At 45.1% G+C, this 264,149-nt stretch overlaps 5 protein-coding genes and 1 pseudogene across 11 annotated transcripts; 2 read left to right on the top strand and 4 right to left on the bottom strand.

Moving 5' to 3' along the window:
* Positions 1 to 28,063: 28,063 nt before the first annotated feature.
* Positions 28,064 to 49,027, top strand: DRG1 (developmentally regulated GTP binding protein 1; the record flags this gene model as incomplete). Its single annotated transcript, XM_084253863.1, has 9 exons — positions 28,064 to 28,105; positions 28,969 to 29,092; positions 29,878 to 30,053; positions 35,637 to 35,706; positions 38,873 to 39,042; positions 41,401 to 41,531; positions 43,922 to 44,089; positions 44,768 to 44,890; positions 48,785 to 49,027. The coding sequence occupies 9 exons, from the start codon at positions 28,064 to 28,066 to the stop codon at positions 48,882 to 48,884; spliced, it is 1,104 nt and encodes a 367-aa protein (XP_084109989.1). The 3' UTR covers positions 48,885 to 49,027.
* A 4,644-nt stretch (positions 49,028 to 53,671) lies between these two features.
* EIF4ENIF1 (eukaryotic translation initiation factor 4E nuclear import factor 1) lies at positions 53,672 to 95,663 on the bottom strand (the record flags this gene model as incomplete). 2 transcript variants are annotated; one of them, XM_084253615.1, is made up of 18 exons in its annotated part: positions 53,672 to 53,913; positions 54,490 to 54,654; positions 54,945 to 55,289; positions 56,694 to 56,826; positions 58,363 to 58,447; positions 61,736 to 61,875; positions 62,191 to 62,270; positions 63,186 to 63,366; positions 63,811 to 63,882; positions 67,177 to 67,409; positions 68,126 to 68,305; positions 68,504 to 68,639; positions 73,523 to 73,698; positions 79,220 to 79,421; positions 79,687 to 79,973; positions 82,514 to 82,641; positions 84,800 to 84,873; positions 95,568 to 95,663. In XM_084253615.1, 18 exons carry the CDS (start codon positions 95,661 to 95,663, stop codon positions 53,672 to 53,674), a joined length of 2,955 nt encoding a protein of 984 aa, XP_084109741.1. The 2 variants fall into 2 exon arrangements, with proteins under 2 accessions (XP_084109741.1, XP_084109742.1); XM_084253616.1 differs by lacking the exons at positions 79,220 to 79,421; positions 79,687 to 79,973 and having other exon boundaries at positions 61,736 to 61,878; positions 67,213 to 67,409.
* Positions 95,664 to 105,294: 9,631 nt separating this feature from the next.
* On the top strand, positions 105,295 to 167,975 carry SFI1 (SFI1 centrin binding protein; the record flags this gene model as incomplete). Its single annotated transcript, XM_084253212.1, has 31 exons — positions 105,295 to 105,392; positions 109,590 to 109,751; positions 111,467 to 111,538; positions 123,384 to 123,494; positions 124,577 to 124,671; positions 126,548 to 126,665; positions 128,946 to 129,048; positions 140,339 to 140,495; positions 142,476 to 142,637; positions 144,722 to 144,792; positions 145,815 to 145,907; positions 147,773 to 147,870; positions 149,564 to 149,630; positions 153,939 to 154,069; positions 155,750 to 155,831; positions 156,123 to 156,301; positions 157,045 to 157,164; positions 157,578 to 157,679; positions 158,078 to 158,173; positions 159,222 to 159,324; positions 160,422 to 160,518; positions 162,686 to 162,846; positions 163,238 to 163,312; positions 163,856 to 163,930; positions 164,065 to 164,241; positions 164,325 to 164,584; positions 165,300 to 165,404; positions 165,491 to 165,704; positions 166,820 to 167,148; positions 167,585 to 167,696; positions 167,774 to 167,975. 31 exons carry the CDS (start codon positions 105,295 to 105,297, stop codon positions 167,876 to 167,878), a joined length of 3,930 nt encoding a protein of 1,309 aa, XP_084109338.1. The 3' UTR covers positions 167,879 to 167,975.
* Positions 106,346 to 106,988, bottom strand: LOC311184358 (proteasome subunit beta type-3-like; annotated as a pseudogene). The gene has a single exon. The product of its transcript is annotated as a proteasome subunit beta type-3-like (transcript).
* Positions 167,976 to 168,872: 897 nt separating the features above from the next.
* Positions 168,873 to 200,729, bottom strand: PISD (phosphatidylserine decarboxylase; the record flags this gene model as incomplete). Of its 5 annotated transcripts, none has more annotated exons than XM_084254447.1 (8): positions 168,873 to 169,097; positions 169,590 to 169,750; positions 169,996 to 170,133; positions 170,294 to 170,456; positions 170,617 to 170,853; positions 190,205 to 190,380; positions 193,729 to 193,808; positions 200,665 to 200,729. In XM_084254447.1, 8 exons carry the CDS (start codon positions 200,727 to 200,729, stop codon positions 168,873 to 168,875), a joined length of 1,245 nt encoding a protein of 414 aa, XP_084110573.1. The 5 variants fall into 5 exon arrangements, with proteins under 5 accessions (XP_084110573.1, XP_084110574.1, XP_084110575.1 ...); XM_084254448.1 differs by having other exon boundaries at positions 170,318 to 170,456; XM_084254449.1 differs by lacking the exons at positions 190,205 to 190,380; positions 193,729 to 193,808; positions 200,665 to 200,729 and adding exons at positions 172,165 to 172,330; positions 173,793 to 173,842.
* Positions 200,730 to 213,716: 12,987 nt separating this feature from the next.
* Positions 213,717 to 262,885, bottom strand: PRR14L (proline rich 14 like; the record flags this gene model as incomplete). The annotated part of the gene is given in 13 exon segments (XM_084253211.1): positions 213,717 to 213,743; positions 213,854 to 213,928; positions 213,930 to 213,989; positions 213,991 to 214,064; positions 214,148 to 214,275; positions 217,065 to 217,136; positions 237,100 to 237,206; positions 237,782 to 237,953; positions 238,767 to 238,835; positions 243,474 to 245,877; positions 247,795 to 248,553; positions 253,759 to 253,831; positions 262,412 to 262,885. Coding segments are annotated over 13 exon segments (4,494 nt in total).
* Positions 262,886 to 264,149: the final 1,264 nt, after the last annotated feature.

The raw sequence follows: 264,149 nt of genomic DNA, 5'->3' as shown, positions 1-264,149 counted from the left end.
GAAAGATGGCAGCGGCTGCACTTCCTCTTGCACTTTCACCCCTGGGGGGAGGAGAAGGAGGGGGCGATACCAACAACACCCCCCCTCTCGCTTGCAGGAAAAAAAAAAAAAAAAGCAACGGCCGGCTCGGCGTGGGGGGCCCCCGGCGCCCCCGGCCTCGCACGTGCGCCCCGGAGCCCCGGCCTGCGCCGCCGCGCGCGGCAAACTTTCCACTTTCTTTGTGCCGAGCGCCCCCCCCTCACCCCGCCGAGGATGCACGTCCCCCCGTCCCTATTTATACAGCCCCCCCGGCCGCGCCGCTCCCCCCGCTTCCTGCCCCCCCTCCCCATTCCCCGGCTCCGCCAATGCTCGCGCGGGCTGAGCCCCCGGCCGGCCCCCGCCTCCCCACCCCGCCCGCGGGGCCGGGGGCTGCAGCCTCGGCCCCCCCGGCCGATGCAAACGACGCGCCCGGCCAGCGAACCAGCGCCGCCGCCCCTCCCCGGCCGCCGGGAGCCGCGGGGAGCGGACGGGGCGGGGGGGCGGGGAGCGCGCCGCGGGGGGCTCCTGCGGGCCCCCCGGCCCCGGCCTGCGATGCGCACCCGTGAGCCGAGCGCGCAGCGGGGACCCTGCGGAGCCCCCTTCGGCGCGCGGAATCCCCACGAGTCGCCGGCGCCCGCCCCCCCCCGCCCCCAGCCCCGAAGCGGGCCCGGGGTCCGGCTCGGCGCAGGCCGAACCCCCGGGGCGGCTCGTGCCCTCCGCGCCGCGGCCCTCGGGCGGCCTCCCCCGCGGACCGCGGCTCGCCGGGCTTTGTGCCTCGGGCCGCGGGAAGTCGCCAGCTCGGCTCGGGAAGGCGGCGGCGGAGGAGCGAGCGCGAGGGACGGGAGCAGGGGGCCCCCGCGCACCCCGGCAGCCCCTCCGACGGGAAGGGGGACGGCGAGGGGGGAGGGGGCGCGCCCCTCGGCCGCCTGTGGCCGGGAGCATCGCCGCCCCGCGAGCCGCCCCGCGCCCAGGCCGTGGGCCCCGCCGGCGGGCCCGGCCGCTTTGTCCCCGGGCCGGGGGATGCTGCGGAGCGCGGCTCGGACCCCGGGGCTCGCCCGCCCGGGCAGCGCCGGCGGCCGCCGAGGGGCCGCCGGGCTCGGAGCCCCAGGCTGCAGGCGCCGCGTGCGCGGGCGGGAAGTTCCCACAGTTGCAAAGAGGGAGCGAAGTGTGCGTGCCAAACTTTGCACGGCTCCAAACTGAGCGCTTCCATGAGGAGAAGCGCCGTGCGGGGAGGGGCGTGTGGGTGCGGGCGCAAATGCGCGGCCCTGCGCCCCCGCCGCGCCCGCCCGCCCGCAGCCTCCCAGCCCGCCCGCCGGAGGGTGTCGGGGGCATCCGGGCGCGGCGCGGCGGGAGGATCCGAGTTCAAATTGGAGACCTCCCTCTGGTCGTGTGTTCTGGTTCCAGTCACTTGGTCTCTCCGAGCCTGCTCTACGCAGAGTCAGTTTTAGAATCTGTGCGACGGGACAGCAACACCTGTCTCATGAGGTGGTGAGGCTTCCAAGGTCATGTCTGCACAGCGCCTAATTCTGCACCGGGCCCCTGCTCTGAGGAAATGAGAACATAGATTAGCCCCATTTTGCACACCTCCCCCTTAGGGCATATTAGGTGCCATTCTCCCGTTGGAGATTGAATAAATAAATTAATTAAAAGATCCGTAAGGGGTTTTTTTTTGTTTTTGTTTTTTTTAAGAGTTATTTATGTATATAAGAGTTGGGGGACAGGCCAGAGATGCGGGGGTTGGGGGTGAGAGGATTCACCAGAGACAGAGCAGGGAACAGAACAGGCAGATCTACTGAAATACACTGCTGAGGGGAGCAGCGGGCTGGTGAGACAGGAAAGGTCTGCTGCGCCGTGTGGGTTGCTCCCTGGCAGCCGGGGATCAAACTTGTTCTGCCAAGGCTGCGGGTTGTTTCATAGTGCAGTGCTTAACCCCTTGGGCCACCAGGGATCTGTGCCCAGATCCTTAAGATTTAAGGAAAGTTTCCTGAACTCAAGAGGCAGGCAATCTGTGTTCTAAGCCCAGACTGACCAGTTCTTCCACCACCGGGTAATGCCTTAACCTCTCAGAGCTGGGAGATTCTAGCAACTGGCAATTTTTGTGCTCCAGCTTGCTGCTAGGAATATCCAGCCACAGAGAGAGAGAGAGGGGTCTGACTATTGTGCCTGTGGTATACACACATCCTCTCTCCAAGATAGGTACAGCCACTCCGTTCTACCGTTGAAGGTAAACTGAGGGATCTGGTGACTCGCCAGAGGCCACATGTACATTGGTTAAGCCAGGATCACAGCTGTTTAACCTGCGTGCTCCCCCTCCTGACAGTGGCTTTGGAAGACCTTCAGCGGCTCCACAATAATTAGGAATGGCCCCACGTGCAGTACTTAGAAGACAGTGCTGCGACTAGCTTCATGGCAGAGGGTGAAGGAGGTGGGTTAACAGAATGCTTTCAGAACCCTCATCCTCGGTGGTGCTCGGAGGAAATGAGAACATGGATTAGCCCCATTTTGCAAATAGGGTGCTTAAAGCTCTGGGAGTTTGAATATAAAGCCCAGGATCCCACCCTGGGGAATTGGCCAGAGACAGGTGCAGATCCCAGTTCTGACTAGGTTTGGGACCTTCCTCCTCCATGTCACCTTAGCAGTGCAGTTCTGTGCCCATTAAGCCGTCATGCCCCACTCACCCCCTTTCTCCAGCTCCCAGCAAGCACCATCTGGATTCTGTCTCTATGGATTTACCTGTTCTAGATACTTTGTTTAAATGGATTCATACAATATTTGAGCTTTTGAGAGTGGTTTCTTTCTCTTAGCATAATGTTTTCAAGGTTCATGTTGTAGCATGCACCAATGCATCGTTCCTTTCTATAGCTGAATTCTTTTGTATGGATGCACCACCTTTTCTTCATTCACTGATGACCTGTTGACTTTGTGAAAAATACTGCTGTAAGCATTCATGTATAAGTATTTGAGTACCTGTTTTTAATTCTCTTAGGTATATACCTCCAGTGGGTCCTGTGATAATTCTATGTTTGACTTCTTGAGGAACCAACAGACTTTTCCACAGAGACTGCACCATTTTATATTACTATCACACTTGTATTTTTATAAGTAATTTTAGAGCTGTCAAATCTCCCATTTATTTTTTTTAAAGATTTATTTATGCATACAAGAACTGGGGTACAGGCCAGAGGTGCGGGCTGTGAGAGGATTCACTAGAGACAGAGTGGGGAACAGAACAGGAGGATTGACTGAAATACACTGCTGAGGGGAGCAGCGGGTGAGTCAGGAGAGGTCTGCTGTGCCATGTGGATCACCTCCCTGGCCGGGATTAAATTTGTGCCGCAGTGGCTGCAGACAGCTTCAGAGGCTGCATCTTAACCCCCTGTGCCACCAGGGAGGCCCCTCAGACCTCCCATTTATAAAAAAAAATTTATTTATGCATCACAGAACTGGGGTATAGGCCAGAGGTGCAGTGGGGGGGGGAATGAGAGGATTCACCAGAGAGAGTGGGGAGCAGAAGAGGCTAATTGAAATACACTGCTGAGGGGAGCAGCGGGCAAGACAGGAGAGGTCTGCTGCACCGTGTGGTTTAGCTCCCTGGCCGGGGATTGAACTCTTGTTGCAGTGGCTGCAGATAGCTACATAGTGCTGAGACTTAACCCCTTGCGCAGAGGCCCCAAAACCTTCCATTTTATGAATGTCATGCTGAGGCCCAGAGATGTTAAGTAACTTTTCCAAAGTGACACAGCAGGGTCCAGACTAGAACCAAACTTAATTCTTACGTCCCTGAACTTCCCCCGCATTAAGAGCGTCCTACCCTCCTTCAAAGACCCCAGACTTCCTGTCTGAGTATTCATTGACTTGACAAACTTGTCCAGAAAACAAACTAACTAACATATTTATGAAGTTCCTTTCCCCTCTACATCTATTGAAGAACCCCAGTTCCCAATTTCGGGCAACACCTTAAAAAGATGCAGAGTTCACAATCCCTGTGTCTGCCTCCTGCTGCTGGTCTGGAGGGCCCTCTTCTGTTGCCATGGAAACCCTGCACCTCCATTTTGGCAGAACACCAGCTGGATGGCAAACTGAGAGCATCCTCATCTCCAAGACTAAATGGAGCTGTCAAGGTTGTTTGCTCACTAGAGCAGTATTTATTGAGCACCTACTAAGCACCAGGTTTTGGGCATTGGTTTGGTTTTAGGTGCTAAGGCTACAGCAGTGAATAAGGTAAACCATGGACCGAACCCTTCTTAAGCCCACAGTTCAGGGGAGGAGAAGGGCAATAAATAAGAAAGTGAAAAAGACTTGTGGCTTCTCTACACAGTTTTTCAAATTCTTCCAGCCCTGGGGATCCCATTCCCCCTGGGGCATCCTTTCTGTGAGCCCAGATCCAAGAGATAACTCCTCAAAGCTCTCACAGTGTTTTCCTTTTTTTTTTTTTTTTAAGATTTTTTTTTTTTAATTTATGCATACAAGAGCTGGGTACAGGCCAGAGGTGCGGGGGTTGGGGGGTACAGGGCATCATAATCACAGCCAGCTTGTGTTGAGTACTAACTGCAGCCACGGGACCTTCTCACCCCTATGAGGTAGCTACTCTGGTGTTCTTATTTTCAGGTGGGGAAACAGGAATCGCCTGTGAGGGAGGACAAAGGGACAGCCCAAAGTGCATGCAGCAAGGCTAAGTGGCATCCAGGCCCCAGTCTGCCAGGGCCCCAACAGGAGGAGGTGCTAAAGGGAAGCGTGTTCCTGCAGGACAGTAAGAAACTAGGCCTTCGCCTTTACCTGGCTTGCTCAGAAGTGGTAAGAAGCCAGTCCACCTTCTCTGATTTTCTTGAATCCTGGGCTGTTTAGCTCCCCAATAACATTACTGCAATACGATTATTCATAGAGCAATCACGGCACCTCGCCAGGAGCAGAGCTCAGGGTTTGAAGCAGGCAGACACGAGTTCAGGTTCTAACTCTGCCCCTTGCCGCAGTACAGTTCTGAGTGGACTGTGCCAGAAGTTCATTTAGTCTTCGCAGCCTTCCTCTGCGGGTAGGATCATTGCTCCTGCCTTTTTACAGGTGAGTAACTAGGAAGAGAGATGGCTGGTCCCAGGCTCACAAGTAGAGGGGTAGGGTTTATGGAGCACAGGCTACCCTGAGACCAACAGGCACTGAACTCTGAACCTCTCTTCTTTCTTGACAATTGGGCGTCCTTTGTGACTGAGAAAAACTGGACCTGTTCCGGAGGTCCAGCTCTTTGAGCTTCATCAAGGATCCCACAAGAGACACAGGCTCAGAGGTGGCTTGCTGCCTCCTGCCACCCATCCTGGTTATCTTGGCCCTCTGTGCTGTGGTCTTCAGGGCCTGACAGGGTCCCCATAAGCCCTGGTTTATCTTCAGCCATATTTCCTGCCTTTGTGTCTCCATCTGCACCTTAATTCCCCTTCAGTGACTCAGGGAAAAAAAGTAAGGGGGAATTCCCAATGTGCAGTTCTTGTATATTTTCTATTCTCAAATCTGTGAGGGTCTTCTTTTTTTGTTCCTGATTCACTTATGGAGAATTAAAGTGCCGCTGGTGGCATGGGGGCCGGGGACATGGCGGATGATGAACCACGGTGCATGCACGCGGGGGCAGGCGGGAGGCAAGTGGCTGAAGAAAATACATATGACAGAGCTACTAATTTTAATATAGAACAGTTTTTAAAGATCAACTTAAAAATAAACACTCCAGGGGCCTCCCTGGTGGCAGAAGGGGTTAAGTCTCAACACTATGAAGCTATTGGCAGCCACTGCAGCACCAGTTCCATCCCCAGCCAGGGAGCTACCCACATGGCGCAGCAGACTCTCCTGACTCACACGCTGCTCCCCTCAGCAGAGTATTTCAGTCAATCTGCCTGTTTTGCTCCCCACTCTGTTTCTGGTGAATCCTTTCACCACCACCACCCCCACACCTCTGGCCTACACCCCAACTCTTGTATGCATAAATAAATAACAAATCTTTTTAAAAAAAGTCTAGAAATACATGTTTTTTAAAAATTACCTACAAAAGACGCTCTTCTTTCATTTTCTCCCCTTCCGTTCTTCAACACTGCCCATATAAAAGACATTACTGCACCTTCTCAAAGCCTCACTTAGCGGTCCAGGCAGTACTCCCTTTTACATCCACCTAGATGTACCAGCGCCCCAATTCTCCAGTTCCCATTCTGGGTTCACCATTCCTGACTTTCCTGTTAACTCATAGAGGAAAGGCTTGGGATTGAGGGGTAAACTCATGGCAAGGAAAGGTCTGCTGCGCCATGTGGGTAGCTCCCTGTCTGAGGATGGAACTCAGGCCACAGTGGCTGCTGACAGCTTCATAGTGCTTCGGCTTAACCCTTTGGCCACTGGGAAGCCCCATAAACACTTTTTTTTAGTACTTTAAAGGATAAAATGAGTGAAGGACACTAGCAGGCAATTGACAAAGGAGAAAATAAAAATGGTCTGTAAAAGCCAATGCTAGTTCCTCCATACTAATTGGTCTCTTTTTAAATGCAGCTTCCTTATAGGAGGCTGCCCCAAGGTAGCTAAACCCTGTTAGGCTTCCAAGAGTGCCCTAAGCTTCCCACCACACCTCTGACCCACTACTCCTCAAGGCACTCAAGGTAATAATTACCTCTTCTATTTTCTCCCTTCCCTCTAGACAGAGTCTCACAGCGCCTCCGGTAGCGGGACTGGGGTGGGGGCGGGGCCGGGGGAGCTCCTCCTTTGTCCCAGTGCACTGCCCTCAAATATTTTTTCAGTGAGTACATGAAAAAGATCATCCGCTGTGGCTGGGGAGGGCCTGAAGAACCCGGTGTTCCCGTCCCCTGCTGCTGGGAAGGTAAATTGTTGCAACTTTCTGGAAAGTGCTTTGGCAATGTTTTAAGAACCTAAGAAATACTTACCCTTTGACCCATAAATTTCGTAGGAATCTGATGAAATAAACACAGCTATGCTCCAAGATGTACGTTCAAGAATGTTCTCTGAAGCACTCCTTCTAATAATGAAAACCGGAAACCATTTAAGTGTCCAACGAGAGCGTGAGTCAGGGTGTGGGCGGGGGCGGGGATGGGGTGCAGGGGGTCGCCAGCGTGAACAAGGATGGTGCTTGGCGTTGAGTTAAACGTTTCGCTGCAGATTTAGGGGTGATGGGTGAGTCGATGGGCCACTCCTTTGGGGCACTTCGTGTCAGCGCCACCAGACTCTGAAAAGGCAAAGTGGTCCCTGGGTCACTCCTGTTCCCCAGCCCTCGCAGAGGGACCTTTGATGCGGCCTGGGGACGCAACGAGTTATTTCATGTTTGTTGAGTCCAGCTGACGGCAACTTAAAATACCCCTCATGTAAAATTTGCCTGTTAAAGGCTTAAGTACCACCCTCTTTTTTTTTTTTAAAGATTTATTATATTTATTTATGCATACAAGAGCTGGGGTGTAGACCAGAGGTGGGAGGTGGGTGAAAGGATTCACCAGAGACAGAGTGGGGAGCAGAACAAGTGCATTGACTGAAATACTTTGCTGAGGGGAGCAGCAGGTGAGACAGGAGAGGTCTGCTGCACCGTGTGGGTAGCTCCCTGGCCTGGGATGGAACTTGTGCTGCAGTGGCTGGGGATAGCTTGATAGTTCTGAGACTTAACCCCTGCAACACCAGGGAGACCCTCCACTGAAGTCTTGAACCCTTTAAATTCATTTGTGAGAGTTGGAATCAATTTCCTCCAAACTCCTTTCATGTTGATATTTTGACCACCTTCATGAATCATGAATGTTCTTAATGGCATTTAGAATGGTAAGTCCTTTTCAGAAGGCTTTCAATTGACTTCGTCCAGCTCCATCAGAGGAATCACTATCCATGACAGATATAGACTTAGGAAATGTATTTCTTAAATAGTAAGACCTGAAAGTCAAACTGACTTCTTGATCCGTGTACTGCAGAATGGATGCAGACATGAAAACAACATTTTTTTTAAAGATTTATTTATTTATGCATACAAGAGCTGGGGTGTAGGTTAGAGGTGCAGGAGGTGAGAGGATACACCAGATAGAATAGAGAGCAGAACAGGCGGATCTACTAAAATACAATGCTGATGGGAGCAGCGGGCAAGACAGCAGAGGTCTGCTGCCCTATGTGGGTTAGCTCCCTGGTGGGGATCAAACTCCTGCTGCAGTGGCAAGTGATAGCTTGATAGCTCTGAGACTTTAACCCCTGTGCCAGCAGGGAGGCCTCAGGTTAGCTTCCTTCTTAACTGCCCCAGGATTTCTGGACCTGGTAAATGAGCATTGATTGGCTTTAACTTGAGGTCACCAGCTGCATTAGCCCCTAACGAGGGGTCAGCCTTTGAAGCTTTGAAGTCAGCATTGATTCTTTTTTCTAACTATGAAAGTCCTAGATGGATCGTCTTCCAACAGAAGAATGTTTTGTTTTGTTTTTTTTAAATCAATGTCATGCATTCTATTTATTTATTTATTTTTTTTATAGAGGCATATTTTATTTATTTATTTGTTTGTTTGTTCGTTTTTTTGTTTATACATGCACTGGGTACAGTCAGAAGCGCGGGAGGGTGAGAGAATTCACCAGAGCCAGAGCGGGGAGCAGAGCAGGCAGAAGGACCGAAGTACACTGCTGAGGGGAGCAGCGGGCGGCAGGAGAGGTCTGCGCGCCATGTGGGACCCTCCTCCGGTAGCCGGGGATCGAACCGGCACCTCAGAGGCCGCGGGCAGCTTCGCAACCCAGCGCTCAACCGCTGCGCCACCGGGGAGGCCCCAGAAGAATGTTTTGTCCATATTGAAAATCTGTCGTTTAATGTAGCTTAGGTCTTCTTGCTACTTGGCTGCAGCTTCTACATCAGGACTTGCTTTATGTTGCACTTTTGTTACAGAGGCTTCATTCCTTAAACCTCTCAAAAAGCTTCTGCTAGTTTAGAATTTTTCTTCTGCAGTCTTCTCACCTCTCAGCCTTCACAGAACTGAGGAGAGGTTGGGTCTTTCTCTGGACTGGGTTTTGGCTTAAGGAAATGTTGTAGCTGGTTTGATCTATTATCCAGACTACTAAAACTCTGCTCAGCAATAAGGTGATTTCGCTTTCTTATCCATATGCACTGGAATAGCAGTTTTCATTTCTTCCAAGAATTTTTCCTTTGTATTTATAACTTACCTGTTTGGCTCAAGAGTCCTAGCTTTCTGTCTGGGTTTTCAACATGATTTCTTCACTCAGCTTAATCATTTCTAGCTTTTGAACACTTAGAAGTCATTGTAGGGCTATTAATTGGCAGGATTTCAACATTGTTGTGTTTCATGGAGGCCTAAGGAGAGGGAGAGAGACCGGGAAGGACCTGTTGGTGGAGTGGACAGAACATGCATAACATTTAAGGGTGGGCATGTTTTGTGGCTCCCTAAAACAATTACAGTAGTCACATTATTATTGTTATTTGTCACCATGATGGATGTAATAATAATAATGAAAAAGTTAGAAAGATTGTGAGAATTACCAAAACATGATTCAGAGATCCAAAGTGAGTATGTTGCCGGGAAAATGCCTAGGATTTATTCAATGCAGGCTTGTCACAAACCTTCATTTTTTTTTTTTTAAGGATGCATTTATGTGTAGAAGAACTGGGGTGCAGGTCAGAGGTGTGGGGGGTAAGAAGATTCACCAGAGACTAAGTAGGGAGCAGAACAGGCAGGTTGACTGAAATACACTGCTAAGGGAAGCAACAGATGAGAGAGGAGAGGTCTGCTGTGCCATGTGGGGTAGCTCCCTGGCCTGGGATCGAACCCAGGCTGTGGCGGTGATAGCTCTGAGACTAACCCTTGTGCCACCAGAGAGGCCCACAAACCTTTATTTTGTGAAAAAAAAAAAATGTACTATCTGTGAAATGCAATAAAGCAAAGTGCAATAAAATGAGGTATACCTATACCATGTTTTGCTTATCCATTTATCCACTGATGGACATGTGGATCCTCCCACATTTTAACTGTCATGAATAATGCTGCTATAAGCATGGGCGTACAGATAATTCTTTTTTTTTTCTATTTCAATGTATAGTTAAAAAAATATTAATGAGAGGCCTCCCTGGTGGCGCAGGGGGTTAAGTACCACACTATGAAGCAGTCCGTAGCCTCTGCAGCATGAGTTCAATCTCCAGCCGGCCAGGGAGAAACCCACATGGTGCAGCAGACCTCTCCTGTCTTGCCCGCTGCTCCCCTCAGCAGTGTACTTAGGTCAGTCTGCCTGTTCTGCTCCCCACTCTGTCTCTGGTGGATCCTCTCACCCCCCTATCCCCGCATCTCTGGCCTGTACCCCAGCTCTTGTATGCATAAATAAATAAATCTTTAAAAAAATACTAACGAACATATGTAATTTTATCCTGCTTCTTAACCATAACATTAGATCACAAATACATTGTGTGTTAATGCTGGCCTTGGCAGTTGGTGTGTTTGTGGGGTAGTCTCACTTTTTACATTAAACACTTCTAGAGCGTTTTACTTTATGTTAATAATGAAAAGGGATTACTTTCATACTTTAAAAAGCAATAAAGAATCCAGAATATCACAAGTCCTTCTCAAGTCACTGCATAAACATTCAAAGTAAAATAAGTAAATATATTTACTGGCTGCAGAACTTTCCTACTGGGTGGATACTTGTACCTTGACTTTTTAACTAGTTTTCTATGTTGGGTGTTTAGGTTGTATTCTTTTACTTTGCTGTTAGAGTCTGTGCTGAGATCAACATCTTTCATATCAAAGCAGAAAGTTGAAAATGATCATCTGCTTTTATTTGCACTGGAAGTAGAGGGCGGAAGACAATTTATCGGGCGTGTGGTGTTTTTACAAGATTTTTTCTACTGTTCTGGGAGACAAATAGGTTTGGGGAGGGGGCTTAAAACAACAGAAATGTGTTCAGAAATCCAATGTTTAGATTTTCAGAAGGAAATAATATAAATTATCAGAGCTTTGCTAAATGAGCGTCCAGTTCATTCAGGCTCAGGAGTTTGGGGTGTCACTGCAGATTGACTTATGGTCATTCACCTTAATCCTGGGCTGACATGAGGGGTCGGTGGAGATATAGACAGAAATTGGCAATCCATGGTCCACATTTACAAACACTGCTGAGCACCTTTGTGATCCTTCTATTACAGGGCAGGGAGAGGAGCCCCCCAGGCTCCCCAAACCTACCTGTTCAAAACAGGTTCTGCCATCTACGACCAAAAGGCAAGAGCAGTTTCTTCACGTGTCTCTTGGCTCCATGTGCCTCCTCCAGGTCTCCTGGCTCCATCCTGCTTCCTTCCTTCCTCAGTCTCCTCTGCAGCCTCCTCTCTCCCTGCTCAGCTCCACCCTCCTTTTGGGTGGGGCAGGAAACCTGGAACCTCCCCCTTTCCTGGGGACCACCCTGTTATACTTCTACAGTGATTCCCCAGCTCCGATCTGTGCAGATGGGACTGCAAGATTCACGTGGAGAATTGGGGGTCAAGGTGATGGAGTGCATCCATGTGCTGAGGACTTGAGGTTCCACCTGATTCTGAAAATCCAATTCTAGAAACTGAGGTACAGAAGGTACCATTGGCTTCTTATCAGGCAAAGAGGTCTGAACCTATTTTCAGCTGTGAGATTTGGGGGAAATTTACTCCCCAGAGTCTAAGGGGTTCTTATAGAGGTTGGTGATAGTATTACTACACACACGTGTTATAAATGCTTCATCAAAACTTTTGTTGTTGCTTGCAATTCAGTATGAAATACAGTGATGAGGGAATCCCAAGGACTGGAATGCACTTAGGGATGACAGAACCTAGCCTGGGGGATCAGGGCAGGATGCTTCCAGGAAGCCACAGCCAAATTCTGAATGATAAGGAAGAAAGGCCCCAGGGGATTTCTTTTCTGTCAGCTGAACCTCTCTGAGTGAGAAATGTATTATATTCCAATGCCAGGTGATTCCCAAGGCTGGTTTAGGTGAGAAGAGCCAGGCAAAGGGGAGAATGGTCATGGTGTGTCATGTGAGATTATGGAAGGGAGATTCAATTCTGTGTGGGACCCCTAGCATTCAGTAACCTCTGACCTTCATGTCAGGGAGGAAGGTTCCTCTTTTTCTGGTCTGTGGCTTGTGCTCCCAAAGAAACACAGGACTGGAAATTGGACCTTGGAAACCAGCTGAAGTTTCCAATCTTTGTGATCTTAGGTAAGTCCCTTCCTCTGCAGGATTTAGTTCCCTTACCTATAAAACAAGGGGATGACCTAGATCAAGGGTCTCAAGTTCGTGTGCCTCCAGGGCTCGGGGTAACCCGGGCTGAGTGGAAACTCCAGGGCGGAGGGAGGTACCACACCAATGGGGCAGCCAGAGTTCAGCCACGGTGGAAATGTGGGCCTAGTATTGTCAAGTTTTCCCATTTTTTAGAAGAATTTAGAAATCTTGGAACTAGTCCATATTTTTCCACAAATATTTTTCCATTTGCAGGCCAAATGAAACAAGTGGTTGAAGTGGAGTATATAATCCTAATTCCAAGTTTATCATTCCTGGAATGGTTCTTTGTAGCAGAATCCTCAGACTCAACAGTTTGCCATTTTATGTGCCCAGAATTGTTCCTGGGTAGGTCTTTTTCTACCAGTGGACTGTTATAAGTGACCTTGGGCAGTGGGGTCAAATGCTTTGAACCTGCAGGCTGTGTCTGTACTGCAGAAGAATTCTGAGATGGAGCCTGGACCTTGGCACAAGACCAAAGTAGCCGCCAAGAACATAGAGAGTTTTCTTTGACGTTCTTATACATCTCTGCACAGTTTTCCGCTCTGGGTTGATTTAACTGACCCCCAGACTCATGGTGACTGATAATTTGTGGTTAATCAGAACTTGAATTTGCAGGAAGTAAAGCTGAATCAAGCCGATTCATCTATTTTACAAACCTAGTGTGGAAAACCATTAGCCCCAGATTGATGTCATATGTCATCCAGGAGGGCCCAGATTCCTGTCAAAGGGACTGGTTATTGAGCCTCCCTGGTGGTGCAGGCGGTTGAGTGCAGCGCTGTAAAGCTGTCTGCAGTCCCTGCAGTGCCGGTTCAATCCCCGCCGGCAGTGGAGCAACCCACAGGGCGCGGCAGACCTCTCCAGTCTCACCCGCTGCTCCGCTCAGCAGTGTGTTTCAGTCAGTCTGCCTGTTCTGTTCCACACTCTGTCTCTGGTGAATCTTCTCACCCTCCCACACATCTGGCCTGTACCCCGGTTCTTGTATAAATAAATAAATCTTAAAAAAAAAAAGTATATAGCTTCCTTAAAAAAAAAAAAAAGTGGAAAGGATGTGGGAAAATAGTCACAAACTGTTGAGCCAAAAGAATAGAAATCCTACTTCATCTAAAACAGTAGGACCCCAATTTTGTCAGAAAAAAAGTAGACATGGAAAAGAGATTTGTGGATATACAACAAAATCTGTCCACCGGCATTTATTGGGGTGAGGGGAACAGAATTACAGGTGAATTCTTTTTCTACTTCCCTTTTCATGTTAGTCTATCTTTTTTGGAATTTTCTATACAATTTTGTGTTTACTGCATAGTCCTTATAAAATAATAGCTCTTTACATTGTTGAATCTCATATTCTCTTAGACTGCCAAATAATTCTGGGTGAGCAGGAAAGTAAAGGATATTATTCCCATTTTAGATTTTAGAGGTGGATCTAGAATTTACCCAAAGTCTGAAGCTAAGGTATGGAGCCAAAGCTGATCCTCCCGAGCCCCTTTTTGGCTTCTATGGAGGAACCCCTCTCCGCAGTTCTTTGTCCGCCTCTCCTGGCTGTGTGCACGGGGCATCTAAAGATGTGCAAGAGACAGAGAGACCAGTTGAAAACAAACACATAAAGCAACATCTTGAATGGGTGGGGGAGCTTGGTCCACTGATGACTTCCACGTACATATATGCAAAACTCCACACATATGTCATCAATACACACATGTTGTTCCAGTCAAAGAACTTTTGGAAGCAGGGCCTTCTTGGTGGCACAGTGGTTGAGTGCTGGGTTGCGAGGGTCCCACATGGCGCGCAGACCTCTCCTGCCGCCTGCTGCTCCCCTCAGCAGTGTACTACATCAGTCTGACTGTTCTGTTCCCCACTCTGGCTCTGGTGAATTCTGTCACCCTCCCGCACTTCTGACTGTATCCACTGCTTGTATGAATAAATAAATAAATCTTAAAAAAAAAAAACTTTTGGAAGCAAACAGACCTAGTCAAATTAGCTTAAGTGAACAGAACATGAATTTATTGGAGGGACACTGTCACATCTCACCCAAAAGTTATGGGGCATCCAGAATCTGGAAAATCTAGAATTCTTTTGGCTGCAGGGCCTCCCCTGGTGGTGCAGGTGGTTGAGCACAGCGCTGTAAAACTGTCCGCAGCCTCTGTAGCGCTGGTTCCATTCCTGCCATCCAGCGAGGGTCCCACATGGCACAGCAGACCTCTCCTGTCGCACCCGCTGCTCCCCTCAGCAGTGTATTTCGTCAGTCTGCTTATTCTGTTCCCCACTCTGTCTCTGGTGAATCCTCTCACCTTCCCACGAATCTGGTCTGTACCCTGGTTCTGTATAAATAAATAAATAAATCTTTTAAAAAAAAAAGAATTCTTTTGGTTGCAGATAACAAAGTGAGATCAAGCTCTGTAAATAAATAAGGCCTTTATATCAAAGATACAGGGTGTGTCCTGAAACCAAACAGGAATACCAGTGGTCCCAGGAGGAGAACACTTGGGGGATCAAGTCCAGTGTGCTTTTCTCAGGCTACAAACCTGCTTCTCTTCTTCTTTGGTCTGGATGGGGAACAGAATAGATCTGCTCCCCAGCTTCCCAGTGTCACTTGCGTATTTCCTACTATACAGACTTTGACTCTCACCAATACCTGGGGGAAGAACTAACTGGCCACACACTTATTAGTTACCACTTGAATTCAGTCAGCTGTAGTCAAAGTAAAATCTCATGGTACAAACACAGCTGCCAGGATGCAGCCCTTGTTTCTTCTTTCCCCTGAACATCCTCGCCTTCTAAGATTAACTTTTCTGTCTTTCCGGAAGATGGCTACAGTATAGATCCCAAACTTTGCTATGTTTCTCATTCTAGCTACTCCAGAAACTGACCAGACCTGTTGAGACCCAATGCTGAATCTCTTGCAGAGAGAATGGGATGAGCCAGCTCAGATCCCTTAGCCACCCTTGTGCCCTCTCCTGTGGCCAGAAGGACGAGAGGGGTCCTATCCTACCAAATGGCTGCCATGGCCCACACCCAGGGAGAGGGCAGTTCTCAGAAAATATGGATTGGGAGGAACTGGGTGGATGCCTCCCAAGATGAGGACTCTTTGAACGAAATGACGTCATGCTTGCTTAAGGGCTGCTAAGCTTGAAGCGTCTTCATAAATGAGGGGCTAGCTTTATTGTGTTCCATTAAAGCCCCAGAAAAACTGGGTATCTTTTCTATTTAAGGACAGTGAGATTAGAAACCTTGGTGCACACTGGCTAACTCAATTTGGCCAGCCTATTGAGAACCTACCTTGAGGTGAACATTGTGCCAGGCCCTGATGTGCAGATGATCAGATAACATCGATGCTCAGTAGATCCTGCCCACCCCCCCATCCCTAATATTGTATTTATATCACTCAAGCTCATTTAGAAATCTGTTATCTGCAAAACAGCCTGCTTTGGAATTTCCATCTGACTGCATTAGGAGGCACTAAATTGCATGAATTCATCTGAGAGTTGAGATCACAGGAACTAATAATGTACTTGATCGCCTTACTCGGAATCATCATGTTTTAAACCGAAAATATTATGAAGGCCATTGACAGTGGTGAAATTAATATCCGGTTGGGATTTCCCAAGCAGCAGCAGAGGCCTGTCATTACAGAGTGGAATCTGGGCCAGACACCCTAGTGATGTTTTCCTGCGTCTGCCTTGGCTTGTTTTGTTATTAATAGCTTTGCTAAAGACACAAGGGGACGCACTCAGTGCGGGAGGCTGACCTATGGGGTACACGTTCCCTTTCTTCCATTTACCTGTCGAGTCACTGGGAATGGCTCCTCTGTGAGCCTCAGTTATCGCTTTCCTAGAAATGGTCACAGAACCACCCACGAGCTGCCATTACTTCTGGAAAGATCCTGTTTCTCTTATGATCTTTAAAAGACTTTTTTTTTTAAAGATTTATTTTATGTATACAAGAGCTGGGGTACAGTCCAGATACGCGGGAGGGTGAGAGGATTCACCAGAGACAGAGCGGGGAACAGAGCAGGCAGACTGACGAAATACACTGCTGAGGGGAGCAGAGGGTGAGACAGGAGAGGTCTGTTCGCCATGTGGGTTGCTCTGAGGCCAGCGGGGATTGAACCGGCGCTGCAGAGGCTGTGGACAGCCCCACAGTGCTGCGCTCAACCGCCTGTGCCACCAGAGAGGCCCCTAAAACACATTTTTAAGACTCATAGTAGATTGGGCAAAGCCAAAAAAAAAGAAAACAGAAAGTAAAAGTTGGGCATCAGCTTTAACCATGTCCAGCACATGTTGTTGCTTTTACAATGTGTTAAAGCTCAACAAACCACTCTGCCCACCAGTCACAATTTTTTTCCCTCTACTTTTATCTCCTGCAGCCTCACTCAGAAGCAGAGAGCCTAGGATTTCTCTCTTGCTTGCCTCCAGGGCCAATTATATGATTTGGAGGACCCCTTGTCCAAAAGATGGAGGAGGGGAGCATGCTGTTGAAAGTAGTAACAAACCCCTTTTTTCTGCAGTCTCTCTTTTGACTTGTCAGAGTGTTTTTTTATTTGCTAATTTCAACCTAAGGAAAGAGAAAATAAAGTTTTGCGTTGTTGGCATGAATTTTACCATTTGTGTTTATGTTGTGCAATGCCAGTTTTAAATGCAAAAAATGTGAGAGTTTAAAATTCATCTGTGGAATCACCTCATTTACATTTTGTATCTTATATATGGGTTTTAGCACAGCAGTGGAAATGCACAGAACAAACAACTGTTTTTATTTCACTTCATGAGACATTCACATTGTCCCAACACTCCCTTCTCAGCTTACTGATGAGTAAGAAAAAACCCAGAAAGGAAAAGGAACTATATGTTGCCTATCTCACCCTTTCCCTCTGTCATTTACAGCATCTGTTGCTGACTAATGCAAAGAAGGCACATGAATAAGAAAGGCTATGGTAGGAACTCTGGGTCATTCATGTTTCTTAGAACATTATTGCCTTCTTTCTGTGTTCAAACAAGTTCTGATTTAAAGGGAAGGCTTGGTTTCTCCTGGCTGCGGATACCCCATTTACTCAGCCTGAGAGTAATTGTACTTTGTACTTGATTTGAGCAAGTGCTCCTGGGGCATGCAGAGTGCTTTGAACTTTCTCACTATATAAATAAATATGGGGACTCCCTGGTGGTGCAAAGGGTTAAGTCTCAGCTCTATCAAGCTATCTGCAGCCACTGCAGCATGAGTTCAATCCCTGGTCAGGGAGTTCACCCACCTGGCGTAGCAGACCTCTCCTTTTCCCCCACTGCTCTGCTCAGCAATGTATTTCAGTAGATCCGCCTGTTCTGCTCCCCACTCTGTCTTTGGTGAATCCTCTCTCTACCCCCCTGCACCTCTGGCCTGCACCCAAGCTTTTATATGCATAAATAAATAAAATAAATCTTTAAAAATAAAGAAATAGGTAAATAAATAAATAAAAGCACACACATAGAATGTTCGTTTGCTCTGCTCCACTGCTCCATGGGGCTTCACTTACCAAATATCAGTTCAAAGATAAAATTATAAAGAAACTCAAGGTGGTGACAGCAGAGCATAATCTCCAAGTGCAAGGGCCTTCTGAGTGGGGAGCCCTGTGGGACTGGTTGGCTGCGTACCCATAACGCCAGCTCAACAAAGGAGTCCATACAGGATGGGCAGCAGCCAGGGGCAGAGAACTTTCCATGAGGACTTAGAAATTGTGTTCTGGCTGGTACTTGTATTTCTGTTTTTAATATATTTTTAATTTAATTTAATATATTTTTTACATCATTTTTCATCTGTGCACAATGCATGCATTTTCCTCTTGGTTATAGTCCCCATACAATTCCCACCCCCCTTGTTTTGATCCTAGTCCCTTCTCCCCGCCTCTGGTGAGAGGATTCACCAGAGACACAGTGAGGAATCGAACAGGCAGATTGACTGAAATACACTGCTGAGGGGAGCAGCAGGTGAGTTGGGAGAGGTCTGCTGCACCATGTGGTCAGCTCCCTGGCCAGGGATGGAATTTGTGCTGCATTGGCTGCGAATAGCTTCATATGTTGCATCTTAACCCCCTTGCACCACCAGGGAGGCCCTTTCTTTTCTTTTTTTTTTTTCAATATTTATTTATGCATACAAGAACTGGGGCAGAGGCCAGGGGTGTGGGGGGGTGAGAGGATTCACCAGAGACAGAGCAGGGAACAGAACAGGCAGATTGACTAAAATATACTCCTGAGGGGAGCAGTGAGCAAGACAGGAGAGGTCTGCTCTGTGCTTACTTATTTTAACAGGTGAAGCAAATCCATCTCTTCCCTGTCTCTATTGCCACTGCCTGGAGGTGATCAGGGTTTGGAAGCCTAGTGTGTATACCTCTGCCTTTCTCCACACTCATCCACATGTCTATGGATAAAAATAACTGCAAGTGTAAATATGTACATATATGATATTTGAAAGTAGACTTTCATTTTCAGGGCCATTTTAGATTGATGGAAAATTTGAGTCACTAGGATACAGAGCTCCCACATAACCCCACACTCAGTTTCCTTGATCATTAACAAGGGATGAATAATACACATACATTATTCTTAATGAACATTCATATTTTGTTTAAGGTTGCCTTAGTTTTTACCTAGTGTCCGAATTCCATTCAGGGTACCATATTACATTTAATTGCCATTTTCTTTTTTTTTTTTTTTAAGATTTATTTATACGAGCACTGGGTGCAGTCAGAAGTGCGGGAGGGCGAGAGAACTTACCAGAACCAGAGCAGGGAGCAGAACAGGCAGACCGATGAAGTACACTGTTGAGGGGAGCAGCGGGTGCAGCAAGAGAGGTTTGCCTGTCATGTGGGACCCTCACCGGTGGCTGGGGACCGAACCAGCACTGCAGAGGCTGCGGGCAGCCTCGCAGCCGAGTGCTCAACCGCTGCGCCACTGGGGAGGGCCTTAATTGCCATTTTCTCTTTAATTGCCATTTTCTTAATTGCCTTGGGTTTCTCTTGGTTGTGATAAGTTTCTCCAATGTGACATGTTTTTTAAAACCTTAGCAGTTGTGGAGAGTATATACACATCAAATGTTTTGTAGAATATCCCTTAATTGGAGTATGTCTAATGTTTTTCTCATGATTAGACTGGGAGTGTGAGTTTGGTGGAGGAAAATCACAGGTGCAAAGTGTCATTTTCATCGCATTCTATCAAGGGTGCATAACTTCCACATGCATTATCACTGTTGACATTGACCTTGATCACCAGGCTAAGATAGTATTTGTCAGGGTTCTTACTGTCAAGTTACTCCCCTGCCCAACATACGCACTGTATTTTTTAAAAGGAAGTCACTAGAGCCACACCTAAATAGTAGGGACGTATGTCCCCTTCCTTGTGGACACAGTATCTATATAATAATCATTTGAAGTTCTGGACTGGGATTTGTGCCTTCTCCATTTACTTATTTATTTTTCAATCATTTACATCAGTTTGGACTCCTGAATATTTATTATTTATACTTTGGTTTATAATCCAATATATCTTTATTTACATAAAGATATATTTTTTATTTATATAAAAAAAGTTTGTTGCTCAAACTTTTCCAACTTTGGCCATTGGGAGATCACATATATCTGCAGGATTTTATGTGAGATTTTTTTGTTTGTGTTTTTTGCAAAATTTAGGTTAGCTGTACACATTATAAATTTATTTTCACTGAAAAAATAAACTATCATTTATATCCCTTTCTAGTAAAAAAAAAAGATATCTACCTATTCTTTTTAATAGTTATGTAATATTCCATATTATCCATATACATAATGGAGTCTACTATTCCTCTACTGATAAACATTGGGTTGCTTCAAGCTTATTTTGTTTTATTTGTAACTACAAGGAGTACTGCCATAAATACTCCTGAACTTATATAGGAATTATAGGATAGATTCCCCAAAGGGGGGAAGGGAATGTATATAGGGTCCAAGGGCATGTATATTTTACATTTTTAGTAAATATTATCATCTTATTTTCCAAAAGGGTTGTAACAATTTACTTCTCTATTACCAAGGAATGAGAGTGCTCTTTTTCCACATACTTATTAGCATTGCATGTCATTATTCTATTTTTATCAGTATGATAGGGACAAAATGCTATGTCATTGTTTCTTTAATTGGAATTTTCCTAGTCAGTAATGCTGTAAGCAGTTCTTCATATGTTTATTGACAGTTTGGGCTTCCTTTTCTTAAAATTGCCTGTTCATATACTTTGCCCACCTCTTTGTTGGATTGTTTATCTTTGTGGAGACTTTTTGTACAGTAGTAATTGTAAACCTTTATCTTTCATATAGTTCTAAGTATTTTTTACTAATTGGCCATTTATTTTGTACTTTATTTTTGGTGTCTCCTAAAGTCCCAAAATACATGTTTTTTTTTTTTTCTGAAGTTAAATTTGCCAGTCATTTCCTTTAAGACACTGGGTTTGCCTTATTTTGGAAGTCTTCTCTGTATTCCTAAAAGTTCTTGTAATACTTTTTTTGTAGTCATTGAAAAAATTATCATTGTACCATTTCAGGTAAAATATAAGACTCTTAAAATATGATTCCATTTACACCCCCAGTATTGACCTTTGTGCTACTATATTTCATGTGTATATACAAACCTCACAATACAGTATCACTGCTTTTGCTTTAAATAGTTGTCTTTTAAGAAAATTATAGGAAAGTTTTATTGAGCTATAATCAACATATAACATTGTATTTTTTTAATACAATTTTTTTTTATAGAGGCATGCTTTATTTATTTATTTATTTATTTTTTGTTTGTTTTTTGTTTTTTGTTTATACATGCACTGGGTACAGTCAGAAGTGCGGGAGGGTGAGAGGATTCACCAGAGCCAGAGCGGGGAGCAGAGCAGGCAGAAGGACCGAAGTACACTGCTGAGGGGAGCAGCGGGCGGCTGGAGAGGTCTGCGCGCCATGTGGGACCCTCCTCCTGTGGCCGGGGAGCAGCCGGGGATCGAACTGGCGCCGCAGAGGCCACGGGCAGCTTCGCAACCCAGCGCTCAACCACTGCGCCACCGGGGAGGCCCATAACATTGTATTTAAAAGTTAATTTAGAAAACATTTATCTATGAATATATCATTTCTTCATTACTTATTGCAGATCTGAATTCCATCTGGTATTATTGTCCTTCAGCCTGGACAATTTCTTTTAGCCTTTCTTGTGGCTGGCAATGAACGCTCTCAACTTTAATCTAGCTTTATGTCTTTATTTCCCCCCTATATTGAAGGACATTTTTAAAGGATAGAATTCTGGATTGACACTTTTTCTATTTCAGTACTTTAAAGCTCTGTTCTGGGAACTCCCTGCAGGGGTTAAGTCTCAGAGCTATCAAGCTATAGCCAGCCAGGGAGCTGACCCACAGCAGAACTCTCTCCTCTCTTGCCCGCTGCTCCCCTCAGCAGTGTATTTCAGTAGATCTGCCTGTTTTGCTCCCCTCTGTCTCTAGTGTATCCTCTCACCCCCTGCACCTCTGGCCTACACCCCAGTTCTTGTATGCATAAATAAATAAAATAAATTTTTAAAAGAAAAAATAAAGATCTCCTCTGGTGTCTTCTGGCATCTGTTTCGGATGAGAAATGAGTTGTCATTGTGTTGTTTTCTTTGTATTTTTTCCTCCTGCATGCAAACGTGTCTTTTCTCTTCTGGCTGCTGTTTAGATTTTCTCTGAGCTTTTCAGCGCTCTGAATATTATGGCCCTAAGTTTGGTTAGTTGGTTTGTATTTATCCCACTTGAGGTTTGCTGAGTTTCTTTGGTCCTTAAATCTTCACAATGGGGTTTTTCTATCCCATTATCTCTTCTCTTTCTGGGCTCCTATTACAGGTATGTTAATTTTATGGTGTCCCATGTGGCTCTAAGACTCTATTCATTTTCCTAATTTTTTTTTTGTTTTTCAATTTAGATCATTTCTATTGGTCCTTCAAGTTTATTTTAGCTTTACGCTGCACTTGTTAACTCCATATGGTGAATTTTTCATTTCAGATATTATACTTACCTGTTCTAAAAATCCTATTAAAAAAAATCCTATTTTTAACAGTTTCCATTTCTCTGCTGAGATATTCCCTCATTTTCAGGTTTTCATTTTCATTCTTTTTTTCCTTTAAGTCCTTGAACATATTTATGATAGTTGTGTTAAGTCCTTTTCTGTTAATTCCAACATCTAGGTCTCATTGAAGTCTTTTTCTATTGACTTTTTCCTCTAGATTGTGTGTCTCTTCTATACCTAGCATATTTAACAGTTTCTTATTGTATGGTAGACCTGAATGATACATGGCAGGAAGTCTGGGTTTTTTGCATTGTTTTCAACGATTTTGAGTTCTGTTCTGGTCATTCAATTACTAGTGGAGTTTCTCCTATCAGTTTGGTTTAAGTTTTGTTTGGGAGAGTCTATTTTGGTTTTGTCTTTGGCCCTAAAGCATATCCCTACTGTAGGACTTAGTCCCTACTCCTAAAACATGGCTTTTTAGGGATCTCAACTGAAAGCCCAAAAATTTCACTGTGTCCACTCTGGTTGGGCCTGAACTCCAATCTGTTCTAACATTGAGCAAACTGTGATGTCTCTTCAGCTCTTAGCTTAAAGGAGTTGTTCTCTGCTAAGCCTCACAGAATCTCACTTTGTACTCAGCCCTCAGCCAGCCTCTTTGGTCAGACTGAAGAAGAATTCCCATGTAGAGGGCTGCCTTAACCCCTTATGCCACCAGGGAGGCCCTGCTTTTCAGTTCTTCCATGGTCACCTTCCCATTGCTAATATCATATATTTCCTTTTATATATTTATATATTCATTATGTTTATTAATATGCCACAATTAAGTAATGACTAAGTATTTTAAAAAAAGATTTATTTATGCATACAAGAGCTGGGGTACAGGCCAGAGGTGTGGGGGGGCGAGAGAATTCACCAGAGACAGAGTGGGGAACAGAACAGGCAGACTGACTGAAATACACTGCTGAGGGGAGCAGCGGGCAAGACAGGAGAGGTCTGTTCTGCCATGTGGGTAGCTCCCTGGCCCGCTGGGGATCCAGAACTCATGCTGCAGAGGCTGCGGATATCTTCACAGTGCTGTGCTTAACCCCTTGTGCCACCAGTGAGCCCCTCCAGAGACTTTTGATCTGTTTAAACCTAGGCTTAAAAATGTGCTAACATGAGCAGTGTACTTCTGTAAATCTGCCTGTTTTGCACTCCACTCTGTCTCTGGTGAATCCTCCCACGCCCTGCACCTCTAGCCTACACCCCAGTTCTTCTATGCAAAAAATAAAAATTGAAAAAAGGTGCTAATATGAAATTTTGATATATCATATTCCTGTTATTTCTCTTTCCATCAACCATAGTTAAGGAATCATGTAACTTTTCCCACTATTGCTAAAAATATATTTTAAACTGGTCCTTAGCTATGACTCTACTCCTTCTCCGAAGCAGACTATATTTAGATAAAACAAATCTAGGAGGGTCTCCCTGGTTGGCGCAAGGGGTTAAGCACTGCACTATGAAGCAATATACAGCCTCTGCAGCACGAGTTCGATTCCCGGCCAGCCAGGGAGAAACCCACATGGCGCAGCAGGCCTCTCCTTTCGTGCCCGCTGCTCCCCTCAGCAGTGTATTTCAGTCAGCCTGCCTGTTCTGTTCCCCTCTCTGTCTCTGGTGAATTCTCTCACCCCCACACCTCTGGCCTGTACCCCAGTTCTTGTAAGCATAAATAAATAAATCTTTAAAAAAAATCTTTCAAATACCTTAAAATAATTTGTTAATTTTTATTAAATGATTCGTGTAGCAGTCAACTTTCCATTTAGCAAGTAGACTCTGCCCAATATTTTTCTACCTCCTTATTTTTATTTCCGTTTGTTAAATAAATATGTTTTAAGACCTTACTATAGCTGCCTGGGTGTTATGTTTGAGCTATATATTTTTTAATGGTTTTTAAAAAAGATTTATTTATTTATGCATATAAAAACTGGGTGTAAAGGCAGAACTGGACCACAGTGCAGGTTTTCTGATCCCATGCAGACCAGGTAAAGGAGGAGTCAGAGTCCTCAGTAGTTTTGCAGGTTTTTTATTTGGGGTTCACCAGGCATATAGCAGGCAGGGGTGCTGGCTGGGGGGCTGGGAGGCTGGCAAGTCTTCACTCTATCTGGGCTCTCTAGCGTTCGTTCTGCTGCTTCTCGGCTTCTCTTTTGGCTTCTGCTTCGGTTTCTACTTCTACTGCTGCTGCTGCTACTGCTGCTACTGGCGTCCCCCCCTTGACGCCGCCCTTAAAAGCACAGTCTTAGCTCAGCTGAATCCCATCTACCTATGCCCACACCCTATTCCAGGTGCCCGCCATCAGGCATGCATTCAGGACCGCAAGGATCCATCATCTATCCTGATGGCGGGAGGGCAGAAAAGCCTGATATTTTCTTTACCCTACACTGGGGTACAGGCCAGAGGTGGGGAGGTGAGAGGATTCACCAGAGACAGAGTGAGGAGCAGAACAGGCTGATTGACTGAAATACACTGCTGAGGGGAGCAGTGGGCGAGATAGGAGAGGTCTGCTGGGCCATGTGGGACACCTCCCTGGCTGGGGATGGAACTTGTGCTGCAGTAGCTGGAGATAGCTTCACAATGCTGACAGTTAACCCCTTGTGCCACCAGAGAGGCCCTGAGCTATATATTACTCCTCCTTCATGGGCTCACAGGTTATTGGACTGTCAGACAAGTAAACTAGCAGTGGTTGTACCCTGACAGGGCAAGCACCTATGATTGGGGAAGCCAGAGGCAGGGCCCTTGCCCAGCTTTGAGTACCAAGGAAGTCTTCTTAGAGATGACGGTAAGGATGAGGAAGAATTAGCCAGTTAGTGTGGTGGAAGGAAAGGGTGGGAAAATAATACGCCGAGCAGAAAAAAGCAAGTTCTAGAGAATGCCTGGGCAGTTGAAGAAAAGCAATTATTTCAGAATGGTTGGGGTGTGCTGGCAAGAGATGACGTGTGTAGGGTAAGGTAAAAAAGTATCAGGCTTTTCTGCCCTCCTGCCATTAGGATTGATGATGGAACCCTGTGGTCCTGAATGCATGCCTGATGGCAGGCACCTGGAGTAGGGTGTGGGCATACCTAAGTAAGTACACCTGGGCTGAGAGACTGGGTTTATAAGAGCAGCATCGCGTGGATGCCAGCAGAGTGAAAAGAGCGAGAGGGAACAGAAGAGCGAAAGAAAGACCAGAAGAGAATCACGAGGAGAATAAGGCCATGAGAGAACGCCAGAGAGCCCAGTGAGAGTGAAGACTTGCCACGGCTGCAGGCCTCCTAGCCACCTCCTCTCCCCCCCCCCCGCCCCCCGCACCCATGCCTGCTGTGTACCTGGTAAAATCCCAATAAAATCCTGAAAAGCCACTGAGGGCTCCAGAACTCTCCTCCTTCACCTGTCTGCTCAGGTCATGGAACCAGCCTCTACAAAGTGTTTCCTGTTTCATTTAAAAATTTTAAAGAGGGCTTCCCCTGGTGATGCAGGCAGTTGAGTGCCAGGCTGTGAAGCTGTCTGCAGCCTCTGCAGCGGGGGTTCAATTTTGGCCGCCCGGCAAGGGTACCACATGGCACAGCAGACCTCTCCTGTTTCTCCTGCTGCTCCCCTCGTCAGTGTATTTCGTCAGTCTGCCTGTTCTGGTCCCCGCTCTGTCTCTGGTGAATCCTTACTCCCGCACATCTGCCCTGTACCCCCGTTCTTGTATAAATAAATAAATAAATCTCTAAAAAAATAATTTTTTATAATTATTTTAATTTACTGCAAAGACACTAGTGACTTAGCCACATTCCAAAACAGGTTAGTACTGTTGTGGTTAATACTGAGCAGACCTGGATGAGCAGGTCTAAGAACCTGCTAGTTCTTAGCAGCTGAGCTCAAGGGCCTGGACCATGGGCTCCCAACCTAGATACCGCTTAAACACAGGAACAGTGTCTGCTCTCTATACTCTGGTCCCAGTCTTGGTACAGAGCCAGGCAGCAATCATATCTCAGTATATTCCTTGAATTTATTGGATGGCCATATTACCCTTTGACACACTATTGGCCGCTTGGGACTCCAAAAGTAGATCCTGGGATGTCTTGAGCAATGAAGTGGTTAAGTTAACTGCAGGTCTTCTCTGATGGATTTGTTAAGGAGAACCTACTTACAGATGCCCTTGATATTGTCTGTCAATTAATTCTGTAAGTACTTGAAGTTAGGAAAGGCCTGCTGATTTGATTTTATCTGTCTGTCAAGACTGATCTTTGATCATATTCCATTCCAGCTGGACTTCCTCTCCTCTTCTTCCCTCCATTACTGTCCTTGCAGGATCTAATTACCTCATCACCCCTTAATTTATTTATGAAAAGGCTGAGGTTAAAGAAAAGAAGAAAGAAACTCTGGGGCCCTTTGGGAACCTTCTGTAAAAGTTTTCCTTTCCTCATTCCCTCTATTATGCCTGATAAACCTCCTTTTCTGTCTCTGGCAGTTGGAATGTTCTTACTTACAAATTTAAATAAACTCCCCTTCCAGGACTGAGTGGAGGCCAGCGGCTTGGGTTAAATCAGGCCTGCAGAATCCCGATGGATCAATCAATCTATCAACAAGAATTCACTGATCCCACAGGAAGCAGCTTTCAAAACCAGGACACAGCTCCTGGACGTTCTGGCTTCCTCTTCACAAGACACTTGGGGAAGAGCAGTCTTTTGAAATTTTTAATTTTATTATTGCACAGATAATACACGACTATATTCGTGTCGTAAAACAAATTGGGAGGACACAGAAATACATGGAGTAACAAGTGAAAAGGGCCTTCTCTCCCTCTGCTTGCATCCCATGCCACTAAGAGCTTGCTATTGTATCCTTTTATTCAGCACTTTAAACAATGCACTTTCATACATGTACACCTAAATAAACACCTAGTTTTTAAAGTAAAGAAGGTCACAACACAGACGTATTAAAAAACACACACACAAAAAAATCAGCATGTCCTGGACATCCAACCAATCAGACGACAGACCCGTTTTAATGACTGTAATACTCTTTCACAGCATAGAGGTATCATTATTTATCCATTTCCCTACTGATGGGCGTTAACATAGTTTCGAATTCTTCAGTATTACAAGCTGTGTTGCAAGTACCGGTTCTCCGGGAAATATCCATTTAATCATGCATTTACCATGCACTCTGCCGGGGGGTGGGGGGTGGGGGGTGTAAACAAAACCACCTAAAACTAGTTTTATCCGAGTGATGGAAAGGGGCATTTTCTTTTTCCAGAGGGAGAAACAGGGTGAAGGTCGGTCTTGACACCAATCTCGGAGGCCGAGGGTGTTGACCCAGCTGAGAAAAGGGAGCCCCTGATCTGTGGAGGCTGACGAGGAAGAGGGGTGGGGGCGTGAGTGCGCTTTTCCCCCACGCCGGGGCTGCGAGGACGCCGGGCCTGCGGGCTGTGGCGCCGAGCGGCTCCTCGCACACCACGCGCGGGACGCAGAGCCGGACGCGGGGCGCAGGTCGGGTGGGGCGGGGCGGGGCCGAGCGGCGCGCGACCCTCGGCGCGCTCGAGGAGGTACAGACTGGGGCGGCCTCTCTGGCCCCCGCTCCCGCGGGCTCTATGACCCCGCGCTGGCTCGCGGGACGGGGCGTGGCTGGCTGAGGGGGAGGAGACGGGCTGCGCGCCGTGCGTCTGGTCTGGAGCCGCACGCGGAACGCTCTCGCGAGAAGAAGGAAGTCCCGCGCCTGCGCGCTGCAGTAGCGTCGGCTGACCGCGGCGGGTCCGCTGGCGACTCTGTGACGCGAGGCAGCGTGTTGGCCACTGAACCCTCCGGGACTCGCCACCATGAGCAGCACCTTAGCCAAGATCGCGGAGATCGAAGCCGAGGTAATGGACCCGGCTGGCGCTTCATTCTGTCGGCGCGTTCCTTCTTCGAGTGCTCACTCCTGACAGAACTCTCTTCAGCCGCGTCAGGACCCGGCCGCGTTCCTGAGTCTCCTCAGCCGGGCTCTGGCGTTCCCTGACTCCCCTGCCGAGCCCGCGTGTCCTGACTCCCCACAGGCTGGTCGGGTCTTCCCCAGACCGTCCCCTGCCCACGTTCCATGCCCCTACTCCTTGGTCAGGCTCCCCTTCCAGGGTTCGGCTCTTGTCCGAACATTGTTTCTCTCAGTCTTTCCTGCCTTTCCTCCCCGCGAGCGACAGTGAATCTTGGCTCCCTGCTCCAGCCCAGACCTGCTCACGTACGCGCGCCTCGCACTCGCCCCCGCTCCTTGCCCCTCTAGAGTCTCTTATCTTGATGACCCCCCCTTTCCCAGAGTATTGCTCCCGGGAATAGGATCTGGAAGTAGATGAGTGGTAGCTGTTCATTCCGCCTGCATTATTGTGATTCTTATCTGAAGCGCTCACAGCTCCTTAAAGTCGGGAAAGTGGTGAACCTGTATCTGATGGGGCACACCAGTTAGAAGCCGTGGAAAAGAAATCAGCAGATGTTTTAGTCAAATCTGTGGACGTTAATTGTAATGACCTTGGTCCTGTCTTTTCTCTTTGGGTCTCAGTTGTTTGCTCTGAAGGGAATGGGCTGCATGGTAGAGAGACTGGAGTTTTTACTCTCTTTAAGTGACAAGAATAGATATACTGATATTAATAGAACCTAGGAAAAACATCCTTTCTGAACTGGGAAAGCATTTATTCTGCATATTTTGTTCTGTAGGAGCTGCTTCTGATTTATGAACGTGTTTTCTCCCTTGCAGATGGCTCGCACGCAAAAGAACAAGGCCACAGCGCACCACCTAGGGCTGCTTAAGGCTCGCCTTGCTAAGCTTCGCAGAGAACTCATTACTCCAAAAGGTGGTGGTGGTGGTGGGCCAGGAGAAGGTTTGTGATGTTTTTCTTCAACTTTGTGTTTGCATGTGTGTGTATGAGAGAGAGTTCTATCAAAATAATATGGGCTTATGGTTAAAAATAATTTTAAAATTTCTATCAAAGTAAATTTGTATTTTCTAAACCTAAATTCCTGAAATGTTTCCAGAATTCCTCCTGGTTTCGAAGGCAAATGAATATTGTCTAAGTGAATTATACTTTTATTAATATGTATCCTGTTCTGGTCCAGAATGGAGTTCCATAGTCAACAACATAAAAATAGAAGTAATTGAATTATGCAAAGGGAAAACAAAGGTAGTAGGAATAAGTTGAAGCCAAGAGAGATAATGTTAGGGCTGAAAGTAATATAGGATCTGTAGCATTTCCTAGAGAAGGAGCACAAATTTGACTTTCAACTTGTGTGTAGCCATTGGGGGAATAAAAACAACCAGCAAACCCAGTCAATCACATAATTCCCAGGGTTTATAAGATAAGAAAGAAACCCATTTTTTTTTTAGATCAATTATATAATATTTGGCCCTTAAATACTATGGGTATTAGAAAGGCATATAACAGTTTAAATGGCAGAAAAGTTTTATATCAAACATCACATTAAATGTTGTGAATTGCTGTGGGAGAATTTTGTGTGCTTGAGTTATATCCTCTCTAGAGGTAAACTGTAAAATGTTGAAGAAATAAGGTCTGCAGGGATAGGCAGCCAGAATGTGAAAGGAATCACATGAGTTTCAAGTTACCTCCTAGAGATAACTTTTCTACTCCTTTTGATATTTATGTTTTAGGTTTTGATGTGGCCAAGACAGGTGATGCTCGAATTGGGTTTGTGGGTTTTCCATCTGTTGGGAAGTCAACGCTGCTCAGCAACCTGGCGGGGGTATATTCTGAGGTGGCAGCCTATGAGTTCACTACTCTGACCACTGTACCTGGTGTCATCAGATATAAAGGTGCCAAGATCCAGGTGAGTTCTGAAGCCAAGGAAGAGAAGAAATCCGTTCTTGAATGCATTTGAAAAACACTTATTGAGGGTTCTCTGTATACTAGGGCTGATCTTTAATTTACTAGAACCTTATTGTTAGCAGGGGAGGTAAACAGTATGTAAAAACTTTTAATATGGTAGGATAGTGACTGTGGTCAGGGAAGGAAGGTCTGCTATGACAAAGAAAGATTCATGTTGAAAGTAATAGTGGGGCTAGATCTTGAAGTTCAAGTAGTTTCACCAGCCAGAGAAGGTAAAGGGCAATTTCAGTCAGTTGTAATGGTGAATAGCTTGCTGAGGTGTGAACTTCAGTGTGGGACAGAGAATATTAAAAATTGAAGCTGGAAAGGTAAACTGGAGCTGCATTATGAGGTCCTGTGTGTCTGCTAAGGAAGTTGAATTTTATCTTGTATATAATTAGGAACCATTAGAAAGCATTTAATAAAGAAATAACCTGATCAGACCCTTTTTAGAAGATAATTCTTGTCTGTGAGATCTGAAGAGGCGATATCTTGAGAAGTTCTTAGATTTTTAAAAAAAAATTTTAAAGATTTATTTATTTATGCATACAAGAACTGGGGTACAGACCAGAGGTGCGGGAGGGTGAGAGGATTCACCAGAGACAGTGGGAGCGGAACAGGCAGACTGACTGAAAACACTGCTGAGGGGAGCGGTGGGCGAGACAGGAGAGGTTTGCTGTGCCATGTGGGTATCTCCCTGACCAGCCAGGGATTGAACTTATGCTGCAGAGGCTGCGGATAGCTTCACAGTGCTGTGCTTAACCCCTTGTACCACCAGGGAGGCCCCTTAAGAGAGATTTAGAACTGGATAGGAAAGAAAGTATATGTGAAGTAGAATATATTCTTGTTGGGTGTGGTAGCAATTATTTCATGACACTTTTCCTTGTCCTGATAATTTTTTAAAAAAGGTGTATTTATTTATGCATACAAGAGCTGGGGTACAGGCCAGAGGCGTGGTGGGTGAGAGGACTCACCAGAGACACAGATTGACTGAAATACACTACTGAGGGGAGCAGTGGGCGAATCAGGAGAGGACTGCTGTGCCATGTGGGGTGCTCCCTTGCCAGCTGGGGATCGAACTCAGGCTGCAGAGGCTGTGGACTGCTTCATAGGTTGCGCCACCAGGGAGGCCCTGTCCTGGTAGTTTTTTTTTTTTTTTTAAGATTTATTTTTTGTTTATACAATAGCTGGGGTACAGACTAAAGGTGCGGGAGGGTAAGAGGATTCACTAGAGAGAGAGTGGGGAGCAGAACAGGCAGACAGACCGAAAGCACTGCTGAGGGGAGAACCGGGCGAGACAGGTGAGGTCTGCCGTGCCATGTGGGAATCTCCCTGGCCAGCCAGGAATCTAACCTGTGCTGCAGAGGCTACAGACAGCTTTACAACGCTGTGCTCAACCCACTGTGCCACCGGGGAGGCCCTGTCCTGTAATTTTTTATGATGTCCAGACCAAAAGGAATATCTAATGGTTGTGTTTATTTAGATAATTGGGTCCAAACAACTTAACCTTTTATGTCCTTACAGCTGTAGTTATATACTAATGGGAAATGTGTGTGCATTGTTGAGTATCATATAACTTCTCAAATATAGGAATCAGATTGGATACTGCCACATTTGTTTTCTATTCCACATTGGTTTTTTTGTGTGGTGCTTACCTTTGAAACCATAGTAACTGGGCCTCCCTGGTGGTGCAGGTGGTTGAGTGCAGTGATGTGAGGCTGTCTGCAGCCTCTGCAGCGCAGGTTTGATCTCAGCTGGCAGGGGAGATACCCGCATTGCATGGCGGACCTCTCCTGCCTTCCCCGCTGGTCCCCTCAGCAGTGTATTTCAGTCCGTCTGCCTGTTCTGTTCCTCACTCTGTCTCTGGTGAATCCTCTCACCCTCCCACACATCTGGCCTGTACACGGCTGTTTTATGAATGAATAAATCTTTTAAAAAAAAATAGTAACTGCTGAAAAATCCAGCTTCCTGAAGATTCAGATCTTACATAATTGAAGACAGTATAGTAGGATCTGATGTTGAAATTGTCAGCTACCTGTAGTTGGTACTTTCTTCAGTACCTAACATATCAAGAATTGCTGTGTGTTTTTCTCTTGAAAAATAATACTCCTTGGCATCCCTAAGTTCTCTATCGTGTCCCAGAGTGCCTTGGTGTAGACATTTTTCTGTCTTAACTGGGCTATCCAGTGAGTTGTGAGGTACATTTATGTTTATTTATTATAGAATCTGAAGTAGGAAAGGGCTCAGGGGTTAAAGTCTCAGTGCTGTCAAGCTGTCACCAGCCACTGCGGCATGAGAGCAATTACTGGCCAGGGAGCTAACCCACATGGCACAGCAGACCTCTCTTGTCTCTCCTTGTGCTCCCCTTAGCAGTGTATTTCAGTAGATCTGCCTGTTCTGCTCCCTACTCTGTCTCTGGTGAATCCTCTCACCCCTAACACCTCTGCCCTATACCCCAGCTCTTGTATGCATAAATAAATAAAATAAACCTTTAAAAAAAAATGAAAAGCTAAATTTTAGCTGTTTTTTGCTTTTGGGGTTTCCTCAACATATTTTCTGCCCTTGTTGTTTTTGTTCAGTGTAATACTGTCAGATAGTTGTTTTTTTTTTTTGACATTATAGTCATATTCCAGATTTAGGAGTTTTAGATTAGCCATATGGATTTTCCTTTTAAGTTCTTGATCACAACAGTTATATAAAACATATAATAAGGGGCCTCCCTGGTGGAGCAAGGGGTTAAGCACTGCACTATGAAGCAATCCACAGCCTCTGCAGCACGAGTTCGATCCCCGGCTGGCCAGGGAGAAACTCACATGGCGAGGCAGACCTCTCCTGTCTCACCTGCTGCTCCCCTCAGCAGTGTATTTCAGTCAATCTGCCTGTTCTGTTCCCCACTCTGTCTCTGGTGGGTCCTCTCCCCACATCTCTGGCCTGTACCCTAGCTCTTGTATGCATAAATTAATAAATCTTTTAAAAAAACCCAACCATATAATAAATGTCTTTTGCTGAAGAAAAACCTTTTTAAAGCAGAAGGGGATTTACTAAGTGTTTTAAGTAGATTACAGAATCTAATTTCTAGAGACAACTGATGAACTTTTTTTTTCCCCCCAATATCTTAACTGATCTTGTTTGAATTATGATTCACTATAATAAGCTGTACATGAAATGTGTAATTTTATTACCTACACATTGGTAAAAACATCACCACAATCAAGAGTTCATTCCATCCTGTCCCTTTTTTTTTTTAAAGATTTATTTATTGAAAGATTTATTTATTTATTTATTTATACAAGAACTGGGATACAGGCCAGATGCGCAGGAGGGTGAGAGGATTCACCAGAGACAGCGGGGAACAGAACAGGCAGACTGATGACATACACTGCTGAGGGGAGAAGCAGGCACAACAGGAGAGGTCTGCTGCACCATTGTGGGACCCTCACCAGCTGGTTGGCCAGGATTGAACCAGTGCTGCAGAGGCTGCTGACAACTTCACAGCACTGCGCTCAACTGCCTGCGCCACCAGGGGAGACCCTAAAGATTTATTTAGGGCCTCCCTGGTGGTGCAAGGGGTTAAGTTAAGATGCAGCACTATGAAGCTACCCGCAGCCACTGGAGCACAAGTTCGAGTTTGATCCCCGGCTAGGGAGGTGACCCACATGGCGTAGCAGACCTCTTCTGACTCGCCTGCTGCTCCCCTCAGCAGTGTATTTCAGTCAGTCTGCCTGTTCCCCAGTTTGTCTCTGGTGAATCTGGTGTCTCTCACCCACTGCACCTCTGGCCTGTACCCCTGTTTTTATATGCATAAATAAATCTTGAAAAGATATTTATTTATGCATACAAGAACTGGGATGTAGGCCAGAGCAGTGGGGTAGGACTCAGTTTGGGAGGTGGTTGAGAGGATTCACCAGAGACAGAGTGGGGAGCAGAGCAGGCAGCTCCACTGAGATACACTGCTGAAGGGACAGCAGACGAGACAGGAGAGGTCTGCTGCTCTGTGTGGGTCAGCTTCCTGGCTGGCCCGGAGATGGAACTGGTGCTACAGTGGCTGGCGATAGCTTGATAGCGCTCTGTCTTTAACCCCTGTGTCATCAGGGAACACGCTTCTGTCCCTTCTTGCTCCTGCCCCTTTCATTTTTTCTCCAAGTAGTCATTTGTCTACTTTTGCCACTATAGTTTATATGTTAAGGGTTTTATGTCAGTAAGACTGTGTACAGGTATAAATGTACTTGTTGGGAGAGGGTGACTTCCCTGAGCCTAATTATTTTAGGTTCTGCTGCCCCTTATATTAAAATCTTACATAACCTTAGGATAATTATGAGGGATAGATTAAAATTTGGTGTGATATTTAGTAAACTACAGATCTTATTTGAATTTTTATCAGTTTTCCCACTAGTATCCTTTTTCTTTTCCAAAATTTTTTCTGTAATCATCCATGTTGTATTTAGTTATTTCTCCTTTTTCTTCTGGCATTTGTACTGGTTTCACAGTCTGTCTTTCATGACCTTGATACTATTAAAGAGTATTGACCAGTTATTCTGCAGAATGTTCCTCAACTTGAGTTTGTCTGATGGTTTCTTCATGATTAGATTGTATTTTTGCTAGAGAAATGTTGGGTCCTTAATGTATCCTGTCATGAGATTCATGGTGTTGATATGTCTTATTGGTGACACTGACCTCTCCTAGTTGTTTAAGGTACTGACCTCAGGGTTTCTCTATTGGAAAGCTGTCTTTCTTTCTGTAATTTAATACTTTGGGAGAAATACTTTGAGAAGATGTAAATCCTGTTTCTCAAACTTGTCCACTCATTTTAGCATCCATCTGGGGATTTTATGAAAAGATTATTACTATGCTTCTTGCTTAACGATGATCCTTTTTCTCTTTTACCTTAATTGGAATTCTATATGAAATAGCTGTTTTCTCTGCCATTTGTTCATTTAGTTGATAATTTATATTAGTGTGGGCTCATGAATATTCGTCTTACTTTATGGGTTATAATCCAATACTACCGTATTTTTAATATTCATTGTTCCAGCTTTTTTTTTTTTAATATTTATGTATAAAAGAACTGGGGTACAGGCTAGAGGTGTGGGAGGTGGGGTGAGAGAATTCACCAGAGACAGAGTGGAGAACAGAACAGGCGGATTGACTGAAATGGGCTGCTGAGGACAGCAGCAGGTGAGACAGGAGAGGTCTGCTGCGCCGTGTGGGTTAGCTCCCTGCCTGGGATCGAACTCATGCGCAGTGGCTGGCGATAGCTTGATAACTCTAAGACTTTAACCCCTGTGCCACCAGGGAGGCCCGTGTTAGGCATTTTAAACTAGGCAAAGTATATTAAAAGTCTGTGGCTGATGTTTATTAGATGCTTAATAAAATTAGTATTCATACACAAGGAAGTTTGGATTTAATCACCTAAATTTTGAATAACTGAGAAATAAATCATTGTATTTGATTATCATCCTATTTAATATTTAATCATTTTATTCTGTTCAGATTTATAACTCATTTTCCCCTTTCTCTCATTCTACCTGTCTTTAATCTTATATAGCTTCTGGATCTCCCAGGTATCATTGAGGGTGCCAAGGATGGTAAAGGTAGAGGTCGTCAAGTCATTGCAGGTGAGTAGTCTAGGGTTAATATCCTGGGATATCAACCCTTTACTGGATAGAGGAACTGTTCCCTTAGACTGGGTGTGTTGAACTTGGAGATGATATCACAGTGAAGGAAATATTCTGACTTCTCATCAGAATAAAATGTCAGAACTTGAAGGAACTTCAAAGAGTAAGGAGAAACACTAAAGACAAGTGAAATGTTTTGGTTGCACTGTTTGTGGCAGCTTCAGAAGTAGAACCTAGGTTTCCTGACTTCTGCCCATGCCTTTCCTTCTTTCCTCCTGTTTCAGGTAAATTGTTATAAAACATTAATCACAATTTGCATCAGTTACCCCCCCTCTCTTTACCTCTACTGTCATTCCCCATTAGCACTTATTGTTGACTCTGATTTCTGCTATTTCATATTTTAAAATATTATGCTCATATTGCTATTTCCTGATTAAATATAGATATTGTCTATCGGTTTCCTATTATAGTAGAGAATTAGCTCTCTATTACTTTTTGCTTTCCCATTTAATTTTTAGTTAACTCATCAGTCATGGTTTACATTATTATGTAACAACTGTAATTTTTGTTTAATGCTGAGATAAGTAGTATGTTATGACTTGGTTTCTTTTCTCTTGAACTATGTTTTTTAAATTGGGTTTTCATGGAGTTAATAATTGGTTCTTGTTTTGGTTACTTTTCTGTGTTTGCTAATATTTTTCAAATGTTTGAATAGAACATGTCTATCAAAAATATTTTTCCAGATACTAAGATATAGTTCCAAATACAATTTTTTTTTTTTTAAAGATTTATTTAGGGCCTCCCCTGGTGGCGCAGCGGTCGAGCACTGGGCTGCGAAGCTGCCACAGCCTCTGCAGCGCCGGTTCACTCCCTGGCCACCAGTGAGGGTCCCATATGGCGCGTCAGACCTCTCCTGCCGCGTCTGCTGTTCCCCTCAGCAATGTATTTCGTCAGTCTGCCTGTTCTGTTCCCTGCTCTGGCTCTGGTGAATTCTCTCACCCTCCCACGCTTCTGACTGTTCCCAGTGCTTGTATAAATAAATAAATCTTTAAAAAAAGTAAAAATAAAGATTTATTTATTTATGCATATAAGAGCTGGGGTACAGGACAGAGGTGTAGGGGGCTTAGAGGATTCACCAGAGACAGAGTGGGGAACAGAACAGGCAGATTGACTGAAGTACACTGCTGTGGGGAGCAGCTGGTGAGTCAGGAGAGATCTGCTGTGTCATGTGAGTTGTTCCCTGGCTGGCCGGGTGATTGAACTCATGCTGCAGAGGCTGCGGACAGCTTCATAGGTTGCGTCTTAACCCCTTGCACCATCAGTGAGGCCCCAAATACTTCTTTTTTAAATGTCATTCTCTGCTGCCAACTGTGCCACTACCTCCTGGTACCCATAGTCTTTGTACTTCAATTTGCATTGACTGCTTTCTACTTTTTTTCTTTTTTATTGAGGGGGGTGGGGAGGGATGGAGGAGAGAAAGGGGCCCCCTAGAGCATGGACTGCAGCAGAATGTGCCAGTGAGGTCCCACCTCCTGTTGGCCCTCTGGTCACATTGTGGCTCTGAGCTTCAGACAGACTCTCTTTTCTTCCCTTACCTCCTCTATGTGCTGAGAGAAGTGGTTGCTTTCTAGACCAGCATCGTTCAGTAATGGAAATGTGTGTTGGACTATAATATTAACTAGGTGTTAAGTCTCAGCGCTGTCACCAATACAGTATTTCCTAGGTAGGTATGGCTAGTGATCATTTTAGATAGGTCTGGTCTTGTTGAGGAACTGTATTTTCAATTTTATTTGATTTTCTTAAATTCATGTATTTATTTACATTTTTTAAAAAGATTTATTTATTTATGCATACAAGAGCTGGGGTGCAGGCCAGAGATACGGAGTGGGGCGGGTAGAGGATTCACCAGAGACAGAGTAGGGAGCAGAACAGGCAGATGTACTGACATACACTGCTGAAGGGAGCAGCGAGAGAGACAAGAGAGGTCTGCGCTATGTGGGTAGCTTCCTGGGCAGCCAGGGATCGAACTCTTGCTGCAGGGGCTGCAGATAGCTTCACAGTGCTGTGCCCTTGCTCCACCGGGGAGGCCCTGTTTACAATTTTTTTTTTAAAGATTTATTTATTTATACAAGAACCAGTATTTACACAAGAACTGGTATTTATATACCAGGCCAACTTCTGTGCATAAATAAATCTTTACAAAAAAGTCTAATTTAAAATAATGAGAGGGCCTCCCCTGGTGCTGCAGCGGGTTGAGCGTAGCGCTGTGAAGCTGTTCACAGCCTCTGCAGCATGAGTTCGATTCCCGCCTGGCCAGGGAGATGCCCACATGGCGCGACAGACCTCTCCTGTCTTGCCCGCTGCTCCCCTCAGCAGTGTATTTTGTCAGTCTGCCTGTTCTGCTCCCCGCTCTGTCTCTGGTGAATCCTCTCACCCTCCCATGCCTCTGGCCTACACCCCACTTCTTGTATAAAAATAAATAAATATTTTTAAATAAATAAATAAAGCTTGAAAAAAAATAAATAAAAATCCAGGCACAAAAGTCTACATTTTGTATGGTTTCATTTGTATGAAATTCTAAAAATGTAAACTAACCTGTCATGACAGAAAGCAGATCAGTGATTGGAAATGAGAGAGGGGAAGGTTGATGGTAAAGGACTACAAGGGAACTGTTGGAGGTGATGGGAATGTTCTGTGTGTTATTGCTGTGGTGGTTACATAGATATATATATAGTTGTCATTAAACCATATGCTTAACATAGGCACAATCAACTTTTCATAAATTACAAAGTTGATTCTACTGCTAACCAGGCAGTCATATTTTAGAGTCCTTCCTGTTTTAAATTTTTCTAAATAGTTTCTAGAGTTTGGGGTGTGCCTGGTTTATATCTTCATTATATCTTCATTTTTCTACTGATGTATCTAGAAGTTGACCTGTTATCTAGATACACTTGGAGAAAACAAGGCATAAGTTGCAGATTGACTTCTGGCATAAATATTTGATAACCTTAACAATTCATGTGTATGTATTTGCAAAAAATCCTTTTAAGTATAGGAATGGCACCTTCACCTTACGCCCATCTTTCTGCTATTCAAGTATTTGGGTTCATTAAATCTTTAATGAACTTTGCTTGGGTATAAGTTATTTTTTTTTCCACTTCTTCAGTGGCCCGAACGTGTAACTTGATCCTGATTGTTTTGGATGTCTTGAAACCCTTGGGACATAAGAAGATAATTGAAAATGAGCTGGAAGGCTTTGGTATTCGCTTAAACAGCAAACCCCCTAACATTGGCTTTAAGAAGAAGGATAAGGGAGGCATTAATCTCACTGCCACTGTAAGTAAAGAAGAAGATATATGAGGCAGGTTGCTGAATGGTCTGGGTTGGGGACTGGATTAAGGAATAGCAATAATGAAATTTAGAAGTTCCCTGACTTTTCCCAGCACTGTTTGACCTAACACAATGATCATGTAATGACTGATAGAATCACAGGCATTAGAGTCTGACTTACTATCTTTGTAACTCTGTTTCCTCTTTGGGGGAGTGGGTGGTACTAATCTTATGCTTGGGTTTTTTTGTATCAATAGATTTTGTATCAATAGATGACTGCCAAAGTAGTATGTTTTCTGTCAACGCAGACTTATAGAGCACCTACCATGGGCCAAATATTATTTTATGTTCTTGGTGGAAGAGAAAAGACTGAGGAAGAGACACAAAAATCCCTGCCCTTGTATACTAATAAGAGAAAGTAATAAGCAACATTAATAGTAAAATATAGCACATTAAATGATGTTAAGTCTAAATATGAAAGTAAACCAAGGAAAGAAGATGGTGGAGAGAGTTTGTGGGAGGTTTCAGTTTTAAATAGATTGATTAGAGATGTCTTTGTTGAGGTGACATGAGGGAGTGAACCAACGGGATATCTTGGGAAAGAGTGATTCATGTAGAAGAAACATACAAGTTCTAATAAACAAGTAGGAGAGTTGTTATAAGAGATGAAGTCATAACATAGGGTCATATATGCTGTTATTTTGCAGGAGATGGGTAAATGTTGATAAGGTTCCAGTCCATGGAGTAAACATGATTTGATTTAGGTTTTAATGTAATCAACCTTGGCTGTTGAGAATAGACTGAAATGGATTAAGAGCAGACACAGAGGAACTATTTTAGTGGTTGCTGCAATTATCTAGTCAAGAAATGATGGCTTCTGAGACCAGGGTTGTGGTTGTAGCAGTGGAGGAGATGAGAGAGAAGTGGTTGATTGTGAAAGATTTTGAAAGTAGACAGTTGGAATTAACAGCTGGGTTGGACGTGGGTTGTGAAAGATGACTGGGAGTTTTTGGGGTAGAATATATTTGGTGAGGAGGGGACGATCAGAATGTTTAGTTTGAGATGCCAATTTAGACACCCAAGTAGACATCTAAGTAGGCATGCAAGAAATGATTTGAACTGGAGGTACAAATTTGGTGGTTATCAACTTTAAAGCCAAGAGCTTAGTGGGGAGCACTAAGAAGTGAGTATTATAATAGAAAAGAGGTTGAAGGATTGAGCCTTGTGACCCGCTAATGACTAGAGGTTGGGAGATGGGAAAAGTCAGGCTGAGAAGGAAAACCAGAAGAGTTTGGAATCTTGGAAGTCAAGATAAGTGTTAAGATTGGAGTGTTCAGTTTTGTCACATATTGCTTCTAAGTCATGTAATTGAAAACTGAGAATTTCCTACAATTTGCATTCTAGAGGTCCAGATGAATGGACTGGCGTGAGTTTAAATTATGTTGTATAAAAGAGCCTTCTCATTATATTTGGATTTGAGCATTCATCATTCTTTGTTTAGTAGTTTGCTAAGGCTGCCATGATAAAGTTCCATAGATTGGTTGGGTGGTTTAAACAATAGAAATTCATTTTCTTTTTTTTTTTTTTTTTAAAGATTTATTTATTTATTTATTTATGCAAGCACTGGGTACAGTCAGAAGCGCGGGAGGGTGAGAGAATTCACCAGGGCCAGAGCGGGGAGCAGAGCAGGCAGAAGGACCGAAGTACACTGCTGAGGGGAGCAGCGGGCGGCAAGAGAGGTCTGCGCGCCATGTGGGACCCTCCTCCGGTGGCCTGGGAGCAGCCGGGGATCGAACCGGTGCTGCAGAGGCTGCGGGCAGCTTCGCAACCCAGCGCTCAACCGCTGCACCACCGGGGAGGCCCGAAATTCATTTTCTTTTAATTTTGGAGGCGAGGTACCTGAAATAAAGATGTGCACAGGGTTCATTTCTCCTGACCTCTCATCTTGCTTTGTAGATGGTTGTCTTCTCCCCATGTCTTCACATTGTCTTCTCTGTGTGTATCCCAATTAAATACCTTTTCTTGTAAGGTGACATTATATTAGGGCACACCCTTCTGACCTCATATATACTTAATTACCCCTTTTAAGACCCTGTCTTCAAACATATTTGCATTCTCAGATACTGTAGTTAAGACTTCAACACATCAATTGGGTGGGGATGAGGCTCACACACAATTTAGTCCAGAAATACCTTCCACTGAGTTTTGAAAGAGTTTTAGTTCTTAAGTATTTCCTACTAAAGTTTCTCAAACAGGAATACAGACTTCAGAAATGAGCTTGCACCTTAGCTAGGATTATCCAGGTACATAAATATTCTCGGGAGATTTGTTTTGTTCTCTTACCAATCACTGTCTTCTATTCAGTGCCCTCAAAGTGAGCTGGATGCTGAAACTGTGAAGAGCATTCTGGCTGAATACAAAATTCATAATGCCGATGTGACTCTGCGTAGCGATGCCACAGCGGATGATCTCATTGACGTGGTGGAAGGAAATAGGTACTGACAAAGGAGTCTGATGCCTGAGTTTAAATTTGAAGCTTTTTGTGAAAACAATATTGGATCATGGCAATTGTGCTGCTATCTCATATATTGATAACTTTTTTTTTAAAGATTTATTTATTTATGCATACAAGAATGGGGGTACAGGCCAGAGGTGTGGGGGTGGTAGTGAAAGGATTCACCAGAGACTCAATGGGGAACAGAGCAGGCAGATTGACTGAAATACACTGCTGAGGGGAGCAGCAGGCGAGTCAGGAGAGGTCTGCTGCACCATGTGGATAGCTCCCTGCCTGGGGATCGAATTCATGCTGCAGTGGCTGCGGATTGCTTTATAGTTTGTGTCCTAACCCCTTGCGCCACCAGGGAGGCCCATATATTGATAATTGTTGGCCCTGGTTTCCTTAGCTACAAAATGAAGGGCTGGTCTTGATTTCTAATTTCCTTCTTTGCTCTGAAGTTTGATTATGATAGTCAGCTTCACATTTCACTTACTTGTGAACTGGACTGTCTTCTAAACTCTATATCATACAGTGGTTGAAAATAATAGGTTCTCAATCTGCTCTCCTAGAATTAATCCACTTGTGAAATTCTGTAGCTGTCCTACAGAACTCAGAGCAGGTGGAGCTCAGTCTGTTTTCTCCAGCCTAAAGATACATAGCGGAAACCCTGTTCCATGAGCTTTTTCTTTTCTTTTTTAATATTTATTTATGCATCCAAGTGCTGGGGTACAGGCCAGAGATGCAGGAGGGTGAGAGGATTCACCAGAGACAGAGTGGGAAACAGAACAGGCAGGCTGACTGAAATACACTGCTGAAGGGAGCAGCGGGAGAGATAGGAGAGGTCTGCTTTGCCATGTGGGTTGCTCCCTGGCCGGCTGGGGATTGAACTTTTGCTGCAGAGGCTGCAGATTGCTTCATAGTGCGGTGCTTAACCCTTTGCGCCACCAGGGAGGCCCCTCCATGAGCTTTTACTATTATTGATATTTGAGATTGAGGGGCCTCCCCAGTGGCCAGTGTGTTGAGCGCTGTGCTGTGAAATTGTCCCGGCTGGCCAGGGAGAAACCCACATGGCGCGGCAGACCTCTCCTGTCTCTCCCACTGCTCGCTTCAGCAGTGTTTTTGGTCTGTCTGCCTGTTCTGTTGCCCGCTTTGTCTGTAGTGAATTCTTTCACCCTCCCGTGCCTCTGGCCTGTATCCCAGTTTTTATATAAATAAAATAAATCTTAAAAAAAAAACAAACTTGAGATTGAATAACAATTGAAATCATTGTTAAAATTATTCCTGGCATTTGGATATAATATTTTCTAATTGCTTTCCAGTTGATTTGTTCCTATTTGATGGATGAATTTATTTGATCCTCATTTGAAAACTAAAGCCAATGCTTTGAGTTACGCATTTTATAAGTGAGGACATTGAAGCCTGAGAAGTTGTGACTTATCTAATTATTAGTAATCTTTTTTTTTTTTTTTTTTTTAAAGATTTATCTATTGGGACCTCCCTGGTGGCTCAGCGGGTTGAGCGCAGTGCTGCAAAGCTGTCCGCAGTCTCTGCAGCGCCGGTTCAATTCCCGGCCAGCCAGGGTGAGTCCCAGATGGTGAGGCAGACCTTTCCTGTCGCACCCACTACTCCCCTCAGCAGTACTTTCGGTCTGTCTGCCTGTTTGCTCCCCGCTCTGTCTCTGGTGAATCCTCACACCCTCCCGTGACTCTGGCCTGTACCCCAGCTCTTGTATAAATAAAATAAATCTTAAAAAAAAAAAAGATTTACCTATTTATGCATACAAGAGCTGGGGTACATGCCAGAGGTGTGGGGGGCAAGAGGATTCACCAGAGATAGAGTGGGGAACAGAACAGCAGAAGTATACTGCTGAGGGGAGTAGCGGGCGAGTCAGTAGAGATCTGCTGCGCCATGTGGGTAGCTCCCTGGCCGGCGGGGATTGAACTCGTGCTGCAGAGGCTGCAGACAGCTTCATAGGTTGCGTCTTAACCCCTTGTGCCACCAGGGAGGCCCAATTATTAGTAATCTTAGCTACCATATTGTTTGGAGATTAGACTTGTGACATTGCTAGACTTTTAAATTTTTTTTATTTTTTAAAATTATCATGGAATTTGATATTAGAATTATACTTGCATTTTTACATTTCTTAAAATAACTTTACCTGTCTAACTGGGACTAGGAGCCTGACTTTTGATGTTTTTTAACCCATAGTTCACTTCTTTTTGGATGTTTACCATATTTTGTTAGGAGTGTTGTGTGTGTGTGACTGAGCTGCTGTAATCCCTTTTGAGAGTCTGTTTTGGCGTCCTGGGTGGGGCATGTTGATTATCAGACTAATAGTCTTATCATCAAAACCCAGACTAATGTCCTATTTTTCTCCTACTTATATAGAGTTTATATACCCTGTATCTATGTGTTAAATAAGATTGATCAGATCTCCATTGAAGAACTAGATATCATCTATAAGGTGCCTCACTGTGTACCCATCTCTGCCCATCACCGCTGGAATTTTGATGACCTTTTGGAAAAGATATGGGACTATCTGAAATTAGTGAGGATGTAAGTCTTTTTTTTTTCCCAGCAAGGGAAAAATTTAATGATTTATAATTAACCATCAAATTAAATTGTCTTGTGAAATTATTTTATATCAAGTATTTGCTTAGTTATGGACATCTGTTCCAGACAATAGGTTATTTTGTCATACATCCTGACTTTTTATTTTCATATATATTTTACGTCATTCTTCATTTTTGTACAGTGTGTGCTCTCGCTTCTCAGGTGTAGTCTTGGTAAAATTCCCACCACCAGTTCACCCGTGCACCATCACCATAGTCCCTTGTGCTCTTCCCTCCCCTGCTTTGATCCCTCTCCCTCCCCTGCAGAATGTCTCTGATAAATAGTTGCCTGTTAATTTTATTTTTATTTATTATAATTTTTTTTCCCCTGATTCCATGTTTTTGTTCTTGAGGATGTAAGTCTTAATGGATAAAGTACTGTTGCATAGGAATGAAACTGGACTGTCCTAAGTGACACCATTTGGAGCATTTTAATATAATTCTTTTTTTTTTTTGAGATATAAATTAATTAATTCTTATCCACTAGGCCATATTAAAGGTACTTTCTTCCTCAAATTGAAGATTATCCTTGTCTGGTCTTCTAAAAAGTATTCAGGTTTGATTTGCATTTAACACGAGAAGTATTCCAAGAAGTAATCAACCTCTGGTCCTTCTGTTCTAGTTACACCAAACCCAAAGGCCAGTTGCCAGATTACACATCCCCAGTGGTGTTGCCTTATTCCAGGACCACTGTGGAGGATTTCTGCATGAAGATTCACAAAAACCTTATCAAAGAATTCAAATAGTAAGTATCATGGTTAGTGGTGTCTCCTTTTCCAGTTGAGCCATCCTTAGGATAGCATTAAAAAAATTGGCCATCAGAGAAGCTGCTGAAATTTTTGCTTTATTAAAACTCTGTAGTGTCTTCTTAAAACCATACCTGGAGCAGGAAGAGTTCTAGGAACCTCTTCAGAGTTGGGAGAACTGATAGTACAAAGGGCTATGACTTTCTCTCATTAATTCATCTTTTTTCAAACACAAATACTAATTTTTCCTGCCAGCATTATACTGGCCTCCATTGGATCCTGAGTCTCCCTATAAACCATGGATAAATGCCCCTTTTGTACTTTTTCACATTTGATACTGGCTGAAAACAATTTTTTTTATCATTTTATTTTGAATTTTATTTTAGACTTAAAAAAAGTTGCAAATAGGGCCTTTCTGGTGGCGCAGGTAGCGCTGTGAAGCTGTCCTCAGCTTCTGTAGAACTGGTTCGATCCCAGTCAGCCGCGGAGATACCCACATGGCATGGCAGACCTCTCCTGTCTTACCCGCTGCTCCCTCAGCACTGTATTTCAGTCAGTGTGCCTGTTCTGTTCCCTGCTCTGTCTCTGGTGAATCCTCTCACCCATGCCTCTGACCTGTACTCTAATTTTTGTATGCATAGATAAATAAATCTTAAAAAAAGAAAAAAGAAGGGCCTCTCCGGTGGCGCAGCAGTTGAGCGCTGGGTTGCGAAGCTGCCCGCAACCTCTGCAGCGCCAGTTCGATCCCTGGCCGCCGGGCAAGGGTCCCACATGGCGTGCAGACCTCTCTTGCCGCCTGTGTACCCAGTGCTTGTATAAATAAATAAATTAAAAAAAAAAAAAAGAAGAAAGAGTGACATTTTAAAAATATTTGTTTTTTGGTTGTAAGAATACTAAGTCAAATCCTTTGTTAAATTTCATATTTCTGGGCCTCCCTGGTGGCGCAAGGGGTTAAGCACCACACTGAGGCAATCTGCAACCTCTGCAGAACGAGTTTGATCCCCGGCCGGCCAGGGAGAAACCCACATGGTGAGGCAGACCTCTCCTGTCTTGCCTGCTGCTCCCCTCAGCAGTGTATTTCAGTCAGTCTGCCTGTTCTGGTCCCTGCTCTGTCTGGTGAATCCTCTCACCACCATCACCCCCTTCCCCCCGCATCTCTGGCCTGTACCCCAGCTCTTGTATGCATAAATAAATAAATATTTAAAAAAAAAATTCACATTTCTTTTATCTAAAGTATATTTCACATGTGGGTGCTAATTTCCACTACCTTCAAACCATTATATGTGCCATTATATGAATCAGAATCTAGGGAAAAATTAGGCATTATCCTTTTTCAAACTTTGTAGATTTATATATAATTCCTGCATTGCATGTGGCAGAATATAGTTCAAAAAGCCTCTAGAACTGTAAGTTAACAAAGGCAGTAAAGAAAAGTATTTTGGAGAAGAGACTTATCAAAGGAAGTGGAATTTTATTTGGTCACTTTTCCTTATTATTAATGTATTTTTATTTTTTGTACAAATGGCATTTTAACCTTTTTTTTTTAAAGTTTTGTTTATGCATACAAGAACTGGGGTACAGGCTAGGGTTGTGGGCGGTGAGAGGATTCACCAGAGACAAAGTGGGGAACAGAACAGTCAGACTGACTGAAATACACTGCTGAGGGGAGGAGCGGGCGAGGCAGGAGAGGTCTGCTGCACCATCTGGGTAGCTCCCTGGCCAGCCGGGGATTGAACTTGCGCTGAAGAGCCTGCGGTAGGTTCACAATGCTGTGCTTAACCCCTTGTGCCACCAGGGAGGCCCATTTTAACCATTTTTTAAAAAAAGATTGATTTTTTATTTATTCATGCATACAAGAGCTGGGGTGTAGGCCAGAGTTGGGTTGGGGGCGTTGTGTGTGAGAGGATTCACCAGAGACAGCAGGGAACAGAATAGGCAGATCTACAGAAATACCCTGCTGAGGGGAACAATGGGTGAGACAGGACAGGTCTGCTGCGCCATGTTGTTTAGCTTCCTGGCTGTGGATCAAACTTGTGCTGGAGTAGCTGTGGATTGCGCCACTAGGGAGGCCCCATAAGACTTTTTTTTTAATAGCTGAGTTATGTTCCATTGTGTTTATATACCACATCTTCTTTACTCACTCATCTGTCGGGCACTTAAGTTGTTTCCAAACCTTGGCCATTATGAACAATGCTACAGTTAATCTGTTCCTGTTATTTCATTTATATTTTAAAAACTGAAATCTTGTTCAGTGATTTCTTTTCGGAATATAAGTTTTTAAGGACTTTATTTTTGTAAAGATGATTTATGCATAAAAGAACTGGGATACAGGCCAGAGGTGTGGGGAGTGAGAGTATTCACCAGAGACAGAGTGGGGAGCAGAATAGGTGGATTGACTGAAGTACACTGCTGAGGGGAGCAGCGGGCGAGACAGGAGAGGTCTGCGCCATGTGGGTAGCTCCCTGGCCAGAGATCAAACACATGCTGCAGTGGCTGCAGATAGCTTCAGAGGTTGCATCTTAACCCCTTGCGCCACCAGGGAGGCCCTTAAAGACATTTTGCTTCAAAAGCAATCTAATAACATCATGGACATCCTTTTTTTTTTTTGTTCCACCCTTTGGTTTGTAGCTCATAGCCTCTTTGAGTTAGTTCCCAGTGTCTTGTTCAGCAGTCTCCATCTTTTTTTTTTTTTAAGATTTATTTATGTTTACAAGAGCTGGGGTACAGACCAGTGATGTGGGGCATGAGAGGATTCACCAGAGACAGAGTGGGGAACAGAAAAGGCAGACTGAAACACACTGCTGAGGGGAGCAGCGGGTGAGACAGGAGAGGTCTGCTTAGCCATGTGGGTTGCTCCCTGGCTGGCCAGGGATCAAACTCGTGCTGCAGAGGCTGTGGATTGGTAGATAGTGCAGTGCTTAACCCCTTTCACCACCAGGGAGGACCTCCATCACTAGTTCTTAAGAAAAATATGATCTTAAACATCAGGAGAACATAACCAATTGCAGTTTCTTGATAGGGAGGCAGAATTTTCCTAGCATGGTTGAGGGGAGGAAAACCCTACTTTTCTTCTCAGTACCCACTGATGAGTATTGGTACTTCTTTGCAACTTTTTTTTTTTTTAAAGATTTATTTATTTATGCATACAAGAGCTGGGGTACAGGCTAGCGGTGTGGAGGGTGAGAGGATTCACCAGAGACAGAGTGGGGAACAGAACAGGCAGATTGATCGAAGTACACTGCTGAGGGGAACAGTGTGCGAGACAGGAGAGATCTGTGGCACCATGTGGGTTGCTCCCTGGCCGTGGATCTAACTCATGCTGCAGTGGCTGCAGATAGCTTCATAGATGGTGTCTTAACCCCTTGCACCACCAGGGAGGCCCTGCAACTTTTTTTTTAAGATTCATTTTTTTAATTATGCATACAAGAGCTGGGGTGTAGGCAAGAGGTGCGGGAAGGCAGGCTAATTAGAGGGTTCACCAGTGACAGAGTGGGGAGCAGAGCGGGTGGATTGACTGAAATACACTGCGGAGGGGAGCAGCGGGCGAGACAGGAGAGGTCTGCTGCACCTTGTGGGTCAGTTCCCTGGCCGGGGATTGAACTCATGTTGCAGTGGCTGCAGATAGCTTCATAGTGCTGAGACTTAACCCTTGCACCTCTAAGGAGGCCTCTTTGCAACTTTGTATATAAAGGCTCCCTTATAACACACTGCTGGGGAAACTAAAGTCTTTGTATTTTCGAGGGTTGTTTTTGACTGTTGTTTTTGACTGGGGAGAGGGGACCTTGGCTATTGCAGGCCAGTGGCTATTAGTGAGCAAAAAGGTGGCACCCAAGTAGATAGGGGAGACACTGGTAATTCTTTACACTGACTGTTCTTTTTTCCTTTCCATACAGCGCTCTGGTCTGGGGTCTCTCTGTGAAACACAATCCTCAAAAAGTGGGTAAAGACCATACATTGGAAGATGAGGATGTCATTCAGATTGTGAAGAAGTGAAACCTTCCTCTTTTCCCATTTTCCAGCCAGCCACAGCAGCTTTCCCCAAAACCACATACCCTTCCCCAAACCTCTTCTGGCTTTGGCAGTCACTGGATCAGGATTCAGAGGAGGGAGATGGAGGCATCCAAACTGAATCTTCACTTGTCTTACATTGGTGTCACCTTGTATATTGAACTGCATAAAGGACCTGGTAGGCAAGCCGGCTGTATGCAGTTCATGTGTCATTGTCAGAATTTGTTTTGGAATGGGTTGAATGAGCATGGGTATGTACAGTGAGGCAGCTCCAGAAGGGTACCCTGGGAACCTGGTCTTGAGTATGAAATGGATAAAAATGTGACATACAACCTCTTATTTGAAGTTTAGTTTTGAGAAACCCTTCCAACTGGATTTGAGCTTTGATCCTTTCAAGTGACTTTTTCCAGATGATACTGGAGAGATGAAGGACTTGATGTAAGTTAACATTATTCCCTGCAAGGCTCGTCCTTTTGGTAGATGGTGTTGTGTGGCAGTTGAGTAAAGAACTGGCCAGGTACATTGGAGTTTGAATTGCAAGTCCATCTCTAATTAGCAGTGGAAACCTTGCACAGATAACCTCTGTAAACCTGTTTCTCATGTAACATGGAGATAGTAGCACTTCCCTTTTTGAGTGGTAATTGTTAGTATTAGGAGATGGTGCTTATAAAATGCTTACCATAGTATCTAACATGTTCAGTAAATGTCGGCTCCAGTTGTCACTGGTTCCTTTCCTTTTCGGGGCTCCCTCCTGCCTTAGTCAGAGCATAGCTATATATTATCAATGTTGGACTGAATGTTTAGCTGAACTATACTGTCAGCTTGGGCCCACTAAATGTCTCCTTTCCCATAGCCCAGCCTTTCTGCTTGAACTCCATGGCAGTCCTGGTCTCAATCACATAACCTGAGCGAAGGCATGGAGGGAGGAGCATTGAAAGGGAGGCAACCAGTGTGATCAGAGCAGGTTTGTGTGTACACTTTGTGTGTGTATGGAGGTGGGAGGCTAGGTTAGGAGGGGAGGGATCAGGATTGAGAGGGTATGAAGGGTATAATTGTACTGGGAATAAGGAAATTTAAAGGGACTACTCTGATAATTGGAAATCATTTGGCAGAAATCTTCATGGGCTAGTGAGAATGTGGTTAGTGGGAGGGTGTGGGTATATAGGTACGGAGGAGAAATCTAAACTTGGTAACTGACTGATGCTCTTTGGAGGAAAAGAAGCCAAAGATTATTTCAGTATGGAGTACAGGGACTATAGAGAAGGGTAGTCTCTCAGAAAATCAGGAAGGGATATAGATTTGCAGGAAGAAAGTTTGATTTTTTTAAAAGATTTATTTATTTATATGTATACAAGATGTGCGGGGTCGGGGGGTGGTGAGAGGATTCACGAGAGACAGCGGGGAACCGAACAGGCAGACTGAAATACACTGCTGAGGGGAGGAGCGGGCGAGACAAGAAAAGTCTGTTCCGCCATGTGGGTAGATCCCTGGCCTGCTGGGAATTGAACTCATGCTGAAGAGGCTGTGGATAGCTTCACAGTGCTGTGCTTAACCCCTTGTGCCACCAGGGAGGCTCGAGAGTTTGATTTTATATGAAGTAGAGCTTCCAGTACCTTGAGAGAGATGGGGCTGTCAAATTATCCACATACTCAGCCAGTACTTGTTATTCCAGTACTGTTTCCAGTGCTCTATTTCTACTACTGCTACCTTAGTGGCAGCAGTTTCCCATTGTAGTTTGGACTTAGCCCTTCCCCAGACCCAGAAGGTAGGACCCTAAGGCCTAGTATCCTAGTCCCTTTTCTGGATATAGACTAGTATCACTCCAGCATTCTAGATCATTCCATGATCTAGAACTTACCTCTAATTCAGAGAAACTGAGTGAGCTGTGGGATTTCCAGCAAGTTTTTTTTTTTTAACAACCAAAGCAATTTGAGTTTGGAGAGCTCCCTGTGCCCACAGTACTTTAATTGAGCAAGAATTTAGCACTGATAGGATTCTTGGAGAGAAAGTTTCTGAAGTCCAATCATACAAGGCCTGAGGATGTGCTTTGAGAAGGCCTTTTTGCCATATTTTAGCTCCCTCCCTCCACCAGTGGCCCCCTAGTGCTTGAAGAGAGCATTGCCCTGCCTTTCCTTTTTCTTTTGTCCCTAGACTTGGGGGTCCTAGGGCAGGGGTAGTTTTGTGTTAGGAGGGGCATTCCAGAAGATTGTCTTTTTTCTCTTTATGAACTGTGATGGTTTGCAGTGTGGTTTACATTGCCTGTGCTACTAGAGATTTCATGTTTTTCCTGATTTTTTTAAAAGCACATCTTAGCACTCACTATCTTCTATTAGAATACTTCTGGCTTATATGTAACAGCAAGCACTAACCAGTTGAAATGGAAGGAAACTTGGTCTCTCATGTAAATTGTCCGGCTCTCAGATGGGCAAGTGGCAGCTGTTACCTCATTGAAGATCCAAATTCTTTCCATCAAGCTTCTCTGTCCACTGTAGTTTATTGGCTTTGCTGGGCAGCTGCCTCAGCAGTCAAGGAGTATCTGTTAGTCTCAGGCTTGACATTAGCATCCAGGGGATAAAAAAGGGCTCTTACCATTTTAGGAAGCCATCTCCTAGAAGCTGCCCAACCAATTTGTCCTTGCGTTTTCTGGCCTAAATTGGGTCTCATGCCCTTTCTTGAATTGTTGGTAAAGGGAATGGAATTACTAAATCAGAAGTAATTCCTGGATTGTTTCTTTCATTAACAAAGAAGGGCCAGTGGAGCTGACTTCCCTCCTTGTTAATGTATCCTGACTTAGAAGATACTCAATAGCTATCTCCTAAAAGAAGGAGGTCTCACTTTACTTTACATTCTTCCCTCCACTTTTCATTATTGCATTGGATTTCCCAAGCACTAGTTGCTCAGCTGCTTCCTTTGGGAGGCACTTTTCTTTCCTCCTACATGACCCTCCTTAAATTGGTTTCTCTGTGATCCTCTGCAGCTTTGAGGATGCTTTCCACACTCTTAGCTTAACCTTTATTCTGCACATACTTTGAATCTTGATTGCTTCTAAATTTGTCTCATATTGGCCCAAAGTTGCTCCATGTAAACCATTGCTTATTAGCCATCACTTTCTCTCTGCCCTCACACTGTATCAGGCTCTTAGATCCCAAAAGACTGCATTAGCCTCCTCTTTTGCCTCTACTAACTCTAGTACACCGAAATAGTTGTTAAAACCTTTGTCTAGCTTCTGCTGTGTTTTAGCAGTGTTCCCTATTTTCTTCTGGCTGTTTCACCAATCCCTGGCTAATGGTTTTGCCCTTTGCTAGGTGCCTACATTTGTTCATTTGTCATACCAGGTTCTAGCCCAAAAAGGATACCCTTATTGGCAGCCCCAATCAATCTTCCCCACCCTAAACCTATTAATATTGGTTCAAACAGAGGGGAATGAAGTGAGAGGACAAAGAAAAGGGGGAATTGGGTGTAAACATCTGTTCTGCTATTGCTACTTAAGACTGCTTTTCCAGTCTTTACCTGTGGAAACAGCATTTGCAAGAATCCTAAACAGTTTATTTCTGGAGCTGAGAAATCACATTGAGAATGAGTAGTACTGGGGCAAGGGAGTGCTAATGAGTACTGGGAAGGGACAAATCTCTTCCTTAATTCAGAAAGCCATGTTTTGCTGAGAGGCATTCTGCCTTGTTTCTGGAAGTATAGGGCAGGTTGGGCAGCTCTCAAGTTTATTAGGCAACACCTCTAACAACTCACACTGTTTTTTACCCTTGCGAAAGTCCAACCACCTTGCCCTTCACCTGTAAATCACAATGGCCTCATATTTGATCCTCCAGCATGAAGTCACAGTGGCTTAGGTGACCTTGAATGAATAAGTATTAAAAACTCAAAAATTAATTTGGTGTGCATGAGAAATAAGTAGTCCACCCCAGATCAGTGAGAGGATTCACCAGAGATAGCAGGGAACAGAACAGGCAGACTGACGAAATACACTGCTGAGGGGAGCAGTGGACGAGACAGGAGAGGTCTGCTCGCCATGTGGGCATCTCTGCGGCCGGCGGGGATTCGGCCGGTGGGGATTGAACCAGCATTGCAGAGGCTCCGGACAGCTTCACAGCGCTGCGCTCAACTGTCTGCGCCACCAGGGAGGCCCAGTTCTGTCAGTTTTATAGAAAACTTAAAATTTCATTTCCCTAAAGAAAACTACAGAGCCTCATGGCTTCACTGGTTGGAGACAAAAGGGGCACAGGAAGAAATAAGCACAACAGTGCCATTTGCTTCACTTACGCAGCAACTGCAACTTTAATCAACCAAGAAAGTCCCAAATATACAAGTGAAAAAAATTCAAACTTCACAGAGGCTTAACTACTAACAGCTACTTTTATGTACAGCTGTATAAGTTCAAAAAAGCTATCCTATATGTATATACAAAAGTTGTTTATACACAGGTCTGTACATAAGGGTTAGGTGCCACCTCTTGGTGAAGACACCAACACTTCATTCACATATTTTACAAAAAAAAAAAAAAAACCCACACAGATATACAACAGACAATCCAGGATTGACAACACCGTGCATGTTGTCAACCCTCTTCAGACCACGAGGGCTCCATTCAATTGGTTACGATCTTTCCAGCTTCCTTCATAATGCGGACTGCGCCAGGTGCCTGAACCCTTGCAGAGTGCTCCAAAGCAAAAGCCCCAAATTATCCCACAATGAGGAAGCAGAGTCCTGGCCAGGGTGCCGCCATAAGTCCAGGATTAGGTGAGCCCACCAGTCCTGCTTCACTGTCGGTATTCCAATTCATCTACACTGATGACTTTGGCAGGCATGGAGGGCAGGGGCTGCTGTAGCACATCTGAGCCAAACCATTTGGCTAGGCCCACCGGGGAGCTGCTCCTCTGATTGGGGCGATGCTCCAGCTGCGAGTGCATGTGGGGCAGGCCTGACCTGCTGGGTACATTTTGAGGGGTTGTCTGAATGCTGACAGCTGCTGCCTGGGAACCAGAGCCTGGAGGATGAAGAACTGTGGGATAAGGAAGGATTATTCATAACATGAAAATAGGTCTATATCATGTCCTGCTTCATTCAGATTATATCTCATAAAACCCCAAAGCCCTTTATTAAGGGCTTCATTAGGAAACACTTTTGCAAAATGCTAACAGTGCCAGAAGACATACCTTGGAAAGATGAGCTATCTAGAAGCTATTCACACTGAGAACCCACCCTAAATGATGTGATTACTACCTCAGAAGGCAAGCAGTCACATCATAGGAGCGCTAATATTAACTGGTGAGAAGGTATCTACTCTGGGCAGTCCCTGTGTTGAACCTTTGTTGGAAGGATTCTCAGCCTCTTCTCCAAACAAGGACAAAGAAAGCCAGAGCACACTTGGTTCTCCTCCTATCTTTGCAGGGACAGGAATCCCACAGAGGCTGGTTCACCTCATCCTAGTTTCTGGTTAATTTTTCGTAGCAAGACTGTGATAAGGGAATAAAGAATGAACTGTCACTGTCAGTTCCTCCCTTCCACTCAAACTGGTCCAAAAGCTTTAAGCCAATTCAGCCCATCTGTAGCTCACCTAGCCCGTTCCTACACCTACCTGAGCGCTGTAATTGCTGTTGCATCATTGCCAGATGCAGAGGTGTCCCAGGACGAGGGTTTAGGAGAGGATGATTAGTGGCAGGTAAAGGGTAAAAGGGTTGACCCAGGATTGGACCAGATAGACCCTGTAAGTGAGTCAGATCCATCCCAGGAGGAAGCATACCTGAGGAGCACAAAGAAAAACTGATGAGATGTAATCTTAAATTTACTGGAAATTTTCCAGTTTTGACTAGTTTTATTGATATGAAGCTTTTTAAGAATGAAAAATGCTCAAGCTTAGGTTGCTAATTTGTTAATGGACTAAGGGATAGGTTGGATTAGACCCAATGCCCATCAGTTAGATAGAAAAATCTAATAACCTCTTTTTAGGGATGGAAGCCTCCCACAGTATTGTATTTCATCAGTGCTAGCAATTGTTGTCCTGCCAGGACCCACGCCAGGTCAGAAACTCACCAGCTTGGAGTAAATTCGGAAGATGCTGTGGATGGACTCCCTGGGCCAGCATCCTTTGGACCAACCCTGGGTGAAGCTGGTGAGCATGCCGAACAATTGGGACATGGGGAACGAGGGGAACTTGGTGGACAGGGCGGAGAAAGGGTGTTCCTGGAACTGGGGACACCAAGGTGGGTGTTTTTCTCCCAGTTGCTTTAGGTCGGTAATCTTGTTCTTTGGTGTAACGGCTGGTCTGGGACAGTGGGGTAGAACATGAAGAGCGCTGCAATGTTGACAATTTGGGATTTGTAGTTGGAGAAGAGTCTCGATCAGCACTGTGCACAGAGTTGGGTGACAGGAGACTCTCTGTAAAGATCCAAACGAATATTTTGGTTTTGGTAAACTAACTTCTCGCAGACATTCTGTCCTCCCAATGATCCATCCAGTAAACTAACTTTCTTTTTTAAAAGATTTTACTTATGCATATAAGAGTTGGGGTGTATGCCAGAGATGTGAGTGGGTGAGAGGATTCACCAGAGACAGAGTGGGGAGAAGAACAGGCGGATTGACTGAAATACACTGCTGAGGGGAGCAGGAGGGGAGACAGGTCTGCTGTGCCATGTGGGTCAGCTCCCTGACTGGGGATCAAACTTGTGCTGCACTGGCTGCGGATACCTTTATAGTGCTGAGACTTAACCCCTTGTGCCACCAGGGAGGCCCAAATCTCATTTCTTAAAAAGTTCACAATCCTTATTTGATCCCCTCAACAAATTTGGAAGACTGCACTGTAAGGACCAATGTTTGCCTTATGATTAGGACCAATTAAGGTCACAGGGATTATTAGGGGCAGAGCTGGAACTAGTCCCCAAGTTTTCCAGTCTTCAAATACTTTGCTGGAACAAATTATTTTTGCTACACTATAAATCCAAAGGGACTGAAGTTATAAATTACAACCTAAAATACCTGTATCTTTATTCTTCTAATCCTTCCAACCTAGGATTAACTATAGGCAGGGGAGCCAACTCTGACTGGTGGTCCAACTCAGTTGGGCACCTTGCTTCTGTCCATTTGGCTATGGCCTAGATCTGTGTGGGAGCTAGTCCTGTTTTAGACACTTGGGATAAACATGCTTTTTAACTTAAGGGGAAAATCTAGTGTAAAATTATGTAAATCGATTACAACAGAAAATTTAAACATCTATTTAAGTCTGGTGAAGGAATCTAAACTGCCTTTCTAGTAGCACAACTAGATTTTCTCAGTTTTTTCCAGAAGCTTTCTCATAGGCAAAAAGCTCCCACCAATACTCTAGACCTATGTAAACCCTAGTTTTTAGAATCTGTCATGTCCTTCACAATTCCAACTGTGCAGCTCCTAAAAGCCTGTCATGTGCCCCTTAACTCACTGTACAGACTTTGCTGGACATTTAACCTCCACAGACTGGAAACCTTTCAGTAGTAAAACTAGTTGATTAATTTGTCAAATAAGTATACTAATAAATTCAACTCTGAAGCCCAAATAAGGATCTTAATCTAAATAAAGATGATTAATCCTGATAGCACTTATATCACTATTGGATTGGTTAGAATTTCAAGGGGTTAAGTGACAGAGCTGGTCCAACCCTTCTCACTGGTCAAACAGAACTGTGATCCAGAGCAGCCACAGTTCTTGCCAGGGCTTTGCAGAGAATCAGGTTAGTATGGTTACTATTCAGGTCCATGTTCTCTATCACATACTTTCTTGAGTAATACACCCTCAACATCTCTGTAGTACCTTCACTGGTCTTCTGAGTGTCCTCTTTATTTTCACCAACAGCTGCTTTTCCAGGTGCTGGCTCTTCCTTGCTTTTCTCTTTGCTTTCATACATTTTACGAATCACTGAGGTAGGGGTAAAAGAAGGTGAAAGCTGCAGAGAAAAACAATTAGCATTAGCACATTCCCTGAATGCCTTTCCTTAATCAGGTCAAGATTAACTGGCTAAACTACTCCACATGTTCCAGAGTCCCCCCTGCTACATGGTAGCAGGGGCCAATTCCAGAATTCTGGTCTCTAGCTGCTGAAGGAAAAGAAACAGAATGGATCAAACAGGTGGTTGTACCAAGTATATTATACCTTATTCACAACTCAACCTAGACTTAGCTCTAGTAAAGGCAGTTAGAACATAGTTTGAACCTACCTTTGGGGTCACGAGGACCTGCCTATGCAGTCTCTATTTTAGCCTAACCCTAGGCTGGGGAGAGGGAAAGAACAGCCAAAAGAATACCCTGGAATAACAGTCCTTCCATCTCGTAAAAGACATTTTATTATTATTTTTAAAAATTTATTTATGCATACAAGAGCTGGGGTACAGGCCAGAGATGCAGGGTTGAGAGGATCTGTTAGGGGGAAAAGGATCACAGACAGAGTGGGGAACAGAACAGTCAGACTGACTGAAATACACTGCTGAGGGGAGCAGCAGGCGAGACAGGAGAGGTCTGCCTTGCCATGTGGGTAGCTCCCTGGCCGGCCAGGGATCGAACTCGTGCTGCAGAGGTTGTGGATTGCTTAAGAGCGCGGTGCTTTGCTCCACCAGGGAGGCCCTCGTAAAGGACATTTTAGAAACAACCACAGAACCTAAATCACTCCATATTTCTAATGTTTTCCTTCTTAATTTGGTTACCAGAAGATGTATAATTATTTGATAGTCTCTTCAGCCACTAGGACTCACATATGTGGTCATTTGTTCCCATCTCTTCACTATTTCTACTTTCATGATTTTACATAATACTTGTGACTATGCTCATAAAACTCCAAATCCCTAATGGCGGGAGAAGCGTGAATTATGAAAAGAAAAGCTTCTAGACCCTGTGCCTTCAAGGTGCTTAGTACAAAGACCCACTTGGAATCCTGAAGTACACAAGAACAGTTTTTCCCCTCGTCTGTCAGCCCTGATTAATGACAAAGGTCTATGGGGGAATGAAATTTTAAAAAAATACACTGGTTGGTACGTGGGTCAAGTTGTAAAATTATACTTGACACCATAAATAAGCAAACTTTTCTGACCCAGCCTCATTCATAATACTAAGACCTGAATCTGAATTTGTGAACATCCCAACATGTTTTACTGGACTACATGAACTGACCTAGCCATCCCACCCACCTCACCTCCTGTCTTTTTACCCTTGTCCTCTTCAGCTTCCTTTTCCAACTGTTGTTTGACTATACTACACATTGCTTTGTGCACTCTGGCCCATACCCACCAATTTCCTGAACACACTTTCCCCAATGTAAGGGCTTCACTAGAAGCCTGAGTTAGATTGTGTCTTGAAAGGGGAAGGTATAAAAGACTAAAGCAATTATTTTTGTGGAAAATACTCATGAACATTTTGGGATTCAAGTGGAACAACACAGGCACTAACAAGGAGAAACCTAGGAGTCATTCATAAAGGCAAAGGCCACTGACCATGCTTGTGATGGGTGCTGCAGGGGCAGGGGATGAGGAATTCCCTCGGTGCACGGGTGCTGGTGACTTGGTCACTCGCTGTTGCCTGTGAATAGAACGAAGTATCAGTGTGAACGCTAAGATGCTCAAACCCCAAGTCCTAAAACCACAATCACTCAAACAGCTGAGGAATTTAACATCCTGTTTCTCTTATCCAATTCATTTAATAAGTGTTTAGCATATGCAAAACTACATGCTAAATTCTGAGGGAAGACAAAAGCTTAATAAAATATAGTCCTGGGATTTGTAAGAACTTTCATCTACTTGGAAAGATACTAACCAAGGGCAAACCAAGTCATGTAGACGTTAGGTATCAATAGATACAAGTAACAGCCAAGAAGCAGAAGCAATGATAGGATGTTCATGCTGAAGGGATTTTGGGAAAACTCTGGGAAGGAGATGGTTAAATTGGATGTGAGCAATGAGAAACTACAAAATGGAGAAAAATTCAGGTAGAAGGAACAGGTACAGGGACTTGGGAAGGCTGTGGGAATGTAGAGTTATACAGGACTGGTGTGTATATTTTGTGTCAGTGAGGTAAGCTAGGGAGGGCTTTCATTCTGTGGGCCAGGCTGTGCTCCAAAGGACAGAGAGCAACACTTATTAGCACAGTTCTGGGCATAGGGCTGATGTTCTGTGAGACACAGGGTCATATTAAATAGAGAGCTGAAAGTTTCAGCTATTTTAAGACCCGGTTACATGCAGCATTCCCAATCAATCCTTATGAATATAGAAGGTTGATCCCAGGCCTTCCAAGTTAGTAAGAACAGATTTCCTTTCCCCACAGACATTCCACTAATTCTTCTGTTACAGGAGAAAACAGTAAAGTGGTTGATGAAGATGTAGACAAGCTAAGAAATATGAGTTAGCCATCTAAGGAACGTGTCACTGCATTTCAGTCACATCAGACCTTGTACCACATAGCCCAAAAAGTGCTAAATAGTCAGTGATTCTGAAATTTTTATTTCAGAATAATAAGCAGCTGGGAATCCTAAACCCATGACTTCTTTCCAGTCTGTACGAGGTAAGCCCTAATGCTGCCACACTGAGACTCTGAATATGACAATGTTGGGAGAGTCAGAATACGAGTGTTTAAAAGGTAAATCTCAAATCTGCTGGTTCTGCATAACAAACTTCTTTGGGTAAACACATGTGAGCACTTACTATGTGCTAGATACGGTTTTATTATTTTTTAAAAGATTTATTTATTTATGCATACAACAACTGGGGTGTAGACCAGAGGTGGGGGAAGAGTGAGAGGATTCACCAGAGAGGGAGTGGGGAGCAGAACAGGCAGACTGACGGAGATACACTGCTAAGGGGAGCAGCGGGCGAGACAGGAGAGGTCTGCTGTGCCACGTGGGTTGCTCCCTGGCCGGCTGAGGATCAAACTTGTGCTGCAGAGGCTGCGCAGATTGCTTCATAGTGCGGTGTTTAACCCTTTGCGCCACCAGGGAGGCCCCCATATATGGTTTTAGATGCTGGGATATGGTAGTAAACAAAATAGACAAAATAATCTCTGCCTTCACTATATTCTTGTGGTTGCTGGATAGAGGGGTTACAGGTCGACAAAAGAAGAGTATTCTAGAAGATGGTAAGTACAATAAAAAAATAAAGCAAAGAAAGGAAAGGCATGCCTACCAAGGGACACAGCTATGTGCAGGATGTTCAGAGAGAGCCTGAGAGGCTGACATCTGATCTAAAACATGAAGGTTCCACTGATACTGATTTAGGTCTACTTGCTAGTTTTGAGTAAGTCACATTTTAAAAACCTGTGTCTGTATCTATAAAATGCAGCTATTTACTCTTATCTACCTCACCAGGTTGTTCTGGACAGTGAAAGTGATTTTAAAGTCAACAAATCATATTGGTAAATACTAATGAATACATTTTGTTTTAGAGTGAAATCCAGTGAAAGGGGCTCAGCAGATCACTTCTGAGCTCTATTTACACTGAGAGCTAATATAGATGGGATGCACTTAAAGTCACTTATGATTCTCAATGTCTTCTGAAAATGTCAACATACAAACCCAGCTGAAACAAGACACTGAGGCACTGATAAGGCAATTTTAAGAATCACATCAAAACATAAAAATTTCTTATTACCAAATACTGTCAGGACTAAACTGTAATGTTCAGAAATACATATATTGGTAATGAAACTCAAAAAAATGAAGGCAGTGTTTATTTTTAAAGACCAGACACTGGTGACTGTGGGGAGGAAAGGTGATACTGGGACAGGGCACAAAGCTGCTGGGTAGTTAACAAGAGAGTTTGCCTTATAAGAAGCTATATAGCTGCTTAGTGCACTTTTCTGGAAGGTTTTATTTTACAATAATTTTGCCACTTCCCACTTGTGGTTAGTTTCCTTTGACTACTTGTTACCACTAGTGAAAAGAACAGGAGGAGAGAGAAGTAAGTACTCAATTGTTAAGCTCAGACCAACAAACCCTTGATCAACAAAGGGATAGTTTGATAACTTAAGGAATCTGGGGGAGGAAGATAGGTGTTTTGTTTTTCATCATCTCATAAACAAGGAACTATGCTAGAGGCTACTTTTGTAAAAATGAATCCTTTAGATCAATAAAATAATTTAGGATGAAAAGTATGTGCCTGAAGTAGAATCCAATTGTGTTTCCGCTTCTAGTAACATTTAGAGATGGAATTCTCTATACTGTACAACATTATCAGTATGTGGCTAATTTGCTCATCTGAGGAAAATTAAGATTTATTTATTTATACAAGAACTGGGGTACAGGTCAGAGGTGCGGGGGGGTGAGAAAATTCACCAGAGAGAGCGGGGAACAGAACAGGCAGACGGGGTTGCTGAGGGGAGCAGTGGGCGAGACAGGAGAGGTCTGCCATGCCATGTGGGTTTCTCCCTGGCCAGCCGAGAATCGAACCTGTGCTGCAGAGGCTGTGGACAGCCTCACAGCGTAGCGCTCAACCCATCCCATTGCGCCACCGGGGGGTGGCCCCTCATCTGAGGAAAATTAATTAGCAAATCTCCACAGGAGTAGGACTGGTGGGCCTCCCCAGTGGCGCAGCGGTTGAGCGCTGGGTTGCGAAGCTGCCCGCAGCCTCTGCAGCACCGGTTCCATCCCCAGCTGCTCCCAGGCCACCGGAGGAGGGTCCCACATGGCGCGCAGACCTCTCCTGCCGCCCGCTGCTCCCCTCAGCAGTGTACTTTGGTCCTTCTGCCTGCTCTGCTCCCTGCTCTGGCTCTGGTGAATTCTCTCACCCTCCCGCGCTTCTGACTGTACCCAGTGCTTGTATAAATAAATAAAAATAAATCTTAAAAAAAAAAAAAAAAAGAGTAGGACTGGTAACATACCGGTTTCTGAATCCATCTCGGGTTCTGTCCATTTGTGGTTTGCTAAAACCAGGCTGGTAGAAGTTTGCTGCTGGCACTGCAAGATCATGTGGTAGGGCCAGCCCCTCCAAAGCTGCCTGTTGCAATTCTAGCTGGCTCATCTGCTGAACCGAAGTGGCAGGAGAGGATCAGCAGAAAAAAGAGGACAGTCAATGCACTTTCTCCTCACGTATCACCTTGCTATATCTTATGTTTAAGTAACAGCCAAGTGAAATTTCATACTACAAACTTTTAATTGTGCTGCTATAAACTTACCAGGATTTTAACTAAGTATGACTTTAACTATTCAGCACTGAGCTTGAATTATAGTTCAGAACCACTTCCAAGCATAATAACAATTCAATTCTCCATCCCACAAAAAAATAGTAAGAGGAAATCAAGCAACAGATTGAGTTTGAGGAAGAGTTTAGCCCGACCTGGGTTGTGACAGGGCTCATGGGCTTGCGCATGCCTTGGAATGGATCTCCAAGAAGTTGCTGTGGTCCTGGCGTGAAACCTGTTGGGAAAGTTACAATAACAATGAGTGTAAAGAGAGAAATCATCCATTAGAGAGGCGTTATCACTAATGCATGCTCCTCCTAGCAGGACACCATCTCTTAAAGGAGCACTGACTCCTGTACTGACAGTGGGCTATATGGACCTCAAGCAGAGGACTTGATTGCCCAGCATGCTGGTATATATATATCCATCTTCTCCACCAAGTTTTCGGCTTGTCCCTTTAGGCTGAGACCTCTATTTGTGAGAGAAAAGCTTTTCTAGGCCATGATTTAGCCTATTATCACCAAGTCCAATGGTACCAACGCAGAGGCCAGTGCTCTGAGGTTTCTTGAGGTTCTTTCCATTCTAACTAACTGTGGAAGGAAAATTATAGAAACTTCCTTTTAAAGCATGACAGGCAGGGCCCAGACTGGCCAGAAGCATAAGGTGGTCCAGGGTGGCAGGAACAAAAAATTCTGTAAAATACATGGGTTGGACAGGTTTCTGAAAGAGCTTCTGTTCTTGTTCTAATTAGACACAAGACCTCACAGTTGACTGTGTACCAACTTTATGAGAAATAGAGCACCCCTACTCTCCTATCAAGGAAAAAGGAAGTCAAATTAACTTTTTTGGATTGAAGTCCCAACATAAAGAGGACTAAAAGAGCTGGAACCAATTTAGATCAATTTCAAGAGAAAGAAAAAACAAACCCAAACCTATAATGTGAACTTACTAATCTAAAAGGGCAGTATGAATAATAAACTATCTTCTACATTTGTATTCCCCTCCCCAAGTATAATAAATAATAAACCCGCATTCAAATAATAAATCCTTTGAAACTCTTCAAGGATCCAAAAGAAGGACTTTGTCCCTAGATCCATAAAACAAGTATAACATGTTGGGGAGGGAGCCATCTATGCACAATCATATTTACCAATTGGTGATGGTATTCTAGGACGAAGGTAGTCTGCTGAGGCTGCTCGTGTCTGAAACACCTGTGACAAGGGAGGAGAGGGTGCTCTTTGGGCCAGTAAAGATGTAGACTCCAAGCTCCCCATAAGGCCACTCAGAAGATTGGAAGAAGCAGGTCTCTGAACTGGTGGACCCAGAAGTTCCTAAAGGGAGAAAGCCAAATCTATGTGAACAAATTTAGTTTTTCCTCTTAGCCAGAGACTATGGACTAAATTTTGAAAGCCAATGATGAATCTCCCTGATGCTCTAATGAGGGACTTGGCACAGGTACATGCAACACATTTCTCAAAATAATCAGTTAAAAGCATTTGCTTTAAGTTAGTGCTCCAAATACAAGTTATGTACTTTCAATTTTCATAGAAATTGTAAACCTGCAAATTGGACATCAAGGACTGACTTTGTCATCTTATTTTAGCCAACTCCCTGCCCCACATTGAGATTAACAGCAATAGAAGCATGTCAGCAGTGATTTCATATCCTCAATTGCCAAGGCAACATGAATCATTCTCTAATGCCTAAAGCTGGACCACAACACCAAAAAACCACTCAGAAGGACTCTGAGGCCCCAGTATGAGACTGAGAAGTACCTGCAGAATGTTCTTAGGGACAGGCTGGCCTGGAATCTCAGCAGGGGACATCAAATGGCTTTCAAGGTTTCGCTAAAAACATCAAAAGAAAATTAGTTTTAACCTTCTTCCACACTTAACTTACAGAGTTTGGGATCACAAGAAAGCATTAAAAATTCCATGGAGTTGACAAAACAGCAGAATGATGTCCAAATAACAAAACTAGCTTAGATCCACTTGTCTCACTGTCATCACACAGGTCCCAAAGATCTGGGACTGGAAAGAATCTTCTAGACTCTCTCAGAGTCTCTCAGGTCTTTTCCTTCCTGTGGTAACCCTAATCCATTTCACTGTTTCTATCACTGTGACCAAAAAGAAGGAAAAAAACAAAATGGTGGAATAGGGGAGCACACACTTAGCAGGAAGCCACACGTAGGAAATGCTGGTAATTTATAGATTGTAATTTTTTTAAAAAGATTTATTTTATTCATACAAAAATTGGGGTGCGGGCCAGATGTGCGGGAGGGTGAGAGGATTCATCAGAGACAGAGCGGGGAACAGAACAGCAGATTGACTGAAATGCACTGCTGAGGGGAGCAGTGTGCGAGACAGGAGAGGTCTGCTCGCTATGTGGGTTGCTCCAAGGCCGGTGGGAATTGAACCGGCACTGCAGAGGCTGCGGACAGCTTCACAGCGCTGTGCTCAACCACCTGCGCCACCAGGGAGGCCCTATAGATTGTAATTTTTGAGGCAATCCTCATTACCCATTACCTTTATCAAGATTTACAGATAATAGATGGCACTTAAAATCTTATTAGAGACTTGCAATTTTGGCCAGAATGGTTATAATTCAGGAAATTTAAACTTCATTATTATAAAACATGTTGTTCCAAAATTGGTCTCACATACAGGGCAAAATTCAAACGCTCCACTTTTTGTTCTTTTAATGTAGCAGCAGTTATATTTTGCATCCAACCTGCATTATTTCCTGCACTTCAAGACATTCTTGTGCCCATTTAGCTCTGCCTCAAGTGCTTCTCTGGTAGTTTGCCTTCTAGCTGGAGCTGCCAAGATCACGGCAGTGTCTTCAGGCAGGCCTGACGACAATCCAAAGATATCCAAGTGTTTCACTGTTGATTTTAGAATTGATCATCTGATTGGTGATTTAAATCAGCGATCTCTTCAAGAATCATTTAATTTCATCTAACAAAAACAACTTTATATTATATGACTTACTGTATTTGGAGGATAGAATCTACCATTCAATTTGCATGAGTTTAGATTGAACTAACATGTCCTACTTGGGGGACGAAGGAATACCACTGACTCTATAAACAGATGGAGGCACATCAAAAACAGTATGCATAACATACATAGGTGTAGTAACAACACATACATCAAAGTAGTATTTCAGGATGACACCTGGTGTGTTTGTCATACGTCTTTCCTTATTGCTATCTTTTCTAGGTTAGATTGAGTTTGTTACTTTTTGCCTAACAACTTGAATTATATCATTCACCCTTTTACACAGGTTTTTGAGGCTCTTTCTCATGGCTGAAACTAGATATATTTCAGAACAAAACCCCAACATCAAGCCAGTTACCTTCACAATGCAGGTAGACAACTATGTTAATATCAAACTCTAGAACCATATCTGAAACAAATGTTGAGCATCTTGTAAACTATTGAATTCCACCTTTCCCTCCATTTTTTTAAAGATTTATTTATGCATACAAGAACTGGGGTACAGGCCGGGGGGGGGGGTAGTGAGAGGATTCACCAGAGACAGAGTGGGGAACAGAACAGCCGGATTGACTGAAATACACTGCTGAGGGGAGCAGCAGGCGAGACAGGAGAGGTCTGCTACCATGTGGGTTAGCTCCCTGACCGGGGATTGAACTCATGCGGATAGCTTCATAATGCTGACGCTTAACCCCTTGCGCCACCAGGGAGGCCCCTCCCTCCATTTCTTTACTCAACTTACACTAAAAGAAGTTACTTACAAAATTTGATCCATACCACTATAATCAGCACCCTGTCAGCAAGCCCCAAAAATAACAAGAAAGGCGAACATAGTAACTTGCAATCTTTTAACCTGATAACTCAGTTAAAAGACACTTTCCCTTGTAACTGGCATGATGTGGTCAGATACCTAAAAATAAGTAGATATCCCTTTTCAGAGAGAGAGTCACTTCTAGTAGTGAGGCCAGGAAAAATGGCACCTATGTTATCTCTATCATTAACTGGTGGTCAGATAAGTAATATCAAAAATCAGTTGCTTTTCCTTGGTACAAGGCATAGTGAATCAAACATGTGCTACCTTGGCTAACTTGTAGTATCCAGATGAGGTGTCAGGAGAAAACAAGACAAAACTGAGTTTGGTAAATTTGCTATAACTTAGCGATTAAGTGTAAGTTTATTATTCAGATTTACCCTGCTTTCCCTATTCACACCATCAATGAATAGCAATATTGACACAGGCCATAGCTAAGACCTAACCTCTAATCATTAAGACAAAGTATGTCCTACTTAACTGCATTTACTGACGTATAGTCACCTTCTAACTCAATATCGTTCTTAAAGGTGTTTTACAAGTTTGGAGTCATAGCTTTTCCATTAGTAAATTAACACTATGCAACTGTCTTGAAAACTCCATCTTAAATACTTTACAAATGACTTGCATAACTGTGAGTTGCCTAATCAAGAAAGCAGGTAATCCTAAGTATCCTGTAGTAATTAGAAGATACAAGAGGAAAGAAATTTTAACATAAAAAAAGGTAAGTTATTTTAAGTATCTGAACAACCCTTCTCTGCAACCCATGCAATAGTATTTGTTTTTACCTTTTTTTAGTAGTGACTTAAAGTTATATCTGAATCTTTCAATCTTTATATCGTCACCCACAATGCATAAAACTAACCAACAAGCCTGCTTTTTCCTTTTTTTTTTCCCCCAAGATTTATTTATTTATTTATACAAGCACTGGGTATAGTCAGAAGCACGGGAGGGTGAGAGGATTCACCAGAGACAGAGCGGGGAGCAGAACAGGCAGACCGATGAAGCACACTGCTGAGGGGAGCAGCGGGCGCGGCAGGAGAGGTCTGTCGCGCCATGTGGGACCCTCGCTGGCGGCCGGGGATTGAACTGGCGCTGCAGAGGCTGCAGGCAGCTTCTCAGCCCAGCGCTCAACCGCTGTACCACCGGGGAGGCCCAAACCTGCTTTTGCTAGTAACAAATAGCATAAGCAATAACTAAAGAACTTAAAAGCATCAATTAACTACAAATGACTACTAAAGAATTTTGAGCTTACTCAGAATATCGTTTAAAAAATCCATTATTATGGTGGGAAGTAGAGTAGAAAGAAGCCAGGGCTTTAGCCAAATACTTACGCTGACTTTGGGCTGAGAAGGTAAAGTTCCACTTGCTTTCATGGTGCTCACAAGCTTGTTGAACGCAGTCATATCTCCATCTTTTTTGAGCTGTCGATTGTTGGTAACAGCACTCAGGGTCTCCTCTAAGTGTTCTGCCATGAAGGGAGTTGAATTCTTCACTTGCTGGTCCACCTTCAAGCCCTTGAGTCCTGCTTCTACCTCTTCCACTGAAAGCACAACTCCAGAATGTGCTGAAAGTTTGAGAACATACAGATTAAGTCAAACAAAGAACACTTGGTAGGAATTCTTTGACAATCATCATGGTTAAGGTGAAAATATTTCACAGTTGAAATGAGGTTGTCAGAAAATACTGACACCCAAAATAGACAAACTGAACACTTAAAATCATAGCTGCTCAGGGGAACAAGGCCTTAATTGCATACTTAATAAGACAAACTAGGGATCTAGGGAATCACAATTGTGGTATACTAGTTTTAACACTTGACAAGATGCTATCGCACATCCTGCTGGAGGACTTCAAATGGGTCTTCTGGAGACTTGTTACCTGGGACAGGAATCTCAGATAGCCCAGTATCAGCAAAATTGCTACATGTACTGTACTTTGGTTATTCTATCACTAAGGTTTCATGGAGAGGGCTTAGTACCCTAAGACAGAGCATGGCAGACTGGGTCAAAGGTGTGAGGAGATGCCAAGTTAGTCATCATGACTACCACACTCATTGGAGTGCTATAATCAGACTGGAGGAGAATGTGGAGAAAAAATTTTTAATGGGGCCCATGATCCACAGAATATCAGTTATCAGGAAGGTGGTATTGTTTGACTAAAAGATTTTTTGAATGACATTAAGCATATCCCACCACCTGCTTGACTTGTGATGAAATAGCAGTATATTGGGGCCAATTGCCTTAAGCATCCAAACTTAAGGAGAACCTTACAAACACTCACAGCTCTCTTTAAGTTTTTCTTTATTTGCAGAAAGGCTGGAAAGAAGAGGTTTTAAATCCACTTTGGCTTTCTGTAGCATTTCTAAAATATCCACTTTATTTTCAGCATGGTCTTCCAATGGTATAGGAGCAAAATAATTCCCCGAGTTCTGTCCAGGAGAAAGGATGGCTTGCTCCAGACCTAATATTGTAAGAAAATATATTCATAACTAACTGGTCCTAATAAAGCATAGCAACATATCTTCAACAGTATTAAAAGGACAGAAATGAAGACTTTTCAGTATCCACAGATTCTCTGGTAGATCCCTGACTAATGAAGACAGAATGAACCATGTCAGAGCAAGTTCAAGTCTATGTTGAAGGCCAGAAGCCATTTTACCTGCAAGTCTCTCCAGTTCTTCATGTGGTGTTGACCCAAGACTGCTGGATCGGCTTCCTGAACGGCTTGGGTTAGAGAACCACCTACTGAATCGACTGGCAGAGACTGACCCTTCTCCCAAAACATCTTCTATCATCTAGAGGGAAAGACAAAAGTAGCTAATAGTTTCTTGTTAAAAAAGACATGACAGGGCCTCCCCTGGTGGAACAGCGGTTGAGTGCTGGGCTGCGAAGCTGCCTGCAACCTCTGCAGCGCCGGTTTGAACCCTGGCCACCAGTGAGGGTCCCACATGGTGTGCAGACCTCCCCTGCCGCGCCCGCTGCTCCCCTCAGCAGTGTATTTCGTCCGTCTGCCTGTTCTGCTCCCCGCTCTGGTTCTGGTGAATTCTCTCACCCTCCTGCGCTTCTGACTGTACCCAGTGCTTATATAAATAAATAAATCTTTAAAAAAAAAAAAAGACAATGATAGTAAAGGTTCCAATATTAAGAATGTGTCACTTTGAAACTTCCCTTGATGCTGGTGACCTGAAAGTAAACACCCTCAGAACTTAGGATTTTGAACATGTTTGTTTTTTCTTCCCTTCCTGGGTCATTTCTGTGCAACCTCAACTTGGGAACTTGGGTATAATCAACCATGTACTTTCTAAGCATATAAAGAAAAACCTGATGGCACAGAGTGTTTTGGTTTCCTTTGCTTATTAGAAAACCCATGAGTTACTGAATAGTCTCAGGATAATTTCAAAATCAAAATCAGCACCAAAGGAGTGGGAACAAAAAAAAAAACAACAAAATCAACACCAGAGTAAAGCATATCATTGCCAAGCTGATGGGTGGCCCTCAACTGAATATCAGGAATGAAGAGCTGATAAAACTCTTCCTTCAAACTGCTCCAAACTAATGAATATCATGAAATTCAGCGATGACAATTTCTACAGCCAAAAGCTAAAAAGTAGAGCTCATATAAACCATAATTCCAGGCCAAAGTTACAAAGTGTTAGAATGTGGAAGATTAGCTTTTAACTGATTTCTAACATCTCTTTGAACTTAATGAAGACTTTTCATGTTTTGTTTTGAAACATATGGGGGTATAATTAAATGATGCACTAAGATCAGAAATAATTTCTTTACTGTTTTGTAAGAGTAATTTCTATTACTAATCCTCAAAAACTAGATTTAATCTCTTTTTAAAAAATGAGTTTTTGGGCCTCCCCAGTGGCACAGGTGGTTGAGCGCCACACTGTGAATCTGTCCACAGCCTCTGCAGTGCAGGTTTGATCACGGCCAGTTGGTGAGGATCCCACGTGGCACAGCAGACCTCTCCTGTCTTACCTGCTACTCCCCTCAGTAGTGTGTTTCACTCAGTCTGCCTGTTCTGTTCCCCACTCCGTCTTTGGTGAATCCTCTCACCCTCCCGCATGTCTGGCTGTATCCTGGTTCTTGTATGTATGAATAAATAAATCTTAAAAAAAAATGAATTTTCAATTCTATGCTTTCATGAATCCTATAAATGGTCTTTGTGCTGTGTTCTCATGAAAAGATAAAGCAAATGTCAATTCAAAAATGAGGCACATCCTTGAAAATAAGGCATATACTTCTATACCAACGATAAACAAAAACTTGGGTTTTTCTGGATGATAAAGTTAGTGACTTTGTTTTATCTGAAGTCTAGAACTGACAGTTTCTAAAATTAAGCAGTGGGAGATTAAATATATACTCTTACTCTTACCTGGAAGAATTTTCTAATATACCCAAACCATGTGAAAAAATACTTCTTTTGAACTCTAGAACAGATTTAAATTCAAGACCCTAATTTGGCTTGTAGTACATTTTGCTGGTGGTACATTTATTTTCTGGACCACAGAAAATTGACACAGTTTCAACCATATTCCACTCATAGATTCTCACACCTTATAATGCTGACTAATTTTGCAATGATCCAAGTAAGAAGAGAAACATTGAGTGATTTCACTGTGAAAAAATGAGAAATGTACCCAAAATGTAATTACCTCAGTCACGGACAGGAATTATTTAAAAAGTAACTAGGGGCCTCCCTGGTGTTGTAGGGGTTAAAGACAGCGCTATCAAGCTGTGGCCAACAACTGCAGTTCAATTCCCCAGCCAGCCAGGAAGCAACCTACATGGTGTAGCAGACCTCTCCTATCTTGCCCATTGCTCCCCTCAGCAGTGTACTCTGGTCAATCTGCCTGTTCTGTTCCCCATTCTGTCTCTGGTGAATCCTCTCACTCCCCGGATCTCTGGCCTGTACCTCAGTTCTTGCATGCATAAATAAATAAATCTTAAAAAATAAAATAAAAAGTAACTAAATGCAATGCTACAGTGATTAAAAATATTGAAAGAGTTTGAAATGTTATAGATAGCAAAAATGTCTGCATTTTAATTATTATTTTTCCTCTTATTGTATAGGAAAAAGGCCAGAAGATACACATGAAAAAGGAAATGAATACAAAATATCAGGACTTTTTCCAGAGGGAACAGTAAGTGCTGAAAAAGTCATTTCCATTTTTTGATCCATTACCAACTTTTGTTTCTGTTATAGAAGCTAAGTTTTACTATAACCAAAACCAAAAAGTAAAAACAAAGTTACTTTTAAACACATTTACTGGAAATGCCAATTTCAAGAAACTAAAAACATTGTATTTATTTTTTTTAAAGATTTATTTATTTATGCAAACAAGAGCTGGAATGTAGGCCAGAGGTGTGGGCTGGGGCGTGCGGAGGATTCACCAAAGACAGAGTGGGGCGCAGAACAGGAGAACTGACTGAAAGACACTGCTAAGGGGAGCAGTCTGCGAGGCAGGAGAGGTCTGCTGCACCATGTGGGTTGCTCCCTGGCTGCCAACAGCTTCATACTGCTGAGACTTAACCCCTTGCACCACCAGGGAGGCCCTAAAAACATTTTAAACTTGAATCTTACGAGTTTATCTAGTCAGTCATTTTTACCAACGAGCAAGCTGGATGCTCTAGCAGCAGTGGCTTGCTCCTGTATTTTGGTACAGAAGTTGAGATCTGAACCCGTAGCTCTGACTTCTTGTTCAAGACATCCTCTGTACTTCCTTGTCAGTCATCAGCTGCTAGAGAAGAGGATGCCATGAACTGTGTTCTGGTATATATCAGTTGCTCTTTCGAGACTAGATTTTCAGTAGCATTTGTAGCATAAGCTACATGGACTGTTTGGTCTTTTAAACAAAGGTTGTTTAGACAAATCATACTAAGATTCAAATTACTCAGATTATCAAACAGATATTGTGAAATATTTTTGCTGTATTATAGCTATTAAGTTTTATTCATAAATGCTTTTTTATTTTAGTTTCCACATTTATGGAAACTTTGTATTTGTTTTGCTCAGTTTTACTGATTTTTGCAAATTTTCTTATGAATGCATATAAGGTTATTATAATGTTCCTCTTCATCACTCTATATAGTTTAGGATTACATTTTGATTTCCGTTTTTTCCCCCAACATATTTCAGCACCTGTTCTGTGTCAGGCACTGTAATAAGAGTTGCATCATATATACAAATTTATTTCTAATTATTTAACTGAAATTTGTACATAGGATACAAAATTTCAGTTTGTATAAATTTTTGGCAATTTCTAATATGTTGCAATGTCAGTAAATACAACTTACAAATATAGGTATAATCTGGTTTATACCTATTAGTAACTAACATTTGTGGCATGTTAATTATGTGCCAGGTATAATTTCAAGCACTGTATGTAACATTTACAATTTGCTATTCCAATTTTACATATGTCTTTCTTGTTTTTCCACAGTATTATATTAGAGTCCATCCAGTTGGTTATATAGCACAATTGAACACTGGCATTTACTGACCCCAGCTTTGCTTTTGAGTGTGTGTATTATGAAATATAGCTTAAAGAGCAGCGCATGTCAATGGAGAGACTTCCTAACCTAGTACTTATCGCTTACTAGTAGCCAAGTTTTGGGTGAGGAAGAGAGCCAAAGGATAAGTTGGTGATGAGTTCTTATTCCTCTTTTTTGTGCTTTTTTTTTTTCTTTAAGATTTATTTATTTATACAAGCACTGGGTATAGTCAGAAGTGCGGGAGGGTGAGAGCATTCACCAGAGTGGGGAACAGAACAGGCAGAAGGACCAGAAATACACTGCTGAGGGGCGTAGCGGGCGGCAAGAGAGGTCTGCGCGTCATGTGGGACCCTTGCCTGGCGGCCGGGGATCGAACTGGCGCTGCAGAGGCTGCGGGCAGCTTCGCAGCCCAGAGCTCAACTGCTGCGCCACCAGGGGAGGCCTTCTTTTGTGCTTTAAAGGAAGTATAGTTGTGGGGAATTAAAGAACAAAGACTTAATTGTAACTACATAAGTTAGAATTCAGTGCTTGTAAAAATAAATAAATCTTTAAAAAAAAATACTCGCTTCTGTGTGCATCAGACACAGATCTTTCCTCCAAAAATTTGACAAGCCTACACTAATTAAATGGCCAAGACTATAGGAGCAAGTAGTAAGTGAAGATTTGGGGATGTCTTATTGTTTCTACTTTAAATGTCCAGAAAGACAACTTTAAGGTTTCACTGCAACACTGGGAGTCCTTCAAGGCCCTTTTTAGTAAAGGTTTTTGGAACTATCACATCACAGCGGTACCACCTTACCCAAGGAATGTACATCAGCCTTACCCAAGGAATGTACATCAGCATGATACCAATCACCAGTTATAAAAATGCACTTCCACAGTAAATCTTTACAACTCTTAACTACTTGAAAGTAAACCAGACAATGTTCTTAAATATCTGAAGAATTCTTAGATCAATGCTGCCAGCCTGGAAAGAGTTCGAGACGCAGTCATTTCTATTAAACTGCAAAACAAGGCCAACACAAATTTAAATAATACTTAAAAATAAGAACCAAAAGACCCCAAGACAGCTAGCAAATAATACTTTCAATAGAGCTATCTTAAAAATTGAGGTCAAACTGAACCATAAAGTTAACTGCTCCATTCATATTGGCATGTGTGCTGCTGTACTCACCGAAGCCAAGCATGGCACCTTATCAAGGTTAAAGAACTCATTAAAGTCAAATTCTCCTGGGGACTGTTCAGCCAAGATAGCATCTCTTGGCACTTCCTGATCAGCAGCTGGCTCCTGGGCAAGGAGGACCTCCACCTCATCTTCTTCCGCCACTCCTCCATTGCACTCAACTATGCCTGAAAACAAACCCAGGACAAAACAGTATGATCACGTGAACTGCTCCATACTTATTCCATGGCCTCAGCCATCAACCCATGTGTACCACAGCCATAAATGACTTTAAAAGCAGACTTCTTGTGCTAGTGTAGCACTCACAATAGCAACAGTCCTCAGAGGAAGACAAGCCAGAACGCCAACATGATGGGGAAATAATTATGGTTCCCCTCCACCCATTCTTCAAATTTTCTACAGTATAGTGGATTCTTTTCCAATGGGCATTTTTATTTTTTTTAATTTATTTTTATTTTTTAATTTTTTTTTAGATTTATTTATTTATATAAGCACTGGGTACAGTCAGAAGCGCGGGAGGGTGAGAGAATTCACCAGAGCCAGAGCGGGGAGCAGAGCAGGCAGAAGGACCGAAGTACACTGCTGAGGGGAGCAGCGGGCGGCAGGAGAGGTCTGCGCGCCATGTGGGACCCTCCTCCGGTGGCCGGGGAGCAGCCGGGGATTGAACCGGTGCTGCAGAGGCTGCGGGCGACTTCGCAACCCAGCGCTCAACCGCTGCGCCACCGGGGAGGCCCGGCATTTTTATTTTTAAAGATAGTTTTTGCAAGCCTCTTACTGCTTAAAAATGGAACCAATTAATTGTGTCTGCCTTTGTCCATGTACCCACACCACCAGTTTAAGTCAAGGATCAGCAACCTAAGGTATTTATGTGAAACATGGCTTTAAGGAAGTTTTTAGCTAATCTTTCAAGGTAAAGTTTAAATGTCTTTTCCTCTGCCTTCACATTTTTCCCTACTTAGCAAAATTACTGTCTTTTCTATAATGCTCGTGTTATCTGTCAGAGTACTTATCATACTATTATAGTAACTCTGGTGAGAATGAGTTCTCCAAGGGTAGGTAATTTGCTTTCTCTTATTGTACAGTGCCTGGTACATTAAAACGCAATCATGTTCTGTGGTTTTTATGATGGGAATACAAGGTCTAAATGAAGCTACCAAACACTGACATTTAAGGAATCTAGAATGTCTTTGTTTTGGCTACAGTATAGGCAAAAAGCAAAATCCCTAGGATTAAAAAACAAAAACACAACTTTTTTTTTCCTTTTAAATAAATGCACTGAGAGATACTAGGCATTCAACTTCTTAAAGAATACAATTCCAAAGTTCTACCCTGCAAAATTCACCTATTTGAGTAGCCTGCAGCTGAAGATCACAGCAGACACAAAATCTTTCCAGCGGGAAAAAAATAAAAGCATCCACCTTATCAAAGGTTCCAACAGTTACCTCAGTGTTTTAATTAATCAGTCAGAATATTCTAAACCAAGAGAAATTAAACGCTATCAACTGCTTTCATCTAACACTTCAAGAAGATAGCAAAGCAGGGAACCACAATAGCTGAAAGCTAAGAGTGGTGTGCTTACCAAAGGTCTTAACATAGCAAGTGGCAGAAAACTCAAACCCTTGTAGCTGATGCTCTTCCATACCATGGCTGTGTATACAGGCACTGTTCCTCTACAGGTGCACCAACCACCTAAGAACCTGAGCATTCTGAGGGCCTGAGGCAACTAGTGTGATGGACATTTGTAAGCTTCAGAATCCTTAAAGGCTAATATTTAAACTACACTGAGCACCTTAGTGGAGGTATTATCTTCACTTTACAAAGAAACTGAGCCTTAGAAAAAGAAGCCAACTTAACAGCCTAACTAATGCCAAATTTGTGTCCTTTTTCTACTACAGTACTTTTATCCCTGACACACTTTACCTACCAGAAGAATCTGCCTGCCCACTTCAGGAATGGCATGGAACATAAATTTTGCTGCAGTTTTGTGACTCAAATTAAGGATGAGAGCCTGAAGAGATTCTAACTGGCTCATACATCTAAAAAATAAATTTTTAATATTTACCCTGTCACATTTTTTTTTTTAAAGAGAGCATTATTTGTTTTGTTTTGTAGGTTTATTTTTATTTATTTATACAAGAACTGTGGTACAGGCCAGAGGCGTGGAAGGGTGAGAGGATTCACCAGAGAGAGTGGGGAACAGAACAGGTAGACTGACGAAATACACTGCTGAGGGGTGCAGCAGGCGAGACAAGAGAGGTCTGCTGCGCCATATTGGAATCTCGCCGGCCGGCCGGGATCAAACCCGCACTGCAGAGGCTGCTGACAGCTTCACAGTGTGGCACTCAACCGCCTGCGCCACCAGGGACCTGTCACTTTTGTGTTGAGATGGGGACCTCTCTTAACAGATGAATGGCTTTTACAAGCAGCAAGAGTGACCAGAATGCAATTTTATACTAGCTTTAAGCATTCTGGAAAGCAGAATGGGACTGACAAGTGAAAAGGGTTATGAGTGGGTTTATTATGCCAGACTTAAAAGTCAGGGACCCAAGAAAGACAACTAAGCTAGGTTTTTTTTGTTTTTTGTTTTTTTTAAATCATATTTCAGAATGAGCACATACTTTCATTAGAGAATACAAACTAATTTTTTTTTTTTAAATAAATTGAGGTTGTTAACAATTTCCCCCTGGTTAAAATTCCCCTGGTATTTTTTTCCTGGCTGTATGTCTAATACATTCAAATTGTTTAATTCACCACATATGTACCTCTCCTAGCACTGAGCCCTGTATAGAATGGGTATAGCTCAAAACATCTTTAAAGTCATGCATGCAAGGGCCATGGCTTATCGCACTCATTGTATTCCTAGCACCGCTGTGTCCCTGAAGATAGCTGCTATGTAAGTTCAGTGGAAAGCTAGAATATTAGACACAAAAAAATGGACTAAAGGGCGCTCATCGTCGCTCCCCCTCCTTTCATTCTTGCAGCCAAGATGAAACCACAGAACACCTGTTTATCTTAAAAACAGCAGTGAGTACAGGCTAGGGACTATTTGCAATTAACTAATGAGGTAAATGAGTCAGGACCTCCATTCTACTTGAGGTTCTGCCATGAAACCTGTGTTACAGGGTCTCAAGTTGTTCGTCTTTCCAGGTCTGTCTCTCTTTTGTTATCTGTAAGGTGAGGAGGTGCCACCAGCAAATACCTCGCTCCTTTGGCTTCCCTTGTTTATAAACAAATGGATGAAATTCAAATTTCATCTCAGTTAAAACAAACACATAGGGAAAGAGGCCATGAATTTAATCTGGAGGCATCTTTGAGCTTGCCAACTAGCCCGTGAGCAAACCTTACCCTCCCCAAGTTGAAAAAAATGTAAGGACAAAAGTTATCATTGAAATTAAATGGTGGCAGGGGCCTCCCCGGTGGCGCAGCGGTTGAGCGCTGGGTTGCGAAGCTGCCCGCAGCCTCTGCGGCGCCGGTTCGATTCCCGGCTGCTCCCTGGCCACCATAGGAGGGTCCCACATGGCGCGCAGACCTCTCCTGCCGCCCGCTGCTCCCCTCAGCAGTGTGCTTCGGTCCTTCTGCCTGCTCTGCTCCCCGCTCTGGCTCTGGTGAATTCTCTCACCCTCCCGCGCTTCTGACTGTACCCAGTGCATGTATAAACGAAACAAACGAACAAATAAATAAAAACATGCCTCTATAAAAAAAAAAAGAAAAAAAAAAAATTAAAAAAAAAAAAAAAATATCATGTAAAAAGAAATTAAATGGTGGCAGCCGTCCAAGAATACAGTGGGCATTTGATTCCTTTGACTCTTGTGATAGATGAATGTGTGGAGATGGCCACTGGTGGGCAACACATCAATACTAGAATACGAAGAAATAGTCTCATCATGTTAGAAACCGCGGGACAGCTACCAACAGTGGCTGTGTTTACTAGAGAAAACAATTGCCTCCACATAACCCCTTCTCCACAGCAACTTTTTCACTATAATGTAAAAAAAATGGATCATATACATTTTCTTATTGAAATTTTTTGTTAAATAAACTTTTGTAGTAGTCAAAAAACCCAACAAAACCCAAGACATGCTTTTCTCACCAGAAGCCTGACCTTTATCATTAGGTGAAAAGACCGTACTTGCTGGTGCTGCTTTAGCTTAGTCATGAATGAGACAAGGGCACAGCTCACAGACAATTTAATAGCAGTCTCCCAACTACTCCTTAATTTCCTCTATCACCATAGTGAAGAATGTGTAAGAGTACAAAGATAATGGTAATGTCTACCGTATTTTCAAGAATGCGCCAAAAAAGACAAGTAATGTGATTTTTCTTTTCCATCTAAATAAGCTTGTTTCTGCTCATACACTGTAGCCTTGTAATTTTAAGGTGGCACAGATTAAATACAAGTATTAAGATTACTTTCCCATTTTGTTGTGCAATATCTGCCAAAAGATTTTTTTCAACTAAACCTAAAGGCCAGAAGGAACTAGGATTTACTGAATAAGGGTCCATGAAAGGTGGAGCTCTCATGTGTACATTTGATATTCCATGTTAAATGGACTGTCTTCAAATTAAAATGAAACGGGCCCACCTATTAAGAGTTTAATTAGAGGGCCTCCTTGGTGGTGCAAGGGGTTAAGATGCAACCTATGAAGCTGTCCGCAGCCACTGCAGCACGAGTTCGATCCCCGACCAGGGAGATACCCACATGGCATAGCAAACCTCTCCTGCCTCACCCACTGCTCCCCTCTGCAGTGTATTTCAATCGATCCACCTGTTTTGTTCCCCACTGTCTCTGGTGAATCCTCTCACCCCTTGTACCTCTGGCTTGTACCCCAGTTCTTGTATGCATAAATAAATAAATATTTTTAAAAAAAAAGTAGGAAAAAACAAAAAGTTTAATCAGAAACTATCCTTCTAAGCAACAGCCCCAACACACAAATCCAGGCTAGCCCACATGGGGTCTTCACTAGGGCCTGCAGTGCTTCTTTCAAGACCATCAGTTTAGGGCTGCCCATCTCAGGGCCAGGCCATTGTCCTAATTAATGGGTCCCCACTCTCCACCAGGCACCTCTTACAAATTAGCGCTGGCCTTTCTGTTTAGCAAGGGAGATTTTATCACAGCTGAGAAAAGCTTGGGAGAAGCCAACTCACAAACAACTGCCAGAGGAAGATCCAATACCACGGTGAAGAAAGTGGGCTCTGAAGTTCAAAAGCATCCTGTCAACTCTCAACTTTACTACTTACTTCCTCAGTGTCCACAGAGAAGTCACTTAAGTCCCATGCGTGCCATTTGCTAATCTACAAGAGACATAAAAATACCTACCTCACAGGGTCATTAGGAGAAGGAAGTAGGATTATTGAGGTACCGCTGTGCCTAGTATGTAAATATTCAATAAAAGACCTCTCCTTATCTCTATCACATTCTTCTCTCTAGGGAACCCTTTTATGTACATAATGCTCTTACAGGGTAATGTGAGATTTTTCTGTTTAGCACTGCAGGCAGACAAGTTAAGAAGACAGTATAATCTGCACCTGCTGAATTCACACTTAGGAAGCAGTTTCAAAATCTGGCTGCAAAAGTAAAAACCTGCCATTTCCTAAACAGTGGTTTCCATTTCTAAATGTACAAATAAGACAATGATAAGCAGATCTCATTTAAGAACAGTAAATTTCCCTCCCAAAGTTTTCACTGACCTTCCTTCACAGAAGCTGTCCGTCGCCTTGTTCTCTTTCTCCCCTTATGATCTTCTTCCAGTATCTTATCATCAAAGCCAGTTAGCTCAATGGTTTCAGACTGACTTGTGGGTCCAGCTGAGAACCATTCTGGTTCTTCTTCTGTATAGGAATCATTTCTTCTACGTTCACCAAAGACACGCTTACTATCCCCAAACTCCCTCTGGAAAAGTACATAGTAAGATTAAAAGAGTCCAGTTATGGCATTTCTACCTCTATTAAGGTCTGGACAAATTAAATAATGCTCAGTAGTGAACTGTAGATACTAAGTTAGACTTGAACTTCCATCCAGCCCCCAACCATCTCTATGCTTCTATATCTGATTTAAAATAAGAGGGGGTTGTTTATTCCAATCTCAGAATTAAACTGGTACAAAGTGAATGATGAGTTCTAAACACATGAGGCAACAAAGGATCTAGAAGACAAACCCTGAAACGCTTGTCCTTATAGTCCCTCTCTCGGTCTCTGTCCCTCAAGTCCCGTAGATCCTTATCACTAAGCCGATGATCCTTCTCAAAGGTCCGAGCAGAGATTATCCTTCCACTGCCAATCCTCCTTCCACCAAGCAGGCGAAGTCCATCACTGTCTTTCTCCAAAGGGCTTCCTGAGCGCCGGGAGCTAACAGCAGCTGTTACGTGGCAGCCCCCTCCAAAGCTTCGTCTCTGTGGGCTGAGAACAACATCTAAGTCATCTTCTTTCACACGCTCTCGTGGATCTGGAAAGATGCCAAAAAGAGAAAAATTAAACCAACAAGGGCATTTTCCCTTTCTTATGTCCATGACTGGTGGTAGTGGAAGTATTGGAAAGAGTCATCACTAAAACAGATAGAATTAACACGTATATTAAATATTTAAATAAGACAGAGCCTTTTACTTTTTCTCTTTGGAACACTAAATGTACTTTATAATAAATTATTTTCCAGGATTAGTCTCCGCAATCCCTTTATTTTGACTAAGTCGTTATCTATGTAATTATTAGCAAATGTTTTGTCAACTAAGAACTATAGTAGGTGTCAGCATTTGAAAAAAAATAACTACTTAAAAAGTTAAAGTGTCTCTTCAACAAATGGTATTGAACAATTGGATATCCACATGAAAAAAACAACCCCCACAAACCTGAATCCATGCCTAGTACATTATACAAAAATTAATTCAAAATAAATTACAGCTGTAAAATGTAACAAAGCCTAAAACCATAATACTTCTAGAAGAAAAATTTAGGAGAAAATCTTTATGACATTGGGTTAAGCAAGTTTTCATATGCACAAAACCAAGAGCATAATCCATTTGAAGAAAAATGATAAATTGGGCTTTACAATCAATTTAAAACTTCTGCTCTTTGAAAGATATTGTTCAGAGAATACAAAAACAAGCTTTAGATGGGGAGAAAGTACATTAAAGCATATATTTGATAAAGAATCTGTATCTAGTATATAACTTTAAAACTTAACACAAACAATCCAATTAAAAACAAAAGGACAAATGGTTTGAACAGACACTTCACCAAAGAAGATTTATGGATGGCAAATAAGCACATGAAACGATACTCAACATCATTAGTCATTAGGAAAATGCAAATTAAACCATAATGTGTATGATACCACTACACACCTATTAGAATGGCTAAAATAAAAAAAAAAAAAACTGACCATTCCAAGTGCTGGCGAGGATATGGAGCAAGTAGAATTCTCACACACTGCTGGTGGAAATGTAAAATGGTGTAACCACTTTGGAAAACAGGTTGGCAATTTCTCAAAATGTTAAACATATACCTACTATAGGACCTAGTAATTGTAATCAGGTACTTACCAAAGAGAAAAGAAAGCATATTTTCATATAGAGACTTGTACATTAAAGTTCATAGCAGTTTTAATTAATAGTAAAAAACTGGAAACAACCCAAATGTTCATCAATAGATAAATGGATAAACTGGCAAATTCATACAATGGATTATTACTAGGCAATAAAAAGGAATAAACTATAATAACCCAAAATATGGATGAAACTTAAAATAACTATTTTGAAAGAAAGAATCTACCTAAAGAGGACATCTATATAATTCCATTTATATAAAATTCTGGGAAATGTAAACTAATCTATAGTGACAGAAAGCAAATCAGTGCTTGCCTAGAATAAAGCGTGAGGAGGATTTTAAGGGAGGGACTCATAGGGGTTAACTAGAGAACTGGGGAGGACAGAAGTACTTATTACTTTGATTGTGGTAATGGTGTCAAAAGCATGTAAAAATGTCAAAACATCAAATGAAACACTTTATCTGCAGTCTATTCAATGTCAATTGTAGCTCAATGATTTTTTAAAAAATAAACATGCCATCAGAAAAAAAAAATTCTTCATAAAGAGACCAGAAAATGAAAGAAAAGTCCAAGTGAGAAAATCCTCCTAGAATCACCTCACCAGAAAGAGTTCCTACAACAAGACACAATAGTTTTCTTTGACTTGATAATCACAGCTACAATGCAGTGGAACACTGTAATACTCCTAACATATGGTTGTACCTAAGTTTACTCAACTTATTTCTCTGTTGGACATTTAGGCTGTTTCTAAATTTTCATTGTTTTAATCAAGTCTCTGTGCACATCTTTAATGATTCTGTTAGAATGAACTGTTCAAGGGACACTACTAAATATGCTGACCGAACGATGACCTTTCTTCACAGTCTAACTAGAATTACTCCTATCTTCTTTGTTCAGTTCCAAGTTTGTTTTATGATGGGTCTTCCTCTCAAAAGGAGATTCTCTTGCAACAAGTTCCTTGACTGGCTTTTTATATTACTAGGTCTTCATTTTGCTCTTAAGATATGTATCTTTTCTAGTTTAAGAGGGTAAAGATGTGAAAGATCAAACTTTATTCCTGTTTCAAATCTATATAAATCCTATCGTAACTCATGATGAAGAATTAGTAAATTGATTTGTTTATCCCAGAGGACTAGTCTCACAAATCAGACTAAGCATATTCAGATTTCCAGCACAGGTTAACCACATCTAACCCTGTCATCCATATCCGTGAAACATATCACTATTTGATATTTAAAAACATGTAGCCTAATATAATCTACTTGCCACTGGAAGGTTATGATTTTACTCTGCTAATCAGGAAAATCCAATTTTTAAATCAGCTTCCTGATAATGACATTTTCCCCAATACATAAAATTCTCAGAGCTAAAAATGAAGCAGTAACATAAGTGTGTCGTCTCCAGTATCGCTGCTTCCACTCCTGAGTAACTTGTGTGCTCACCTACAATCTTGCGCACCAAGGAAGGGCGGTCTGTATCCAACTCTTTCTTCAGACTTTCCACTGGTGAGCTCCGCCCCGAGGCTGGGTAGAGAGAAGCATGCCACTTCTCAGGGTCCCAGACACCATCACTGTAGGTTAATTAATACCAACAGTTAGCATTTGCACTCATGAAATAAATACATAGTCTAATTTCTAAACCTCTTCAGGTAAGTAAGTTATGAAAACACCTTTCCAATATAAAACTGTATGGCTGCCATCAGAATGGTTATATCTTTTAAGATGACAGCAAAATATTCAGTAATATTTTGTTGTTCACATAACACCAACAGTCACTTGAAAACCAGTGGTCTGTGCATCAATGAAACATTCAGACCACAAATCTCAGGACACAAATGGATTACAATAACTATGCCTGTTCCACACAAAGAAGAGGCCTCATAAATATTGATTACTCAGTTTACTTCAGATTAGTACAAAGGAAGAAAAGTCAAAAACCAAAAAAACCCTTAATCCTCTCACCAGAAGTAGGTCCTGGAATCCTTACTATTTTTCCAAAATTTCTATAGTCTCAGTTTTTCCCCAAGCAGAATAGCTCTTAAGAGCCTAAAATGTGTCAACTGAGTTTTATTTTGTTACTCTCTCTCCAACGATTGAGTGGCAAATGGTACATTGTGCACAGCAGAAGTTTTGGAGTCCAGTGATTTATGACCAAATTCTCACTATTTTTCCACCTCTGGACATCCTGGACGAGGTACTAAACTATACCCTTTAGTATTCTGCAAAAAGAATTTCCCCAACCCCTGATCAGAAAAGGTCACACTAGCACTATATTCTGTAATTATCCTTCTGAGCCTATTTTTGATGGTAATGATAAATTCTCACACGTATTTGACTGCTTCTTTCCACAGACTAATCCTCCACGAAGAGAGTATTTGATAGCATCTGACACATGCTACCACATATCCTATACAACTAGGAAATTAAACAGAATAAATGCATTTTTTGTTAAACTTGTGGGCAAGTATTAACCATCTATCTTGATATTTAAGAAGTGACCTTAAAATCTTAAGTTCAGGGGCCTCCCCAGTGGTGCAGCGGTTGAGCGCTGGGTTGCGAAGCTGCCCGCGGACTCTGTGGCGCTGGTTCGATCCCTGGCTGCTCCCCGGCCACCGGAGGAGGGTCCCGCATGGCGCGTGGACCTCTCCTGCCGCCTGCTGCTCCCCTCAGCAGTGTACCTCAGTCCTTCTGCCTGCTCTGCTCCCCGCTCTGGCTCTGGTGAGTTCTCTCACCCTCCCGCGCTTCTGACTGTACCCAGTGCTTGTATAAATAAATAAAAATAAATCTTTAAAAAAAAAAAATCTTAAGTTCAACACTGGGTCACTGTAAGAGAATTTTAAAATCATTTTAAGCTATAATCTTCTCAAACCAAAGTCTTTTACCTCTTATGAAAGAGCCCAAGATGCAAAAAGGATAGTCTGAATGGTTCTTTCATTTGGGGTGAGGAGCAAAGATAAAAGGGTCAAAGCCTATCAATCAGTCTACTGGGTCCAGGTCCTTGAAGAAGGACCCTCAAAACAAAGTTTAAAAAACCAATGGTAGGGGCCTCCCTTGTGGTGCAGGCGGTTGAGCACAGTGCTGTGAAGCTGTCCACAGCCTCTGCAGTGCCGATTCGATCCCTGCTGGCCTCGGAGCAACCCACATGGCCCAGCAGACCTCTCCTGATTTGCCCGCTGCTCCCCTCAACAGTGTATTTCGTCAATCTGCCTGTTCTGTTCCCTGCTCTGTCTCTGGTGAATCCTCTCACCCTCCCGTACATCTGGACTGTACCCCGGCTCTTGTATAAATAAATAAATACATCTTTAAAAAAAAAAAAAAAAAAACACCAATGGTAGACAAGAACCTGGTGAGGATTCTTGGGTTCAAGTCTTAACTCTTCTTTCTGATTATGTACCATAACCAAGTTGTTTTCTAGTTTTAGTTTCATCAGTTAATTGAAAGGTTTAGCTGAGTTGGTGTAGCTGTCCTTAATCCCTTGCAGCTCAAATCTCTGAGTTGAAGGTTTAAAGCTAATTAATAATGAAACTGAGAGACAATGAAGTGAGATGCTATTTAGTGATGTCTATAGCTTGTATGCAACATATTTATGCAGAAGCCTAATATCATTACCCCTCAAATCTTCCTACTCATAATTTCACCAAAAATTTCCAGAACAATACAAGTCTTATTTTACCAGGTGTGGTATAACCGTTGATTAAAAATACCCCTTATTCATCCTCTCCCCAATACCTGTCGTATTTTTCAGAAAGGCATGAAGGCCTCTGCTTGGAATGAGGGCGTTCTTTTATATCCAAAAGTTCCTCCTGGAAAGATAAATCAAATGGTAATTTTTGAATAGCATTTCTCAAGCCACACTCTTTCAATTTCTTTTTTGTTCTCAGTAGTTGAGTGTCTACCTTAAGCATTTCACACAGTTCTTATTTATAACTTTACTTATTCCAGAAAGAATTGGAATCAGATCAAAGCTTTTTACAAGAAGCTCAAATAGAATTAGCAAATAACTTAATAATAATCTGTTTCTTGCTTAAATGCACTTTCATAAACCACTGTCCAATAACAGTTATATTCCACAGTACTGAATGCTCATTTAGGCATGGACACTTACATAAAATCTCTAGCCCATATTACTACTCTTAAATGCTTTAGATGCCAATTAATAAGAGGATAGTTTTGTGTTTTTTTAATGGATAGTAAAACTACAAGAAAAAAGGTACTAAAAACACATACCATTTACCTTGAATTACCTGTAGTTAACATTTCCTTCATTAGGTTTAGTATTTGGGCTTTATATGTAACTTTCTATTTTCTAAATCATTTAAAAGTAAATTGTGGAACTCATGGTCTTTTACAACCCTAAATATTTCAGTGCTTGTTTTCTTAGAATAAGGGCATTCTTTTACAGCCTCTTACCTGGTCCCCTGAGATAATGAAATGATTTGAGTGACTATTTCCCCATTTTCCTAAGGATGGTACTTGACCAGTTATCACTTTTGATGTACAGAAATGAACCAATGAAATACAACAGATGCCTTAGGCCACACTACCTTACTTCTGCACAACCTGGTTAAGAAGGGCTATCAGATCTTTGGCTGTTTATTTAAGTAACATTAATTTATAACATATAGGTTTCAGATGTACAGTCTTATAAGTCAACATCTGTATATGCTGCATTAAGCTTGCCACCAAATCTAATTTTACATCACCATCATCACCATACAACCCCTTTAATCTATCTCCCCGTCACCCCTTCACTTCTGGCAATCACTGTTTTGTTCTTATGGACTCAGAATTTGTTTTTCCTTCATTTGTTTTCTTTGTCTACCGCATGAGTGAAATGATATGGTATTTGTTCCTCTCTTTCTGACTTATTTCACTTAGCATAGACCTATTTCACTTAGTGTAACATCCTATAGATCCATCCATGTTACTGCAAATGTCAGGATTTCATATTTTACAGCTGAGTAGTAGTCTACTGTGTATATATTCCACATCCTGGCATACATCTCTTTAAATTAGTTTTCATGTTCTTTGGATAAATACCCAGAAGTAGCATCGCTGGATCATATGGCATATGTATTCTTAGTTTTTTGAGGAATCTACGTATTGTTTTCTGTAACAGCTATACCAATTTACATCTTTACCAAGAGTATACAAGGGTTTCCTTTTCTTGTCAATACCTATTGTCTTTTTCATAACAGCCAATGTCAAATGTGTGAAGGAATAGCTCATTATTTTAATTTGCATTTCCACAATATAAGAAATGCTGAACATATTTTCATTTGTCTGTTGTTTATCTGTATGTCTTCTTTGGAGAAGTGTCTGTTGAGCTCCTATGAAGGCTGATTTATACAAGCAGTTATCAAGAACATCTACCTAATCCATCCCTGCAGAACCCAGTTTTGTCAACTGACCCAGTCATGTCCTTCATGTTACTTTTTGTAGCCTTCAACACAGGATCCAGTCTAGAATCAGATAGTGATTGCCATGTCTCCTTGGTCTCTAATATGGAAATTTCCACCACTTTTATCTTTCTTTTGACACTGACATTCCTAAAGAATAAAACCTTTTTCTTTTTTTCTTTTTTTTTAAAGAGAACATTATCCATTTTGGGTTTGTTGGCTGTTTCCTCACGATTGAGACCATGCATCCCTGGAACAGAATACTAACTTAAGAGATATTGTGTCTTTCTCAAATCCTCACCTCTGGATACCCATGATGTACATCTGACCCTTATTAGTGGTGTTAACTCTCACCACTTGGTCAAGGTGTTCTCCAGTTTCTCTACTGTTTAATTACTACTTTCCCATTTTAAATTAGCATGTCATCTGTGGGGAGAGACTTTAAAACTATCCAAATATTCTGCTCTTCCTAAAAATTTCCTCCTAAATTTATTACTGTTAATGATTCCTGCCAAAATCAATCTTGATTTTTAGATTCTAGATATCTCTCCATATTTACCAATCAGTACTTGGCATTCTGCTGTAAACATAAACCCTCCAGACCATAAACAAGAATAAATTACTGGTAGATGCTACAACACGAACCTTGAAAACCCTGTTAAGTGAAAAGCCAGGCACACAAGGCCACATATTATGATCTTTATATTTAGGGTTCAGATAGGTAAATCCATAGACACAGAAGGCAGGACAACAGTTACTGGGGTTGTGGGAAGGGAATAATGGGGAGTCACTGCAAAAAGGTCCAGGGTTTCTTTTTGGGATGGTGAAAATAATCTAGAATTTGATAAAAGCTGGGTGAACAACTTGGTGAATTTTCTAAACACTACTAAATAGTACACTTTAGAAGGGTGAACTTCAAAATTATTTTAAAAAATTTAGAAAGTAAATTAAAAGAATTAGTTACCAAAGGCTAATGTTTTGCTTAATAACTCTTCTTACAGTGTTCTTGCTCTAATTTATAGAAGGATGATTGCCAACTACCCTCAGATACGAAAGAGCCACTCAGGTTGGTACAAAGGCTTTAACTTTACCTTCCATATTATTCCAGCTTTCTTTGTTGATTTTATGTGCTTAGTATATTCTGGGTGTGAATAAATGCTCAAGAGATTGCAGAAACTTGACAGGCCTAAAACAGTACAAGTTAGAGCAGTGAACAGTTTCACTAACCAAGGTAGCAGCACCATTGTTTCAGGGTACACTTCTGACCAAGTGCAATGTCTAAAACACAGCCTACCTGTCTATAGAAGATGAAGAGATATTTTTGTCTTTAATAATCTGAGAACAGGGCAACCAAAAACAAAACAATTCCTGGATTGCAAAAGCTGCTGGAAATAACTTTAAACATCTAGGTAAAACTAATACATATTGTGGCTGACAGCAGGCTCCTTAAACCAATTTTAAGACCTGAAGGACTACAAGATTTTCTGAAGCCATACAAAATTATGCATTTGAGTGTTTTGTTCATACCTTCAAAAGATCTCTAGGACCTTAAAGAGGTTAAGAAGTAGTGTTTTAAACTGATAATGTTTCTCAAAATGTGGCCCAACATTCCACCTGGAGTTAAGGGAAAATGAGAAAGATCCTCATAGGGTTTAGAGAGCTAAATCTGTTACCTCCCAATATCCTCAAATGGGTAAGATTATGTAGAAGTCTGAGAGGACCCCTTCACTTAAAGTGTAGGGAAGAGAGACTGAGCTAAGTCAATACAAACTTTGCTCTTTTCACAGTTGTCCACAGAACACTTTCTGTGTACCAGAATGTTTTCCAGTGTCCAGTGTAGACAGATGACTCTTGTCTATGTCTTAAAGGTTCTCCGGTCTCTCAAGAGACGTGTTCTTGAACTTGTCACCTCATCAAGAGTCCTTAATGGTAGTTATTCCTGGAAAGGAACCCCTTTGAGGTATTTTCAAAGAAAACCTTCAGTTCCTTTGGCTAAAAAAAAAAAAAAACAAGAAAAACTTGCAAAGTGTTCACCCTGAACTGGAGTGAAAAGTCAATTCTGAGAACTTACTTTTCACACAGGTTACTAAAACCTGATCAAGCAAGAACAAGCTGCTAATTGCCTCAGACTCACACACCCAAGTAAGTATAAACACATTTTCTTAATTTTAGGACTAAGCCCTTTTTTTTTTTGACATTCACTCAGCAAATATTTATTCAGCATCTAGTATGTGCCTCCTTTAGCAGCCTATCTTAATGAAATTTTGTTAAGCCTCCCAAAACAATCTATTTTAGAACCACTAATATGGACACTCGCTTTTAGTAAACAAATTTAAATTAGAAAGTAAATGAATCTAGTATAAGTTTTAAACAACAGGGGTAAAATCCTCATCATCTCTGTTAGCAGAAATCCATGCAGAAGCAGGCAGGCCAGGGATCCAACTTGTGCTGCAGTGGCTGGTGATAGCTTGATAGCTCTATCTTTAACCCTTTTGCCACCAGGGAAGCCCCGGGTTGGGTCTGCCTTTGACAGTCTCTTCTAGTCACCACCCTCCATATGCCTACTAGCACTGAGCTTGGCCCACTAGGCTCTCATATAGTTGCTGAATCGACCTGATATTTCATCTCTGTAACAACTTTTGTGAAAGAGCAGAAAGGTTCTACTAAGTCACAATGAAATAATGGCATCCATAGATGGTAGCCAGGGCAACAATGAACTGGCTACAGGGACATGAGGGGTGCATGGTATACATTCTACCATTTCCCCCCACCATTCATGAGTTTGTTGCTAAAGGGGCACATTTAGAACAGTTTTTACAAGTCAGGATTTAAAGTGTATCCTGCAGAGTTGGTAAGACTTAGCACCTTGATTGACCCAAGCTTCTGACAGTGGCTGATTTGATGCAAAGACCTCCTTCTATTAATTTATTTGAAACTAAGAAAATGGTAATTGGAAAAGGCAGAAAAGCATGTTTTTCTGTTGATCTGACCAGTGCAATAAACTTTGTCTTTTTAATGTATTTATACAACTGATAAAACAATGTAAAACAGTAATTACGCAGGTAGGTAAATACTCAAAGGAAAACAAGAAAATCATTTTTAGGGTGACTGCATTATATCTTCAAAAGACTTTCTGATTTCATATTCATCTTGCTCTAAAGTTGGTATCTAAAGGAGTTATTTTGAGTACCTTCCCCTACCCTTATTATATCATAGGCAGTTTTAGCATTATCACTTTTCCGTAAGTACTTGACATGCATTTTTCTCCACAAAAATCCTATGAGTTTGGGGCCTCCCTGGTGGTGCAAGGGGTTAAGTCTCAGCACTGTGAAGCTATCCACAGCCACTGCAGCATGAGTTCTATCCCTGGCTAGGGAGCTGACCCACATGGCACAGCAGACCTCTCCTGTCTCACCCGCTGCTCCCTTCACAGTGTATTTCAGTAGATTCACCTCTTCTGCTCTCTACTCTGTCTCTGGTGAATCCTTTTACCACCACCCCCTCCCTGCACCTCTGGCCTACATCCCAGCTCTCGTATGCATAATAAAATAAATCTTAAAAAAAAAATCTTATGAGTTTGATTCTATTCTACCCACATTTTATAGAGGAGAAGAATGAGAGCCAGAGAAGCTAAGTATATGGCCCAAGGTCACAAAGATTAAAAAGCCAGACACTAGGGCTCTTAGCCTCTCTTCTCCAATGCTTCTCTTGAGCGGACAAGGGAAGGTACATAACCTCTTCCCAGAAGCTCTGTCAATGTGTTGGGTCTGTCCCTGGTCAATGGGATCACTGGGGAACCCTGAGCCAAACTGTCACTCCCTTAGGCAGGATTCCCCTAAGGATTCCCTCCCCTTGTTACACCATCACCTGAATCAAAGGCCTGCCTACAGATTTCTATGTTAAAGAATCCAGTAATGAAAAGATTGGCTCCTTATCTGGCTAGAAGCTGCCACCATAAGTGAGTAGGAGAGGGGCAATAGTCTTAAACCCCAATGTTTCAAGATGATTTACAACTGAAATAAGTAGTCAAAAGAGACTATCTATGGTATTACCAACCAGCTCTAAGAACATCCAGGGAGCTGGGTTTTCTGGATATTAGTGGAACCATTGAGATTGTATAATAATTTTTCATACCATAATTCTGCCTTCCCAAATATAAAGAGGCATCCCTACCTTTACACTAGCTTAAGAATTTTATATTTAAGTGTTACTGAAATGCCACCTACTCAGGTCAGTTTATACTTAAAAAGGGGCTTCCCTGGTGGTGCAAGGGGTTAAGATGCAACCTATGAAGCAATCTGCAGACACTGCAGCACGAGTTCAATCCCCAGCCAGGGAGGTGACCCACATGGCGCAGCAGACTCCTGACTTGCCCGCTGCTCCCCTGAGCAGGGTACTTCAGTCAGTCTGCCTGTTCTGTTCCCTGCTCTGTCTCTGGTGAATCCTCTCACCCCCCCACATCTCTGGCCTGCGCCCCAGCTCTTGTATAAATAAATAAAATAAATCTTTAAAAAGATACCAGGGCCTCCCAGGTGGCCCAGCAGGTAAAGCGCAGCACTGTGAAGCTGTCCGCAGCCTCCGCAGTGCGGGTTCAATTCCTGGCTGGCCGGGGAGATACCCACATGGAGTGGAAGACCTCTCCTGCCGCTCCCCTCAGCAGTGCTTTTGGTCTGTCTGCTTGTTCTGTTCTGTGCTCTATCTCTGGCGAATTCTCTCACCCTCCCATGCCTCTAGCCTGTACCATAACTATTGTATTAAAAAAAAAAAGAGATATCAAATGAAGGCTTCCCTGGTGGCACAGGCGGTTGAGCACAGCGCTGTGAAGCTGTCCACAGCCTCTGCAGTGCCGGTTCGACCCCTGCCGGTCCTGGAGCAACCCACATGGCGAGTAGAACTCTCCAGTCTTGCCCGCTGCTCCCCTCAGCAGTGTATTTCTTCAGTCTGCCTGTTCTGTTGCCCGTTCTGTCTCTGGTGAATCCTCTCACCCTCCCGCGCATCTGGCCTGTACCCCAGTTCGTGTATAAAAATAAATATATCTTTAAATATATATATATAAATCTTTAAAAAAAAAGATATCAAACGAGATCTTTTTATAATAAAAATGAGTCTTCTGATTACTGACTTCAACCTAAAATTTAAGTCAGTTACTTTATTCCAAGAGGCTTGACTTCAAGTCTCTTAACTGATTTTTCTTCCTGGGGGGTAGAAGGTTACTCAAATCAGTCACTTCAGTTGCTTGTCTATTTCCTTTATGGTTTCAAAACAAACAAAAACTTAAACAGGCTGTACCACTGTGACCAAATGGCCCATCAAATCACAAATTAAGGTGACTACCTTTAAAAATCACTGACGACACTGATTAAAATGCTGCCAATTCATAACTAGTGAAGTTAATGAAAATTACTTATGAAATTAAACTCAGATAATTCAACATCTACTTTTTAGGTTGTAGATTTAACATGCATGATTAATATTGGTCAGCATCGGCTGAATGTTCTGAGTGTCCTCTGCTTTTAGTTTTAGTTTATGTCTAAGGAGCAAAAGAGCAGCAGCATAAAATATGTATACTCCGTGACTTAAAAAGACCAGGTTGCTCACCTGAAGAAAAAACATGGAATAGTGGGACAATCCAAAGCATTTACCAAGGACCTCTGATGAAGGTAAGAAGAAGTGGAATGGTTCTAAAGGTTTTCCTGTAATAAGCATCACTGCCTCTCTCGTTTCCTAAGCCACTGGTTATCAAACTGAATCAGTCACAATTCCCTGAACATCTTTTTTTTCCTTAAAAAAAGATTTATTTTATTTATGCATACAAGAACTGGGAGGCCAGGGGTGCCAGGGTAGGGGTGGGGGGAGGGGGCAAGAGGATTCACCAGAGAGAGTGGAGAACAAAACAGGCGGATTGACTGAAATACACTGCTGAGGGGAGCAGCAGGCTACACAGGAGAGGTCTGCACTCCATGTGGACTAGCTTCCTGGCCAAGGATCAAACTCATTTTGTAGTGGCTGCCAATAACTTCATAGTGCTGAGACTTCACCCCCTGTGCCAGAGAGGCCTCCTAAATGTCTTTAAATGCTAATGTCTGGGTCTTAGCCAGAGTTCCTGATTAAATGCCTGAGATGGGATTTTTGTATTTCTAAAGGCTAATTTGGAGACCACACTTTGAGAACCACTGTTTAAACCACTTTTTAATCTATGACTTTATAGTGAGACCTTACTCAATTAACTCCAAAGATCCTTCAACATAAACCACTCCTTTCATAAAAGCACATTTAAATACGACCAAGGGCCTCCCTGGTGGCGCAGCGTTTAAGAGCTGGGCTGCCAAGCTGCCTGCAGCCTCTGCAGTGCCGGTTCGATCCCCGGCCACCGTCGAGGGTCCCACATGGCGTGTGCGGACCTCTCCTGCCTCGCTCGCTGCTCCCCTCAGCAGTGTATTTCATTGGTCTGCCTATTCTGTTCCCCGCTCTGGCTCTGGTGAGTTTTCTCACCCTCCCGTGCTTCTGACTGTACCTAGTGCTTGTATAAATAAATCAATCTTAAAAAAAAAAAAACTACCACCAAACCGTAACTTTTGACCTTAGGAATCTGGCCTAGCAAAATGGATCTGACGGGTTTTATAAATTAAGGGAGCAAGACCCTCAGGACAACAGGTGCATAAAATAAACCCACTTATAGCCATCCCAATTAGTTACCATTGAGGTTCTGGGATTGAACGTGCCCAGTATGACTTCACCTTGAGTTCCCTGATGCTAATGGAAGCACATGGGACACCATCTGAACACTGTGTAACTATGGATTTGAGTTGCTTGACAACATCAATACCATATATCAAGTTCTCCAAGGAAGACTAAAGCTTTAGGATGGTCAGTGGACCAGCAAGGGTACTAACTGGGAGCTGAAAACCTGAATTTTTAAGCACACCCCAACCTATCAATCAGAATTCACAATTTACCAAGATTCATAGGTGATTCCCAGATACATCAATGTTTGAGAAGCAAGCTGGACTAAAAGATGTCCTAACACATGGGGAGACCCTGGTGTATTACCCAGCGCTTAGCCAAACATCTGGACCTTTGTGGGGGGGGGAAACCTCCAATTCTGAACACACTATTAATGTAATCTCATAAAATAACTGAATGCTAAACTAGAAAGGGTCAAAGATCAAGAAGTCCTCTCATTTGGCCAGTGTGGTTTATTTTGACCTTGTAGTGCATGTCCTACATTTACAAAAGTTTTCACAAGATACAGCATCTATAAAGATGACTGAGAAATGTTTTCTTCTACTACTTCTAAACTTTCTAGCTCATGAACTTGAAGTAGCATAAACTTTTATTCCAATAGTTTGATCTCACTATGCAGCTAAGGAGTAAAATGGCTGAATAGTATTTGAGACATGAAACGGGCCATTTATTATAATGCTCAAAAGGAGGAAGGCTTAGTTTGCCTCAGGTCCACATAAAGTCACTAAAGTATATAAAGAAATACATATGGAAGCACTACTCTAACACTGCCTAAACACAATACTAAAACTGCTATTAACTAAATCCTCTTGAGTAAAAAATAAATCTGTTTCCAACTAAATTTGGTAGATAAGACCATTACCTCTAAGGTCCATTGTCATTAACTTAAAAATTTTTATTAACCATTTTTATAAGGCACATTTAAGTATGGTAGAATTCTAAAGCTGAACTGTCAAAAAGAGCAATACTGAGCTTCTTAATCTTTACTGTAAGTTTTGTCCTAAGGGGGATCAATAATACCTTTCTAAAAGACTTTAGCATAAAGATGAATACATCTGAAGATAAAATACATTGCACATCAGTGAGTGAAAGTGACTCAAAAGCCTCTGCCTGGACTCTAAAAATAGACTACCAGTCAAAACTTTTATTCAAAAAATACTGGCTTATAAAAGTAGTTCAAATTAGTTTCCTTTCAATTTGATAAGCTTTTCTCATTCAGAATTCACCTGTTAACACTTTAGGTAATGAATTTAAGTCGTAAAACACTACTCAAGCACTTTCAGGTTTGAGAGGGCCTACATTTGAATGAAGACCACATTTGAATGAAGTAAAATGGTTTTTATCAACTCACATTCTCTTATGTCAAAACAATGTATAAGACGGTGATTAACCAAGACTCCTGTTATACCTGGAAACATCTCCCCTCCTTCAATTTTTTTTAATGCTAAAAATAAGCATTACATTTGATACATTATAAGTAGGCAAGAATAGAGGCACCAGGAAACAAACAAACAAAAAAAAGACTGGCTTTAAAATATTAACCAATCAGTATCCTGGAAAGCCAGGGACAGTAACCACATGAGGGTCCTTGATTGGATCCATATGCAGGAGTATAGACACCGGCCCAATGAGAATATAATCCTTCCCTGTCAACAGTTCCAAGCACCTTTAGATATTCCAGCCCAACACATTTCAGGGACTCAAATTCACAGCTCAGATTCTTGTCAACCTCTTCAAAAACATCTAGTAGCCAACAGGATCCTGAAGTGACAGCTTCAATAAATATACCATGGTGCAGCTGAATTGGACCTACTCCTCCCCAGGGAAAAAAGAGATCTAGTTGAGAAGTTTAAAATTCATAGGTTTTTAGCTCAGGAAAATATGACTGAAATCTTGTTTTTGTGAGTCCATATCCAATTTGTAATAGAAAGTTAAAAAAAAAAAATTAAAATCTGGTTACTATATCCACACCCACGAACTTTCCTTGGGGAGTTCATCTCTCAAGGAAATGTCAATGTATAGGAGGCATTCCAGGGCTGGAATTCTTACTCTACAGCATGTAAGTCAATAACCTATCAATTACAGAATTGGACAGAACTTGTGTTGGTACAAAATTCACAAACTCCTTTGGTATCTGAACCTAACCCTTTACCTGAAAGCTACTTCTGGTTTAAACTCTGGCTGTTTACTGAGAGAAAAAAGTTTAAAGCACTACTTCAGTAAATCTCGTTTAGTACTTAGTCCTTATAGTAAGAACGAGATTACCATTTTAGATAACACTAATGAAATGCCTACACAATGTTACTAACCTCCCTACCTATAAAGAAACACTATTTCATAGTAACAAGGCCTACTTTTGTATAGCGATGGGGGGATTTGGAGGCCAGTTGCTTCTTCAGGTCAAGGAAAGCATCTCCATTTTCTGTTTCACCCACACTTCTCTTATCCATGGCTCCGTGGTCTACAGTTCTTTGCACCTGGAAGATAGATCAGCACAAAACTGTCACCGGTAAGAGTATATTTTTCAGAAGTCTTGATCAAGAAACTGAAATTTTTCTCTTAAAATGACTAGCTTTGAAAACCAAACCCTCACCCAACAACTATGCTATATAAACCAGAACCCACTTTGAAGTAAAACCACTGGCATTAGGCTTTCCCTTCTAGTAAAGGAAGTATTCTAGGCATCAACAGGGTAAGGAAAAAGTAGAAAGTGCCCAAATCAGGGTACAATCTTCAAGCAGTTTTAATACAAAAAGAAACTAAGATAAGTGGCTTCCACCCTTGGGGGCTGATCAGGCAGTCGCGGGGAAGTTTCTCGCCGTGGGGGCAGGCAGGAGCCTGGTTTGGGGCTGGGGATCCGGGAAGTCGAGCTGTGTGTGGTAAAGTGCCTGTCACTTGCCAATGGACGGCGCCAGCTGCCCCTTGTTATCCGGGGGCCGGGGGCTGCGGACAGGGTCGGCGCGCCCCTCGCCCGGCCGGCCGCACCTGTGGCCATGTCAGGAGCGCCCGTGGCAAGGGAGGGGCGAGCGCCGGCTTCAGCTCGGAAACTCGCCTTCCCGGGGCCGCGACCCCAACCCCCGGCCTCTCGCGCAGGCCCCGGCCCAGCGGCCTCCTTCGAAAGAAGGGCGGGGACGGTACTCACGGAGGGAGGCGGGCCGGAGGGAGCGGGGAGGCCGAATCCCCCGGCCCGGGCGCTCTGAGCTGGAGCCGGCGCAGGCCCGCCGCCGTCCGCCCCGGCCCGGCGGCTCGGGCCCCGCCAGCCCGCCCGCCCGCCCGCTGCCCGCCGGCCGCCCCGCTGGCCTCCCGCCCCTGCCCGCCCCCCGCGCGCGCCCCGGCGCTCGCGCTCACGCACGCGACCCCGGGGGCAGCGCGCCCGCGCCCCTTCCCTCCCCGCGGGCCCCGGCGCGCGGCGCCCCGGACCTCGCCGCGCCCGCCGCCGAGCCCTTACTGGGTGCCTCCGCCGCCCGGCGGCCCTTCGCCTCGGCCGCCGCCGCCCTCCCCGCGCCCGCGCCGGTCCGAGCGCTGCTCCGCGCGGCCTTCGCTCTCGCCCCCCCCACCCGCCCGGGCTGTCTCTCCTCAGCCGCCGTAACCGCGGCCCGGCCCTCGCCCCTCCTCCCCGACCCCCTCCCCCTTAATAACTCCCTCCGCGCACCCGGGCCCCGGCGCCGCCCTCGCCGCTGCGCGCCCGGATGTGAGGTGCCCGCGGCGGTGCCGGGCGGGAAAGCGCAGCCCCGCGGCGCGCTGCCCGGGGGTCGGCCCCCGCGCGAGCCCGCAGGCGGGGAGGCGGGAGCGGACACGAGGCGGCGGGGGCGCCGGGGGGGCCGCGGCGGGGCCAGCGGAAGCCCCGGCCTGTGCGCGCAGGCGGTCGGCGCGGGCAGCCCGGGGAGGACGCCGCGTTCCCACGCGCGCTGCAGGGGCGGGGCGGGGCGGGGCGGGGCGGGTCCGGCCGGCGGCGCTGGCGGCGCTGGGAGCCGGACCCCCGCCCGACGGCTCCTCTGGGGAGGCGGTGGTGCCCGGGCTGGGGGGCTGGGGGGCTGGGGTCCGCCGTGGGTTGTGCCCCGGGAGCGCGTTCCGCTCGGGCGGAGAACCCTGGGGCTTCGGCAGTGGGATTGAGTCAGGCGCGCCTGGCGGTGTAGACGCACACCTCCGCTCCTTTTCACTAGTAGGAGGATCGTGGACAAAGCTGACTTCTTTAGGGTTTGTTCTTTTTCTTTCGAAAATGGGCCCTCTCTAAGGTGGTTAGAAATCAGCGAGGGTACGCGTCGCTGTGTTAGTGGGCACCTGGCCATGGTTGCTTTTGATTGAGCTGAGGGCGACGAACGAATTCACTGAAATGGCATAACCTTCCCTGGCCTGTACGGGAAGGGGAAGTGCGAGTTTGGTTGAGTGAAATGAGATGGCGAACGTCTCCGTCTAGCCTCGTACTTGGGCCCGAGGCTGTGGCCAGCAGGGGCACAGACATACAAATTTCATTTCCCGATTCTGAGTAAGGAGAGAAACACATGCTGGTGAGGGGAGCTCAGTGTGAGTCTGGTCTGCAGGATCATCACGATCCCCAGTTTCTGCCCCGTAGGACCGCCTAGGGTTGATGTGAAATGATACATGGGCGTGGAGTGAGAGATGGAAGTTTTTTTTTCTCTGCAGGGCAGCAAAACCGACATTTCTTTAAATGGGCCTACTTTCTTGGGGCTTCACTCTTCGCTTGTGAAATTAGACTAGCAGTGATAGTTCCCTTTCTCTGTTAGCAACTGAGAAAACTGAAAAAAAAAAAAATTTTTTTTTTTTTTGTCTGTAATGTTAACTAAAATGTGTTCCTTACAAACTATCTTCTCTGCAGGCAAGAAGCAAAATTAGGCTATCTTTATGGTTCTTTTTCACTTTTGTAAAATTGGATTGGTAACCCATTCACAGCTGTTGTCAAAATTAAATAGTATAAGGTGGGTGAAAGCCTTATACAATCTCCATAAATCAGCTATTTTTTTTTAAAGATTTATTTATTTATATAAGAACGGTGTACAGGCCAGATTCGCGGGAGGGTGAGAGGATTCACCAGAGACAGAGTGGGGAGCAGAACAGGCAGACTGACTGAAATACCCTGCTGAGGGGAGCAGCGGGCGGGACAGGAGAGGTCTGCAGAGCCATGTGGGACCCTCACCGGCTGGCAGGGATCAGAGGCTGTGGACAGGTTCACAGCGGGGTGCTCAACCGCCTGGGCCACCAGGGGAGCAGGGGAGGCCCAAATCAACTATTTTTCTTAAGCTTATACAAAGTTGCTTTGTAGGTAATCAAACAATGGTGGGTTGTTGTTTTTTTTTTTTTCTTTTTCTCTTTTTAAAAACCCAGCTCCTTGTGAATCTAGGTTCCATGTAATGCTGGGGAAAGTGACCCAATCCCCTTGTCACAAGAGTAGTGGAGAAGGCCCATTCTTTAAAACTTTTAAGTCTTGGCTCTGTCCCTTAATGTGTAATGTGAGCCAGTATTTTAACCTTTCTGGGCCTATTTACTGTGAAAAAGGGATAGTGTCTAATTTTCAGGCTTGTAGAGGGAATTAGAGATACTATTCCCTTCTAGTTATCTGTTGGTATGTAACAAAACACCCCAAAATTCAGTGGCCTAACCCAGCATTCAGTTTGCACCCAAATCTGCAGTTTGGCCTTGTTTCAGCTGGTCTCTGCTCCATTCAACATCAGCTGGGGCTGCTAGAAGGCTGGAGACTAGGATCATCTAAAGACTCTTAGATGTTTGGTGGTTGATCTGGCTGTTTGCTGGGGCCTCTGAAGTTTGAGCTGGAATACTTACACATGACCTTTCTGTGGCCTGAGCTTCCTCATAGTATGGTCACTTGATTCCCAAGGCTGATGTTCAGGGAGAACTGAAGACCAGACAGTTACAGAACTGTCTTTTCTAATCTAGTCTTGAAGATGCTCAGTGTCATGTCTACCATGTGCCACATTCTGTTCCTTAAACAGAAATCACTAGTGCTCCCTATATTCAAGGGGAGGGAGCTGACACTCCACCTTTATGGGGAAGGAATGTAAAAGAATTTGTGGGCATGTTTTTAAATTACCATAAGGGGCCTCCCTGATGGTACAAGGGCTTAAGTCTCAACACTCTGAAGCTATGGGCAGCCACTGCAGTCCCCAGCCAGGGAGCTAATCCACATGGCGCAGCAGATCTCCCCTGTCTTGCCCACTGCTTCCCTCAGCAATGTATTCCAGTAGATCCACCTGTTCTGCTCCCCACTCTGGTGAATCCTCTCACCACCAACACTGCCCCCCGCACCTCTGGCCTACACCCCAGCTCTTATATGCATAAATAAATAAAATAAATCTTAAAATAAAAATACCATAAGCTATGTGTGAAATCTGCTGCATGCATTGTAGCTACCATGATGGAGGCCTGGTCTGGGGCTAAATTCCTGGGTCCTATCCTAATTAGGACCTTTGTGGCACTCAGCTCTTCTTTAATGTCTTGTAGAACCTTGGTCTCAACTCACATCTTAACCTCCCAAAGTCTCAATTTGATCTTGTAAAAGAAGAAAATTATTACCTGGGACTAAAGATTATTAAGGGAGAACATCTATAACTTTTCACCTGTGTGATGCAAACACTAGATAGATACTTGCAAGTTGTTGTTTCATTGTAGCTTTTGAATGTTATTTTTCCTTGGCAGGAATATTTGTAATTATACATGCCTGTTTTTGCAGTTAATGCATTTTCAAACAGCAGTATTGGAAAACCTTTAAAGTAAAAGACACTATTTATACTAGTTCCTTATTAAATATTTGGAATCTCCTGTATTGGTTCAAATTGTGGGTTCAAATTTTGGCATAAGGGTACTCAAAAGTTCACTCATTTGGGGAAATTAACAGTGCAAGAACAGGAGAGAAGCAAATGAAAATATTGGAAACCTAGAAATTATGAGCAATCTGTTTATCATATTCTAACCTCCCCCCTCTTCCACCTCAGGACTAATTATTTTCATTATCACTCAAATGGAAAATACCTTTCATAGTTTCTTAAATTAGTAAAGTTGATGGTGGTAAGTATGCATGACAGGAAGAAAGCACCAGCACATTATCTAGAAAATATGTTTATTGACTTTCCCTGCATTTGTCATAATGTATATACATATAATTATATAAAAGTGCTTATAAGGAAGACTAAGTAAATATTAACTAAAAGTGTTAACTAGGACTTTTTAATTCCCAAATTATTTTTTTAAAAGATTTATTTATTTATACATGCAAGAACTGGGGTACAGGCCAGAGGTGTGGGGGGTGAGAGGATTCACCAGAGACAAAGTGGGGAGCTGAACAGGCAGATTGACTGAAATATACTGCTGAGGGGAGCAGCAGGTGAGGCAGGAGAGGTCTGCTGTGGCATGTGGGTAGCTCCCTGGCCTCGTGGAATCGAACTCACTCTGCAGTGGCTGTGGTTAGCTTCACAGTGCTGTGCTTAACCCCTTGCGTCACCAGGGAGGCCCCCAAATTATTTTAAAACCACTTGGCCACATAGTTTCAGATAAGAGTCCTTAAAACATTGAGTCCCTTGTCCTACTAAAGTGAAACTTCAATACCCTTTTTACAAAAATTAACTTGTAGAACACAAATGCCAGTTACCTATGATTCTAATCCCGACATCCAAGTATTTATTTTTCCTCATTTATTAACATTTGTCAGGCATTTAAATACGTAATGCTAGTTTGCTCTGTCCACCACAAATCTCTGATTCAAATGGTGTTTTACAAAGCACAGGAGAGAAACATAGGACTGTCCCACCCATTCTCCCCATCCCTATTTTTAAAAGATTTTCAGGATGGATGCACATTAAAGAAAAAAATATATATACACCATATATAGTGTATATATATATATATACATATATACACTAACAGTGCCGTAAATTACATTTTTAAAGGAAGGGTTGTAAGATTGAAATGATAAAATAATCTAAATTAGCGGCTGCAGGATGACGCCCCCACCCTGTCGCTGAGGGCTGGCTCGCCCTTCCCGGGCCCTTTGAAGAACCAAGAGCCAGCGAGGCTCACGCGGGAGCGTGGTTGGGGAGAACTGTGCCGAGCCCCCGACGGGAACCTTCTGCCTCGTGTTTTCTCCACGAAACCTAACTTGGGAATCGCTTGGAAACTGCTCTCACTCTTCTACGAGAAGCAGCAGAAAGCTGAGCTCAGAGAAGCCAGCGGGCCAAGGCGCTGAGCTGAGCCTCTGTGGGGCGGTGAGACCGGGCGTCCGCCAGGCACCTCGAATCAACTATAATGGCTTGGTGGGTGCTTCCAGGCAGGGGGCGGCGAGGGGCGGGGCAGGGGGCGTGTCACGGGCCAGACTGCGGCTGCGCGAACTCCGGGGTCCCCGGCGGCGTCCCACACGCACGCCGCGTCGCCGTGGAAACGGAGGCGGGGCGGGCGCTGGGCCCGCGTCTTCAGGCGCGGGAAGCCGGACGCCCGGGCCCCGGGGAGGCGGGTCCGAGTGTGCGGCTCCCGCCGGGGCTGCGCGGAGGCGCGAGGCCGGAGGGCTGGCGTCCGCAGGTTCGAGGCCCCGTCGGTCGTCTCAGCGGCCAAGTGGTTCGGCGTCCGGGGCCGGGAGCCCGTCGCGAGCTCGAGCCCCTCGGAGCGGGCGGGGTGAGCGTCCAGCCGGCGCCTCGGCTGCCTCTGGGAGCGCGGGTGGCGCTGCCCGCCCGCGGGGCCGGGGAAGCGGCGCGCCGGCCGGCGGGGGGAGCCGGCCCTCCTCGCCCGGCGCGGCGCCGCGTGACCCCTCGGCCGGGCCGGGCCGGGGGCGCCGCGTCCCGGGGGCGGCTGGTAGGCCGGGACGCTGCGGGGCGCGAGACGGGGAGAGGGTCACTGGCGAGCCGGGTCGAGTCCACCCCAGCAGCGGACGGGGCGAGGGGTTAGCGTTTGCAGAGCGGACCCGAGGGGCCTCCGCTGCCCGGTTCAGTGCTGTTGGGACAGACGCGGGGAACCCTGCCCCCCGCCGTGGGGGCCTGGTGCTCGGTTTTCATTTCATGGGCGACTCTTCCTATTTCTCGGTAATTTCTGTGTAGATGTAACTGTTGAAAGGATGGAGTTAGGAACCTGAGCGCCAGCACTAGCTCTGCCACTTAACTCGTGACGCTTCTCTGTGAGCTGAAAGTGGCTGCCACCTGTTGGGGTGGTTGTAATTGGAAAGCAGATAATTAATGGAAAGCGCTTTGTATTGCAGGTGGCACAGGTTAACTATTCCATAAAGGTTATTTTGGAGCTAATGTGTAAACTAAAGATTGTGTGTTACCCACCTGAGTGGCAAAAAAAGTATGACGCCTGGAGGTGTCAAGGAAGGCTTCCTAGAAGTAGTTGAAACTTATTCTGGGGCTTGAGATAGAAATTTAGGTATTTTTTTGCTTTACTTTAGTAGGATCATTCATTTCTCGTTGTCAAAAGTTGCAGAATACTGTAGAAACTTTGGGACGCTTCCATTTATATTTTTCCGGTTGACATACATGGTTTTAAAAATTAGTATTAAAAGTTTTTTTTTTTTAACAATTTATGCGTACAAGAACTGGGGTATATATAGGCCAGAGGTGCGTGTGTGTGTGTGTGTGTGTGTGTGTGAGAGAGAGAGAGAGAGAGAGAGAGAGAGAGAGAGGATTCACTAAAGACAAATTGGGGAGCAAAACAGGCGATTGACAGAAATACATGCTGCAGTGGCTGCTGATAGCTTCGTTGAGCTGAGACTTAACTCCTTTGGCCACCAGGGAGGTGCTCTTTTCACTTTCTTGATGGTTTCCTTTGAAGCACAAATGTTTTTAATTTTGACAATATCCAATTTTCCTTGTCAAGAAAAGGATACCTTAAGCTGCTTTTCCTTGCATATTAGAAAGTGGTTGATCTATACTGATATTTGATCTCTCTTCATCTTTGAGGATTATCATCCTTTAGTGTTGACAAACTTCCTTTTTATTTCATCATACTTTCTTCCTCTTTCATGCTCTCATACCTTTTTTCCTGGATTTCTATTTATATGGTCCCCGGATGAGCTTCTGATTTTATTTTTTAATTTCTTTTTGTCATCCCTTCTCCCCCTTGGACAGTTCTTCAATGTTTTGGCTCTCCTATTTGTTTCATGTTTTTCCTTTGTTTTATTTTGTAAAAGATTTATTTATGCATGCAAGAACTGGGGTATAGGTCAGAGGTGGGGGGGGGTGAGAGGAGCCAGCAGAGACAGAGTGGGGAGCAGAACTGATGGATCTACCAAAATACACTGAGGGGAGCAGCAGGTGAGAGAGGAGAGGTCTGCTGTGCCATGTGGATTAGCTCCCTGGCCACGGATTGAACTCATGTTGCAGTGGCTGGCAATAGCTTGACAGCACTGTGTCTAACCCTTTGCACCACCAGGGAGGCCCCTTTATTTTCTTTTAAATAGTATCCTCATTTTACTCCCTGAGTATAGAATATGTTCTCTTTCTGAGGATATTAACTATAGTATTTCTTTTGTTTTTAAGATTTATTTATTTATGCACACCAGAACTGGGGTGTAGGCCAGAGGTGCTGGGGGTGGGGGCGTGAGAGGATTCACCAGAGACAGAGTGGGGAATGGAACAGGCAGATTGACTGAAATACATTGCTGAGGGGAGCAGGGGGTGAGTCAGGAGAGGTCTGCTGCACTATGTGGGTAGCTCCCTGGCTGGTGATCGAACCCATGCTGCAATGGCTGCGGATAGCTTCATAGATTGCGCCTTAACCCCTTGCGCCAAGGGAGGCCCTATAGTATTTCTTTTTTTGTTATTGTTGGCTTTGTTTTTCTTCTAGTGTCCTATTTTCTTTGTTTCCTGCAGAATTTTTTAAAGATTTTTTTTATCCATTTATACAAGAGCTGTGATAAAGGCCAGATGCGCAGGAGGGTGAGAGGATTCACCACAGAGCGGGGAGCAGAACAGGCAGATGGACAGAAAGCACTGCTGAGGGGAGCAGCAGGCGAGACAGGAGAGGTTGCCACGCCCTATAGGAATCTCCCTGGTCGGCTGGGAATCAAACCAGCGCTGCAGGGGCTGTGGACAGCCTCACAGCGCTGCACTCAACCCATTGTGCAACCAGGGATGCCCTGTTTCTTGCAGAATTTAAAAAAAGATTTTATTATGAAAAGTTTCAAACACATAGAACATATGCTCATCACCCAGTTTCCAAGAATACTGGCTCATTGACTTTCTTGTTTCATCTATACTTATGCCCACTCTGTCCCCACTGGATTCTTTTACTTTTAATTTTTGTATTGAAGTAATTTTGATCTTATAGAAAAGTTGTGAGAAGGATAGGGAACCCCCGTATACTTTATCCGCATTGACAATTTTTTTTAAAAGATTTACTTTTATTTATACAAGAACTAGGGTACAGGCCAGAGGCATGGGAGGGTCAGAACATTCACCAGAGACACAGTGGGGATCAGAACAGGCTGATGGACCGAAGACACTGCTGAGGGTAGCAGCAGGCAAGGCAGGAGAGGTCTGCTGCTCCATGTGAGTATCTCCCTGGCAGGCCAAGACTCGAACTGGCACTGCAGAGCCTGCAGACAGTTTCACAGCGCTGCACTCAATTGCCTGTGCCAACGGGGAGGCACAAGTCTTAAGAAAAAATAGCTTTTAAGGGCATCCCCGGTGGTGCAGCGGGTTGAGCGCCACACTGTGAAGCTGTCCACAGGCTCTTCAGCGCAGGTTCAATTCCCGGCTGGCCAGGGAGAAACCCACATGGCGAGGCAGACCTCTTCTGTCTCGCCCGCTGCTCCCCTCAGCAGTGTCTTTGGTCTGTCTGCCTGTTCTGCTCCCCACTCTGTCTCTGGTGAATTCTCTCACCCTCCCGCACCTCTGAACTGTAGCCTAGTCATAGTATAAATAAATCTTTAAAAAAGAAAAAATAGCTTTTAAAAAGAATATTTTAGAGACCTCCCTTGTTCATCTGGTGTTTCATTAATATGGAGGCAGGAAAGTAGGAACTGGCATGTAACTTCAGAAATGTGACTCATAAGAGGCTCCCGATAATTTACTTTTATTCTCCTTTTTCTTAGAGTTAGAAAGGGAAGATAAAAGACTTTGATTCATGAAGAATCTGAACACTAAGAAGTATATGTCAAGCCACTGGCAGAATTTTTACCAAAAAGGGACTAAGCAGACCATGGAGAAGAAGGCTGCCTCCAAGTAAGTGATGATGAAACTTTGCCCAAAACAAACAAAAAACAAAACCAACTGAAATTGTGGTCCACATAAAAGCCTGCAAATATTTTGTGTGTGAAATATAATAATAAAAAGTTTTCCTAAATGAGTGTGGGAAAGTTCCTACGGGCTGACTTTGGGTAAGAATTTTTTGTTGTCAGTATTTTGAGTTTCTCATCCAGAATGAGTATAATATACATTTCATACTTTACAATCCAAAACTGTTTTGAGTGTGTAGACATACCCTTTGTTAAAATTCTGATTTTGAGGACCTCCCTGGTGGTGCAGGCGGTTGAGCGCAGCGCTGTGAAGCTGTCCACAGCCTCTGCAGTGCCGGTTCAATCGCTGCCAGCCGCAGAGCAACCCACATGGTGCGGCAGACTTCTCAGTCATGTCCACTGCTCTGCTCAGCAGTGTATTTTGTCTCTCTGCCTGTTCTATTCCTGGCTCTGTCTCTGGTGAATCCTCTCACCCTCCCGCACATCTGGCCTGTACCTCAGATCTTGTATGCACAAAGAAATAAATCTTAAAGATTTATTGTCCTCTCTCATAAGAGGATTCACCAGAGACAGAGTGCGGAACAGAACAGGCAGACTGACTGAAGTACTGAGAGGTCTGTTGCGCCATGTGGGTAGCTCCCTGGCCAGCTGGGGATTGAATTCATGCTGCAGAGGCTGTGGATTGCTTTATAGTGCAGTGCTTAACCCCTTGCACCACCAGGGACGCCCCTGATATTGATTGTTTTAATGGTTCATTTTTCTAACATTAATTTTCCCTTTCTGTAATTAATTCTCCATGTTATCCTTTTTCAGTGTCACTAATGTTAAGAGTTTTATGTATGTACTCATTTTCAACTGATGTATAATTTTTTTTTTGAAAGAAAAACTTTAAAAACTAAAAAAAGTATTTAAAAAACAGCAGTTTCAGGAAACAGAGGGTTAGTCTGTTCGGGTCTTCAGTGTCCTGGTGGTGATTCTGTCCTTCTCAGTCATGTGGACGATACTTCCCATGCCTGCACTGCCTTTCGGTCCACCGCAATCAGCATAGCTTGAGAGATGGTTTCAAACAGGTGTTCTGGATCCATGTTGGGCTCCCAGAGAGAGTTACATGTCCCGGACATTTGCTAGCGCAGGTGTCATTAACTACAGTCATCAGTCACCAAGGGGCAGTTGATGAGTTCTAGGGAGCAAATGGAGGGCCGAAAGGTCTTTGGTTCCAATCCAGTAATGACTGGCTCAGTGTAGTAAGGGGCCAAACCCTTTCTCATACAAGAGGTTGACCACCATGCTCATGGGGGTGTGAGCCTAAACTGCCAACTTACCTTCAATTGATACAAATTTAGCCAGAACTTGGATTACTGGGCAATGGTCTGGACATTGGTGGCGAACTCGGCCAGGTTAGGAAAGATATTCTGAAAATCTGTGGTCACTCTCTGAGCCTGGATCCAAAGTGCCTGTCAGCAGCTGTGGCCACACAGTTTTTTCCCTTCATGGCCAGGATGGCCCCTCCACTATATGTACATGTATATATAAAACAGACATGATTGCATTGTGGTGGGACCTCCAGTTTGCCGCAAACCATGCAAAACAGCTCCTGCCCTCACTGCACAACCACGCTCTAATTTTCTTTCCTTAAAATATCCTTGTCAATGGGCCTCCCCGGTGGCACAGCAGTTGAGCGCTGGATTGCAAAGCAGCCCGTAGCCTCTGCAACGCAGGTTCAATCCCCAGCTGCTCCCCAGCCACTGGAGGAGGGTCCCACATGGCGTGCAGACCTCTCCTGCCGCCTGCTGCTCCCCTCAGCAGTGTACTACAGTCCTTCTGCCTGCTCTGCTCCCCGCTCTGGCTCTGGTGAATTCTCTCACCCTCCCGTGCTTCTGACTGTACCCAGTGCTTGTATAAATAAATAAAAATAAATCTTAAAAAAAAAAAAAAAGGAAAAAAAATCCTTGTCAAGTTATGTGATAAGATTGTGGATGGCCTCATAAAAACCACCTTGGTTTATATAGATTTGAGATGGGGAGTGTTCCCTTTTTTTTTAATTTTCTGCAATACTTGATGTGGGATTGGCATACATTTTCTCTTAAATTTTGGTGGAATTTGACAATACCATCTAGGCCTAGAATTTTCTTACTGCAAAGTTTATTACTTTTCAGTTTGTTTTTTTTTTAAAGGTTTATTTATTTATTTATACAAGCACTGGATACAGTCAGAAGCGCGGGAGGGTGAGAGAATTCACCATAGCCAGAGCGGGGAGCAGAACAGGCAGACTGACAAAGTACGCTGCTGAGGGGAGCAGCAGGAGTGGCAGGAGAGGTCTGTCGTGCCATATGGGACCCTCACCAGTGGCCAGGGATCGAACTGGTGCTGAGCAGGCTGCGGGCAGCTTCGCAGCCCAGCGCTCAACTGCTGCGCCACCAGGGAGGCCCACTTTTCAGTTTTGTAAATGGTTATTGGACTATTCATATTTTATTTTTTATTTTATTTTATTTTATTTTTTTTAATTTTTTTTTATATATAGAGGCATGTTTTATTTATTTATTTGTTTGTTTGTTTTGTTTATACAAGCACTGGGAACAGTCAAGCGCAGGAGGGTGAGAGAATTCACCAGAGCCAGAGCAGGGAGCAGAGCAGGCAGAAGGACCGAAGTACACTGCTGAGGGGAGCAGCGGGCGGCAGGAGAGGTCTGCGCGCCATGTGGGACCCTCCTTCGGTGGCCGGGGAGCAGCCGGGGATCGAACCGGCGCTGCAGAGGCAGAGCCGCGGGCAGCTTCGCAACCCAGCGCTCAACCGCTGCGCCACTGGGGAGGCCCTATTTTATTTTATTTTATTTTAAAGATTTATTTATTCATACAAGCACTGGGTACAGTCAGAAGCACGGGAGGGAGAGAGAATTCACCAGAGCCACAGCGGGGAGCAGAGCAGGCAGAAGGACCGAAGTACACTGCTGAGGGGAGCAGCGGGCGGCAGGAGAGGTCTGCGCGCCATGCGGGACCCTCCTTCTGTGGCCGGGGAGCAGCTGGGGATCGAACCAGCGCTGCAGAGGCTGTGGGCAGCTTCACAACCCAGCGCTCAACTGCTACGCCACCGGGGAGGCCCTGGACTATTCATATTTTATATTCTTGTGTCAGTGTCTTCATTTTATTTACTTTTTTTTTAATCAAGTTATTTATAATGTCATCTTGGGATTTTATCATCATGTGTCCTCCCTTTTCTCAGTGTTGCTTTACTTGGCCTTTTGTCTTGATCACTGTCACTGACTATTCCGTAATTTTATTTATTTATTTTTAAAGATTTATTTATGCATACAAGAGCTGGGGTACAGGCCAGAGGTACAGGGGTGAGAGGATTCACCCGACACAGAGTGGGGAACAGAACAGGCAGATTGACTCCCCTCCTGCTGAGGGGAGTAGTGGGCGAGTCAGAAGCGGTCATTGCACCATGTGGGTTGCTCCCTGGCCGACTGGGGGATTGAACTCGTGCTGCAGAGTCTGTGGTCAGCTTCATAGGTTGCATCTTAACCCCTTGTGCCACCAGGGAGGCCCTTCCATAATTTTATTGGTATTTTTAAAGAACACCTTGATCTTTCTATTATGTTTTTTTCCATTTGTGCAGAAAAGAATTAACATAGCTACTGTTCACATGCCATACAGTTCACCCATTAGTGGGTTTTATCATATTCAGAGTTTTTTTTTTATTGTGGCAAAATATGCATAACATAAAATTAACATTTTAATTACTTTTAAGTTTACAGTCTTGTGCATTAAGTACATTCACAGTATTGTGTTGCCATCATCACTTTCTATGTCCAAAACTTTTTTATCATCTAAACAGAAACCCTGTACCCATTAAATAGTAACTCCTCGAAGTCCCATGGAAACCAACATTCTACTGTTTGTCTCTAAGAATCTGAATTGTGATGATCCCCTTACTATGACCTATTGAAAGAGTGTTAGGGCTAATGTCTCCAATATAATCTCCAACTCTAGTTCCTGCTGACCCCAAAGTACCCATGTCCAGTGAGTGGCAGGTATTTTTGTCAGAGATTGGTTTGCTTATTGTCCCTGAGGCATAGTTGTCTAACTCAGTGAGCTTATCTAATTTTGCTTGATGTTAAAAGGTATTTATATCACACACAGAAGTAATTTGATTCTCTCCTTCCCCCTTTCTCCTCAAATTTTAGGTCTTTTAGAGATGGTGCAGTTAAGAAACCTTATCCTCCAAAAATACTGTCCAACAAGAAGTCTTCTGCGTTCTCTAGGACCCCTAGTACCCGTCAGCCAGTGCAGCATCGTGCCCCACATGCTTGGACCCGAAGGGGCCGGTTAAGAGAGTTGCGTATCAGGTGAGCTTGTGAGTAGTTAACTGCTGTAGGTGACTTTCCCATTGTTCTCCCTTTCTGGTTAAGATGAGGGAAGATTCTTATTCTCTTCCCTCAATTAGTTGGAGATACTGATGGCTGCTCATCAGAGCAGAATGTTCAGATAAAAAAGGAAATGCAGATGAAATCTCTTATTGAGTTTTTACATTCATGGTCTCCACAATGTGTAAACTATAAAGGGTCTTCCACAAGCAGTCTAAACACGCTCCAAGTACAGCTTCATTTCCAGCTACTCTTGATTAGGTCTATCAAAGGCATCTATTCACTCAGCAAAAATTTATTAAGTGCCTGCTCTGCCTGGTGTTATGCTAGATACTGAGCACCCATGGTGAATAAAATCTCCCTGATCCATGGTTTCATGAAAGTAAAATCAGGTAGGCTTGACAGATTAAACAAGCCACAAGAGTGTTGTAAGTGCTGTGAAAGCAGAATGATTTGATACCTATGTGGCATGAAGAGCCACACATGTAGCCAGCCATAACTTCCTGGAGAGGAATTACAGTTTAAGCTGAGTTCTGAAGGATGATGTAAGAATATGCCACATAAAGGACAAGCTGTCCATTTGGAAGAGCAATCCAAAGTGAGTTCAATGTTTAACTGGCCAAAGACGTGTCAATTCTTTGTGTGTACCAGGCACTGTACTAAGTACTGCATACTCTAAGAAATGGTCCCTGCCCTGGGGGCTAACAGTGCAGAGGGAACAACAGGTATCTTGTGAGCTGATTACTGTGATATGGTATCATAATGTTACACTAACGGCTTGAACAGGGTGCTCAGAGTACAAAGCTACTCTCTTTCGGTTGGGGAAGATCCAGAAAGACTTCACATAAGAGCAGTCATTAAAGATGAGGCATTTTAGGCAGGAAGAATAGCATGAACAAAAACCTTATCATGTACTTCCTTTTCTTCCACTTAAGTCTTCATCAACAAAAGACTTTTTTTTTTTTAAGGATTTAGTTTATATATTTATGCATACAAGAACTGGGGTGTAGGCCAGAGATGTGGGGGGTGGTGAGAATATTCACCAGAGGGCCTCCCAGGTGGCACAGTGGTTGAGCGCTGGGTTGCGAAGCTGCCCGCGGCCTCTGACAATCTTCCTCCTGAAGCCAAAGTCAATTCTCCTGAAACTTCTCCCAAACTGAGTCAAGCCTCTTTTTAAGCTGCCTTTCTTGGTTTCCATCCTGAACCTGAGTCAAGCCTGTGCTTATATCCCCCTTCAGGTCACCCACCTTTCAAAACTGATTGGTCCATTTTCTAAACTAGCTGTTTGCAAGAATTGCTTGGTGTGAACACAAACTTGAACCTAATTGGTGCCAGTGAGAATTTGGATACTTTCAAAAGCACCTAAGGATTCAAAACCAAAACCCTAGTAGTGCCCGGCACTGTCTCGTGCTGGAGCTGGGCAAGTAAGCTCTGCTGTATCTGAATGGTGTTGGCCAGGTTCAGACCTGACCTGAGTGTCTCCAAAACTGCTGTGGTTTTTTTTTTTCCTCCTTTTTTCCTAAAACCCAAACACGGATGCACCAGGGTCTGCCAGCTGTCAAACTCGGCTACCATGGCATAGTCCAGAGTAATGCCACTCAGCTGGATGCCGTGGGCCTTCAGAGCACCAAGAGCCAGGAGGACTGCTCTTACAAAGTGAAGTTGTAAAATGCACATATCCTCTTTCCTTCTTTCAGATGTGTGGCCAGAAAATTCTTATATTTGTGGATTCGAATGACTTTTGGAAGAGTATTTCCTTCTAAAGCCAGGTAGTATTCACTCAGAATATCAAATGTCTGCTGAACTTAGAGGTTTTTGTTTTTAGTAAGTCCTTACATAACCTTTATTTGGACATGTGTTACGATCCTCTCCTCTCCCTCTCCGGGAAGACATATAATGTAGTGGTAATTGAACACTTACTAGTTTGATTAAATGAGTACATGAAGGAATCATAAGTAAACCAAGACAAGTGAGCCCTTTGGGGGGAAAATAGCATTTGCTCAGGAGAAGTAAATGAATCCTTTCAGAAAACTGTCAAAACTGACAAATTAGGGCCTCCCCGGTGGCGCAGCGGTTGAGCGTTGGGTTGCGAAGCTGCCCGCGACCTCTGCGGCACTGGTTCGATCCCTGGCTTCTCCCCTGCCACCGGAGGAGGGTCCCACATGGCGCGCAGACCTCTCCTGCCGCCCGCTGCTCCCCTCAGCAGTGTACCTCGGTCCTTCTGCCTGCTCTGCTCCCTGCTCTGGCTCTGGTGAATTCTCTCACCCTCCCGCGCTTCTGACTGTACCCAGTGCATGTATAAACAAAACAAACAAATAAATAAATAAAAACATGCATCTATTAAAAAAAAAACAAAAAAAAACTTAGTTTAAAAAAAAAAAACTGACAAATTAACTTGATCTAGCACAGAACTTGGGGAAAAGTTGACACTGACAAGAGGAGAGAGATTTTAGTGAAGAGCAAGTCCCTCTGCATGATTTCACTTTCCAGAGGTCACTGCCCACTGTGGATTTTGGGGGGAATTGCTGTAGCTGTGTTGCTGCAGAGGGTGAACTGCAAGGAGGAGTCACGGGGCAGGAGATAGTGAGCGTGGAGTGGAGAGAAGGGGCCAGTGTAGGGTATGTTGCATAAGGAGATGGGGCCATTGAGGATGTAAGCATTTTTTAAAAACTGAAATATCATGGCTTCGCTACTCCCTTTAGTTTATCCCCTACTAAAACCTTTCCAGTGTTCATTTTCCTGACTGTGACTTTCCTAACCTGGTATATTGCTCAGGGTATCTTGATCAGGCAGACTGAAACACACTGCTGAGGGGAGCAGCGGGCGAGACAGGAGAGGTCTGCTGCTCCATGTGGGTAGCTACCTGGCTGGCCTGGGATCGAACTTCTGCTGCAGAGACTGCGGGTAGCTTCACAGTGCTGTGCTTTAATCCCTTGTGCCACCAGCGAGGCCCTGTTTTCTGGGTTTTCACCGGCAAGGTTCCCAGTGTGGCTACAGCTTGGCCTGGATGCAGGCACTTGGCATAGTTCACCTCTGCTTTTTCTTCTGGAGTTCCACCCTAGTCTTCCTTACCTCCTCAGTAGTTCTTCAGTGCCTTCAAATATATGTGTTTGTGTAATTTTTTTTTTTTTTTGGTCCTGCTTTTCTCATTTTTCAGAGGGAGAATTGATCTGAACTGCCTAGTTTCCCATTATCAGAAGTGTCTTATTTTTTCCTTTTATTCAGTTGAGTATTTTATTTACATCACACCCCGTTAGTATAGAAGTTATATACTCCTTTATTTTTTTACTCACTGCCATAAAGACCATATCTTTATTATTTATAAATGCCTTTACCTTCTCAGAGTCTAATGTTAGTTGGTCCTTTACCCTCTTCCCAAACAAGACAAGGTCCTGAGAACACTGTCTCTCTCAAGACACTTTTATGCTCTTATTGTTATGTGTGCTCATAATGTAATTTTAATTCCATTTAGTTTCTTTTTATAAAGGTTATTTTTTTTTTTTTTTAAGATTTATTTATTTATACAAGCATTCGGGTACAAGCCAGAGGCTCGGGGGCGGGGGTGGGGGGAGGGTGAGAATTCACCAGAGACAAAGCAGGGAGCAGAACAGGCAGAAGGACTGAAATACACTGCTGAGGGGAGCAGCGGGTGAGACAAGAGAGGTCTGCTGCGCCATGTGGGGATCTCCATGGCTGGCTGGGAATCGAACCGGCACTGCAGAGGCTGTGGACAGCTTCACAGCACTGCGCTTAACCTGCTGCGCCACCAGGGAGGCCCCTTAATTCCGTTTGTATTTAAATTCTACAAAACACTATTATTCTTCTCCAATCTCAGCCAGTGTTCACTAAGATTTATTCTTGTGTTTACCCCTTTTTGCTGCTCTTTTTCTTCTTCTGTATCTCCAGGTTTCCATCTGTGATTTTCTTCTATCAGAACATCTCTGAGTATTTCCTTTAGGGTGGGTCTGCTTGTGATGAACTCTCCAATATTATCTGCTTAAAATAATTTTATTTCACTTTCATTTTTGAAGAATATTTCACAGAGGAGTCTAGGTTGCAAGTTTTTGTCTCCAGCACTTTGAAGAGACTTCATTGTCTTAAGACTTCCACTTGTAAACTGTTAGTTTAAATGTTGCTCTTTTGAAGATTTATTCTCTGTCCTAGTTTTCAGGAGTTTCAATAGGATATGCCTAGCTATGGATTTAGTTTCTTAAAGTCATTTAGTTCATTTTGAATTAGTGGGTTAAGGGGGTTTGTGTTTTTGTTTTTCTGTGTTGTGAGCACATCTTTCTGGCAAATTTTCTTCATGTATAGGCATGTTATTCTGCTCCTTTACTTTTCTCATATAATAACTTTGGTTAGGATTTGACCTCATTTTTTTGTGAAGCTAATTTTTCTGAACTTTTTAGAGTGAGACCCCATTCAGTTAAGCTTTCCTCATTTCACATAGCTCCCTTTTCTGTCATTTCTGTACACTATTAAAAAATATGGTAGTTTACTCTATGGGTTGTCCTGGTTCTGTTCCCCTACCACACTTGGTCTGGTCCTCTCTTTTCCTTGATTTTGTTGTCCCTCTCTTGCTTAATTTTCATTCCACTCCCAATAGTTTCTTATTAATATGAAGCCAGTCCTGGAAGGGAGCCTGGCTGTTAAGGTTTGAGACTACAGGGGCTGGACAGCTTCAGCAGTATCCATTTTTCTTATGTTAGCCCTGGTGTTGGAGGGAACAAACTGACAGTTTCAGCCCTTGGTCTCAAGTTGGGCCTCGGTACTTTCCAGTGACTAGTTACTGACTGTTTGGGCTTCTCCCATTCTCAAGTTCCTCATATGCCTCCCTTGTTATTCCCTTCCCCTTCTATGCAAATATTAATATCACATAGGTCTTTTGACTCTGGGTGTGACTGGGTTGTCCTCCCTTGCATTTTGGATTCTTGGACTACCTCATCACCTGGTTTTGTTTTATTGATAGATATGTTTTCCATTTTGCTACATTGCTCTATGTATTTTATGGAGATTCAGAAATTGAAAAACTATGTTGTTGCCTCCATTCTCTTCCCTAAGCCCTTTTAGTATGTAATTTTATTTAACTTGTATTTGACCATATTTAATGGGGAACCTCTTTTTAAGCTTTATTTATTTATTAAAGATTTATTTATTCATACAAGCACTGGGTACAGACAGAAGCGCAGGAGGGTGAGCGAATTCACCAGAGATAGAGCAGAGAGCAGAACAGGCAGAAGGACCTAAGTACACTGCTGAGGGGAGCAGCGGGCAGTAGGAGAGGTCTGTCATGCCATGTGGGATCCTCACCCGGTGGCCTGGGATCGAACCAGCGCTGCAGAGGCTGTGGGCAGCTTCGCAACCCAGCACTCAACTGCTGCGCCACCGGGAAGGCCCAAGATTTATTTTTTTATACAAAAACTGGGGTACAGGCCAGATGTGTGGGAGGGTGAGAGGATTCACCAGAGACAGAGCGGGGAACAGAACAGGCAGACTGAAATACACTGCTGAGGGGAGCAGTGGGCGAGAGTGGAGAGGTCTGCCACGCCATGTGGGTTGCTCTGCCACCTGGCGGGGATCAGACTGGCACTGCAGAGGCTGTGGACAGCTTCACAGCACTGAGCTCAACCTCCTGCGCAGGCCCAGAAACCTCTTTTTAAATAATACCTATTGATATTCTGAGTATTTGAGAAATGCTGAATGTGTTAGTTAGAAATGCATTTGAGGGCCTCCCAGGTGGCGCAGCGGTTGAGCGCTGGGTTGCGAAGCTGCCCGCGGCTGCAGCGCCGGTTCGATCCCCGGCTGCTCCCCGGCCACCAGAGGAGGATCCCACATGGCGCACAGACCTCTCCTGCCGCCCGCTGCTCCCCTCAGCAGTGTACTTCGGTCCTTCTGCCTGCTCTGCTCCCCGCTCTGGCTCTGGTGAATTCTCTCACCCTCCCGCGCTTCTGACTGTACCCAGTGCATGTATAAACAAAACAAACAAACAAAATAAATAAATAAATGAAAAACATGCCTCTAAAAAAAAAAAAAAAAAAAAATAGAAATGCATTTGACTCTAAGTAAGTGAAAGCCTGACAGTGGGATTTACTTTTTCTCAGAGCATTCTAGAGGTTGGTATTGGTTCAGCTCTTCAGTGATGCCATCAGAGACTTGAACTTTTATATTTTATACTTCACCATACTTAGCATATTCCCCTTTGTCCTCAGAGATGACACTGCATAGTTGTCAACTGTTCAAGGGCCTCCCCGGTGGCGCAGCAGTTGAGCGCTGGGTTGAGAAGCTGCCTGCGGCCTTTCCAGCGCTGGTTCGATCCCCAGCTGCTCCCCGGCCACAGGAGGAGGGTCCCACATGGCGCGCAGAACTCTCCTGCTGCCCTCTGCTCCCCTCAGCAGTGTACTTCAGTCCTTCTGCCTGCTCTGCTCCCCGCTCTGGCTCTGGTGAATTCTCTCACCCTCCCGTGTTTCTGACTGCACCCAGTGCTTGTATCAAATAGATAAACAAATCTTTAAAAAAAAACTGTTTAAGCTTTTCATAGTAAGGAGGAAGGAAGGGTGGTGTCAACTCAGTTTTTCCCTACCAAGAAAGTAAAACTTTTATTTATTTATTTATTTTAATTTTTTTTTTTTTATATAGAAGCATGTTTTCTTTCTTTATTTGTTTGTTTTTGTTTATACATGCACTGGGTACAGTCAGAAGCGCGGGAGGGTGAGAGAATTCACCAGAGCCAGAGCGGAGAGCAGAGCAGGCAGAAGGACCGAAGTACACTGCTGAGGGGAGCAGCGGGCGGCAGGAGAGGTCTGCGTGCCATGTGGGACCCTCCTCTGGTGGCCGGGGAGCAGCCGGGGATCGAACCGGCGCCGCAGAGGCCGCGGGCAGCCCCGCAACCCAGCGCTCAACCGCTGCGCCACTGGGGAGGCCCAATATTTTTTTTTTTATTATTTGTTTTAATAGAGGCTTTTTTTTTTTAAATTTATTTGTTTGTTTGTTTTTGTTTATACATGTACTGGGTACAGTCAGAAGCGCGGGAGGGTGAGAGAATTCACCAGAGCCAGAGCGGAGAGTGGAACAGGCAGAAGGACCGAAGCACACTGCTGAGGGGAGCAGCGGGCGGCAGGAGAGGTCTGCGCGTGGGACCCTCCTCAGGTGGCCTGGGACCCTCCTCAGGTGGCCGGGGAGCAGCCGGGGATCGAACCGGCGCCGCAGAGGTCGCCGGCAGCTTCGCAACCCAGTGCTCAACCGCTGCACCACCGGGGAGGCCCAGAAAGTAAAACTTTTAAAGGGTCCCCTAGCTTTATTCAGCTTCTGCCTCATTGGCCAGAGCTATGTTACTTGTCAACTTTAGCAAAGGAGGAGCTTAGGAAAGGAGTCTTTTTGGCCTTTATATTCTATATCAGCTGGTGAGGAAGGAGGGGCTAGCCAGTGACCAATGTCGTCTAAATTACTTTAACACATGCACATTATACTCTTTCTACTTTCTTTGCTCTTGTGTGGTAGCAGGGTACAGAGGAAAGTATATCTAGGAAACTTAGGGCACCTGAATTTGGTTTTAACCCAGATCCTAGCTAATTTTTTTTTAAGTTATTTAATAGTTATTTAGATTTTTTTTAAAGATTTATTTATTTATTATTTATACAAGCACTGGATACAGTCAGAAGCACCGGAGGGTGAGAGAATTCACCAGAGCCAGAGCGGGGAGCAGAGCAGGCAGAAGGACTGTAGTACACTGCTGAGGGGAGCAGCGGGCGGCAGGAGAGGTCTGCGCGCCATGTGGGACCCTCCTCCAGTGGCCGGGGAGCAGCCAGGGATTGAACCGGCGCTGCAGAGGCTGCGGGCAGCTTCGCAACCCAGCGCTCAACTGCTGCGCCACTGGGGAGGCTCGATCCTAGCTAATTGTTTGAACTAGGGTTCAATTATGGCTGTGGGCCTGTTTCTGAATTATAAAATATTCTTACTGTCAGTGAGAGTATTTGTTCTCTAAGCATCCATCAGAATTAGAATTCTGGTATTTTGTTTCCATTGACTCAGGAATTTGTGAAGGAGTAGTTGTTTTCAGTTTGCATTTTTTTTTTTTTTTTTACAAGTGGTTTATTTGTTACTTTGGGTAAGGATGAACTTTTTTTGTGGGGGGGTCTAGTTCCATACTGAATTATTTATTTCACTTTTTAGGAACGTTAGAGGGGAGTGATAGCTTACTAGAAACAACAAAATAATGCCTTTATGTGCTTGGAGGATATTTTAACTTTTATAAATGGAAGTTGTTTTATCATTAATAAAGTGACAAAAATGACTGTTGAATTGGTTGAGCAAAAATAATACAATATGTGTGTGAATATAATGCAATCTAAAATGTGAGGTAGTTGCCTAGCTTTCTGAAAAGAAGAAATGAAAAATTTTTTTGGGCAAACTTTGGAAATAAGTAAACAGTCATGTCCTTTGACAGTTTGACATTAATATTTTTTCCTTATTCTTACCTAAGGGCCTTGCTTCCTATTTTCTTGGGAAAATAGAAGAGACCTCCACAAGCTCCCTTCTCTCTCCACCACTATTGGCATACAACCTGCTTTCCCTAATGTTAGGTGAGGAGCTGATCCTGCTCTTATCTGTGGCAAAATCCTTGACTTTTGCACTGTATTTCCCACATGCCTACTGAAGGGCACCACTCTGTGCTTTATTTCTCTTTCATGCATCAGTTTCTCCCTGTTTGCTCAAACATTTGTACCAGCATTTAATGCTATTATTATTTTTCCCATGCTAAAAAAAAAAATCTTTCTGACCTAACTTCCTGCTGCAGCTAGCACTCTCTTGTTGTTCCCCTTTATGTCAAATCTCATAACCATACACCATGTCTCCAGTACCTCTTTTTGTGGTCTTCCTTAAATCCATCCCATAAGGCTTTAGATTCCAACAAAACTATTTTTGTTGAGGCCACTAAATTTGCTAAAATCAGTGGTGACTTGTTAAACTTTCTTAATCTACATTAGTCAGCATCATTCCCTTCCTCAAGAATCCCTTTATTCTCTCAGCTTCCAGGTTACTATCTGTTTATGGTGTTCCTTCTACTTCTTTGAGTGCCCCTTCTAACTCTTTTGTTGGTTCCTCCTCATCTAAAGACCCCATACCCATTTCTTGCACTGCCTCTTTATCTACCTCACAGCCATTGCCAATCTTCAAATTTCAAGGTGATTCCCAAAGGTATTCACCCAGGCCAGCCCTCGCCTTAGACTCTAGTCTGCTGTGTATGTGACAGCTACATCATGTGTTTAATAGACAACACACCTTAACACTCAAAATAGAAGTCTGGAGTTCCCCCCACAAACCTCCCAGCTCACTCTTCCAGCTTTCAGTTAAAGGAAACTCCCACCCATTCAGGTACAGGAGTCAGAGACCGGGGAGTCATTCTTGCTTCCTTTTGTTTTCTCACATCCCAATTTAAAAGCCAATGTCAAAATTACATTGTTTCAACCTTTAAAATACATTCAGGGCCTCCCTAGTGGCCCAAGGGGTTAAGGCACAACCTATGAAGCAGTCTGCGGCCACTGCAGCACAAGTTCGATCCCCCGGCTGGCCAGGGAGCAGCCCACATAGCGCAGCAGACCTCTCCTGACTCGCCCGCTGCTCCCCTCAGCAGTGTATTTCAGTCAGTCTGCCTGTTCTGTTCCCCACTCTGTCTCTGGTGAATCCTCTCACCATCTGCACCTCTGGCCTGCGCCCCAGTTCTTGTACACATAAATAAATATTTTTAAAAAAATAAAATAAGGGCCTCCCTGGTGGCGCAGGTGGTTGAGCTCAGCGCTGTGAAGTTGTCCACAGCCTCTGCAGTGCCGGTTCAATCCCTGCCAGCCGCGGAGCAACCCTCATGGCATGGCAGACCTCTCCTGTCTGGCCCGCTGCTCCCCTCAGCGGTGTATTTTGGTCATTCTCCCTGTTCTGTTCCCCGCTCTGTCTCTGGTGAATCCTCTCACCCTCCCACACATCTGGCCTGCACCCCAGTTCTTGTATGAATAAAATAAAAATAAATCTTTAAAAAATAAAATAAAATACATTCAGACTCCAACCTTTTTTCACCTCCTCCAGTTGCTACACTCCTGTTGTCAGACATCATCATGTCTCCCCTGAGTCACTCCTGTAACCTCCTCACTGGCCTCCTGCTTCCGAACTTGCCCCTACTTAGTCTTTTCTCAACAACGATCTGAGTAAATTAAGTCACATCATTTTACTCAGCCTTCTCATCCTGTTTAAAGGAAAAGCCCTGCTTTCACCCTGCTGAGTCCTGTGGCCTGCAAAACCAATCAGCTTCTTGTTTTGCCTATCTGTACATTTTTTTTTTTTAACTTTCACGCTCATGATTGTAATTTTCAATAGCTTTGTTTTGTTTTCTATTCTTTTTTTTTTTGGATTTATTTTTATACAAGAGCTGGGGTACAGGCCAGAGGAATGGGAGGGTGAGAGGATTCACCAGAGACAGAGAGGGGAGCAGAACAGGCAGACAACCGAAATACACTGCTGAGGGGAGCAGCAGGCACAACAGGTGAGGTCTGCCGCGCCATGTGGGAATCTCCCTGGCAGGCGGAGAATCGAACCCATGCTGCAGAGGCTGAGCGCTGTGCTCAACCACCTGCGCCACTGGGGAAGCCTTGTTCTCTATTCTTTTTGTTGTTTAATAGCATCTATAAAATTTTGAAGTAATGTAGTGATTTTTTTTAAAGATTTTTGTCCGATCATACTGTCTTTTGGACTCCTTTGTGTGTGTGTGCTTTTGTTCACTGTCTCAAGGGATAAGAAATCCTTTCATTGTCTGTTCCTATTGCAGAGTTATGCACTAAAACTGATTTTATAAGTTTTCATATGCATGCATAGGGACTTGTATATTGAGGGCTTCATTTTAGGCTTTTGAGGCAGAGACCAGACAATTTCACTGGGACCAACAGCTGCCATTGTCTGAACGCCTTGTCCTGTAAGTTGATCAATTTTCCCCAGAGGAGAGGAATACCTCTCATTCTTTCTAGGATAGGGTGGGTTGGGGGCGAGGGCAGGGTTATATGTCTAATTACAAGCAGAGGGGAGGGAATGTGGGTCTCATTGTTCAGTATGTAGATTCTTGGTCTAGGACCCCCTCTAGAACTTCCCTGGTATTCTAGAACCTCATGAGCCTCTGGTTCATCCTCTCCAGAGATAAATCTGAGTCTTTGCTTCGGTGAATACAGTGTCTGCTACCTTGCTGTTTCTTGTAAACCTGTATTTTCATCTCCAGGGCTCCCCCATCCTGATGCTTCTCATTCCTGTGCCTTTCTGGAACACTCCATCTGGTGCCCCCAGTTGGTTGGTTCTTCAGTCCCCCATCACAGGACACTTACTTCTCAGTTGCTACTCCCTTGCCTGCTTTCCAGCATCTAAATTTGTTGACATCTCTTGTCCATCATCTTTGTTCCTTTTCTCTTGTCTTTGTGGGTATATACCTTTTGAAATGTGTTTATTATTTTAAGTGGGATTTGTGAAAGGAAAGCTAGATGGATGTGTTCATTCTAAAGTGCAAGATGGAAGTGGTTCTTTTTCATTAACTTTTTTAAAGACTTATTTACTTATGCATACAAGAACGGGTACAGGCCAGAGGAGTGGGGGGTGAGAGAAGTCACTAGAGACAGAGTGGAGAACAGAACAGGCAGATTGACTGAAATACACTGCTGAGAGGAGCAATGGGCGAGTCAGGAGAGGTCTGCTGCACCATGTGGGTACCGCCCTCGCCGGGGATCAAACTCTTGCTGCAATGGCTGCAGACAGCTTCATAGATTACGTCTTAACCCCTTGCGCCATCAGGGAGGCCCTTCATTAACTTTTTTTTTTTTTTAAAGATTTATTTATACAAGCATTGGATACCGTCAGAAGTTGCGGGAGGGTGAGAGAATTCACCAGAGCTAGAGCAGGGAGCAGAGCAGGCAGAAGGACCGAAGCAACGGGCGGCAGGAGAGGTCCGCTCGCCATGCGGGACCCTCCTCCAGTGGCCGGGGAGTAGCCGGGGATCGAACCGGCACTGCAGAGGCCGCGGGCAGCTTTTCAACCCAGCGCTCAACTGCTGCGCCACCAGGGAGGCCCCTTCATTAACATTTTTTAAAATTATGAACAAAACTGTCAATTTTTTTTCACATTACAGAAATGTGTAATGTAGGAAACACTAGTCTCCTATATTCCCTCCCTGAGAGAGCCCTTGGTGTTGGTTGGTTCTCTGGTGATCTTTTTGTACTTTCACTTTGTATAATATAATCATTTGTATATGTATATACATATGCATATGCACGTCTATATATGCAAATATGTATGTATGTGCTTACATTTTGTATGTGTTTATAAATAATATATAGATAAGTGCTTGGGTATATTAATTCCAACATATAGGTTCTGGAAGTGAGGTAACTGTTTTTCACTTAACTTTTTGGAGCATCTCTATACCTCATTTTCCTTAGCTCTGCTTCATGCATAAAAAACAACTACATAGCATTAGTTGAATTTAACCTTCCCTCTTTTGATGGGCTTTTTTTGGTGTTTCATCTTTTTTTAAAAAAAAATTATGAAACGTGAGAAAACCTTTCCTATGTATATTTTTGAAGACCAGGTTTTTTTTTTTTTTCCTTTTTTTTTTTTAAATGTACAGCCTTCAGGTAAGGGAAGGGGCGGCCCCGAGACTGAAGACCAGGTTTTAAACACTGAATGGGTACAGAATAGGGATGCATTAGTAACCTGCAGAACCATGAAAAGAAATTCAAAGAGACTGATAGGACCAGCGTCTTGAGTTATCAGTCACCTTGATGGGGTCTTGTTAACGTAGACTGTCACTGCTCTTCTATTTTCTTGTTGCCTTCCCCCCCTTTTAATTTGCTCTTGTTTTCTTTTACTGTTGTTACAGTCTTCACAGCCCGATTTCAGTTAAACTAATGTGCTTTGTTTCTGTTAAGTACTAGGAATTCCATTAGGGGGTTGCTTATTTTATAATTTTCAACTTCCTATGTATGTAAGTGAAAGTGTAGCTGTTACTTTTTACTAATCACAAATAAGTTTTAGGGCCTCACTGGTGGCGCAAGGGGTTAAGATGCAACCTAGAAAGCTCTCTGCAGCCACTGCAGCACAAGTTCAAGCCCCAGCCAGGGAGCTACCCACATGGCACAGCAGACTCGCCTGCTGCTCCCCTCAGCAGTGTATTTCAGTCAATCTGCCTGTTCTGTTCCCCACTCTGTCTCTGGTGACTTCTCTCACGCTCCCCCCACCTCTGGCCTGTACCCCAGTTCTTGTATGCATAAATAAATAAATCTTAAAAAAAAATAAGTTTTAGTCTGGTGAATGAAAAAACTTGGAAATGATTATTCTCAACTTATGGTATGTGAAAAGTAAGATTTTTATTTTATTTTAACATCTTTAATTGGTAATATCTGTAGTATAACATTTTTGAACATCATTTCTAGTTTACCTGTTTCTAAGATTTTTGACCTAAAAAACTCTTATTTGATGTTACCAAACAATGGACCATGCTTTTCTATGAGAAAGCAATGCAGTATGAAACTATCATTTGGTAACAGCAGTGCTAATATCATCATGTACCTCTGATTATTTTCATTGCCCTAGGTTTTACTATGAACAGAGAATGCTACGGAAAGTTTTTGAAGAATGGAAGGAAGAGTGGTGGGTTTCCCATCAGGAATGGAAGCTCTGCGTTAGAGCTGACTGTCATTACAGGTCAACTTGCATGTTGTATTTTTTTAATTTTACAGATCACTATTATCAAATAACTACTTGTTGGCAAGTTTCAAGTTAATTTACATTGATTGGGGGAGAAAGTATATGCCCAGCATGTGTATGTTTCTATAAATGTATAGGTATATGTAAAGAAAGTAGAAGTGAAAGGAAAGAAAACTTAATCCTTGACATTAGAATTTGTAGGGACAAGTAGAGGGAAAATTGGGTATTATATCAATATGCATTTTTAGACTATTTTTAAAAAGATAGACACTTTGCGTCTTTAAAATGGATTCGTCTCTCAGTCATCTTAGTTTCCCTTTTTTTTTTTTATTTTTTAAGATTTGTTTATTTATACAAGCACTGGGTGCAGTCAGAAGCGCGGGAGGGTGAGAAAATTCGCCAGAGCCAGAGCAGGGAACAGTACAGGCAGACTGACGAAATACACTGCTGAGGGGAGCAGTGGGCATGTCAGGAGAGGTCTGTGGTGCCATGTGGGACCCTCGCCGGGGGCCGGGAATCGAACCAGTGCTGCAGAGGCTGTGGGCAGCTTCGCAGCCCAACCCTCAACCACTGCACCACCACAGGATGCCCCATTTTAGGTTCTTTAGGTAGGTTTTCTGATTTTATGGATATTCAGATAAAATACATATTGAATAGTTCTAATAAGCTGATAGTGTGAAATCAAGTCATAGGAGTGGGTAGTGAAAATATGGAGGGACTTGGGGTCTTAGTGTGTATAGTGTGTGTATCAAGAAGGAATAGACAAAGGAAGAGATATTACTGTGTTTTAGTGCAAAGGAGCAGTGTGCGGCATTATATATTGTGGATGATTAAGATATGACTGTCATTCCAGAAGTTATTCTTGGAGAAGTCAAGCTTTTTTTCCTCTGTAATGCCAAAAGATGTGGAGGAGATAGGTTTCACCATGATTGTCAGAGAGAAAATTTTAACTTAGGATGTAGATATGACTTTTTTGTGTCAGAACATGTTAGTTTTGCCTCCGTATAGAGCAAACTGGGTGTGTAGGATTAGAAGTTGTTCTGTTTTAAAGAAATGCCATTTGTTTTTTGGCTTCTCAGATATTACTTGTACAACCTGATGTTTCAAGCCTGGAAGTCTTATGTGCATGAGCAGCACAAGATGAGAAACAAGTACTTGAGAGCTGAGAATCATGGTGAGAAAAAGAAGTACATGTCTAAAGAAATTGCCCATATTAACTTTATTTCTTTATTAAGGCTTATTTATTTTTAAAAAACTTTTTTTTTAAAGATTTACTTATTTTTATACAAGAACCGGGGTACAGGCCAGATGTGCGGGAGGGTAAGAGGATTCACCATAGACAATAGGGAACAGAACAGGTAGACTGACCGAAATACACTGCTGAGGGGAGCAGCAGGTGAGACAGGAGAGGTCTGCTGCGCCATGTGCTTTGCTCCATGGCTGGCGGCGATTCAACTGGCACTGCAGAGGCTGCGGACAGCTTCACAGCGCTGGACTCAACCGCCTGCGCCACCAGGGAGGCCCTTTTCTGGTCCTTTTTATTCTATTTCACAAACAAATACAAACACATATAGGTAGTATCCTTTTCTTTTGCTTATTCTAGAGTTTTCCCTCAGTGTCTATGGGGGCTCTTGATACCAGGATCCCTCCACAGATACCAAAACTGTCATGCTTATGTCACATTTATAAAATGGCATAGTTTTTGCATATAACTTACGCACATTCCTCCTGTATATTTTAAATCATCTCTAGATTACTTACACTAGCCAGTACAATGTAAATGTTATGAAACAGTTGTTATGCTGTATTGTTTAGGAAATAATAACAAGGGGAAAATGTCTGCCCCATAAATACACAATTATCATAGATCTGATCACAAAGTGTGTATCTTTGATTTGTGTTTGATTGAATCTGCAGTGGCAGAGCCCACCAGTAGGAGGTGCCAACTGTACTTTACAATCTGTTTTAAGTTGCAAATTTTATAACATTTCTTCTGTAACTTTATATTATGGAAATTAAATTTTTAAAAAATTCTACAGCATTAAAGGAATCATGATCCTTCATGTATTCCTCACCTAGCTTCAGCAATTACCAATCACACCAGTCTTGTTATAGCTGCATCTCCCAACTTCCCTGCCTCCTGCATTATTTACATTATTTCATCTGTAAATATTGCAGAATACATCTCTAAAAAATTAAGAACTTTTAAAATAAAGAAATTCTGAACCATGCAGTACAGTGATTATCCTTTAAATGATTTGCAAATGTCCTCACTTTTGTAATCATTCTTCACATATTCTTTTTTTTTTTTTTAAAGATTTATTTATTTATTTATACATGCACTGGGTACAGTCAGAAGGGCAGGAGGGTGAGAGAATTCACCAGAGCCAGAGCGGGGAGCAGAGCAGGCAGAAGGACTGAAGTACACTGCTGAGGGGAGCAGCGGGGCGGCAGGAGAGTTCTGCGTGCCATGTGGGACCCTCCTCCGGTGGCCGGGGGGGAGCAGCCGGGGATCGAACCAGCGCCGCAGAGGCCGCGGGCAGCTTCGCAACCCAGCGCTCAACCGCTGTGCCACCAGGGAGGCCCTCTTCACATATTCTTGCATCCTTTTTTTTTTTTAAAGATTATTTATTTATGCAAGCACTGGGTATAGTCAGAAGCGCCGGAGGGTGAGAGAATTCACCAGAGCCAGAGTGAGGAACAGAACAGGCAGACTGACAAAATACACTGCTGAGAGGAGCAGCAGGTGCAGCAGGAGAGGTCTGTCACACCATGTGGGTCCCTCTCCAGGGGCCGGGGATCGAACCAGCACTGCAGAGGCTGCTGGCAGCTTCGCAGCCCAGCACTCAACCATTGTGCCACCAGGGGATGCCCTGCATCCTTATTTTTGCATAGCTTCACAATGTTTCCAGCAGGGGCCACTTGAAGGCTGGAGGAAGTTAGATATTCTAAGGAGGGATGAGTACAGAGAAGCTTTGAGCTTTTGTCACAACCCAGAGTAATACATCTCCCCCCCCACCCCATTTTGAAAATCTCTTTGGTGCATCTAGATGTAAAGCAAAAGATGCGGCGGGCCTGGAAGTCTTGGTTGATATACGTGGTTTTTCGTAGGACCAAACGTCAGATGCAGACCACTGCCCTGGGGTTTAGGCAGCGGAGTATTATATGGTGAGTGTGCTCAATGGTTCTACACATCATCATTTTACCTCAGCTTTGCTTGATACTGCTGGAAAGCAGCAAAATAATTCACCTTAAAACAATGTTTCAAACATAAATACTTAGTTACAACTTGTTCAACTATAAGATCTGGTTTTCACATTGTCATAATTAATGAACATACTTACTGTGTACTAAACCCTATGTTAAATTTGTGTGTGTGGTAATTTAATGTAAGTGTCTTATGTAGTCCTTACCACAAATTATGAAATAAGTACTGTTGTAGAGATTAAGAAAGACAGTAAGTCTCAGAAAATTTGAGCAGCTTGCCTAAGCTCATGTAAGTTGTAAAGGTAAAATCAAAGCTCAAGTGCCCATCTTTCTCATACCAAAGCCCGCACTATGAACTGCTGCCTGCACTGCATCTCATCAGCATTGTCCACACTTTGGAGGGTCATGAAAGCCAGAGTTTCCATATAATGGGGCTCGTTCCACTGTACATTGTGCATTGTGTCTGACAGTCCGCTAGTGGTTTTTTTTTAAGTTTTTTTTTTAAAATTTTAATTTTTTTTAAAGATTTATTTATTTATGCACACAAGAACTGGGGAACAGGCCAGAGGTGCGGGAGGATGAGAAGATTCACCAGAGACAGAGTGGGGAACAGAACAGGCAGATTGACTGAAATACACTGCTGGAGGGAGCAGCGAGCGAGTCAGGAGAGATCTGCTGCGCCATGTGGGTAGGTCCCTGGCCAGGTGATCGAACTCGTGCTGCAGTGGCTGCGGATAGCATCATAGGTTGCGTCTTAACCCCTTGCGCCACCAGGGAGGCCCTGGGGGTAGCTCTTATCAGAAATGCAGTATCTGTGAAACACAGTGGAATGAAGTATGCTTGTCATATCTGTGTTTAGTACAGTATGCAGAACATCAGTAGACATGAAGTTGTTTAAAATAAAAACTTTCTTGGGTTATTTAAAATTTATTCAGCAAATATTTTTAAATGCTTAATAAGTATGCAGTTTTAGAGTCTATGGGAAATATTTATTCAGTGTATAGTTATTTTAAAAAATTTTTTTGCATGTTTTTATTTATTTGTTTGTTTGTTTTGTTTATACATGCACTGGGTACAGTCAGAAGCGCGGGAGGGTGAGAGAATTCACCAGAGCCAGAGCGGGGAGCAGAGCAGGCAGAAGGACCGAAGTACACTGCTGAGGGGAGCAGCGGGCGGCAGGAGAGGTCTGCGCGCCATGTGGGACCCTCCCCCGGTGGCCGGGGAGCAGCCAGGGATCGAACCGGCGCTGCAGAGGCCGCGGGCAGCTTCGCAACCCAGCGCTCAACCGCTGCGCCACCAGGGAGGCCCAGTGTATAGTTGCTGGTACTATTTGGGGAACTCATAATTCCTTAAGTGCTTAAAAGGATAAGTAATAATGCTAGATATTTTGAAATAAATGATGCCATTAGTACGATCAAGGTTAGGAGGAAAGAGAGATTATAAATACAGTGACCAGGCAATGTGAATGTTTCCATAAAGTGGAGGCTGCAAACTCTCCTTTGCTCATTACTGTTTTCCTTCAGAAAATTAGAAAATAAGAGAAAGAAACAAAGCCTGGAATAAAAACATGGACAGGAGGGGGCCTCCCTGGTGGTGCAAGGAGTTAAGACACAGCACTATGAAGCTATCCACAGCCACTGCAGCACAAGTTTGATCCCTGGCCAGGGAGCAACACACATGGTGCAGCAGACCTCTCCTGTCTTGCCCATTGCTCCCCTCAGCAATGTATTTCAGTCAATCCGCCAGTTCTGTTCCCTACTCTGTCTCTGGTGACTCCTCTCACCCCCGATACCTCTGGCCTGTACCCCAGTTCTAGTATGCAGAAATAAATCTTAAAAAAAAAAAAAGAAAACATGGACAGCAAAGTAAGAAGGAAAGGGAACCTTCAAATTCTAAACCTAATAGTTACTGTTTTTGCACAGTTTTGTGAAATCTCCTGATTTTTCAGTGTTGGCAATAATTTGTAAGAAAACAAACAGCGACTACAGACAGAAGCATGTCTGTAGTGTCTAAGACTGGGTCTGGCCTTAGGAGCCACCAGTTTCCAACCTTTAACTGGCAGCTGTAGGACTCTTTCTCAGTTGGTTTCTTTGGCAGTGACTCCAGCAGATACCAATCTAGAGTTGATATCATGAGGGAGAGGGATGAGAACTGAATGCCGGAGGCCCAGCCCTCACTGCCCTTTTCTTTTCTGGGTGGCTTTTATCTGACTAGTTTCATCTTCAATTTGTTCTTTAACAGGGTGTGTTGGACAGCGTGGAAGCGGGGATTGGAACAGGTCTGCATGGGCCATGCTCTCCATGCCTTGGCTGTGAAGCACAGGGCCCTGAGCCTCCAGCTGCAGGTCAGTCCAGCAGCCCCAATTTTGATTTCCTCTGTACATGTTGTCTAGCCCCACACCCACAAAAGGTGGGATCAGATTCCCAAGCAGAAGACTAGTCATCATGCTGCTGCCTCTTGTTGGGCCCTTCCTGTAGCTCAGGAACCTAAATGGGGTGGAGGACAGACCCTGCCTAAAAGGCTAGGCTCTTCAACAGACAGAGACTGCTTTTAGGAATATGCTAGATGTGACAACCAGTGGCTTTTAGAGAACTTCTGCTAATGTGGAACTGGAAAGGGACTTAGGAATTAGTTTATTTTTTTTTAAAGATTTATTTATTTATTTATTTATTTATTTATTTATTTATTTATTTATTTATTTATTTATACAAGCACTGGGTACAGTCAGAAGCACGGGAGGTTGAGAGAATTCACCAGAGCAGGGAACAGAACAGGCAGACTGACAAAATACACTGCTGAGGGGAGCAACGGGCGCGGCAGGAGAGGTCTGTCGCGCCATGTGGGACCCTAACCAGTGGCTGGGAATCAAACCAGTGCTGCAGAGGCTGCGGGCAGCTTCGCAGCCGAGCACTCAACCGCTGCGCCACCAGGGGAGGCCCAGGAATTAGTTTCACATGCCTAAAGGAATAGTATATATTCTTACCTCCTCATTACTATTTACCTACAGCATATTGGGAAATAAAAAGAGCAGAAAAGAAACGGACTGAAAAGAAAACCTGACTTTTTTTTCATATAGCTTTGCTTGTCTTAGAGGTTTTTTTTGGGGAAGCCACTAGTTTTTGGTGAGTTTTAAGACCTAATAACCTCTGTACCAAAACTGTGCTATGGTAAAACTTTCTGATGTCCTTTGATAGACTCTCTGAATTTCTGTCACATTTTTGTTTTTGCTGTGTACTTGTAGGACTGTGTTCGTGAATAAAATGTTCAGTTATAGTGAATAAAACAGGGAAGAGAGAAAAAGAAGAGCCTGTTAAAAAGTATAGGAGTAATATCTTTCTTTGTAATCTAACAACATTTCGCATTGGCCACATAAGTATAAGCAATATGTGCAGATGACATGCAAACTGCATATTTAATCATATACATCAGGGGTCAACAAACTGGCCCCCAGGTCAAATTAGGCCTACTACCTCTTGTTACACGTATTCATTCAGGTATTGTCTAAGTCTGCTTTCTGGTTGCTAGGGCGGGGTTGAGGAGTTGCAGTAGAAACTACATGGCCTGCAAAGCCTAAAATATTCATCTGACCCTTTAAGGAAAAAATTTACTGACCTTTAAACTCAGAAGGTCTTCTCAGACAAAAGCAAGGAATTGAGACATACAGTTCTTGCCAGTAATAATAACCGTAATGAGAATAACAGTGGCGGCGGCAACAATAGCATTTACTGTGGTCTTCCTTGTGCAAGGTGCTGGATGAGGGGCTTGGCATAAATTATCTGAATTAATTTTCATAGTTCTTTTTTTTTAATTCCATATTTTTGCAGAAAATAGGGTGTGTCAGAGCCAGAATTTAAACCCATTCTGAAAACTGCAGAACTGTTCTTTTTTTCAAGATTTATTTAATTATGCATGCAAGAACGAGGGTCCAGGCCAGAGGTACGGGGTGGGGCGGGGTTGAGATGATTCACCAGAGACAGAGTGGGGAACAGAACAGGCGGATTGACTGAAATACACTGCTGAGGGGAGCAGCGGGTGAGTCAGGAGAGGTCTGCTGCACCATGTGGGTTGCTCCCTGACCGGGGATTGAACTCGTGCTGCAGTGGCTACAGTTAGCTTCATAGGTTGTGTCTTAACCCCTGCGCCACCAGGGAGGCCCTGAAGAGCCGTTCTTTTAATCAGCATCCTACATTGTCCTGAGTTAGACCTAACTCAGTGGAGAGATAGAAAAAATGCCATAAACACAGAAACATGATACTGATTTTCTCTCGCCCTTGGGCTTACAACTGTGAATGTTCTTGCTGCACACAGCCAGTTTGAAGCAGTCTAGCGATGCTGCTGTTGTGTGCAACACTTTCAGAATTGCCCTTTTACTGTTGTCTTCAAAGCTTGCAGCTTGCAATAGCAGATTTAATTAAGCACTTTTAAGGGTAGCAATTTTTCAGTTTGACATTGAATTTCACTTATAAAATTAGTCAAAAGTCATGAATAAAATCCAATGAAAAATATGAGTAACCAAGATAATAATGATATGGGCCAAAGCTAAGATATGGACTCTTAGACCTGAATTTTGGGTGCAAATTATCAGTAATAATGCCATGTGTCTGATAAGTACCATGTGGTTTACTGAGAACTTACAGGTAATCCCCACAACATCTCTGAACTGGGCAGGATTCCATCATGAGACATGTGAAATTCTTAAAAATAAAATTTATGCACCTCAAACAGAGAAACATTAAATACTAAGCATTTATAAAAACATCAACAGGTAGCCAAGTACCCACCACCTTCATTTAAAAGGTGTTAGCATTTTCCATACTTGGCCCAGAATTTATATATAATGGACCCTTTCTCCCTTCTCACTTTCCCCTCTGAGATAACCCTATCCTGGGACTGAAATCATTATTCTCTTGTATTCTTTTTTACTTATAAAACAAATCTGTGTGCATATAGATTCATAATAAATATTTAGGCTTTGTGTAGTTAAGAAATACATGAGACCTCCCTGGTGGTGCAAGGGGTTAAGCACCACATTGTGAAGTAATCCGCAGCCTCTGCAGCACGAGTTTGATCCCCGGCAGGCCAGGAAGCAACCCACATGGTGCAGCAGACCTCTCCTGACTCACCCGCTGCTCCCCTCAGCAGTGTATTTCAGTCAGCCTGCCTGTTCTGTTCCCCACTCTGTCTCTGGTGAATCCTCTCACCCCCTCCATCACTGGCCTGTACCCCAGTTCTTGTGTGCATAAATAAATAAAATTTTTATAAAAAATGGATGGATGGTTGGCAGCTTGCTCTTTTTAATGCAACAGATTTTTTTTTAGAGATATATTTTATTTATTTATGCATACAAGAGCCAGAGGGTAGGCCAGAGGTGCTGGGGAGGGGGTGAGAGGATTCACTAGAGACAGCGGATTCACCAGAGACAGAGGATAGGCAGATCTACTGAAACACACTGCTGAGAGGAGCAGTGGGTCTGCTGTGCCATATGGTTTATCTCGCCATTTGGGTTAGCAGGGGTTGAACTCATACTGCAGTGACTGTGGTGTATAGCTTCATAGTGCTGACACTTAACCCCTTGTGCCACCAGGGAGGCGCCTGTTGCTTTAATTTATATTTCCCTTACTCCCAATAGACCCAGCATCTTTTCATGAATTTTGCCTCTTGAGTTTCTGTTTTTGAGCTGGTTTACATCACTCACCCCTTTTTCCCTCCCTGTGGTGTTGCTTGTTTTTATCTTACTGATTTCTACACATTGTTTTAAATTCCACTTACTAATCTATTGACTTATGTTAATTGCAGGTATTTCCAGTTTGCTGCTTGTCTTTTTGAGTTTCTTTTTAATAATGCTTGTTTTTCATACTTCAATATGACCTAATTTATTGTTTTTTCTTATGGTTTGGTCTTTAATACATCTTGGATTCAATTTTATAAATTGTGTAAAATGGATCTTAGTTTGTCACTTTTTTAAAAAAGATTATTTATGCATACAAGAGCTGGGGTACAGGCCAGAGGTGTGGGGGGGAGGGGGGTAAGTGAGAGGATTCACCAGATAAAGAGTGAGGAACAGACTAGGCAGACTGACTGAAATACACTGCTGAGGGGAGCAGCTGGCAAGCCAGGAGAGGTCTGCTGCGCCATCTGGTTAGCTTCCTGGCTGGGATCGAACTTGTGCTGCGGTGGCTGTGGATAGCTTCTTAAGTTGCGTCTTAACCCCTTGCGCCACCAGGAAGGCCCCTTAGTTTGTCACTTTTCCATATGGATAATTAATTGCCCAGCACTATTTACTAATTAGTTTATTCTTTGTCTTTTTCACACTGATTATCAATCCTACCTCCATTACAAAACAAGGTCCCCTTTACTCATGTGTCTGTTTTAGGCTCTCTGTTCCAATGGTGTATTTGTCTATTTCTGAGCCAGTACCACATTGTTTTAATTATGATTTTATGATGCAGATAAGAAAGAGTATAGGTTCTCTAGGCAGAATGCCTAGGTAGAAATTCTGCCTCTCTCTCCTAGTGTTGTTGTGCCTTTGAATTAGCTATTTAACCTGCCCATACCTTAAATTTCTTACCTGTAAGTAGATAATAGTACCTGCATAATAGGATTGTTGAAGACTAAGTGTGATGAAACAGGGAACATGCCTAGAGCAGCACTGAAGTATGGGGATGATCAGCAAGTGCTTGCTGTGTAGTTTAGGCCTACTCTTACTATATAGCTTTTGAGTCTGCATATAGAAAAGGATCGCCTGTATTTTTGCTCTTTTTATTTCTTAAGATTTATTTATTTTATTTTAAAGATTTATTTACTTATACAAGAACCAGAGTACAGGCCAGATGCGCGGGAGGGTGAGAGGATTCACCAGAGACAGAGTGGGGAACAGAACAGGCAGACTGACGAAATACACTGCTGAGGGGAGTAGCGGGTGAGACAGGAGAAGTTTGCTGCGCCATGTGGGTTTCTCCCCCGCCGGCTGGGATCGAACCTGTGCTGCAGAGGCTGCAGACAGCTTCACAGCGCTGTGCTCAACCCACTGTGCCACCAGGGAGGCACTATTTTTGCTCTTTTTAAAAGTCGTTTTAGGAAGTCTTTTTTCACTTACTATTTCTAGAAATAATTTGTCATGCTCCATAACAACGCCTACTAGGATTCCTATTATAATGCAATGACTACATTAGATTGAAGGAAACTATCATGTATGTAAAGTTGAATCATGCCATCCATGAACTTGATATATCTAGAGATGATGATTGTGAGAGGGAAAGTAGAAAGAATTGGGTAGTGAGGTAAGAAGGAGGCATATTTTAGGGCATTACAGACTGTGCCCTATAAAGGCTTTGGCTCTTATTCCAGGGGGAGGTGGGAAGCTACTGGTTTTGAGTGGAGGAGTGATAAGATCACACCTACTTCTTAACAGGATCCCTCTGGTTCATTGTGTGCTGCCTTTGGGTAAGAAGGGAAGAGAGATGAGTGTGTGGGAGAGGGGGAGGAAGGGAACAATGTGGGAACAAAGTACTTCTGTGAACTACCACTGTTACATTGTTGTAACTTTGGAACCACCTAAATATTTTATGTAATTAGAAAACAAAAGTAAATTATAAATCAGAGACATATTGCAGGACAGGAGGAGGAGGGAGAGGGATCAGAGAGGGAGGGAGGGATGAGCACAGGGGACTGAGGTGATGGTTTGCACGGGTGCATTGGTGAAGGAAAAACTATGGGGACTACACCTGAGGGGGTGGGGGAAGCAAATATTGTTTAAAAATGAAAAATGATGTAAAAAATTAAAAAATAAAATTTTTTTTAAAAATCCAACTGTACAGTTTAAAATGGTGAATTTTATGGTATGTGAATTATGTTTTTAAAATCTGTCAAGTTTATATACAAAAACTTCTAAAAATAAAAATTTTAAAATAAAAAAAATTTAAAAAATAAATAAAATATAAAGCAGATATAACTTTTCTGCCAAAAATTAAAAAAAAGTAAATCAAAAAAAAAGGAGAAAAGGCAATCCCTACAATTTTATTTATTTTTTATTTTATATATTTTTTACATTATGTTTCATTTTTGCACAATGTATGCATTTTCGTCATGGTTAGAGTGCCCATACAATTCCCACCCCCTCTTGTTTTCATCCTACTCCTTCCCCCTGTATTTTGTCTCTGGTTTATAGTTGCTTGTTGATTTAGATTTTTACTTTATTATAATTAGTCTTTTTCCTGGTCCCTTAGTTAGGTTTTCTAAATTCCTGCTATGAGTGAGACCATCCGGTATTTTTCTTTTTCTTTCTGGCTTATTTTGCTGAGCATGATTCCTTCCAGCTCCATCCATGTTGCTGCAAATGGCATAAGTTTATCTTTTTTGATTGCTGAGTAATATTCCATTGTGTATTTGTACCACATCTTCTTGATCCAGTCATCTATTTTTGGGCATTTAGGTTGTTTCCATAGCTTAGCTATTGTAAATAGTGCTGCTATAAACATAGGGGTGCAGGTGTCCTTTTGAATTAATTTTTCTGTGTCCTTTGGGTAAATACCCAGGAGTGGGATTGCTGGATCATATGGCAGCTTTAACAGGTTGAGGAATCTCCACATAGCTTTCCATAGAGGTTGGACCAGTTTGCACTCCCACCAGCAGTGCAGGAGAGTTCCTATTTCTCCACATCCTCACCTACATTCGTTGTTGCTAGTTTTTTTAATATGTGCCATTCTTGGGCCTCCCCTGGTGGCACAGGTGGTTGAGCACAGTGCTGTGAAGCTCTCTGCAGCCTCTGCAGCACCAGTTCGATCCCGGCCAGCCGGTGAGGGTCCCACATGGCGTGGCAGACCTCTCCTGTCTCGCCCGCTGCTCCCCTCAGCAGTGTATTTCCATCAGTCTGCCTGTTCTGTTCCCCACTCTGTCTCTGGTGAATCCTCTCACCCTCCTGCACATCTGGCCTGTACCCTGGTTCTTGTATAAATAAATAAATAAATAAATAAATAAATAAATAAATAAATAAATCTTTTTAAAAAATGTGCCATTCTCACTGGTGTAAGATGGTACCTCATTGTAGTTTTGACTTGCGCATCCCTGATTACAAGTGATGTTGAACATTTTTTCATATGCCTGTTGTCCATTTGCATTTCCTCTTTGGAGAAGTTTCTTTTTAGCTCTTCTGTCCATTTTTTGACTGGATTATTTACTTTGTTTTTGTTGAGTCTCATCAATTCCTTGTAGATTTTTGTGATCAGTCCTTTATCATTAGTGTTGTATGCAAAAATTTTCTCCCAATTGGCAGGGTGTCTCTTTGTTTTGGTTACTGTCTCTTTTGCTGTACAGAAGCTCTTTAATTTGATGTAGTCCTAGCTGTTTATCTTTGCCTTCGCTATCACTGCTTTGGGTGATATGTCTTTAAAGATGTTCTTAAGGTGTATGTTGTGTAGTGTTTCACCTATATTTCCTTCTATATATTTTATGGTTAGAGGTCTTATGTCTGGTTCTTTAATCCATTTTGAGTTGGTTTTTGTGCATGGTGTGAGGTAGTAGTGAAGCTTCATTCTTTTGCATGTAGCAACCCAGTTTTCCCAACACCATTTATTGAACAAACTTTCTTTGCTCCATTGCATATTCTTACTTTGTCAAAGATTAGTTGACTGTAAATCTGTGGGTTTATTTCTGAATTTTCTATTTGGCTCCATTGGTCCATATGTCTGTTTTGTTCCAATGCCATGCAGTTTTGCCATGCAGTTATTATGGCTTTGTAGTATAGTTTGAAGTCTGGGAGTGTAATACCTCCACTCCCTTTTTTTTTTTTTTTTTTTTTTTTTCAGGAGAGCTTTGACTATTCTGGGTTTTTGGTGGCTCCATATGAATTTCATCAATATTTGTTCTATTTCTTTGAAGAATGTCATTGAAATTTTTATTGGAATAGCATTGAATCTGTAAATTGCTTTTGATAGGGTGACCATTTTGATAATGTTCTTCCAATCCATACGCTGGGGATGTCTTTCCATTTCTTTGTGTCATCTTTTATTTCTTTTAATGGTGTTTTATTTTATAGTTTCTTTGTATAGGTCCTTTACTTCTTTTGTTAGGTTTATTCCCAAGTATTTGATTTTTTTTTTGTTTCAATAATAAAAGGGATGGTTTTCTTGATTATTCTTCAGATTTGTTGTTTGTGTATAGGAGGGCTACTGATTTTTGTATGTTGATTTTGTATCCTTCCACCTTTACTAAACTGATTGTTTAATTTGATTAGTTTTTCTGTGGAGTTTTTGGGGTTCTCTATATATATTATATCATCTGCAAATAGTGATAGTTTAACTTCTTCCTTCCCTGTTTAATCTCTACAATTTTAAAACACTCTGAAACAAATATATCGAGTACTTAGCAATGACTATACAGACAATAATTCAATTAACTTTATTTTTTTTAAAGATTTATTTATTTATGTATACAAGAGCTGGGGTACAGGCCAGAAATGTGGGGGGAGAGGGGATCCACTGGAGACAGAGCAGGTGAACAGAACAGGCAGGCACACTGAAATACACTGCTGAGGGGAGCAGTGGGTGAGACAGAGGGATCTGCCTCGCCATGTGGGTTGCTTCCTGGCTGGCCAGGGATTGAACTTGTGATGCAGAGGCTGTGGATTGCCCCATAGTGCGGTGCTTAACCCCTTGGGCCACCAGGGAGGCCCAATTCAATTAACTTTAAAAGACAACATTTTGACTGTTTGTCCCTTAGGATGTAACCTAAGGACACAAAGAACTGATAAGAAATCTAAAACTGTACTCAGTAGTCTTATTGTCAATAGTAGGTTTGGAATTGTTGAAGCTCTTACAGCTACATTGTAAGAAAAAGCAAATAACTATGTGTCATTAGGAATCACAAATTTCAGTGTAAAGGAAAAGATTGCAAGTACAGAATGAAGTAAATAAAAGCCCTGTAAATCTAAATTTGGAAATGTATATTTCATTATAGATTTTTCTTAACCTTAAAAATGTCTTTCTAACTCTTATTTGCTGAAAAGTCTTAGAAAGCAGTGCCAATAAGATAATACTGGGGAAGTTAACTGTGGTGTCTACTGTTTCCCACTGAAAGGAACTGAGACTTTTTGGAGAAATCACTGATTTCAGGTCTAGAATGGGAACTAATACATCATCAACCTAAGCTATAGTGTACTGGAAAGTGAAGAAATTAAGAAAGGGTTGTATCAGAAGAACTTGAGAACCAATGACTGATAAGCTTAAAATAGAATAGTTTGAACATCAAAAAATAAAATGACTGAAGTGGATTGAAAGCATATCAAATACATAAAATTTCATAGATTCATAATGACAAAGAAAAGGAACTCGTTGGTCATGTTATCAGGTAGAGCATTCAGTGCTTTAAAAGTGAAAGCAGGGCCTCCCCGGTGGTGCAGGGGTTGAGCGCTGGGTTGCGAAGCTGCCCGCAGCCTCTGCAGCGCAGGTTTGATCCTCCGGCTGCTCCCCGGCCACGGGAGGAGGGTCCCACATGGCGCGCAGACCTCTCCTGCCGCCCGCTGCTCCCCTCAGCAGTGTACTTCGGTCCTTCTGCCTGCTCTGCTCCCCGCTCTGGCTCTGGTGAATTCTCTCACCCTCCCGCGCTTCTGACTGTACCCAGTGCTTGTATAAATAAATAAAAATAAATCTCTTTAAAAAAAATTTAAAGAATAAATAAATAAAAGTGAAAGCAGGGGCCTCCCCGGTGGCACAGCGGGTTGAGCGCCATGCTCTGAAGCTGTCTGCAGCCTCTGAAGTGCAGGTTCAATTCCCGGCCAGCCAGGGAGAAACCCACATGGCACGGCAGACCTCCCCTGCCTCACCCTCTGCTCCCCTCAGCAGTGTCCTTGGTCCATCTGCCTGTTCTACCCTCCACTCTGTCTCTGGTGAATTCTCTCACCCTCCCACGCCTCTGACTGACTGTACCTTAGTTCTCGTATAAATAAATAGATCTTTAAATAAATAAATAAAAGTAAAAGTAAAAATCAAGCAATTATCCTGCCTTTCCTGTATAAACCACATCTCTCTAAAACCAGAGGGTTAATGAATAGGCTTATTTATAGAATTGTAGTTAATAAATGCAGAAAGACTGCTAGAATCTGAAAAGCAGTCAGTAGGTAAGAAGATGATGGGGAAATACACAGGAGGGATTGGTCTGACAGCCTATGAAGCCACAGAACAATCTTAGCTTTGCTAGACTGTGGCAGCCAGCCTTGATGTGCCTCATGGGCACTGCTAGGGGTGTGTTCTTGCCTAAAAATTTGAACATGACTCCGCCAAGCCTAACATGGATCTGTCAGTTCACAAGAAGTACACGGATCAGAGGACTGAATTAAAGACTCCTTGAGGAGACAGTCACTCAATGTTTGAACAGATTGGTGCTATGAAAGGGGGAGAGATGGGAGGGAGATTATCATATGAAAAGGAGAGATTTTAATGCTGTAACAACCAAAAAAGGATCACTGTGGCTGCTGAGTTAAGAACAGACCATGGAAAATCAAAAGAGGGTGAATAGTGAAGAAGCTATTAGAAAATTCCAGGTGAGACATTTGGATAAGATAAATAGTAAGGTGGATATATTTTGAAGGTATTGTCAACAGGATTTTCAAGTGGATAGATAAGAAGTGAAATTTCAGAAAAAAAATTCAAGAAAACTCCCAGGTTTTTGGTCTTATGTGACTGGAACAGTGGAACTACCATTTACTAAAGTGGGGAAGATGGAGGGGGAAAGTTTTGTGGGGGAAGACAGGATCTCCATTCTGAGCTCCACATCTTCTTCCTGATAGACATTTTGTGACATCTCCATGAAGAAATGTGAAGGGGCAGTTTGATATAGGTATAGAGTCCAGGCCAGAAGTACAGATTTACAGGGCTCAAAATGCAGATGCTATTAAAGCCAGGAGACTGGGTGAAATCACAGAGGACTGAGTGTAGCTAGAGAGGAAGTTCCCGGACTGAGCCTTGCCAGGTGAAGAGGTTGGTTTCAGCCACTTGAACAAGGGAAGACCTGAGGTATCCTGGAAGCAGGGGAAGAAAGGAGTCATTGGCTATGTCAGATGCTTCTGGCAGGGTGAGGATTGAGATTTGACCTTTGAGTTGGGCAATGTGGATACTATTGATGTTCTTGATAACAGTAGTTTCAGTAAACCTGATGGGGAGAGGGTTCAAGGAAACTTGTCTGGGAGAAGAGAAATTATTAAAAAATAGCCCTTTTGAAGAGTTTAGAAATCAAAGGAAAGAATCAAGTGTTAGCTGGGTGGCCAAATGTGGTCTTAAGAGGTATGTTGTTTGATTGGTTTTGAAATCACTGATTTATTCCTTTCAGGAAATATTTTTGTGACCCCTCCCCCCAACTTTTTATTTTTGACAAAACCCAATCACAGAAAAAACAGTGGATACTGTATACTCTTCACTAGTTTAACCCCTTATTAACATCTTGTCACATTGGCCTTCTCTGTGTCTGTAACTATATCCCTTTACACTTTAAAATTAGATATGAAGTTTACCCTAACCACTTCAACTTAGGTCTCCTGAAAATAAGAATGTTCTCCTATGTAACACAATATCATATCCGAGAAATCTAATGTTTCCCCCACCGCCATCCTGCCTTTGCTCTCTTGTCATTTCCCTATTTTTCAGGCTTGGTCACAGTGGCAGGAGCAGCTCTTGCATGTCTGGCGGGAGAGACGGAAGATGGTTTGTGCAGCGAGACATCATCAGCACTGGCAAAAGTGGAGATTCCTGAAGGCTTGGCTTCAATACCTACAGGTCCGCAGAGTGAAGAGACAGCAGCATGGTGAGCAGGAGTCCTGGGCTCTAGAGACAGAGGGCCTAGCACAATTTCTACACTCTTACTGCCAGTGGTGCTAATTTTTTCAGGAGAGAGATAATACTATGCCAGAAATTTTGTAAAAGGGACATTAAGGAGGGTACTACCTCATCCTTGATTCATTTATAGTTATTTCCTTCTGACTTACAAGAACTAGGGATAGGCCAGAAGTGCGGGGGAGGTGAGAGGATTCACCTGACACATAGTGGGGAGCAGAACAGGTCGAATGACTGAAACACACTGCTGAGGGGAGCAGCGGGTGATTCAGAAGAGGTCTACTGCGCTGTGTGGGTAGCTCCCTGGCTGCAGTAATTGCGGATAGCTTCACAGTGCTGATACTTAACCCCTTGCACCATCATGGAGACCCTGTACATACAATTTTCTATCTCGTTTTTTCCATACAACTAATGAACACTTTTCTGTGTCTTTTGTATTCATCAAAAATTTTTTTAATTTAAAAATTTTATAGGATGGCTTGCCTTAATCTGTTTAGCCATTCTTCTGTTGATAGATATTTGGATTGTTACTGTTTGTCCCCAGTTATGCAAATGTGTGTGATTTATGATGTCGACTTTCTGAACATTATTCTTATGATTTGGTTTCCCACTTGGAGTTCAGAAGTAATAATACATGGGTTATGACCTTTGGTACTTTTTGTGCTGGGTTTGCTGCACCTACGTAGATGTGCTTGATGCAGCCTTAGGCTCTCTGGCTTTCATCTAGGCCTCCCTGCAGAAATCTCCTAGAATTCTCAAACACTCTCTTGGGAGAATTTGAATGTGTCCATTTGAGGCTAGTAATGGGGACGAACTGTCCCCTTGCCCAAGTCTGGAAGGTGAAAGCATTAAGCTGTTCAGCATGAGATGCAAATTAATTTGCCTCCAGTTACAGTATTTGAATTCCAGACCCAGTTCCCTTTGACTCCCTGATCTAAACTCCTCAGGCCATTAGCTAATTAGTGTTAAAAGGAGGTGAAGCTGGAACCAGAATCAGCCTGGCTGAAAGCTCAAAAAGTCTTTGCCAGCATGTTGACCTAGCATATCCTTAATTTAGTCCCTCCCTAAAGTCCTATCTAGGAGACATCAGAAAAGAGACAATAGTGAGAAATGACCTTGAGAGTATGCCAGTGGGCCTTATTCTTCCAGACACACCCTTCCTGCGCTTTAGTCATTAACCAGGAGCCTTAACCCTTTGATGTAACTGATTTTATAGCCTCTTCCTAAGAATTAGACCTTTTCTGTTTCCTTAGAAAGGGGATATAGCTAAGGATTTTCCAATAACTCTCCAGTATTTAAAAAACTTATTGTATGGGCCTCCCTGGTGACACAGGGATTTAAGTCTCAGTGCTATCAAGCTGTCACCAGCCACTGCAGCACAGTTCAATCCCTGGCTGCAGACATCTTCATAGATTGTGTCTTAACCCATTGCACTACCAGGGAGGCCCTAAAAAATAAATCTTAAAAAAAGAAAAAATAAACTCACTGTAGGGTTTTTTGTATGTATTTCTTTCCTTTTTTTTTTTTTTTTTTTTTGATTTATTTATTTATACAAGTACTGGGGTATAGGCCAGAGGCGCGGGAGGGTGAGAGAATTCACCAGAGACAGCGGGGAGCAGAATAGGCAGAAGGACCAAAGTACACTGCTGAGGGAAGCAGCGGCCATGACAGGAGAGGTCTGCCTTGCCATGTGGGACTCCCCCCGGCTGGCCAGGAATCGAACTGGCACTGTGGAGGCTGCAGACAGCTCCACAGCACTGCACTCAACCCACTGTGCCACCAGGGAGGCCCTATTGTAGGGTTCTTTGTGAGAGTGGCCTTGAATCCCTGCTGTCTGCCATCAGTGGGATTCAGCTTGTCATAAATGTGCTTGTAGCTCATCGCCCCCATCAGCCTTGTGGCAGTGGGGGGGGGGTGGGGGCAACACTAAAGTTTATGTTCTCTGTTGCAGAGATGGCTGAGCAATTCCACCATGTCACTGTGCTGCAGACGTATTTCTGTGATTGGCAGTGGGCTTGGGAGCAGAGGAAACGCTTACATGCCCACCAAGCACTGGTGGGAGAACTGGCCAGGAGGATGGCGCTGAGGCGGGCCTTCACTCACTGGAAACACTGTATCCTTTTCATCCACCATCCCTGTTCATGGTCTCAGCCAAGACAGCTGGCACTGAGCAGCTGGTAAAACAAGAGTCACATAAAACAAGAGTCATGAAACATGGGAATGAGTGCTTGTACAATTTGGGACAGTTGATTTCTGTTGACTTATTAAAAAAAATTGTTTAATTGGGACTATTCATACAAAAGAGTATGTATAACATACATTTATGATTTAAAATATAACAGTGATATCTGTGTACTCACCACCCAACAAAGTTAGAACATTACTAACATTACATCCTATCTGTTCCTCCCTGATTATGTTCCCCTCCCCCACCTCAGGGGTGATTCCACTGTCATGAATTTGATGTTCTCATTCATTGCTTTTTTCTACCCACTAGGTAATGGAAATAATCACAACTATCTGTTTCTTGGCAGCTCTATCATTATGATAAAGCTTTCACTTACTGAGTTCTCACTGTATGTAGATACTCTGTATTATCATCTCAGTCCTCATAGCAATCCTGTGGAGCAGGTGTTTCTATATCCAATTTTACAGATGAGGAAACAGATTCAGGAGGGCTGAGTGGTTTTCAAAGTCACATCAAGTCATTGGTAGAGCCAGGAGTTTGTAAATCTAGGCCTTTGACCCTGGTCACATGTGGGGTGTCCCCGACCACAGTATGTGCCTGAGTGTCCTAGACTGTCCTGGATGCTCAGCCACGCTGACAGTCTAGACTGTCCTGGATGCTCAGTTTGTTCATTTAATTCTTGCTTAGTTAGTGTTAAAACTGCCTAAGTTCTGGGATATGAACGTACTTGAAGACCAATAGAGAGTTCATTGTCTAGTGGGGATAATAAGCAAGAAAATTGGTCTTTATAATATGATGTGATAAGTGTTATAACAGTTTGTGTCAAGTCCTGCAAAGAGCTACTGTGAAGATTCAGCTGAGGAGGTCATGTATGAGCTGAATTTAAACCTTAGAAGAGGACCTCCCCAGTGGCACAGCAGGTTGAGCGCAGTGCTGTGAAGCTGTCCACAGCCTCTGAAGCATGGGTTCGATTCCAGGCCAGCCAGAGAGAAACCCACATGGCGCGGCAGACCTCTCCTATTGCGCCTGCTGCTCCCCTTAGCAGTGTGATTTGGTCTGTCCCCCTGTTCTGCTCCCTGCTCTGTCTCTGGTGAGTCCTCTCACCCCCCTGCATCTCTAGCCTGTACCCCAGTTCTTGTATAAAAATAAATAAATCTTAAAAAAAAATCTTAGAAGACAAGCTTATCCAGTAGAGGGCTTGGGAGGGCATGTCAGGTGAGAGGAGTGACATTGATGAGAAAAGCATCTGAAGATGGGGCAGGGGTCAGAAGTGAGTTGTGGTGGTGTAGAGCAGCTGTAGGCAGAGCAAGTTGGAGACCCGCTTGTGCAGCCCAGTATGAAGTGGTCAGGAGTTTGGGCTTTATCCTTATGGCACTGGGGAGCCTCTAGGTTTTTCAGAAGAGAAGTGATTCAGCAGATTCGTACTTTAGAAAGGATAATTCTAGAGTATAGTACCGAAGCTTGCACAGGGAGACCAGTTATGTGGTAGAGTTGGGACTGGCAGGAGACTTAGCACTACATGTGAGGGACAAGGCAGATGAAGGTTGCAGGGCATTGGGGGTGGAGCCAGGTCCGGGAGATTTAGGAGGAAAACAGATGGACTGGCAACAGTAGATGGAGGGAGTTGATGGGGAAAAGGTTTGAAAATAACTCCAAGGTTTTTATCTCAAATATCTGACTGGATTGTAATGTGGAAAAAGAAGGAGAGGGACCATCTTCTGCTTTTTAAGATGTAGTTTTGAAATGTTTCCTGAAATTGGTGGCAACTTATCTCAAATATTTTGCCTCTCATCAAATGGGCATCAAAGAGGAGAAAGGCCAGGCCAGCTGTTGGATAAAACAACATGGCTTCTCTTTGCCCTCTCTTCTCTGGAGGAGTCAGAAGTGGACATCAGCCCACTTGGCATCTCTGTTACCCCCTATAGCCAGGCCACTGCACGTGGGTCACTAGGATGGCACTTTGTGGGAAGGGAACCTTGACAAGATGAGAGTCCTTAACTCCCTAGCAGATGTGCTGCTGTGTGCAGAAGCAGCTGCCCAGTGGAAGGTGGCAGAAGAACACCACAGGCACAGCTTGCTGGTAAGCTTGTCAGCCTTTCTCGGGCATCTGCTCTTGAGGGGACTCAGAACCCCATGTCAGGTTCTTTGAGTGCCTGCAGTTGTGTGGTTGGCTTCAGTCAGGAGACCCTCTTTCATTTAGGGTGTCCCTATTTTCATTTTAATCAGAGATGGCACTCGTGTGAGGTCAGAGGGCTTTGGAGCTTAAAGGAATCTTTGAGGTGATCTAGTCCTGGGATTTTCTACATGGAGGGCCCTGTTTTTATGGTTGTAGTCTAGTCTGTGAAATTGATCAAAGTAGAACTGCTGAGATCGAAGAAAGGTGTACAAGTTGGCACTGTTCTACTGGCCGTTCTCGCTGACCCGCAGCATACAAGGTGCTCTTCAGACACCTCAGGAGCCTATGGAGGTGCACAGAGCATAAAACCCTGTGTTTTATGTAATTTTGTTCTCTATAATTTTGTCTCAGAAAGTTGAAACCAGGGTGTGGGGGAATGGACTTTGCTTAGGACACCTGTGAGGCATTATTGATAATGCTGCAGCCGGGCCTGCTGTCCTACATGACCCCCTCACTCACCAAGGGTTCCTTCTACTCTGCTCTTGCAAAATTGCATTTATAATCATATAAGTATACATGTCGACCCAGGTTATAACACACGCACACACAAAACAACACAACAGGCAGAACGATGTCTCTTTTATGAGAGGCAAAGTTGATGTTTTTAAACCTCTCTTGATAGTGTTCTCACCTGGGTCGTGGGGATCTCCTGGTGAGAAGTGAGGGTGTGTTTGTTCCCTTGCAGTGTCAGTGGAGAGGCGGGAGTTCAGCTCTGTCTCTTACGTGTCTACTGTGTGGGCTGGCTTGTGTCAGCCTCCCAGTGGAATCTCAAAGCAGACAAATGCTTTCAAGGACTTGGGAACAGCTGCAAGCAGCTGTGACTGAGCTTCTTGCTCTCTGATTCAGACTCTGCTTTCCTTTGTCTTCTCTTATTTTTCCATACGCTACTGATTTGTAACTCTCTGTATGCTTTCTTCTTTTCACAGCACTTTTGCTTTAGAGCATTAAAAGACAATATGACCCGTGCCCATCTTCAGCGAATAAGAAGGAATCTCGCTCACCAGCAGCATGATGCCTTGGTGAGGGCCCTCTATTCAAGGGGCCTCTTCTGATAACCATTCTCGTTCTTTTTTTTTTTTTTGTTCTCGTTCTTTAACTTTGTGCTCATAGATTTCTTCAAACCCTTAGACTCTGAAACTTTAATGCCCATTTTCTTTAAAAATAATGATCGATAGAGAACTCTTGTTTTTACCTTGCTTAATCCCATTTTGTATCTGTTTGCGAAGAACATTGAATCAGAGGTCAGGGACTGTGGATTCCACCCTGACCTAGGGAATGTACTTTAAGCCTTGAATTATAGGAGGCCTTGGTTGTGTTTGCACTTTAAGTCTGTTTTTTTTAGTGGCTTATTTACCTAAGTGCAACAAATGCCCTGTCTCTGCTTCTAGATTGTGTTTCAGGCTACAGAAGGATGTTTTGGGTTGTGTTAAGTGTTCAGATGTACAAAAAAATAGAGTAGTATGATAAACATCTATATATTCACCACCTAGATTCAGCAGTTGTTGATATTTGCTATATTTTTTTAGTTTTTTTTGGATGAATCATTTTAAAGTAAATTAGACATCACAACACATTGCACCTAAATATTTCAATATGCTTCACCCCAAAATAAGTTTCTCACATAACCATAATATCCTTATCATCCCTGACAAAGTGAGCAGTAACTCCTTAATATTATCCAGTACCCAGTCCTTACTCAAATTTCCTCAGTTTCCCCCCCCAATTTTTTAAAAAAAATATTTATTTATTTATATAAGCACTGGGCACAGTCAGAAGCACGGGAGGATGAGAGAGTTCACCAGAGCCAGAGCGGGGAGCAGAGCAGGCAGACTGACGAAATACGCTGCTGAGGGAAGCAGTGGGCACAGCAGGAGAGATCTGTGCGCCATGTGGGACCCTCGCCGGCAGCCGGGGATCGAACTGGTGCTGCAGAGGCTGTGGGCAGCTTCGCAGCCCAGCGCTTAACCACTGCGCCACCATGGGAGGTCCCCAAAATATCTTTTTAAACCAGAATTCCGTTAAGGTTTATTCATTGCATTTGGTTGTGTCTTTAAGGCTATTAATCAACAATAGTCTTCTCTTTTTTATTTTTTAGTTATAATAAAATACATGTAACATAAAACTCATCCTCTTAACCTATTTTAAGTGTGCAGTTCAGTGACATTAAGTACATTTACATTATTGGGCAACCATCGCCACTGTCCACCTCCAACACTTTTTCATAATGCAAAACAGAAACTATGTCCCATTCAGTTCCTCATTCTCCTTCCCCAGCCCCTGGAAACCACCTTTCTACTTTCTTTCTCTACGCATTTGACCATTAGTTGCCTCAAATGTATAGTACTTGCCTTTTTGTCTCTGGTTTATTTCACTAAGTATAAGTACACTTTTTTTTTTTAATAACTGACTTTTGTAAAGAAGAGGCCATTTATTTTGTACTGTGACCCATATTCTAGATTTATCTGTTTCCTTTCATGTAACTTAATTTTCCTTTAATCTGTGTAACCCCTATAGATCGAAGACTATTAGATTGAAGTTAAACTTTTTTTGGCACAAATACTGAACAGGCGATGAGGTGAACACATGAGATAAGATCAGTTTCGATTTCTAAATATTAAAATAGCTTTTTAAAATGGCATTGTCTTCCATGGTAGCCAAGTTAGGAATAGTTTCTTCATTTTGATTTCCATAAACTGGATTGGATCTATCTATTTGCTTGGCCATGATTATTTTGCAAACCTGAGTCGGACATGCCTACTTAAAATAATTCCTGCTTTGGAGTTGCTTAGTTTTTTGGAGCAAGGATTTGCTAACTTACAAGGTAAGAAAGATTGTTTTTCCTTTTGTCTCAATACATTTCCATTTCCTTCCTGTTCTGCTTCAGTTGCTGCGTAGGTTCTGGAACCTCTGGCAGTCTCGGATTGAGCAGAGGGAGGATAAAGAGCAGTTCCCCTTACTGCATGCTGCCTGGAACCACTACAGGTGGGGACTCTGGCCTTATCCTTCGACTCTCTAGGAACACATGTTGGCTGACTCACTGTTCTCCAGGCGTGATGACTTACCCTCCATGTGTGATTACAGCAGATTCAGAAAGGTCCTGCTGTGAACCAGTGGGTCCTGCGCTTGCATTTGTCTTTTGAATGAACAAGTGGGAGATAGAATGAGGATGTTTGTACTGGTCCATGGCTGCCATGGTTTGAGGTGTGTGCCTGCTAGCTCACCCCTCAGTCCTTCATACTTGAGTGGCATTCATGTCTTAGAGTTCATGATGGTGTTAAAGAGGAGGGTCAGGCCAGGGGACATATGTGGGCTGGTTGATGGGTCTTGAAGGGTACAGAGTGTGTCAGTTTTTAAGACTTAATTATTTAGTTAAATAAAAGCCCCACATGTCCATGAGGAAAACTGACAATGTATAGGAAGGAAAATACAAAGTAAAAGTAAAACATCCTGGGGCCTCCCCGGTGGTGCAGCTGTTGAGCACTGGGTTGCAAAGCTGCCAGCAGCCTCTGCAGCGCCGGTTCGATCCCTGACTGCCGGGTGAGGGTCCCATATGGTGCGCAGACCTCTCCTGCTGCCCGCTGCTCCCCTCAGCAGTGTACTTCGGTCCTTCTGCCTGTTCTGCGCCCTGCTCTGGCTCTGGTGAATTCTCTCACCCTCCCATGCTTCCGACTGTACCCAGTGTTTGTATAAATAAATAAATAAATAAATCCTTTTTTTTTTAAAGATTTATTTATTTATACAAGCACTGGGTACAGTCAGAAGCGTGGGAGGGTGAGAGAATTCACCAGAGCCAGAGCGGGGAGCAGAGCAGGCAGAAGGACCGAAGTACACTGCCTGGGGGAGCAGCGGGCGGCAGGAGAGGTCTGCGTGCCATGTGGCACCCTCCTGTGGTGGCTGGGGAGCAGCCGGGGATCGAACCAGCGCTGCAGAGGCTGCGGGCAGCTTCACAACCCAGCGCTTAACCGCTGCGCCACCGGGGAGGCCCTAAATAAATAAATCTTTAAAAAAAAAACCCAAAACATCCTGAATACCTTCCTGTCACCCCTTAGTCATACTCTTTACAGGTAAACACTACTTTTTTTGCTACCAGAAATGTTCAGTTGACCTTCTCCTTTTTCAGCAGTATAGTCAACTTGATTTGCATAGTTTCAGGTCTCTGATTTTGGAGCATATTTTAATGGATCTGTGAGAATCCCAGTATTTCACTGACTCAATTTGGAGTTATCACAGTATATCATTATTCTAAGTGCTGGTTTATGAAGCTGAAGTGGTTCTCACTCTCAAAAATCACTGTGTACAGACAGCATATCACAGACCCAGGTGGGCCTAAACAAACCCCAGAGTTTGGCCATAAAACAAAAAAAAATTGAGGCTATTTGGTGGATTTCATAAATATTTACTCAGTTCCAGAGACATCACGCTTGGCAGTCTTACTAATTTTACAAGAACATTGTCAAAATTTGGGGGCAAGCCTCAGTCCAAAAATAGGGCTTCACAGATTTCATAATAGGTATCAGGCTTTTATTTCCCTCTCTCCTAAAATGAAACTAGTGAACCGCTAGGGTGCCTTTAATACTCGAGATGTAACTGCACTCAGATTTACCTGCTTTAAAAACAAAAGGAAGTTCAAAAAACCTGAATAGGTAGGATCTTTATGGCCTGTGTTTTATTTCAGAATAACATTGCTACGCAAGTGTATCAAATTGTGGTTGCAGTGCACACAGAAGAGGCGATACAAACAGGTATGGAAGACTTCATACAGATAGCTCTGCTGCTTACATTTTTGGGTCCATTTGCTTTGGAAAGATTCTTGGAAAAGGCCTATGCCAAGAGGTCTTGGTGTTCTGATACAGAGAGAGAGCTGTACCAAACTCAACGGTATTTCCCCTAGTACCCTCTGGTGATTTCAGAAAGTTTGCATAACTCCCATTCCTTTATCTGCTGAAAAATGCTGCTTTTCTCGCCCTTTCTATCCATATTTTGACTCATCCCTTTCTTATATATTTCTTCACCTTCCTGTCACCCAGTGGGACCTTGAGGAGCAATTGGGAGAGGTACAGAGTGTAAGCGCTGTATCCCAGTGCTGAGCAGTATGACACGCAGGTACCCATGGTGGGTGGGAGGAGGTAGGAGTGGACTTCAGGCTGACAGATTAGTGAAGGCACATTGTAATGAAATGTGGGATTCAATTGAAATGTGAATCCCACATTCAAATGAAAGAGGGATTCAATTCCATTTCACAAAGATTACTGAGTAACTACTATACCTCACACGCTGCACTCAGTACTGAGGATACAGCTGTGATACATATTCTTACCTGTCATATCGCACTGGCGGGGGCAGGGGGCAGATGAGTGTGACCTTGAAGGCCTGCTGTAATGACTGGGAGCAGCTGTCTGGAATACAGCTGTTTGGAGTGCTGAACTGGGGAGAATTCTGAGGCTGCTTCCAAACTCAGGGAAATATGTGTCCCACTGATGATGTCTGCATGGGCATCATGGCCAAAAGTGTTGTGACCACTTTGGCCATCGCTGGCAGTGAAATGGAGGAAGACACAAACCAAACTCCTTCCAGTTATTTTCATGCTGTCGTCCCCACCCGAACTTACATCTGCTACCAGAGTCTAACATGTGAATCTAAAATTATAGTTGCTTCCTTATAGTTTGGGAGTAGAATCCAGATTTTCTAGTGAGGGATGAAACTCCTTTGACGGTTGGTAGCCTGTCTACTTCTCTCCTTTTCTTGTTACCTCTCTCTCTGCCTTCACTCTGACCAGTGAAACTGCGGGTCCTTCCCTGCATCCACTGTGCTCTCCTGCCTCTCTGTGTACCTGCAGTCCTGTATTCCTTGCTACCTTTCAGCTCAGGTATTACCTCTTCCCCCCTGCCCTGCCCCAAGCCCCCATGTAGCTTTATCAGCATGTTCATCACACAGTTATATACTGGCCTCTCCCCCTGGCAGGCTGTGAACTTCTTGAGGGTACAAGCTGTCTCCTTGTCAACCCAACACAGTGTTGGCATAGTGGGGTAGCTTCTGACTAATATTTGGACAAATGAATGAACAAACGAGTAAGCAGATTAACAAACTGCCATCAGTTGCTTCACAGTTGTCCCCAAGGATCACCTCATTTAGGGTCTAGGTGTTACTAGCTGAGACCTGGCTTGTTTCTGTGTCACCCTTGCTCTCCACACCTAAACAGTGCTTCAGAGTTGCTGCACTGTTGTCCTTTTGGATTATGTGACTGTTTTGAAAGGACATTGCTACTTGGTCTCCTAAACTCATTTAAAGCCAACTCAACAAAATGTAGAGAGACCTGCTAGAAAAAGAATGTGAGTGTCAAGGTTGAAAGATTGTATTTATTCAAGGTAAAAAAGCAGTAGTGAATCTCTTTTAGTCCCTTTCTGGAAAGAATGCTCCTTGACATGAGAAAGCCCAGCACTGGTAGAAGGTCAAGGGTCAGTTTTCTTATCTTTCACTCTACCCCACATGGCTTGCTGTTAAAGGCATCACAGAAGGTTTGGAAAATCATATGAACCCTACTTGGGTATTGGTTTTAAGAAATCTTTAGCTAACAATCTGAGTATCATCTCTTGGTGTTGCTATCTAACAAATACATCAGTTCTGGTTTTAGGTAGAGAAAAAAAAAATATTGTGTGTTTTTTTTCCTTTTTAAAAAAGTAATATATAAAGAATGGCAAAATGTTTATTAATTGCTGAAAATGGATTAGGTAAGTTCATGAAGATTCAATATACTATTGGCTTCTGCATTGAAAATGCCCATAATAAAAAGTAGAGAAAAGCAGTGTATAGACAGTATCAAAAACTTGGAAAGTAAAGAAAGACATAAAGAAGAAAAAACCCCATAACCCATAATCTTGCCCTTAAGATGACATTTGGTGGGTAGACCCAGTATCTTTTATCCTTCACGTGGGTAATAATGTGTGTACCCCTATATTCACATACCCACACACACATGCACGCATACTGCTCTAGTTATCTATTGCTAAGTAAGAAAACACCCCAAATTCAGTGGCATAACATAGTAACCACCTATTTATGCTTAAGAATTATGTTGTGAGGGCCTCCCTGGTGGCGCAAGAGGTTAAGATGCAGCACTGTGAAGCTATCTGCAGCCACTCCAGTATGAATTTGATCCCCGGCCAGGGAGGTGACCAACATAGTGCAGCAGACCTCTCCTGTCTTGCCCGCTGCTTCCCTCAGCAGTGTAATTCAGTCAGTCTGCCTGTTCTGTTCCCCGCTCTGTCTCACCTCCCGCACCTCTGGCCTACACCCCAGTTCTTATATGCATAAATAAATAAAACTAAATCTTTAAAAAAAAAAAAGGATTCTCTTGGTTAAAAACTGACAGGATATTGCAAGGATGACTGGCCTCTGCTCCGTGTTTACTGGGGCCTCCTTGGAAGATTCTAAAAGCAGGGGGTGAGAATTATCTATAGAGTTTCTTCATTCACATGTCTGATTCCTGGACTGCAATGGCTATAAGACTGGGCTCAACTGTAACTGTTACCCAGAATGTCACCTTCCCTGTACTCTGTTGGTCAAAGCAGTCATTGTTCCACCCAGATTCCAGGGGAGAGGACATAAAAGTGAGAGGACTTCAGGGTAAAAAGATCAAAGAAGCTGCTATCATGTTTTAAAAACCACCACATGTTCACATTGCTTTCCCTTTCCCTCCCCCCAGTTTTAGATTGTAGAAACAAAAACTCTTTTTTTTGTTTTTTGAAACAAAAATTCCTTTTTTGAAAGATTTATTTATATATGCATACAAGAGCTGGGGTACAGGCCAGAGATGTGGGGATGGTGAGAGGATTCTCCATAGACAGAGTGGGGAACAGAACAGGCAGATTAACTGAAATATACTGCTGAGAGGAGCAGCGGGCGAGACAGGAGAGGTCTGCTGTGCCATGTGGGTAGCTCCCTAGCCGGCTGGGGATTGAACTCGTACTGCAGAGGCTGTGAATTGCTTCATAGTGTGGTTCTTAACCCCCGCGCCACCAGGGAGGCCCTGAAACAAAAATTCTTTATGTCAGTTGTCTTCCTACTGATAAATCAGTAAGAGTAGCTTTATATAATTAGATAAAATTTTAAAGAATATATATGACAAATACTATAAAGAAAATCAAAGACATAGGGTGGGAACAATATTTATATAGCACATGACAGAAGACTAATAAATTTCTTTTTTAAAAAAAAATTTATACAAGAACTGTGGTATAGGCCAGAAGTGCAGGAGGGTGAGAGAATTCACCTGAGACAGAGCCGGGAGCAGAACAGGCAGATGGACCGAAAACACTGCTGAGGGGAGCAGCGGGTGAGACAGGAGAGGTCTGCTGCACCATGTGGGCATCTCCCTGGCCGGCCAGGTATCAAACCCACGCTGCAGAGTCTGCGGACATTTTCACAGCACTGCACTCAACCTGCTGGGCCACTTGGGAGGCCCAAGACTAATAAATTTCTTAAGGTTCATAAAGCCCATAAACATTATTGAATTAAATGCTGACAGGCAGTAAAACAGGCAATGGGTGTGAACACCTAGACCACAGGAAAATATATACATGCATACTGCAAATATATGAAGAGGTGCTTGGCCCACCTTTAATTAAATTTTTCCCCATCATTTTGGCAAAGATGATAAATAAAAATATATTTTCCTGTTTTGTATAGGAAGCAACCCTCCTTCAAGAGTATGATCCTGACAGGTCATTTTTAAAAAAATGTACAAGTAGGGCCTTCCTGGTGGCACAAGGGGTTAAGCATAGCACTATGAAACTATCCGCAGCCTCTGCAGTACAAGTTTGATCCCCAGCCGGCCAGGGAGCTACCCACATGGTGTAGCAGACCTCTCCTGTCTTGCCCGCTGCTCCCCTCAGCAGTATATTTCAGTCAGTCTGCCTGTTTTGTTCCCCACTCTGTCTCTGGTGAATCCTCTAACCCCCCCACACCTCTGGCCTGTATCCCAGTTCTTGTATGCATAAATAAATCTTTTAAAAAATAAATATGTACAAATAATGGTCCTTTTTTCACTTTAGCTGTTGCAGGCCAGAGCGGATTGTCATTTCCAGCAGAGAACCCTGCCTGTAGCCTTCCAGGCATGGAGAACACTCTGGCAGTGGAACCAGCAGGAAAATGTTCTCAATGCAAGAGCAGCACGCTTTCACAGGTACACATGCTACTCTGCCTGCATTGGGGCAGGCATCGTGAGTCTGTTACCCACAATGCCATTTGCTTTGCTTATTAGCCTCCCAGCCCCCTAGGCCATAATTCTTCCTAGTTTTGAGGTTCCTAACCAGGTCTTTCCACTCTGACTAGGCTGAAACTCCATTTCTCAGCTCTTCCAACTTCTGTTAATTCCATTCAGCTCGTAACCCTACAGTGGCCATTCTGGTAGGCCTTACAGAGTCTGCCTGTATATCCTCATTTGGAGGATCTAGGGAACCTCACCTAGAATTCTGGAAATTGCCTCTGTAGCAAGGTTTCCATGAGAATGCCATGAGTGTGAGGAGGGCCTCCCTCAGCGAAGGGCATTCAGTAACCATGGTAGCACTGAGGTTTAGACAGGTGGGACAACAGGGTGAGGTCTCTACCCACCCAGGCCTAGAAAGGTTATGGGGGTCCATGCGGGCCTACCCCTGCTGTCTTGAGCTGCAGTCTGTGTCTCCCCAGCTCAGTGCAACTGTCATGCTTTGCTTGGATTCCCTTCCCTGTCCGCACTGTACAGGAAGTACCCAGACAGAAAGCCTGGGCAGCAAGGGACTCACCTTGCATGTTTACCATTTCTCAAGGATCAGTCTGCACTGCTTGTTGTCCAGTGTCTGAAAACAATAGCCTCATATACTTTGTCCCATTTTGTAATGCATGGCGGGAGGGCAAACCCAGGACCAGTTGCTATGTCTTGGCTGTAAGTGGTGGTCTTTGTACTGAGTGATATACTACGAGTCTGATATGTTAAATGCCAGGGAAGCCCTCTCCTCCTACCCCCTGGCTTTGGTTCCCATGGCTTTGCCAAAGTGCAGCCCCGGTTGTCCCAGAGAAGCTTTTGTAGGCTTTGATGTAGACGTAGACATAACGAGTCGGTGAGAAAGTCATGGTTCCCAAACCTGTCCCCTGTGCAGCTCCCCTGGAACGCTTGCTTAAATACTGTCTCCTAGGCCCCCTCAGACCTGCCCATCAGCCTTGGGGGCCTAGCATCTGCTTTTTTCACTTCGCCTTGGGATTTATGTAGAAGCGACCTGGTGGATTTATGTGGAAGTATGGACTGGAAAGGTGGTGCCTAATGATCATTGGGCACTGCTAGTAATTCAGTGTGGAGCCACCAATAAATAACCAGAGTCAAAATGGAAGTCTTTTTGTCACAGAGTCCCTGGCTAACATCAGAAATAAGTTAAAAAGTATTGGGTCCTTTTAGGATTTTGGCCTTTGTTTTCTGCTTTCCCTTCCTTCGCCTTTCTTCCCACCTAAACTTATTTGCATCTTCTGCAGTAGTCCGTTTTGAACTTCTTGTCTTTTTGGAGTTGTTTTATTTTTTTTAATTATTTTTTTAAGATTTATTTATTTATACAAGCAGAAGCGCGGGAGGGTGAGAGAATTCACCAGAGCCAGAGCGGGGAGCAGAGCAGGCAGAAGGACCAAAGTACACTGCTGAGGGGAGCAGCGGGCGGCAGGAGAGGTCTGCGCGCCATGTGGGACCCTCCTCCGGTGGCTGGGGAGCAGCCGGGGATCCAAGCGGCGCTGCAGAGGCTGCGGGCAGCTTCGCAACCCAGCGCTCAATCGCTGCGCCACCGGGGAGGCCCTGGAGTTGTTTTATTTTAAGTAGTTTGCTATTAGTCATTTGTGTTTTTAGGGAAATGTTAGAAAAGCAAGTATTTGCTATTTGGTGGCAGAAGATGTTTCAATGTCGAGAAAACCGCTTGGCAGAGAGACTGGTAAGTGGCTCTCCCTGAGGAGGTGCCCAGGGTGGGCAGTGCTGTTTCAAACCTTTGTACTCGGGAAGGGCTCACAAGACCCACACTGATGGGCACCCCAGCTGTGGGACTTAGGAGGCAGGAGCAGGGCCTAGGACACCTGTTGGTTTTGTTTGTGTTGAGTTTATAATTTCTCAACCAAAGCAGCTTCTGAATGTCCATTTCTGTTGCCTTGGTCATTATTTGTGCCCCTGGCTTCTGTACCCCTTCCTCCTTGAGACATTCCGTTCTCTCCCGCCTACCCCGCCATAGGCTATCCTTCATGCAGAACGGCAGCTTCTACGCAGGTCCTGGTCCACGTGGCACCAGCAGGCGACAGTACATCGCCAGGAGAGGCTACGGCAAGCAGTGGCCTGTGCCCACCACCGCCGCAGGCGGCTCAGGGGGGCTTTCTGTGTCTGGAGGGAGAGTGCCCGAGGGCTCAGGACAGAGTGAGTGGCTGGTTATGCCTGAGGAATTCTTCCCATCTCATGCCGCTTTACCAAGTAGAGTAGCTGCACTGTTAGCAGTGAATGCCTGTCCAGAGGGTCATCTTAGCTTAGGCCCTAGTTTTAAGTTTCAGAAATTCAACCTGAGACAGTCTAAGCAAAATAGGGCTGTGGCGACAGGATGTTGGGGTGTCTAGGGACCATACTAGCTACTTGGAGCTGAGGTCCCATTGATGGGTTGCATCCCACTTGCTGTGGGGGCCCATTTGCAGTGAGCATGGCTAGGGAATAGAGGGATAGATCTGTTTTCGGGTAGTTGACCTCCTAGCACCAGCAGTGTGGCCCAGAGGGCAGGTTGTGGCAGTCCGCCACATCACCTAGATAATGGGGACAGGAGCTACGGCCGCATGTCCACAGCGGACACTGTCCTGCTTTGGTGCCTTTTTGTGTCCACTTTGTGCACCGATCATCTCCCCACCTCTCAGACTTTAGCACAACTAACCTCCTCCCCGGCCACCTGCACACTAATGGGCTTCGGTGGTGCCTGAAGCCCCATGAAGTTGCCTACAAACATTTGACTACATGCACTTTTATGGAAGGAAAGCCCAAATCAGTTCTTCAGAGAGCCCCCACCCCCCATGTTTAAGAAACGCTAGGCGAGGGCCAGGGGCTGTGGGCTGGTGCCCACGGGAGAGGGCCCTCACTAGGTCTGGACTGCAGCGCTGAGCTCTGACCGTCTCCCACAGGAAGGTGGGCAGCGTGTTGGCCGCGGAGTTCCACTCGGCACGGCTCCTGCGGTGGACCTGGAACAAGTGGAGGGAGGTGAGGCTCTGGCAAGGCACCCCCTGCTGCGGCCAGGTGGAGCTGTGTGTCAGTGTGACTCAGAGCGGACATATGGCTCCTCCACGGTCCCTCGGAAACCACCTGCCTCCGAGGCCAGGCAGCGGATGAAGAAGTGCCAGCCCTGTGGTAACCCTGGCCCAGGAGTCCTTGTTCTTCTAGGTGCCTGTGTCCTTATCGGTGCTTACTGATCTGAAATTCCTGGTCTAACCGTTTACAGGCATCTAATTCGGGGTACAAAAAAGAAAAAGGGCTTAAGTAACAATGCCTGAGCATTTGCCCTAAATCAGGCCCTTGCTTCACCTGATCCTCCCAAACCCCCTAAGAGGCCCATGTTTATACATGAGGAAGCTGGGCTCCCCGGTTAAGTTCCTTCCCTGAGCTCCCCCAGACAGTAAATGGAAGAAAAGCTGAGCCTGCCTCCTGCTTGGCCCCTCAGCCCACTGTGGCTAGCCCTGTGGGGTGCTGAGTGGCAGAAGCTGATGCGAGCCGACCTGCATCACCAGCACACCTTGCTGCACAGGGTGCTGCAGACCTGGGGGTAGGAGCTGCTGCTATGTCCAGATCCCCTTGCCTCTGGGGAGAGGGATTTCCCTTCCTTGTTCTTCCTGCTCCACCCCAAACAGCCATTCAGCAAGACTCCAACAGAGCAGATGCCCCCAGCAGTGGGCTTTATAGTCTCCAGTGTAAAAACCCCGTGTTCTCTGGGGTGCCAGCCTTATGACCAGTGGTCCTTGGCACGGGAGTCCAGTTGTTTGAGTTGGCAGGGGCATCCCACTAAGGGTGTTGTCTGAGCATTCTCCTGGCCTCGGGACTAGGGGCTTTCGGTCTTTCCCCACCCTCTGAGGTGCGTGTTCTGGACATCAGAGCTCCTGTGGAGAATGCACCTGTGAGGTCTGCCTGCACACAGGGAGCGGTGTGGGCCTGCGTGACCTCCAGTTTGCCTCGTCTCCTGCAGAGTTTCCAGAGCAGAGTGCAGGGCATGCTACGAGAAGTGGCAGCAAGGGAGAGCCGGCACAGGAGGGGGCTGCTGAGGTGAGTGTCCCCAGTGTCTCCCAGGCCCGGCCTGAGGAATGGGGAGGACGCTAGGGCCGGGTGGAGGATGGGACTCCGTCCTCCCGCCACTCAGATCATGGTTTTGACGTCTCCACAGCAAGCACTTCATTCCCTGGTTCTCCTCTTATGCCTTGAGCCCCTGCTGTGTGCAGAGCCAGGCGTGTAGGGAGCAGCTGTCGCCTGGTGCCTGAAAGAGCTCTGCTTGCCTTGCTCCCTGAGGCTCCCCCCACCCCTTTACAGTGCGAGATTCAGCTCCTTAAAGCATCATTTGTTCTCCCTTCCTGCACTGGAGGCCATGACTCCCTTTGCTTCCAGTCCCTGTCAGCCCCCTCCCTAATGTGGCTGCCGGCCTTTCACTGACTCTCCAGAATCCTCTCTCACCCCCCAGGCCCCATCTGCATCTCTTCTACCCTGGAAGGTCACGTATGCTGCCTCGACCCCAGCTCCCACCCAAGCCCATCCTCCACCTTCCGCTAAGCCAAGCTCTAAAGCCACTCCTCCCCAGCAGTCCTCCCTCCTGCCACTCTTCCTTGCGCTTTATTTGTTCAGCACACACTATTCCAAGCTGTCTGTGGACAGTGGGCCTTGTGGACTTTAAACACTTCTGTCCCTACATCAGGGTCCCATGAAGAACTTACCTAACTCCTCAGTCTGTGTGGAATAAGACAGAGTCCCTGAAGCACTAAACAGCAAGCCTCCAGTTCCTCTCTTCGTACGCCTCTTACCGTGCTTGAATCACCGTCCTCATGATCATCAGTCTGGTTATGGGTCTGTGCTCCCTGTAGCACGTACAGACGCGAGGGTAGTAAGGGCCCAGTGTCGTCTTGTTCTCTGTGGTGACCCTAATGCTCCCCAGTGCCTGGTGCACAGCAAGCGCTCAGCAGCAGGAGGATGGCTGTCAGTCTGACGTGCTCAACCAAGGGTGTCCTCGACTCTGGTGGGCTGAGGAACTAGGAGTGACTCCTAGAAACCTCGAACTGCACTCCACACCTGCGTCACCCCCGCTCCTGGGCCTGTGTCCCTGCAGGAAGGCTTTGCATCGCTGGAGAGAGAACACCGTCACTCGTATAGATGAAGCGAAGAAAACCTCTCAAGCAAGAGCTCACTACAGCAGGACCTTATGCTCCAAGGTGAGGCATTGGGAGGCTAGCTGGCCACCAACGAGGGCTGGGGACCAGGTTCCTATGAGGGAGCAGCGCCAGAGATTGCACTGAACAAGGAACCTAGAGAAGGGACCGACTGCCCTCCAGCACATGCAGCCATGTGAACATTTGGGTTTTATATCTGTTTGTCTTATTCTCAATTATGAACCAATATCATTTAAAGTAAAAACCCAGCACCCTGTGAGTGAACTAATTCTTGTCAGATCAGTATTTTCTATACATGTGGAGTTTTCTGCTGGGGTGAGTCTCTGTGCTTCTGTCTCCTCACCTGTAGAAGAGAGAGCTTGCTCCTGCTCATCAGCCTTGCAGGCTTTATGGCCACTGAAACTTGCTGGAAAGCATAGAGCATCCGGGAACGTGAGGTCATTGATCATTTTTAGTGGGAAGTGCAGAAAAAATGCCACTTGCTGGCCTCATGATCAGGATGTAGCTATGAGGAGAAAAGTTGTTACAGGAAAGAGGAGATTCAAAGAAATGAAAGGACAGCAGTAGTCCCTGAACTCAGGGATGTTTCAGGAGAAAGTTTTCAGGAGCCCTGAAGGCCAGGGGGTATAGGACGGGCTGGTCCTCACGACTCTGAAGCCTCCCTCCTACAAGCAGTGATTACACACAGCCAAGGCCCTGTCTGACCTCAGGAGCGCTCCCAGGCCAGCTTGTGCATCCTGGCCCTAGGAGCAGAGTCTGCTCTTTGCTTTGCTTCAGGGCTTGGGAAGGGAGAGGACTTTGTGACGGCCGGGGAGCAGGCGCCAGGTGTGAAGTGTTCTGTTACTGTGACTTCCGTGTCTCCCGTGTGAAAGCATGCACAGTGTGTGTTTCATTTAGCAAACAACAAGTGTGACAACGTGACTTCTGGTGTGGTATAAAGTAACTTGGGGCTTCCTCTGAGAGCACTGGGGGCTCTGGCCACTCGTGTATGGTCTGCATGGATGACAGGCGCTTCCTAGGTGTGTGAGCCTGTGCGTACACCACTCGGCTTCAGTCTGTGAGGACAGGCCAGTGAAGGTGGCTCCTCAGGAAGGCAGCACATGCTGTAACCATCTCTCTGTTCTTTGTGTGACCTACAGGTCCTTGTCCAGTGGCGGGAGACTGTGTCAGTGCAGATATACTACAGACAGCGGGAGGATTGTGCCATCAGGGAGGCCGGGAAGGTGCTGGAGAGGGGTAAGCAGGGCCCCTGGATGCAAGTCAGGTTGAGGGGGTTGGTGAAGGACTACCTCGGCGCTCCATTCACTCCCCCGTAGCATTTGTCTCCTTGTGTATATTAGTTTTTGTTGCCGCAATAGCAAAGCACCATGGAAGCTTAAAACAACAAGGAAGCTTAACAGAAAATTATTCTCTTATAGTCCTGAAGGCCAGTGTCTTCAGGAAACTCAATTCTGAGTTTCCAGGACAGACATGTATTTGGGGCCAGTACCTCATAGCATTCTGTTCCGAAATGATCGCCAAATAGTTTGTTAAAATGAAAGGTCACGGCTTGAGATCTACAGAGACGTAAAGAAATGAAGCTGGACCTGGGGAGTTCGAGGTGGTTGGTGGTTACGATGGGAAAGCCCTTCCACTGGCCGCTCCTTGTCAGTCGGCCCTGTGTTGCCGGGGGCTTGCTTCCCTGCCTTCTTGGGCTTTTTTGTGTTTCGGGCCCAGACACTTGCTCCATCAGCCCCACTACCTGCTGCGGACGACGGCCCAGACAGGAGCCTCTGCTCTGTGCAAGACACGGGGCAGGGGCCTGCAGTGGGGGGTGTGACCCTTGGGGGGGACAACTTGTGGTCAGAGTGAATGAAAATACAAATGGAATGGAAACTGTTAGAATGGGGCCTTAGAGAAAGTGGATCAAGTTGATAAATTGACTTAGCAGTTTTCTCCAGAGCAAAACCTAATCACCTTTGGGTTGGATCTGACTATAGTGTTTACGTTGATGAGCGCAGATCCCTGTTGTCCTCTGATAGAACCCCTGGGTCTGCTCCACCATTAACCAGCTTGCCTGTGTCCTCTGGCCACCCTCACCCGAAAAACCCATGTTGGATTTCCAGTTCACTCCCAAGACAGAAGCCAAGGGGTTTAGCCCATCCTGCGGCCTCTGTTTGGACAGGGACGTGGCACCCAGTGGTGAGAGGCCTTGCCTGTTCAGGTCAGCTGCCCAGCCCTGGCTCAGGTAACACAGTGGGACGTTGGAGGTGACAGGTTTAGGTGCAACCTGAAGCTACTTACCTTTGAAGGACTGTGAGGCAGGCAGTTTCCTGAGAAGGGGGTTGTGGCATGTGGCAGGCCCAGGTTCACCATGTTCACAGCAGATGGTACAGATGACTTGGGAAACCAATTGACAAGGTACCATGTCCTCAGCTCATAGTGGATCCCCGTGGAGCCAGTGCTTGGCTTAACGAAGGCCTCTGAGTCTCAGGCACACTCCGGCAAGGGGCGAGGGGAAGAACTCAGGGCACGGCAGCACCTGACGGAGCGCTTAGGAAGCGTGGGGCCATGCGCTGCTCACGACCTCGGCAAGTCCCCTCTCTGCCTCAGGTTCTTCATCCGCGAGAGGCCAAGTAGTACCTGCCTCTTGGAGTCATCCCCAGTGAGGCTGATATTTGGTTGTCAGAAAAGTCATGATGGGTTTTTCTGTTTTTTCAAGCAAAAACGCATCATGACTTTCCGACAACCCAGGATATGCCCACTTCCAAGCAGTGTGGGCACCGGCAGGCAGCCTCCAGGCCAAGACCCTGACCCTGGAGGCCCTGGAGGGGCCTCATCTTGGCATCAGTGGTCTGGCGTCGACAGTTTTCTGTTTTCTAAAAGGAATTTACCACAAGGCCTAAGGAAAATGCTAAAAGTTTAAAAATCAGCAGAAGAAAGTCCTTGCTCCCTGGAGAGGGTCTGGCGGCAAACAGAATGCACAATATGGCCCCTGCTGCAGGGCCGGGCTGAGAACGAGGCCCAGCAGCCACTGTGCCTTCCCCCCTGGAACTCTCTGCGCCTCGGCTTCCTACTTGATAAACTGGTGCCGCCGCTCACTCCTTCGGACGGAGGGTCTGCCCCGTGCATCCTGTGGCGGCTCCGCGGGCCCTCGCACTCCTGGCTTGCACAGCCAGTGGCTCCAGTGGGCCTTTGGAGGCCCAGTAGATGGCAGACCCAGTTCTGTCCCAGGTGCTCGCAGTTGCTGCAGGCGTCTGGGGCTGTCCTCACAGTGTGCACCCATCCACAAGTGGTGTTCCCCAAGAGTATGGGCTGACACCCCAAGGGTATTCCCTTACCACCTTCTCGATGCTCTAAACTTCCTTCCCCAGTGCATAGTCATTCATATTGATCCTACAAAACAGACTCTGATCGGCCACAGGCTGTCTCAGGACCTGTTTTCAGCGCTGGCAGGCCCAGAGCCAGAGGGCAGCCCAGCAGCGGGAGCAGCTGGAGAGGGCATCGCAGCATCACCGCCGGACACTGCTGCTGGTGGCCATGGCCAGGTGGAAGGCCTACTGCCTGGGCTGCGTCAGGAAGAAGGTGAGGCAGGTGGCAACTCCCCAAGTTGCTCTGTGTGGCAGGACTGGCTGTCCAGGTCGCAAGACTACCTCCTGGGAGCCAGGATGGATGCTGGGTGATTTGGGGTCCTGTGGACACAAGGCCGCAGGAGCCTTTCTGGGTGTTTTCTGCAGGCACCAGGGTGGGGGGAAGCAAGCTAACCTCAGGATGGAGTCTACCTCAGGTAGAAGGTGGCTCAGCAGGGACCCCTGGTCACTGAATCTTGGCTTATCAGAGCTGGGGAGCCTGTGCAGTCCTCTGGACCCCCTACCCGGTGCAGAGGCCCTTGGCCTCTTCCACTGAGGCTGCCCCAGGTGGTCTGGGCAGGGGCACCTGATTGCATTGTCGGCTCCCTGTGTGTTTCTCTCCCCAGCTCCTGCAGAGGCTGGGCACCCAGCTCCGGGCCCAGACACTCAGCCGGTCCTGCTTCTGTCAGTGGAAGCAACAGGTGGGAGCCTCCGAACACCGCTCTGTCCCTGCCCCCTACTCCCCTTGCCTCTTGAGCCCCAACCTTCAGTTCAGTATTGGTCCTATCACCCAAGACCGGGGCTTCCATCCCTTAGGCCCCTTCCCAAGTCATTTCCTGTTTTCTCCCACTGCCATCTGAGCGTGTCTCCGCATGGCATGGTCATAAACCATCGGAGTAACTCCCCCGGATGGACATGAAATGTATTTTAAGTCCTTGCTGAGGCCCGGATACAGCTCCGGTGAGACTGCGTGGTGCTCAGCACACGCGTGCAGACCGTCCTCCTGTCCAGGCTAATGCAGAGCAGCCCCCGCTCCCTCCCGGAGCAGCACGCTGCCCTGCTCTTGGCCTTGTTCTCGCCAAGGGTCATTCCTTACTCCACCACCTCGGTGCCAGGCAGGGCCGGGCCTTTCCTGCCGGAGGGAGGGAAGCTCCAACTCGGAAGGGATCTCCGAGTGGACGGGCCCCGGAGTCGCAGCCCTCGGGGAGGGGCTGTTTGGGCCATCTTGCTTTTCTGGCCCACAGCTGCTGAGTAGGAGGCGGGAGCAGCAGGGCACAGCGCGGGCCTTGTGGTTCTGGTCCTTCTGTCTACAGGCGAAGGTAACGGGCGTCTCCACTGTGCTCCTGCCTCCCCCAGGAGGGGACAGCGCCTCGGCGGAGCCCTGGGTGGGTTGTGGGCCAAGCCCTGGGGAGTCTGCAGGGAGAGCTGGGCCTCATCCCCTGTTCTCCTGGAGGTGTGGGCTGCGTGGCTGGACTTCGTGTTAGAGAGGAGGAGAAAGAAGGTGCGGCTGGAGCAGGCGGCGCAGGCCTACCATGAGCAGCTGCTCCGGGAGGGCGTCACGCGCCTGCTGCACTTCACAGCCGACATGAAGGCTTTCCGGCAGCGGCTGCACGCCCAGCAGCAGGTCCAGGTGGGCCAGCGGTCACCCCCTTGGCGGTCACACCCATGACCTTTGCCTGTGGACAGCCTGACCTGACCAGGGGCCAATTGCAGGCAGCCCACAGTCTGCACCGGGCGGTCCATCGCTGCGCCACGCTCTGGAAACAGAAGGCGCTAGGCCCAGGCAAGAAGCCTCAACCTCCCGCCTCCACCATCCCCAGCAGGAGAGTAACCTTCCAGGGTGCCCTGCTCAGTGACGCTGCTGCAGCTGGGGATGCCACCCTGGAGACCAAGAGGTCGAAAGCTGCTCATGGGCCTTGGGGAGCCCCGGGCAGCCTGACCCTGGCAGCTGGGAACCCGCAGCTTCTGGAGCTGTGAGTAACCCACCCCTTTCTCTTTCCTCCTCACTCCCACCTTGCCCTGCATAGGAGGGAGGATGCTGGACCCTGAGGGACATGGCCAACCCCCCCCCCAGGCCTCTCTAGCAGGATCTTGTCCCCCACATGGCAGGGACGCCAGCTGGTCTTCCCAGGGGCAAGGGGGAGGAACGTGTAGTTGGCAAAAGCAGCCCTGCCCTCCCGCCTCCGGGCCTGCCGCCCTCCCGCTTCCCGCACAGTGGACACATGGGCTTCCTCTGGGAAACCCCCCTTTCTGTGACCTGGCCCTGCCTCTCTACTTCTCCCGGGATAGTCCCCTCAAATCCTGCCCCTTCCCTGTACACTGTGCTCACTGGGCCGTCAGCCCCCAGAGCAGCCAGCGTGAGTGCTGGCAGGGAGGGGCACTAGTCTGGACCTTGGTCCTGCTCTGCCTCCCGCACTGCCCTCCTCTGACAAGAGCCTGGCCCCGAGGAGACCACGTGGGTAGGGCATCCCCAGGCGCCAGGCTAGCTTCACTGGAGTTACCAGAAGTTCTGTGCAGCCCAGGCCCAGCCCAGCCCTCCTGCTGACCTTGGCCAAGAGCCTTTCCTTCAGTCTCCCTGTGAGCTGGGAAGAGCTGGACTGGATCATCTCCCCAGCCGCCAGCTACAAGGTCTCAGGCCCTCAGCAGTCCCCAGACACGCTGGGCGAATGGGCTCATGTATCTTCCCAGCAGTGCTCCCCGCTCATTAAGGAGGCAGCCTCGACGCCCGCACTTCCTGCTGGAGCCCATGCAGAGTCAGAGGCCCCTGGAGTGTGGAACGCTTGGGGGACAGAGGTAGGGTGTGGAGCCCTAGGGTGGGAAACCCCCTTTCCTTCCTGCCTCCCAGGGGAAGGCTCCAAGGCCTGCCTCTTTCTGCTCAGGCCTGAGAAGCATCAGGAGCAAGGCCTAGGCCCTTCCCTGTCAGGGCCCTTCCTGGCAAAGGCCCAGGTGGCACCGATCCCAAGCAGCCCCCTGCCCCAGTCTGGGGTCCTGCCAAGTCTCCCTGACCTGAAGGTGTACCCCACTGCCAGCGCAGGCCCCGAGCTGCTGCCCCCTTCCTGCTTCGTGCCTTATGGGAAGGACACACCTGCCAGGGTAAGTCCTCTCTGGTCACTGGGGGTCCAGCTCTGCGGTCTGGGCTTCGGTGCTCTTTACGCGTACTGTGGCCAGCTGCACTAAAATCATGGCTTCAGGGAGATGATGGGAAGCCGGTCACCTGCTGAGGCCCCTGTGATGCAGCTTATATCCTAGCGGTAGAGACAGGAGACTTCCACATGCACAGGGGAGGAGACTGAGGTCAGGTAGTGCAACGCTGGGTTCCAAGAGGACGAGCTTGTGGAGCTGGTTGGGTGCTGTGGACGACAGCCCAGCAGGAGGTGCTGGCAGCAGAGTGGGGGGCTGTGCCCATGGGTGGGTTTGATAGGAGGGAAGCAATCCTGGGGGCAGGCTAGGTTTCTGGCTTGAGAAACTGGGAATAATGAACTCTTTACCAACATAGGGAGAACTGGGAGTGGGGACCAGTTGGTGAAGTGTGTCCCCCTTGAACCTGTTGGCTTCGAGATCAAGCAACAGGATTCAGCCTGGCCTTCAGGAAAGTCAGGCCGGAAGTCAGCGCTGAGACGCTGCAGCTGGGGAAGCTGGGAGAGGGGCTGCCCCTCCCTGCCAGCTGACACCCGTAGCGGAGCGGGCAGGCAGAGCCCTCAGTGACACGAACAGCCGGGGGGCTGGGCCACCCTAACCCCAGCTCTTCAGAACCGGTTCCTGGAGAGGGTGGCCATGGAGGCGGGCGGGCCTGCAAATGTGGCCTAAGACGCGTGGCTGGCATGAGTGTAGAGGGGAGGGGTTTGGTTCTCTGCACAGCGGATGCAGGGGGCGTGGGGCGATAGTCCTGAGCACACTGTGCCCAGGAGGGAAGGAGTGGACAAGAACTCGCCTCTGAACATTGTCCTCATGGAGGTGCGAGCTCCGGCAGCTCAGCAAGGTCACAGCTTGGGGGCAGTGCAGAGAAAGGTCCGTCAGCTTCCTCCTCTAAGACAAGGGGCCCTCGGGTTAGTCATGGACTTTCTCCAGCCATGACTGGGTCCGAGGCAGGGCCGGGCTCTGAGGGAGTCGGCGGTGGCAGGTGTGAGGAAAGCAGCTGCTGGTTTGGGCCTCACGTGCCCTTCTCGGACTTGCAGTTTCCCTGCTCAGCACCCACCCTTCTGTCACAGGTTTCAGCACGGCCAGCCACCCCTGGGCTTGTGCCTCAGGCCCCCCCATCTCTGGTCAGTGCCCGCAACCCCCATCTGCTCCTCCCTGGAGACTTCATAGGCACCAGGCCTGGCTCTGCAGCTGCAGGGGTGTTTCTGAGACCCGTCAGCACAGCAAGCACGCGGGCTGCTCTCAGCACCCGGGATCCCTCCATTCAGCCTGGGCCTGGTGGGAAAGATCCAGATCAAGTTCATTCTCCCGTTGCCACTAGCCACACGGACCTGGAGGCTGAGCTTGAGGGAATCCAGCAGCAGTTGCAGCACTGCCAGACCACGAAGCAGAACCTCCGGTAAGACCCCAAACACCTCTGCCACCTGTGCACAGGGAAAGCAGGGAGCGCCGCCTCCAGAGCTGGCTGCCAGGGTGCTTCGTCTACACTGCAATGCCAGCTCCCCACTCACGGGTGGCACTTTACCCCCCAGGCCTGCTCAGGAAGGCCCAAGTCATTCTTACCTCTGGGGAGGGAGGACAATGCTGAGCAAAACATTAAGCACGTGAAAGCCAGGCCAGCGGCTGCCCAGCAACGACTGGGGCGCGGGCTGACAGGCCCAGGCTGCAGCCACACACATCAGGCCATCCTCTCACGCCAGCGCCCACACCCAGGACACGGACCCCCCTTGGTGTGAGCAGCAGCCTCAGATTCAAGGGGTGCCAGTGGGCGCAGAACAGCCCTGCCCCTCTGTCGCCGTCAGAGGTAGCTGATGTGCTGCCCCCTGACCCCTCAGGTCCTGCCAGCGTCAAGCACGCAGCCTGCGCAGGTGGCTGGAGCTGAGCCGGGAGGAACCCAGGCCTGAGGACCAGGAAGCAGAGCGGCTAGTAGAGAAAGAGCTACGGGAGGTAAGGCCTCAGGGCCCCCAGGCTGGCCTTCCAGGTCTGCCGCCTCCTAAGTTGCCCCGCCCCGCCCCTGCCCTCAGGTGGAACTGCAGATCCAGCAGCTGGCCGCGGAGCTCCAGGCCCAGCGCCAGCCCATCAGGGCCTGCATCGCCCGAGTCCAGGCCCTGCGGCAAGCTCTGGGCTAGCGCCCCGGCTCAGGGAGGCCACAGCCCACCACCAGGAATAGGACACAGAGCTGCAGTGAGGTTTTTTTATTTCAAAATGTTGCAATTAAATGAATCACTGTTCAGAAGTCTCCTGCTTTTCATACAAAAATACTGTGCTACTGATACAGTTGAAAAAGTTCAAATGGCTTCTCCTGCAGGAGAAATTCACAGCGTCCCCAGGAAACATGAAACCTGGTCCTGCCCCCATCAGTGGCACCCCCAGGACTGCATACCTGGGGACAGGTTTTCTAGGCACTGACACCCCCCAAACACCAAAGCCCTGAGCCGACAGCGGCCAGGGTAGGCCACGCTCCCTACCCTGGTGTGGGGCTGGCTTTAGGGAGGGGCGTGCTCTCCCCATCCCCCGGCTGGACAAACTGGTCGGGGGACTCACCAGCTCCAAAGTCACTTCCAGGACCCGCGTCCGGGGACGACACTGGCAGGGTCCAGGGCGCCGTGCTCAGCCACAGGAGGAAACACGGAGCTTTTCCCCACGAGCAGGGTATGGCAAGTTGGGAGCAAAGCAGTTGCATTAAAGGCTGTGGGGCCCTGCTCGGGGGGGCCGCGGGGGTCACAGTCAGCGCCAGCAGGCACCTCACCCCAGGCAGAGGCGGCAGAGGGGCAAGGCCAGGAGCAGGGACGGGAGGAGCAGTGACATCAGCCGGAGACGCAAGGGCTCCATTTTATACGTGTAAAAAAAAAAAATCCCCAACAGGGATTTTGAGGATCCTCCCTGCCTGCCCCTTCAGGGTGGAAGGGGCCGATGGGTGCCGACCTCCTTTTCAAAGGGATCGGGAGCCTCTTGTCCGCCCCTCACGGACCCAGCAGGACCGGGAGTGGCCCAGGTCCTGCCCAGGCAGACCCTGTGGGCGACAGTCGCCCCAGCCCTGGAGAGCCGCGGGGGGTCCCCTCGAGAAGACCGGGGTGTTTTTCTGTTTGGAAAGGCGCCCTGGCAGCCGAAGCCGGGGAGACTCTAGAGGGAGCCCAGAGCCTCCCCGAAGTGGATTTTCTGTCCTGCTTTCAGACGGAAGTTGAAGTCCTTGGGGGCCTCGAAGATGAGCACGATGGTGGAGCCCAGGTTGAACTCGCCCAGGTGCTCGCCCTTGCGCATGGGGATGCCCTCCTTGTTGGCGTGGCTCACGAAGCTGAAGTCGTTGTAGCTGCCCTTGCTGTAGCGCGGGCTGTTCGTGTGCAGGTCCTGGGGAGCGAGGCACAGCGCATGCGGGGGCTGCCGCCGGCCCCAGCAGCTCGGAAGGGTGGTGGGGACGGCGTCTCGCCTGAGGACTGGGTCTAACCGGACGGCCCCCCACCCTGGCCATGAACCGGGCCCTAAAGGGATGTGTGCTGGGGCTCATTCCTCCAGGGGGGCGTGAGGGCCAGGTCACCACCCATCACTGAGAGCAGCAGCCCCTCAGGCAGGAAGGGCACTGCCTGCCTCCCGTCTGCGGACGCCGCCCCAGTACGTCCCCTCGTTCCCAGCAGAAGCCAGGTGCTAGGTGGGGAGGCTACTTCCTGCGCGCGCTCGGCCACCTCCAGACAGGGCGAGGGGCAGATCTGCAGGTGGGGGAGCAGCTGCTCCCCAGAGCCTCCCAGAACTTACAGTCGCGGCAGATCTAGGCTGTACAGGGGACAGAAGAGGCGAGACCCCGCTGGCCCGGCCCCTGGGTTACAGCAGGGCCTGAGCTCTTACCCGGTCAAAATAGATGCGGATGGAGCCCACGTTGGTGGCCCCCACAGCGGTCAGCGAGAAGAAGCCGTGTTTCCAGTCCCCGGTCAGGACCACTCGCTCGTTGTGGCAGAAGAGCTCTTTGATCCAGCGGGCCATGCCAGGGTTGACGGACATCAGGGAGCCTGTGGGCCAGGGACACTGCCACTCCTGCCCAGCAGGAAGCACCGGCCCCCCGGGGCCCAGTGTGTCTACCTGGGGCAGCCCGAGACTCCGTCTCCCTAGTGACATTCCAAATGCGAAGCAGGCTGGACCCCAGGCCGCCCTCCCACCCGGCCTTGAAAAGCCACTTCGGAGCCTGCACTCCCTGAGAAGCAGAGCACTCTGACGCTCGGAGCCCCCTCCCATCCAGGGGCCAGCCCGGGCCTACCTGGAAAGTGGCGCCTGTGGGAAACCGTCCAGTCCGTGGGGGAGTGGAAGCAGTGGTAGTCCCCAGGGGCCAGGTAGATGACGCAGTGGTAGAGCTCGTTCCCCTCTCGAGTGACCAGCTGGTTCCTGAAGGAGGTGGCTGCGGCGGGTGCACACAGGGCCAGGCTCTCAGACGAGCACTGACGTCACCCCGCGTGCAGCCACGGGTTCCAGGGAGCCCCCAGCTCACAAGCGAGGCCCTCCCGTCCCTACACCTGCCCGGAGTCCCTCTCCAACCCCAGCCCGCCACGCTGCAGCACGGCCGCCTAGCCGCAGGGACCTACCTGGTGGAAAGGGCAGGTCCTCTGAAGAGGTACGTGGGCCCAGGAATGACTCGAGAGAGTAGGTGACCCCCTTGACCTGCTCCACCTCAGAGTTCTTCACCTGCCCAAAGTTGAGGATCTTCCCATCTGACGGGCTGATCTGGAAGGGCCAGGAGAGGCTGGACACAGCAGGACCTACCTGCAGACCCAGCCTTGGGGGACCCACCCACCACAGTGAGGGCTGCTGGGGCCGGTGCCCACAGGCAGAGGCGAGCACCCCGCTTCTGGAGGGAGGAACGGAAGGCAGTGTGGGGCCTCACCACGCTGTGCAGGCCATTGACGGGCCGGGCCTGCGGCTTCAGCTTGCGCCGGAAGAACTCGCTGAGGTTGCGGTAGTGGTGCAGGTCCTCCACCGCGGCCTCCTTCATGTTCACCCCGAAGGTCCAGATGTACAGACTGTAGACGGGCCTGCGCAACCAATGTGGCAGCTCCACCTGGTTGAGGCGACCCCAGGCCCGCGACAGCAGGCGTGTCGGCACCGACTTGTACAAGGCCACCTGCAGGTCACAGGCAGATGGATGAGACTGTTACATGGAGGCCCTCCTGCCCGTCAGCCTACCCTCGCCTCCTGGCCATTTTTGGAGGCCTGGGCACCCCCACTCCCCCATGGCTTTGTGTTGAGACCATTTCTCACTAGAAACCAGACTGAGCTCACCCGACAGTGTTGGCTGAGACCAGGACAGCGACTTACAGCTCAAGTGTTTGTCACTTTGTGCAGAGGTCAAACAGGACCCCCCCCCCCCCAGTCCTGAGGAGACTGGCAGGTGCAGCCCTACTTCTTAAAAGGCGGGGGCCTAAGTGAATCTGACACCGTCACAGAGGCTGGAGGAGGAACCACTGGGAAGGCGCAGGATGCTCAGGCACATGTCCTAGTCCTGACAGAAGCAGACAAACCCCCACCAGGCCAGCATGGCGCTCAGAGGCAGGAGCCTGTCCACAAGGAGGTCTGCACCTGGAGCTCCTCCCAGGAGACCGGGGGTGGGGGGGGGTGGGGTGGGGTGGGGGGCGCGGCAATCAGGTTCCCCAGGGCCCCTTCAGCCCAACTTTCAGGGCCAGGAGCCGAGCACACTTGAGGACAGGCCATGGCTTGTGGTGGACGCAACACCTGATGCCGGGCCACGCGCCCTGTGCGGGGCGGCCTCTTAATAAGGCTCAGTGCCTCTGCCTCAGTGGGAGGCGCGGCTGCGCAGTGGCTGCTGCTTGTCTGCCTGTACTTGACACACCAAGTCCCCGAGGTGTTGAGAATCACTTCACTCCAGTGTTAAACACCTCCACGACGGCTATGGACTCCCCGCTGACACGGGGCACTGGAGCAGCCCAGGGTGCTGGGCGGTCCCGTGTACAGTCCAACGCCCGTAGGTTGCCTCTGAGCCACCCAGTCCTCCAAGGCCCAGGAGCAGGGTCTCCTTCTCAGAGTGAGCCTGGCCAGGCCACTCACCCATCCAGCCCTGCCCAGGGGTCCCCACCCTATGGGGCCCAAATAGGCTCCTGCCTTCCTGAACACCCCTCTGAGGTCCCGGAATTTGAATTCTCAAAATCGCCTCTGACACCATGTTATGAGCACCCCGTGTGGGTTCCTTCTAGAAGCAGAGGCCCCCAAATGGCACGGGTGCAGGCAAAGGGCAAGCGGTGCACCCACCCTGCCACCCGTCCGCAGCCCAGACCAGCCTGACCTCTCGGCCGGCTCACGTCACACCGTCCAGAGGGAGGGCACAGCCCCCACAGCCATCACCTCTACCGTGACAACTGCCTCCACCCCAGCCTCAGGCCTGCCCCGGGGAGGGTGAGGGGGCAGCCTGCAAACTTACCCTGCTCACCGGCCTCCATCCCACCCGGCTGAGTGGTCTGAGGGCCCCCAAGGGCAGGAGATAGTAGAGGACAGTCAGGGGCCAAGAGCGAAGTTTCAGGGCGGGTCTGGACATGCAGCTCCACTGGCCCAGCCTCCGCCTCAGGGCCAGCTGGGGGAAGTGCAACCTGCAGGGCAGATGTCCAGGCACAACCAGGGTCAGCGACCAGGGGCTGAGGGGCCCCGCCCACCCCAGCAGGGTAGCCCCTGCCTGTCCTCCCGCCCTCCCCAGCTGCTCTGGCCAGGGCCCCGCGTCTCCAGCCCATTCCCGGTCGGGGATTTGGCTGCTCCTGCCCGGCAGCCCCACTCCCCAAAATCTCCACCTGCCCGCGGCTGAGGACAGGGAACCCGGGCGCTAAGACACTGGGGGTGAGGCCCGGCCGCACAGGAACTGGGGAGCCTGGGCGTGCTCCCCTTGAGCCCCAAGCAGCGCCCAGCAGAGGGGAAGCTATTGCCACCACGCTGCTGCAGGGGCTGGGATCTCCCACCTGACAGACAGACTCGCGCCGAGCCGGAGGAGCTGGCAAGGGACACACACAGACGCGCACAGCCTCCTCGCAGCCCCAGCGCAGCGCCTGGGGGCTCTTCCGCAACAGGATCCTAAACCCATCGGAGGCTGGGAAGGGCCCTCCTCTCACCCCTAAAGGCTGTGTCCCGACTCTGGGGCCACGCCCCTGACCCAGACCCCTCCTTTCAGCCGCGGGAGGTGAGCCTCTCCCGAGACCCACCCCCCAGATCCAGTGCATTTGGCACAGGCTCGGCCTTGCGCTAGCTGCAGAGGCTGGGACAGGTCTCTCCCCCGGAACGCTGGCCTCCCGAGGCACAGCAGCGACACCCGGGCTCCCCTGTCACGCACCACGGCCTAGAAAATAGTGGAGGCCCCGGTACAGCCATCAGGCGACCACACTGCCCCCCACTGAGGGAGCCCCTAGGCCTCGGTTTTGTCATCCGCAGAAGGACTGCACTCAACCGGACAGTGCGAGGCTCCCATCTGCGCCTGTGTTCCCAGAGGACTGTGAGAACTGGGTTCTCAGAGGGCTGTGTCCTCTGCCCCCAGTTGCTGAAAAAACAGGAACAAAGAGGCATCTCTGCTGACACTAAAAGCAGAAAAAATGGAGAACTAAGGCACTGGCCAGCCCCTGCAGTCCACTGATGGGAGCGGAAGGTGGCCGCCGGCCCTGCCTCCCACCCCACCCTGCTATGTTTTCAAGGACCAGGGAAGGTATGAAGGGCCAAGCAAAGCTGACAAATCACTGCGCCCCCACTCCACCCACCCAGCCCCTCACTGCAGCAGCACCGGACCAATCCCGGAAGAGCTGCACCCTCCCCCAGCGGGTGGGGGGGCGCCCGGGGGGTGGGAAGCGGCAGTTAGGGTGCAGCAGACAATGGGCCACCAGCCTCCTGGAACCACAGGTACCTGAAGCGGGCTCTCCGACTTAGGCCCCCAGGACCGGGCCCCTCCAGTCGAGGGGGCTGATGCCCAGGCCCCCTGCCGCCACCTCCACCTCGGGGCCGCTGGACGTGAACTCTGACCTTCCGGAGGTCGTGGCGGGGCACCGCGGGGTTAGGACGAGGCGGGCAGCATCTCACCATTTCGCTGCACGGAGCTCCGGTCCTCGCCGCGCTTCTGACTGACACATGGTGGGCGGCGCGAGGCGCGCTCGCCTTTGTTTCTCCTCCTTCCTCCCTTCCCCCCAGTCAGCGGGCGGCTCTCCTGCTACTGCGCGGCGGCTCCTCCGCCAGGGCTGGGGCTCCGCCAGACCCCTGGGGGCTGAAGGGCTGCTCCGCCTCTCGGCTCCGCGGCGCAGGTTGGAGGTCCGGGCTACGGCAAAGACAGGCACTGGTCACGCACCTGCCCTGGCCCGCCGCCCACAGCCCCCGGGCTTGGCCACCTGCCTGCTCCAGGAGCGGATGCCAGGGAGGGACCTGGCAGTGCTGGGCGCAAGGCGCACAGGCGGGAATCTGAGCCCGGGGCTCCAGCTGGCGTCGTCAGCCTGTCTGCAGCCAGGGCAGCCCCTCCCTCCCGGGACCTGACCCATTTCCTTTCAACTGAGGAGCATCTGAGGAATGAGGGAGCAGGACATGGGGGAGACCCTGGGCATCTGACGCACAGATCCTTAGAGCTCTCACAACCTTGCGCTGGCCCCCCAGACCCCCTTGGAAGACACGCACCCGAGTGACCTCAGGGAAACTAAGGTGGGGCTGGGAACCTGCCAGGACTGAAGCCCAAACCGGCCCCACCTACCCTTCCCAGCCTGGCCGGGGAACAGCACTCTGGGGGTTCCAGGGCGCCCCGCCTGCTCTCTGGGAAGACAGGCCTGGACTCCACAGCCCTTCAGTCCAGCCTCACAGATAACAGGGAGGAGGAGAGCAAACATTCCACGTTGTTGCCATTTCAGCCCAAGGACAGCGGTCCAGACCCCAGAGGATGCGCGCTGACGGGGAGCCGGCCCCGCCCGCCTGCTGCCAACCCTCACCTCAGCTCTGGAAGGAGACAAGCACCTGCTGCCATCTTTACAAGAAGAAACCTGGGCACAAAGATCTACTGCCGGAGCAGAGAACCGACCCAGTCGAGGACTCTGCCCCGGGCCAACACACGATGACAGAGCACGAGACCCCAACTCAAAAGTGGCTCTACCCACACAAGCAGCAGCTGACACTCCGGCAAAACCACTGCGACCTCGGCCGTGAAAATGCCGGCCCTGCCTGGCAAGTCGCTGGCGCCCCAAGTGTACAACGGGCTCCGGGTGCCGAGGCAGGACGACTAATGACCAGATGTAAGCGTGGAAGGTGCGCACCCACCAGGGCTCACCCAGCAGCAAGCCCCCTCGCCAAGCATCAGAGCAGACACGGGCCTCCCCCGCCAGAGCCCCGTGGTCACCCGTTTTTGCCCCAGGCCTGTGCTGAGACTCCCACTGGCTCTCCCACCCATCAGGCCACCAACCACTCTGCCCCAGCACTGAGCACACACCCCATCCCTTCCCGCTCTTCAGGCCCTGGGGCTCCACGGTGGCCTCCTGCCAGCTCCCCGGGAACTGGCCCAGAAGAGCGGCGGGCAGTCAGGGTTGAACCTGGCACTTGGCTCTCAGGAGGAGGGGAATCTCTTGCACAGCCTGGGATTCCTGGTGGAGGGCACCTGCAGGGCGGGAGAGTGCCAGTCTCCTGCCCATCTCCTGCCCTGCCACGTGGGCTGTGCCCACTGCAGCCAGACAGGCGTGGTGAGGCGCCCCCAGACCAGCTGGGTCCAAAAGCCTCCAGTCCTCAAAGTAGGTCCCCAGCTGGCCTCTGCATTTCATGCTCCCCCATGGGCTCCGGTCCGGGGGTATGAACAGACCCTCGACCCTCCTCCCAAAGTGGGGAACTCCAAGGGGGCCAGTGAAAGGAGCTGCTGTCCTGGAGGAACTCTGGAAACTCGGGCACAAGGTACTTCCACCTCTGTCACTCCGCCCCCTCACCTGCTACAGGACGCTGAGACCAGGGGCTCAGCGCTCTTCCCAATCACCACAGCTGGGTCCCAAAAGGTCCCCAGGCAGCAGACATGACTTTGGCTGACCCCCAGGGTCAATAGCACCTATTGTCCAGCTTGGAGCTTCGGAGTGGAGGGAAGGGGGTTCCTAGATGTCATGCCATGTCCGAAGAGCAGAGGCACGGCCGTGGCCAGCAGTGCCCACATCCCCTCCCCGCTAGGGGCGCGCGCCTCCCGCACTGTTGGTGGCCCTGGACATAAGTCAGAGCTTCCACTCTCCCTGGCTCCTGGTGGCCTGGGGAGTGAGGGGGAGCCTGAGGAGGAACCTGCAAGGAGGGAACCCTGAAGCAGGGACATGTAGACACCTTCCCTCTCTCCTGAGTCAAGGCCACTGCGGAGGTGAGTTCTGGGCGGTGGCCAGGAGGGCTGTACAGTCATTATGTGGCTTACAGGTCAGCCACCCAGAACAAGAGGACTGAGGTGGCTTTGGACGGCTGGGAACAGTCTGACACTGCAGCCCTGACCACCCTCCCGAGAGCAAGGAAGGGCTTTGCAAGGCGCCCGCGTTCTCCGGGTCTCGCTGACTCCCCTGGAAATCAGGCAAGGGCATTCCTCCAGCTCACCTGCCCACTGTGCAGGTCACAGCTGTGCCCTAGAACAACCGCTCAGGAGCCCGGTACCTCACTTCCACTTGGCGCAGCATCACCCCCCAGGCCTGACTGCCAACACCTTTACACACCCACAGTCTGGGGGAAGAGGGGCGCTGCCACCGGGAAGATGGCGGAGCAGGCGGAGGCTGCGGTTCTGAAAGCGGCGCCTAAGCAATGAGGACGGTGGCGGCGGGCACTGCGACTAGGAGGCCAAGGCCTGGCCGTGGGGCAGGGGGGAGGGATGCCACCTTTCCAGAACATGCTGTTCTACGAGTTGATGCGGTGCAGTGCTGCAGAATCCCGATCCACCCCTCGCCACCCAGGAGGCAACAGCATCCCCTCCGTGGAATGGAACATTCCAGTTGAAGTCTTAAAAAAAGAAACAGCAGGCCCAAAATGGAGTCACTTGGGCCAAGCCCAGAACACGCCTCCAAACGAAGATTTAGAATCTCACTGAACTGTCGTTTCTACCCTCCCCACTTAGTCCTGCCAGCACCGGGAGCGCAGGTATCTGAGGCAGACGCCTTCTCCTAAAGGAAAATAGTCTTACCTGAAACTTTTTATTTTTGCTAAAAAATAAATCTCACGCCACCTTATTTCCGACCATAAAAAACCTGTCGTTTTGCATAGCCCTCCCCCGCAGCTTTCTAGACGGGATACTGTCCTATTCATGCATCATTTAATAAAACCAATTAGATCTTTAAATTTACTTGATTGAATTTTGTTTTTCAGCAGGTCGGGTGGCGAGCCCAGATGAGTTACTTGTTGCCACAGGTGTGTGTGGGGAGGGCGGAGGAGGGGGTGCTCCTGCCAGGTTCCTTGGACCTTGGATTAAGAGGTGGGTCTCTGCTAGGCCGGGAAGGGAGTGAGGAAGTCGGGCCTGGGAGCCTTGAACAGTCCAAGACAACCAGAGAATTTGCTCATGCTGAGAGGAAGCGGCACCGAGTGCCAGTCACCCACCCGAAACCTTAGCAGTAAGCCCCCCAAACCTTCCACCACCCCAAACGTTCATACCTTGGAGGGTGCAGGGCATACTTCCTCCTGGTCTACCGACAGCGCCAGGAGAGGAGCAGCGGTGTCCAGGTGGGACTACCAGCCTCCCCCCCCCCCCCTTCCAAGGCAGGCAGCAGACAGACTTCCAAAGTAGGGAAGGAGAAAATGGATTCTCAGAGGACAAAATGGGAGAGTTGCCGCAGCCTCTGCAGCCCCGGTTCGATCCCCGGCCACCGGAGGCGGGGCCCACGCTCCCCTCAGCAGTGTCCTTCAGTCCTTCTGCCTGCTCTGCTCCCCGCTCTGGCGAATTCTCTCACCCTCCCGTGCTTCTGACTGTACCCAGTGCTTGTATAAATCAATCAATCAATCAATCAATCAATCAATCTTTTTTTTTAAAAAAAAAAAAAAGGGAGAGTCGCATTGGGGAAGCCTTGGGCAAGAGAAGAGGAAGCAAAGGGAAAGCCCTGAGGTGCTTCTCAGAGGAGGGACTGCAGGGGATGGACTGGGCATCGGTTCTTCCTCAAGCCTCTCAACCAAGGCCCCTTACCCAGGCAGCCGCAGGCACCAGCAGGGGCCAGGGCCTTGCACAGGGCAGCAGCTAGGGCCTTGCCAGCCCTTGGGTGGCAAGACGGTGACAAATTCTGACAATCCTGGGTCCCACTGGGCAACAGTGCCGCTTCCCCTCCCCCTGGGGTGCTCCTACCTCAGCCCTTTCGGCAGCCCTGAGAAAATCAGCCCCGAGCTCACAAGGCAGGAGGGGGCCCGGAGCCCAGGACGCCAGGATTTCCCTTCCCTCCAGCGCGAAGGGCGAGGAGATGCCACAGGATGTGGAGGAAGTGAGCTCACGCCGCCTGGCCCGTGACCTCGCGCTCAGAAGCCGGCAGCTGATCCCCAAGGTGGGGCGGGGTGGGCGCCTCGATCCCAGGCCCTCCCGGCTCTAAGCGTAAGCGCTGACCCCCACCCCAGGGCGCTGAGGGCCCCTCCCCACGAGCCCCGGAGGCAGCACTTCAGGCCGGGGGCTCCAGCGCGGAGGGCGCACTCACCAGCAGGTGGGCCAGGCCCGCTCGCTTCCGGCCAGCAGCCGCGACTCCGACTCCCGGGGAGGCCCCGCCGCGGAAGTTAAGGGGGGTGGGCGGGGCCCGGCGCAGCCACTCAGGCTGCCGGGGCGGGGCCGGGACGCCAGACCACACCCAGACCACACCGGACGGCCCCCGGACGGCCCCCTCCGGCCAGGCCGCGGCCCCAGGACCCTGGAAGAGGCGGGGCTGGGCCGAGGGCCAGGAGGAGGGGTGCAGAGATAGCGGGAATAGGGTACTTCCCCGCAGCTGCCTCCGGGGACTGGGGGCCAAGGCCCCACCCCAACTCCTCTCCCCTCTTGCACCAACCCTCCGGGCAGGATCAGGACCTCCAGGTACCAGAGATCTCACCCAGGAGGCCCAGCGTCTCCCCCGGAAAGAGGAGAAAGACACCTCCAGCCTTGCTCCTTTCTACACCTCATCATAAAGACACAGCCCCCACCCCGCCCCCCTTCCTCCTCCAGGCCGCCCTCTAACACACCAAGTCCCCTGGTGCAGACCCAGTGGGCGAGGTCCACCCCCTGCTGAGCAGCACATTCCACAGCTGGGAGGAGGAAGCTGTGGGGGTGATTCCTGGGGGTCTGTCTAACCCTCTATGTGATAGGGAGCCAGTTTGTGGGCTCAGCATCCTACCTCCATGCCCACAAGCACTCAGTCAACCTGGGGCAGAATGAACCATTTTAACATGTTTTTGTGGTGGGGGAGGCCGGGCACGGAACACGATGAACCTAACAAGGCTGCTGCGCAGCAGGACCCCCCAGCCCAGCTCGGACTGCGCGGAAGGCTCCGCGCTTCTGAACAAGGATGAAACCCCGAGAGCTTCCCACCACTGCTAACACCTGCTGGGCTGTGAGGAGCAGGCAGCTGTGTGCAGAAAGGCGGCCCTCACACTGTCCTTGGCGTCTCAGCGAAGCTTCAGACCTCTACTCACCTCAGCACCCTGCAAACGGCGCGAGACGATAAAAAAAGGAGTTAAAGCTCCAGGAGATGCTGACACAGAATCCCAGCGACACAAAATCCAGAACCTGAAAGATGCTGGAAGACTGCTGACTCCCCCAACGCCTCCGGTACCCCAGACCAGGCCACACAAATTCCACGCACAGAAGGGAGCTAGGCCAAGTCAGAGCAGGAGAGGGAACTAAGGTCTGCAGGTCAACCACCCAGGGGCCGTCTGCTCAGTGGCTTCCAACACGCAAGTCTACAGAATCACCCACGGGCTCCTCCCACCTCTACCAGAGGTGGGAGAACCATTCTGTGGCTCTGGGGAGATAGGTGTTTAGAAAATGCATGACTGGGCCCCCAGGTGTGCCCTGAGGTTAGCCCTCCTAACCTTCTAAGCCGCCCTCCTCCATGCGCAAGTTCAGGAAGAAGATGCCTTTTGGATTCCAGACAATAGTTAACAAATGATTTCTGGGAAAAACAAAAACCCTTTGATTTTTTTCACTTTCTCACTCTGCATGATGTCTCTTCCGGCACAGAGCCCTTCCTTTCCACGAGTCCCCTGGGTGGGAGTGCCCCCTAGTGCAAATGCACGGCTCTGCAGGCCCCAAGCCACTAAGGCAACAGCACCTGCGGTAGGGCCTCCCAAGTGAATTTTATACAGGGGCTGGAAGGCAGCTGCAGGGCAGGGGGAGCAGGTGTTCTCTGCTAATTCTCATTCCCTGGGGGCCAGTGGAGGCCCCGTGAGGAAAACCAGTGACAGCTGGTGTCTCAGGACAGGCAGGTGATTGATCAGCCTCACAGAAGCTTCGGTAGAGAGCCCAGACACCAAGTGCCATCAGGCCATTTCTTCATCTGTAAGATTCTCCCAGCTCTGTCAAACCCCACCTCGTGGTGGCAAAGATTCTCAGAGGTTCCACCACCCACACGTCTGCTCTAATGCCCTCCGGTCCATCCAGGGTCCCTCCAGGGTCCCTCCAGCAGCAACCTGAGGCTCAACCCAGGCACAGAAGGGTGGCCTGCCGCATGACAAAGAAAACACAGTGCTTTAAGGGCGCTCATTGGGTCCAGGAGAAAGCTTCACACAGGGCCTGAAAGCATCCAAGTCGCCACCCCAGACGCCTTCCAGCCCTGAGGCCAGCGTTGTCTTATTCCACGTTCTCAGGCGTAGCCCTCCCCTCTTCCACACACTGGTCACTCAAAGCCTGGGAGGCAGTTCCTGGGTGGCACAGATTGTCCCAGGGTTGGGGAGACCGGTTAGGGAACTGGGGTCTGGCACAGCCTGAGCCACCTTGGGGGCGTGGCTGCCACTGTCCTTGGTACTAAGTCCCCCCACCTTCATACCCTCCCCACCTGCCTTCTGTTTCCTCAACACCTACTAGTTAAGTAAAAAGGTACTGAATCCCTGCTCCCCGCCGGCGCGAGGCCAGGCATTCAGTACATCATTTTCATTTAGTAACTTGGAGGGAGTTAACAGCAGCCTTTTTACAGATGAGAATAAAAAGGCTTTCGTAATTACATAAAGTTTAAAAATACACAGGCTATGCTCAATCATGTCCAGGGTCCTGGTCACCGAGGAGCGTGCGGAGTGGGGATCCTCGGCGCCCCAGACAGGGGTGTACAGTGCACTTCACAGGGTCCTGTTCAACTTCTTAAGTTGGAGAACGGGAGAATGGCTGTCTCCATTCCCCTTTTCAAGAACTGGAGTGCCACACTGTACATTTGTCTCTTTTCAATTCTAAACTAAGGTTAGAACCAAGGAGACAGGGGCCTCCCTGGTGGCGCAAGGGGTTAAGACACAATCTATGAAGCTGTCCGCAGCCACTGCAGCCCAAGTGTGATCCCGGGCCAGGGAGCTGCCCACATGGCGCAGCAGACCTCTCCTGTCTTGCCTGCTGCTCCCCTCAGCAGTGTCTTTCAGTCAATCTGCCTGTTCTGCTCCCCACTCTGTCTCTGGTGGATCCTCTCATCCCCCACACCTCTGGCCTGTACCCCAGCTCTTGTATGCATAAATAAAAAATAAAATCATAAAAAAGTCTTGGAAATGGGGCCGGTTTTGAAAACAGGAGAGTTGGATGTGAAATGTGGGCACTCTAATGGGAACATAAGCAAGGCACAGCAGACACATTCACTCATCCAGATCAAGACCTTCCTTCATTGAGACCTTCTCTCCAAATTCATTCATTTAAGACCTTTGCATCTGATCTCCATTGTAAACCACTGCCTAACTGCTGTCCCTGCCTGTGACTCCGCTTCCGTATCACCTGCTGCTAGGCGCTGCTAACCTGTGCCCGGCGTCTCTGAAAGAGCTGCACACCGGTGCCCGATCCTCTGGCACTGCCTCTAAAAGAGCTCCACTGCCGGCTTGTGCCCAGCATGTCTAAAGAGCTGTAACACTGGTGCCTGATGCTCTACATCGCCGCCTGCTGATATTGCTGACCTGTGCCCGGCCACCTCTAAGAGTTTCCACCACTCCTGTCCTTCCAGCACCACCACCTGACGGCCACCCCTGCCTGCAGCACACCCGGCGCAGCCTCCTGGTGCCGTTGAGTCCAGCACTATGTCCACAGCACCACCCATGACTATCTCCAGCTGCAGTGAATTGTTTCCTGGTCCACTGCTCATTGGTGTGCCCCCAGCTCTAGACTCTTGTATAAGGACAACACCATCTTGCACAAGCACCTTTTGATTTTGGCTACTGGACACTGCAGGCACTATCTGGGGTAAGAAAGCCAGCATGTCGTGGCCTTGGAAACTCCTTTTCCCCTAATTTCCTTTTTATTAGTAAACCCAGTTGTTGTTGCACTCTGAGCCTGAGCCAAGCCTTGCAACTGTGAGCCCACAGGTGAAGACCCGCGAAACGTGACAGTCCCAGGTTTGCAGTTTCAAAATCATGAGTCATTTTCCATTTCGCACCATCCAATCCATCAGCACATCCTGTTCACTCTCCCCTCAAAACACACTTAGAATCAGGTCCCTCTCCCCACTTCCACCACTCCCACACCTGGGTCTAAGCCACCACCTTCTCTGCCAGGACACAAAGTCTCCCAACAGGTCTCTTGCCTCCACCCCAGCTTCCCCACAGTCTGGCTCAACAGCAGCCACAGCACGCTGATCACCAAGATGATTCAAACCTCACGCAGAGAACAAGCCCTAAACGACTGATGCTCCAGCCTTCCACCTCTCTGTCCACTGGGCACTGCACGCACTATTTAAACCACTGCCTAACTGCTATCCCTGCCTGTGACTCCGCTTCCGTATCACCTGCTGATAGGCGCTGCTAACCTGCGGGCCCTGAGTTCTTTCTCAACAAACAAGCAAATCTGTCTCAAGCCTCGGCCTGGACCCCACTCCCGTCTGACACCATCATGGCTCACCCCTCTACTCCCACAACGCCTGCTCACATGGCACTGAAGCCCTCCTGCTCTGACTGCTCAGTTCTGGCCCAGCTCTACCCCAGGCTGAGACACCTGTACCCTTCACTTGTTTAACTTTTCCTCACAGCATTTCAACTGCTTGACATGTGTATGTGTCCATTTGTTCCTGTCTGTCTCACACTAAGAAGGGGAGCTCCTTGGGGACAGGAACTCTAGTTCTATTCACTAATGGATCCACATCTCAAAAGGACCTGGTATGCTGAAGGAGCTGCAATATCTGTAGAATAAATGAGTAAATTCAAGAAGAGAGGGATCATGTTCATCTATGACAATACTTGTTTGGGTAACGTCCAGTGTGGTTCATGTACTCGCCACAATGCCCACTACGAATGGGTACAAGAGTTTCAGAACATGCATACTACAAACTATAAGGATGTCCTTGTCCTTGCACACAGCAATTCCACACCCAGGCGTTCACTCTAAGAAAAAGGCCTATGTGCAAAGTCGCATTCTATATCACTCGCGATGACACAGTCACTGGTCTGCCAGAACCCACTGTAGTGGTAAAGCCACTGAAAATGCTGTCATGCAACCCAGCAAAATGTCACATAGCAAGAAAAGTAGAAAAGACAAGATACAAACCAGCAACATCCGTTTGAAAATTGAGACAAGGATAGGTAGTGTGTGCATTAAAACATAATCATGATTACACAATCGCAGTGATATTGTGACAAGGGGTAGAATACTGACTATCTTCCCTAATTTTCAAATTCAAACTTAAAAAAGGGCCACCTGACACTTTTAAAATGAAAGGCAATATCTACAATGAAAACTGTAACCAAAAAACTGCTAGGATAAATGAATTTAATAAGATGATAGACTTACATATTGCTAATGGGAACACAAAATGAAATGGAACAACTACTTTCAAAAGGCTGATGGTTTCTAATTAACGTTTATATAAATATACGTTTACCATCTGATTAAGTATTTGCACTTTAAGTATTCAAACAAGAGAAAAACAAATGTCCAAAGCCTCCCTGGTGGAGCAAGGGGTTAAGACGCAACCCATGAAGCTGTCTGCAGCTACTACAGCACAAGTTTGATCCCTGGCCCTCCAGGGAGCTACCCACATGGCACGGCAGACCTCTCCTGATTCGCCTGCTGCTCCCCTCAGCGTGTATTTCAGTCAATCTACCTGTTCTGCTCCCCACTGTCTCTGGTGAATCCTCTTACTCCTTCCCCATACCTCTGGCCTACACGCCAGCTCTCGAATGCATAAATAAATAAATCTTAAAAGACACACACAAATATTCATATTGACTTATGAATAGTCAAAATATGCAAACAATCCAACTACCCACCAATAGATGGATTAAAATTAATTTGCAGGGCCTCCCTGGTGGTGCAAGGGGTTAAGCACAGCACTATGAAGCAATCCGCAGCCTCTGCAGCATGAGTTCGATCCCTGGGCGGCCAGGGAGCTACCCAAATGGTGCAGCAGACCTCTCCTGTCTCGCCTGCTGCTCCCCTCAGCAGTGTATTTCAGTCTGCCTGTTCTGTTCCCCACTGTCTCTGGTGAATCCTCTCACCCCCCATACCCCTGGGCTGTACCGCAGCTCTTGTAGGGATAAATAAGTAAATCTTTAAAAAAAATTATTTTGCAGAGGGGCTTCCGGGTGGCGCAGGGGTTAAAGTCTCAGTGCTATCAAGCTACGGCCAGCCACTATGGCATGAAGGATAAATGAATTTATCCTTTTATGTGTAAATAAATAAATCTTTAAAAAAAAAATTTCAGTACATCTACCCAATGAAATGCTACTCAGCAATATAAAGGAATGAACTCTCAATATATGCAACAAGAATGGATCTCAATACTATAGTCAGTAAAATTAATCACAAGTAACAGGTATGTATTATTCTCTTTATATAAATTGTCTTAAAAGACTAGTCTATAGTGGCCTCCCTGGTGGCGCAGCGGGTCGAGTGCAGCGCTGTGATGCTGTCCATAATCTCTGCAGCACAGGTTCAATTCCCAGCCGCCCAGGGAGATGCCCACATGGCGCAGCAGACCTCTCCTCTTCACCCGCTGCTCCCCTCAGCAGTGTTTTCGGTTGTCTGCCTGTTCTGCTCCCGCTCTGTCTCTAGTGAATCCTCTGACTGCACTTCTGTCCTGTACCCCAGTTCTTGTATAAATAAATCTTAAAAAAAAAAGACTAGTCATAGTGACAGAAAGTAGATCAGATTGAAACTCTACATGTTCTCTTCTTGAGCATGGTGATGATAACACAGGTATGCACAGTGATCAAAAACCAAGGAGCTACTTGCTTTCAAGGGGTCTATCTCATTGTATATAACATAGTATCTCAGTAAAGTAGGCTGAAAATTAAGTCAACCTTGAATAACACAAAAGTATATTTGGAGAGATTTTCTGGAAATGCTTCTGAACAATGGGAATGAAATTAATAACGGGACAGAGGCCATCTTCAAGTAGCAAACTTGAATCTACATCATGTTTTATTTAAAAACTTTTGAGCTGTCTCTTTAATAATAAATGTTAACAATCCAGAGTCCAAACCACAGCCAAAAGCCTAGAAAGGCTATGTTCATGTGGGATTATGGATCATCATTGTTTTCATCTTAATATTTCATTATACTTGGGGCCTCCTGGTGGTGCAAGGGGTTAAGACGCAGTACTATGAAGCTAGCTGATGCTACTGCAGCATGCATGAGTTTGATCCCCAGCTAGGGAACTAACCACATGGTGCAGCAGACCTCTCCTGTTTCACCCACTACTCCCCTCAGCAGTGTGTTTCAGTAGATCTGCCTGTTTTGCTCCCCACTCTGTCTCTGGTGATTCCTCTCACCCCCCCATACCACTAGCCTATACCCCATCTCATGTATGCATAAATAAATATATAAGATCTTTATTTAAAAAAAAAAAGGAGAGGAGGGCCTTCTTGGTGGCACAAGGGGTTAAGTCTCAGCACTATGAAGCTATCAGCAACCGCAGCCACTGCAGCATGAGTTCAATCCCCAGCCAGGCAGCTGATCCACATGGCACAGCAGACCTCTCCTGTCTTGCCCACTGCTCCCCTCAGCAGTGTATTTCTGTAAATCTAACTGTTCTGCTCTCCACTCTGTCTCTGGTGAATCCTCTCACCCCCTACCCCAACCCCTCCCCGCACCTCTGGCCTATACCTCACAGTTTTTTTTATGTATAAATAAATCTTAAAAAAAGTCTGATGCTCCCTCCTCCTAAGAGCTGTCCCCTCTCCCCATCCCAGAGTACAGTCAGCAGTGAATGGGGTAGCAAGATTTTCCAGTATGAATTCTTCTATGTTGTTACAAAAAAAAAAAAAACCAAACCAAAACAAAAAAACACCTATTTAAATAAAGGAAAGGTATGGATATGAATTTTTTAAGATCACTAGCAGGCAGGCCAGGCAGATATGAATGCTTATCTGCATTATCACAGACAACTTTTCAAGTCAGTATACTCAAATTCACTTCACTTTTTTTTTTTAAAGATTTATTTGTTTGTTTGTTTGTTTGTTTATACAGGCACTGGGTACAGTCAGAAGCGCGGGAGGGTGAGAGAATTCACCAGAGCCAGAGTGGAGAACAGAACAGGGAGACTGACAAAGTACACTGCAGAGGGGAGCAGCGGGAGGCAGGAGAGGTCTGCGCGCCATGTGGGACCCTCACCCGGCGGCCGGGGATCGAACCGGTGCTGCAGAGGCTGCAGGCAGGTTCGCAGCCTAGCGCTCCACCAGGGAGGCCCCAAATTCACTTCACATTTTAAACAGAGTCCTCAGAGAAGGAGGTGCCTCAAGTATACAGCAAATCTGGGTGGACAGGGAGCTTGCTTCTAGCTCTTGCTATCAGTTTAACTTCTGTACTAAGAATAGCTTTTACTAGCAATGTCGTTTCATTGAGAGAAAATGGGATTTGGTGTCCCCAAAGCTAAGTTCTGGAACCTACTCTGTCACCAAGTAGGCTTTCCATTTGTGAAATGGCTCTGACATCTGCCCTGCCCACCTCAGTGAGCTGACTGACATAAGGTATTCCCACCATGTTCTTTTTTTTAAAGATTTATTTATTTATGCATACAAGAACGGGGGCATAGGCCAGAGGTGCAGGAGGTGAGAGGACCCACCAGAGATAGAGCAGAGGACAGAACAGGCAGACTGACCGAAACATACTGCCAAGGGGAGCAGCGGGCAAGAGGTCTGCCGTGCCATGTGGGTAGCTCCCCACCCAGGGATCGAACTCATGCTGCAGGGGCCGCAGACAGCTTCACAGGCTGCGTCTCAACCCCTTGTGCCACCAGGGAGGCCCAATTACCACCACGCTCTTAGGCTTTCTGATTAAGAGGGATAACCAAATGCTTTCAGGCACAAGAGAAGTTTACAAGATGGGGAAGGAAGCAAAGGCTTCCTGCTGGTAACCCAACCAGCAGGCGCTAACAGGAATCAATATTTCATGTGAGGGGAAGGTTCCACTGGTCCTGGACCCATGTCTATATCCTGGAAGTCCAGAAAACACTTCTTGGTAAACAAAATCATTCAATCACCTCAACACATCAGCATGCCAATGCGGTTCATCTCAGAAGTTAACTATCAGCCTTTCTTCAATCACCTCTGTAAGTGCCAGACTTGGTTTCAGGAGATGAAAGAATTATACACCAGCAAAACCACCACCAGAAATTTTCATTTGCCACTTAAAAACAGAGCCCTGGGGGAAAACTTAGAGATTATCTTCCCTTGGTTCCTAAATCTGGCTTATCAGAATCACTTAGGGGAGTGATCTTGAGGCACACCCAAACTTTCTAAATCTCTGGGAGACCAAAGGACCTACCATTTTAAAAGCTCCCCAACAATTCAGACAATCAGCCAGATGGAGATTCTCCCTCATTTTTTCATGAGACAACAGTGATTAAGTAGGGTCGAGGGGAACTCTCCCCCACAGTCTGCTGCCTCTCTTGAAATCCTATCATGTCAACTGAGTACAGACCATTTCCCCTTCACATTTCTCATTTCCCAAAGTGAAATGTTGGTATCCTACGTAGAAATCCGGGTTCTGTGGCCATTTTACTCAAACAAAAGAACAGTATCTAGCTTAAGTGCTGCTTTCTACCAAAAGGGGTTTGAGACCACCTGCTGCTCTAGGCCCTCTGCTCCAGTGTCCTGTCACTATCCAGACCCCAGAATTTATAAATCAATCAATGCTATCCTCTTTACAATCTATCATCTGTCACGTGTTAATTCATACATGGCAGTAATCCCAACTCTCAAATGGTAGAAGTTAAAAACTACTGACATACGTCTCTGATGATTTTGGTGGTAGCAAATTTCTTTCAAATTTAAATTCTCTTGGGATATCTTTGAAACGGGTAGGAATTTGCTGACAGTGTGAGCTCGTCACAGGGTGAGTCAGTCTGTCAAATCGGTAGTCAGAGAGAAGCCAGCTTGGTTGTAACACTTGAGTGGGATCATATAATCACAGTCTAACAAGTACTTCACTTGTCTGAAAGCACAGGGTATGTTTATAGAAGTCATAGATCGTGGGAAATAAACAGAGTACAGCGTACTCTGAGAGTGTGGCCCACATCTATGCAGCTACTCTTCACCAAAAGGTTGTGTAAAACCTTTTTCTCTTGTCTAAGATAGGTTATTATAAAACCCAAGTGTTCTGAACATGCCAAAGGGTAGGCACATCGGCATGTAGAAAGGTATTTCTTTGGAAAAGGTCCCATCTGGATCTGTACAGCCAGTAGACTGAGTCGCAGGATGGTCAGAACTAAACTGAAATCCTTACAGAGGATTGATTCTCTTGGAGGAAGAGGAATTAAATGGAAATTCAAAACAGGGGTTTTGAAGAGCGCCTATAATGTCAACGTCAACAAAGAATCCAGGTAAACTGTTAGAGCTGGAAGAAAATCACGTCATATTCCAATCCAATGTGCTATCTGATAGAAAACAGAGGACCAGGTGGACAGTGACGTTCCCAAGGTCACACAGCTATGAGGGAGCATGGCTGGGGCTCCCCTCAGGACCTGGCCACTGATTTAGCTGAATTGTGATATGGAGTGGCTGAGGTCACCCAAATTGCAGCAGTCCAAATACATAAAGGGTGAAAGTAGAGACTTTTTCGAGGCTATCAGGGCCTATTAACGTTTCATCTTTTTCATTATCACTGAGGCCGAACATGGGGGCGAATAACTAAGGCCTGCTGCGAGCAGGATTTCTAAAATATGGCTGGAAGGCTCTGGTTCGAGGCCATTTTTTCTGGCTACAAGTGAGGTCCCCAGAACCAGAGGGAACACACAGCTCTTCTTAGAAGAGAAGGTGTTTATGCTTGAGATGAAACAGAATGCAATCTAGGCAAGAGAAGTGTTTCCATGTACAAAGCAAACAACACCACAGTGACTCCTGGAGGCAAATTGAATGAAACTAGAGTCATCTGGGGAAAGGCAACTCGTGCCTGGGGAAGCCACCTAGTTCAGGCCAAATTCCAAAGCAGCCTTCCTGCCAAGGGCACAGGACACAGAAGCTGCATGATAATGTACCTCTCAAGGACTTAAACTTACTGACAAGCCAAAAAATAAAGGTGAGTTTGTCCTCTTGCATTTTGTTAAATGGTGTCCAAAAAAAGGTCAGGGCCTCCCTGGTGGTGCAAGGGGTTAAGCACCGCACTATGAGGCAATCTGAGGCCTCCGCAGCACGAGTTCAGTTCCTGGCCGGCCAGGGATAAACCCACATGGCGAAACAGGCCTCTCCTGTCTCACCCGCTGCTCCCCTTAGCGATGTGTTTCGGTTAGTCTGCCTGTTCTGTTCCCCGCTCTGTCTCTGGTGAATCCTCTCACCCCCCCCACCCCCTCCAGCCCCGTGTCTCTGGCCTGTACACCAGCTCTTGTATGCATGAATAAGTAAATCTTTAAAAAAAAAAAAAAAGCCATAACTGATAAGGTCATTTTAAAACTTACACCTTATTATTCCATTTCATATTTACTGAATGTTTAACTGATTTAGGCGGTGTCCCTAGCACAAAGGAGTAAGACCATTCACTATGTGCCGTGCCTGCACAGTTCTATGACCCTGCCCATCCCCCCCATCAAGGGGGAGTGTTCTGAGCAATAATGATAAAGGAAGTTGATTATCTCAGTCTGGTTCCTGGTGAGAACTAGTCCACATCACAAAAGCCAAACCATTTCAGCTCCTGCTCCGACTAAGAAGGGCATGATGGCCAGCACGCCAGCCCTGACAGCAGGCATGAACTCTCGAGGATTTCAGCAGCAGGAATTTCTACCCAAAGGTAAGTCAGGAGAGCCTGATTCAATGCCGAAGGTATGTACTTCTGTATCTGGCCAAAATGTCACTTGGAGACATAAGCTCCATGAAAGTACAATTCACTTTTTCAAACATTTCATCAGTGGGGCAGTTTCAAAAGTGACAGTTGTGCTGAATAAGAACTCCAGGTGGTGCCACCTTATTCCTACCTCCCAGTGACCAGCAAGTTTGGGTGGAATCTCCAATCCCAGCTTCTCCAGTTCTTGTTCCCTGTACTTCTCATACTGTCGGTAGCCTGCGTACCCACTGCCGGTCACAAACAGAAGGCGCAAGGGGCGCAGCATGAACAAGGATCGAGGAGGGGCAGTGTGGACTTTTCTGGCATCTGTAACAAAAAATAGAGAAGTTCTGAGCTGGAGAGAAGGGGTAGGGATGAGTCACACAAACACAGCACCAACAGAAGGGTCAGGAAACATCAGTGCACCTTAGAAACTCAGTAAAGGTGACTGTAACCTGAAGGGATGTGCTCTGACAGGCAGGGCAACCCTGAGTCACTTCTAAAATGCTTCTGTCTCCAAATTGTGTCAGTAAGTAAGGGGCACACATCTTTCCTATGAATATAACATAATCTCGACTGCCACCACAGTGACAGAATTTATGATAGAAACATGAATCACAAAGAGATCAAGAAAATAACCAAGATTGCCCAGTTGGCCACCAACGGGTACAGGACTGGAAGCCGGGACCATTTCACAGCCAGGACTTTGACCTCACTTTTACAACTCAGGTCCAATTCTGATTGAACACTAGTATTGTCAAGCACAAAATCTCCTAAGCTCTTATAACTCAACAATAAAAAGATAATGACCCCATTTAAAAATATATGAAGGATTTGAATAGACATTTTTTCAAAGAAGATATAGAAGTGGCCAATAAGCACATGAAAAGATGCTCAACTGTTATAGGCTGAACTGTGTCCCTCCAAAATTCTTATGGTGAAGTCCCAACTACCCCATAGTACCTTAGACTATATGACCTTATTTGGAGATCAGGTCTCTACAGAGGTAATCGAATTAAAATAAGGGGTCTCCCTGGTGGCACAGGGGTGAAAGTCAGCGCTATCAAGCTATCGCCAGCCACTGCCGCATGAGTTTTATCCCCAGCCAGGGAACTACCCACATGGCGCAGCAGACCTCTCCTGTTTCACCCACTACTCCCCTCAGCAGTACGTTTCAGTAGATCTGCCTGTTTTGCTCCCCACTCTGTCTGTTGAATCCTTTCACCCCCTGCACCTCTAGCCTACATCCTAGTTCTTATATGCATAAATAAAATAAAAATTAAAATAAGGTCACTATGATGGATCCTAACCATAGGATTAACTAGTATCCATACAAAAAAGAACAATTTGGACACAGACACACAGAAGGCTACATGAGAATGAAAGCAGGGATCAGGATAATGTTTCTAAAGACCAAGAAAGCCAAAGATTGCCAGCAATCCATTAGAAGTCAGACATGGGACAAATTCTATCTCCCAGCCCATAGAAGAACACAATCGACACCTTGATCGAGGACCTTTCAAAACATGAGAAATTAATTTCTACTGTTTAAACTAGTCAGTCTGTGGTATTTTGCTACATCACCAAAACAAGATCACAAGTAATCAGGGAAATGAAAATCAAAGCCACAATGAGACTATGCCACACCCACTAGGATGATTAGAATAAAAGATAAGTGTTGGCAAGGATGCATGACTCTTCACATAGTGCTGCTGGGATTATAAACTGGGGCAGCCAATTTGAAAACCAGTTTGTTAGTTCCTTAAATTAAACATGAAACTGCCATATGGTCCAACAATTCTGCTCGTAGGTGTATATCTAAAAGAATTGAAAACATTCATTTACATGAAAACTTAGGCATGAATTTTCAATACCGGCATTATTCATAATAGCCAAAAAGTGGTAATAATCCAAATGTCCATCAACTGATGAATGAAAAAAAACAAGATGCGGTACATCCTCACGAAGAGAGTACTATTTGATAACAAAGAGGAAGTACTGACACATGCTACAATGTGAACCTTGAAAAGGCGAAAGAAGCCAGTCACAAAAGGATGCATACTGTCTAATTCCATTTACATGACGCGTCCAGTACAGGAAAACCGATAGAGACGTGAAGTAGACTCGTGACTGCTAGCAGCGGGGGGGTCAGGAAGAAATGCACAGCAACCGCTTAATGGGTCAAGTGTTGTTATGGGGGGGAAGCAAGGGAGAGAAGGCCGGGACAGGGAATGAAAATGTTCGAAAATTAGTGGTGATGGTTTTGTAACTGAATTACTTAAAACCACTGAATTGCATATTTAATAGGGTATGTTTAACGACACACAAATGAAACAACAATAAAGCTGTTAGCAATTCAAGATTTCAAGATCTGAATTCTCATCAGTCTGTGTAAAACCAAAGAGCATAGCCTTGTCTTGCCTTTGGTTTCCAATGAGAGGAAATTGTCCTGTTTCCTCCATCACTGTCTCCACACCTGGTTTTTGTTACTGCTGTTTCTTTTTCTACTGTGCAAGTGTGGCCACCATTCACCTCTCCCACCTTTTTAACTATTCCCAGTGGACCCTTCCACTAGACATTCTGCCTCTGGCCAATGAAGACTTGTCAAAAGGCAAGAAACTTTTTCTCTTTCTAAAATTTCTGGTAAGGAAAGAACTATTGTATTCTCCTTGCACTGACAGCACCCGAGAACGGCTAGTCTCAGCCGACCTTTCTTCTAGTTATGGGGCTTGGTCTTCCATCCTCAAAGGCTTGCTAAACTTTCCAACAGGAAGCAGTGAGCAGAGCGCGCTCCTCTCCTGACCACCTGGGTTGGGTCTATCATTTCATGAAAGCACAGAGGTTGCTTTTCAGCAGACCCAAGTATGGCCCTATTTTTGAGGTTCTCCTTCCTATGATTCCTACATGTTGCAGCAAGCAACTCCTCACTAAATAAGTAACACCCAGATGTGCTCCTATTAACTACTATTTTTGTTCTCATTAACCTCTCATTTTATTCCCACAGTACTGTTATTAGACAGTTAAAAATAGCAGTATGATAAAAAGGTATTTATGTAATAAATACACACATTTTTTATGGGTTCAAATAGCTGCTTAACAGGTTTTAAAAGTTCATAATCCAGGGCCCCCCCGGTGGCACAGCGGTTGAGCACTAGATTGCGAGGCTGCCCGCAGCCTCTGCAGCGCCAGTTCGATCCCCAGCCACCGGCGAGGGTCCCCCCCAAAAAAATTTTTAAATTAAAAAAAATAAAAGTTCATAACCCACAGTGCTGGTGAATGTGTGGGAAACTGATGTATGCATATGTACTTCTTGAGTGTGAAGTGGGACGACCTCTTTGAAGAGCAATTTGGCCTAAATATCAAATTATAAAATACATAAACCTTTTGATTCAACAATTCTACCACTGAAATTTTATCCTGAAGATGCCCAAAGATTATGTTACCACACAATTGTCTGAAGTAGAAAAGGATCAGAAACCACTTCAATGTCCCACCAAACAGTACTGGCATACGATGAGCACCACACAGTAAAAAGGATGAGGTAATAGCCAGCTACTGCTCCATGATAAACACATGCAGGCTCTCACAGCACATCATTTCATTCTCACATAGGAATGTTTATCCCAATTTACGGATGGACAAATGAAGGCACAGCCACCACTGATCATTACTTACTTGTGCAAAAGACTCTGAGAGGCAGCTTCCACAAGGATTGTGAGAAATGGTTGAGGACAGTGTTTTCACAGTGAAGGAGGCTATAACCAAGCGAAAATGAACCATTAAAACATTTTTTTTAAATTACAAAAATTAGTGGATCATTTGGCAAATTTTGAATAGTCTATAGATTCTATAACAGTATTGTGTCAATGTTAATTGCCTAGTTTTGACCACTGTGCTGCGGTTATGTAAGACAATGTCCCTGTAAGAAAAAGGCTGCAATACTTAAAAGTACAGGGGCAGCAAGCGTTTCAGAGAAAAATATATTATTACTATACATACGTGAGTGAGTAGGGGAAGAAGGAAGGGCCAAGGGGAGGGAGGGAGGGAATGAAAAAAGGCAAATAGTCGACATTTGGTGATTCTGGGTGAAGCGCATTCAAGAATCCTATGTATTACTTTTATAGCTTTTCTGCAAATCTGAAACTATTTCACAATAAAAAGGTAATTTTTTTTCCTCAAATAAGTGCAAGATCACAATCAGCAGCAGCACTGGTGCTCCCCCACAAAGTCTACGTCTCCGCACCGCAGAAGCGTTGACACAGCCTGCAAACACCTAGCCCTGGCTCATTGAGGAATCTAAGATTTCAGCACGTGGAAATTATACATTTTATTTATTTTTTTTTTAAAACTTTTCTTTTTTTTTTAAAGATTTATTTATTTATTTATTTATACAAGCACTGGGTACAGTCAGAAGCGCAGGAGGGTGAAAGAATTCACCAGAGCCAGAGCGGGGAGCAGAACAGGCAGACGGACCGAAGTACACTGCTGAGGGGAGCAGCGGGCGGCAGGAGAGGTCTGCGCGCCATGTGGGACCCTCCTCTGGTGGCCAGGGAGCAGCCGGGGATCGAACCAGCGCTGCAGAAGCCGCGGGCAGCTTCGCAACCCAGCGCCCAACCGCTGCGCCACCGGGGAGGCCCGGAAATTATACATTTTAAATGACCTGGGGGAAAAAAAAATTACACAAACCAACCATGCCTGAACTATTCTAATCTATGTCAAGTATGGATCTAGCATTTTTGAATATCTTTTGTGCCTACTTTTGCCACAAAAACTACTTGGACAGAATAGGTTTCAAACATTCCTGGAAAAAAAAAAAATTACTTTCATAGCTTCATGCTCTAAGAAAATATTATTTCTGACTCAGTTTCTCTTGTCTCCTCTTCACCCAGGGAAACTGAACAGTATCAAATGGCTATGCCAGCAAGTAAAGCATCAATGAATTTTTTAGTTAATCAAAGGACAAATGTCACTTTCAATTCAGGTAACATTTCAGTTTCCCCAAATATTGACCTGCAATAAAGAAACTGTATTCTTGTCAGTAAGCATTTCTTTTTTTTCTTTGGGGCCCTTTATTTAAGAAGTACTAATTTATTATAAATATCTATATTGCTTTTTATGTGGAAAATGGAACTGCATTTACAACTTTTATACAATATTTACTTTCATGGGTATTTAGCAGCTAATGTCTACCTTGGTTTCCTGTGAACATTATCATATATTGAAACCTTCATTTTTTTTTGCCTGAAATTTCTTTAATATAAAAATATTCTCTTGCAGCATGAAACAAATATGGCTAATGTGATAAACCTGATCTTCCCACTGACAAATAGGTCTGCATGGAGAAAAAGCATGGGACCATGATAACTGTCACCCCTAAAGGCCAGTGAGCAACACTCACTCCCATTTGTGTTTATCCACTGTACCAGGAAGCATGGCACTCAGGCAGTTGGTTTTGGACATGGGTCCTCTTTGCTGCCTGAAAGCACAGAGTTGGGTTTTCTTTACACTGCTGCAGCACCAGTCCTAAAATACATACATGGCAATGCACCATTGTCTTGAATTACTAGATCTTTCCTCTCCCCATATAAATGCCGAATGATCTTACATAGCACGCTGTCAACCATATATCCTTCTCTAGTTCCCATTCCACTCTTTTGCTCTTCTTCTTCACCAGCTCTTAAAAAAACCATGTTCACTGTAGCTGCTTCCTCACCTCCCACTGTTAATCTCATTCAACCAAGGCTTTTCCTCCTATCACGCCCCTTCCTGTTGAAGTCTTCAATATCCTCCATGCTACCAACACACATTTCTTGGGTCTCATGTTACCTGATCTCTCAGCAGCATTTGCCACTAGAGATCCCTTTTCTCCTTTTTAAAACACATTCCTCACTTGGCTTCCAGGACCCTTTCCTCATACCTCTGGTCTCACCTCAGTCTCCTTTGTGGATTCTCCTTTGTTTTCTGACTTCAAAATATTGCCATGGTTCCTACTTCTCTGTCTATGCCCTCCCTAGAGATGCTGGTCCAATTTCATCACTCTAAACGGCAACACCATGATGAGTTCCTCACTGCTCCTTCACAGACCTCCAGATCCATATTTCCAACTGGCTACCCAACATCCCCACTTTGTGTCATCTTACACTGAAACTGTCAAAAGCAGAATTCCTGACACTCCCCTTTTTGCAACAGGAAGCACAGGGCAGGTTCTCTATCAATTTGCGCAGATGGATAAAGGATCTCTCAGTGGTTTTTTTCAGGCTTTAATGCTCTTTCTACGCCAACTGTTACGGGGCAAGCCCACAGCTAGCAAGGCAGGGAGATCAGAGGGCCAGGCCAGGAGGCTGGCAGGCCTCCCAGCCCCCAGCAATCTTTACTCTTTCACTTTGGGCTCTCTGGCTTTGTAGTTTCATCCTATTGCAGCCATTTCACCACAGCTGTCTGAATGATGCTGCCCTTATAGCCTCAGCCTTGAAACGCAGCTGTGCCCACTTATGCATGCCCGCACCATACTCCAGGTGTCCGCAATCAGACATGAGCGCCCTGAGCCCAAGCACCTCCTGCATTCAAGACCACAGGTGATAGCCACAGAGGACAGCAGTGTAAAAGCCTAACCAATCTTCTCTTATACTACACCCTCAACTTGCTGCTGCCCCAGACTAGTCCAGAGGCTAATCAGATGTTTATCAAATCAGCTTCTTTTTCTTCCCAGATCCCCCTACAACAGGGTGCGGTCATGGAATCGAGTTTTTACCAATGTGAGGACCATTCAGGCTTCCCAGGCATCTACTACAGACTTCCCCCTTTCAGCCTACTTGATACAGACATTGCAAAAACATGTGTTAAAGATGTCTAGAGGGCCTCCCTGGTGGCGCAGGTGGTTGAGCGCAGGGCTGTTAAGCTGTCTGTAGCCTCTGCAGTGCGGGTTCGATCCCAGCCAGCCAGGGAGATACCCACATGGCGCGGCAGACCTCTCCTGTCTCTCTCGCTGCTCCCCTCAGCAGTGTATTTCAGTCAGTCTGCCTGTTCTGTTCCCTGCTCTGTCTCTGATGAATCCTTTCACCCTCCCGCACATCTGGCCTGTACCCCGGTTCTTGTATAAATAAAAAAATAAATCTTAAAAAAAAAAAAAAAAGATGACTGGAGACTAGGTCCATGAATCACTGCTGTCCTGCCAATCAGGAGCACCCATGAAGGCTTTACAAGAGCAAGACATACACTTCTACTGTGTTAAATCACTGGTTTACCCATTATAGAGGCAGCGTTACTATAATTAATGTGCCACCTCAGAAAAAGGGACCGCCATTTACCCAACTGCACAGGTGAAAACCCTAGGACACATCCGGAAATCCTTTATCACTACCCAAATTCAATCCACTGGCAAGACTCTCCATTCAGAATATATTCAATCCTGCCCATCACTCATCTTTTCTCACCCTAGCCCAAGCCACCTGATGACTGACTAGATGACTGTGACATCCTGTTCTCCCCGGTTCAATGCTTGGTCTTCTATATCCGATTCACCACAAAACAGCCAATGAACTTTTCAAAACAGCAGACTGGATTTTTTGTAATTGGTACCTGCTGACCTCGCAGATCTCTGCTGCTTTCCCTCTGCTCCTCACTCATTCCTCTCGACACACCTTGTACACACCACACCTATACCCCCTTCTACATTAAAGCATGTGCTGTTTACTCTACTGGGCACAACCCACCATGTGACTCACTCCTTCACCATTTAGTTCTTTGCTCAAATGTTTCCTCCTCAGGAAACTCTAGTACCTTCCTTCGTTTTCCTTCATTGCACTTCCTATTACCTGCAAAGAATAGATTTATAAGTTCACTTATTTGTTTACTGCCTGCTATCCCTCGATGATGCAGGGTTTTGTCAATCTTCTCAGTGAGACAAAATCCCAGAGAAATGAACAGATAAACTCAATCAGCACTCCCTGCTACAAGGTGAACTCATGTGGGCATCCTGCAAGCAGGTGATTAAAGTCCATGTTTAAGTATCAAGTCTGATGTGTGCCTCAAATCCCGGTTCTGCCACTTACTAGCAACGTGACCTTGGGAAAATTCTAAACTAATTCTAAGCCTCCCTCAGTTTCTCCACCTTTAACAGGATTTAGCTCATTAGGAGTATGTGATACAATCATGTAAAATCCTAAGCCTGGCACCTATTAATTACTATTATTAAAAGTAACAGCATTGATATTCGGCTGGCACACTGGGATGTTGATATCCATTCTCTATGACCAGAGTTCACTCTATTATAATTATAAAACATTTTTAACATTGCAACTAATGGTAACATGTCTCTCCTACTTTCTAAAGTTGTGAAAGTTCTAAACATGAACTGGCAGACCTCTTAAAGGTTTTATCTTGCATCTTACCTTGTATTTACTAGTGTTTCCTCTTCAATAAATTATGTATTTTTTTAATTATAAAATTTTTAAACACAAGGTCTCCTTCAAGAACCTTTTCATTCCTCTCTTTTCCCCACCCACCTCTCCCCATCCCCACATGGTTCCTGTAGTTTGCAGTAGGAGGGGTGTCAAATATTTTGGAATATTAGCTTTGCACAAGCAACCACTCCCCAGGTACCATGTCTATACTTGCCTAAACCTAGGAATCACTTGGGGCATTTGTTAAAAAGAAAAAACAACACAGCTGCCAGAGCCCCAACCAACTGCTACTAAATGTGAATTTGGCATCAAGGTTGAGGAATATCTGGGAATGTTTTTAAAAACATTCATTCCATTCTTTTAACAAATAAATTTGGGAAACATGTCACTCAAATTGTCACTCAAAATGCTGATTTCTCTTTGTTCTACCACCTGTCATATATCACCCTGTTTTAAAAAAAAATCTCTGCAATGAGGGCTTCATCTGTCTTATAGACACTGCTGTCCTTAAATTAACGAAAATGCAGCCTTTTGGGCTTTCTGAAAATAAATGTAGTTTCTATCTTCTTTCTACATAAGAGAAAATTAAGAGTTTGTATTGTACCCAAATGAAAGAGACCTGATGGGTCAGGTCTGACCCATCAGGTCTTTTTCAGCTCTAAATTCAGTTTTAGGGCCTCCCCGGTGGCGCAGCGGTTGAGCGCTGGGTTGCGAAGCTGCCCGCAGCCTCTGCAGCGCTGGTTCGAACCCCGGCTGCTCCCCGGCCACCGGAGGAGAGTCCCACATGGCGCGCAGACCTCTCCTGCCGCCCGCTGCTCCCCTCAGCAGTGTACTTCGGTCCGTCTGCCTGTTCTGCTCCCTGCTCTGACTCTGGTGAATTCTCTCACCCTCCCGCGCTTCTGACTGTACCCAGTGCTTGTATAAATAATAAATTTTTTTTAAATAAATAAATTCAGTTTTATCTACCTACACTGGTACTAAAGTATGACCTTTTTCTCTCCCTTTTTAAATGATGGCGCATGAATCCATCCTCCTCACCATCATTTAAAAAATATTTTAGGAATGTTTTCAGTCTTTCCAACTCATGACATAATTTAGATGAATTCTTGGCTGACTCATAAACAGCACAGCCATAATAACATAGAAACCACAGAGACCCTCCTGTCCAAACCATAAATTATTATCACCACATCGCAGAGCCCGTCTTGGGAGAGCTACGCCAATTCTGAAGAGTTAATGGTGGAAAGTGAAGATGGGCAAGGGCCAGTGATGTTTCTGTTCCCTTTCAGTCCAAATCCAGCGCCCTTTTTACCTCCCCAAATTACAATAAGCCACTTATAATTACAGCGCAAGTTTTGGTCAACACTAACAAAATCACAAAGTAACCTTGCAACTCTTAAACCTTAGTTCTTTGAAATGACACTGAGCAGCTGACTCGGTGTAGAAGATATCCAACATTCAATCCATTTTCCTAAAGTCCAAACACTCCCAGCCTATCTTTAAATAATAAATGTCCTCACGGTAGACTGCCCTGGAAAGGAGCTGACTGGCAGGAGAAAGAAGTTCCAGCCTTGGCTCTGCTACTAACTTGCTCGGTTAAACTGAGCAAGATCCTCCCTCTCTCGGGGCCTCAATTTTCCCAAGTCCAAAAAGCTAGACTTAGATGACCCCTTAGGTCTCTTTCAGGTCTAAGAAAATAAGAATTGGGAATCACCGGAGTAGCCATGACCCCAATTCCGCAAGACTTTTGACATTACCGGCTCCAAACTCCTGTCTTCAAAGAGCAAACTCCGAAGTGAAAGTCGCCGGATTCCCATTCAGGGCTCTTCGTACATCACGCTGCCCCTTCCAGAAACATAAATCCCTGAGAACAAGGCGTCCAGCCCTGCCTCGCCTCGGGCGGGGACGGGGGTTGCAACATAGCCTATCCCATGTGGTTTTCAGATCCCCTGTGCATCAGCCCTTCCCAGGGAGCTAGAAAGGGCAGAGCGAGAGAGGGCTCAAAAAAGTCGGACCAGATTCTAACTACACCTGGACTTTTCTCCGCGGCGGTAGCCGCACCTGCTCTGGAGCTCGAGATGAAGGTGACTCCGTCTCCACTCGAGTTCTCCTCAGGGCAAGTCTGCGAAGGAGAAATAGTTTCTCTCTCTTGCTCAGGGTTTGGCCTCGGCTGCCCCCACCCCAAGGTCGCCTCTACGCGCAGTTGTACCTGCTCCGCCGCGGCGTAGTCCCGCGCAGGCACCTCAGACACCTCTGGCCTACGGACGCCGCCATCTTGCCTCCTCTTTTTGGAGCGGAGCACGCCCCCTTTTACAGGCGCGGCGCACGCGGGTGGCGTCATAACCCAGCGCTCGCGGAGCCAATGAGGAACGCAGGTGCTGTGCGTGGAGCCCACTCCTCCGGTGCGCCCCCGCCCACCTCCTGGTTCTCGTGGAACCTTCCGGGAGGGGTTGGGCAGGTGCGGGCGTTGGGCCTGGGTGCACCGTGGCCAGTCTGTCCCTCTGCCGTGCGTTTCCGCGGATGCCTAGAAAATCCGAGTCGCCCAAGGTCCTCGAATGCATCAAGTATGCTAACTCATAGAGGGGGAAAGCACTACCCGTTTAACCCAGCCAGTTAGTAGAGGAGACAGGACTCCAACTCGAGTATCTTTCTTTCTCACGCATTATCTGCTGCCATTTTACTAAGCGCTTCCTGAGTGCCAGGCTGTTCTGAGCATTTTGCATGCTGGGTCTACTTCTTACCTCCCGCCCTGAACTGCCAGAGAGACCAGAAGCAAGGGGTCTTGGGTCACCTCCAAAAGAAATTAGTCGCCAAATGAGAAGCACTGGTGTGAGGAAGTTTACTTCTGCAGAGACTCCTAGTCGGAGTTTAAAGAAAATCAGTTTTCATTAGTATCTGCTTTTTCTTTTTCTTTTTTTTTTTTAATGGAAAGAGACAAGTCAAGCGGCTAGCCCTGACTTGGCATTATCCCCATTTTAAAGATAGAAAAAGCGTGACTCAGAGTAATCAATATGCACAAAAGCATGCAGCTGTAAAATGGAAGCCAGTATTTGAACAGACATATTTGACTCCAGAATCATGAGCTAAACCTTTGTAGGGTAAAGAAAATGTCAGGCTTTTCTGCCCTTCCGCCATCAGGATAGATGATGGATTCTTATCCTGAATGCATGCCTGATGGCGGGCACCTGGAATAGGGTGTGGACATAGGTAGATGGGATTCAGCTGACCTAAGACTGTGCTTTTTAAGGGCGGCGTCATGGGGGGATGCCAGCAGCACCAGTAGCAGCAGCAGCAGCAGCAGCAGCAGCAGCAGCAGCAGCAGCAGCATGAAGCCGAAAGAGAAGCCAAGAAGCAGCAGAACCAACTCCAGAGAGCCCAGATAGAGTGAAGACTTGCTGGGGGCTGGGAGGCCTGCTAGCCTCCCAGCCCCCCAGCCAGCACCCCCGCCTGCCATATGCCTGGTGAACCCCAAATAAAAAACCTGCAAAACTACTGAGGACTCTGACTCCTCCTTTACCCGGTCTGCATGGGATCAGAGAACCTGCACTGCGGCCAGTCCAGCCCTTACAATTGGCGTAAGTCGGCAAGATCCATGCAGACGGGTATGGAGCCCTCCGAAGACCTGGAGGGACTAAGGAGAACAGACTGTGTGCCTATGACGACGCTGGAGGCGCCATGGCGGTACAGAAGGTAGACACTGTCCAGGAGCTGCAGGACGGGACCTGGCATGAAGGAGACGCCCACGAGGACCAGACAATGACACTGGAAAGGACCAGCCAATGACCCCTGAGGCAGCAGACCGTTGCTGAATCAGGGAGAGGCCAATGGACTTGAACTGATGGACTGACGAACTTGGACTGACAATCCCGCCAGAAGGCGGAGGACCTTGCAGGTTGATATGTTTTGGGACCCTGGGGGTGGAACAGTTTTGTTTGTAAACCCCAGGAGATGGGAATCTGGGGGTGGCCAGTGGGCCTAGATGGCCAAAAGCAGCCTGTTATGCCCAGCAGCCAGGTGGAGGAGAAAAGCCAACTGAGAAGGCAAAAGCTGGTACTGATGCTAAGTTGAGAAGCCCTGAGTGGCTGTTAAGCAGCCTTAGTATGCTGAAGAACTGTGAGTCTCGTAAAATCACCTGTGGGTGATGCCCTGCTCATTCTTGAGTGAGGGTGAGGAGCTGAGGAACCTGTCCTTGGGGGACGGGTGGGGAACGTGGCTTGGGGTGGAGCCCAAGCCAAATGTAGAGTTTTGGTCCCCAACCCACGTGCTTGTGCAGTGGGTTGGCTTGAGTGCAGGGGTCTGCGAGTCGCATTGGTGGCCATGAAGGCCGAGTGTTGGAGCGACTGCAGACAGAAACCCTGAGGATTGGCGATTACCCCCAACAGAATAAAATTGCCAATCCCAGAGCTAGTGCATCCTGGGGGTGGATGCTGTGTGTGCCTTGTAGCCGAGACTACAGCCAGAGAAGGCCAGGAAGCCTGACGGCTCCTGGTGTGATATAGTAGATATGATTTCCCCTTCCTCGTATGAGCAGTGCCTTCGGCAGATTTGGTGGCTTATCTGCTGGTACCAATAATTGTCTTTTGCACTTGGTTGGGGCCCTGCCTGGACTTATTTGTGTTCTGTTGTATTTTGTTGTGATGTATTTGCTTTAGTGGGCCATGGCTGCATTGTTTGTTTGATAAGAAAATTGTATATATATATAGACTATATGGCAGAAAACCCTGAGAGGGTGGACTGTAGGGTAAAGAAAATGTCAGGCTTTTCTGCCCTTCCGCCATCAGGATTCTTATCCTGAATGCATGCCTGATGGCGGGCATCTGGAATAGGGTGTGGGCATAGGTAGATGGGATTCAGCTGAGCTAAGACTGTGCTTTTTAAGGGCAGCGTCACGGGGGGACGCCAGCAGCACCAGTAGCAGCAGCAGCAGCAGTAGCAGCAGCAGCAGTATGAAGCCAAAAGAGAAGCCAAGAAGCAGCAGAACCAACTCCAGAGAGCCCAGATAGAGTGAAGACTTGGTGGGGGCTGGGAGGCCTGCCAGCCTCCCAGCCCCCCAGCCAGCACCCCTGCCTGCCATATGCCTGGTGAACCCCAAATAAAAAACCTGCAAAACTACTGAGGACTCTGACTCCTCCTTTACCTGGTCTGCATGGGATCAGAGAACCTGCACTGTGTCCTGTCCTGCCTTTACAACCTTCTTCCTTTTAAGCCCTATTGTGGACAGCAGACATTTGACACAGCAAGAGGGATATATTACCTGATGCTTGCAATTATTTCTATGTGGTTATTTAAGCCCATGTATGGCATAACTAACAGGGTGATCCCCAGAAAAGGGGGAGGTTCCAGGTCCCTGCCCCACCCAAATGGAGGGTGGAGCTGAGCAGAGAGAAGAAGCTGCAGAGGAGACTGAGAAGGAAGGAAGCAGGATGGAGAGTGTAGGGTAAGGAAAAATGTCAGGCTTTTCTGCCCTCCCGCCATCAGGATAGAGAATGGATCCTTGCGGTCCTGAATGCATGCCTGATGGCGGGCACCTGGAGTAGGGTGTGCGCATAGGTAGATGGGATTCACCTGGGCTAAGACTGGGCTTTTAAGGGCAGCGTCATGGGGATGCCAGCAGAAGCCAAGAAGCCGAGAGAGAAGCAAGAGAAGCAGAGAACGCCGGAGAGCCCAGATAGAGTGAAGACTTGCTGGGGGCCGGGAGGCCTGCCAGCCTTCTGGCCCCCCAGCACCCCTGCCTGCCATATGCCTGGTGAACCCCAATAAAAGACCTGCAAAAACCACTGAGGACTCACTCCTCCTTTACCCGTTCTGCATGGGATCCTAGAAAACCTGCACTGTGTCCATTCCTGCCCCTATAGAGAGCCAGGAGGAGACTTGGAGGAGGCACATGGAATAGAGAGACATGTGAAGAAACTGCTTGCCTTTTGGTCGTGGACGGGGTGACACAGATGTGGGTGAGACCCGTGGGGAGGTGACAATGGCAGCTTTTATCTTGATTTTGATTTTGCTCTTTTCCTTCTGGGCTTGTCTGGTTGTTTCTGACCCTTTTCTGTGGGTCCCTTTTCTGCTTTGGACTTGTGGCAGGCTCTGGGCCAATCCCATTTGGATGGAGTTTTACCACGAGGGGACGGGTAACTTCAGGTGCTTGATTTAGAAACTAGATTCTTTGCCTTTCCTGTATTGTTTCCTAGTTGTATTAAAGTTCCTTCCCATTAAAGTCTCCTATGTTTTGTGTTGATGCGGTGGATGGCAGAACCCATTTAGAATAGGCAGGTTTGTGGGATTTGGGCTGCCCCTCTCCCTGCCATGTAACATAACCAGCTCATAAAGGAGCTTAACAGGCATCAGGTTTTGTATTAGAAGACACTTCCCCATTTGGCTTTTGAAAATCTGAGGGGGGAAAAAGTATAGAATTGGTTTTAATGTTCAATTGAGAGTAGTAACGCAAAACTGAGGGGAGGAAGAGCGCTTCAAAATGAAGTGCAAAATGGATGGAAGCAGAATCCGGCAAGATGGTGGCAGAGTGAAGAGGCCAGGCTGGCTTCCTCCATATACTCACAACCAGATTGTAGCCAAAGCTAATAACCCCTGAAAGAAAAACAGACTACTGCAGTACACACCAGTGGGAATTGCCCAGAAGAAAGGGATAGGAAAAAACTCTAATTGAGCAGTGTTTGCAGTGATACCAGAGCACTACAGCCCTTGCAGGAGTTGGGAGGAGGCTGCTCCATAAAATCCTTCACAGACGCACATGCCAACATCAGGAGTTTTGGAGACCAGGCACAGTGCTGGATAAAGGATACATAGAGTTGGCATCCACAGGTGGTGTACCATTAGAGAACTATAGAATGGAGGGTACAGAGTGATGATTAGTGACTGGAGCCTGCTGCTCCCAAAATAAACCAGCTAGTCCAAACCAGCAAAGAGAACCAGGTCAGATCACCTGTGTCTCCTCAAAGAGGAGGCTACTACTTGAAGCTCAATGCTGGGATAACACCTGCCACTACCACTGCCCACCCACCCCACCTCTGGCTAAAACCAAGATAAAAAAAAAAAACAACAACACTTTAATTAAGCAGAGTTCAAGCACCTGCTAACTATAGACATATATTCATCCTAGGATAAGACTCTGTTCTAGAAAATAAAAATGAACAACTCCTGACTTGTTCAGGAGTGACCCTGTATAAACTACAATCAAACCCCGGCACTGCATCTAGTGCTCAGACATAGCCTAGAAGTGGAAGGTGATATGAGACTATCCAAGATACTTAGACTGGGGGCCTCCCTGGTGGTGCAAGGGGTTAAGACACAGCATAATAAAGCTTTCCGCTAGCCGCTGCAGTACAAGTTTGATATCCAGCCAGGGAGGTGACCCACATGGCACAGCAGACCTCTACTGTCTGGCCAGCTGCTCCCCTTAGCAGTATATTTCAGTAGATTCGCCTGTTCTGTACCCCACTGTCTCTGGTGAATCCTCTCACCCCCCACACTTCTGGCATATACCCCAGTTCCTTTATGCATAAAAAAATAAAGATAAATCTTTTTTTAAAAAGAAAGGTAATAAGGGCCTCCCCGGTGGCGCAGCGGTTGAGCGCTGGATTGCAAAGCTGCCCCCAGCCTCTGCAGCGCCGGTTCAATCCCCGGCTGCTCCCTGGCCACCTGAGGAGGGTCCCACGTGGTGCGCAGACCTCTCCTGCCGCCCGCTGCTCCCCTCAGCAGTGTACTTCAGTCTTTCTGCCTGCTCTGCTCCCTGCTCTGGCTCTGTGAATTCTCTCACCCTCCCACGCTTCTGACTGTACCCAGTACTTGTATAAATAAATAAAAAAATTAAAAAAAAAAGAAAGGTAATAAGAGATGGTCAGGCATTATATTATGATTAAGGGTCTAATAAAATAAGAGGAAATAACAAACATTATATATGACCTAAATGATGGAGCATCAAGATACATAAGACAGGGCCTCCCCTGGTGGCGCAGTGGTTGAGCGCTGGGCTGTGAAGCTGCCTGCAGCCTCTGCAGTGCTGGTTCGTTCCCCGGCCGCTGCTGGGGAGGGTCCCACATGGCGTGCAGACCTCTCCTGCCGCCCGCTGCTCCCCTCAGCAGTGTACTTCGGTCCTTCTGCCTGCTCTGCTTTCCGCTCTGGCTCTGGTGAATTCTCTCACCCTCCCACACTTCTGACTGTATCCCGTGCTTGTATAAATAAATTAATTTAAAAAAAGATACATAAGACAATAACAGAACTAAAGAGAAATATTGACAACAATATACTACTAGGGGATTTTAACATCCCACTTATAGCTATTGACAGATCAACACAAGAGAGGCTAAATAAACAATAGCCTCAAATGAGGAGCTAGACTAAATAAGTTTAACAGACATCCATAGAACACACCACCCCAAAACTGCTGCATACACATTTTTTTCAAGTGCACATGAAACATTTTCAAGAATATACCATATGTTTGGATGCAAGTCAATTAATAAAATTACAAAGAATGAAATTTTACCAAGTACTCACCCTGACCATAATGCTATAAAGGTAGAAATCAATTCTAAGAAAATGACAGGAAAAACTATGAATACATAGAGACTGATAATATGCTTCTTAATAGCTTTCCTCATGGAATCATAAGGATGAAATGATGTAAGACCATTTCAGAGCACCTAGTAATTGTGAATTATTCCCTGCTACTAGGTTATTGACCAGTACTCTGCTGACACTAGGGGGCAGAATTATCCTAGGATTTAAAGAATAGGCTAATAACCATGATTTAAATTCCCATTTTCAAAGCAGTTTTGCAAACTGTGGACAGTGGTGACTGAGCTGCATCATGGATATTGTGAGATATAAGTACTTTTGCCATTAAAAAGAATTATTTTAGGGCCTCGCTGGTAGCGCAGGTGGTTGAGGGCAGTGCTGTGAGGATGTCCACGGCCTCTGCAGCACGGGTTTGATCCTGGCCTGCCGAGGAGATACCCACATGGCACGGCAGACCTCTCCTGTCTTGCCTGCTGCTCCCCTCAGCAGTGTATTTCAGTCAGTCTGCCTGTTCTGTTCCCTGCTCTGTCTCTGGTGAATCCTCTCACCCTCCCACACATCTGGCCTGTACACTGGTTCTTGTATAAATAAATAAATCTTAAAATTTTTTTTTTAAAAACTATGTTTTACAGGGCCTCCCTGGTGGCGCAAGGGGGTTAAGCCTCAGCACAATGAAGGTATCCGCAGCCTCTAGAGCATGAGTTCGTTCCCCCACGGCACAGCAGACCTCTCCTGTCTTGCCCACTGCTCCCCTCAGCAGTGTATTTCAGTAAATCGGTCTGTTCTGCCCCCACTCTGTCTCTGGTGAATCCTCTCACCCCTGCACCTCTGGCTTATACCCCAGTTCCTCTATGTATTAATAAATATATCTTTAAAAAAAAAGGCCTATGTGGGAGTTCTACTCAAACTCCTTCTATCTCCTCAGTGAATTGTGAAGCAAACTTATCATCTGAGAAGCAGAGAGCACAGGAGGCTTGAAAAAAGATGATATGACTCACCTAGAACTGGAAGTTTCTTGAAGAATTAGGAATTTTCTACAACTCTTCTCAAGAGAAATCCCAAAAGGAACTGCAGAAATAAGTTTCCATCACTGGAAGAGGGCAGGATACCATAGAAGATTCTTAAGTAAGTGCTCTTTTCAGGCAACCCCACCACTGCAAAAATTTGGTCATGGCACATGCTAAAGAAAAACTGCCATAATTGACAGTTCCCCTCTAAATAAACAAAAATTTTATTTATTCTCCTCCAAGTAGTGGTGAAACCTAACAAGCAGAAAAAGTTGTCAGGCAGAATGTTCTGGGGGTGTGAAAGATTACTTGGACACAATTTTTTTTTTAAAGATTTATTTATTTTTATGCATTCAAGAGCTGGGGTACAGGCCACAAGTGTGGGGGTGGGGTGGGGTGGAGGATTCGCTAGAGACAAAGCGGGGAACAGAACAGGCAGACTGAAGAAATACACTGCTGAGGGGAGCAGCAGGCGAATCAGGAGAGGTCTGCTGCACCAAGTAGGTTGCTCCCTGGCTAGGGATTGAACTCGTGCTGCAGTGGCAATTAGCTTCATAGGTTGTGTCTTAACCTCTTGGGCCACCAGGGAAGCCCTGGACACAATTCTTGACTGTAGTTCAAGAACGGACTGGGCTCTCCTCTTCTTCTGGACAGAGGAAGAACATCCAGGAATTACACTTCTTTCTGGAGTACACCCGTGTGGTGTCAGGGTGCCATGTTTTCATCTGTCCTCTCACTAGGTTCAGTTGGTGAGAATTGAGAATCTGAACTCACAGCTGAAACTAGCGTACAACTGGGAAGGGAATGTGATAAAAAGAGACCTCTCAAAAAGTAAATGAACATACCCCATACCAAGTAGTCTTCTCATTCTCAGCATGTTATTGTAGCTTATTCCAAACATGTTGCTAATATTTGAAATATATTTCAATCTAAAGACATACCACTTTCCCGCCCCCCAACCCCACCATCATGAGAAAAGTCACACCACTTAAAAACCTCACCTAGAATCCTTGCTCAGGAGGTCTCCCTGGTGGCCTATGGGTTAAGTCTCAGCGCTATCACCTCTACAGCCTGAGCGTGATCCCTGGTCAGGGAGCTACCCACATGGCGCAGCAGACCTCTCCTGTTTTACCTGCTGCTCCCTTCAGCAGTGTATTTCAGTATATGTGCCTGGTGAATCCTCTCACCCCCTGCTCCTCTGGCCTATACGCCTATGCAAAAAAAAAAAAAAAAAAAAATCCTTGGTCAGCAACCCCACCCAATTTATTGGGTATGACTTGGAGCTTAATGAGTTTTGGATGTTTCCAAACATCAAATTTCCCACACAAGAAACGAGCTGACACCACTGGGTAAATTTAAAAAGCTTCACTTTTCTTTTTTTTTCTTTTTTTTTTTTTTTTTAATAGAGGCATGCTTTTACTTATTTATTTATTTCTTTGTTTGTTTTTGTTTATACATGCACTGGGTACAGTCAGAAGCGCGGGAGGGTGAGAGAATTCACCAGAGCCAGAGCGGGGAGCAGAGCAGGCAGAAGGACCGAAGTACACTGCTGAGGGGAGCAGCGGGCGGCAGGAGAGGTCTGCGCACCATGTGGGACCCTCCTCCGGTGGCCGGGGAGCAGGCGGGGGATCGAACCGGCGCCGCAGACGCTGCGGGCAGCTTCGCAACCCAGCGCTCAACCGCTGCGCCACCGGGGAGGCCCTAAAAAGCTTCACTTTTTAATTTAATTAAAGAGGCTTCGAAGGGTATCCAAAAGGTGGAGTGCTAAATGTGTTCTGAGCACTGGACAGTCCTCAGAAGACAGGACTGTGAAGACAAAGTGATTTCCAAATCACTTTGAAAATAATGCTTGTTTCTAAACTGTTATCTCTGGACTGTCCATTAAATATAAACATTATGACATTAGAGGTGAAACTTTAACTTATTACTAGTCATAAGAACAAAATAACAGTCGAGAGTTATTTGAAAGGTTTTCCAAAAAAAATTTATTTTCATAAATTAACACACATAACAGTGGGAATTTTCGAGTCACAAACTACCAAACAGAAAAGGAACTGCAGGGGCATCATGTATGCCAATGTTACCAAAAAATGTACAAATTTCACTGAACTATTGACCATGATAATATATAAACACTTCAGGCAGCTATTTACTGGCCCAGACCAGCCCAAGGAGATGCTGAGGCCTCTCACCAAGAATTCAAATCCAATTCAGCACCAGAGAGGGGCTCATGAAGATACACAAACAATAAGCATCAAATCTGAGACTACGCTGTGTCTGATGGTGGGCTGTACGGGGACCCTCAGGATAGCCTTTTGCTGCTCAATTTGTAGCTAGAGAGTAACATTGATTTGATTTGATTAAATTAAGCCTTCTTCCCGAGCCAGCTTTTTACATAAGAAGTTCAGTTGTGGCGAGGAGCCCTTCCCTTGCATGATCTCCTCACCGCTGTTCAATTATTTCGACTTTGGATACAGCCACCCACAACGTGGTGTTGAAGAGGTCCTTTCCATGATACCAGGGGAAAAGCTTACAGAAACAAAACAAAACAAGGGAATTAAAGAAAGCACCAACTGCATACTTCCCCGCAATGGGAGAAAAGGATCAATGCCTAAAAGTTGGTCTTTCGCGGATCTTTACGTACATGGTATTGATTGAGATGGAATCCCAGCCTGGATATGGAAGGCTGGCTCTGCGTTCTATTAGGCTGCACCAGAGCCCTGGACCTGCTGCTCAGTCCTGCACACTCTGTGCTGCTCCTGGCCTGGCAGGCAGAGAATGAGCCATGGGGGGAGGGCTATGACCAGAGAGTAGATCTGGAATTTGCCTCAGTTTAGCTCTGGTGCCTGCAGGAAAGACCCCCTCAGGCAAAATTGTGACAAAGTGTCATGATTTTCACAGCTCTTGGAGGAGCGCTGAGTTTTGGGATTCACAGCATGAGTTTCTGAGCTCTTTAGGCTCCAAATAAGGCAAACGCTACATGTCTTTCGACTGCACTTCCCTCAGCTGTAGCTCTTATCAGTAAGGTCAGTTAAAAAAAAAAAAAAGGACATAATCTGCTTTCATAGCTGATGAGGTACATTTAAACTAATGGAGAAATGAAGTTGGAAAGAGACCAAAAGAAAAGGGGAAGGGAAGGTGGGGAATGGTGCAAATACAGCTCTAAACTGAAAGATGAAAAAATCTCTTAAAAGTTTCAGTGAAAAGCTGATGGGCAAAACCCTGATTGGACCTGAGATTTCTCCTCTCTTTCCCATATTAAGAACACTAAATGTCTGTATTTGAGTTATAGTTGAGTAAGTTATAGTTAACTACAACTTCTCACCTCTAGCAGTGGAAAGTCCCCGTACTCAGAAATTGTACCAACTCCCACCCCAGAAGCAGACCTGCAGCTCCAGGCAGGGGGCAGGGCAGCAGCTGACTACCACCTCCCACCTGGAGGACACCACAGGCTTCAAGGCCCACAGACAGCACTGCAGCTGGCTAGGCCATGGCGAGGAAAATGGATGTTAAGACAGGTGCAGCTGAGCACAGCTAAAACCTGATGTATCAACCTCAGATAAGCAATTTCAAGTTCACATTGGGGGCCCCTTTCTTAACTGTGGAAGCAGGAGAAGGGAGGGAAGGCCAGAGGGAAGGCCAAGAATTTCAAGGACAGGAAGGTTTGGTCTCAGAGATTGCCCCTCTGTTCCCAAGACAAGGAAGGAGCCCAGGTCTCCATTTTCACTGCTTCTCATCATTGCAAGTACCATGCCCACAATGGGCAAACTTGAAATTGTATCTCCGTGATACTGGTAATACCACAGCAGTACCCATCTCAGCTTTAGTCCGCTTGGATGCCACGGCAGCCACAATGCTGACTCACATATGCTGGCAACAGAGCTAGAAACAGTGCTCTGCTGATTCACCAGGAGTTTGCAAACTATCTAGAGTTCCCTAAAAATGTTTACACAGGGACACAAGGTATGACTTATCCCACACCCTTAAGCAAAGACAGAAGCATTTAGTGTCTAAGGACCCTGTCCCAGGAAGGGAGAGGTATTGAGGTGAAACACAGGTCGCGTCTATACAGTCTGGGCAAAGTGGATGTCGAACAGCAGAATCTGGTTCACGTCACTCAGAACCAGTGCGGAAACTTGGCTCTCTTATAATGCTATTTGGCCATGGCCTTAGAAGCCTCCGTAGATGACCAGGTGTGTGTATCACTGATTAAATGCTATGTCTGAGGCAGGGGGCCTAGAAGATAGGATGTGGCACTTTGTTTTTCTTGCTCATGTCAATGTTTCTGCTCCAGTGTGGCATAGACTGTCAACCTGCAAAGGAAAGGCACATAGAGACTCCCCACCCCACCCCATCTTCCCACCCACTAACAAATGGGGAAACAAAAGAACCAAGGAGACACATTCCAGGACAGCACCACTCACTCTTCTCTAACAGAATGACTTGAAAATGTCTCTGGAGCTTTGACAGTTCCCATCGGTGGCTGCTTCACAGCGGTGGCTCCTAGGAGGCTGGGAGGAGGTGGCCATGTCCTGAAGCTGGGTTTAGTATTCTACTCACCAGCCAAGGAATGTTAATTCTCTGAACTCTTGTTTCGAGAGAGAGAGAAAGATAAAACATAGGGAAGGAGAGGAGGGGAAGCAGGCGAGAACACACAGGGGTTAAGTGGGAAAGGAATGAAACCTCTGGGCCTGCTGGCCCACACGGCATCCTTCTGCCCACAAACTCCTGTAGGGATAAATGAAGAAACTCAGCTAACTCCGGCATTCTACAAAGTTTCCAGCAGATTTGACACAGGAGCCCAGAGTACAACTCGGTGCCCTTAGAGAGGGCTGGCCGTGGATATTTCATGATCCACCACAAGAATGCCTCACTGGGTTTCAACCAAGGCGTGTCCTCTCTCCACTCACAGAGCAGGTCACTCTGACAGCTGCAGCACCCTGGGCTGGACTTTATAATGACCCGAGCTGTTGTAACCAATTTAGTAATTGACCACCATTTCAGATAAAATCCATTAAGACCTTGCCCAACCTTTATATATTTTTTAAATGATTGGGAGAGCAAACTGCTCTTACATCTGTCATTACAACAAACACATGTACTTAGTGAGCAAAAATGAGAACCCAGGTAGAAAAAGTGCTCCCTCTATGGCATTACACTAAAAGTTGGAGATGGGAAGGAGACTGTTTGAATCATGTGAATGGGAGAATGTCTCTTTCATTGTCCCATACCATGCACCGATAAACCGGGTCAAATGCCTATCATATATTCTTAAGACAGATATTATCTTTCTCCTTGATATCTTAAAAAAAAAAATTGTTTTAAAATCACATTTAAAGGCTCCAAACATGCAGCAGTAATACAAAAAAAAAAAAAAAGAAATAAAACAAATGAAAATAATCAACATCACAACATTAAAAAGTGCAACTTACTTCGAATGGGGCCTGGATGGGCTCCTCTGGCACTAGTGACCCACAGTCACAAAGGGGAGGAAATGATGGGAAGAAGACACACACACACACACACACACACACACGCACACACACACAACCAGTTCTGGGCAGACTCACGAAGGATTAGAAAACACCACAGGACAGGACGCCAGGTCCCCTTCCCTAGGCCACGTCTCTATCTAAATAATCTTGGTCTAGCACCACCGTAAACAACGCGGAACTTTCACAGGGACGTGCAAATGCTGTGAGTCCTTGGAATCCTAGTGTTACTGAAGGTATGCTGCATCTTCCTCCTGTGGATGGCAAAGTGGGAGGAGGTGGCCAGATGTCATTCAGGACCATTTCCAGGAGAAAGGGAGCATTCCTGAGGTTCTATACTCAGCAGAAGAAGACCCTCCTTTACCAGTTCCTTAAAAGGTTGCACCTTGAAATAGGTAAAAATCCATGGACTATAATTTGAGTGACTTGGGTGGTGGGGTAAAACTAGGCAACCTCTTCCAAAGAGGACCAGAAAAACTAAAATTGAGACCCCCAAACCAAACTGTTTCTTTGTAACCAGATGATCACTCCTGCTCTTCTTCCTTGGCAAAGAAGGTCTCCAGTTCCATTAGTTTCTGTATCAAAAGAGCATCCAGTTCTCGACTCTGCAGCGCTGCCTTCTGGGCCCTGGTAAAGCTGCCTGCCACCTTGACCTTACCTCGAGCCCTCCTCTTTCGTGGGACTGTAAAATCTTGAAATTCTAGAACTCGTTTTCTCTTTTGTTGGCTGATTGAAATCAGTGTACCATTTCGCTCCTTAGGTTCCTCAAAGATGGTCTCTAAACACCTAAGGTAGAGCACAAAACAGAATCACCAACTCTCCCAGGTCACCAAGCCTCTGGTCAATGGCGACTAAAAGCTTCCTGCACTAACCCCTCCTTTCTCTATTATTTCTGCTGGCTAGTGTCTATTTTTTTTAAAAAAAGATTTATTTATTTATGCATACAAGAACTGGGGTAAAGGCCAGAGATGTGGGAGGTGGGGGGGAGGGGTGGTGGTGAGAGGATTCACCAGAGACAGAGCGGGCAATAGACAGGCAGATCGACTGAAATACACTGCTGAGAGGAGCAGCGGGCAAGTCAGGAGAGGTCTGCTGCAACATGTGGGTAGCTCCCTGGCCCCGGGGATCGAACTTGTACTGCAGTGGCTGCGGATAGCTTCATAGATTGTGTCTTTTTTTTTTTTTTTTAAAGATTTATTTATTTTTGTACAAGAACCGGGGTATAGGCCAGATGCGCGGGAGGATGAGAGGATTCACTGGAGACAGAGCGGGGAACGGAACAGGCAGACTGAAGAAATACACTGCTGAGGGGAGCAGCAGGTGAAACAGGAAAGGTCTGCTTCGCCATGTGGGATTCTTGCCAGCCAGCTGGGATCGAACCCGCGCTGCAGAGGCTACGGACGGCTTCACAGTGCAGTGCTCAACCGCCTGTGCCACCAGGGAGGCCCACAGATTGTGTCTTAATGCCTTACGCCACCAGGGAGGACCCTAGTATCTACTTTTTAATATGAAAAAAGTGTGTGTTTGTGTGTGTGTGTATTATATATGAATATGCACTATAAGCATAAAGTGAAAAAACTGTGACTATATAGAAAAGGAATAAAAGTAAGACCAATGCCAGCAAGTCCTTCATGTGTACCCTCTCAAAGTCCATTCAATACACAACATGTACAAAAGCAAGCATTATGAGGGCCTGGTTCTTTTCTGGGAAGGGCCAGAGAGTGGGGCCTCCCTGGTGGCACAAGGGGTTAAGATGCAACCTATGAAGCTGTCTGCAGCCTCTGCAGCACCAGTTCGATCCCCCAGCCCTCCAGGGAGCAACCCACATGGCGCCAACAGTCCTCTCCTGACTTGTCCGCTGCTCGCCTCACAATGTACTTCAGTCAATCTGCCTGTTTCTGTTCCTTACTCTGTCTCTAGTGAATCCTCTCATCCCCCACACCTCTGGCCTGTACCCCAGTTCTTGTACGCATAAATAAATAAATCTTTAAAAAAAAAAAACCACCTAAAAGTAAATATAGGGCCTCCCCGGTGGAGCAGCGGTTAAGCGCTGGGTTGCGAAGCTGCCCGCAGCCTCTGCAGCGCTGGTTTGATCCCTGGCCACCAGCGAGAGTCCCACATGGTGCGCAGACCTCTCCTGCCGCCCGCTGCTCCCCTCAGCAGTGTACTTCGGTCCTTCTGCCTGCTCTGCTCCCCGCTCTGGCTCTGGTGAATTCTCTCACCCTCCTGCGCTTCTGACTGTTCCCAGTGCTTGTATAAATAAACAAATAAATCTCAAAAAAAAAAAAAAAAAAGTAAATATAGAAACTGTTCTTAGCTCACAGGTCATTAAAAAGAAAGTCATAAGAAAATACAGAATGTTGCCATTTACAGCAAAATGGAAGGAGTTTGAAGGAATTATATGTAGTAATGCAAGTCAGAATGACAAATGTTGCACATTTACATAGCAGATGTTTCAACATGGTAAAATACTTATAAAAAAGAGTGAATACTAGTGAGACTTCTAGGGTTAAGAACATGGGGGAGAAAGGATGAACTAGGTTAAAAAAAAATCAGAAAATAAAGTAGTAACTCTCCCCAAATAAAAGATTAAGTAGAAAATAGGTGGCTGGGTGGAAGTAGCTTGTACTGTGCCGCCCATGGAATATACCATCCATTTTGGTATTTATCCCACACTCAAAGAGTAGTGAACTATGCACACCACCTTATGCACTGTATCTCTTTGCCCAATCAATCATTTTTAAGATCATTTCACTTTCATACACAGGTATCTGATTCTTTTTAATGACTATATTATGTATTTCATTATAAGGCTGGATCATAGCTTAATCAGAGCCCTTTTATTTTTATTTTTATTTTTTATATAGAGGCATGTTATTTATTTATTTATTTGTTTGTTTGTTTGTTTGTTTTTTGTTTATACATGCACTGGGTACAGTCAGAAGCGCGGGAGGGTGAGAGAATTCACCAGCGCCAGAGCGGGGAGCAGAGCAGGCAGAAGGACCGAAGTACACTGCTGAGGGGAGCAGCGGGCGGCAGGAGAGGTCTGCGCGCCATGTGGGACCCTCCTTTGGTGGCTGGGGAGCAGCCGGGGATCGAACCGGCGCCGCAGAGGCCTCGGGCAGCTTTGCAACCCAGCGCTCAACCGCTGCGCCACCGGGGAGGCCCAATCAGAGCCCTTTTAATAAATGTTTTCTTTTCAATCCTTTCCTATTATCTGGTAATGTTTCATCGAATAGTCTTGTACAAATGTCTCAAAGCACATGCAGGATGAAATCCTAGAGCTCTTCTACTATGCCCTAGACAACAGGCATTTAATAAATGTTCAAAGACTTTGAACTTAGACCCAAAGGTAGTCGAGTGAAACTTCTGTACTGGGTTTGGAATCAGACTTGAAGATCAAATTAGTCCTGAAGAAGAAATCAGCACATCTGGCAGAAACACCAACCCAACCACATTTCTTTTCCATCCTAGCATTGACCCCAAGGAAAGTATTATGAATTAAACATATCAGAACTGGACAAAAAACCCTTTCTGAAGTGAAAGGATTGGAGACTTGCACCTGTTGTACCTACCTGTTTGCAGGAGGAGACTTATAATTCTTGTTGGTATATATTTCTTCTAAACTAAACTCCTTTTTCTTCAACCTGAAAGAGAAAAAAATATATTCTTCATGGTATACTGAGATAAGACTGGTTCCTTGGCCTCCCTGATGGCCTACAGGTTAAGTCTCATTGCTGTCACTGCTACAGCCTGAGTTTGATCCCCGGCCAGGGAACTGACCCACATGGCTCAGCAGACCTCTCCTGTCTTGCCTGCTGCTCCCCTCAGCAGTGTATTTCAGTAGATCCACCTGTTCTGCTCCCCACTTTGTCTCTTGTGAATCCTCTCACCTCTTGCCTACACCCTAGTTCTTCTATGCAAAGTAAATTTTTAAAATCTTAAAAAAAATTTGCTTCCTAACTCTACGCTTCCCATTCTACCACTTTTTCTCTCTTTCTTTTTTTTAAGATTTATTTATACAAGCACTGGGTACAGTCAGAAATGCGGGAGGGTGAGAGAATTCACCAGAGCCACAGCAGGGAGCAGAACAGGGAGACTGACAAAATACACTGCTGAGGGGAGCAGCGGGAGGCAGGAGAGGTTTGCGCGCGCCATGTGGGACCCTCACCGGTGGCCAGGGATCGAGCTGGCGCTGCAGAGGCTGTGGGCAGCTTCACAGCCCAGTGCTCAACCACTGCGCCACCAGGGGAGGCCCCATTCTACCACTTTCAATCTCTCTGTAAGTTTTAGATGAGTCCCATGTGAACAAAGCACAAGGATATTCTTTTCTAAGCTGCCATCTTCGAATATATAAAATACAATCTATTTATATTTAGTAGGAATGATATAATTATATTTACATGTTATCTTATTTTATGGCTTTATTTGGTTCCACCTTTTCAATTATTTCTTTTCTTTTTCATAATTGCTGTCGTTCTCTCTCATCCTCCTCTCTTGGCTTGGAGATTAAACACTTTTTAGTGGTAAAATTTTAGTGAGCATATTTAACTTAAAAACTGAAGTGTATCAATACTTTGACCTTTCGGGCCTCCTCTGGAGGCGCAGCCATTGAGCGCTGGGCTGTGAAGCTGCCCACAGCCTCTGCAGCGCCAGCTCGATCCCCGGCCACCGGTGAGGGTCCCACATGGCGCGCGCAAACCTCTCCTGCCGCCCGCTGCTCCCCTCAGCAGTGTACTTCGGTCCTTCTGCCTGCTCTGTTCCCTGCTCTGGCTCTGGTGAATTCTCTCACCCTCCCGAGCTTCTGACTGTACCCAGTGCTTGTATAAATAAATAAATCTTTAAAAAAAATAAAATTAAGTTAAATTTAAAAAAAAAAATACTTTGAGGGCCTCCCCGGTGGCGCAGCGGTTGAGCGCTGGGTTGCGAAGCTGCCCGCAGCCTCTGCGGCGCCGGTTCAATCCCCGGCTGCTCCCCGGCCACCGGCGGAGGGTCCTGCATGGTGCGCAGACCTCTCCTGCCGCCCGCTGCTCCCCTCAGCAGTGTGCTTCGGTCCTTCTGCCTGCTCTGCTCTCCCCTCTGGATCTGGTGAATTCTCTCACCCTCCTGTGCTTCTGACTGTACCCAGTGCTTGTATAAATAAATAAATAAATCTTAAAAAAAAAAAAATCTCTTTTAAAAAAAATACTTTGACCTTTCTCCCATATAACACAAAGTCTCTGTAACTTCTAACTTGTCAGTATCAGCATGACTTATGTTGATAGTGTTCCATTTTGACTGTATAAAAATGAACAATGGGCCTCCCCGGTGGCGCAGCAGTTGAGCGCTGGGTTGCGAAGCTGCCCGCAGCCTCTGCAGCGCCGGTTTGATCCCCGGCTGCTCCCCGGCCACCGGAGGAGGGTCCCACATGGTGCGCAGACCTCTCCTGCGGCCCGCTGCTCCCCTCAGCAGTGTACTTCGGTCCTTCTGCCTGCTCTGCTCCCCTCTCTGGCTCTGGTGAATTCTCTCACCCTCCCGCGCTTCTGACTGTACCCAGTGCTTGTATAAACAAAACAAACGAACAAATAAATAAATAAATAAATAAACATGCCTCTATAAAAAGAAAAATAAAATAAAATCTAAAAATGAACAATGTAAGAAAGTAAATTTAAAAAGCAAAACAAAACCAACACAGTACAATGATTAAAAAAAGTGTTTTACTTGGTCTTTTTTATTTTGCTATTTTTTGTTTTATTTTGGTAAAGAAACCAGGTTATTTGCCTATTACTTTCCCAGTTTAGATTTTTTCTTATCTTTTTTTTTTTTTTTAGATTTTCTTGATTAGATTACTATGGCAGCATTTACTATGTTCCTCTGAACCAAACACATGGGAAATACCATAGGCATTTGCTATAGACTGGCAAATATATAGGCATGATCAGATTTGGGTGCTCTTTCTTTCCCATAGGAAGACATTTAGAAAGAAAGACCTTCCATCACAGGGAACATGATATTCAATGTTACCTTGCAATACTAGCAGGCACCGATGAACACTGATTAGCTTATTCCTCTGGGGTTGTACAGGGTGACAGTCTGTCATTACTCCTTTATCCATCTACTAGAACTCTTCAATTTATTAATCAATTAATTTATTTAAAGATTTATTTATTTATGCATACAAGAACTGGGATACAGGCCAGAGGTGAAGGGGAGGGGGGTGAGAGGATTCACCAGAGACAGAGTGGGGAACAAGAACAGGCAGACTGACTAAAATACACTGCTGAGGGGAGCAGCGGGCAAAACAGGAGAGGTCTGCTGCACCATGTGGGTAGCTCCCTAGCCAGGGATCAAACTCGTGCTGCAGAGGCCACGGACAGCTGCACAGTGCTGTGCTTAACCCCTTGTACCACGGGGCGGGGGGTATCCCAGTAAGAAGCATTCTGAGACTATTCAAAAACATGGTTCGTACTATTCTAGTACTCTGGAGTCATGTCCCAGTCCCTGGAATGTCCTGTGCAGGCCTTGTTCCTGGTGGCGCAAAGGGTTAAGCACAGAACTGTGAAGCTATCTGTGGCTTCTGCAGCAGGAGTTTGATCCCAGGCCAGCCAAGGAGCTGCTCACATGGCACAACAGACCTTTCCTGTCTCGCCCAATACTCCCCTCAGAAGTGTACTTCAGTCAGTCTGCCTGTTCTGCTCCCTACTCTGTCTATGGTGAATCCTCTCATCCCCCACACCTCTGGCCTGTACCCCAGTTCTCGTATGCATAAACATATGCATAAATAAATCTTTACAAAAAATAAAGCACACAGGGCCTCCCCTGTAGCACAGCGGTTGAGTGCTGGGTTGCGAAGCTGCCCGCAGCCTCTGCAGCGCCGGTTCAATCCCTGGCTGCCGGGCGAGGGTCCCACATGGCATGTAGACCTCTCCTGCCGCCCGCTGCTGCTCCCCTCAACAGTGTATTTCGTCAGTCTGCCTGTTCTGTTCCCCTCTCTGGCTCTGGTGAACTCTCTCACCCTCCCATGCTTCTGACTGTACCCAGAGCTTGTATAAATAAATAAATCTTTAAAAAAAAAAAAACAACACACAATTCAGTGGTTTTAGTATAGTCACAGGTTATTTATCAGTCACCTTGACATAATTCCAGAACATATGCATTAACACCTCCCTCCCAACAAGAAAGCTTGTAGCAATCAGACATCACTTCCATCCTCCCCTACCAAGGATCTAACAACCACTAATCTTTTTGGTTCTATGGTTTGGCCCATCTTGGACATTTCACATAAAAGGATCTGCACAGTACGTGCCCTTTCAGATCCTTCTCCTTTCACCTGGCATACTGTTTTCATGGCTCATTCACAGTGCAGCACAACACTCCTTTTTATGGCTGAAATCAACATTCGGATATATTTTGTCTTAGTCCTCAGCGAGCACTTGGATTACTTCCACTTTTTAGCTATTATGAGTAATGCTGCTATGAACTTTCACATACAGGACTTTGAGTTATACCTAGACATAAAACTAGTAGGTCAATGATAACTTTTTTTTTTTTTTTTGAGGAACTGCCAAACTATTTTTCACAGTGGCTATGCCATTTTACCTTCCCACAAGCAATGTGGCAATGTATGAGATGTCCAATTTCTCTACATTCTTTTTTTTTTTTTCCCCTAGAGGCATGTTTTAGTTATTTATTTATTTGTTTGCTTGTTCGTTTATACATGCACTGGGTACAGTCAGAAGCGCGGGAGGGTGAGAGAATTCACCAGAGCCAGAGCAGGGAGCAGAGCAGGCAGAAGGACCGAAGTACACTGCTGAGGGGAGCAGCGGGCAGCAGGAGAGGTCTGCGTGCCATGTGGGACCCTCCTCCTGTGGCCGGGGAGCAGCCGGGGATTGAACTGGCGCCGCAGAGGCCGCGGGTAGCTTCCCAACCCAGCGCTCAACCGCTGCGCCACCGGGGAGGCCCTTCTCTACATTCTTTTTTTTTTTTTTAATTTTTTTTATAGAGGCATGTTTTTATTTATTTCTTATTTGTTTGTTTGTTTTTTGTTTATACAAGCACTGGGTACAGTCAGAAGCGCGGGAGGGTGAGAGAATTCACCAGAGCCAGAGCGGGGAGCAGAGCAGGCAGAAGGACCGAAGTACACTGCTGAGGGGAGCAGCGGCCGGCAGGAGAGGTCTGCGCGCCATGTGGGACCCTCCTCCGGTGGCCGGGGAGCAGCCGGGAATCAAACCGGCGCCGCAAAGGCCGTGGGCAGCTTCGCAACCCAGCACTCAACCGCTGCGCCACCGGGGAGGCCCCCTTCTCTACATTCTTGACTGCAGCAAATCTTGTTATTTTCTCGTTCTTTTCATTTTTTTAAAAGATTATTTATGCATATAAGAACTAGATGTAGGCCAAAGGTACAGGGGCAGGGAGAGTGTGTGAGAGGATTCACCAGAGACAGAGTGGGAGGCAGAACAGGCAGATCTACTGAAATACACTGCTGAGGGGAGAAGCAGCTGAGACAGATGAGGTTTATTGTACCATGTGGGTACCTCCCCGGCTGGGGAACGAACTTGGGCCATCGCAGTGATAGTGCTGAGACCTAACCCTTAGGCCACCAGGGAGGCACCCTTATTTTTCATTATTTCAAAAAAATTATAGTAATCTTAATGGTAGAATCAAACTGTGGTTCTGGTTTGCAGTTCCCGAATGATTAGTGATACTGAGCATTTTCCTTTTTTTTTTTTTTTGCCATTTGTTTCTTTTCCTTGGGGGCATGTCTATACAAATTCTTTGCCTCATTGGAAAAACTGGATTTTTATCTTTGTTGTTGAGTTGTCAAGAGTTCTTTATATATTGTGGCTACTATTCTAATCAGATATATGATTGGAAAATATTTTCTATAGTGAAGTGAATTATCAATTATCCTTTCTTTCAAATGAACTCTTTTTTATAAGCTTCTTTTTTGGGGGGGAGACTCATAGCAACTGAGAGAACAGTAGAGAGAATTCTCATATAACCTTTGCCCTTACTATCAACATCTCACACCAGACTGGCACATTTGTCACAAATGATGACTGCACATTGATATGTCATCATCATCCTAAGTCAGTAATTTACATTAGAGTTCACTCTTGGTGCTGTACATTCTATGGGTTTGTTGTATATTATTATGTATCCATCATTATAGTATCATATAAAATAGCTTTCACTACCCTAAAAATTCTGTGCTCTAGTCTCTCAGTATGTGGCTTGTTTCTAATCTCTTGAATTATCTTCTCACTTTTGTAACAGTGGCCTTTGATGAACCAAAGTTTAAATTTTGAAGTACAATTTATTCTCTTTTCTTTTGCTCATGCTTTTTAATGTTATTTCCAAGAAATTAATGCCTAGGGCCTCCCCGGTGGCGCAGCGGTTGAGCGCTGGGTTGCGAAGATGCGGGCGGCCTCTGCGGCGCCGGTTCGATCCCCGGCTGCTCCCCGGCCACCAGAGGAGGGTCGTCCCACATGACGTACAGACCTCTCCTGCCGCCCACTGCTCCCCTCAGCAGTGTACTTCGGTCCTTCTGCCTGCTCTGCTCCCTGCTCTGGTGAATTCTCTCACCCTCCCGCGCTTCTGACTGTACCCAGTGCATGTATAAACAAAACAAACAAACAAACCAGCAAACAAATAAATAAAGCATGCCTCTATAAAAAAAAAAAAAAGAAATTAATGCCTAATCAAAGATGATGCAAATCATATTTTATTACTTTTACTTCATGTTTATTTACTTTACACTTTATTACTTTACATCTTGGTCTTTGATTCGGAGTATTTTTTTCTTTATAGATATATCCATCCAGTTTTGCATGTGGATATCTAGTTGTCCCAGTACCTTTTTCCAAACGGTTATTCTTTCTCCGAATGGTCTTGGCACTTTTGTCAAAAATCAAATAACCGTAGATGTATAGGGTTATTGCAGGACTCTCAATTCTATCCCACCAAATAAAGCCTGTCTTTATGCCATTACCACTCTTAAATACTACTCCTTCATAGCAAATCTATGTGATTAATTTTGTACCTTTTTTCATAATTGTTTTGGCTATTCTGTATTTCCACATAAATTTTAGGATCAGCTTGTTAATTTCCAGAGAAGTCATTTTGATAGGGATTGTACTGAATGTGTAGACTGCTTGCTTAGTGAACTTACACCATGCTTTTGTTATATTACTAGTTTTTTTTTTTTTTTTAATAGAGGCATGTTTATTTATTTATTTATTTATTTGCTTGTTTGCTTTGTTTATACATGCACTGGGTACAGTCAGAAGCACGGGAGGGTGAGAGAATTCACCAGATCCAGAGTGGGGAGCAGAGCAGGCAGAAGGACCGAAGTACACTGCTGAGGGGAGCAGCGGGCGGCAGGAGAGGTCTGCGCGCCATGTGGGACCCTCCTCCGGTGGCCGGGGAGCAGCCGGGGATCGAACCGGCGCCGCAGAGGCCGCGGGCAGCTTCGCAACCCAGTGCTCAACCGCTGCGCCACCAGGGAGGCCCTATTACTAGTTTTTTTTTTAATTCTGCTTTAAATGGAACTATTTTCTTAATTTTATTTTCAGATAGCTCACAAATGATTTTCATACTTTTTGATTTCATACCCTGCAACCTAACTGAATTCATTAGTTCTAACAATGGTTTTTTCAAGGTTTTCTAGATGTGAGTAGAAATAATTTTATTTCCTTTCTAATCTGAATGCTATATCATTTTCTTTTTTAATTGTCATGGCTAAAACCTCTTGTAGTTTTTTTTTTTTTTTTTAAGATTTATTTATTTATACCAGAATTAGGGTACAGGCCAGATGTGCGGGAGGGTGAGAGGATCCACCAGAGACAGAGCAGGGTACAGAACAGGCAGACTGACGAAATACACTGCTGAGGGGAGCAGGGGGCAAGACAGGAGAGGTCTGCTGCACCTTTTGTAGTGTTAAACATAAACGGTTACAGTGGATATACTTGTATCATTCCTGATCTCAGTCTTCTCACTATTAAGAATGATTTTTAGCTATGGGTTTTTGTAGATGCCCTTTCTGTATTTGAGGAAGTTCCCATTTACTCTTATTTGTGGATTTGAAGAGTGTTAGATATTTTTCAAATGCTTTTTCTCATCCATTGAAATGATTGTGTTTCTTCTAACCTTCTTTATTCTATTAACACAGGTATATTACATTGATTGATTTCCTATACTCAAACCATTCTGAGTTACTGGAATAAGAACTACTTATCATGTCTATGATATTTTTTAACATACACTCCTGGGTTCAAGTCTGCCGGTATTTTGTTGAAGATTTTGGTGTCTATATTCACAAAATTGTCTGGCTGTTTTTAAGATCTTTTGTCTTTAGAATTCTGTAGTAGACTTATGACACAATTAGGTAGGAAATTCTTTTTTATTGCTCCTCCTTGGGATTAATGTCTTTTACCCAAATACTACTATTCCCTCTATTCTTTTCCTTCTGGAACTATGATTAGAAGTCAGCCATATATTTAAAATTTTCCTCTTCATCTCCCTTTCTATGTAATTTGCAGTTGTTTTCGTTTCTGTATTTCATTCTGAATGATTTGTTCAGATATGTTCTCTTGTTCATTACTTATACTTGGCTCTATTAAATCTGCTAAGTTAAATCTACCTATTATGTTTTTATTTTGATAAATCTAGCTTTCCATATAATTTAGAAATTATCTCTGGTTTTATTTCATATCTAGTTGGTCAGTTTCAACACTCTAGACCCTGGGGCCTCCCTGGTGGCACAGGCGCTTGAGTGCTGCACTGTGAAGCTGTCAGCAGCCTCTACAGCGTGGGTTTGATCCCGGCCGGCTGGCAAGAATCCCACGTGGCTAAGCAGACCTCTCCTGTCTCACCCACTACTCTCCTCAGCAGTGTATTTTGTCAGTCTGCCTGTTCTGTTCCCCACTCTGTCTCTGGTGAATCCTCTCACCCTCCCGCGCATCTGGCCTATACCCCGGTTCTTGTATAAAAATACATAAAGCTTTAAAAAAAGAAAAACAACTCTAGATCCTTTATTCATATTTTCAATCCACTTTATTTTCCTAAAAATAGAAAACATTTCTAAATTATTTTCTTCTCCAATACAGTATCAAAAGTTTTTTCAGATTTGCTGTTATTTCCATTAGCACTCATGCATGAAACTTTGTTTCCATTCATACTTTATGATTTATTTTACTGAGTTATTTCCCATTCCCTGATTTTTACTTAATGCCAGATTTAGAAGTGGACTCCTCAAGAAACTATGTTTTTGCCAGGAGTCCAAAGGCACTACCAGCCTGGGACCGCAGTAAATTAAATTCTCAGCTTATGTTGTTTTCAGTCTGTCTAGGTGGAATGGATTCAAGCTGCAAATCCATGAGGTCACCTTAGAACTATTAAACCTCAATGCGAAGTCCTTTTGTATTACCCAGTGACAGGAATTGGGGAACGGAAGGTACACAGGTTTATAATGTGTATGTATGTGTCTCATATTAGATCCTCATTTTTGGTTAGAGCACAGATTTTGTCTTTAGTCTCCTGCATAAGGCCAATGAAAACTTAAGCTAAATGTAACCCTGGTTTTGTAAATGCCCTCAAAGCAAAAGCTGGATTTAATGCTCACATCTTTCCTCTCTATATTGCTACATTCAGAGTTTTTGTCTCTAAGAATTCTTTATTCTTCTGGCAGTTTACTGACACATATAAAGCCTAATATTTATTGAGTACTGTTATTTTTTTCTAAAAGTAAATAAGGAAATGTGTCTACCACATTACTAAAACCTAAGTTCTATATCTCATTTCTACCTTACTTAAACCTAAAGTAACAAGGTTGATAGTGAAATGAGAGCTGAGATGGAAAATCATGAATTTAAATGTTTTGTTGTTTTTTTAAAGATTTATTTATTTATTTGTTTGTGTGTTTATACAAGCACTGGGCAGTCAGAAGCGCGGGAGGGTGAGAGAATTCACCAGAGCCAGAGCGGGGAGCAGAGCAGGCAGAAGGACCGAAGTACACTGCTGAGGGGAGCAGCGGGTGGCAGGAGAGGTCTGCATGCCATGCGGGACCCTCCTCCGGTGGCCAGGGAGCAGCCAGAGATTGAACCGGCGCTGCAAAGGCTGCGGGCAGCCTCGCAAGCCAGCGCTCAACTGCTGCGCCACTGGGGAGGCCCTTAAATGTTTTAAATGGTACTCTTTCACTTGCTGGTTTGATGACAAATCTCACAGGTTGAGATTGGTTTTGATCATGCCATATGATGAAATTGTATCAGGAATTTAAATTTACCATGCACATTGAATGCATCTTATAGGACAAGTCACTGCGTATTCATCACGAGGAAGGCAAGTTCAGACCTGTTTGTATGTGGTACTGTCTTTTTTTTTTTTAAATGATTTTATTTATTTATACAAGCACTGGGTACAGTCAGAAGCGTGGGAGGGTGAGAGAATTCACCAGAGCCAGAGCGGGGAACAGAACAGGCAGAAGGACCGAAGTACACTGCTGAGCGGAGCAGCGGGCGGCAGGAGAGGTCTGCGCGCCATGTGGGACCCTCGCCTGGCAGCCGGGGATCGAACTGTCGCTGCAGAGGCTGTGGGCAGCTTCGCAACCCAGCGCTCAACCACTGCGCCACCGGGGAGGCCCTGTATGTGGTACTGTCTTGATGCACATGTACCAATGCATAATTAAGCAGAACAGAGCAACAATTTTGATGGCATCTGTTTTCTGACCTAGAAAATGACCAGGGACACTAAATTCTTAAGATGACCAAATAGCTGGAGTAAAACTGGTTTTTATATTCTGACCTAGAGAGAACAAATCTGTAAGGTCAGAGACAAAACATCAGGCGTTTGGGGTGAGTTTAAATTCTGCCTTTGTGAAACTATGCCTCTCATTTGCAAACATATATGGAAGACATGGCTGATGAAATGGTTTATATACAACATAGAAGTCTGAAGAAATTTTTATTTTCCTAGAACTTCCACTATATTTGTCTTATTTTTTATTCTACTATTTTATACAAAGGGTAGCATTCTATAGGCAATGTTTGGCTGCAGAATAATATTATCTTAGACTGCTGTTGACACTGGTATACAAATATACCAATTTTTTTTTCCTCCTGGGGTGGGGCTTGGACCCTTTTATTTATTATTTTATCTATTTATTTTAAAAGACAAGATAAACCACAAATTATTTAACCAGCCCTGTATTTTCTTCAGTCTTTTGTCATTACAATATAGTAAATAGCTTTATACATGTCATTTCTTATATATGGAAGCATATTTGCATAAATGGAATTGAGTCAAAGGATCAGTGCATTTCTAATTGTGATATAGTCCTTCAAATAAGCAATGGGTCATTTATAATCCCATTTAAACAACATGGTATTACTGAATTATCAAACTTTTGTCTTTAGGCGTGAGGTAGTTTTAATAGTATTTTAAATTTTTGTTATTATTTGACTTTTTTCAGTTTTATGGTATGAAGGAGTTAACACTAGTCCAAGTTAAAAGCAGACCCCACAATGGTTACATTATACCAGCTGTGAAGTCTTTAAATTTGTGACAAGGGACAGAAGGAAAAATTCTACTCATTTCAAGGAAATCCTCACTTAAGCTTCAGTCGACTGGCTGAAAGCACTTCAAATCCATGAACCTTCAGCTGGTCATCCACAGCCAGTTCACTCTCTACTAGGAACTGACATATGTTCCTGCACTGTCATCTGTAGTTGGAATTACTTCTTCATATTCAGGATGCTCAATTATAGTACCACTGCAGGTTACTTTCTTCTTAAATGCCTTCACTACTTTCTTTTTATAGTAATCAGTGATCCCTCAGGCAGTAGGTAAGGGTCCTCCTGCTGTTTCTCTGCTGAGTTCTTACATGGATTTAATCCTCAGTGCCAGCAGAAAACAGATGATCATCCTTACTTGCATCAGCAATGAGGCTGAAAGAGTGGACATTATGGATTATGGACATACCATACAATTCCTTTTCCTCTGTGGAAACAGCCTGTGGAGGGCAGGCAGGTGGCAGTACAAGGGGGGTGGGGGGGTACAGGAGTATGAGTTGAACTACGGGGAAGTAAGGAGGCTCGAGGGGCAGGCTGTGCTTGTGTGTGTGAATTAGTCTCTGGAGATGAGTTTGCGGATTCTTATAAAATCTTACTGCTTATTTTTTTTCCAGCTTTTAAAAAAATGATTTATTTATGCATACAAGAACTGGGGTACAGGCCAGAGGTGCAGGGGGTAAAAGAATTCACCAGAGACAGAATGGGGAACAGAACAGTCATATTGACTGAAATACACTGCTGAGGGGAGCAATGGGCAAGACAGGAGAGGTCTGCTGCACCATGTGGGTAGCTCCCTGGCCAGTCAGGAATCGAACCTGCGCTGTAGAGGCTGCAGACAGCTTCACAAAGCTGCACTCAACCCCCTGTGCCACCAGTGAGGCCCTTTTTTCCCTGTTTTATTGACACATAATTGACAAATATATGTACAAGGTATTTTAAGTGTACATCCGACTTGATATACATACATGTTGCAAGAGAATTCTTCCCATTTAACTCATCACAAGTTTACGTCCTAACTGCTGATCATGGGTTTCTTTTCCCCAGGAGAAGTGCTGAATTTTTATTAAACATGTTCTTCAGGCTTTTATTTTATGGTTCTGGATTTTGTTACAGTAAGCCATTCCAGGTAGATGTTTCCAATGGTTTCTTCAAGTATTCTTATAGTTTGATTTGTTTACACTTAAATTTGACTGATTTGGAATTCATTCCAAATGAGGAATGTCCCACAGTACAGATACAACTTTATTATTCCTAAAATGGCTACCCATTTGTCCCAGTTTTACTGACTACTCCATCTTTCCACCATTCATATGAGAGGACACCTTTGTTCCAAGCTAAATTTCTGGACTTTGTATTTTGTTTTCCAGTATGTATATTTATGCTCTAGCATTATTATTGAGATCTTTTTACAATATATTTTAATATCTCCTAGGATTAGTATTCTTATTTCACCTTTTTCCAGGCTCTCTTGCTTTTTGTTTTTCCATATGTATTTTGACATTAAATACATGTCTTCCTATTTAGTCTCCACCTATAAGAACAGTTCTTGGACAGGACAATGTATTAAAACGTTTTTTACTGGAATGTGCCAATTACCAAATTATTTGCCTCTCAGGGCAAAATACCCCCTTTAGTACCTGCTCTGTGATCACAGAATCTTGGACTTCAGATCTTTCCTTTTTACTGTGAGTATGATGACAAGCATTATTGTGAGAGGGCCCTAAAGGAGAGGAACAGTACAGGAGAAAGGGAGCATCTCCTCCTGGTTCTGGGGAGTCTTTTTTTTTTTCTTGCTGGTTCATCATTGATGCACAGTTGTTGCGGGTGTCTGAAGCAGGAGGGAAAGGGGGGGCACTTGAAGGGGTGCAGCTCCTGCTGTATAGCCAGAGCATGGTGGTAGCCCCTGAGTGCCCTTGTAGTCAGACTGGTTATCACCATGCCACAAACTTTTTTTTAATTAAATTTATTTATTTTCTTACATCATTCATTTTTTGTACAATATCTGATTTCTCCCCTCAGGTGTAGTCCCTTTAGTTATCCGACCAGTACAACATCCGTGATCCATCACCACAGTCCCTTGTGCTCTTCCCTCTCCTGTTTTGGCCTCTTCCCTTCTCCTCCCCTTCTGTATGCCTCAGCTCTATGGTCAGTTACCAAGTTTTGTCTTTTTCCCGACCCTTTGTATAGAGTATAGGGTTTCCCTATACTCTACCTACAAGTAAAACCATTCGACGTTTCTCTTTTTCTTTCTGATTTATTTTGCTTGGCATAATCTCTTCCAGTGCCATCCATATTGGTGCAGATGGCATTGGTTTATCTTTTTTGATCACTGAGTAGTATTCCTCTGAGTATATATACCATATCTTCTTGATCCATTCATCTTCTTGGGGTATTTAGTTGTTTCCATATCTTAGCTATTGTAAATAGTGCTGCAATAAACATAGGAGCACAGGTTTCCTTTTGAATTAATGTATGTCCTTTGCAAGCCACAAACTTTCTGACATACATAGTCATAGGGTACTACATCAATTTCCTGAGAGCTATTTTCTGTGGCTCTCCTGAAGCAAATACAACATGCTTCAAGCCTTGCATCTGCAGCAGCACTTTAATTTCCCTTGCATGTCTGCCCACCCCAGTTTATCGGGGTCCAAGAAAGTTGTTTTCTGTTATACCAGCTCTGGCCTTGGCAAGCCAGCCATGCAATGGCTGCAAACACACCTCCAACAAAGTCTAAGTTCCAATCTGGGGTGGTAGCACCAAGTGTGTCCTTCTTTGAACATTCTCCTGAATCTTTTGTACATTTTTAAGGTTAATCCCCTGTTATATTTTAACACTTTATTTAAAATTTCCCCCATTCAAAATTCTGTGGGACCCAGACGAATATGTGATAGTAAGATAAAACCCTAAGAACTAAATAAGGTTGCTACTTAATACCCTAGATCAATAGTCTTCACTCTAGTGTACGAAAAGACTTTCAAAGAATATGTGAAAACACAGTTTTAGGTAAATCAATCTACCAATCTTTAATTTCCTACAAATGATGTAGGAATCATCACTGAGAAATGTCCCTGAATACTCACGAAGATTTGTTTATTCCAACAAATTCTCATTCAACCTGAATTCTAACTTTAGTTTAAGAATCAAATCATGATCTTGCTAAGCTATACCTTTTCAATGAGTAATGAAATCACTGTTAACCTGTTTTGGACTTGTCTTTCACCATCTTACAGCGTTCCTTTAAGAGGAAAGTGACTTTAGAAATAGGGTATTTGACTGCTATCAGGATATTCTGATTTCACACATGTTGTGCAACAGGGCTGTCAGAGTGATTGTGCCTCATTCATCTGATTATCATACACAATGCCTACCTAAGAGAGCCTACTTATAAGACAGCTTCAAACATTAAAAATAATTTCTGCATGTATTTAATTGTATACAATGTCTTTATCAAGTGATTTTAATTCTCATTAATAGCATGTTATCACTTAGAAAAACTCCATTCTGGTGCCTCCCTGGTGGTGCAGGTGGTTGAGCACAGTGCTGTAAAGCTGTCCTCAGCCTCTGCAGTGCGGGTTCGATCCCTGCCTGCTGGGGAGATACCCACATGGTGTGGTGGACCTCTCCTGTCTCACCCACTGCTCCCCTCAGCAGTGTATTTTGTCAGTCTGCCTGTTCTGTTCCCTGGTCTGTCTCTGGTGAATCCTCTCACCCTCCTGCACATCTGGCCTGTACCCCGGCTCTTGTATGCATGAATAAATCAATCTTAAAGGGAAAAAAAAAAAAAAAAGAAAAACTCCATTCTGTTATTTTATAAAAAAAAAAAAATGAGGGGCCTCCCTGGTGGCACAAGTGGTTAAGCACAGTATTGTGAAGCTATCTGTAGCCACTGCAGTTAGAGTTCGATCCCCAGCCAGTCAGGGAGCTACCAACATGGCAGAGCAGACCTCTCTTGTTTCACCCACTGCTCCCCTCAACAGTGTATTTCAGTGGATCCACCTGTTCTGTTCCCCATTCTGTCTCTGGTGACTCCTCTCATCCCCCCCACATTTCTGGCCTGTACCCCAATTCTTGTATGCATAAATAAATCTATTTTTTTCACAAATAAATCTTTAAAAAAATGAACTGTTTATTGGGAATATGAAACACCTGAAGACAAAGTTTATAAAGTTTACAGGTAAGAATTTTAAGTAATTTTCTTCAGCTAAGGTATGAATTTTTATCAAATCACATAAAGAATATTTAACTCAATTATTTAACCCTTATTTCATCTTATAAAATGTTGTAACTTCTTCTTGGTTTTTTAAAGATTTATTTATTTATACACGCAGTGGGTACAGTCTGAAGCGCGGGAGGGTGAGAGAATCCACCAGAGCGGGGAACAGAGCAGGCAGACTGATGAGATACACTGCTGAGGGGAGCAGCGGGCGGCAGGCGAGGTCTGCGCACCATATGGGACACTCGCCCGGCGGCAGGGGATCGAACCAGCGCTGCAGAGGCTGCGGGAAGCTTTGCAACCCAGCACTCGGCCACTGCGCCACCAGGGATGCCCTGTGACTTCTTTGTTAACAACAAAAATTATAAGGTGTACTCCCATGTTAGTCATACATTTTTCTACTTTCTCCAATTAAATACTGGAGTCATCATGGGATTTTTATAAGTTAATGGATTTATTTCTGACTTTTTACACAATTTCTAATTGTTCCTAAGTTAAATAACAATTTGATTTACATGTGCACATACAATTTACGAAAACAACTTTCTACAGAGCATAATAATAATTTTAATTTTAATTACAGATCACATTGCTTTACTAGAAATTCTGTAATAAATACAGCATTTACTATGTTGTTTTACAATGTCTTAATAAAATGTATAAAATTATACTTCTTACACATTATCTTAATACTGACTTATGTTGGAAATCTACCTTGTAAGATGTGTTCTGTAATTATTTCTCAATGCTTTGTAATACATTTTCCTAAATGTGCAGATTAATACATTTTCTTGTATTCGAAAAGAGAAGTTAAGAAGAATGAGTTGGCTGATGGATTCAATAATAAAAAATTGCCTTTGTCAATTAAGTTATATGCTAAGGGTTTTTTCTTAAACTTAATGAACTAATCTGCATCTTTAAGCTTTTTTGATGGAGGTACATCTTAAGTACTAAAAGCAATATACTGAAAGATATCGCAGGAAAAGGTCTGTAAAAAATACTTTCTTTTTCGGGGGAGGGAGAGGGAGTGGCAGGGAAAGGAAGGACTAGAGTCAAACAAAGGCGGGGTGCAATTGTATGGGGAATATAACCAAAATGAAAATGCATACCTTGTGCAAAGATGAAAAAAGATGTAAGAATTATATAAAATAAAATATTTAAATAATAAAAAAATTTTCTTTTTAAAGATTGATTTATGCATACAAGACCTGGGGTACAGGCCAAAGGCGCAGGAGGGTGAGAGAATTCACCAAAGACAGAGCAGGAAGCAGAACAGGCAGAAGGACTGAAATACACTGCTGAGGGGAGCAGCAAGAGAGACAGGAGAGGTCTGCCACACCATATGGGTTTCTCCCTGGCCGGTTGGCAATCAAACCTGTGCTGCGAACAGCTTCACAGCGTGGCGCTCAACTAGCTGCATCACAGGGGAGGCCCCTGTTAAAAATATTATTTTCTCAATCTCTTTTGAGACTTGATTAAATAAAGTGCCTCTAAGTGAAAGAGCAAGATCCAAATTATTAGGCATTTTACACTCACTGGTCAGTTTGTTATGGTGTCTTTTCCACACACTGAGACAGTGACCACCTTCAATGCCCCAGTAGCAGAACCTAAGTAAGTCAGTGCTGTTTTAAACTTTGGCTTAAAAAAATAAAAAAAGCTGATAAACCATCAAATATAATTTAATGATAGTTCAGTCTGATTTTCTGACATATTACTCAAAAGAGTTGGAAAGAATTGAGGGTCATTATTAAAATTCTTTCCACTTTCAACTACTTATCTATATAAACAAACTTTTTCAGGTCTTCTATCTACATATGAATGCAAGCTAGAATATATCCAGGACTGAATCCTTTCATTCTAAAAAGCTAAGATATGTAAAATATTTAAAATTTTTCTCTTGGAAAGCTATATAGTTGCATGATCAAAAAAAAAAGTATAAGGTAATGTTAAGATAAAAACCACATGGGGGGGCCTCCCCAGTGGCGCAGCGGTTGAGCGCTGGGTTGCGAAGCTGCCCGCAGCCTTTGCAGCACCGGTTCGATCCCCAGCTGCTCCCCGGCCACCGGCGGAGGGTCCTGCATGGTGCGCAGACCTCTCCTGCCGCCCGCTGCTCCCCTCAGCAGTGTACTTCAGTCCTTCTGCCTGCTCTGCTCCCCACTCTGGCTCTGGTGAATTCTCTCACCCTCCCGCGCTTCTGACTATACCCAGTGCATGTATAAACAAAACAAACAAACAAACATAATAAATAAATAAATAAAAACATGCCTCTATAAAAAAAAAAAAAAAAAACACATGGGGGCCTCCCTGGTGGTGCAAGGGGTTAAGTCGTAGCATCAGGAAAGTATCCATAGCCACTGCAGCACAGCATAAGTTTGATCTCTGGCCAGGCAGGGAGCTACCCACATGGTGTAGCAGACCTCTCCTGTCTCACCTACTGCCCCCCGAGCAGTGTATTTCAGTCAAACCACCTGTTCTGTTCGCAACTCTTTCTCTGGTGAATCCTCTCACCCACCCCTACCCACAGGCACCTCTGGCCTATACCCCAGCTCTTATATACATACATAAATAAATAAATAAATCTTGGGGCCTCCCTGGTGACACAAGGGGTTAAGACACAACCTATGAAGCTGTCTGCAGCCACTACAGTACGAGTTTGATCCCCCAGCTGGCCAGGGAGCAACCCACATGGCGCAGCAGACCTCTCCTGACTCGCCCGCTACTCCCCTCAGCAGTGTACTTCAGTCAATCTGCCTGTTCTGTTCCCCACTCTGTCCCTAGTGAATCCTCTCACCCCCCCACCCCAAACCTGTGGCCTGTACCCCAGATCTTGTATGCATAAATAAATAAATAGTAACCCCCCCTCAAAAAAAAGAAACTAAAAAAAAAAAAAAAAAAAAAAAAAAAAACCACATGGGAAAAATGGAATGTCAATCATGATCATAATAGTAATTAACTATTACTGCATTTGTATTGTGTAAAACTATATAACAACTACAGTACACATTTTTCCCCTCAATTGGACCATATAGAAATATAATGTGTCAGGAATTGTTATTCTTGCTTTACAGGTAAGTTCTTAAAACTCAGGAAGGTGAAATAATTTGCTTTGTACAGGACCACTCTTGACTTCCATTTGCCCATGAAGGAGTGACATCTCCCACAAGAAAATACAACTCTGGAGATTTTTTTTTTTTTTTATAAGAACTGGGGTACAGGCCAGAGGTGTGGGGGTTGAGAGGATTCACCAGAGACAGAGTGTGGAGCAGAACAGGTGGATTGACTGAAATACACTTCTGAGGGGAACAGCGGGCGAAGCAGCAAAGGTTTTCTGTGCCACGTGGGTAGCTCTGGGGCTAGGAATGGAACTCGTGTTGCAGCGGCTGTGGACAGCTTCAAAGGTTGCATCTTAACCTCTTGTACCACCAGAGACAGATTGTGGAGCAGAACAGGTGGATTGACTGAAATACACTTAGGGGCGAGGCAGGAAAGGTCTTCTGTGCCATGTGGGTAGCTCTGGGGCTAGGAATGGAACTCGTGTTGTAGCAGCTGCGGACAGCTTCAAAGGTTGCATCTTAACCTCTTGCACTACCAGAGAAGCCCCCGGGAGATTATTTATTTATTTGTTTGTTTTTAGATTTAGTTATACAAGCACTGAGGTATAGGCCAGAGACGCAGGAGGGTGAGAGAATTCACCAGAGACAGAGCAGGGAGCAGAATAGGCAGAAGGACCGAAGTACACTGCTGAGGGGAGCAGTGGGCAAATCAGGAGAGGTTTGCTGTGCCATGTGGGACTCTCCCTGGCCGGCTGGAAATCGAACTGGCACTGCAGCGGCTGCGGACAGCTTCACAACGCTGCGTTTAACCTGCTGCACCACCAGGGAGGCCCTGGAGATTTTTTTTAAAACTTAAAATTTTCATAGCATGCCTATGCAATATGTATAATTCCAAATACAAGAGCCATAGCAAATACATAATGTTTTTTTCTTTCCACTTCACTCTATAAAGTTAGCAATTGTCTACCATAAAAACATAGTATTAGAAACTAAAATTTTAAGGGCTATAATATACACAATAACGGGCCTCCGCGGTGGCGCAGCGGTTGAGCGCTGGGTTGCGAAGCTGCCCGCAGCCTCTACAGCGCCAGTTCGATCCCCGGCTGCTCCCCGGCCACGGGAGGAGGGTCCCACATGGCGCGCAGACCTCTCCTGCCGCCCGCTGCTCCCCTCAGCAGTGTACTTCGGTCCTTCTGCCTGCTCTGCTCCCCGCACTGGCTCTGGTGAATTCTCTCACCCTCCCGCGCTTCTGACTGTACCCAGTGCTTGTATAAATAATAAATAAACAAACAAATAAATAAATAAAATATTTTTTAAAAAAATAATATACATAATAACATGGATCTGTCATTTTCTTAAAGTTAAACTTCTTTCCCTCATAATACTTAGGTCCCTTCTTGTTTAATGGTTATAACATTGTGAGTTTGGGTGTGGGTTTAGTGGGCAAAACCTGTGTGAGACAGAAATGTGTGCCATAATGACACCATGGCCTAACACGGTTTTCACCACTACTGAGCTCTATCCTGCCCTAAGCCTAGGACAACAGTGCTTACATTCCAGAGGATGAACTGAGACATATGCAAATGGGTAGTACAAAACCTGGCAAAGTGAGCTCAATCAAAAATAACTGAGAATGCATTAAAATATCATTGTATATAAATCTCTGACCATATTACCAAATAATTCTTTTGTATACATAACTAGAAGTATATAATGAATGGTTCGGAACATATAAGCATTCAAAAGTTCATACTTATCCAAAACAATGAACCTGGTTTGTATCAGAGAAGGAACTCACCTTTTTGGTCGAGGAAGGCCCATGGGGGTAAGATTAGGGTCTGGTTTAGGAATGGTTTTCCGGATGCGAATCTGTGAGACTTTCTTTGGCCTCTTCTCTGGCTCAACCTATTTTTTAAGGTTTAAAAAGAAAGATGGTCAAGTTGCAAGACATTTGAAATACATAAAAGTCCCTTTCCTTGACATTCAAGATAATGCTTCCTCAGGTTATAGATAACTCTAGTAGAAGTATATGACAAAGTTTCTACTTCTAGTCCTGCTGATAGTATTTTTAGCAACTACCCACCCCCCCATTTTGTCACAACAGAATTGTGCATTCAGTTCATGTTTGAGATTATAAAAATGAAAGCATGCAACTGTTGAAGACAACAGAGAACATAAAATTAAGAGAAACCGTCAGTCACTCATCATCTTTGAATACCTGAAGTAGCTTTTTGATCTAATATACACTGGTAAATGGTGTCATCAAGAAAAAAATGGATCTGGAAAACAACAGAGACTAAGAAATCCAGGGTATCCTTCAAGTTGAAAATCCATCCTGGTTATCTCTAGTACTCAGCCGAAGTTAAAGGTGTTAAGTAGAGGAATTCAGAGGTGTCACTGTACCTACTGTATGATCTGTAGTCAGTGATGGACACCGCCAGTACCACTGTCACCTGGCCCCACCAGCATTTTACATTTACCTCTTTCTGCTTTGGAGGGCTGCTCTGTGTTCGGGGACATGCTGCTGTCACGCCATCGAGCTCATCAAATTCAGGAACCTGGAACTCAGAGGCTGAAAGCAGGAGCTTGCTGACAGCTGAATCTGTTACCAAGCAAGACTTTGGTACCAAGGCAGGAAATGGAGGCTCTAGCCTAGCACCATGGAGACAAATCCAAAGAAGTAAAATGTGAGATGAGTTCACTTTCTACCTTAACATCCAGACAGGCCTCAAGACTTTTTCTTTCAAGAAATAACATTTTCCAGGACCTCCCCTGGTGGCGCAGCAGTTGAGCGCTGGGCTGTGAAGCTGCCAGCAGCCTCTGTAGCACCGGTTCGATCCCTGGCTGCCGGCGAGGGTCCCATATGGCACGCAGACCTCTTCTGCTGTGCCCGCTGCTCCCCTCAGCAGTGTATTTCGTCACTCTGTCTGTTCTGATCCCTGCTCTGGTTCTGGTGGATTCTCTCACCCTCCCACACTTCTGACTGTACCCAGTGCTTGTATTAAAAAAAGAAATAACATTTCCAGTCAACCTGTTTTGTCACTTCTGGACGTAATCTATGCCTGCCACATGTAAAAAATTATTAGAATGTGATCAATCCATTTCATTAGTATGAAGGAAAAAGGAAGACTTTTTGGAAGGAGATAAAACATACTGAACTAAACAAATGAATTATGCTCAGATGAGATCAGTGATGTCCAGGAACTAGAGTTGACTGAATGACCAAGACAAAAATAAGTGGAGACATGAGGCACAATGAGCAAGCTGGGGATTTTAACTTTTCCCCACAATATGGTTTTGATTATACACCCTTAGTTTCCACATGTAATACAGCCCATTTTAATCTCAGATCAGGTTCAGAAGATGCAGAAGTTGGAATCATGCCATGCCTGACCTCCCCCCCCCCCCCCCACACACACACACACTATGCGAGTCCTAATGTGCCAGGTGCCACTGCAGGCTTACCTCATCTGACTATCAGTGTTGTAAGTAGCTTCCACGCCTGGAAGAGGCACATATGGTAACATGATGTGGCTGAAGTGAAGCAAAAGTAGAAGAGCAATAGGTTAGGGTAGTGGAACAACAGGAAAGGGTATGATGCTACTGTGGATATTAGAACCTGACCCAGGCCTAGAAGACAAGAAATGTCAGTCACTTGGAAAAGAAGAAAACCTCCCAGCTGTGAAATTTGTATTTATGTGCCCATCACTGGAAGGAAGGCAGGAAGACAAGGTTATTTTTCTGACTTAAATGAAAAGATAAAGAAATGAAGACAGTTAAGAGAAAGGAAAGGAACAAGAATGATTTAGGTCTGATATTGCTAATTATTAAGTTATGAACATGCATATTAAAGATTTCTAAAACAGTAATCTAACAATAAAAGTATCTTTGTCCATTTTTCTATAATCTTATGAAAAATTATGAAGAAATCTTATTTAATTTAAAACAACTTCCACATAAAACCCGGCTATTTAGATAAAAACTGTTGACAGGATTGGGGGCCTCCCTGGTGGCCTAGTTTAAGCCTCAGCATTATCACGCTATCACTGCCAAAGCCTGAGTTTGATCCCTGGCCAGGGAGCTAACTCACATATGGCGCAGCAGACCTCTCCTGTCTTGCCTGCTGCTCCCTTAGCAGTGCATTTCAGTAGAACTATCTGTTCTGGTCCCCCCCCCTCTCAACACCACCACCCCCCCTGCACCTCTGGCCTATACCCCAGTTCTTGTATGCATAAATAAATAAAATCTTAAAAAATTAATTTTAAAAATTGTTGACAGATTGGTTCTTTTATAATCAAACTTTTATTTTTTTAAATTTTTTAAACTTTTTTTTTTTTTAAAGATTTATTTATTTATACAAGCACTGGGTACAGTCAGAAGCACGGGAGGGTGAGAGAATTCACCGAGCCAGAGCGGGGAGCAGAGCAGGCAGAAGGACCGAAGTACACTGCTGAGGGGAGCAGCGGGCGGCAGGAGAGGTCTGCACGCCATGTGGGACCCTCGCCCGGTGGCTGGGGAGCAGCCGGGGATTGAACCGGCGCTGCAGAAGCTGTGGGCAGCTTCGCAACCCAGCGCTCAACCGCTGCGCCACCGGGGAGGCCCCAAACTTTTATTTTTATAGGTGAAACAATAGTATTAATCATTTACAGATACATTAATATGTGATGTTTGAGGGCTTTTTGTGCCTCTGAAAGTAAAACCTGTATCCATTTCTACTGAATTTAGAATACAGTTCAGTTTTAATTAATGGGAATTTTATATGGTGACCACACACACTAAATTCATCTCTCAGAGATAAATTGTTTAATGGTTAGGGGAACACAGAGAATTTAGATTTTTAGAGTATTTAGCACCAACTCAAGATTCTCTAAGAAATACCAATAAAACGATAGAAAGGCAGGGTAGAATACTGGAAAAAGAGCTGGCTATTTTAGAAAAATGAGACCTGAGTTCTAGGCCTAGGTCAGTTGAAACAATAATCAGCTAAGTGAGCTAGGTTAAAAAACGTTTCAGGTTTATAATCTACAAAATTGGCAAAAAGGATGTTTGTTCAACCCATATTATAATCATGCATCACTTAATGACTTTGGGGTCAAGAATGGAGGACACGGGGCCTCCCTGGTGGCGCAGGGGGTTGGCGTCGTGCTGTGAAGCTGTCTGTAGCCTCTGCAGTGCGGGTTTGATCCCAGCCAGCCGGGGAGATACCCACATGGCATAGGAGACCTCTCCTGTCTCGCCCGCTGATCCCCTCAGCAGTGTTTTCCGTCTGCCTGTTTTGCTTCCCCCTGTCTCTGGTGAATCCTCTCACCCTCCTGTACCTCTGGTCTGTGCCCCAGTTCTTGTATGCATAAAAATAAATGAATCTTAAAAAAAAAAAAAAAAGAACAGATGGCATGTACCACCATGTTCCCAAAGGGCTATGCTACACAGCCTTGGTGTGCAGCAGCCTGTGCTATCAAGGTTTGTGTAATTACAACTCTACGATGTTCACGTGCCAACAAAATCACCTAGTGATACATTTCTCAGAACATATCCTCCTGAACTGACACATGACTGCATAGAGTGCTGAAGTTCAAGAGAATAGTTTGAAGTCAGAAATTAATTAAACCTGCTAGTCCTATTTTCTAGTGTTACCCAATTTATCAGGTCTAACATTTCAAAGTATGCTTAGAAAACCAGCAAACTACCAAAATCTAAGCCAAGGATGTATGAAACAAGGAACCGCTATAGACAATGAGAAGATTATATTCCTATAAATACCACCCTTGCCTTCTAATTGGAAAAAAAATTAATTATATAAAACATAAATACAAAAATGAAATGTATTAATTTACATAAAATATACTTTAATATAACTATAAAAAAATAAATATTAAAATAATGGGCCTTTCTGGGGCCCAAGGGGTTAATTCTCAGCGCCATCACTGAGATGGCCTGAGTTTGAGCCCTGGCCTGGGAGCTGACCCACATTGGCACAGCAGTCCTCTCCTATCTCACCCTCTGCTCCTCTTAGCAGCGAATTTCAGTCAATTCACCTGCTCTGCTCCCCACTCCTCTTACCATCTGCATCTCTGGCCTACACCTCAGTTCTTCTATGCAAAAATAAATAAAATTAACTTTAAAAAACTACAAAACCTCATTTTTTATTTTATAAACATAAAATATAATATAAACATAACAAAATAAATTATATATTACCACAAAATATAAACATGAAATACATAAATATAAAAATTTAATTTAAAATTTTAATTACATTTAAAAAAACAACTAGTCATAGGAAGCAAGGGAGAGAGAAAATATTACACACCAGGGAACAAAAAGTAGGTGGAAGAGTTCCAGAAGAATAAAAAGGGCCATAGGGTCACACACTGCACTTTCAGAGGCTGAAACAACTAATGGCACGCTACACTAACCTCAGGAATGAGCATAGTTTAAAGAAGGTAACACAATGTTAAGCTTTGGGTAACAGAAGACCAGAGAGCAATTATAAGACTACAGAAGCACACCAAGAAACCAGATGATAAAGTACCTAGCATTTAAAATGATCTGATTCACCTAATATATTTTTATGGCTGCATTTTAAGAAGTGAATCTTTTTCTATTAACTATCAGACAAGTACTTACGAGAGTAATTCATCTTTCAATTTCAATCAGTTATGTTCTGGTACTATGGTGTTTTTCTCAAACTCTTTAGTTTTCTGTTAAGATGCTGGGGTAACTTTATAAAATACACTAACCACTTTTTTTTTTTTGATTTGTTTTATTTATTTATACAAGCACTGGGTACAGTCAGAAGCGCGGGAGGGTGAGAGAATTCACCAGAGCCAGAGTGGGGAACAGAACAGACAGATGGACAAAATACACTGCTGAGGGGAGCAGCGGGCATGGCAGGAGAGGTCTGCGCGCCATGTGGTACCCTCGCTGGTGGCCAGGGATCGAACCAGCGCTACAGAGGCTGCGGGCAGCTTCACAGCCCAGTGCTCAATGCTGCGCCACTGGGGAGGCCCCACTAACCACTTTTTAATGACACAGAATGATTCTACAAAAGAGAGTGCCCAATAGTATAAAAAGTACAAGCCCTCTCCAGGCTAAATTGGAATTTTAAGGCTTTTTTGCTGGTGTTGAAATTTTAAACTTTTTGAAATGACAAGGACAGATTTTTACAATTTTAAAGTCACTACTTATCCAAAGGATTACAGATGCGAGTTTATGTATTATGTTTAAAGCAGATTCTTAGGGATGTTAATTCTCAAATTATTTTTCTTATTGTAAGTTACAAAGTAAAATGATATTTGTGAAATTATTTTCAACTCTTCTTAGTAGTTCAACGATAGAAACTCCCAGTTCGCTTTAAAATTCTATAAATTCTGGGCCTCCATGGTGGCACAGGTGGTTGAGCGCAGCACTGTGAAGCTGTCCACAGCCTCTACAGTGCCGGTTCGATGCCCGCCGGCCTTGGAGCAACCCACATGGCAAGCAGATCTCGCCTGTATCGCCCGCTGCCCCCATCAGCAGTGTGCTTCGGGTTGGTATGCCTGCACTGTTCCCTTCTCTGTCTCTGGTAAATCCTCTCACTCTCCCACGCATCTGGCCTGTACCCTGGTTCTTGTATAAATAAAATAAATCTTAAAAAAAAAAAAAATTCTATAAATTCTACAACTACAGCACATAAGTACAAATTTTTAAAATCTCTCAGCTCTAGAGAGAAATGTAGTGGGGCATATAAACAAATTATAGTTGGTGATACCTTCATGATTTATTTATACAAAGTGTACTTCTGTATCTTTTACACACTAACCATTAAGTGCTGTAAGTATGATACTTTGTAAACAAGATACAGTTACAAGCCATTATTTGTCTCTAATTATAGTCTTATAATAGTGCTTGTTTTTTGCAAGTGGGGGCTGAGGTAGAGAAGAAAAGATTCAAAAGATTTGATGATTTGCAGAGTGAAAGTGAAAAAGAATGGTACAAAACAGTAAATTTTTCAGAGAACTGGGTCTATACATAAAAATTGCTGTTGCATTTTTCTAGCAGAGATGTGGCAAAGTAGACAGAAAATGCAGAAACAGACTGAATAGCCTAGCATTTTCAGTAGTGCTCCTTTTCTCTCCCCAGTGGCAAGAAGCAACATGGAACATTTGCAAAGAATCAAGGGCTGGATTTTACCTGCTTGTGGTGCTCAGAGTTGGCTTCTGCTTGCTGTGAGCGGAATGAAGCGCAGAGATTTCGATGGGGTAGGCAGAAGGCCCATGCTGGCTCCAAATGGACAGTACTCGGCCCACCGAATAGGGCAGAGAGCAGAAGACCTTGTCTGCAATAGAGGCTGGAGACCTTAACCCTTTCAAGCCCTGTGTAAATTGGGTCATGAAGAGCCTCTGCATGGTAGGCTTGTGGCTAGAGAAGCTCCGTTTTTTTGTCCAGATTCTGTAGCATCCAGGAGAACAAAGTGCTAGAAGTGTGTGAAGGCCAAGGACAGAACAGCCTGCTCTGGTCTGGACTATGGTGGTGCCTCCATAGTCTTGAAGAGGCAGTGGAGGTTCTGGCGGAGCCTCGGCACATGCCTGTCTATGAAGGCCAGTGTCTTCCCTGAATGTGGCTGTCCCAGGGCAAACGTGGGACAAGAAGAAAGAGAAAGCCCACTTGGGAGGTTGAGATGGGCACAGGGGGGCCTCTCTTAAGGCGAGCCTTGCTGGAGCACAGTGCTCAGGAAAAGTCCTTGTGGACTCAGGCATGCACTCAGAGCCTGATTTCACATGAAAGGATACTGGGAAGATTTCAGAACCAAACAGGAATGATGGCATCTTGTTGCTCAAATCTATGAAGCTCATTTTGATGGTGTCGAGTGAATAAAGTGTCCAGGGCTTACTGTTAGGATGCTTATCCCATCCACTAGCTGCCAAATATGGGTTCAGCTGCATCGTATTGTAAGAAAATCCATCTAGGAGCCTTTTATATCTGAGCCGCTTGTAGCTTTTAGCCACTGGAAGAAGTTCAGAGGAACACCGCCGGTATCTAAGTTTCTGGGTCTTTGTGCCTGGGGCCAGTTTGGAGGCAAGAATGGAGAGCTTGTTTAGTAAGGCTGATTCTTTGGTAAGCTTCCTGACATTCAGGCTCCTCAAGGGATGGCATGGAGCAGACTTCTGCTTTGGTATGTGGCTAATTAAGCTCCTGCTAGGTACTGTTTCAGGTTCCAGTCGTGTAGGTGCAGACACAGAATGTGAACTGAGAAATCTGTGTGCTTTTGTGGGGATGGTTTCAGAGGAACTCTTTAAAAAGGCAGAACTTCTGATTTTACTTATTTTTCTCCCCACTCTGACTTGCTCCTGACAGGAAACTTTCTTACAGGTTCGATGGGGCTGCTTCTTTAAGGGAAGCACTCCTTTCCGATGTGAAGTGTTCCCAAAGGCACCGTGTATCATATCACACGCAGCAGAGCTAGGATCTTGTGCTTTCTGGGAGGCACCATGAAGGCAAGGACCTGGGCACAACTTACTGTCCTTTTTAAATGGATGACCGACGGTTTCCTCCTTTGGGTCTTTCAATTTCTGAAACAGTGCAGTGATGTTGTTCTCGGCCAGCTTTACTAAGGTGACTTCTTTCATCATGGTGGATTCATCTGAGCAATCCTTATTTTGGACCTCATCTGGCAACCCATTAGATGATGTGCATTGTTTCAATATCACATGTGCTCCCTTTTGCTGTATAAATTCCTCTTCCTTCAGCAACTCACAGTCCAAAACCCTCTGGCTTTGTTGTTGTTTGGTATCATCAAGCACCTTCTGAGACTTAAAGTGGGTCTGAGACATCTCATTTGCACCATCACCATGATCATTTTCTCTGGTAATCATGTCCTCAGATTCCTCCCCAACGGTTAAGTTACCCAGTGGTCCCCCCTGACGTTTTTCAGTTTCTTCTTTCACTTTAGTCTCTGTTTCCACGGTTAAAGGCAAATTTTTCATACTGACCTTTATTCTATCTCCGTCACTGGGATTAACAACATTCCTTGGTGTTCCTTCCTTCATCTCAGGGAGGACTATGCAGTCCTTTACATTTTCAAAAAGGCCTTCACCATCTTTTGGTTTTAAAAGATTCTGTAGGTCAGTTTCTGAATTTTCTTGAGAAGAGAGATACAAAGGTATTTTTCTACTGAATGCCAAGCTCCCTAGGGGAACAGAGTTCTCATCTTGGCATCTAGAAGGTATCAACTCTTTTGAGGAAATTTCAAAGGTATTTTCCTTGTCAAACTCAGAATTTATTTCTGGTTTTGATTCTTCAATCACTCCTTGTGTTTCTTTCAGAGATGGTTCTTCAACTTGCTGATCATGATGAATATCACTTAAAGAAACATCTATTCTATCCAGTGTTCTTATATTTGGTTCATGATCCACAACAGACTTTATCTCATGAGCGCAAGATCCTGGACACACTTCCATTTCACAGTCTTTTAATGACTTGCACACTTTTTCTTCACACGATTTTTTTATTCCAAGAGATTCCAGTGTAGAGGAAGTAGCATCTGGGAAATCTGAATCCTGATCAACCACTGCTATACATGCTGCATTCAGTCCTCCTAGGTGAGACAGGGCACTCCTTGAGGTTTCACGTGATGGCAGTTGATCTTGCCTTGGACCACCATCAAGTGCACTACAGGCCACTACATCCAGCATAGTATCTGCAGACTTACTGCTACGGTCTGTGCAAACAATGCCTACCAGACCATCTGTGGACTCCTCACTTTGAAAGGTGCCTCTCTTTGAACTACCACAGGATAATGAGTTGTGATTCCCTGAACAGACTAGCAGAGTCTCTTGGTTGTGGCTTAGATTTCTGTTAGGTTCTGTGACGATCCCTCTCTGGTCACTACCTAGTATTTTTTTAGCAGGTTTGCCTTCATTTCTGCATTTATCTGGTCTGTTTTGGTTACTCTGGTAGTCAAGGACTTTGTTAGCCTTCTCATCAAGAGTTTCAACTGCTTGGTTCGTGTATTTAAAACTGGAGAACATAATAGTAGGAGACTGGTCCAACAATTTCTTAGGACTTGGAATGTTTGCAGATTGGTTTAGTTCTTGTAAGGCAGTGTCAGAGGTGCTACACTTACAAAACACAGTCTCTCTGGGTATATTCTGTCCCTTCCGTTCTAGACCTTCCTCACTGGGTTGGTGGTTACTAGTGGTGTGAATCAGCTTGTTTGAAGCTTCACTATTTAACATGCGTGCTGATGTCTCATCTCTGATCTTATCTTCTAGAAGAGTGACTTTAGTTTCATCTCCATCAGGTTCACTTTCCTCTGCTGTATTACTTATTTTATGGCTGCTACTTTCCACGGAGTGGTGACCACTACAGTGAAATGCATTTTTACACTTGGTTAGCATAGAGTTTTCAGCTTCTGTGATGATGTTGCTGGACTCAATAGCTGTGCAAGCAGAACACATGCTCTCTTCTGGTGTATTTCTTCTTATATAATGACAGCTAGAGAGATTGTGAGATTGAACACTTTGACATTCCATGACAGAGATCGTTTGAGGAAAGTCAGCTGCTTCTTTCTTATTTGAAAGCAGACTGGAATGTAGATCATCTGCTGCTACATCAGTCATTTTGTTTGTTCTTTTGAGATTTTCTGGTTTGATATTTAAGGTGGGATTGTTTGAAGAAGTACCACATGTACTGTTACCTGGTAGAGAATTGTCTTTCATTTTTGTCTTCATAGGAATGGTTTGGGTATCAGCAATGACATCTGCTCCATCCTTTAATGGAGGATGATGGTTCTGTTGGGAATCCTCGCTTGTTGCTAAAGGCATCTCTTTGTCAGCTGGCAACTTTACCTGGTCTTCAGTATTAAGGGACACTTGATTTAAAACACATTTATTTTTTATTTTGTTTAAAACCAGTTCATTGGTACAGGGAAGTTCATTCATCTCAGAGGCAATGCTCTGGCTCTGCTCATCTAAATGTGGACTATCATCCTGTGAAGTCTGTACCTTTTGTTTTGAATCAGGTCTGTAATCAAATTCTAGGGATGGTGGGAACTGAGCAAGATCTTTCTTGGGTTTTGATACCTTATTTATAGGACTTATCTGGTCCCCTGGCATTATCATAGAGGATTTTCTTTCGGTCAGAAATGTATTATATGGTGCTTCATTTAATTGGATGTTGCCTTCCAGATTTTTCTGGGTGCTGACAAAAGAGTTAGAGTCTTTACTGTATATCTTATCAGCTACTATATTTGGCTCCATAGTGGTTGTCTGTCCTGGCTCTTCAATCTGCATCACAGAGGAAAAACTGCTCCTTTCAGGGCATCTGCCTGAATGGCTCATGTTAGTAAGGGTTTCTCTATGGTCCTCATGGTTTGCAAAGTTACTTTGAACATCTAACGCAATTTTTGAATCTTTTTTTTTAGACATTATTTCCGTGGCTTTGGTAAGAGAATTGGGGGTTAAAAAACTAGACTTGTCTGTAATTTTGGGGATGTCAACAGTCTCCTTTTCACCAGAACAAGGGCCATTAGCATCCACTTCTGGTAGCTTGGCATTAACAAGAAACAGTTCCCCTCTTTCACTCTTGGGGTTAAAAATCTGTCCTGTATTTTCTTCTTGAAAAGTCAATTTCTTGCTTTGATCATCCCCTTCAAAACAGGAATTGTCTGTCTTTTCAGCAGAGTCCTTCAGCAAAGCATCATCTTCAAAACTACATTTTTCTGAAGATACTGTTCTGGATTTGGGACCAGACAAATTTGAAGTAAAATATGAAGCTTCAGAATTTTCTTCAGAGGGATCTGTAATAACTATACTTCTTGTGCCTTTGGGGCTGCCACATGCAGAACTGTATTTTTCAAAACGATGGCCAAAAATCTGTTGGTGATTGTCATCTGCTTCATAGACAGGGTTTAATTTACACAATTCTTCTTTCTCATTGTCCACTTTGGAAATGGAACTGCTCCCTGGTAATGACAACCAAGAAGGACAAGTTTTTAATTCTTCACATTCTTTCTCTGTAGGAGTTGCGTCTGTTAATCCAGGGTCCACAAAGGTTAAAGGCTCTAGGGATACTAATGTACTGGTTTCTGAAACCTTACCACTGGTCATGAGTTTGTCTACTTCTGGGTAGTTGCTGCATCCAGCTGAGAGACCTTTACTCACATTGCCATTCTCATGTCCTTCATTATTATCCGTGTTAGTCCCATTGACCTTCATACCTTGCACTTCTTCAGTAGATTTTAGCAGAGTTTCAGTTGTAATCTGTACATTTCCTTCTGCACAAGAGAAATAAATCCAAATCATTGTGCAATCATAAAAAAGTCATTTGCACTACTTTCAAAAATTTAATCATGCAACAAGAAAGACTTAAATAAAAAAGAGAATCGCAAAGTCCGTGTATACCACCACTACGGACCTTGTTATTCTCTGCAAAAGAAAAATAAGGGGGGGCCTCCCTAGTGGCACAAGGGGTTAAGTCTCAGCACTATCAAGCCATCGCCAGCCACTGCAACATGAGTTTGGTCCCCAGCGAGGGAGCTAACCCACATGGTGCAGCAGACCTCTCCTGTCTCACCCGCTCCTCCTCTCAGCAGTGTATTTTGGTCAATCCACCTGTTCTGCTCCCCAATCTGTCTCTGGTGAATCCGCTCACCCCCTGAACCTCTGTCCTACACCCCAGTTCTTGTATGTATAAATAAAAACAAATCTTTTACATACATTTATGTTTATGTATGTGTGTATGTGTATATACGTATGTGTATGTGTGCACGCATATATATATAAAAAACCAAGGGCCAATACTGTACCAGGTAGAAACAAGTAATTTTGAATGAATACCTTTTCCTAAATGTTACTTACTTAAATATACTTATTTAACTGGACTGTTGAAGACAACATGGAAACATGGCTCAGTTTTAAGAAGCCTCTATTCTAAAACATTAATAGATTCACAATGTAACAGTTTATACTACTAGATAACCATGACAATAAATACAAAATAAGTCATAAGTAAAGATACCTTTGAAAAAGAACAATTACACATAAAAAGTTAATTTGTAAACTGAATTATTAGCCATGAACTCAATTATTGCGATAATTGCTTCTCTACAAGCTTGTTCACGAGTTGGTAACTTACTAAAGTTAAGTGATAGGTACCTGAGTACACTCTTTTCCACTTTTGAATAAATCTGAAAATTTCCATTATGAAACATTAAAAAACAAGCAAAAAAAATCTTTCTAAGCAGAATGTAAATAAATTCACAAATGAGTTCTACTGTATAGTTTCTCTGAAATAATAGATATATGATATAGTATGAAGTTACCCAAACTTGTTAATCTACAAAAAAATTTCACCCCACCATTTTAGAAATCAAACCCAAAGCTAAACACACACACATCTGTATGCATGCACATATGTTAACAGGACACCTGCAAACAGATAAAACAAATCAAGATCTAATAATACCTACTGGAACATAACTGCTATATAAAAGCACTTAATAAATATTTGTGGAATTAATAAATACAGTCAGGACAAACAACAATTACCGTTATGAATGTCTTCTAGGGCTTTCCTATTCGTTTCTCAACAGGTACTAAAAGCAGTGACTCTGAAGCCAAGCCAATTTGGTTCTATGATGTTACTTACCTCTCAGAGCCTCAACTTCCTCCTCTGTGAGAAAGGGGAGAAGTACACTTACCTTAGTGTAATTCTGAGGATTAAATTAAAAAATACATGTTAAACACCATCTGGTACAGTGCCTGCCATTTAAAGGAAAAGTGTATTTCCTTTGCTCTGTTTTCTTTGATTCTTATTTTACTGGACCTGAGATTAGTTAAAATGATAAACTTGAAAACTACGTGCTAGGACACAGAATTTGAGATATTTGGAGTAAGCAAATATTAAATGGATATATACTGGATTCCATAAGTTTGCACAGATAACAAACACTGACTAAGAGGCAGTCACAAAATCCTAATACCACACTTTTTTGGAAGTATGTTTTTGGAAGTAGCCTTCATATCACCTTAGACAATTCAATCATATTCATTAATTCTAAGCATAAATACTCCAAATAGTTGTAGTTTATCTCTTTAAACTCTATAGTATTCATCAAATTATTTGTGTATATTCTGGGTCTTCCCTCTCTGTTCCAGCACTATCCTTGTATACCTAACCTCATCTTACCTGCTCAGGAAAACGCAAACTCTTCACCCATCCCCAAACTATTTACTATGCAAGGCACTAAGGCGAGATTCTCAGAGTCCCTACTTGGTAGAAGAAGTCCTGCTTTCTATTTAGTCAAGAATCTTTTAAATTAGTAGATCTTTGATCTTTTTTTTTAACCCCTGCGCCACCAGGAAAGCCCCAGATCTTTGATCTGGACTGTGGCTAAGTAAGCTGAAACACTGGTCACATTATGGTAGAGCAAATGCAATTGTTTGACTCAATTCCATGGTGGTGACATGTTCTACTTATGCTCCGAGGGCTCAAAGCCTACTAGATATACCTTGCAGAACCTTCCTTTCTGCCTTATGACTGGCTGGGACTGTGGACAGGTGAACATGTCTTCTATTGTGTAACACAGGGACACCTTGGGAAGTTCTCAGAGAAATGAATAGAAGAATGTATCCCAACCAGCGATGAGGTCATTGTTGCTAAAAACTCTGTAATAGAGTTGCTACCTTATCAAATGGGACAACCTCACACATGGCTTTGGGGAAAAAATAAAACAACACATTTTACCAATTTAAGTCATTAAAGAAAAATATTAGGGCAGTAAGGAAAGTGTCATAAAGCAGTTTATCTGAGGACACTTTTCAGAGGAGCTCATCTTATCCATATCAAATGTAGGCCAGCTTTTTAGGTGGAGAGCAATCACAGTTAAGTCTGAGAAAGCAGATTTCCTCACAGAAAATAAGTCTGCTTTTTCTATTGGAAAGGTCAGTTCAATCTGTCAAATTTATCCATATTAAAAAAAAATTAAATTTCAGTGGATAAATGAAAGTGTAGTTCATACATTTTGCGCTAAGATGTGGGTGAAAAGATATCAAAGACTCAGGCCTCCCCGGTGGCGCTGTGGTTGAGCTCTGGGTTGCGAAGCTGCCTGCAGCCTCTGCAGCACCAGTTCCATCCCCGGCCGCCGGGCGAGGATCCCACATGGCGCACAGACCTCTTCTGCTGCCCGCTGCTCCCCTCAGCAGTGTACTTTGTCACTCTACCTGTTCTGCTCCCTGCTCTGGCTCTAGTGAATTCTCTCACCCTCCCGCACTTTTGACTGTACCCAGTGCTTGTATAAATAAATAAATAAATCTTAAAAAAAAAAAAAAAAAGATATCAAAGACTCAATATAGCAATACTTGAACTCCACTAAAACGATCTTGGTGGAGGTGAGGGGATGATAGGAGGGTTTTAAACAGCATCAAAGCCCTAAGAACCAGGTGAGGCTAATGTACAAAGTGAAACTCTCATCTTTACAGCTTTAATCTAAACTGGCCAGTCAACTGAGAGCCAGAGAGAAAATTTCCAGCACCAGGAAGCAGGTGGGACAAGTCTTCTTTTCTCATAAGTTTGTGCTTCCTTTTAGGTTGCCAAGAAGCAGAGTCAAATCTGATGCTGCATCATAGACACAAAATGTTCATAAAATTAAATGTATTTGCTATATCTTCTTTCTTTTGAGGTTCTTCTGATCATTCTGTGTTATTAACCTTAGCTGCATACACATAGTCCTCTCTACAATACCTAAGATGAGTTTTAGCCTGGGATAGGGATAGGAGAATAACCTTGGCTCATCTATTATTTCTTTTTTTTTTTGGTGGTTTCCTCTTTATTGATGTGCCTCCTACCAACCCCTACAATCCTCCTACAATTTCCGTCCTTTCAATCTACCCCTCAAAAAGTGGTGGAAGGAACTGTTGGGGTTCTGAGCTTTCTGGGCAGCTACAAAGGGAACAGAAACCAAACAATCATTGGATCTGAAAGAGACTGACGATCAAGAAGTCTGAAGGAGAATGAGAAAGGTGGTAGAGAAAGGGGGAAGAAAGGAGAAAGAAAAGGTGCTATAAGCCATTTCCCTCAATACCCTCCTGTGAAGAGGGGCTGAAGGGAGGTGGTGTTTGAGCCTGAAGGAAGAGGAGCCACCTGTCTCTTTGCAGAATGGGACCCCCCCTCCACACCTCAGGGGTAGCAGCTTCACAGGCACTATATAGAAAGAAGTCTTCATGGTGCACCTGGTATAACTGACCCATTGTGGCACTGGTGGGTGGAATGACATTGGTGACAAAGAAAAACAAGATATCCTCAACTCAAAGATGAATTCGCTTCTGGATCAAGAAATAGAACTGACAGTGAGATCAGAAGGCACCAGATGCTCCTTTTTGTCCAGGTCTCCAACCCGAGGTTTGGGAGCATTTTGTGTTATCACTGGGTCCCAGTCTGGGCATTTCTTTCAGATCTTCTTGCCCTCAGATGGCACTTCTTGAACAGATACTCCTCTTCATATACAAACGTCACCCTCCTGGTACCTTGGGGATGTGATTGGATCAAGCTAGGCTGAGGGAACCTCCCCCGTGGGAGGGTAGGGGTGGTGTAGGTGAATTCAGCCTCAGCTGTTCTTTCTACTGAGCCTCAAATTCCTCTTCAATTAATCAATAACTCAAACTATAGGTACTATCTCAGATGTCTATATCCAACCATTGCTTTGAGCAGCAAAGTGAGTTAATGGAAATGAAACTGCTCTGAAAATTCTCAAAGTGACCTGGAGTGAACACTTTTTCCCGTCCCTGCCAAGAGAACAAGATGATGAAGTACTGCCACAGTGCTGAACAACTGTGCTGGGTAGGGCCTTCTGTGGTCCATGTTATCCCTTCCAAAAAGGCAGCCAGTTATACAAAATAAAAACTATAATAAGGGTTCAACACACTTTTTTTTTTTAAGTAGATGCCATCTTTTTTTCTTAAAGATTTATTTATTTATTTATACAAGCACTGGGTACAGTCAGAAGCGCGGGAGGGTGAGAGAATTCACCAGAGCTAGGACGGAGCAGAGCAGGCAGAAGGACCGAAGTACATTGCTGAGGGGAGCAGCAGGCGACAAGAGAGGTCTGCACGCCACGTGGGACCCTCATCCGGTGGCCAGGGAGCAGCCGGGGATCGAACCAGCGCTGCAGAGGCTGCGGGCAGCTTCGCCACCCAGCGCTCAACCGCTGCGCCACCGGGGAGGCCCTAACGCACTGTTAACAGAGACTCATTTTTGAAAAACTATGTGGGAAGCAAATGATGACCCAAAATAAGGCACTGCTGCTACTAGTAGGAGTCTTCAACTATACCCATCGGCAATATCAAGAACTTCTATAGTTTAGTCCATCTGGAAAGGCAGGAACAATAACTGGTACATTCCCAATTCAAAATGGAAACTGTAGACCAAAACAGTGGTTGTAATTTAAGTGGAAAAAGTAAGATTTGATCGAAATAAATACCTTTGCTCCTCAGACAATCTTCAGGGAGGTTTGTGCATGGAAGTTCTTTGCTAGACTGCATCAGGAGGCCCTCCTGCAAAAAGAAAATCCAACAGTCAGAGGATTCTGAGACACTTGATTCATGAACATCAACTTCTTTGTCATTCCAGGAAATTTGTTACCAGTCACAAAAATTTGGAACTGAAGGAAATCTCAAATATGAGAAACACAATCAATAAAACTGCTACTTCTCTAGGGTCTGGACTTGAAAAGCCAGGCCTCTCAAGGTCTGGACAATACTAGAGGTTTAAATTGCTGACCTGAAGATACAAACAGAACCCTACAAATAATTCTGAATCAAGAAAAAAAAATGCTGGAATGTAATCTTCACTTCATCTGAAAAGAAAGTATCAGGATATTGGATATATCCTAGTCCCTAATCATGCTAGCTATCATATACGCATTCTCTTCCCAAACTTTTAGAAGTTTTTCCTTTCATTCTCCTTCATCAGAGAAGGGCATAAGGGAGAACACTATCAATGATAAGCAGTTTCCTCCTACAGCAGAAACTAGAACAATGGGAAAAGGCTGTGTGCACCCTGGGGTAGCAACTGGCTTGAAGCCCCACGAGGTAAGGGTCTATCAGGTTTGCAACCAGGTTCATCAACTGAAGATGGCTGCTTGCACTAAACTTTCCTCTGGGTCACATTTTTCCTCATCCTAAGGTTTAAAAATTTTTACACATTAATTTAATTGGAAGTAGAAGACTCTGTCATAGCATTCATCTAAAGCTGCAGATAATGAAATCATTGCTATAACTTTTAATAATTTACTGATTTCTACAGCACTTATTTAAAAAAAAAAATAACAGGTAAATGCCATTTGGGCCCTAAGCAAGTTCTGAGGTGGAAACAGAACCCAGGAGAGGGAGGGAAGATAAAAGCAATGACAAATACCAATGGACATAGGCAGAAACAAAACATTGGTATTAGAAGACAGAGACAAGGACTAGTGTGAACTATCATATATGAAGTAGGACTAATCTTTTTCTGTTGAAAACTTTAAGTTTTGTAGAACATGAACATACAAAAAGAGTATGAATCCTGGGGGCCATAGGGGTTAAAGTCTCAGTGCCACCAAGCTATCACCAGGCACTATGGCATGAATTCGATCCCTGGCCAGAGAGCTGACCCACATGGCACAACAGACCTCTTCTGACTCACCCACTGCTCCCCTCAGCAATGTATTTCAGTGGATCTGCCTGTTTTGCTCCCACTCTGTCTCTCACCTTCCCCAGCACCCTCCCCAGAATCCTCTCACCTTCCCCAGCACCCCGCACCTCTGGCATGAACCCCAGTTCTTATATGCATAAATAAATAAAAATAAATCTTTGGGGAAAAAAAAAAGAGTATGAATTCTAGTATGATGCCAGACAGAACTTATTTGTACATGGAAGCAGAGACAGCTCTTACTTACCATAGAAGGAAAGACAGAATTAAGAAATCATCATTTGGCAACTACCACAGTAAAAATTATTTCAAGCAAGCATCACCAATGGATGTTAAAAATAGTGGCTATAAATTTGAATAAGAAACAAATATTTACGTAGTTTCAAAATATCTCCCAAGAGACTTTAGTAATTACAAAGGGAAAAATAGCAACTTCACAGTGGGAAACCCTGGCAGACCCCACCTGACATGAACCAAGTGATGGAAATCCACCTGTGCAGAAATGAGGCACCTCAAAGTCATGTGGTTCCTGAGAAGATATATGAAGACAACCCCCCATCACTTCTGTGGGATGCCTGCCCCCAAAATGTATAACCAGAATCTAGTCAGACAAATCCAAATTGAGAAAAATTGTACCAAACAAATGGCCTGAACACTTCAAAAGTCCTAAAGTGTCAAGGTCATGAACTAAGGAAATGTCAGACTAAAGAGCCATGGCAAGGGCCTCCCTTGGTGGCGCAGCAGTTTTGAGCGCTGGGTTGCAAAGCTGCCCGCAGCCTCTGCAACGCCAGTTCGATCCTCGGCCACTGGGCAAGGGTCCCACATGGCACGCAGACCTCTACTGCTGCCCGCTGCTCCCCTCAGCAGTGTTTCTCGTTAGCCTGCCTGCTCTGTTCCCTGCTCTGGCTCTGGCGAATTCTCTCACTGTCCCGCGCTTCTGACTGTACTCAGTGCTTGTATAAGTAAACAAACAAATAAAATAAATAAATAAATAACAACATGCCTCTAGAAACAAAAAAAAAAAAATTAAAAAAAATAAATTAATACTACTCTATTATCTACAGATCTTATTCAAATCTTGTGAATGGCCCCAGAATGTTTTTAGAACCAGGGTCTAATTCAGGTTCCACTTGCATTTAGCCGTTATGTCTCCTTTGTTTTAAACAGTGATGGTGCCTTAGGTTATTCGGTTTTCATGACCTTGACACTTTTGAAAATTCTCTTGATCTCAGCCACATGTTTCCTCAGGATTAGATGCTGGTATACATTATGGGAATGGGCGTCCTACACAAGTGATGCTGGGTCTTCTCAGTGCATCATCTCAGAAGGCACACGGCACTGAGGTGCAATGAGGTACCTCATTCCTTGACAAGTGAACTTCCATCAGTTGGTTCGGGTAGGGTCTGCCAGGTGTCTCCATTGTGAAGCTACTATTAATATTTGTTTGATTTTTTTTTTAAAGATTTATTTACTTATGCATACAAGAACTGGGGTACAGGCCAAAGGTGTGGAGGGTGAGAGTATTCACCAGCGATAGAGTGGGGAGCAGAACAGGCAGACTGACTGAAATACACTGCTAAGGGGATCAGGTAGGAAAGGTCTGCTGTGCCATGTGGGCATCTCCCTGGCCAGGGATCGAACTCATGCCTCAGTGGCTGCAGATAGCTTCACAGGTTGAATCTTAAATCTTTGCGCCACCAGGGAGGCCCATATTTCTGTTTCTTATTCAAACTTTTAGCCACCAGTTTTAATATCCATTGAGTTCTTACTGAGATGATTATTTCTGTGATGGTTGTCAAGTGGTAACTTTTTATTTCCTTCTATATTAATTGGAATACTTTTTCTTTTCAAGTTATTTATTCAATTATTTTATATAAATATGGGTTCGTGGACATTTGTTTGAGCCTCTGGGTTATAATTTATTTCCATCATTATTTGCTATAAGCTTAAATTAGCTCAAACTTGGCAATCAGAAGCCCCTTCAAGTTGGCTTCGGTGCGGTTCTGATGTTTCCATAATTTTCTGAGCATTTCACCACAAACTGTTACAGGATTATCTTGTAATTTGTCCTGTTCTGGCACTGGAACAGCTTTTCTCCAGTCTCCATTCCTTTAATTGGAAGATATCTAGAAACCAAGACTCAGACAGTAGGTGTGTTTGTTGCTATGAGGTGTCACTGTTTCTAGACCTATCTTATATGTCCACACACATACATTCATATATCTGTTAAAACCCTATGTTCATACTAGTAATTCCAATTTCCATTCCACAACACAGGGTTCATTCTAGCCCCAGACCCACACCACACCCATTTGTAACTTCTGTGTGAGAACCTGGCCTCGTTATCAACAATAAATTTACCCAGCCAATTGTAGAATACACACAAAGTAGTTTAGGTACTAAACCACATAGCATGTGAAAAACAAATTTACTAAAATGTTTTTTTTCTTTTTTGGGTTTAATCTTAAGAGTATAAAGTCAAAATACTGGTTTTTCCCCAAAGTTACTTGGGTTATTTTTATTCGGTATTCCACCCCCTTACTGTGGTTTCATTCTTTTAAATATAGTTAATGTCATCTGTTAGTTTATATTCAATTGTGGGTTTCCCCCTATATCCTGATTGCCTATATTTCAAGTAAGAAGTCATAACCATACCAAAAAGTGCATTCAGAAGTGTCGCTTCCTCTTATCCCTTCTATCCTGTCCTTCCGTCTTGCATGAGAAAGTATACAACTGATATTCCCTTGCACTTTGCTCTTTTTGCTTACCCTAGTTTGCAGAAAAGAGTTAACACAGCAGGCCTACCTGTTATCTCTAGAAAAATCTGCTTGCAAGGGAACTTAGATTTTTGGAGCTTCCATTATTCTCTAGTGAAAAGAGTAGCTCACTACAACTAAACAACATTGTGGTTTATGCTGAATACCTGCTTTCCTTCTGTAAGTCTGGAATTTTATTATATGCCAGTCAGGGAATGCCTACGGATAGCCCTTAGTAAAAAACCTAGGCTCTAACAAATTTTTGCTGATAGGCACCATTGCATGTCACTATCTGTTCCCAGAAGTAGTTTGACTACTCTGAGCGCATTCATGGAAGTCTACCCTTCCCTGGACTTTGCCGCATGCCTCTCTTACCTTTGCTGATTGTTTGATACTCCTTTGCTGTAATTAATCTTGGCTATATATATGACAACATCCTGAGTCCCACGAGTTCTAGTGAATCACCAAATGTGGAGGTGACTTTGGGGACCCTGATGCACTTGGAAATCATTCCATATATAGAGTTCTTCGTTCTTCATAGTGCTCCAAATGTGACTATACCACACATCATCATTTATTCAATTTCTCACTTACATGCACATTTTTGCAATAATAAACAAAGCTTTGCTCATTTTAAAATTTTTTACAGTAATATCTTGCAACAATGCTGGGCCTTCCTGGTGGCACAGGTGGTTAAGCGCCGCACTGTGAAGCTGTCCGCAGCCTCTGTAGCACGGGTTTGATTCCAGCTGGCTGGTGAGAATACCACATGGCGAAGCAGACCTCTTTTGTCTCGCCCGCTGCTCCCTTCAGCAGTGTATTTCGTCAATCTGCCTGTTCTGTTCCCCGCTCTGTCTCTGGACAATCCTCTCACCCTCCTGCGTATCTGGCCTATACCCCAGTTCTTGTATAAATAAATAAATCTTTAAAAAAATGGGAAAAAAAAAACAATGCTGCAAAGGATAACCTTGTTTATAAGTATTACGCTGTTGAAGGTATATCCTCCAGGATAGAGTCTAAGTGCTAGTCAGTAGGTCCTCAGGGCATATGTATTTTTGTCAGATGTAGTTTTGTCAGGTGTACACAAATTCCTCTTCTGAAAGGCTTCTATATTCTTGCCATCAAAGTATGATAATAGTTTTTTTCTCACTGCTTTGCTGGCTAGATATGTAGTTGTAATTTTTCACTTTTGCAACTTGGGAGATAACCAAGTGATATCTCAGGTTGTTTAAATTTGCATTTCTCTAATTATGAATGAGGCTGACCAGCTCTTCATATGTTTTTTTTTTTTTAAATAGAGGCATTTATTTATTTATTTTATTTGTTTGATTGTTTTGTTTATACATGCACTGGGTACAGTCAGAAGCGCGGGAGGGTGAGAGAATTCACCAGAGCCAGAGCGGGGAGCAGAGCAGGCAGAAGGACTGAAGTACACTGCTGAGGGGAGCAGCGGGCGGCAGGAGAGGTCTGCGCGCCATGTGGGACCCTCCTCCGGTGGCCGGGAAGCAGCCGAGGATTGAACCGGCGCCGCAGAGGCCACGGGCAGCTTCGCAACCGAGCGCTCAACTGCTGCGCCACCGGGGAGGCCCTCCCCCAATTTCTTATTGGGTTTTTATTCCTCAATTTGAAAGTAATTTATATTTTAGAGAAATAGGCCTTTTATTCGTTGTAAATCTGTTCTCCCAATTTGTAAGTTGTCCTTTATCTGTGTTTGTGATGTATTGCCTATCTAGAAAGAGTTCTCATCTTGAGGTACAAGGATGTCTAGGGTCTACAAATATTCTGAAATGGTATGCAAGTGCTATATTAGTTTATCCAAGAAATCTGTAGCATTTAGATTTCAGAGTCCTGGGACCCAAGAACAATAATCAGGTGCTCCTACTGCCTCAGGTCTTCCACTGAAACTAACTGCCCCCACAGAACTAATTCTACTAGTCAGTCCTCCAAATTCTTGAAAGCTTCTCTCATTTCTCTTGATTCCTCTCTTTTATAGGACACACCCCACAAGTGGCTTCCAATGGTGTACTTTCAGTTTTAGTTATTAGTGTGAATTTTTTTTTTTTTGTGGGACCCTTGCCGGCGGCCGGGGAATGAACCAGCGCTGCAGAGGCTGCGGGCAGCCTCGCAGCCCAGAGCGCAACCGCTGCGCCACCAGGGGAGGCCCTGAATTTTTTTTTTAAAGATTTATTTATTTATACAAGCACTGGGGTACAGGCCAGAGGCGGGAGGATGAGAAATTCCACCAGAGATAGAGTAGGGAGCAGAATAGGCAGAAGGACCGAAATACACTGATGAGGGGAGGAGCGGTTGAGATAGGAGAGGTCTGTAGAGCCATGTGGGAATCTCCCTGGCCGGCCTGGAATCAAACCGGCACTGCAGAGGCTGTGGACAGCTTCACAGCACTGTGCTCAACCTGCTTCGCCACCGGGGAGGCCCTAATGTGAATTTTTATCATGAGTGAATTCTTAATTTTCTATAATCTTCCCATAAATGACACCAGGCTCAGCTGGGGGAGGATGGGACAGGATACACTTTGGTCAGGAACCCTTACATATTTCTTGCCTCTTGACATACTCTCCTCCCCCATTCCATCAGCACCCTGAGGTCATATACATGTTGGGGGGGAGAGAGGTGGGATCGTTAAGTCATACTCTAGTGAAATACTAAGCAGCACATAACGGGAGTACACCTACCACCTCTAATCTCGAACACATCTCTGTTCGCATATATTAAGAGCAAAACGACTTTTCCTGACAATCATATAGCAATGTCAATCCTAATAGACCTGGTAAAACCTGCAGATTTTCAGTTTCCCCATACTTTTTATTGTTCCTCCTCTTTTTGGAACCAAGTATAAAATCTTACATTTGTAACTATTAAATTTCATTTTGCTTTACACAAAATAGTATTTATCTTTGGTGAAGGAATAGGAATGCTTTAGGAAAAAAAAAAAAGGGAGACAGTAATCTTCTAGTTTTAGGTTGGATAGTTGTGTGTGTATTCATTATACTTCATAACTTATATAATTACCCATGCTTTTATTTTATGTCAAATAATACATTAAGAAACTTTTCATCTAAGATTCAACCCACCAAATCAAGAATGAGCTTTTAGATCCTGAAGTTTTACCTCATTTAACTGTATTTTTAAGGGCAGGTAGGTATTCACAGCATAAAATGTGGTATCATATTCAACTATTAATTATTTGCAAGAGCCAACTGCCCTGTAACCTGTATGAAGAAATGAATTATATAATAGTTGGAAGGAGCAGAGCCTAATCTAGGAAGCCCATAGAATATGAACTTGGGGGTCTAGTAGGGATGGGTAAACTACAGCTCACAGGTCAGCACCTGTCTGATGAAGTTTTATTGAGAAACAGTCACATCCCCATTCATTTATATGTTCCCTATAATATCTGTTTTCATGCTACAAAGGCAGACTTCAGTAGTTTAGCCAGAGACCATACAGGCTGCAAAGCCTAAAATATTTACTTCATGGTCCTTTATAGAAAAAGCTTACTGCTTGCTTTCTCCCTCCTTCACATCCAACATTTCTGAGTGCATCCGACAAGCCAGGTGCTCATCCTGTTAACCCAGGATGAAAGAGGCTGCCAGGTATGCGTGGTAGCAGCGGGGAGGGGGCTATAGGCTGGTCATCATGCCCTGTGGTTGTGGATGGGCCAGAGTGACTGCCCAACCCTGGTGCCCCCCCCTCAGATCTGTCACCCCACTCCCCTCACTCACCATAGCATTGACCTGTGTGCCATTATATCTTTGATTGATTGTAGAAACCCCAGAAGTTCCTTAAGTAGTAAGCGTTCAAACAAATGTGTGATAAATGGGGATAAAAAAGGAAGAAAAAAAGCTTACTAATATCTGGACTAAGACCACCCAATGGAGAAAATAAGTTTACTAGTGCACTTAATTATAAACTTAAGGATATTCCTTTAGGAATTTGGGTTCATCAGGCTATCACAGCACACTAATATTTAGGCTTGGCTACCTAATAATCTCTCCATTCGAATTTCAAACTCTTGCTTACAGAAAGACATACTGACCAGTATGACCATTTCTACCATGAAGTAATTCTATTTTTCATTATAAATTAAATAAAGAACTAGTTTTCTGATTTATATTCCAGACTCTCATGAAGTGGATTAACATGATTCAATCCTTTGGAGACAATCACTTCCGATACACTAAAAATCAAAAGTCAAGCTTCTAGATTTGTAGAGCTATGGAACAGCTTCTGAAATACGGAGATTCCTTTAGGGTATCCATCCTATGAAGCCCTACCTGGTTCAAGAGCTTCCCTCAACAAGATTCAAGTGACATCTCACTAAATCCCAATCATGACACTACCAAAACTTAAAGAACAAGGATACTTCATTTCTTAACATCAGATGCAGAAATCACACACAACTATCACAAAGTCTCAACATTCCATATAGAGTGGCTGCTTCAGAGAAGTGACGCTTTTTCATTACAGAAGCACTTCCTCTCCTCAAGCTTCTTATGTGACACCAATGTTTTAAAAGATCATCAGAAAAAAGTTAACATCTCAGTCAACAATCTGGAAATGTTCAAGAGTAAATCATAAGCTACCTGTCAGCATCTGTATTTACCATGTGAAGTGTTACACTGGAAAGCTGTCATTCACACTCATCTAAATCAGGATCTCATTTCTTACCTGACTTGGGCTGATCTTTTCTTCAGCAGCTGTGGAATGTTGATGTGGGTCTTCCTTTGTGCCCTCACAGGGGTGTCTTACAATTTTCTCCTGGTCCCCTTGATTTCTGAAGACCTTTAGCTCCATGCTCTTGGCTTTCTCTTCCCTAGTCAAGATCCCAGAAGCCACAGAGCCTCCTGCTGTGGAGTCCACCAGCCCACACCGCCTAGGCTCACCCCCATGATCCAAGGTCTCAGAGGTTTCTTCACAACAACTTTCCGCATGAGTCCTCTGCAGCTCCAAGGGCACTGCCCTACTCTGACTTAAAAGAGCGCTCGAGGCTCTTAGTTTTACATCTGGAATCCCACTTGGCTCGGGGTCAGCATGAAGCTCTTTGGAGACACTTACTGGGAGTTCAGAGTATAATTCCTGTACCACGGCAGACATGGAGGAATCAAGTGGAACTGGCTGAGTCTCTACTCCGGATGACAGCATTAGGGCAGATGTAGATTATGGAGTCAAGTCTTTTACATCAAACGGTTCACCCTGACACAAATCAAAGGAAGGGATAAAAGTTTAAAACCTTGGAGGGTAGAAGAAAGCTGTCTCAACTCAAGCTGGCTAAAACAAGGACAATAAATTCTGCTTCAAATGCCAGTATTATCTGGCACCAAAAATTCCTCAATAGACTGAGAATTTGTGGAAAAATAAATACCTTAAGCCTTTGATAGACAGCTCTCTAATCTCAACTCAAATACTGCTTGTGAACAATTCTCTAAGTCTGGAGGGCCAGCAAACACAGATGAGACTGAAACAAGTCTAAACATCCAAAGACAGACCTGATGTCTATTAGCAGGTAAAGACAAGTTTTCTACTTGTCAGGCATCACCTTTACCTGTTTTGTTCACTGCTATATCCTCACTGTCTAGAAGAGGTGCGGGACCACAAGGTATTGAGTAGATATTTGCTGAATAAATATATATTAGGAACTTTGAAGAATTTGACACATTTCCTCAGGAAGAATTCCCTACGAAAGCTATAGAGAAAATGGAATTCCATTCCTTTACTGTTTGCCAAACACTTAAGCTTTATCTACCCAGGCTGGTGCAAAACACTACAAAAGCAGCGCTTCAGCAGAATCTTTCCCGACTTTTGATCAGCATCTTGAGGTTTTCCAAGTGCTTCCACAAATACCACTCTTGGTTCTCACATAATCCTGTGAGCTAGGTAGAGCAGCCATCACCTTCTCATTACAGATCCTAACAGCAGTCCTGAAGAGGTTACAAGTGACCTGCCTAAAATATTACATGGTCAACTAAGGAAAAGGGGGAAGACACCCGAAGACACCCCACAGGTACCCACTGTTTTGGGAATATTTTATTCCTTACATTTGCTAAAATATTTATATCTCAGGAGTTCATAATACTTTATTATGAAAGTAGTCAAAGCACAACATACTGCACCACACTTCTCCCCACCCCCCAGGGAATAGTCGACTTGGAACCAAGGTTTCCTGCTGGGTAACTTCTCCATTTTAGTTTAGTCTACCAAAAGTATACATTTCCAACAACAAACTTCACTTTGACCTGACTAAGAAGGAAACTGGCTAATCAGATATGATACAGCATGCTTCATTCTTGATACTTTCTCTAACCCTAAACAAGGGAAAAGAAAAGAAGTATTTACAACTTAGAGTTCATAACAAGGATTCATGAGAGGCACTGACAGCAAAGTCCTCTGGCCAACATGCATATAGGAA

This window comes from Talpa europaea (genome assembly GCF_964194135.1).
Source record: "Talpa europaea genome assembly, chromosome: 14".
Taxonomy (NCBI): Eukaryota; Metazoa; Chordata; class Mammalia; order Eulipotyphla; family Talpidae; genus Talpa; species Talpa europaea.
The sequence above is the reverse complement of the archived record's forward strand: the minus strand, read 5'-3'. Positions and strand labels throughout refer to the sequence as shown.